The sequence below is a fragment of the Leptodactylus fuscus genome, chromosome 2 (genome assembly GCF_031893055.1).
Source record: "Leptodactylus fuscus isolate aLepFus1 chromosome 2, aLepFus1.hap2, whole genome shotgun sequence".
NCBI lineage: Eukaryota > Metazoa > Chordata > Amphibia > Anura > Leptodactylidae > Leptodactylus > Leptodactylus fuscus.
Window position 1 is genome coordinate 200,366,201 of NC_134266.1, and position 288,358 is coordinate 200,654,558.

The 288,358-nt window shown below is 41.2% G+C and overlaps 5 protein-coding genes and 1 non-coding gene across 7 annotated transcripts; 2 read left to right on the forward strand and 4 right to left on the reverse strand.

Moving 5' to 3' along the window:
* Positions 1–20,187: 20,187 nt before the first annotated feature.
* On the reverse strand, positions 20,188–135,456 carry PIBF1 (progesterone immunomodulatory binding factor 1). Of its 2 annotated transcripts, XM_075265419.1 has the most exons (15): positions 135,207–135,456; positions 126,715–126,834; positions 123,300–123,433; positions 122,912–123,020; positions 113,343–113,524; positions 112,181–112,306; positions 106,930–107,028; positions 86,414–86,579; positions 83,703–83,853; positions 81,900–81,990; positions 63,730–63,832; positions 58,439–58,569; positions 37,970–38,054; positions 22,203–22,382; positions 20,188–20,317 (listed from the first exon to the last, which is right to left on the reverse strand). In XM_075265419.1, exons 1-15 carry the CDS (start codon positions 135,387–135,389, stop codon positions 20,282–20,284), a joined length of 1,896 nt encoding a protein of 631 aa, XP_075121520.1. In that variant the 5' UTR covers positions 135,390–135,456; the 3' UTR covers positions 20,188–20,281. The 2 variants fall into 2 exon arrangements, with proteins under 2 accessions (XP_075121520.1, XP_075121521.1); XM_075265420.1 differs by lacking the exons at positions 20,188–20,317; positions 22,203–22,382; positions 37,970–38,054 and adding an exon at positions 54,552–54,595.
* On the reverse strand, positions 135,425–144,159 carry LOC142194110 (progesterone-induced-blocking factor 1-like). The gene is made up of 4 exons (XM_075263133.1): positions 144,091–144,159; positions 140,487–140,738; positions 138,819–138,919; positions 135,425–135,602 (listed from the first exon to the last, which is right to left on the reverse strand). Exons 2-4 carry the CDS (start codon positions 140,727–140,729, stop codon positions 135,425–135,427), a joined length of 522 nt encoding a protein of 173 aa, XP_075119234.1. The 5' UTR covers positions 140,730–140,738; positions 144,091–144,159.
* A 336-nt stretch (positions 144,160–144,495) lies between these two features.
* DIS3 (DIS3 exosome endoribonuclease and 3''-5'' exoribonuclease) lies at positions 144,496–166,440 on the forward strand. The gene is made up of 22 exons (XM_075265412.1): positions 144,496–144,565; positions 144,728–144,960; positions 147,208–147,365; positions 148,631–148,824; positions 148,987–149,060; positions 151,104–151,271; positions 152,599–152,760; positions 152,880–152,990; positions 153,074–153,211; positions 154,336–154,482; positions 154,613–154,729; positions 156,749–156,850; positions 158,265–158,329; positions 158,422–158,506; positions 158,955–159,082; positions 161,552–161,638; positions 161,754–161,910; positions 162,260–162,474; positions 164,408–164,576; positions 164,704–164,862; positions 164,978–165,100; positions 166,221–166,440. Exons 2-22 carry the CDS (start codon positions 144,742–144,744, stop codon positions 166,302–166,304), a joined length of 2,862 nt encoding a protein of 953 aa, XP_075121513.1. The 5' UTR covers positions 144,496–144,565; positions 144,728–144,741; the 3' UTR covers positions 166,305–166,440.
* Positions 166,441–176,425: 9,985 nt separating this feature from the next.
* BORA (BORA aurora kinase A activator) lies at positions 176,426–191,424 on the reverse strand. Its single transcript, XM_075262836.1, has 13 exons — positions 191,392–191,424; positions 190,865–191,052; positions 188,412–188,518; positions 187,854–187,899; positions 187,647–187,728; positions 185,457–185,516; positions 184,714–184,770; positions 183,308–183,537; positions 182,829–182,982; positions 180,309–180,883; positions 179,179–179,304; positions 176,815–176,974; positions 176,426–176,599 (listed from the first exon to the last, which is right to left on the reverse strand). The coding sequence occupies exons 2-13, from the start codon at positions 191,009–191,011 to the stop codon at positions 176,544–176,546; spliced, it is 1,800 nt and encodes a 599-aa protein (XP_075118937.1). The 5' UTR covers positions 191,012–191,052; positions 191,392–191,424; the 3' UTR covers positions 176,426–176,543.
* Positions 191,425–191,704: 280 nt separating this feature from the next.
* MZT1 (mitotic spindle organizing protein 1) lies at positions 191,705–200,861 on the forward strand. The gene is made up of 3 exons (XM_075265426.1): positions 191,705–191,880; positions 198,836–198,981; positions 200,433–200,861. The coding sequence occupies exons 1-3, from the start codon at positions 191,832–191,834 to the stop codon at positions 200,454–200,456; spliced, it is 219 nt and encodes a 72-aa protein (XP_075121527.1). The 5' UTR covers positions 191,705–191,831; the 3' UTR covers positions 200,457–200,861.
* Positions 200,862–251,070: 50,209 nt separating this feature from the next.
* Positions 251,071–251,179, reverse strand: LOC142196349 (U6 spliceosomal RNA). Its single transcript, XR_012715193.1, has one exon. It is a non-coding gene; the product is annotated as a U6 spliceosomal RNA (small nuclear RNA).
* Positions 251,180–288,358: the final 37,179 nt, after the last annotated feature.

Consider the following 288,358-nt stretch of genomic DNA (forward strand, 5'->3'; position numbering starts at 1 on the left):
AGTATAAGTGTTTTTTTGTGTTAAACATTGAGGTGGAACGTAATGAAGGGGGCCCATGAAACTGGGGGCAGATGAAGGGGGGGGAACGGCATGAAACTGTGGGTAGAGATGGGGGGACATGAAACTGTGGGCAGAGATGGGGGGACATGAAACTGTGGGCAAAGATGGGGGGACATGAAATTGGGGGCAGAGATAGAGGGACATGAAACTGGGGGCAGAGATGGAGGGGGGACATGAAACTGGCGGCAGATGGAAGGGTGACATGAAACTGGGGGCAGAGATGAGGCGACATGAAACTGGGGGAGAGATGGAGGGGGGACATATAATTTACAGATGACTGTAGAAGGATTATATTATTTTGGGGCACATGAAAAATGAATGAGAATGGGCAGAGTGAACATAAAAGTGGGAAGAGCTAAATTTGCCATGGCGCGATGTGCATGCCACACATTTTGTGCATCTTTCTGTTCTTCAAAAGTTGGGAGGTATGATATTAATATAGCACTCAATAGGACCAATTTCATAAGAAGACAGTTAACCTGGCTCTATGTTTGAGACACAAGTAAAACAGCTCCAATCCCTCCGGCCCCGCCATAATAAGTGAAAAACTTGTCAAAAGTCTATGATCAGTAGTGACTGATTGATAGTTTAATTGCCGCATACAATTATTAGCAGACATAATAGCAATAATTAAACAGCTATAAACCTGCACTCCTAACCCTGCTGTGCTCAGGCTAGGAACCAGCAGATTCTCACTTTCCATTAGACTCTAGTTATGTTGTATATGAGTAATGACTTAGTGATCGCAGTGTCAGGGATACAACATGGATAACAGTCATGGGAACCTGCAAGAGAGGAAGCAATTTTAGTAGATACTGTGACCTCGCTAAAGCCATTACAAGCCAATCTGTGACATTACAAGTAAGGGCTCGTTCACATCTGCGGCCCGGTCTCCGTACTTAGGTTTCCGTTTCCTGCCTAAAACACAGGCAGGATACGGAAACCTGCAGGAGACTTTCTCACCCATTTATTTGAATGGGTGAGAAAGCTGTCCGGCCGTGCGCGGCGGTGAGCGTTTTGCGCTCTCCGCCGCGAAACCGGGTTTTTATAATCCGGACACAGAGTCGGACATGCACTACTCTGTGTCCGGATAAAAAAATCCGGTTTCGCGGCGGAGAGCGCAAAACGCTCACCGCCGCACACGGCCGGACCCGGTCTATGGTTTCCGTCTTCTGGCATGCAGAAGATGGAAACCATAGAACGGAGACCCCAGACGCAGGTGTGAACCCAGCGTAAAAATGATTTCTAGTTTTATAATGTGATAAAAATTGTGTTAAGGGGGGTAGGGGGACTGCTTCACGTGTTCTCATTCCTATTAGGGACTTATGCACAGCTCTGTACAAACTCTGAACTGTACAAAGCACAGTAGTATTATGTCACCTTAATATAAATCTATGGGACCTTACTGAACCAATGTTGTTTAAGGAAGAATATGTGCAATGTTTCTTACAATGCTCTGCTGGAATTTTAGACCATTCTTCTTTGGCAAACTGCTCCAGGTCCCTGAGATGTGAAGGGTGCCTTCTCCAAACTGCCATTTTGAGATCTCTCCACAGGTGTTCTATGGGATTCAGGTCTGGACTCATTGCTGGCCACTTTAGAAGTCTCCAGTGCTTTCTCTCAAACCATTTTCTAGTGCTTTTTGAAGTGTGTTTTGGGTCATTGTCCTGCTGGAAGACCCATGACCTCTGAGGGAGACCCAGCTTTCTCACACTGGGCCCTACATTATGCTGCAAAATTTGTTGGTAGTCTTCAGACTTCATAATGCCATGCACACGGTCAAGCAGTCCAGTGCCAGAGGCAGCAAAGCAACCCCAAAACATCAGGGAACCTCCGCCATGTTTGACTGTAGGGACCGTGTTCTTTTCTTTGAAGGCCTCTTTTTCTTTCCTGTAAACTCTATGTTGATGCCTTTTCCCAAAAAGCTCTACTTTTGTCTCATCTGACCAGAGAACATTCTTCCAAAACGTTTTTGGCTTTCTCAGGTAAGTTTTGGCAAACTCCAGCCTGGATTTTTTATGTCTCTGGGTAAGAAGTGGGGTCTTCCTGGGTCTCCTACCATACAATCCCTTTTCATTCAGATGCCGATGGATAGTACAGGGTTGACACTGTTGTACCCTCGGACTGCAGGGCAGCTTGAACTTGTTTGGATGTTAGTCGAGGTTCTTTATCCACCATCCACACAATCTTGCGTTGAAATCTCTCGTCAATTTTTTTTTTCTGTCCACATCTAGGGAGGTTAGCCACAGTGCCATGGGCTTTAAACTTCTTGATGACACTGCGCACGGTAGACACAGGAACATTCAGGTCTTTGGAGATGGACTTGTAGTCTTGAGATTGCTCATGCTTCCTCACAATTTTGCTTCTCAAGTCCTCAGACAGTTCTTTGGTCTTCTTTCTTTTCTCCATGCTCAATGTGGTACACACAAAGACACAGGACAGAAGTTGAGTCAACTTTAATCCATTTCAACTGGCTGCAAGTGTGATTTAGTTATTGCCACCACCTGTTAGGCGCTTAAGGTAAGTAATAGGCACTGTTAATTACACAAATTAGAGAAGCATCACATGATTTTTCAAACAGTGCCAATACTTTTGTCCACTCCCTTTTTTATGTTTGCTGTGGAATGATATCCAATTTTATTTTTTGACAATTCTTTTTGTGGTTTTCCATTAAAGACAAATTAAATGAAGATCCAAAGAATTTGTGATTGCAATCATTTTCTGGAAGAAAATGAGTATTATCTGACAGAATTGCAGGGGTGCCAATACTTTTGGCCAACACTGTATACGTCTTTCTGACAATCCATTAGTAATTGTAGATCATGAAATAAATTAGTTTTATTTAATTATTTTTTATTTACTTAATTTTATTTAGACAAAGAACAAATTGATGCTTTCTGGATTTGTTTCATAGAGGGACAGGTCCTTCTTCTAGACCCTGACAAAAGTGAAGGCCATAAATCAAGCTTGTGCAATAGCTTCATCAGGCTGCCAGACTTGAAACTCAGGGTAATTCCTTGCTGGTGTATACTTACACATCAACATGTCATAAATTTTAGTCTTTAAAGGACTAGTTAAATATTAAAAGAAAATAGATACCTTGATCTGGAATGATGTAGCCTGTAATCATTGACTTAAGGAAAAATCTGAAGCTCCTGAGAATAAAAAAAAAGACTCATCTGTAAAGTATTATTCAATATCAATATAGTAAAGCTGTCCCAAATGAGTGTTAACCCTTCCTGTTTGCACAACAGCCTTGTTTGTGAACCCATTTCCTGTTTGGTGAGAGGATATACACAGGTATAATATACCTGTCCAGTGTATATTTTGTCCATGCAGCTCACAGTAGAAGCGGAGCATTCAGTGGGGCTAATCCATGTTTTTGCCACCTGCTGTTGTTTGAGTGACAGACACGATTAAGGGCGGGGTGCTTCTTTTATCAACACACTGAAAAGGAAGTCACTTACACCCATTGATATAATTGAGATACATATTTAAGGATTTTATCCATGTTGATTCTGACACGATTTCTGCATCAGAATGAAAAACTCAGTTTGAACATACCCAAAGCATGCAAGCAATTGTCTTATTTATCCTTAGGATGAAGTTAAATTCAACTAAAAAAAAAAAAAAAAAAAGGACTATTTACACCCTCTTAATTTAGGGTGACAACATGGTACATTGTATATGTTGAACTGTAATATTGGAGTATTGTATCACTAATTTCAATACTGTGGTAATGTACTATGCTTAAATAGCAATGTATAGCAATGTGCTCAAGTTTAGCAACCTCGGATTTAGCTTTTATTCCTTCATTTACTCATTGACTCAGGTCAACCCTAAAGGACCTACACACGTGGACAAAATTGTTGGTACCCCTTGTTTAGTGAAAGAAAAACCCACAATGGTCACAGAAATAACTAGAATCTGACCAAAGTAGTAATTAACCCTTTCCCGACATCCGCCGTACTAGTACGGCGCATGCCGGGTGTGTAACTATGGCGACCGCCCGGGAGCCGGGCGGCCGCCATAGCCGCTGGGTGTCTACTGCTTTATGCAGTAGACAACCGGAGCTAATGTCTCTTCCGGCACCTCGGTCAAAGCTGACCAAGCCGCCATTTTCCCGGTGGCGCGTGGGCGCCGCCATTTTCCTGGTGATCGTCCCCCCCTTTCCCTAGAACACATATAAAAGTAGTTAAATACTGTGAAACACAGGTATCCCTGTGTCCAAAATCGCCCGCTTTACAAATCTATAAAAAATATTTTTCCTGTACGGTAAATGCCGTAGCGGGAAAAATAGTCAAAAGTGGCAAACCGTGGTTTTTCTCACTGTTTTGATTCTGATAAAAATTTGAATAAAAAGTGATCAAAGCAATAGCATTTCCCGAAAATGGTAGAACTAAAAAGTACACCCAGCCCCGCAAAAAATGACGCCCTATGCATCCCCGTACACGGACATAGAAAAAAGTTACGGCTGTCAGAATATGGCGACTTTTAGAAAAAAAAATTTTTAACACAGTTTTGGATTTTTTTTAAGGGTTTAAATTTTAATAAAATCATATATATTTGGTATCCCCGGAATCATACCGAAACACAGAATACAGGGGACATGTCATTTTGGCTGCACAGTGAACGCCGTAAAACTGAAGCCCGTAAGAAAGTCCCAGAAATGCATTTTTTTTCTTCAAATCCACCCCATTCTGAATTTTTTCCAGCTTCCCAGTACATTATACAGAATAATTAATTGTGGCATCATGAAGAAAAATGTCTCATATGGCTCTGGGAGCAGAGAAATAAAAAAGTTATGGGGTTTAGAAGGAGGGGAGTTAAAAATGAAACTCAAACGAAAATCAAAAACTGCCATCGGTGGGAAAGGGTTAATAAAAATTCTATGAAAATGAACAAATGAAAGTCAGACATTGCTTTTCACTTCAACAGATTTTTATTTTTTTAATAAAACAGGCCTGGACAGAAATGATGGTTCCCTTAACTTATTATTTTGTTGCACAACCTTTTGAGGCAATCGCTGCAATCAAATGATTTCTGTAACTGTCAATGAGACTTCTGCACCTCTCAGCAGGTATTTTGGCCCACTCCTCATGAGCAAACTGGTCCAGTTGCCTCTGGTTTGAAGGGTGCCTTTTTTCATGTTTCAGCTCCTTCCAAAGATGCTCAATAGGATTTAGGTCAGGGCTCATAGAAGGTCACTTCAGAATAGTCCAATGTTTTCCTCTTAGCCATTCTTGGGTGTTTTTAGCAGTGTGTTTTGGGTCATTGTCCTGTTGCAAGACCCATGACCTGCGAGTGAGACTAAGCTCTATGACACTGGGCAGCACATTCCTCTCTAGAATCCCTTAATAGTCTTGAGATTTCATTGTACCCTGCACAGATTCAAGACACCCTGTGCCAGATGCAGCAAAGCAGCCCCAGAACATAACAGAGCCTCCTCCACGTTTCACAGTAGAGACAGTGTTTCTTTCAAAATATGCCTCATTTTTCCATCTGTGAACGAAGAGTTGATACGCCTTGCCAAAAAGTTTGATTTTTGTCTCATCTGTCCATAGGACATTCTCCCAGAAGCTTTGTGGCTTGTCAACTTGTACAGTAGTTTGGCAAATTCCAGTTTGTCAGATTCAAGTTATTTCTGTGACCATTGTCATTAAACAAGGGGTACCAACAAATTTGTCCACGTGTGTATACCCATTAGACGAACTGGCTGAAACTGGGTTATTTCAACCATGACAAAGAAAGAAGTCAGTTATATTGGAAATATTCTTACAATAGTCTTATAAAAGATCTTTCATTCCTACAAAATATCCTTCATCCATGAACAATGTTAGCTGAAGGAACCTTGCCACAACGATTGTTCTTCATTCCTTGATGTCATTGAAAATGCATGGTCAGTTTCTTGGATTGTAATAACAAATAAGTAAATGTGTACGACTACATCTGTGAAATGATGGCTCATCAGAGGATCATTTGTTCAATGACTTTTCAACCATCAACCTACAGTACTTCTATCTAATGTTTATGGCAACTTCTAAAAGGAACCCTATTAAAGCCCTCTTGACCTACCCTATGAAGCTATTTACAAAGACACAAGCTGCTTTCCTGTATTTTACTAGTGAAATAAATACCCCCAGCATATGTGCATTTTAACTAAGAAAAGTAGTATAACCCAAACGTTTTCCTCCTTGGTATTGCATTCTACTCATCTGGCCAGCATGTCAGCAGTAACACATGGATTACAATGGCACCATTGACAAGACAGCCGTAGACTCCTGCACTTTACAGTATACACAGATCGATCAATTTACTATTAAAATGGCAGTGTCTGCAGATACAAGAGGGGCCCCAATTTTAGTAATCCCTGCCAAATAAACCTACTGCAATGCTACAAGTACAGAGGCAAATTGATGTTAATAATGATATATTATGCGATATAAAGCTGTATAAATCATGCAATAAAAGTTGAGACAGCTTTGTAATAAAGTGTCTATTGACATTGTGCTTATTTTTTCAAAGTCAATGTTTTCATTCTGGTTGCCATGGCTATGCCTAAGGACATCTAGTATAAAACTGGAATATTATGCAAATTGTAAATGGCCCATACAAGGCTTTAGGTGCCACTTTACCGATCTGCCACAGAACACATGTGTATGAGGCCTTCGGCTGGTCATACGCTACAGATGACTCCCATACACGCATGTACTCTTGGTTCAATGAAGCATGTTCACTATAGAAAGAGGCCGCCATCTTACAGCCATAACAGGATCAATAGGATTAGGCATGTTGAAATACTAAAGCTTTTCCTTATCTCTCTCAACATCTGCTATTGAGGAAGAGTCAGGAAGCCCCTTATAGACATTTAGTAGTCAACTAGTCAGACCAAATTGATGGTTTCATCTGATATTAGTTGAATGTGTATGGCCATACTGATATACTGTAAATGAGGGTTGGAACAGGTAAAAGAGCTTCATTTCAGACATAAGAGTGGATAGATACTAGATAACAAATGCAAAGGAAAATGACTACATAAATTCTAAAAGACCCTGGAGAGGTTGAGTTACCTGAACAATGCATGGCTCAGATTATTAAATTAATACTTCTATCATTAATGATGATGATGAAAATCACTGAAGTCTTTGAAGTTAATCATTTGTGAAATCTGGAGCCAGAACAGAAAAGTGTGGCCCGGTGTTGGTAAGAATTCAGTCATTTAGCTTCTTCTTTTCCAGTTTTTAGTTATCTGAAGCCCTGGGGTTGTTGAGCAGTAAACGTGCACACTGGAGAATGACATCAATGTTGGCAATTTGTATTTGATAAATCTTGAGTTACAGTTTTGGCACGCTGTAGTATCTTTAGGGTGTTGGCATTCTGCAGTGTGGATTTGATTGCTAAATATCTTCTCTCTGTATTAGACTTGCTGAAACACGACTGTTAAAGAAATATGCTACTTAAGTTGTAAATCTCTCATTAAATAATAAAGGAGAAAACATTCAGGTTCCCAAACATTCATCCTGATATATGTAAAACATAGTCCTATAAAGTTTACTGGAATACACAACATATAATAAATGATACATAAATCAATAGAACACAATAACTTTATCAATATTCTTTGATTACACAATATCCACAGATTCCCATTGCTGGTGGCAGAGCCTTCATTATCCAGTTGTTATGCCATGGGAGTAGGTTTATGACCATCCATTATCAGTTATGAAGTGCTCTTCAGATGTTATGACAACATTGCTGCCATGACACCATACAGGGACCTGCTCAGTAGTTAAGGTCTAATCTTGTCGAGCATATGGTTTCCACTAATCACATAACTTTGCTTATCACCATCTCTGTGTCTACTGATTATTTGTATCAAGTCCTATTAACACCTGGTATATACGATTCTGCCCTCTCATTATCTGGCAAGACTTAACCATGTTATTATCAAAAACGCATAGTCTTCTATTATATGTGGCATCTACGTGCATCCACCACCTGCTGCTCCCTTTCCTAACTCTACATTCATATAGAATACTGGGCATCATTTCTGACCCACTAAATGGCTTTAGGTCCATTGTAAAACACAACTTCAGGGAAATAGATTTCCATGCATTCAGTAGCCAAGCTATACATGTTCATCCTATTTTCTGCTTAAATGGGCAGGTGTTAAAGGGGTTCTACCATTAGAATTTTCTTTTTTAACTAAGTACACGTTGGAATAACCTTAAGAAAATGCTATTCTTCTCTTACCTTTCTTTTTCTGATCCGCACCGCCGTTCCTGAGGATTTTTTTCTTTCTTCCATATGTAAATGAGTTTTCAGACAGCACTGGGGCAAAAACTCTCCAGCGACGCCTCTGTCTTCTTCTCAGGACCGCCTCTTCCTCGGGTCATCAGCCGCATCTTCAACCAAAAGAGCTGACTGCGTAAATTCGTCGGCCATTTTCCTGTGGCCTCTTACAAAAGCGCCCGTTCGGCTGACATGGACCGGCCGACGGACATGCGCAGTTGGCACTTTTGGATGAAGATGCGGCCGATGACCCAGGGAAGAGGCCGTCCGGAGAAGAAGACAGGCGTCGCTGGAGAGTTTTCGGACTGCACAGGGGAAGCTGAAAAGTAATTTACATATGGAAGAAAAAAGAAATTCCTCAGGAATGGCGGCGTGTATCAGAAAAAGAAAGGTAAGAGAAGAATAGCCTTTCTTAAGGCTATTCCGACGTGTACCTAGTTAAAAAAGGATTCTAATGATAGAATCCCTTTAAATGGTCACTATATTGTAAAAAACAAAAAAAACAAAAAAACTTTGCATAAATACAGGTGAATATAGGCAACTTTGTTGTCAAGTCTGTGGGGGAGGAGGAGTGAGAGGAGTAAATACACACACAGACTTGCTGCAGCATTTCAGACTTTAGTAAGTTCATATTTATATGTGTTATAAAGTGGATCTTCTACTGCTAAGCAAATCTCAAGAAAATGAGTCAGCACAGACAATTGGACTTAGATATATAAGGTAACAACATGGTATCCTCTACAGTGGTTAAGAGCAGTGTACATACAATACAAGTCAGTGTTATACTACCCTACAACTTCTCAGAGGCAGCTCAGTGGTCACGGCCCATGTGTTGTTTCACTAGGGTTGAACCTAAACTGTATCATATGGAATTTATATGCCCAAATTCTGAACTTGAATGATGAAACATGCAGATAATCCAAGCTCCTGCCACAGTCCAAAAAACTTATCCTTCATAGATAATGATCAATGGTGTATGTGCAGAATATATTGGTGCCTTGCAATAAAATTGTCTCTATCTGATCTTTTGCAATAAAGAAGAATCATTACATAACTTAGATCTAGTTTTAATGACAGACATTTCCTGATATCCAAATGAGTACAGTTTATGAGGTGTATGCAGCAGGGACAAGCTATAGATCCTATACACAATGTCATTGAACCTGCTTGATGAAAGCAAGATTATTTCTTATATCTCAGTTGCTTGCCATTTGGATGTTTTACTAGCCATTTCTATGTCTGTTCAGGCTAGGACTGGACTGATCCATAGGGGAGCAGCTCAATATCCTGGTGGGACTTAGGTCCATGGTGATCATGAGTGGTGCACAGTATAGTGCAGTCACTGTGTTACTTACATATAGGCACCATATAGGCCTATACATTCACATAATAAATTGTGTTGATTATTTAACAAACTACACAGTTTATTACTACATAGATTTGTTGGAGATGACATGTAGGCACAAGGGTATCCTACCTTCCTGGGCCCCACGTTCCTGACATCATTGTAGGGTCCATTACCAATATTGTAGCGTTATGTTTCTGCCTAAAGATTGCTGCAGTGGGAACATGTATCCCTGGGTCATAGAACTATGAGGGTCGTAATTCAAGACAAGAGCCAGTCACCATGCTACTCACAGGACCACCAGGACAGAAACTGTCAGAGGACTGGGTAGTAAGCTTATATTGGCAACAAAAAAATATGTGTGTGCACAGTGTTGTGAATCTGTGAACAGGTATCAGGCAATAGTTGCACTTAGTATTATAATGGCCCACAGGATGTATTCAGCCCTAGGCACACTAGTCTGACACTAGGACTGTTTTCCCTTTTAAAAATATGTATTTTAACAGGGTTAAAGGAGTTTCCCAGGCAAAAAAGAGATGCTAACCCATTGATAGCACTAAGTGCACTAAAATATTTTTCACAGTGTTTTGAGGCTTTCTCTGGTGTCCTCTGCATTTGTTTACATGAGTAGCTTCCTTATGTCTTAGCCTACAAGTACCATGATGCTTTGCAGTTCACTCAGATTCCCCCCACCCCGTTTCCCTAGCTAGCCCGCTGACTACAAGCCCTATCTACCTACCTAGCTAACTAACTCAGTCTCCCAACCCCCTCCCCACCCCATCATACTTATCTGTCTTGTCATCCTGGAGATGACTTTGGGGTGCCGCTGTCCCCTCTTCTGCACCTGGGATCCAGAACTGGTGCCTGCTCAATAGAACGCCAGCAGAAGCCAAGCCTGCGCAATAGAACGCTGATTCTTTTTGCTTCTGCAGGCGTTCTATTGCACAGGCGCTGGCTCACTAGCAAAGGAAGCGACGGCCAGGGAGGAAGTGAGTGGCGAGTGTTGATCAGTATGAAGGAGATGGGGGGAGAGAGAGGAGTACTGGTAGCCTCCCATCACTGGAAACAGGAAAACGGGACGTCATCAGAAAATGTGACCACCCCAGGCATATGGGTAAATATACATTTCTTATAGGCTGTAAATTAGAAGTTAGGTGGGAGAGGGGTTTAGCTTAGGGTAAAGTTTTAGTTAATCCCAGACAACCCTTTTAAATTATTCCATAAAACGGTGACATCCCCATATTCAACAGACTTCCCACCCTTACCCACATTTCAATATTCTGTGCTTGTTCTACCATATATTAAGTACACTGACCAGGTTCTTTAAGAAGACCACCTCCTCCAGAAGTCTACTTATTAATGTAATTTTGGGTGATTACCTCAAAGTGTATTCAGAATATGTGCAACTACTATGTCCTATGTTCTGATATAATCCTAGACTGCGAAGCCAAAATCTCAGTGGGAGGCATTGACTTCAACAATGTGTTCTGTTTAGTACAAAACAAAAGCAATTACTATAAATGCTTCTGGCAAAAGAACAGCACAAAGCTGAGCAGCCTGATCATTGCTGAGATAATCTGACCCTAAACTGTTTGATTGACTGAAAACTGTCGCGTCCTTAAACTTCTTTGAAGTCTTCCACATTAGATAACAGTCAATGAATTGTAATTTAGGTCCTAATAATAACGTGTATATGAAAACAAAATAGTAAAAAAGACAAGTAAAATATTATTTTAAACGTGCATATCCAACATATAACATATATTTTATTGTAATTTGTGCATTATACAGTATATACACATATTTACTAGCATGTATTTTATAGAACTATAAGCCCTCGCGGGCAGGGCCCTCTACCCCACTGTGCCAGTCTGTTATTGTTAGTATTACATCTAGCTGTATATTCTGTGTATTGTATTGTATATTCTGTGTATTGTATGTAACCCCCAAATGTAAAGCACCATGGAATTAATGGTGCTATATAAATAATAATAATAATAGCACTCATTACATTTACTGTGGTATATTCCTGAACTGATCCAATATAGTGTAACAGGTAAAGCCTATGGTCAATATGCAGACAGAATGTATGGTGCCAGGACTACTATTAACAAGAGTTGCTAGGCAATAAATTGATCAGGTAAGTGGTAAGAAACAGCAAGGAAAACAGTAGAAACAATTGTCTGCTAACATATATAGAAGGTCATTTCATTTACAAGGTAATGTGCAAATATACAATCTTTACCTGTAAAGAAGAAGCCGCTTACTTTCTCCAGATACATTACAGTAGCCAGAATTTCATTAAAAATAGATTTAATTTCATTTAAATACATGACTAATAACATTTACATAATATAGTTCAAAATATTAAGATAACACTTTTTTGCTTTATTTTTGTTTTCATTCGCAAGTCATATACAAAGAGGAGCAAAAAAGATATTTGTATTTCCCAATTCAACAGATAGACATAATTCCCTCCCCTCCGATCTCCTACGAGCCCCATTAAAAAAACACAGCGACAAAAACATAATTTATTCAAAATATAGAGGAAATTTCTTCAACTACATGTTCCAAATCTTGTTAAAGAGATCCCCACAGCATTACATGGCACTGTCGAATGTTAGCAGACAATTTTTACTGGTTACCTATATATTGTGAACTTATCAAAAATAGAATCTACTGAAAAAAAATTGTTCAATTACCTGAAAAGTGTAAAAAGAATTAATGTATTGTTATAGGTTTACTGAATATCTGCACACAATTCTAGTTGGTCATATGGCCAGTTTAGGGACTGGATGGATAATTTGTTGACCCTTGGTAACTAGGACATTGTAACTCCCATAGCAATAGCTGATAATGAGGTTTAGAGTATCCTATTGAAATGCAAAGTGAAGGCTAACTGTCCAGTGGAGTGTTTAGATAGGCCTGTGGAGAACAAGCTGCTGAACAAAGCCGTCCAAGACGTCTCCTGCTGCTTGTAAACATCATTCTTGTTTGTCTACTTTCCAACTAACTTCTTTGAGAGCATCTTGCGGAATAGATTACTACATTAGCGTTTAATCCTTATTACAGGTGGCATGAGTTGGATTACTACTCACAACTCACAAAAACACAACTAAGATCCTTTGTTCCTTTGTTATATCTTCTACCCTAAATGTATACACATTAAAAGGTTGCCTGTTCTGACTTCCCTATACTTATGGAGCTTGGAATAGCTGAGTATGTATATATTAAAATAAATTAAATACATTATATAATATTTTAATAGGGAAGTACGGGGAACGAATTATCTACCATGATCCTTTTTACCCTGATCTTTGTTGGAGAGCTGGATCTGTTGGGCTGACCCTTGTCACATCAGACTGTCAGCATAGTAGTATCTGGGGTGAGTATAAAGCTTTGGACTTGGTAGGTTGTTGCTATTATTATTATTATTATTATTATTATAAATTATTGTTATATTTTACTTTTTATTATAACACTACATCCAGGTATACTATGTGTGACCCCTCAGTAATGAGAAATATTCTGGAATTAATCAGGGTATTGCTTTTTTTCTTTATTAGTGACTGTTCTTGTGGCCCCAGAACTGAGCACAGTTATAACTAGATCCTGGCACATAGTGTGTCACTTCTGAGCCCTGGATCCTGAGGGGGCCCCAAAGGTCCCTCTGCTCTATAAAATATAACTTCTCTAAATGCATGTTGGTAGGGGTCCCATTACAGATGCCGAAAATTTTCTACAGGTGTCCTAAGGATGATGCTAGAAATCCATCGGTAATTCCAGCAGATCAGTGGACTAAGTTTTGTATCGAAGCGTAGTGTGGAACTGTTATTGTTATTTCTGATCTTACCATCATTGAAATATTTTCATTATTAGGGCCTTGGTGAGTAAAGGAATATATCTAAAATAATGCGAAGGATTTGCATCACGAAAACAAATTCCTCTATTGTTCTACTTCCCTAGGTAGCTGCAGTGCTTATTCCAATGGGAAAGGTCCAAAGGACTTAGTTCACACCATAGAATAATGCTAACTAGAGATGAGCGAGTACTGTTCGGATCAGCCGATCCGAACAGCACGCTTGCATAGAAATTAATGGACGTAGCCGGCACGCAGGGGGTTAAGCGGCCGGCTGCCGTCAAAGCGGAAGTACCAGGTGCATCCATTCATTTCTATGGAGCGTGCTGTTCAGATTGGCTGATCCGAACAGTACTCGCTCATCTCTAATGCTAACCCTAACAGACTGTTCCAGTAAAACAACAGTTAATCTTGGAGATGATCATTTCTAGCCATTTTGTTAATAATCATTGATACTTACATGGTACATTTAATAACAAGCCAGTCTGTTCTAGTTGCTAGACAAATCTAAGGTAATGAGGTCATATGAGCTGATAGGAGACTTGGACAATCACTGGAGGCTGTTACTCGGCCCCAGGCCCCATTTACTCTAGATAGATGCATGTTTAAGTATGCGCTGTTCAGTATGTGCTGATCACAGATAAAGGCTAGTCAACACTGTAAGAAAAAAAAAACTGTAAAATTAACTCTGTCTTGGAATCCCTATGACAAGTTGTACATATGAGGGATATATTTTACACGTAGCCTTTCTCTAGCTTCCAGTACGTGGATGGTCAGCTGCGTCTTGCCATTGTGGTTTTAGCTTCCACCTAGTGGATCATCATATAGCTTCCATATTAGCTTCCATCTAGTGGATCATCCTATATTTTACATGAAGCCTTTCTCTAGCTTGCAGTACGTGGATGGTTAGCTGCATCTTACCATTGTGGTTTTAGCTTCCACCCAGTGGATCATCTTAAGAGATGATGAAAATAGAAAGGTGGCCATCGGTTTGCATAGTTAATGCTATCCTATAATTTCTATCCTTTTTTGGTCAAACAAGTAATTTAAGCATTGCATACTATACATTTGTGTCCAACCAAAAAAAGAATGGATCTGGTCTATGCAAAGAGATGAGCTGACATCTATTTTTATCTGTGTATAGCATTTTTTTTTTTTTTGCACCCATTAAACTGATCTACTAAAGTGTGTTGTGAATGGCCCCTTAGTAGGTAAATGTGATATTCTGTTTTTTGTTTTTGTTTTTTTGCACTAGAGATGATGCATTTGACAGCACGCCATTATGTTAGATCTGTATTTCTGTAAGATGATTCCATGTCACCTATCAGAAGTCACAGTCCATATAAACCACAAACTCTGGGGTAGGATACACTTGAGCATCTCTTGGGAGGACAATTCCTTAAAAACTGGGTTTTAACAAATACAGTACAGAGACGTATATGTCCTTCGTCCCTGTCTAAGCCTTATGCATAACATGCATACATTACACTTTATTAATGTATACAGCCTGTCACTTAGGAATGCCATTGTTTCCTGGTTCATATGGTACATCTAGTAAACCAGTGGAGGAAATGTAGTACTGTGATTATTCACCATATGATGAAGGACATTGTCATAATCCAGTAATTCTTGTATAGTATCATCATTCCTTCTAGATAGTAAATTTAATAGACAGAATTGTGCACAAAGACTTTCCTATAAAAGACAACCAGAAAATTTCAATGCAATTTTTTCAGGCACTTGGAATTGGAAATTGTTCAGAAGAGTAATAAAAATAGCTTGGTAAGGTTGGATCTAAAGACCATGATAATAATGTACACTGTCTACCAATAAGTATTTGGACACCTGTGGTAGAATAGAAAAAAAACATTTATCCATATTCAATAGTTGGTAGACCCCAGCAGATGCTTCCTTATGGATGGTATTGATCGATACAATACTCCCGGATGCCTGTTGAATCTTCTGGTGTATGTGAGCCATTGGTTAGGTGCGGTTCTTCCGAATTTCATTGGTCAGCACCCTTCGGTCTCTATCAACCAGTTTCGGGGGGTCTGCCGACTCGGGGCACATTTCAACAATCACCGTTCACCTTCCACTTCATAATCACATAGTCCACTGTCGATTTTGGATAATTCAGTTCACTTGCTACCTGTATGTCCCTTAAGGATCAACCATTTCATTTCTGTGATACCCGACAATTACCCCTTTCTCAAAATCGGACAATTCTGCACTTCGTGGCATCTTGTATGCGACTAATGCTAATGCTGTTTCCTACACACTATTTAACCTAGGAAGGTGTGACACCACAGATATCTTCATTGGTATGGGTGTCCAAATACTTATGGGGAGACAGTGTATATAATGCAAATCACATTGCAGGTATTCTGGCCTGTTCTTTTATCCAAAAATGTTTATTGTGTGACATTTGTAATGCGTATTCTATTAATCTGTCTTTTATTCCTATCTTCTGGATAAGCAAGGACCTATGAGAAACACATTGATCGTTGATTGTTAGCATCGGCCTATACATAGAAAGCGAGGAACTCCATCTCCTTCTCCATTTGGCTGCATCTACTATCAACAACACAGCCTGCCAACTTTTGGGCATTTTATCTCAGTTTTCTTTAGAAAGCAGCAGCGATTAACTTTATTCCCTCCTTCTAACTGCCTGTTCAGTGATCTTTAGTTGCATGATGGAGTTCCTTAATGAGAAATTGTAGGCCATGCCCTCCCATTTGCAGATCAAAAAATCCGTTTATTTGGCTCTCACACAGTATAATACCCCCTTTATTGGCCGGCACTCCATACTGCCCTCTTTACGGACTCCCCACAATTGCATTGCTTGTTGTTAGGCTGATGCTTTACTCACCAATCCCCTATACTGTTTTATTTGGCCTCCGCTTCTACCATCAGGGCACAGACACTGAAGAACGCTACAGTGCCCTCTGGAGGAAGAATCAGAGGCCAGACCCAGGGAGAAGCGAGGAAAATATCAGCTGCTACCTGTTGAAATAAACAAAAAAAAAAACATGCAAACAAAAAACAAACTAGCAAACAAAAAAAAAAGTGGCTGCTCAGTTTATACCAGGAGGCACCGCCAGAGGCTGTCACCTCATAGCAGGGGCGGACCTGGCACAGGAAGAGGACGTTCAATATATGCTATACAGTGTTCCTCATCCTACCTGCCCAGCTATGACTGACTATAATGAAGAAAAGGTTGCTCATAGCTGTTGGTATTGGAAAACTTGCATGGAATAAGTCATCTATGAAGGCTACATTTATGTAAAAGGCTGGGCCCCAATAAAGTTAGATACACTGTATAGTATGCGGCATTCTGCTCCTGACACCATCCTGTGAAGTAGCCATGTGATGCTTTTAAAAGGAACGTGCCACCAATTATTTCATTATTTATTAAAACCTGATTATTTTTTTTTTGGTCTCAGATTGTAGATTTTGTTATTCTATTTTCTGTACATTATTATAAGGGTGGCCATCTTGCTTGAGCTTCTCCTTTGCACTGTTAACATTATGTAATATGCATTACAGCATAGTCACGGCCATAAGCAGCAATAGACTGGACCCAACTCACTGAGGTCTACGGGAAAGTTTTCTAGACGTGTTCAGTGCAGGGTGGGAGAACAGATTAGCTGTGACATCATATATTGTCAGTATGTAATGATGGATCGTTGGTGTTATCTATGGAGGCTTGATCTTTTAACGTAATCCTATCTTTCTTTTTTGTGATGTAAATGAGGTAACTGCTGAAATGAAAATCCCTAGAAAATCAGAAGTCTATTAATAGGCATAGTGGCCAATGGGAATACTACAGGACATAGTACTATAGACAGGGCAGAACATAGGGTACAGGCTCATGTAGTGGCAACTCCATGCAGCCACCAATAATTGCATGGTTATCCGGTTTTAGCCACCGCTGTGTGTCCATGCTCCGATTGACATCTACATTGTTAATGTGCAGCAAGCGACAACGACACAATTCACTTCCAGAAATAACCACACTGGGTATTTGGCATCGGCATTAGATTTGTGAATCACTGGCCTACATTTATTAGATTTGCCATCAGGCACTACTACACGCCGGATCCTCTTACAAATTCTGGTCTTGCTCCTGTTGAGGAATCCATTAAGAATGTGTAAGACTCATCTTAATACATTTCCCCAATGTATCTTGTCACAGAAACCCCAACTAGTATCAGCCCAACTATGTTGTAACTAGTCTGATAACATGATGGCTGCCATGCTGGGTTTACCCCATTATGTTTTTTAATGTTAATATTAAATTCCAGGATTATACTTTGACTATAAGCACTACCATTCATGTATAGTCTTGTTCCCCTACAGACTCAATGAAATGTAGAATAAATGTTCCTGAAAACTACTGGTTAGTCATAGCATTATCTCTGAGAACTTCACTTTCACCACAAATGGAAGGGGAAAGGAAGTGAAGATTTATAGAGGCTTTCCTGTCGAGCTTCCTCTTGTAGCCTACCACCTTTTACATAGGTTGGGGGAAACAATGACAAAACACAGTTCTAACCCTTATGATGGGTGAAATGGAAACAACACTAAATAACCAATATTAAAAGAAAATGTTACATGCTACCAGTGAAACTAATATCCTATGTGGAGTAGACCAGGTAAGAGGGAACTGGGTGTAGTGTATAGACTGTATATAGAATGTAATGAAAATGGTCGGTCTTATATGTACCATCAGAAAATAGCAGCTTTTTATGGTTTTTATTTCTATATATCCAAACTAATAATAATAACAATAATCACCATCATCTAGTTTTCACATTGGTCTATGGAGAACATGCAATAGGCTTGTTTTCTGCAGCTGACATGTCAGTTTTGCTGAGCTGGGCTAACAGAAGCCTGGAGATTAAATGATAGTTCTCATGAAGCCCTGAAGAAGGCAGGATAGTAACACTATACAAGTCTTTCAACTATACAATGTATTTATGTACACCCTGAGAAAAAGAATAAATCTACCTTTGTACCCTATTAGCCAGTAAATCTAAAAGATAAAAATTGAGAGTCTTCAGTAGTTGATCCTTTTTAATGGCTAAATGAAACATCACTTATCATATACCACAGTTTTACTACGTCTGTTGTGCATAAATATATGACTTCTCAGATACCGTATTGTACCATGGATGATAAAGTGCCCTCAGTAGTCTCGAAAACTTCCTATTTGTCACAATCTTTTCAGTTACCCATTAAAAGGCATAAATTACTGAAAACTCAATTTATATCCTGTACACCCTGATATATAAACTGAGAAGTGCTAACTGCTTCCGAACCACCCCTTGACACTTGTCACTACAGCCAGAATTCTTTGGGTCCATTCACGCAGAGTTTTTTGGCGCTGATTCAGCGCTGAAAAAAAAGCCTTCCATTGACTTCAATGGGTTCCTTTTTCTGCTAGAGTTCTATTGGGAGGCTTTTTTTGGAGGCTGATTTTGAGGCGGATTGAGCTTCAAAATCAGCGCCAAAAAACTCTGTGTGCACTGACCCTTATAGGGAAGGTTTATTACTGTCCCAGCCACCCCGATGTCTGTGTGTACAGTGCTCAATTTTGACATTTTCTCATATATTAGAAGAAAAAACATGGAAAAATAAAACATATAAATGAATTCCTATTTATTATGGATTAAAGACACACAAGTTATTTGAATAACCCAAAAGGGAAAAAAAAGTTGAAACCCTCAAAACTTTACTGTTTCTAAGTGTCACCAGTTAGCGGGGTGTCTCTACACAGTCTGACACTGTTTAATCAGTATTGGTAGTATTAGACCACTCTTATCTATTCCTTGTTTTTTTTTTTCTCAGATAGTAAAATTAAAAAAAAAAACATGGAAAACAAAAAATAAGCCCTATGTATCATCAAAAAAAAAAAAAGATGCAAAAATTAGTTGAAGGATCTAAAGGAGAAAACATTATAACCCTCAAAACTGCATGTATGAAAAAACCTGAACGCATGTTAGGTCCTGAATCAGGGTAAATAGCATAGTCCTAAAATGGTTAAGCATTGATTTGGATGATTAGGATGCATTCTGGGTACTTGTTGTATCTGACCCTTGGTTCACATCTGCATTTAGTAATCAGTTCTGGAGTCCACATGGGGACCCCCTGAACAGACTACCAAGCGCATCTTCAAGTGGTGTGCAGTGAAAGCACACGAATGCCATAGACTATAATGGGGTCTGTGTGCTTGCCGTGAGATCTCCGCACGGAACATGCAGACAGGAAAGTAGATTGTGAACTATTTTCTTGTCCGCATGTTCCCTGCGGATATCTCGCAGCAAGCAAACGGACCCCATTATAGTCTAAGGGGTCCGTGTGCTTTCACTGCACACCGCTTGCAAATGCGTTCGGAAGCCTGTTCGGAGGGGTCTCCATGCAGACTCCCCCGAACGGATTACCAACGCAGATGGTCAGCAGCATTGGAGCATTCTCAATAATTGACAGGACTTACAAGACTACCCTCACCCTTATGTCCTTTTCAGATAGATACATGAATAGAAAGTATACTTTCATGACAAGGTTGCTTAAAATCATCACAACACCCAAAAGTATGACAACACATATAATTGTATTTATTCCACATGTTTATAACAGTTTTAAATAGAAAACAGTAAAAAAAATATTATCCCATGATTAAATAAAATAAAAATAAGAGGCTTCAGTTCGGGGAATGGTCTTCTTCATCGCTTGTGCCATACTGGAGCTTCTTTTTTTGTCTGCAATTAAAAGAAATAATACATTGAATAAGGATTGACAATGTGTTGCTGCAGATTAATAGATTTCCATATATAATGTGTCTTTCTGTAAAACATATGCATCCTATCTGTGATACTCTAATCTTCTGAACGTACGTCATGTCTATCGGAAGCCTTCTCAATTTCCAGAGAACTAGTTTCATACACGAGGCTCTTTTGGAATCTGTAAACACTGGGCATTGCCCAATATTAGGTATAATATAAGAACTGAGTTTGAAGAGTCTGAAAGCCAGCTTGAATATTTAGTTTGGCTAGATGTGTCAGGAATAAAGTGTTAGTAAGTTACATAATATTGCTCTGCTCAAAACATTGGAAATTCTCTGCGCAGTGAACTCGCCAAGGCATTACTGGTAGAAAATGTAATGAAGATGCTTACCAGGCATTTACGTTCTTAACAATTCGATTATACATTTTGTTAAAACGCTGCATTGTGCCTTATTTTACATTATTTATTTATTAGTTAAATAATTTGGTAAAAAAACCCTCTCTGCATTGTGTCGTTCCTCTTTTACTATTTCGGACTGTCACCAGTTGGCAGGGCGTTCCAATACAGTCCGACACTGTCAAATCAATTTCAGTAGTATTAGACCACTTTTATCTATTCCATGGTTATTTACATCTCGCTTTGCCTGCTATTGCTGATGTTAACAGGCAGGGGAGATGTCAATGACCAAAGAACATGTGTGCTTACAGTGCTACACCGCACTGAACCCTGAAACCCTGTGATACCAACCTAATGACTCAAGATATGATATATTGGGAACAGTAGGGATTTTTCTGGCACAAAACAAGACACCTAAAGATTTTAACAAGGACATTGCCAGAATAGTGCATAAAAGACATAAAGCTCTATACCCCCAAAAAGGTTTGCTTTAAGTAAAGAAGCACAAGAATCGCACAGTTTAAATCAGATTGTTTGACTTTATGGATTCAATAATATCATTTGATTCTCCTTTCATGTACAATGACCTTGTAGATGTGAATGTAATGTCCATTGGTATAAAAATGTTCAGTCCAATAAAAACTGTGACTTAGGTTGGGCCTGCCTGAAATACTCCAGAACCTGCACATGTATTGCCTTTCCTCTTTTTGTACGCAGCACTATATTCAATGCTTTCGGTCACTGTTATAAAGCACTACAGCTTATGTGAGGATACTCTAGAACATATCTCCATCTATTTTGCTGTTGATGACCTTCAGAAATTAATGCTGGAGTAATAAGAGTACTCACAGACTGTCATAGCTCTATTCATGTTTCACCACGGGTTATATTTTTGGCCCATGTTACAAAGATCTCCTGCCATTGAGCTCAAACCTAAAAACGGGGCTTATTAACTAGAGTACTTTGGCCCCCATATGTCTCGAAGTCCTTTCACTTTCAGTGACTTAGTTCAAGCATGAGAGATCTTCTCAGTTACTGACATTTCAGCACGTGTCCATACACTCTGGTTGTTAAATGCAGTTTTTTGGCGACTCACATTTCCACCCCATAGATAACTAACCAAGTGATTACTATTAGTCCAGTAGTTTCACCTCCGGTATGTAGGGTCTAGCAGTTACTATCATCTCTTCAATATATAAGACCAATGTGTATAGAATACCAATCAGTACGTAACACCAATATCTATGTAAGATCAATAAGAGAATATGCACATCGACGTCAGAGCAAAGTAACTAAAGGGTCAGGAACAGTGGAAATTAAAACTTCAAATAAAGTCATAAAATATTGCAGATAAACAAAGAATTCTCAACCCACAACTTTATGGCCGCTATAAACTGTCACATGTAACAAATGGCGGTTTACGATTAACTACGACCAGCATTAATGCAGAGATGAGACACTTACAAACACAGTAGGTTGAGGCACAAATACATTCTCGTCTTGGCGAGACTGCAATGCTGGTTCTGGTGACGCAGGTTTTGCTTTAGCTGTGCGAATCTTCACGTGCTCTTTAGACCGAGGTAAAACTTCCACTGATCGCTTATTCTTAAGACTAAGTAAAACTTGCTTCATTTCGGCCAACTCCTGGAAAGAATAGGAAAAAAAATAGGATAAAATGGTATAGAGATATATATTAAAGAAAGTTCACCAGAATTCTGGCAAGATTTCCTCCAAAAAACTAGCACCACATTTATCAATCATTTTCTGACAAGTATCTTGGGGGTGTGCCCTAAGACGTGACATTATGTGCCAAGGAAGGTGGTGGTGTAGAAAATGCACCAGATTTATTATTCTACACTTCCGGAGTAGTCTATGGCGCCCTGCGGGTTTCCACAGTAATAGGAAATAAACCATATATGCGGGTCCTGTAGTCATTGTCCCTATACAAATTTGTAGGTTAGCAAAGCAGGTGACAGATAAAAGGGTAGCAGATTATTCTTAAACCCCTGACAGGAAAAGGGTTAATATGTTAAACATGGAGAATTTTAGGGTCAGTGTACATACAAACCATAACCTGATAAAGAGTTTGCCCCTAAATCCAGCCGTAACTTCCCTCAGTTTTGAAGAAAAATGACTTAAGAATATAAAAACAGGAAATTCTCTATTAAATAACACACGTGGACATGTAAAGGTTTTCACACCGAGAAAAACAGGATGTTTCTTATGCCAAACTGCAGTTCCCACATTGAGAAATAATTCTTTTAAGAAATATACTGACCCAAGTGCTCCTGGGGGTCCTGTGGCTACAGGTTGAATTGCTGCATAGCCTTGCGCATGACTGCCTCTCGCTGCCTCTTGGCCACTTACCTCACTCCTTAATCTCTCCTCCGACTCAAATTCAGTTCAGTTGCCTGAGACACAGAGAGGACTGTGCTGCACTTTACATGTAAGGTCCACAGTCAGAAGGTAGTGATAGCATGTGGCTGGAAGTGATATGGTTATGGTGAGCCAGTGCAATTTCAGCCACAGGACCGACCAGCGGGGCATTTGCAGGCTCATGAGCATATTTTTACAAATATGAGCATTTCAATGTGAAGCAGCCGTCTGACACACTGGTACCATATTGTTCAGGGAGACCATAGCAGTGTTCCGGGCTTACTGACTCCCTTTAAAGGGCATTTCTACCGCCTTAGGCCTAGTTCACACGGGGCAAGAGGGCGTATTTTGGTCCTGATTTTGTCACGGGAAGCCAGGTCAGAATAGGACTAAAATACGCCTGCTGCAACTTCCGTCAGTTACGGCTTCCCACTCCGGAGTAGGCCCAAATGAATAGGTCGAGTCCGGAGCGTGTTGCCGTGAAGCGGAATCCGCCTGAAGAAAGGGCAGCTCGTGGTCTACATAGACCGCTATTGTCAGGGGGCGGGTTATGACGTGGATTCAGCGTCAAAATCCGCCCTCTCTTGCCCAGTGTGAACGGGGCCTTACAGGGAGGAGGCCCCAAACTACCTTTGTGACTACCTATTGTATGTAAATAATAAAGTGAATCCATCATCTACAAATCCTGGATCCTAAGGATCATTTACATGGATCAATAATCCGGTGAATGAACGTTTGCTTCTGACATTGCCCCATCTGGCTGATCACAACTTTTATATATATATACACAACTGCTACAAAATGTCACAGTGTAGCCCAGGCCTAAAAATGACTGCATTTGTCAGCAACACATTCTGTTTACAGGGAAGATGTGCTGACAAAAAACAAATTAAATGGGAAAGTATGAGAATGAACAATGGTATTATTGACTGTATAACCCATATTCCTTATGACTGTTCCATTAAATGTACCAAATGAGCGCCGACTGACATTTAGTGATAAAAGATAGATGTGATCTTTTAGACACTAGTAAAAAGAAATGTTGTTTGACCAGTAATTGGATTTCCTTTAAATATGCCAAAAATATCAAAATGTAGAGCGCACTGAACTGTGCGAGAAATCAATTTTTAAGCCATTACACATAATTCTATTGATGGAAAAATAAAGTTTTGCGTATCAGAACATGAAATAAAGTACAGTAATTTTTCTAAAATGAGGTTTTCAATTTTAAAAAAGTTGCAAAACATAACATAAATATATAATAATAATAATAATAATAATAATTTATATAATATATAAATTTGATGATTTAAAATTGTACTGAATTAAAGAGGAACTTTCATGTCCTCTAACATAAGCCATTATGCATACTGCTGCAAAGCTGACAGTGTGGGGAATTCAGGTCACTGTCAGTTTTACAGATATGAGACCTGGTGCCAGAGATACTGGTGTTGTTAGGCCTGGTTCACATCTGCATTAGGGCCATTCCGTTCCCCTATCCATATGAAATATGCAGAGAGAAAAAGTCCTGCAAGCAACACTTTTCTCTCTGCATTTTTTGTGCGGAAAACACACGGACTCCATTATAGTCTATGGGTCCGCGGGTTTCCTTAGGTAACTGCTTTTTTATGCGGATTAGGTTTCCGTTCAGGGGTCCCCAAGCGGACTCCCCAAATGGAAACCTAAACGCAGATGTGAACAGGCGTTAGTTTATAAATATCACTGCTCGGTCGGAGGAGCCGGCCTCACGGCTCAGTGTCATTGCTGGGCGATGAGGAACACGGCCCATCACAGTACAAGTCTAGAGAAGAGTATTGTATGGGGGACCTTGCTCATCGCCCAGTGCAGTCTAGTTTCTCAATCCACTATATGGAACACTTAGGGCTAGTTCACACGTAAAAACCGCCTGGTTTATTTTGGTCCTGAAAAAAAACGCATCCTAATTAGGAAGCGTTTTTTTGACCTTGAGACGTTTTTTTGGAGCGTTTTCTGGAGCAGTTTTTGGTAAAGACTGCTTCAGAAAACGGCAGGCGGTTTTCCCCTCCCCTAAAGTGAATGGATTGTAAAAAAAACGCTAGGCATTTTTGATCTCGTTTTTTTTTTTGCAAAAATAGGCTAGGCGTTTTTCACCTCCCATTCAATTCTATTGCTTTTCTCAGGCGGAATCCACCTGAAGAAAGGCCATGTTGCTTCTTTTTCTGCTAGCAGAAAAAAAGCTAGCAGTCTCCATAGACCACCATTGTATGAAACGAGATTTTGAGGTGAAATCTGCTGTCAAAATCTGCCTCATTGCCCCCGTGTGAACTAGCCTTAAAGGCTGCCATTAAAAAGTACAACTCTTTCTTACAAAAAACAAACCCATAAACAGTTATGCTGATGTAAAAACTGTAAAGTCATGGCTCTTGGAGGGTGGGGAGAGAAAAAAACCTGGCAGCAAAACAGGTCTGTTTTCTAATCCCATACAAAGTTTACAAAGAACTTTCTAGATGAGAATCTGACTCAGAATCAATGACACAATCTTTACTGATGGTGTTAATCTTGTATTCCGTTTCTACTGATCATCAGAACATGAATGTCTATTCCTCATCCCAATGTGCTGATCAGATGAAGCGTCGGTGCCTAGTTATTTAACATGAACTATTTGCATAAGTAAGCCATGTGCAGTGGCATGTTAAAACATCTCAACTGCACAGCAGCTGTTTCAGAAGACTGCATAGCTGATGCCAACATGCTGCTTCGAGTTGTAAACTCTGCAGTCACGTTGCCAGGGGGATACATAGACTGAATTGCTTGATGAAAATAGCTCCGACAACTATATCGGTATCTGCATGCTCCATCATTACAGATAACATCAGGCTATGTTTTGACATTAACAAGTGGTCTGTGTACTCGTGTCACGGGATCTAGAAGAAGAAAACAACACCAATAATCAAGAGATTACTGTGAAATGTAGAGGCGCGCTGTCAGGCCTCTTCCAGGAGGATTTGTCGTAGTACATAAGTCGGATACCAGCTAATTGTAGTCATACAAAACTAACATAAGCTATTCCCATGTATGTTTCATATCAGTAACCTGGGTGAACTTCCTCCCTTTAAATGCAGGTTTCCCTTAAGGAATTCCAGAGTGATGATGAGTTGACGTGAAGTGATGAGATACGGACAATAACTTCAGTTTCTGTACATGGGAAACTATTTGCATTTCAATACGCATGTGATCATTACACACAACTCAACATGACACTATCGCATGAAAGCTGGGCAAGGACTGGTAGTCAGTGGGAAAGAACATCTTGGTTTCATTCATGCATATTTGTGTAAATGATAAATGCCTAAAAGACTCAGGATCAGGTACTCAAGACATTTACTGACAAGAGGAGCGAGATGTCTAATGCTGTAACAAACCGAATGCAAATTTACATAAAACTCTCTTCTGAGGTTTATTTCCTGGAGATTGGAGAAATTAACATAATGAGTTAAAAATGACATACCAGTAATAAAAAAGTTGAAAAGACAGTCAACCTGAAGACAAAGTCATACATAGGAAGACTGCTAATAAGCTAAATTATAGCATGTAATGTCCATCTATGTTGGAAGACATTATGGGACAAGAAGGTTTTTACCCACAATGACATGGCCTCTAGCAGTCAGTGATGGCTTAATTTTCCATACAAAAATTTTGTGACTTTTTTGTAGAGATCAGAAGGTTGTGGTTAAAGAAACATTTAAACAAGAAAGTTTTATTTATCCAAGCTAAAATTACTGATCACCCATCCTAAACATAGGTAATACCTGGAAGCAGAAGTTCTGTTCTCTGTGTAGTTTCTTAACTTAGTCACTGCAGCTTAGATCCTATTCAACTGTATGAGAGCTGCAGTAACCTAACGGAGCTGTCTGCTTCCTACTCCGTTAACTCCTGCTTTGACAAACGTGGTACACCCATTCATCAAATTCATTTGGATAGCTGGTGTGAAGGAGAAATGTGTGACTGGTTGAGGCTTCCCTTGGCAATAACTGCAGATCACCATGCTGGACAAGTGACAATCTGATCACGATACCTTATTCTACGTGAGATCCCTCTCTTGAGTAAAACAGATTGGACTTGTGCAACTTATCTTATCTTTTGAGTTTCCAAAGTCGTTCACAGCAGACATGAAAATCTCCAACTATATGTCTGGATAGAGGGTGATCAGATGTACTGTACATTTACACATGGCAATGGATTCTAAATGATTATTTTCTAGAATAGCAAACTCAATAGTAATTCAGTTATTTCACTTTCACTAAATAAAATGATTATTTATACATAATCTTAGATAAAAACATCTGAACTAGAACACATAGGGAGCTTCAGAAATGACTCAGATATTCTTTGGCAGAAAACCACCATTTGTTGTGCTTCAGCCTCAGAGGGCATTTCTTTAGAAATTCCTTTTAAGTGTTTTGGAAAAATACCTTTTTATGAAAATATGGAAATTTAGTAAATGAAGGGATGGAAATAGCAGTACTTGTATGTGCACAATGCTATCCCTATACATGAAGATTACTGCCATAGCAGTGTATGGTATGTAACGCAATGAAATGATATTATGCACCAAATACATATTGTAATATTCATTATTATGGGCCTACATGGGCATCTCATGAAGCAAAATTATGGTAATCGGAATAAGGCAACTTGGGTGCTGTTATTACAGAGGCCATGATGGATCCTACTGACTTATAATGGGTCTTCCAGATTTCCATTTTTTAACCAGATGAAACAGAATACCAAGCTGGTTGTCAAACAGGTGGAAACCCAACAGAAAAGTACTGATGGAAGTGCGAACACAACTTAACTAATCTTTCTTCTCTGATATTTCGCAATGCTGATTGTTTTCTGAACTTGACACAATCACAATGGATAAAATAGTACATATTAAACACCAGGTAAAGGTTCACAAGCTGAAAGACCAGACCGGAAAGTACAACATTGAGTAATGGAGAACCATTTCTAGCTGGTAGCCCCTTATCTTTACAATGTGTATGCACTGGACATGTTATCATAGTCCCACAAAGCACAATTCCCATACTGCCTTGGGCAATATAACATATACTTTAGACCTTTAAAACTGCTTAGGCATGTTAAACTGGAATGACAAATTTTAGCCTTATGATATGTTTGTATACACCTGCTTCCTGTTTATCGTGGTCAATCATTATTAATATACAAGATATCCTTCTTATTGATGGGTATTAGAACAATTAGTGTAGAAAGACATAACGTCTGTGTACAAAGACTGATGCACAGCAGGTTGTTCAGGTCTAGCGTGTATAGGTCTACCTATGACCATAGCACCAAGGAACCATTGTTGAGCTTTTTCCTGGGATTCTATAAAAGCAACGGATATGTAATTCTTCTGGTGTCTATTAAGTTATTTCATGTACGGAATTGGCAAACTGTTGGAGTCTCCTAAAATACAATATATGTATAATATATGTAATATATGTATAATATATGATCAAATGTCTAAAAGTGATGTGGTTTTGTATCTCACTAGAAAGAAGCAGAAGGTCAGAAGTAATGCCAGTCAAACAGAAAGGACTAAAAATTATGTCATCCATTATGTGGCATCATTTCTGCCCTTACTTGGCACTTCTGCACCCACGAAACAGCCCATAATTGATTTCCCTTGTATAACTTTATTAGGGCTCAATATCAATGTCCTCATGTAAAAAAGGTTCGTCATAGAGATGGGTTTTACTTTATATTGCAGAAATCATTAGTTACATTTCTCCCTCTATAAAAGAACCCCCATAAAAATGTTTATTCACTGTGCCGACAGAAAAGAACATGATATAAACTGAAGTGAACTTTTTTTTTTATATTTTTTTTTACCAGTGAATATATTTGAGTTACCTACTCTGTTCTGGTCCTCAGCTGTGTCATGTGACTCTCCAACTGACACTGTTATGTGTGGTCAATATGGTCATTTTCCAATTCACCCCTATTAGACTGATATTGAGGCTTTCACAGGAAACTGATTCCCTGTTCACGCAGCGGTTTAGGTGAACAGTCTGATTGTTCGTCACATGACACAGCTTGAGGACTAGAAGGGACTTGATAACTCATAAGAACAGCCATTGATAAGAAGATTATCTTCACTCCAATTTACATCATGGACCTTTTTCTTTTTTTTTTTACAGGCCACAGAAATGAGAAGTTTTGTAGAACTGCTTCTTTAAAGGGTTTGTCTCATGAAAATAACCACTGTCCAAATGGCCAAGAATGGGTTCCGGGCTTGAAACCTTCTCTGTGAGTCAAAAGGATGAAGAGTTTGTTCACACACAGGGTATTTTCGTGTCAATAAGTGGTATGGCGTGGAAATGATGATGGCTTACATAAGAATCCCAGATCAGCAGAAGAGTCATGGAGCTGGAACCGGCAGGCAATTCTTTTTTAGTTTACTCGTGTAGGAAATCTACACGAGTACTGTATCACAAGCCGAGGATTGTGGGTAAAACGTTTCAAGCCACTTTATGGCGTTCTCTATACAGTTACAGTGTTCCACATAAAGTTTGAGAAGTAGAGTTCAGACTTTAATAAGCTCACCAATAAAGGATTTACTACCTTATTTCCTACCCTCATGCTGTCTGTTTACTGACATTTCCTATGTAACTTGGATGTGTATCAGGAAGAGCCTGATTCGGCAGACCATGCCATTACAAGATTACCTTGCTAAGTTGGTTAACGTACTTAAAATGTTCTTTTATTCTGAAATAATAGCGTGGAGGATTCCCAAAGCTTTGTTAATACTTTATATCCTTATCAGTGTTTACATCAAGAAGCACTCCTGTGGAGAATGACTTCAGAGTTTACACAGCTGCAACTCTATAAAATTTCATTTAACTCCCTGATATACTGCCAGCCCGCCGCATATGACTTCATACATTGAGACCACCTATTGTGGGGGGTGGATAAAGCACCCACATACCACTTAAAGCCACTAATCGAAACAATTCATGGGTCTCAGAAACCTTTTTTTTTTTTAAACTGCAAAATATACTTTTTTTTTTTTAAATAGTTTTTACTAATATGTTATCTGTAATGGCCTTTCATAAATCATGTTCATTGCTATCACAAGACTATGCATTTAGAAGGAGGTAAATATTTCAGCAGGGAACTGCTCATGCCTCTAAATAATAAAAATCTTTATTTATATAGCAATAACATATTCCTTACCAGTTTATGTTTTACTCATTCACATAAATACTTCTATATTAACAACATTCCTATACCGATTTTCAAGGATATATACAAATTGGACGCAGTGCAGGTGGTGGGTGACAGAAGGTCACTGTCCGTGGTGAGCTCCATGCTGGAGAACAACTCCTATCCCATGTATGAGACCGTGACACCACTGGGCAGTACTGTCAGTGACCGACAGCTTCACCCCAAGTGTGAGAAGGAGCACTATCGGAGATCCTTCCTCCCCACTGGGGTTAGGCTATACAACCAACACTGAGCTAAGCGGAGATCACTCTATACAGAGAACTGAAAGATCCTTAAGCCGTGATATCCCTCCTCCTATATTTTTTTACCTTTATCTTTTTATCTGTACCTACTGTCACTTGTATTTTGTATTATTATTGTATTACCTATGCTGCTGTAACACATTGAATTTCTCTGTGGTGGTACTATTAAGGATTATTTATCTATAAACTGAACTCAGCATTCATCCCACAATATATTGATAAAATCTGTCTTGAGAGACAAGACATACTTTTGAATCGAGGAGGGATCAGGGTGCATGAATTTCATATAAGTCTATGGAGGTGTAAACGAGAGAAGCAGTGAATTGCAGAATGAGATAAAAGCGTAGGGGTACTCAAAAACGCTGATGAAGAGTCCTTTTTTTTTTTAATGTAAGCCCATGTCTGGGTTCACAGCTACACTGCTCAGTACTGCTGGACTATGACCTCCATGCTGCTACTTCTGGGGTGCGCTACAAGGCAGTAGTGGAGAAGGATCTCTTTTTCTATGCAGTGTTTGGGAGATAAAGGAGTTTTTCCCTCTAAAATGTACCCATGTGAGAAATTAAGGAAATAGTTCTGGACGAAATGAGAGAAATGTGTCAACTTTGCTGTTAAAGTCACCCATACACTTTAGACAGGTGATCTTGTTTAACTCCCCCATTCACATACATTCTGGTTTTAACTTTGTGGTGAAGGTTTATTGAGAGGGGAAAAGCCAGTAGTTGACATCTACCTGCCCATCCTTTTTCCTCCTTCGCCATGTGTTATTAGAAGAGAGTCGGCCGTACTTCATAGAAGTAAGGGGGTCATCCACAACCATCAAGATTGGCAAATTCAGCTGATACATGTCTACCGTGCATGTCCACAGCTTTAGTTTCTCATGAATGGACATGCATGGAAGTCTCTGTCAGACATTATTTGTTGTTCTCCCCTGAGGCAGTCGGAGTGAAGAAATGGTGCAGAGACAGAACACAATGTACATTAGTACTTTTTAATCTCTTTATCTTCTTTGGATTGCTGTCTACTAAGCTTTATTTACTAGATCCAGGAAAGCCTTGGGAGTAAATATACTGTACTTGTCTTATAAGATGTGGTCAGTGAGAGAAGATTTTGTGGATTTCTATTGTAGAGAGATGCTTTATGTATTAAATCAATTGAATGTTCTAACTATAGTGTATAGTAAGTTACATGCTGAACACAGTCAGTGTATTTAATACCAGATAGCTCGGGTGAGCTTATCATTTAATGCAATTTCCATATAACACACTGACATATATGAGTAGGGTGTAATAATTATGAATAGAGAACTAGAAAGCATTAGCAATTCTATTAAAACCTTTTTTTCTAGAATGAACACATTCTACATATAAAATATAACATAAGACAAAATACTAATACTTCATAAAAATGGCCTTCCCTAGTTGGATGAAACAGACATCTGTCTATTCAGACACAAACTTTCCATTCCACTTTTAGAACACTGCATCATACACATTGCACCATTTCGCCAAAGCCAAGTCTGTTCTGGACTCCCTTCCCTTGTGGCAGGAGCAATTTCCTTTTCCCCTACTCATACTGTCTGGACAAAGAGCACTTTCCAGAATGTGTAACACTGCAATGTAGTTTATCTTATTGTCGCCCACCAAAAACTAAAGACCTAATCTCCACAAATTATCACATTTGCACTGTCATATTCTCTATCTATACGTATGACAGAAAACTAATTATTTTGCTCGCTTTCCTCCAAATCCCTATTTGACCCCTTCAAGTATAGCTTTTGGCAACATTCTACAGACAGCCGTGCCTAATGAGTAATGACGTGCCGTCTAGCAAATCAAGTTGCACAAGCAGATTTTTTTTTTTACTTATTTTCGTAAAATCTGCCACTGTACAGATCCTAAATGTAATGTTCTGATAACCTGCCACATACAAGTACAATACTGTAGTTTCAAGATTACAGTGATTTTTTTTCGAAGACATTGTAAATGATAAAAAAAATTCTATGCAGTGAATGATGGCACGCTACGACCTGGCGTTTGCCTAATTTCTATAGTACTATTCTAACAGATATTCTCCTAAAAGGGTATTCCCATTTGGGACTTTTATGTCATAAATGTCCCATAGATGTGAGTCCCGCTTCTAGCAGCTCCTTCCAGGAGGTCCCTGACCCAATCTTGTGGCTGTAGTGATTTGCTCCCAGAGGAAATACCCAGAGGAAATGAATCCTTCATTTCAGTATTCAGAACTACGAACATACATTTACCTAATGGATACTTCTAAGCTCTTAAGCCAGCCATACACTTCAAATAGCTCTGGGCTAGTTGTATTGAAATTGGCAGGTTCAGCTGATATACATCAAGTGTGTATGGGCTACTATGGTTGATGTTAACCACTTTAACGCTGTTTTTCCAGAATGTCTTGTTTGGATATCAAGTTGCCTTCATGTTCATACCTCTATTCATTCAACTTGCTGGTTGTACTCTCTTCCTTTTAACTTTTTTTGGAATAGTTGCTTTTCCAGTGAATTTTGTCCAAAATAAAATATAATATCAGTCTGAGTATTTCTGCTTCAAGTTAAAATACATATTTGGGCCAGAACTAAAACCTTAGTTTTTCCTAGAGAGGGGCTAATGTTCGACCTTTTGCCAAATACACTAAGTTTTTCTAGAAATATTCTGTTTGTCCTTTACAGTTATCTCTTCAGTGTTACAGAATTTTAATGTTCTTCCGGCCCTGCTTGCTTACGCTAAGGCTTTACCAAAATAACAGGATCTAGGTAGTAAAAGGTATTGTTCAGTTTCTTTGTCCAAGACTGGTCAGGGGGCATTCACACGGAGGAAGTTGGCGCTAATTCTGGCGCGATAACTCGCGTCAGAATCTGCGCAGAAATAAAGCCTCCCATTGATTTCAAAGGGTTCTGTTTTACGCACGGAAACGATTGAAAGTCAATAGGGGGCTTTATTTCTACGCAGATTCTGACACGAGTTATCGCGCCAGAATTAGCGCCAACTTCCTCCGTGTGAATGTCCCCTCATTCTGAACTGTGACCAGCATACGTGCATGACTAGACATACAGTACAATGTGTGATTCAGGCAAGCAACAGAATTTCATAACCGTAATGTAAAGACGATGAAAAAAAACAAAGTAATAAAAAAATAACAGCTCTAAGGCTGAGACAAATAAAAGAAATGCCAATACAAAAGAACAGCTTTAGGGCTGACACCAATAAAATAGATGCCAAATATGTTCATAAAATATTTTCATTGGGCGGTGATCTGACAAATTTTAGTAGTGCTCCTTTGTATTTAAAAGAAAAAATGTTTGTAATTCGGTAACGCCATATTTCTTGAGGTCAGGGATAACAAAAGACTGAATTCTGATGCGTTACTTGCTATATTTTTCAAAGGGGGTTGCAGCCAACGAACAAGATTTTTGTGATGGCACTCCAGAGAATTATCTGCATAAAGTTTTATTGATAGTAGTCACATCAAAAAAGGAATATGCTATTCAATAGAATTATCCATAATTGCAATGTTTTGGGATCAAGTCCCTGCATCAGGCATAGGTGAAAGGCTGAAGGGTAAAACTATGTGGTGTCTCTGGAGGCAGGGGAATCGGCCCGTGGTTGGTGGTGAGCACGGACCGCACGGTTTCCTGAGATGTGACACCGTTATAACCTGCAGCCTTTGACCTATGCCTGATGAAAGGACTTCATCCCGATATGTTGCAATTATGGTTAACTGAATTCTACACCCTTTTCCTTATTTGATGTGACTAATGTCAATAATGCCATAGAGATAATGCTAAGGAATGCCATCACAAAAACATTTTTCAGAGTAAACATTTTTGGGAGTTTGGTCAGTTGCCTTGGTGAACGTGCACCCAACTTGAGCCAGTAAAGTGCCACCCTGTACCCCTCCTTGTTGTAGTCAATGAAAGTCTTGATTCTTATACTCAAAATAAGAAAGTCACTCAAGTTTGACAAAGTCATGGACCATAGATAATTAAAATGCATAATGTCTTCTATTTTCTGGAATTAAGATATTGATCACCTATCTTTAGGGTAGGTCATCATAGTCCACCGGGGGGGGGGGGCTGACTCAGGCACCCCAGCCAATCAACTGTGTCAAGAGACTGGCTTTCGCAAAACAACTGCAGCCTTTTCACCACGTGCCAATCACATTGTATACAAGCATAGCGGTATAGTTTAAGTCTACTAATTTAAAAGGGACTGAACTGCAATAATCTGTATGAGCCAGACAACACCGGGTATCTGTCAATGATACAAGTGAATGGAGTACAGGGTAGGTTTTGGATAGAGGGGCTGGGTCCTGAGGCATGAAGTAGAAAGGATAGTTGGTGAGAAACATTAGCTTAATGTGAGGAAATGTGTAATAACTCAGCCTAATAGATGTGTTTTAGGGCACTTTGATACTGTGAATGTTGGGTATTAATGTGATTGTTCAGGGTAGAGCATTCCAAAGAATGGGTGCAACTAGAGAAAAGTTTTGAAAACTGGATTAGGATGTATATACATTTTCTAACAACATTATGAAATGGATTAATTGTTTAATAATTATTATTGTTTATTTATATAGCACCATTGATTCCCTGGTGCTTTACATTTGAGGGTTTACATACAGTACACAAATGTACAAACAGACATGATACAAACAATGACCTACTGGCACAGTGGAGTAGAGGGCCCTGCCTGCAAGGGTTTACAATCTATGAGGGAAGAGGGTAGAGACAGAAGGTGAGGAGAGGGACTGTTCAGATGGCAGTGCGGGGATAGTAGTGTTATTGGAGGTTGTAGGCCTTCCTGAATAGGTGAGTCTTCAGGGCCTTCTTGAATCCTGTGATTGTAGGGGTCAGTCTTATGTGTCTTGGTAATGAGTTCCAGAGTATGGGGGATGCACGAGAGAAATCTTGGAGAAGGTTGTGTGAGGAACGGATAAGTGTAAAGTGGAGTAGGAGGTCTTTGGAGGATCTGATGTTACGTGTGGGCAGGTAGCGGTAGATTAGGTTGGAGATACATGGAGGGGACAGGATGTGGATGGCTTTGTATGTTAACATTAGTAGCTTTAATTCTATTTGTTGGGCAATAGGTATCCAGAGAAGAGATTGGCAGAGGGGAGCCGCCGATGGAGAGCAGGAGTGAGGTGAATTAAGCGAGAAACGCAGTTTAGGGTGGACTGGAGGGGGGCGAGCATGTTAGTTGGGAGTCCATGGAAAACAGTATTGCAGTAATCTAAGCGGGAGATTATGAGGGTATGGACGAGCGTTTTAGTAGTTTCAGGGGTGAGGAAGGAGCGTATTTGAGGGATGTTCTTGAATTGGAGGCGGCAGTTAGTGTTGAGGGTTTGAACGTGCGATTTGAAGGATAGGTCAGAGTCCAGGGTTTAATAAAGATGAATTTTGGATTATATATGATTTATTGGTTTCTGTTCAGATAATAAGTCTAAAGTCATTGACAGGACAGAGATGACAAGTAGGGTGGTAAACAGAGACAAGGGAGGAGATGTAAGGACATACAGCACTGTGAAGGGATGAACAGGTGAATATAAGAAGTTCATATTGTATTCTGTGATGGATGAACAGTCAGTGCAGTGACTGGCACAAAGTAGATGCATCTGTGTAGTACTTGGACAGAAAGATGGTTCTGGCTGCTGCTTTGAGGATGTATTGTAGAGGGAGAGCATAATAAGGGTTTTTGATGTTTCGAAAGATAAAAAGGGTGAAACATGACATGAGCATGGAAGTGATTGAATATGTGGGGTAAAAGAAATGTCTAAGTCAAATATAACCTCACGACAGCAAGTATACTGCCTAGGAGTTATGGTAAGATCGCAAACTGTGAAATAAATATTTTAGTTTAGACAGGTTAGTGGATGGTGGAAACACAAGTAGTTGAGTTTTTGGAAGATTGAATATCAGATAAAGAGAAAACATGATGTTAGCAACAGCAGACAGACCAGCGTCAATGTGGAGGGTATCATTAACATAAAGATGGTACTTCAAATCTGTCTGGTGGTTTGTCCAATAGGGGCAATGCAGAGGAAGAAGCGGAGGGGACCTAGGAATGGACACTAAGTAACGTCAACTTCAAGACAAGAAATAACACTAGCAAATGATATACTAAACGAAAAGCTAGGAAGGAAAATGAGGGAGCGGTGTCTTCAAGGCCAAGAAAGGGGAGCATACTGGGAAGGAGTTGTTGTTCTCTGGTGTCAAACGCTGCAGAAAGACTGAAGAGAATGAGTAGGGCCATACCCCTTACTATATAACAATATCATACAACGCCAGAAAAAATAAACGTTCAAAATGTTTTAGCACCTTGGTAAAACCTATCCAAAGTATAAAGCACACAAAGAGTTAAAAAATACATGCATATGTAGCTAGTCTTACCAGATTACTAGGAACAAAAAAAAACAAAAAACTAAAGGAAATATCTACCTACACATAAGCGCTTTATCTCATCTTTATCTTTAGATCAATGAACAGTGATGGGAAAATTTCGCAATGTAACCGAAAGCTCCTTCACTTACCTTTTAGTTTCACTTTATCGGTCATTCAAGACCACATAGGAGATCTACTAAATATATAACTAGAATACATCTACCCAATGGAGAATACTGCTAATAATAGTAATACACTTAGGGTCAGTTCACACGTGAAAACCGCCTAGCTTATTTGTGCGAGGTAAAAAACCTCGAGGAGTTTTTTTGACGCTGTTTTTTGCATTCCACGCGGTTTTTGACGAGGTTTTTGACGCGGTTTTCGCTAGCGGTTTTCGCTAGGGTTTTTTTTTCCTATATGTGCTATAGAAACTGCAGGCGAAAACCACGCGTTTTTTTGCAAAAAAACGCGCGGTTTTGTGTGTAAAAAAACGCGCGGTTTTTTACCGCGCGGTTTTCGCCTCCCATTCACTTCTATGCAATTCTTCAGGCGTTTTCCGCCTGAAGAAAGGTCATGTTGCTTCTTCAGGCGGAAAACGCTAGGAGGAAAAAAAAAGCTAGTGGTCTACATAGACCACCATGTTAAAGGAGAGGTTTTTGAAGCGAATTCCGCTGTCAAAAACCTCCCCTTTGCCCACGTGTGAACTAGCCCTTATACTGTCTGTGCCAGGAGTGGGCAGCCATAACTAATAAAATCACATATTTCCAGCTACAATATTACACAAGTGATAGATATCTGTATCTAAGGTGAAGTCATTACACGATTAATGTTACTTGTTGGACATTGTATTTGTGCTCCAGTTCCATTACATATGACATATACCAGAGTAAATATTATATAAACAATGATCCTGAGCAAAAAAGTGCCGAAAATGAGAACTGTACCTCTTGATGATTTAGAAGCTTTTCCAAATCTGCCGCCATTTGGTTTTTGATACGAAGCAGAGAAGACTTTTCTTTATTTAACTTACTGAAAAACATGAAGACATTTATGTAAAGTATACTTTGTAACTAGAAATTTTACAGAATAAAATGTCTTGATGAGTTGCCAATGGATACGACCATGAATGCAGGAACGTTTTAGGGTCTGGGGTTTACTAGAAACTCAATTATCGTGGCCAGATTATCATCTCCTATATGCAGAGTACCTGATAATCTGTCGGTAGTAAGGAAATGATGAGTGGATCTCTGACCACAGAAAGTTCCTGCAGTCATGGTCATACAGAAAAATGGACACAAGACTGATCGCTAACATGCTTAGAGAAATTCTGCTAAATTTGTAATGATTTAGATTTGTTTGTCTTGACGTCACTACCTCTGATGTCCCAGGGTTTCTTCCTGAGACTGCTGAAACCACTGAAGCCAATCAGCAGAAGGGATCCGAGACGTCAAAGCTGGCAAGCAGTTTTAGGGTCCATACACACGGAGTAAACGCGCGCTCATTTTGGCAAAATACTCATGTAAAGAATACATGTGTAACAATAAGACTTCCATTGACTTCAATTACATTTTACATGTGTATTTTGACGTGTTTTTTTTACACGTGTAAAAAATGTCATTGAAGTCAATGGGAGTCTTATTTTTACACATGTATTTTGCCAAAATGAGCGCACGTTTACTCCATGTGAATGGACCCTTACTTTGAGGAGACGCCAGATCAGGAGGATCTAACTGTGCTGGGAAGACACCAGAGTACTGGGGACTGGTGAGTATAATTTATTTTTTTTTAACTTTTTTCATGTAACCTGGTCTATTTTAAAAATAATTATTTTGCCCGAACAACCTCTTTAAATATAACAAACTGGTAGTCACCACACTCAAAGCCTCCGTATAGTTATGTTTGTCTGTATACTGGTGGCTGTTGCAACCAACCACACGCTGATCAACTCTTCAGAAACAGCATGTCACAAGCTATTTGTAAAGAGGTCACTACTGAGGAGTATGATTGGCTGCAGCGGCAGACAATTGTATAACGGTGAAAGGATCTGACACTGCTGGAAACTGTGGCCTAGGAAGAAGCGAGTTTTCAGTTTAAGGGTCCCAATCAGTATTAAATAATAAAATTATCAGTTGAGCAATTCCTTTAATTTGCAGAAGACTCACATTAAGGCTCTACAGTAATACAAAAACCATACTTCTTTATTAGTCCCGAATTTCCACATATCAACATCTGTATACTGCACACTATTAAAGACTATTCATGTAGGGAGGCTAAAGGTTAAGTTCAGAAGGCGTGACCTTAAACACGTAATTCTTCTTGCAAGAAACACATATTATACTTCTGTCTCAGTTTAACTATTGCAGATCCAAGATTTTCTGACAAGAAAGTTCAATAAGAGACATTTACCGCCTATCACAAAGTGTGGCCACAATGTGTCACTTTCTTTGCCCATGCAGCTCCGGTTTGGGGGAAGTGATATATACATACACAACAGAAATACCCGCATAGAAGCTAGTCTAAACAAAATCACTTTCATTTAGTCTTGAGAATGTGACTAAAGGCTTATGCTGTATGTACTGAATTCAGAATCTACATCATATAAATCCCAAACATGGTTGTTCTGCATTTTACTGACGGCATGCACATCTCAGACCATATTCTTCCATAGACGCATTGATGGAAATGCAAGTAAGGTAGTGCTTACTGGGAACAGTAATGTCAGTAACATGGTGCTCAATATGGTTCTATACGATATAGTACTGGCACTATGGGTTAATATAAAGCATGGATTTTCTACAACAGAGCCACTACATTTTCAGTCCACACAATCCAAAGCATAAATTGGACATAGTGTGGATTTCAAATCTGAAATTCCAGTCATTCCATGCAATATTTTTTTTTTCTGTAGAGTATAGACATGATTTTGCAGAATCTCATCTACTTTAATGCTATTATCAACAGTGCACCTCAATGCCATGGTGAAAAACCTTCCGATTATCCGTTTTGTGTGGACACACTCGACCAGAAAGGAAGATGATAGTATTACCAATGTTTTCGGTCTCTCAAAAATACTGAGATGAGATACATTTTATCACCCAATAGATATTTTTTTTTACCTATTGTGAGAAGGCGACAGACAAAGTGCTGGAGTCCAGCTATATTATCCCCAGATTTCTGACCTATGTGTGGTCCAGGGCAGATCTGGAGTAGGCTTCACCCCAGGTGTGGGTTGTAAGACTCATTAATAGCCCATAAAAGGCTGCAGAGCCTGCACTTCAGGGCAGATCCAGGGAGTGAGAAGAGGTGTCTGGGTCTGTACTATTACCCTGAGAGACTGTGTTGTGCATATTAGTTTCTTCATGTGGCTGTTAGTAAGCCACACGTATAGTTAGTTTATTGTTACTGTTTAGTTAGTTGCTCAGACGAGCAGGATTTTGTTTTGTTTTTGACTGAAGTTAAAGCTGTATTTTATTTTTGCTCATTTTGTGCCTGAAATCATGGTTTATTTATTTTCCTGTTTTTTTTCTTTCTAAATAAACCTGTTTCCTGCATATTTTTTTTTTTTTTTTTAATGTAGATTGTGAGCCCCATATAGAGCTCACAATGTACATTTTTCCCTATCAGTATGTCTTTGGAATATGGGATGGAAATCCATGCAAACACGGGGAGAACATACAAACTCCTTGCAGATGGTTTTATGCCTTTGGCGGGATTTGAACACCAGGACCCAGCGCTGCAAGGCTGCAGTGCTAACCACTGAGCCACCGTGTGGCCCTTGTTTCCTGCATATTTTGACAGGGTCTGCACCACTTCTTCTGCCGAGCTACATTCCCCACACTATGTATTCTTTTAAACATGCCAGTGCACCCCATTCACAGTACTTTTGACTAGTTCAAGCCAAGGAGAGGTAAGTGCTACAATAATGTCCGACAATAAGGCTAAGGGCTAGTTCACACGTGAACTGCCCGCGCGGGTTTTGACACAGAGAGAGACGCGGCGAGCCGCGTCTCTCTCTTGTCAAAACCCGCCCGCCGCGACCATCGCTGTCGCGGCTTAACCCTCTGCTGTCGGCTCAAATGAATGAGCCGACATAGGAGGGAGCTGCGGGGGGCGGAAGCCGCGCGACTGAGACAGCGCGGCTTCCGCCTGAAGAAAGGACATGTCCTTTCTTTTCTCCGCTAGCAGCAGCTCGCCGCTAGCGGAGAACAGAAGCCCGGCGGTCTCCATAGACCACCATTATAAGGGGAGGTTTTGGACGCGAAATCCGCTGTCAAAAACCTCCCCTTATACTCACGTGTGAACTAGCCCTAAGTGCAACGAAAGAAGTTTAAAATGGCTGTGAAACAAGTCCATTTTTCACAGGCAGCCTCGCACCAGAAATGTACTTGAGGAGGGATTTGTGAATACGGCCTAAAATAGGACCAGAGTTATATTTTAAACATAATAGTCATGTGAACAGCGCCATTCATGGACAGTGAAATTAATGCTGTTACGTGACGTCTATTAAAAAACGTATTTCACACAGCTGATTTGCACGGTCATGTGACTTTAGACTAACATTGGCAAATAAAACACAAATGAAAGAACACACAGTCCTTCTACAATGACTGCGATAATCAAATTGAGGTTTCTGTTTCTGGGAAAGCCGCTTTTTTACTGTGTCAGGTAAAAATAACACCTTCTGTTTAGGTGTCATGGTAACTGGAATTTGTTGTTTTACATATTTCCTCAGGTGCTCAGATTTCTGACGTGTTCTTCTCACTAAGACCTCATGTCACACAATAATCTGTACAGACAACTAGTAGCAGCTTCCTCCAGATCTGACTGAACCATAAAAGGTGCAAACCTAAAGAAGAAATATATATATGTAGACACAGACAACATACATGTACCGTAGTATTTGTTTCCATGACGTCATTACTGCAGTACAACACTAATATATATCTCACATATACCACCATTCTTTATTTAAAGGGATTGTCCAGGAATAGAAAATCATCATTCTTTTCAGCCCCAATAGCTTAAAGGTGCTAGAGAAAGTCTATGGAGAAGAGCAATGCCAGTTCTGTACAACCAAGTAAAATGGCAAGTAAAAAGTTAATTCATTATTTCTTCTGATTCATGGAAAACAACCTTTAATGCTCGATGTTCCCTCAGACATGACCAAAGAGCCACAGGCAATGGGGAGTAACATCTGGGCGCCATGTGACCCGAAAATAGTCCTTATAAAGATTATAATAATAATAATACAAGCAGCACACTCTGCCGGACTTTACAATTCAGTCATGGTCACTGCAGCATTACTGCCTTCAGGGTAGCTCAGCATGCACTACTCAAGTCAAAGGGGTTGTGTAAAATAAACTAAACAAGTGATATTCCCCGACCCTTGGCCCTCAGTTTGGGTGGCCCTTCTCAAGCCCTCTGCTGCACTAGACTACCTGGGCCAGAAGTCCAGAGGCTCAGGTGACTGCTGAAGAATATCACTGGCCTCAGAAGTCACATGCTGGGTACTGCTGATGTCATTACAGATACGTCACTAACACCCGACATGTCAGTGATTGGCTGCAGTGGTCACCCGAGCCAATGGACTTCTGGTCTGGGCAGTCTGTGCATGGCAGAGAAGGAAGGAGAGACCTGAGGCTCGAAACAAGGACCAGATTTAGGAAAGTACTATTTTTTTTTGTTTTACACCACCCTTGACACCAAATGAGTTTTGCGTCAGTCTTGGACAACCCTTTTAAGACTAAGGGAATTATAAAAGTTTTTTTCCAATTTTTTTCATTGAAGATAATGGTAAAGGGGTCACGGTTCAACAACATGAAAGATTATTTCTGCTAATTATCTAATTAGAGGGGGCCACATGGTGGCTCAGTGGTTAGCACCGCAGCCTTGCAGCGCTGGAGTCCTGGTGTTCAAATCCTGCCAAGGGCAAAAATACATCTGCAAGGAGTTTGTACAGTCCTATGAAAAAGTTTGGGCACCCCTATTAATCTTAATCATTTTTTGTTCTAAATATTTTGGTGTTTGCAACAGCCATTTCAGTTTGATATATCTAATAACTGATGGACACAGTAATATTTCAGGATTGAAATGAGGTTTTTTTGTACTAACAGAAAATGTGCAATATGCATTAAACCAAAATTTGACCGGTGCAAAAGTATGGGCACCCTTATCATTTTATTGATTTGAATTCCCCTAACTACTTTTTACTGACTTACTGAAGCACAAAATTGGTGTTGTAACCTCAGTGAGCTTTGAACTTCATAGCCAGATGTATCCAATCATAAGAAAAGGTATTTAAGGTGGCCAATTGCAAGTTGATCTCCTATTTGAATCTCCTCTGAAGAGTGGCATCATGGGCTACTCAAAACAACTCTCAAATGATCTGAAAACAAAGATTGTTCAACATAGTTGTTCAGGGGAAGGATACAAAAAGTTGTCTCAGAGATTTAACCTGTCAGTTTCCACTGTGAGGAACATAGTAAGGAAATGGAAGACCACAGGGACAGTTCTTGTTAAGCTCAGAAGTGGCAGGCCAAGAAAAATATCAGAAAGGCAGAGAAGAAGAATGGTGAGAACAGTCAAGGACAATCCACAGACCACCTCCAAAGAGCTGCAGCATCATCTTGCTGCAGATGGTGTCACTGTGCATCGGTCAACTATACAGCGCACTTTGCACAAATAGAAGCTGTATGGGAGAGTGATGAGAAAGAAGCCGTTTCTGCACGTACGCCACAAATAGAGTTGCCTGAGGTATGAAAAAGCACATTTGGACAAGGCAGCTTCATTTTGGAAACAAAAATTGAGTTGTTTGGTTATAAAAAAAAGGCGTTATGCATGGCGTCCAAAAAGAAACAGCATTCCAAGAAAAACACATGCTACCCACTGTAAAATTTGGTGGAGGTTCCATCATGCTTTGGGGCTGTGTGGCCAATGCCGGCATCGGGAATCTTGTTAAAGTTGAGGGTCGCATGGATTCCACTCAGTATCAGCAGATTCTTGAGAATAATGTTCAAGAATCAGTGACAAAGTTGAAGTTACGCCGGGGATGGATATTTCAGCAAGACAATGATCCAAAACACCGCTCCAAATCCTCAGGCATTCATGCAGAGGAACAATTACAATGTTCTGGAATGGCCATCCCAGTCCCCAGACCTGAATATCATTGAACATCTGTGGGATGATTTGAAGCGGGCTGTCCATGCTCGGCGACCATCTAACTTAACTGAACTTGAATTGTTTGTCCAAAATACCTTTATCCAGGATCCAGGAACTGATTAAAAGCTACAGGAAGCGACTAGAGGCTGTTATCTTTGCAAAAGGAGGATGTACTAAATATTAATGTCACTTTTCTGTTGAGGTGCCCATACTTTTGCACCGGTCAAATTTTGGTTTAATGCATATTGCGCATTTTCTGTTCGTACAATAAATCTCATTTCAATCCTGAAATATTACTGTGTCCATCAGTTATTAGATATATCAAACTGAAATGGCTGTTGCAAATACCAAAATATTTAGAACTAAAAATGATTAAGATTAATAGGGGTGCCCAAACTTTTTCATAGGACTGTATGTTCTCCCCGTGTTTGCATGGATTTCCATCCCATATCCCAAAAAGACATACTGATAGGGAAAAAATGTACATTGTGAGCTCTATGTGGGGCTCACAATCTACAAAAAAAAAAAATTTAATTAGAGATTTATTTTTGTCACAAGTTGCAAAAATGTATCAAATTAATAATTATGGGTTTTAGATATGTTTTGCAAGAAAATGGAAGGGGGGATATTAGCCAATTATAAACTTGTCCATCACTTTTAGCACAAAGTATTGGTAGATACATACATCGACCGTGAGGAAGGATAGGGATATGTGTTCAATGTATCTAGTGCATGACTCTCTTTATTTTGACCCACCCCTAAATGCACCATGTGATTGATTTCTTCCATGGTCTCTTATTTTCCAAAATTGTAATGAAACGTCTTTATTTGAGAAATCTATTACATTTGTGAAGTTGTTTGACAGACAGTCTAGTAACATCTCAGTGCTGTCAGGGTTGTAGGCAGTTATGATGCCATCATACTCGTTGTCAGCACTTTCTCTATATAATGGAAATGTTAAATAAACCTGCTACGTCTTTGTTCATGAACATTTTAAACAAAGGCTTCGAGTATGACTAAACTATGAACTTGGTTACATTTCTTAGTTGGCGTGAGCTGTGCTTCTGTAATCCCTATAAGAAAGCTGCAATCTTATTTGGCTCAGACAAAGGAAACGCCCTGACGTAGAGCAATCATGAAACCCAAAAAACAAGAAATACAGATTTTACACCAGATAAAATATATTTCTGATATAGTCAATTAGCCGCCTTATTCTATTTTTCTGATATATTCAATTCAAGGTGCCTTATTCTATACTGGCATATTGTAATGACACACTAGAATAAATCCTTCATGGATGTCCTGTGCTCTTCTAGAATGGCTGTCTAATGACCAGAATAACCTCTGATCTTGGCCCTTTAACCCTCTACATGACCATAGCAAGATCAAAGAAGGGTCCCCCCTTCAATCGTCACTGCATTTTCTGGTGACACCATTATGTAGCCAGCCCTAGGGACCTAGAACTGTCCTCGAGGCTGTTGCTTCGCTAAACCTACTATTACAGCACACTAACTGTTGTTTTATCAATAGTCTGTGTCATAATGATAGAGAATATAATATATTAGCATATAGGTTTATGCTAACACATTAAATGGGTTGCCCAGGATAATTGTTTGTTTTTTGTTTTTTTTAAATCTGCCTCAGCAGTCACGTGTGGCGGGGACTTCCTCCAAAACAACATAAATGAATAGCGCAGATGAATATATGAAACTTTGTAATATAGATTATTAAAAAAAAAATAGGTTTTCTTATCAAGGTACCATGCTGAGTTACTTATTACACAGAAGTCTATGGAGAAGGTAAGGGGCAGAGGACGCTGCAGGAAAAGACACACAAATTCTGCTGCTACACTGTGAGTAAAAGCACACTTTTGACATTGCTATATGTTCAAAAATAAGACTGCCACTGCACATAATGAGGCTATAAATCAATTAACTAAATGGCAGCAAGCTCCTCCTCCCTCTCCGTAGACTTCTGTGTATAAGGCAAGTACAGAGAACAGATTCAGATTAATATTTTGAGTGAAAAGAGAACATCAGCCTAATAAGTGGAGAAGGAAACCTATTTCTTTAATAAAATATATAGCACAGTAGTTTTTATTCACCTGTACTATTAATTTATGAAAAGTGGTTTTATAATCAGAGGTATGCTTTCAGGGATTAAAGTCTAACTGCAGAGTACTCAAGATTATGCTTAAAATTGTTCTCTTATTTACACAACTGAAAATTTCACTACATGCCATCTCACAGCTACAGCTTGTTTTAGTTACTGTAAAGTCTGTATATCTAACTGTAGGTAAGACTAGTGGTAGAGTCCTTTGATATGGCACAGCATGTTGTTCTTTATCCATGTGCAACCACAAACGTGGAGAGGAACTTATGTAACTGGTTCTTCGAAGTGTATTAAAAAACTATAATTATCATTAACTTATAAAGCAACAACACCTTAAGCAATCTTGGATATTATGCATGTAACAGGTAATTACTTCCAAGGTCATGTAACAAAAGGGAAAATTGACCCTGCCCAATATGTTTACAGTCTGTGCTATTTCCAAATCAAAGATGATACATAACTGTAAAGAGCGACTACTTGATTTTGTAGCAATCTTTACATAAATATGCATATAAAAAGAAATCTTTAAGCTAAAGATTTTACTACTTAAAACATAGATAAACAGTATTCTGTAGATATCTCATTGACTTCTACGGATGGGTGTTGTGGGCATTGTCTACCTGTGCAAGGGAAGGGAAGAGCCATGACCATCACCAACTGTAAATGGTGGATCTTGTGTTAATCTGGATATAAAAAGTATTAAATTCCACTCAATGTTCACATGACGACATATGGAGAGGAATTTTAGGAGATTTTGCGTAGTGTGTACCTAGCCTAAGCCAGGCTGTGATAATGAGTTGACTACTGAAAAGTGATCTCTACGGAATAGAAAATGTCCACCTATCATGAGGCACGGTGGACACGATGAAAAATGCACAATTTCAGGATTATAAAAAACAAAATACAACCATCAAAATATTTTTAACCAAAAAAATGTTGATTTAAACATTAGGTAATTTTCTGATCACACATTCCCTTTAAAGAAGACGACCTGTGGTGGGAAACATGGTGGCTCAGTGGTTAGCACTGCAGCCTTTCTGCGCTGGAGTCCTGGGTTCAAATCCTGCCAAGGACAACTTCTGCAAGGAGTTTGTATGTTCTCCCCATGTTTGTGTGGATTTCCTCTCATATTCTAAAGACATACTGATAGGAAAAAAATTTACATTATGAGCCCTATATATCTACATTTAAAAAGAAAAAAAGACAACCACCTGATCACCAAGAAACTGGCTCATGAAACCTGAATTGGATCTGGCTATACACTCTGGTTTTCTGTCATATAGAGTTCCCATTCAAATTACTGGGTGACCATTTAGGTTATGGGTAGACCAAGACTGTCACACTTTCTTCCTTAGCAGCTATCCACTCTGGATACCCTCCGGCAAGGGACGCCTCTCTATGATGCCCTAGCATACTATCTAGGTTAAGGTTGTCTTATGGAAAAATAAAAACCTTTTTAAGTGCACAAAAAAATGTAAAAAAAACACACATAAGTCAATTATGACACATCGGAACTAACCTTCACCTACACCTGTTGCCATGTCATCCTGACAAAATGAATCAGATAAAGAAAAGGTAAAAATTTTTTTAATAAAATTGATAAAATTCTGAACATTTTTAAATGATTTATGTGAGTGTATGGGGCGGGATCAGGTGTTCTTCAAACTGTATCGAGAAGTTAGATGACGTAGGAATAGCAATGCATAGCTTACTTCATTTGTCACCACTCTTTTGTTGTATGTGCATGTTACACACTATGGGAACTTACATCCCTTTGCCCTGTACTTGTAGAAACGCTTTACCTTTATGGTTTTATGCTATATTCAATAGATGGAAGAACTGACGAGTCATGACGCATTTCTGGTCCTTCCTGTATGTGTAGACAATTAGTCAATGAATTATACTTCTTTGAATACAAAACTTTCACAATAGCAGAAACCGTCTTCTCCTATTAAGTGTACTTGTGCATGATTCACTAAACAAGCAACCTGAAAGCTCCAGTAAAATCACGTGGGATCAGGTACAGCGTGTTAAGCTTACGGCTTTTGTGCTCTATGACACATCAGAAGGCACCATACTGATTTATTGTGTCAAAAGTTAGGAATTAACAAATTCAGGTGGGAAGAACAAAAAATGCTTAGTTCATGATGAGCCAAAAAGTGAATTGGTAGTTGTTCTACTTTCTTGAGGCTAAGTACACTCATTGACAAAAAAATAATGCATCAAAATGTTGTTTTTGGAATAAAAATTTCACGTATGAATATAATGGTGATATACGTGAGTGATTATAGTATTAGAGCCAAAAGACACGCTTACTGGGGAAAACTGTACAACTAAAAGAAGGTATTAGTACTCTATTGGGTCGCCTCTAGCCTAGATACAAAATAAGAGACAGCTGTGTATGGAGGCATACAGGTTCTGTATGGAATACTGTGGCACATTTGCACATAGATGTTGCAGCTGGGCCTGTTAAATCACGTCCCAGTTGATACAATAAATTCTCAATTGGCGAAAAAATTTGGCAACTGGGCAGGCCAAGGAAGTGTTGCTATCTGGTGGAGACATTCCTGGTGAACCCTTGCTGTGTATGGGTGAGCATTATCCTGCTGAAAAATGCCAGATGGAAGCCCTGCCATGAGAGAGAACACGTGAACACAAGATGTCCTGCACATATCTCTGAGCTGTTAGTGTCCCTGATTAGGTGTCTGACTGTCATATGTGGTGGCTGCCCGGATCACCACACCAGCAAATACAGCATTGAAGCACTCACCACAAGGTTTCCATTCTTAAACCAGATTATCATCAGATCCCAAATGGAATCTGGATTTTTCATCAACGACATTATGGTTCCAGTGTGCAGAAGTCCAAGTTTCTAGTTTGCAATACAATGCAAACAAAGGTGGCTGTCCTTTTGATAAGTGCCAGGAACAAGACCAGGCAGACCCGGATCATGTAATGTAGGTGCTACCTGTATCTGGATTGTGAATAAGGAAACTGTGGAAACTGCTTCTGCTTGTCAGTGGATCAAACAATCCTATATACTGGATATACTGGTGGTCAGTGTGGTTGTTTGAGCAGCCCAGAACCTGCTTACCATGTTTGTGTGCCCTTATGTGACTAATGCTCCTAACACTTTCTTACCAGCTAGGTTAGAACAGCCTAGATGGCAGGCAACTTGTGGAAATGACCATGCAGCTTCTCTCAGTTAAAGCCCCTCTCGATGTCCATCTTCGAGTGCTTAGTAGAGGTCTCTGAGAGTCTTTTTACAGGGCAGCGGGGGAAGCACTTTTGCCCCTTCATCTAGCAAAAATATTCAGACCACCCCTGTAATAATTTACATATCTACCTGAGACATAACTGCATGCCAAGTTTTGTGGCAATCCAATATTTCTATGTTATTTCTAAACGTATTAATAAACAATAGCTGTTTATGCATATGTGTAAACCTAAAGCCTGCATACGGATGGGCACAATGCATCCAACCAACCAAGGGCCTAGTTATCCAAACTAGCAGCATCATAGGGAGCTGTAAACTGAGATCATTCACCTCACAGTTGGGATGGAATCTGCAGCCATAATATGGACAGCATAATATATCTGCAATACAACAGTCTGAACAAAGCCTAAGAATATTACATTTTAGTTGCGCTAGCTTGAAAGACACTTCATTGGAATGAATGGGAACATGAAAAACTATCAAATTTGAGCACTTTCCACTTACAGTCATGATAGAAATGGAGTGTGAGAAATATCAGACAACTCTGTAGCTGGGAATAGAGACTTATGGATACCTGTTCATAGTAAGAGTCTACTTCATAAGGGAAGCTTTGCCCAAATGAATAGGGGTTTCAGGATTGGTTTTGATTGGGGTTGCATTCATATATATTAGATACACAATATATACATTCACACACACTTAAAGGGGCTCTATCATTGGGAAAAGTCATTTTTAGCTAAGCACATAGTTGCATAGCCTTTAGAAAGCCTTTTGTATGTAAATTACCTCAGTGGTTTTTGAATGAGACCATTTTTATCCATTTGCTAATTAGCCTCTTGCTGCACCCCAGAAGTCTCATCGTGCACCCTCTGCTATTCTTTCCTATGGGTGTGTACAGCACAGGCTGCTGCTGCTGATGACTCAGCTTCCTGTTTGCACACACACATAGGAGAAAATAGCAGAGAGCAGTGCTGCTGGGAACTTCCTGTGCTGGCTGAAAGCTAATTAGCATATGAATAAAAATGGACTTATTCAAAAACCACTGAGGCAATTTACATACTAAAGGTAGGTGTGAAATAGCATTTCTAAAGGCTATGCAAGGGTGTGATTAGTTAAAAATGACTTTTCCCCATGATAGAGCCCCTTTAAGATATACATGGTCTGTTATTCCAGCCCAAGGGTACAATTACAGTAACTGTACTAGCTATTCACAACTAAAAATAAGGGATAATATGTGGATCAAGAGGTTCTGACTGCTTAGACCCCCACCAATCACAAAAAGGTGGTTCCTTACCCCGTCTAAATGGAGTGACAGGCCGGGCACGCACATTACCACTAAATTCGCTGTCTATGGGACAGAAGAGCATAGTGCTCGAATCATAGAGAATGAATAGAATAGCAGTGTGGGAAACCCATGCTCGTAATCGGTGGGGATCCGCACGGAACAGCATGATATCCCCTATCATGTGATCCCTACAAACTCACCCTTTACTGAGATTCATTTACTTTATTATATGTGCAGCAGTTACCTTTTAAGTGTGGTTTAGTATTCAATATTTTATAGTCATCTGAGCCTTACATTTTCCTGGTGAGCATGTGCGACTTGTCTTATCAACAGCAGGCCATATAAAAAGGCAGTGCTGCAGTGGGAGGAAGAGAGAAGCAACCAGAACCAATGGCAAAACAGGAGGCGTGTCTCAGACTCCCTGTAGGTATTATAGCTAAACCATAGTCACAGTGCACAGCTCTGTCATAATGGAGCAGAGCTAAAAAGCAGCCAAGCAGCAAAATCTGCCAAAAATAAAAAAAACACTTAATCATCCTCTGTATATAATGACTAGACGGAAACTTTAAGAACAAGATGCCTTTAGAAGTGTATGTGTTAAGGTGTTTAAAATCACTACTGCATTTCTCAAAAAGGAAATGTGAATAGGTGTTAGGATTCTTATTAGATTAGAATGTGAAAACACATTACATTGAAAGGAAAATAACAATGCAGCTCTTTTATAGTTAGTGGACCCAGTGAAAATACAACAAGGCAAACATCCGTTAAAACTGTGTCAATGGTAAGACTAACGTCTTCATTGTATCGCCCAACAATGCAACTATATGTACACACAACTATTCATTGTCACATTAAAAAACCTGCAGAAAAAACAAAGGCCAGGGCTTATAAGGGTAAGAAACCCTGTTTTCTCAAGACTTCTATAGTTGTACCGTCATTTGTTATGCCAGCACTATGTGCAAGCATTTTATCTTTACAACTGTACGTGTTAGGGAAGCATGCCATTTATATTGTTTCTCTATTGGAGCTATGATAACATGTCACTGTAATCCTTAGCATACTGACAAAAGTGTTCTATTGAAGGGGAGTATTGTGCTTCTCATACCTCCAGAATAAAAATCAGAATAAAAAAATATTTTGAAAGAAAATAGCACGTCCATCACAAGTTATCTGTAACTAGGCATATATACAGTAAATAAATCATGTCTGCACAAAGTGTCCCGCAAGGAAGGTGATAAATATTTTCCTTTCTTTTCACAGAACAGATCCTGTGGAGAGATTGTCTACACAGCAATGAATAATCAATTTATCACACTGTACACAGGATTGTTAGAGTAAATGTATGTTAACATATTCTGCAGGATTAAACGTCCAGTCCAACTACAAATATGCCTCCTAAGATTTCAAAGTGCAGACATGCTACAGACAAATACAAGTTTATTTGGAGAGAAAAAAATTGAATGGTGCAATCTGGGCCTGTTATTGGCCAAGGCTCGCTGCTCTAGCAATAGACTGGAAAATATTCTCAAATCAGTTAGAATAGTTGAAAACTATATTGGAAGTAATTTTCTATATATTTTCTTTTACCAAGAAAATCTAAACGTAAAAATCAGCATTGTGAGTTATGGAGAGAAGTGTGTAAGGGGGGGGGGGGGGGGGGGGGGTTTCACACTTCTACTCGTCGTCCTGTTTGTGCAATCCAGCCGGTTTCCTTCTTCTGCCCCACGAAACTGGACAGGAGACGGAAACCCCGTGGTTGGTTTTCAAACCCATTCACTAAAACGGGTTTACAAAGGTGACCACCCATGTGTGTTTTCTGCCTGTCCGCGTTGAAACAGTTGTTTTTTTAGCTGGACACAAAGTCAGACCTGCCTCATCTTCGCAGGGCAGAAGACGGAAACCATCGGGATTGCACAAACTGGATGACAAGCGCAGGTGTGAACCCCTTCTTAATTTATACTAGACTGTTTTCAAATGCACCATATTAAAATGAAACTATTAGTCTAAGTCAAAGTCTACTTTGTGCCAGAAATTAGTCTCAGAATTCAGCTGTTGTTGGGTTGTTTGGGTTTATTTTTTTTTATGGTCCATCCATAGAGGCCTGACACATGGGCCCCAGAACAATCTTCTGTACAGAGCTGCTGTATAGCGGCTGGACACCTTCGCTGACTTCAAAGGGAGCTGAGCTGCAGTGAAGGTGCTCGGCACTGGACATTGGACACTTCTGGCCCCATATTGTGTACTGTACAGGCACCGGAAGCGGCTCTATACAGATGATTGGCCTGGAGACACAGTGTCGGCCTCCTGTTGATCATATACAGCTTTCTACAGATATTTTTTGATTTTTATTTTATAAAGATACTTAGAACAAAAATTTAAATCCAATCCCCCCTTCCCCACCAAAACATTGTCACTTATTGTCAAAAAAGTGACAAGTGCACTTAAAGTTCTATTAATCACCAACTTGGTTGCCACAGGACACTTTCAAAGAGAGATCTAACAATTTGGCTAAAATATATAACGAGAAGCTATAAAGAAATATGGGTGTCAGAATATGGCAACTCTAAAAAATGTTTTTGCAAAGTTTAGATTTTTTTAAGGGGTTAAAAACATGAATAAAACTATATAAAATATGGTGTCCCCAGAATCATACCAACCCATTGTATACAGGTGACATGGCATTGTGGCTGCACAGTGAATGCTGTAAAAAAATAAAGCAGTTTTTCTCAAATTCCACCCCATTGTAATTTTTTTTTCTGCTTCCCAGTATACTGCACAGAAGACTAAATGGATTGCACATGACGTACAATTTGTCTTGCAAATATAATGTTCTCATACAGCTCTGTGAATGGAAAAATAAAATGTTTGTGCATAGCTTACAAACAGACGTGGATACACCGCTGGGAAAGTCACTGGTAGAGAAGGACCTGGGTGTACTCAAAAGCACTTTTTCCAATGACAGATTCCCTTTACAGCTGTTCTGAAGGCCCGTAGGATATTGTCATGTATTAAAAGGGGTATGGACTCACAGGACAGGGATGTAATATTACCATTTTACAAAGCATTCGTGTGGCCTCACCTGGAATATGCAGTTCAGTTCTGGACACCAGTTCATAGAAAAATATTGGAAAGGGTACAACGGAGTGCCACAGAGTTCATAAGGGCATGGAAGGCCTCAGATATGAGAACAGGTTAAAGGAGTTACATTTGTTTAGTCTGGAGAACAGGTGTTTAAGGGGAGACATGATAAACCTGTATAAATATACAAAGAGCCCATACAAGAAATATGGGGTAAAGCTATTCATCCATAAATGAACTTGGCAGACGAGACTCCACTCTTTTAGCTTTATGCTAAATCATACTCTATGGCCCGTTGACATCTACAACAAGAACCGTCCCAGCCTATATAACTAAAACATCACAAATGTGATGTTAACCCAGCCTTAGATATGTACTTAAACAGTGTACATTGCTTAAGAGTAACATTTTATATGTATGCAGTTCAATACAGACTAAGAAAACACAGATACCTTCCAGATTTTTTCTAGATATCTTTTACTGTCTCGATTTAGTATTAGAATATGTAGGTATTTCTTGGCAGTATTATGTTTCTGGGAAATGCGCCAACATTTCAATGTTTGTTGTTAAGAATAATCTCTATCATAAATGTGAGGCTTACAATGTTTTACTAAGACAATTTTACCATATATTTGTGTATCTCCGTATACAAAAAGATAGACTTGGATGAAAGATAGTCCAGGTTGCAGGTCTCTACTGGTAGTCATTTATTCAGGCACTCTGGATGGAAAACAGAACTTTCCTTAAGTCTATAACAGCACGACTGGACATGGGTAAGCTATTATGTGCAAAGGAAAATCCAGGCAGAGCATATACGCTATTTTATACCTACTACAAACCTGAAGGGGCAGTGAATAGTGCAAGTAGTCAGAGAACACTGAAGAGAGACTTCAAATCATTGTGTCATACTCCACCCTCATTAGGTATACAATTTACCTAGAGTGCAATTGTTCTAACCAGTCCTCTTGGAGGACAGAATCCAATAGTGACAGACCTGCCGACTTTAGCTATGTGTTACATATGTGAAAACATGCTATATTATGGTTAAAGGGATCCTATCTTTTAAACACATTTTTTTTGTCCCTAACATGTCGAAATAGACTTAAGAAAGGCTATTCGTCTCCTACCTTTCCTTGTCTTCTCTGTGCAGCTGTTTGCTTGCAATCCCGGTTTTTCTCAGTATGTAAATGAGCTCTCTCGCAGCACTGGGGGTGTCCCCAATGCTGCCAGAAAACTCTCCAGCGCCGCTTCCATCTTCTTCTGCAACGAGGTCTTCACCGCGTCTTCTTCCGGTGGTATCTTCTAACTTCTAGGCCTCGGGCAAAGCTGACTGCGCATGCCCACGGCCATAAGAAAAATGGCCAGCGAGCATGCACAGTTGGATTTGCCCTAGGCCTAGAAGTTAGAAGACACAACCGGAAGAAGACGCAGTGAAGACCACGTTGCAGAAGAAGATGGAGGCGGCGCTGGAGAGTTCTCTGACAGCATTGGGGACTATCCCAGTGCTGTTTGAGCGCTGGGGCCCGCCCCCAGTGCTGCAAGAGAGCTCATTTACATACCGAGAAAAAACAGGATTGCAGGCGAACGGCGGTGTGCAGAAGACAAGGAAAGGTAGGAGACGAATAGCCTTTCCTAAGGCTATTCCGACATGTTAGGGAGAATAAATTGTGTTTAAAAGATAGGATCCCTTAAAACTTGCATGCAATTACTTGCAGCATTCTATGACTATGTGTACTTGGGAGTCCTTAGCATGTATGTGCTGCCAGCTCTATCCACCCACCAGTCACTGATTGACAGCATTCTCCCTATACAGTGGAATAGGGTAAAACCCCAAGAATACATTGACTGAGTTCATATAAGATATTACTTTTATTCTGAGTGACTTTATGCCTTTACTCGATCCTTGGCTGTGTTTTCTCGCAGTCAAGTAGCTTTTTTTTTTTTTTTTTTTTTTATCCGGACATATTGACTTTCAAATGGATAGTTGGGTCAGTGAAAATGGAGCTGTGCATCCAATCTGTCAAAAAGGAGCACATGCTCTTTTTTTCACAGATCATGGCCAGCACTCATCCGAGTACATCAGTAGTCAGAATAGAGCCTGTATTGTGAACATTTTTGTAATATACATAGCCTATCTTACATCCTTTTAATAGAAAATCCTATTAATATTATAAATGTGAAAGTTTGCGAGTTTGGATGTTTGTGGGTTTGTGTGTTTGGATGTTTGTTCCTCAATCACGCAAAACCCGCTCGACCGATTTGGCTGAAATTTTCCACAAACATAGTCACTACACTAAATTGCGCAATAGGCTACTTTTCGTCACAACAGCGCATATACGTTTGTGCCAGGACCCCCACAAAACCACTCACACCACCATCTCTGCAATCTCACACACTTTGGACCATAGCAAGCCACAAAATTCATATTGCCCTCTGCAGCCTCGCCCCTAACCCCACACAATCTCATATACATATACTTTACCACTTTGCCCCTCCCCTTAACGATACTCCAGGAGGCTCTCTTTAACGCTCAGGAGCAGCCATGTTTGCCGACCCCCACCGCTCTGACAATCCGCGACACCGCCCACCCATGTCAATACCTCTAGGAAGTCTAATAAATGCAAATAAAAAAAGTTTTAAAAAAAGTCAAAAAAAATATAAAAACAAATAAAAAGGATTAAAAATTCAAATCACCCCCCTTTCCCTAGAACACATATAAAAGTAGTTAAAAACTGTGAAACACATACATGTTAGGTATCCCTGCGTCCGAAATCGCCCACTCTACAAAGCTATACAAATATTTTTCCTGTTCGGTAAACGCCGTAGCGGGAAAAATGCTCAAAAGTGCCAAACCGCCGTTTTTTCACTCTTTTGATTCTGATAAAAATTTGAATAAAAAGTGATCAAAGCAATAACATTTCCCGAAAATGGTAGAACTAAAAAGTACACCTGACCCCGCAAAAAAAAAAACGCTCTAAACATCCCCGTACACGGACGTATAAAAAAGTTACGGCTGTCAGAATATAACGACTTTTCAAAAAAAAAAATGTTTTAACACAGTTTTGGATTTTTTTAAGGGGTCAAAATGTAAATAAAACCATATAAATTTGGTATCCCCAGCATCGTACCGAAACACAGAATACAGGGGACAGGTCATTTTGGTTGCACAGAGAACGCCGTAAAACCAAAGCCCCTAAGAAAGTCGCAGAAATGCATTTTTTTGTCAAATCCACCCCATTCAGAATTTTTTCCCTGCTTCCCAGTACATTATATAGAATAAATAATGGCGGCATCATGAAGAAAAATTTGTCCCAAGAAAAATTAAGACCTCATATGACTCTGGGAGCGGAGAAATAAAAAAGTTATGGGGTTTAGAAGGAGGGGAGTCAAAAATGAAAAAAACAAAATCAAAGAATGCCATCGACAGGAAAGGGTTAACTTCAAATACTTCTGTGCCAAAGTCACTATGTAACGTTTCTCACAACACCGTATAGCAGCTCAAATACAAATTAACTTCAACACAAAAGTCTCACGTATTCTCTGAATTACAGCAAAAACAAGATACAAAGTTACATTTCATATCCCATACCTTATACACAGTACGAAAACCTTACCCACGCCTGTATATACCCACTTCTACAATCACCGCAGACGAAGTCGCGGGTACCAGCTAGTAGCCTATAAAATTCTCCCTAGCAACCCTCTAACTGAGCTGTTACCAGGTAAAATCTGTACACCATTGTATTGCCTTGCCATTATGAAGATATTATTATTATTGTTTATTTATATAGCACCATTAATTCCATGGTGCTTTACATTTGGGGGTTTACATACAGTACACAGAATATACCGGTAGATGTAATACTAACAGTGACCGACTGGCACAGTGGGGTAGAGGGCCCTGCCCGCGAGGGCTTACAATCTATGAGGGAAGGGGGTAGAGACAGAAGGAGATGGGGAGACTGTTCAGATGGTGGTGCGGTGATGGTGTTATTGGAGGTTGTAGGCCTTCCTGAATAGGTGAGTCTTCGGGGCCTTCTTGAAGCCTGTGATTGTGGGGGTCAGTCTTATGTGTCGTGGTAAGGAGTTCCAGAGTATGGGGGATGCACAGGAGAAATCTCGGAGACGGTTGTGTGAGGAGCGGATTACAAATAAAAGCCGGGAATTTGAACTTCATATTTAGCATTTTATGCTCCATATAAAAATCACTTTCCCAACTGTATTTTTAGTACAATTTTGGCAGCCTGTGAAAACGGAGAACCATTTTTCTAGTTTGTATAAAACCAGACACACAGCCATTTTACTTGACCATGCGTACTTTGGCAAATATGCTACAGCTCTACATACTGCACCGAGTAAAGGTGCATGGAACAGACTCTGCCTGGCAATGCTTAGTTACATCATTACTAGTGGGAATGTTACAGCCTGTTTTCTATTAAAAGGAAGTTAGATAGGTTAATAACCTATACTACAAAAATGTTCACCAAACACAACAAAAAAATAAAAAGTTACTTATACTTTAAACAATGTAATAGCAAACATTAATGATATAAACCTGCTTACCTGACATCTTTTTCAAGCTTTGAAATCTGGTCCTTAAGAACGTCTATTTGAGTGTCTCTTTGACGCACAGATTCAATGAGGTATTGGTATGGCTGGTGAACTTGACTTAAAAGGGAGTTTGTTCTATCCAACTAGAAAATGTGTTTAAACAGAAAAAGGATAAATTATGTATTCATGAAGCTTTGTTAGTTTAGACAGACCAATGTTGGTAAATCTTCCATCTTTCTATACTCCCAATGATATCAGACACACCACAACTCACAGCTTATATTACTACTATTCCTATTTTAAAGAGAACTTGTCATCAAGTACCAAAATGCTAAATTATTTCATGCGATCATCAATCATTTGGCTGCCGCTGAGCCCAAGAATTCTTATTTTTATTATTATTTTTAAATCTGTTCAAAAAGATATGGCCCGGTAGGTTATACGTGAATTATCTATTGTTATTCACGTGGATGAGAAGCTTTTATATTCTCAAAGAAAATAAAAGATTACGATGAGAAAATAAAAGGCGACCTCCCACTTGGAGAACAAGAAATAATTCATGGATAACCTACAGGGGCCATATGTTTCATATGGGTGAATGGATTTTAAAGAAATTCTTCAGTATATATACGTTCTTGCAGTGTTAAGAGTGGACCGCCAAGACGTGTAAAGTCAATGGGCAGTCCAAAAGCAGTTAAAGGGGAATACAAATATACTTAAAATGGCTGGCTGGCTCAATGAGAAGTAATAAGCTAAGAACAGCCATTTGTGCATGCGTCCCACTTCCTTTTGGAGACGGTATTGTGGCTTGGCTTTATTCTCATATTATGGTATTAGGTTTTAGGAAAACCAGACATTAATCTATAGGAAACTAACTTCCAAAAGGTGGCACTAGAGCAAGTTCATCTTTTCCACCAAGGACTACTTATTTGCATATGCTTTTATGAAAAACATATCACAGTACATTTTCAAAAGCATTTTTTTCTGCAATGTGTGGATTAAATAAGTTAAAACTCATTCATGTTGCTAGGACTGTAAAATCCAGTGCCGTCCACACCTGTATTTCCTCAGCAGCCTAAGTCACAGTGTCTCTGCTATATGTGGCCTTAATCTCGAAGTTAGCAGGTTGGTAAATATAGTTTTTGCAGTTTTAGGCAGAGTACATTAGTTATAGAACATTCAACATTTGTACTGTAAAATAATGGTAGAAATACTGTATTATACCTATGTAGTACAACATAAGTTATTATATCACCTTATTGAAGAACTATGTTGGTCTAAACTTTACTTAATGAGTAAGTTAATGAGCTATACTGAGTCACTGCTATTATTGACCATTATTCATACATTCATGCTACTCTTTGTACTATATCAGGGTGAGACTCTTAAAGATACAGTGACAATTTACCATACATGACTATATTTATACTGCTTATAATTGGAATCATGTTGTTGTATAAATGAATTATTAAAGCCTTATTGGCACATTATTAGAGCCCATGCACATGGGCAATCTGGTCCGGAGAATTCAGTCTGTACAAAGGCTGTATTTCCCGGTCCAAATCCAGTCCAGAGTCCAGGACTGCTTGCATCATAGTGATATATGATGCTGGGAGTTCCAGTCTGCTCATAGCTTCCCTGTCCTGTACGTATATAAGGTAAGATAAGATAATCCTTTAATAGTGCCTTCATGGGGAAATTCAGTGTGTTACAGCAGCATAGATAATACAATATACAAATACAAAAGCTCCAATGTAGAGGCATTACAGTGACAGTAGGTACAGATAAAAAAAAGGTAAAGATAACAAAGGTAGTAGAAGAGATATCACAACTTAAAGATCTTTCAGTTCTCTATATAGTAAGGACAGAACAGCCATGATGAGACAGGGGCTTCAGCACCATAACCAAATATGATGTCAGAAGTCCTAGTTTCCTGGCTTGGATCAGCCTGGGAAATGTGGCCATCTATGAACCAGATTTTCCGACCCAGATTCTGCCACGTGCATGAGACCTTAGAGTAATAAAGCGCTCAATCACATCAGAAATAGTTTGACACTTAACCATTCCTCATATGATTATTCATTTTTCTCTTGAGTTTGGTTCAAACCCAGGTCATATGTATTTAAAGGACCCACTGAAAATATCCTAAAGAGGTCAGCCAAATGAAATATTCAACATTACTAAAGTGCTTTTGCCTTGTGAAGTGGATCAACAGATACTAGAAGAATTGCTGATAGATTTACTTAAGATTTCTAAACATCATTTTCCTTTATAGGACAAACTAACAGACATTAGCCCTTACACACATAAATGAATGTGAATTTTTGACACAGACCCACACAAACCATATACCAAGTGGAGTACAGTGCAAATAGACAGTGATTGCTCTCTATGTAAATATGCCATATAAAACAAAAAAAGAAGAACAAAAAGTGCACTAAAATTTAACTTTTATTAATGTTCATTAAAAGCTAGCTATCCATATGATAAAAATGGTAGAAAAAGGGCTAAACTGCGTGTGTGACAAACAGGCTGCTATACTAAATTAGTGGTTTAGGAAATATTCTTGGGTACTAGGTAACTTCCTATCACTTTGGTGAATGCATTGCCTGGATAATAGTTAGCATGATTCCCTAGAAGGAGATCCCCTTTCACCCATACAACTCCAATACAGCACACAAACTACTAGCACTGAGTCCAATACAGCAGACCCAGTGCTACACGCAGCCGTACTCAAGCCAGAGTATTGATTAGCTGACTAGAGCCACATTCGCACATGCAGGTGCTGACACAAAGGCCTAAACTACTCCGCCTAACGTGTTTCCCCGGCTACTCCGGTTCATCAGAGGCATTGGATGGTTAACTAAAATAGCGCATCTTTTTTGTTTTCTGGTGTTAACCCATGAATTGGGTATGCTGGGGGGCCCTTTAGTTAACAATCCAAGGCCTATGTGTCAGTACCTGCATGTGTGAATGTGGTTCTAGCCAGCTAATCAATACTCTGGCTTGAGTATGGCTGCGTGTAGCACTGGGTCTGCTGTATTGGACTCAGTGCTAGTAGTTTGGGTTACCTAGTACCCAAGATATTTCCTAAACCACTAGTTTAGTATATCAGCCTTTGTGTCACACGCAGTTTAGCCCTTTTTCTACAATTTTTATCATATGGATAGCTAACTTTTAATGAACATTAATAAAAGTTAAATTTGAGTGCACTTTTTTCTTTCTTTTTTTTGTTTTGAATACCCCAGCGTGCATTACTGATCTATTCAAATATGCCATATAATGATGAAGCAATGCAAAATTCAACAAAAGTTATGCTAAGTTCACACTTGTGTTCAGCTAGTCGTTAAAACGGAAAAGTGGACCACTAATTGTGGTTACATACAGAGACCAATGAACCCCATTGACTATAATGTGGTCTGTCAGGTTTCCGTAGTTTTAAAAATGAAACCAGCAGACGAAAATGTCATCTTGGGGGCAACACAGTGGTTCAGTGGTTAGCACTGCAGCCTTGCAGCACTGGAGTCCTGGGTTCGAATCCCACCAGGAACAACATCTGCAAGGAGTTTGTATGTTCTCCCGGTGTTTGCGTGGATTTCCTCACATTCTACAAAGACATACTGATAGGAAACAAAAAAAAAAAAAAAAAAAATCCCTATATGGGGCTCACAATCTACATAAAAAAAAAAGTAATCTGTGCAGGACTTTTTCCTCCAGCCATTTCAGGCGGACAGGAACAGGTCCCGCTGCAAGGAAAAAATCCTGATTATAAGTTTGACAGTTGATACTCAATTAAATGTTTCCAAGGTACTGTTACATAAAAGCAAACAAATATCAATGTTCTATGGGACAAAAGAGCTTGGGAACATTGACCAAGCAAACAAATACATGGCTATGTTTGCACCGTTCACTATTCATTGACACATTGTTATTTAAAGATCTTAAATGCTCAGGTGTTGTTCCATGAATTCAATATACAATACAAAAAAAAAACGTAAATGTGGCATTTACTTACAGTAAAATAACAGTGAAAAGAAAGTTAAAAAAAAATTTTTTTTTTACAGACATCACCACATGCACACATAAAAGACATACTGTATATATTACCCATTAACAGTTTTAGTTGCAAGTTAACTATCTTAGTATGACCTTAATTTGAATGCGGCTATTGTGAGAAAATTGGAGTCTAAACTCTACTGAGTCAGAGAGGAATGTGAATGGATGAAATGCATAAAGTGTAGCTAATAATAAACCATTTGGAGCAATTGCCAATAACCCTATCAATACTAAAAGCTTTGGGGCCAGCGGTGTTCTACAATAGTGTTCTTCAACTCTATTATTTAAAGAGACCCTATCACCAAAAAAGTTGCTATTTGATGAAAAAATAAAGGTTCATCGAATTTTAAAAGGTAAAGGAGAAGGGTGAAAACTTAAAATTATTTGTCTAAGACCTTAAAGGGACCCAATCATTGGAATCCCATTTTTTCTCCCTAACACATAGGAACAGCCTTAAGAAAGGCTATTCTTCTCCTAACCTCTCCTACTGTGTAAACGGCCACAAGAAAATGGCCGTGGACATGCGCAGTCGGCTCTGCCCGAGGGAAGAGATGACTAAGCATGCCTAGACATTTGAAACCTAGGATGGAAGAAGACGCAGAGAGAGAGGCGTTCCAGACGAAGATAGAGGAGTCATTGGAAATTTCTCTTGCAGCACTGGGGACACCCCCAGTTCTTTTTGAGCGCTGGGGCCCGCCTCCAGAGCTGCGAGAGAACTCATTTACATACAGAAGAAAACTGGGATATCTACCGAACAGCGGTGCAGAGAAGACATCTAAAGGTAGGAGAAGAATAGCCTTTCTTAAGGCTATTCCTAAGTGTTATGGAGAAAAAATGGGATTCCAAAGATCGGATCCCTTTAAGTGGTTAAATTTTGAATTGACTATATTGGCAATAAATTCGTACATTTGCCCTAAGAAATATATGTACACACATATTCTTATCCTTGCCAATTATCTGTTGAATGTCTTATGGTATGAAAGATACAATCCATAAATCAAAAATAATACATGACATCAGTAAGAGAGGCATGTGCACATTACATACTCCTCAATACATAACTGGTTAATCAAGAATGTCACAATTTACGCCTGAAAACTGAATATGAGTTACTTCTGGAGGGCAATTTTTCTTTTGATCTCAAATATATTTTCATGACAAACAGACAGCAAAAAATTTCTGACAGTCATCTTCAAAGCTGGGCATCCGGATTAATCCAGACGGTTAGTTAGGGTTGTTTTACTTACTTCCAGAGACACTTTTGTAGTTTGCTCCTTCTGACGATCTAAGTCTTTAACCAGTAAGGAGTTTTGTCTCTCGAGCTGCAGAAGTCGTCTTGCCAGGTGAACGCTAAAAAGAAAAAAAAAAGACATTACTAGGACATTTTGAGATTTCTGTTTACTAGAGACGAGCGAGTAGTATTCGATCGAATACCTCCCCTGCATAGGTATTGGTGTAAAAAAGGGGAATCGAACTTTTACTGCGTTTACCACGTGGAGTACACCAATAACTATGCAGGGGAGGTATTTGATCGAATACTACTCGCTTATCTCTACTGCTTACCATCCATAAGGTAGCCATATGCTATCAATAGCTGACAGCCAGAAGCTAAAGCTACTCTTTTTGACTGTCCCATATACATGCATGCTTGACTCAAGCGTGTGCATATTCTCAATGGGTTGAGGGGAGGCACATCTGGCAGTAGATTGGGCATGCTGAAATACAAAATGGCCGATACTACTTTTCCCCCTGACATCATCTGTTTTAAGAGAGTTGGCACTCCCCTATATACATAAAATGACAGGACTGCTGATTTTACGCCTCAGTCTTTGATGTCTAGACATAATTTATGGTCAAAACAGGATTCACAAAGGATCTGGATGCAGAACACCAAGCTAACATATGTTGAAATATGGAAGCACAAATAGATAAAACTAAGCTCTTAGATAGGAGATCCAGAGTCGAAGTAAACCAGTATCTGTTCCAATAATATAATTCTACATGTAAGGCCCAGTTCACATCAGTGTTTGGGTTTCCTTTTGGGGAGTTAGACCCACGAATGAAAACCTATATACATTAAAAGGCAGTTACCTAAGAAACCACATGGACCCCATAGACTATAATGAGGTCCGTGTAGCTTCTGCACGAAACATGCAGAGAGGAAAGTACTGCAAGCATGCAGGACTTGTGAAAACCAAGCGGAAACCACATGGACCTCATTATAGTCTATGGGGTCTGTGTGGTTTCTTCGGTAACTGCTTTTTAATGCGTACAGGTTTCTGTTCAGGGGCTCCCAAGCAGACCCCCCCCCCCCCCCCCAAATGCTGATGCAAACTGGGCCTAAAGGAATAGCCAAAAACACATAGCACAAATAAAGTTGTAAAAACAAACAGACAGGAAAGCAAAACATTTGTCAAGTTATTACAATTTTAGATTTTGAGTAGATCTGAACTTTAATATTTACATCTGACCAGCCTGTGAGTATACTAACAAACGCGGAGTGTGACTGAGCCTCCTCTCCCTCAATAAGTTTTAAGTTCCACCTAAGGCTAGTTTCACACCTTCACTCCGCCAGGGGATTCAATTTCTCATTCCGCAAGAAAAACGCGGAGAGAAAAGTGCTGCAAGATATGTGCATTGGAGTCTCCATGGACGGATAGAAAAGTCCTGCAAGGAGCCAAACAACGCAGACCTGAACATTACTCTGAGCCTAGTGCAATACTTTTATTATGCTATAACTAGGGCAGTTTGATATCCAGATGTAGCAGAGTAAACCAGAACGGCTGCAGTAAGATATCTCATGAAAGAAAACAAAAAAACTATGAGAAGTCATAGCAAATTGTTTTTGCAATTTTTTTGTTGTTGTCATTTTGTGCTACGTTATCACAATGCAGTATCATAACCAATTGCAGGAGCTTCGCTTATGTACTACTTATGGTGAGAGTTACATGTAAATGACCAGGTGTCTAGGGTTTTAAAAATAGTTTTTAATAGTTTCAAACAACCAAAGTTGTAAATGACTAAAATGAAAACATATGGAGTGTAATTTGTACAGCAACAAAGACTGAATTTCACATATTTGACATGCTTTACGGTAAGAATATAGCTTCCTGTATACCTGGGTTGTGCATGCTCTGGCAGTCAGTGTCACTTACTGTAACTAGTCCACTTTTCTAGTGTATTTCATATAAAGAACAAGGTTATAAAGAGTTTATAAATGACAAGAATGTAGAAAATGAATCAAGCTCTCATTACTGATGAATTGGCTACAGTGTAACTGCACTAAGTGGCACTAATAAGTCAAAATGCACATGACCTCGTTGTATGTGCCGGGTTTGATATACAGTCCTATGAAAAAGTTTGGGCACCCCTATTAATCTTAATCATTTTTTGTTCTAAATATTTTGGTGTTTGCAACAGCCATTTCAGTTTGATATATCTAATAACTGATGGACACAGTAATATTTCAGGATTGAAATGAGGTTTATTGTACTAACAGAAAATGTGCAATATGCATTAAACCAAAATTTGACCGGTGCAAAAGTATGGGCACCCTTATCATTTTATTGATTTGAATTCCCCTAACTACTTTTTACTGACTTACTGAAGCGCAAAATTGGTTTTGTAACCTCAGTGAGCTTTGAACTTCATAGCCAGATGTATCCAATCATAAGAAAAGGTATTTAAGGTGGCCAATTGCAAGTTGATCTCCTATTTGAATCTCCTCTGAAGAGTGGCATCATGGGCTACTCAAAACAACTCTCAAATGATCTGAAAACAAAGATTGTTCAACATAGTTGTTCAGGGGAAGGATACAAAAAGTTGTCTCAGAGATTTAACCTGTCAGTTTCCACTGTGAGGAACATAGTAAGGAAATGGAAGACCACAGGGACAGTTCTTGTTAAGCCCAGAAGTGGCAGGCCAAGAAAAATATCAGAAAGGCAGAGAAGAAGAATGGTGATAACAGTCAAGGACAATCCACAGACCACCTCCAAAGAGCTGCAGCATCATCTTGCTGCAGATGGTGTCACTGTGCATCGGTCAACTATACAGCGCACTTTGCACAAATAGAAGCTGTATGGGAGAGTGATGAGAAAGAAGCCGTTTCTGCACGTACGCCACAAATAGAGTTGCCTGAGGTATGAAAAAGCACATTTGGACAAGGCAGCTTCATTTTGGAAACAAAAATTGAGTTGTTTGGTTATAAAAAAAAGGCGTTATGCATGGCGTCCAAAAAGAAACAGCATTCCAAGAAAAACACATGCTACCCACTGTAAAATTTGGTGGAGGTTCCATCATGCTTTGGGGCTGTGTGGCCAATGCCGGCATCGGGAATCTTGTTAAAGTTGAGAGTCGCATGGATTCCACTCAGTATCAGCAGATTCTTGAGAATAATGTTCAAGAATCAGTGACGAAGTTGAAGTTACGCCGGGGATGGATATTTCAGCAAGACAATGATCCAAAACACCGCTCCAAATCCTCAGGCATTCATGCAGAGGAACAATTACAATGTTCTGGAATGGCCATCCCAGTCCCCAGACCTGAATATCATTGAACATCTGTGGGATTATTTGAAGCGGGCTGTCCATGCTCGGCGACCATCTAACTTAACTGAACTTGAATTGTTTGTCCAAAATACCTTTATCCAGGATCCAGGAACTGATTAAAAGCTACAGGAAGCGACTAGAGGCTGTTATCTTTGCAAAAGGAGGATCTACTAAATATTAATGTCACTTTTCTGTTGAGGTGCCCATACTTTTGCACCGGTCAAATTTTGGTTTAATGCATATTGCACATTTTCTGTTAGTACAATAAACCTCATTTCAATCCTGAAATATTACTGTGTCCATCAGTTATTAGATATATCAAACTGAAATGGCTGTTATAAACACCAAAATATTTAGAACTAAAAATGATTAAGATTAATAGGGGTGCCCAAACTTTTTCATAGGACTGTATGTATACCGCCTCCACAGACCCATTCACTTTCTTCAGTGAGCATGGGCTGTAAAACAAACAAGAACAGGACCTGTCCTGAATTTTACTCCCCATAGCCCCATGATAATACATGGACATGTGTATAGGGCCTTTTGAATATAATAGGTTAGTGTGCAAGCCCTGAAAAACAAGGCTGGGACACTGACAATGTACATGTTGTAGAGACATCGATATAGAGTTGGACCCCCTTTGCAACTTCAACTCTTCTGGGAAAACTTTCTATGTAATATGCCTGTGGGAATTTTTGTGACATCAGACACTGACACTGGACAAGAAGACCTGGCTCACAATCTCCTTTCTAGTTCATTTGTGTAGGATTAGGTAGAGGTTAGGGCCTTGTGCTGTTCAGTCAAATTCTTCCAGACCCAACCATGCCTTTATGGACCTTGCTTTGTGTATGTCGTGATGAAAGAGGCAAGGCCTTCCCCCGAATCTTCCCTCAAACCTGTCTAAAATGTCTTGCCATACTGAAGCATAAAAATTTCCTTTCATTGGAACTAAGGGGCCTAGGCCAACCCCTGAAAAAGATCCCCTCCACCACACTTTTCAGTTGGCACAATGCAAACCCAGACTTGTTCATCAGACTGAAGGGCGATTCATGCCTCACATAACCCGTTTCCGCTCTAGAGTCCAGTGGCAGCATACTATACACCACTCCATCTTCCCATTGGCATTGTGTATTATAGCTCTAGTTCGTAAGTTGGCAGAGCAGTGGTAAGTTTTATCCACTATGTGCCTTAGCACTCAGGAGCTGTGCTCTAACTTTACATGGTCTCCACAATTCAGTGAGATCTTTAGAAGGAACACATCTTTTACAAATGTTTGTAAAGGCAGACTTCATGGCTAGGTAGAACACTGAAACCACGATGAATTTGCAACACTCCGAAGTCTAAAAAATCTTCAATGCTTTATTTCATGTAATCTTCTTAAAAAAACAAACAGGCCATAGACCAGACAATCAGACAAAAAACACCGTGACAATAAAATCGCTTGGCTTACGCGTTTCGGGGGGCAGCCCCCCCTTAATCATAGCATGTCTACATTACAAATTCCTTACCCTTATATAGGATGCTAATCAAACTCTACACCTGGCTAGCATTTGGTGTCTAGAATGGATCTAAATAAAGTTTATACACGAAGAAAAAAAAAAAAAAAAAAAAGGGGAGAAAAAGCTGTTTCTATTATATCTCTAAATGAAACAACATATTCTATAGGACTAATTTCATGTTAGCAATAAGAACAATCAAATATGAATCATACCTTTTTCATATGACCCTACATTCAGGTTCCATCGGCTCACTATTCACCCGCTTACTGATACTTTTTCTTCCGGGTCAGATGTCACCATATACCATATGAGAATTTGCCTCGCCCATAGAATTCAATTCAAAATCATATCCCTGCAGATCTCAGCAGGTACCGACACCATCATGACTACACAGAGTAATTGTATCCATCCTAATGATGTAATATCTGCGGCCCATATTCCCCACATGCGTAATGTAATCTCTCACCAAACCATGTGATATTCCAAGCCAATCAGATATACCTCATTTCTTATGAATGAGTGTAGGGCATGCGTACTAAAACTTACTCTTGCACATATCCCTACAACCTTCTTCATGATAAATAGATGAAGGGCAATGCACATATATATGTATATCAGTACTGCAAAGGGTATATGAATATATAAATAGAAAACCATATGCATAAGCATATGGATTCACATCTGATTTTCACTATAATTACTAAAAGTGGAGAATAACCGATCATGTGTATTTCAACCGCGGACCATAAAAAACCAACAATTGAATAAAAGAATGTGGTGTACTGAAAAATGTGGTCCACTATACATATAGTCTATCGCATTAAAAACAGGAACTAACTCCTCCAAACCTGCGTGTATTCTACCCTATAGTTTTTATTCTATAGCTAATATCTATATGTAGATGTTTAAATTTAGGTAACTAGAGGTAAGCTGTAAATTCATTTAGCACATCGAAAAATTCCACATATCAATAAATATAGGATAAATCAGTTTTTACGTTCATGCCTTTAGGTGTGCGGCTATTGAATCTTAAAATGTGCCATGCCTCTCTTTTGAATTGAATTTCTACATAAAAATCCTTATGGGTTAAAATTCACCTATACTCATGATCAAGTACAAATAGATTTTTTGGATATTTCTCTTAGAGGAGTGGCCTCTAAGAATAAAGTAGCCACCTCTTTTTTTTAGAAAAAAAAACGCAGGAAATTCTATTCTCCTTGCGGACAGCTGCCATCCAAAACATACGATCGCTAGCATTCCATATGGTGAATTACTAAGGACTAAACGAGCATGCAGTGAGGAGGATAATTTTGTAAGTTTTGAAAAGAACACAGAGTTACGTCTAAAACAAAGAAATTATCCTAGTTGGATGATTAAAAGTGCTTCATCCAAAGTAAAAAGTAAGAATCGTAAGGATCTCTTGATAGGACAGAAAAAAGATAGATCTCAGGAAAGAAACTATAAAATGGTATTTTCTACCCGTTATAGTCCTCAGTTCAAGTCCATCAAACAAATCATACAGAAAAATTTATGTATTTTGGAAGCTGATCCCATCACCAGAAACATTTTGAGTGGGGGAATGTCCTTTGTATCAAAAAGAGCTAATACATTGGGGAACATTTTGTCACCCAGTTATTTACAACCAGTTCTGGGGAGCAAAGTGAACAAAAGGGGTAACTTTAAATGTGGTTTCCCTAAGTGCAAAACATGTAAATTTACTAATGAAAAAAGAGAGGTGATGGGATTTGCTACGGATTTTAAGTGGCTGATTCAGTCATACATCGATTGTAATAGCCAGAATGTTGTATACTGTATAAAATGTACAGAATGTAATTTAGATTACATAGGTTGTACCTCTAGGAATTTGAAGGTGTGAATCCTGGAACACCTAAGAGATTGTGAAAAAACAGCTACGGAGAGTATGTCGGGTATTTCCCGACATTTCTCCGAAGTACACAATGGTAATGTTCAGGGTCTTCAATTTTTCGGTCTGGAGAAAATTCAAAAATCGCCTAGAGGAGGAGACAGTAGAGCACTTCTTCTCAAAAGAGAGGCATGGCACATTTTAAGATTCAATAGCCACACACCTAAAGGCATGAACGTAAAAACTGATTTATCCTATATTTATTGATATGTGGAATTTTTCGATGTGCTAAATGAATTTACAGCTTACCTCTAGTTACCTAAATTTAAACATCTACATATAGATATTAGCTATAGAATAAAAACTATAGGGTAGAATACACGCAGGTTTGGAGGAGTTAGTTCCTGTTTTTAATGCGATAGACTATATGTATAGTGGACCACATTTTTCAGTACACCACATTCTTTTATTCAATTGTTGGTTTTTTATGGTCCGCGGTTGAAATACACATGATCGGTTATTCTCCACTTTTAGTAATTATAGTGAAAATCAGATGTGAATCCATATGCTTATGCATATGGTTTTCTATTTATATATTCATATACCCTTTGCAGTACTGATATACATATATATGTGCATTGCCCTTCATCTATTTATCATGAAGAAGGTTGTAGGGATATGTGCAAGAGTAAGTTTTAGTACGCATGCCCTACACTCATTCATAAGAAATGAGGTATATCTGATTGGCTTGGAATATCACATGGTTTGGTGAGAGATTACATTACGCATGTGGGGAATATGGGCTGCAGATATTACATCATTAGGATGGATACAATTACTCTGTGTAGTCATGATGGTGTCGGTACCTGCTGAGATCTGCAGGGATATGATTTTGAATTGAATTCTATGGGCGAGGCAAATTCTCATATGGTATATGGTGACATCTGACCCGGAAGAAAAAGTATCAGTAAGCGGGTGAATAGTGAGCCGATGGAACCTGAATGTAGGGTCATATGAAAAAGGTATGATTCATATTTGATTGTTCTTATTGCTAACATGAAATTAGTCCTATAGAATATGTTGTTTCATTTAGAGATATAATAGAAACAGCTTTTTCTCCCCTTTTTTTTTTTTTTCTTCGTGTATAAACTTTATTTAGATCCATTCTAGACACCAAATGCTAGCCAGGTGTAGAGTTTGATTAGCATCCTATATAAGGGTAAGGAATTTGTAATGTAGACATGCTATGATTAAGGGGGGGCTGCCCCCCGAAACGCGTAAGCCAAGCGATTTTATTGTCACGGTGTTTTTTGTCTGATTGTCTGGTCTATGGCCTGTTTGTTTTTTTAAGAAGATTACATGAAATAAAGCATTGAAGATTTTTTAGACTTCGGAGTGTTGCAAATTCATCGTGGTTTCAGTGTTCTATCTCTGTAAAGAAAGGTTCCCATGGTCCAGGAACAGAGTTTGACACCTCCTTGAAGTCAGCCACAAGTGGTAAGAGACGGCCATCCTATATATTTTTTCGCATCTATTCATGGCTAGGTGCCGGATCTTGTAGCCATTTGGCAATGTAATTGAATTCAAGCTGTATGAGATGTGTTCTAAACCACACACTGTTTCTTTCTAGTAATGAACGTTAATAGAGAACTATATTCACACCACATATGTTTGATCCACTTTGAATAAAATATACATAAATAGGAGATATTTTTCTTTGAGGGATGGATAATTGAATAGTGATATCACAACAGTTGCCAGCTTCATCAGCAATGTATCATCATCTACAGTATCTTAGATTGACTAGTCATCCAAAGAATGTGATGAAGTCATTGGTGGATTTATCATGGGAAAAAAAGCTTAATGGGGTATTCCCACCTCACATACTCACCAGTCTTTACTGCTGTAAAATCTTCTTTCTTCCTGGTTTCTTGCACCATTTGGTGGGCGGGGTTTCACAGGCAACCTGCCGTTTAGCTCCGCCCACCCATATTGGACTGTGAAGTACAGGCAGCAGCAACTCCATTCTGTGTTACAAACAGAGACTGCCTGTCTCTGCCATAATGAACACAACTGAATTAGCTAGCCTGATAACTGGGAGAACAGAAGAAATGAAAACAGCTACTCTCCTGTATCTGAGTGCAGGAAGCTAGGTCATGTGGTGTAGACACAGGCATAGCTAGAAACAAAGGCTCGCTCCCCTGCACTTAGCCCCTCCTCCCTCCCCCCTGAGAGCAGGCAGATAAATCACTTGACTTATGACCAGATAAGTCAAGGGATGTGTAAAAAAAAAAATGAATAAAGTAAGATAGTGGACAAACAAAGCAGTTTTGCTGAAGCAATGTATTTAGGAAAAATCTTACATCCACATTAACAAGCAGTATAGATAGGATCCTTGTGATGGGACAACCCCTTTAAATTTAAAAGTGGACCTCTCACCACATCCAGTTCTTTGCATCATTTAATAGGTGCTGCAGTTATACTGATTCAAGTGCAGTTGGAAGTTTTCTCTAGTCCCCACCATTCCGGAGCAAACAGTGCAGTTAGTTTTGATGCCTGCTAGGATAAATAAGACTACTGGGTAGTTTCAGGGCGGAGCTCAGAATCAAGTCCCCTTTCCTGCTTCTCCCTGAGACCACCCACTTGACAGTAAAAAACCTAACTATCAAATCAGGTACCAAAACTAAATGCACTTATTGCTTGAAAATGGTGGGGGCTAGTAAAATCTTAACTGTTCCTTATTCAGTGGAGCAGCACCTATCAAGGAATGCAAAGAACTGGACTTGGTGGAGGTTGTAGAAGGTCCTCTAAGTTTAATTATTATGAACTAAATAATTAATCTGCAGAACATTTTTAATAACCTATGATCTCCACAGGTCCAACAAACAGCTAAATTTGACATGGAAAGCCAATCTCAAACCAGATATTTTCCCTGAAGAACCTACTGTAGAGGAAATGTAGTATTACCCGGAAGGCTTGAGAGGCCCAGAGCAGAAAGAAGCTCTCCATTACAGAGCAGCTCTTTATTCTTTCTTTGACTCCTGGTTAACAGGGTATATGGATAGAATTTATCTTCATGAAAGGTGTCCAAAGATTTCCATCCATAAAATCACAAGTCTCAAGACTAACTTCAGCTTCTTTATGATAATTAACACATATATGAATATTAATTGTGTATTATATAATAATAATGAGATGTCTTTAGACACCTGTAAAGAGGTAGTTGTGGAAAGCGCGCCGAGTCTCCATGTGACCAGTTTCTTTGCAACTGAATCCACAAAACCTTTACAAAGCAAACACATTCACCACCATTATAAAGGTGTACAAAGCAAGCAAAGAAAAAAGGCTTAAATCTAAACCATTATGTCAAGAATTGAGCACTAAGCACAATATGTATCTTCACTTCATTTGCTTTGAAAAGCTTAATAATGAATGCTAATGACAGGAGGTGAAATGTCAGGACAAGAAATGTACAACCAGAAAATCTTGTTTTGTTCTTTCAAGATGAGCCTTGAGTGAAATAAAAACATTACGCTGATACTTTTCATGTTTCATCAAGTTTCTGTAATGTTTAAATTAAAGTTATTAAATCCAACCTGTCTTCAATTTCCTGTAAAGAATTGTACGAAACAAAGAAATCTACATTAGCCACGGAAAGTTATAAAATAAAGCTCCTCTAATAAAATGCCATTGAAATAAAAGCGTAATAGAGAAATGATTTTCTCTAAGGACATTCTGGCTTTATGAGGTTTGTAAATGTCTTACCAAAGATATCGCCACGAAAACTGCTGAACCTAAATAAAAGTTGTCATTTATAAGTGGAAAATGCAGTCTAATTTCTGACCACTATGGACAAAGCTAGATAATCCAATACACATAGTGTAATGGGTACAAGACACTGTGAAATCTATTTCATTTACAGGGAACAATTGTAGCAAACCACCGATAAGTAAGATATGTGACATTTACTCAATGGGCCACAGTCACAGTGGCTCAGTAGTTACCATAGTCCCGGGCTCAAATCTGACCATGTAACATTTGCTTACAGTATGTCCTCTCTGTGTGTTACATGAATTTCCTCCAGTTTCCTCTGACTATCAGAGAGGACTCTGACTGTTGGCACAGGTTAAGTGTTAGGGTGGGGGGCATAGAACTTAGGTGATGAAATGCTGGAAAAAGTCTTGACCTTTTTCAATGTGTAAAAATGCTTTTACATGTGTGTACAGGCATTACTGAGACCTATAGGTGGCAGTCACATTTTGCTGCATGAGGTGTGGTGAGAAGGGAGCTAACCTGCAAATGCTAATAATAGTGGGTACCACTAAATTATCTCTCAAACGGGGAGCACTTATACTTATGCTCAAACATATATTGCCATTTGGGGTAAGAGGGATGCATTTTTGAAGCATTGTGTTTAATACAGATTTTTTTTTTTTAGAGGTGTCTTTATTGACAAATGCCATAATGTCACAAGAGCCAACTCCAATTGTCCTCTTTAAGCCCTTTCTCATAATATCTAGGTGCAGTGCCCCCATAATAGCTAGGCACAGTCCCTCCCTAATAATAGCTAGACACATTCCCGTCCCCCATAATAGCTAGCACAGCCCCCTCATAATGGCTAGGCCGTCTTCTCCTTATCGTAGCCAGCACAGGCCTACCGAGCAGCCACAGCTTCTTACATATATAGCTTACACTGCAATAAACAGTTCTGTATTCCCAATGCTGTGACACACAGAACTGTGAATAGTAGTGCGAGATGTGTCAGACAGTGACAGGCTCCTCTTACTTTGCACAGGCAGTATAGGAGATGCATGTTTAATACTCACTCCTGTATTAGAGAACAGTTGGTTGCTGTCTCTAGAAATGAATACACAGAACCAGTGGCGTAACTAGGAATGGCGGGGCCCCGTGACGAACTTTTGACATCCCCCCCCCCGAAGACCTCGACCGACCCCCTCATACGCATTTCTGCGCGTTATATTATGCCCCATAGTGGCCCTTTAACACAGTATTATCCCCCATAGTGGCCCCTGCACACAGTATTATGTCCCTTAGTGGCCCCTGCACACAGTATTATCCCCCATAGTGGCCCCTGCACACAGTATTATGTCCCTTAGTGGCCCCTGCAAACAGTATTATGTCCCTTAGTGGCCCCTGCAAACAGTATTATCCCCCATAGTGGCCCCTGCAAACAGTATTATCCCCCATAGTGGCCCCTGCAAACAGTATTATCCCCCATAGTGGCTCCTGCACACAGTATTATCCCCCATAGTGGCCCCTGCACACAGTATTATGTCCCATAGTGGCCCCTGCACACAGTATTATGTCCCACTGTGGACACCCATAAACAATTATTATACTCTGGGGTCTTTTCAGACCCCAAAGTATAATAATCGGAGACCCGGGGGAATAAAAACATAAAAAACTACTGTTACTTACCTGTCCTCTGGCTCCTACGCGGTCTTCTCCGCTGCTGTCCATGTTCAATGACGTCGGACGTCACATGACCCGGGACGCAGGCCGGGTTCATGTGACGTCAGAGATGTCAGGAAGGAGGCCTGGCAGGATCGTAGAGAGGTAAGTAACAGAGTTTTTTATGTTTCTTACCTCTCCCGGTCCGACAATCATTATACTCGGGGGTCCGAAAAGACCCCCGAGTATAATGATAGCAGCTGTAACGGCTGTCACCGGGCCCCTAATGTCCCGGGCCCTGTGGCAGCTGCCTCCGCTGCTATGGCGGTAGTTACGCCACTGCACAGAACCTACTTGTATGAATACCTAAAAAACATAAGTAAAAGAAAATATAGCTTTATAAATACTTTCATCTTGTAGAACAACCACAGTGACACATTCCCTTTAAACTAGCGCTTCCCTTCTGATCCTATGTAAACTAATAACGAGATTGACCTCTGAATGGATTTCGCGATCCTACTATTGTTGCTGTTTCGCACGATGTTCACACATGTACTTTTTGTTACAAATTAACAAAGAAAATATAGAATTATTTTTTTTAATGGTTTGTTAGGGGGTTGTCTTCTCTTTAAGATGGCTAGTAGGGATAAACCGGATGAGACTGAAAATCTGTCTTAGAAATCTGGTTTAGACAAAGGAGAGATCATCTCAAACAGGTGGTTTTCTGAAGAGGTTTCGATGTACAAAGATTTCACACAAGACAAAACAAAGGTCTTTAATTCGCGCATTTTATAGAAAAAAATTCTGACAATTTATCATATTTTTGGCTTTAGGGAATGCCCGGTCATACAAGTACACCTGTATCCTAGATATGCACAATCTGTACTAAATAAGCATTGTGAAATATTTCTCACATTGACAACTTCTAAAACACAATTAGATTTTGTAATAAATCATAGGGTACTAGCCATATGTTATACAAAAACATTCAAGAAATTGGTTAACAGGTAGTTATTGAAATGTCCATATTAATGGCAAACACCAGAGTATATCATGTACATTACTCAGGTATCCATCATGTGACCATAAGCTACATGGAAGGGTATATACACTTAAATGCCATGAACATATTTGTCTCATGTGTCCGAAATGCCAGGACACCCACACATTACAGTGCTCTAAACCTCATCCTGTGTTCTAATTTTGGTAGTAATTTGCACTTTTTGTTCATGCCTTACATGCATTGTATTGTGTATTCTTGGTGTTGAGTGCAGGTGGAATGACAGGTACCCTTTGTCATGGAAGAATGTGCGGTTTAATAAATACAACTTTTGCAAATGTCTGACAGAACACTGTGGCTTAGCGCTGAACTTGACAAATCTAGTCAGATTCAGTGGCTTTCGTGCTTCCTGGGCATAAGCTAACACCATTGCCAGATGCTGACTCATGGCACTGATACAAGCCAAAGCTTTTCCTGCAGCAACAAGACAGGACAGAAAGGAAACCACGTTTTCTACAGCTGATAAATGAGTAAAGGGACATGTTATGATACATGAAAATACATAAGAAGAATCTGTAAAAATACACTTGATACAACTTATCAAATAGGGCATGTTAAAGGGGATTTCCGGGCAAATGTTTTTTTTTTTCCCCAAAAAAAGTCTATTAGTGCTATTTATAGGTTAATAAGTGCCCCCAATACCTTTAGCAGTGTTTTGAGTGATTTATGGGTTTCTTTGGGAGCTCCTGGTATCTTCTGCATTTGATTACATGGTGTAGCTTCCATTCTGTTTTCCTACAACTTCTATGATGCTTCGCGCTTGACTATGAGCTGACTCACACCTCCTCCCTCTCTCACACCTCCTCCCCGTTTTCCTAGCTAGCCTACTAGCCTATCCTAACTCAGCTACTACCCCCCCCCCCCCCCACCAGCATACACGGTAGCCCAGACCAAGTGACGTCCCGCGCTCAGAAGATCTGGACAAGAAGACAGGTAAGTATGATGGCGTGGGCAGTTAGTAATAGGGGTTTGGAATGTCACTGGCAAATCAGAAAATGTACCTAGGTAAATATAGAGTATTGGTAACCTAAGTAATGTAAAAGGTAGGAGGGGGAAGGGCTTAGATTAGAAAGATCAGTTTATCCAAGACAACCCCTTTAATATATACATATATGGTAATGTACACATTCTGTAGGGAATGCTGACTACACTTGGACCAAACACGTGAGTGCACCACAACCATCAGCATGCTCACCGCGGTCCATTATCTATAATCACTGGAGACTACTAAGAATGTCCAAAATTCAATTTGCTTTCTAAGAAAGTTGGCCATGTATACTGACATTCTGTGCAACTATTGAGTCTACTATTGCAGAAATAAATGGGTATCCCAGTCCACAAACCTGTTCCTTTCCTACCATCTTCATAATACTATACCCAAATACATAACAAGCTCTACTTCCCAGTAACCAATCTGTAAGATACACCTGTATTTTGAAGAGGACATGGAGGTCAGAGAAGACGTGCTTTTATGGGGAATGTTATGTGGCAGCACACATTAGTAACTTCTATACTAGCTGAATACTAGGCGTTGATGGACATACAGAGAAGATGAGAGGCCACCAGACCAAAGAGTACTTGTAAAAACAGTAAAGCCAGTATGGCTGCAACAGAGCAAACAGGTAAAGAAAGTTATGAGGCTCAGATTGACAAGGCCATTAACAGCATGAATGATGAAATGTAGCTACACAATAAGCAAAGGGAACATTTTGTGAGCCAGCGCACCAATGTTTTTTCTTCCATTTGTTCAGTTTGATCCGGAAGAGGTGATCGATTGTAATGATGATAATGTATCCTCCTTCACAAGTCACCATTGTTTCACACTATTTATTTATGATACAAATTATTGATATCTCAAACTTTACTTTCTTATTATGTTTTGCATTTGCTTGTGTCAAATTTTCATCACTCATACATTTCTACTGCATACCACACTATATCAACAAGTGCTATTCTGAACATAAATATATTACAACAGCTTACACATTTCTTTTAGATCTCTTGCAATCTACAAGAAATATAAAAAAAAATAAAATAAAATCTTCAAACCTAAAAATATACAAAAATTATTTTCTTTATTGGACTGCTGAAAATTTTTGAAATGCATACAGAGGAAAAAAGGAGGAATAGGTTAAACTATTATATGCTAAGCATGTTACAGCATGAAATAGAGGTTAGATCACCTATTGTCATGTGGATAACGCGTATGATTACTCTATGTACTCTACTCATGGTAATACAGTATACTACTAATACACAGTTTAAATTAAACCTAGCACCAAGTATAAATAGCTAAATTACTTGCCTCATTTGATGGTCACCATGCCTGACCCTAGTAATAAATTTGGCATTTTTTAAAAAAAAAACTATTTACCTATTCAAAAGACACGATCCCTGTTACCCCTAGAGACACTGGAGGGGTGCACTTTAAATAGTTATTTAGTCAAGCATTAAAAAACCTGTAACAGCACATACATCATCTCCGAAAATACAGGTTTTAGTGGTATACGGTGGCATAACTAGTCTTGTGGGCCCGGGTGAAATCTTTTGTCCGGGGGCCCCGTACCTCATCCCTATAGTGAATTCTTGATAGTGATGGTTACAGGGGCTAAGGAGTTTAATCAACCTTAGTGTGGTTAGGGTAATCTGTGGGTCTCCTTGGCTTATGGGCCAGGTGGAAGCTGCAATCTCAATACTGATGACCGTGCTTATGGGCCCCCTAAGGCTCCTGGGGCTGATATGACTGCACCCTCTGCACCCCTTCAAGTTACGCCCCTGTTGATATATGAAAGGTGAAGATGTCATTTTTAATATGACACCAAAATCACTATTCTAGGTTTAATAATGCCAGAGATATAACAATTTAAAGTGACCTCCATATATATTCAGCTTCTTTGTAGGAGCCTATCCACCCTTACTAAAATGAGAAACAGTGAGAATATTTCTCTTCATGATTGAGAAATAGGGAAGAAAATATAGAAAGTGGATTTTAGTTCAAAATTTTACATCCACAGTAGTGCTAAATATGCACCGCTCCCTTGTGCAGCCTTTGCTTGGTTTTATTTTACTTGCTGCTCCTTGTATCACTGTTATTTACATGCAGTGAATCTGTAGACAAACTACATTTCCCATGATTCATGTGCCTGTTCTCACTCTCTGTGTACCCCTCATTTCTTGACCCTCCCCTGCAATGATATCAGAGGTAATAAATCACTTCCATATCTGAGGTTACATGGTGTTGTGATGTTTCATTTGCAAGCTCACTAACCCCCACCCCCTTAAGCAGCAAATACAGAGAGTGAAGGAAGGCAGATGAATCATGAGAAATGTAGTTTGTTTAAATTCACTTACTATAAATTTCCCAACTACATCTGTTGGATGTTTGTTCCAAGCCTCAACTACTTTTTCATTGTAGTAATACTTCCTGGCATTGCTTCTCATCTTTCTTTCAAATAAGATCAGATTCTGCCCCTTTATCTTCATGTTTTAGTTTTTTATTAAAAAAAAGAAAACAAAAAACCTCTTGAACCTTATTTATACCTAAAATACACGGGGCCCCTAACAAAAGTTAGGTTTTATGTTAGACTGGGTAACTGACATGGGGACCACCATGTTCCTACAACGATGGTGCGACCGCTGCACTATGCTCAGTAAGGGCAGCTACCAAGTAACCTTTATGGAATCCACATTGAAAATCCTTCATAAGGCATATCTTATTCCAACTAAACTACATCATATGTATCCCAGTCTCTTCTATTTGTTACATAGGATTTCAGTTGGAAGGCACTACACCTCACATATGCTGGACATGTCCAGCAATTAAATGTTTTTCAGCATCCTTACAATGTATATTGAAACTGCTATTGAATTGACCTGTTCCAATGTCAGTGTCGATGTTCATCCTACCCCTTACAAGCTGCTACAATTTGTATTTATGGCTGTGTGGATACATGTAAGTACTAGAACTCAAAATCCTGCTCTTTGCTATTATAAATCTCAACGCTATTATAAATTACATGAAACTGCAGTTTGATGAAGTGTGGTCCCCTTAGGTGGACAATCCAGAGCCCCTCACCTGGCATATTGTTTACAGCTATGACAATAGGGATCAAACGAACTTTTGTCTTTCCCATTATTAAGTGACTTTACTTCTACTAACCTGGAAGACAGTGTACACTCCTAAACCCTCTAATATGTCTACCTCATTTTCTTTCCCTGTTTTTGTTTTGTTTGTTTTTTTTACTTTGTCTTAAGAAATTTGACCCATTTTTGTTCTGATATTTTTTGTATGTTCATTCAACAAATACCCTTTGAAATTAAAAATATTATAAAGAATAGCATACCAGTAACAACAATACTCTAAAATCTGATGATCAACCAACTGTGAATCCACTGAAATATCCAGGGATTAGTCTTCAATCATTTAGCTATCCGGGGGCCCCTAATCTGTCACCAGCCCCAATTTCTCATGCTCTGGTTCTAAAGTTGCCCATGCTCTTGATATTTGCCTTGCTATGCCTGCACAGGCAGGAGGGGCTGAGAGGGCAACTCCAAGCATTTACTGTGTGTCAGACATAAGGAAGTGGAGAGCAGCAGTGTGAGCAGTGTTGGAACTGGTACAGCAGAGGATTTTTAAGAGAAGAGTACAATTTTTTTTGTTAGATTTTTTTATGTTTGCATTTACCATGAAATCTTCATTGAAAATAGTAGGAGAGAAGTTGTCTCAAATATGGTGGTAAGAAACAAGGTGGTTAATTCAATACATACGGGTAAAATTCCAACAATATGGCTTTAAATTTGCATTAGTAAAAAGATTTTGAAGTAACTGTAAAGTATTGTATTGTGAAGTAATCTGAAGCGATGACTTTTGCTGCTTTCTACAGAAAGTCAAGTTAAATACTGCTACTATATATCTCTTACATTGTTACAGCTACAAGATACTGTACATTTGCCTTCATTCAAGTGGTTGTATAAAAACAGATCATAAAACTGCAGGATACAAAGAATTATTTTTATTATATTTTTACTACTTTACCTTTGCTGTAGCCTCCGCTTAGCTGTAGTAGGGACATTGGCTCCATATCCATATGAAAACAAAACTCTTTCAGCTTCAACTTCATCTTCCACTATGCAAATAGGAAAAGAAGAATATTAACTATGTGGTCATAAGCCAATAAAGAGGACCAGTCATCTCTCGTCATGTCTGTTCTACTAACTAACCGAATCGCTTATGATATAGGAAGTCAGGAGCATCTTTTCACAGAACTCTACATTGTGCTTTCCTTTATTACTATTCTTAGAGGAATGGTAATTGTCAACTTTTATAGAATTCTTTTTTGGTGGAATAAAAGATGAATGGAACACCTAAGAGTTGTAAGAGACAATATTCCAAACATGTTGTGTTTTCATTAATACACTTATTAAAGTGGTTGTCTAGGATTTAAAAAACAAATTAGTGAGGAGTTGAGCAGCTATATAGAGCCTCTTCCACCACCCATCCTATACACAGTACAGGGCCGGAAGCAGAAAGCACCCTCCCCTGTATAATAGCCAGAAGCCATCACTACCAGACGCTATAAAGGGGACAAAGCGTCAAACCCAGTATTGTGTATATGACAGCGTTGCAAGTGGCTCTGTAAAGTGGGTCTGGGGGGTTTAGCTTACGTGAAAAAAATTCCACACAGACTACTACATGAATGAGATACAATCATGAAAACCTATACCAGCATCATATCCATGTAGATCTCAATTTAGACATGAACATGTAAGTGCACACTTCCCTCTGCCACCTTCCAATTCGCCCCTAAACTATTTCAGACAAGATATTGCAACACAGAGTATATTTGATAGCTAAGGAAAGCTTAGTTTTTTTTTTGTCATTTCAGCATCATTTGCAAAAAAGTTCAAGAATATGAGAGGATTAAAGAGGTCCTTTCATCAGTTGGGGCACATGTGGTTTTATACACCGCTAGAAAGCCGACAGTGCGCTGAATTCAGCGTATTGTCAGCTTTCCCGTTCTGTGCCCCCAGTGAAGAGCTATCAGTGCCGGTACCGTAGCTCTTCACCATCAGAAGGGTGTTCCTGACAGTTAGTCAGGAACGCCCTTCTTCACAGCAGTGCCTATAGCGCTGTACAGTGAGAGCGGTGAGGAACGCCCCCTCCCCTCCTGATAATACTCGTCTATGGACAAGTACTGTGAGCAGAGGCGTTCCTCACCCCCTCTCACAGTACAGCACTATAGGCTGACTGACTGTCAGGAACGCCCTTCTGACGGTGAAGAGCTACGGTATCAGCACTGATAGCTCTCCACTGGGGCACAGATCTAGCGGTGTGTATATATATATATATATATATATCCGCATGTGCCCCAATTGATGAAAAGTCCTGTTTAAGAAAGTAAAACTTAACCCAGATATCCAGATATTAGGTAGCTGTAAGGCAAAGAACGCATAGAAAAATATAGGCATTGCCAATCCCATCTAACACCACTTGTATTGGAAGGAAACTGTAGGATCAAAAGGAAGAAATTCTGGTTTCCTCACAAAGCCAGACATAGGGAAACTGACTGGCAGCCCTACAGAAATGAGGTTGTCAAAGAGATTTGCAGATAGGAATCCAATATCTACAGCAAGCTTTAGACTCTTCACATTATAGCCATCCATTAGGATTTCTGTCATCTTTCCTGCATGTTCACAGAATAAATGACGCCATATGGATCAGTTACATCATAAGTCATCCAGCTACATCATTTTTTGACAGCTTTTAATGATACAATCAGATAACATAACCCTATTATGTATAGGAATGAATGGGTGAAAGAAAATAAAAAAAACTTGCTTTGTGCAGACTGAATTATGACATCATCCAATTCCTGCTCCAGCTTTTCATAGGTCTCCAGTCTTGCTCGGAGTTCAGAATTCTGAGCCTGTAGCTCCGTAACTCGCTTCTCTGTGGAGGCCTGAAGAGCGTAAAATTCCTTTGTTAAAACCTGAAAAAAAGAAGAAGTGTTGGGTTTTAGAAATAGGTTCACATGTTATTAACATCAAGAAATGTAGCTTGTCAGTAATGTCAACAGGCTCATCTTCCAGGAAACACACATATATATATAAGTTACACACATGTTCTATTCCAAGTATAGCGCTGGCGATTATTCATATACAGAATAAAAATTGTATAGATAGAAACAAAATCCCATTGTTTTTATTAGGTTGTTTAGCTGCACATGAACCCAAACGCATATTTTCACCTGAAAGACATGTGATGTATGGATGGGTACAACATGGGATGTCACGTTATAAAATTACAAATTTATATTCTCAGAATTATCACTACGTTTGTACATACACTCATTGACAAAATAAAATAAAAAACAGCCAGATAGAAATGTCAGACTGCTGTAAAACTCAGCATGCAGTTATGTCTAAGGCCCCGGTCACACGGGGCAAGAGGGGGCGGATTTTGGTGCAGAATCCACGTCATAATCCGCCCCCTCATTTGGGCCTAATCCGAAGCGGAAAGCCGCGACGGGGTGCCGTGCACTGCACTGGCATCCCCTCGCGGCAGCCGCGACGGAATATGCACACGCGGATTTGCGTGTGAACTAAACCTTAGGCAGATATGTAAAGGATTACAGTTGTGTCTGATTAGACACAGCCTTTCCACAAGAGGGCGTTAAAGTGCTTTCTCCACTCCCCTATATAAAGGCTCTCAGAGGCTACTTTTGGGTACTGTACCTCTAAGTGAGAGACTGTTGATTACCTTTGCGGCACACTTAAACATTTTGGGCTGAAGTGTAAGGTGTGGATGTGCAGATACTGCAAATCACAGTGCAATTTCAAGAATACTGGGCCAAGTACTCGCATTTTTGCCTGGCCCAGTCATTTTCACATGAGCAGCAGCCAGGTAGCCAATTGAAAAGCAAGGGACTGGAGGGCCGGAGGCTGCTCACTTGCATGATCACTTTTATAAACCTATCTTTACAACTGAGGACCCATTACAATTTATGGGGTCTGTGTGGTTTCTTTGCTAACCGCTTTTTAATGTGTTCGGTATTCTGTTCGAGGGGTCCCCAATCGGACTCCCTGTAAGGAATACCGAACGCAGATGTGAACCAGGCCTAAACCAAAATAACTTAGGCTGGTCTTACACGGCCGTAATGTAAGTTCGCAAATGGTCCGCAATTGAGGGTTTTCAATTGCGGACCATTTGCGGACACATTATATTCAATGTGGCCTCTTACACCACCGGATATTTTGTCTGTGGTGTGGCTGGGCCGCAACCGTGGTCCGCAATTTATAGGACATGTCCATAATGGCCGTGAATTGCGGCACTGCACAGACTCGCCCATAGAGCTCTATGGGCGAGTGCAGCAGGACACGGACATCTGCGGAGCCTATGTTACCAATCAGCAACTAGTGTTACTGATCAGCAACTTGCGGACCGTACATTCAATACGGTCGTGTAAGACCAGCCTTACATGAGCAAGATCATGTTTTCTAGTAGGGCTGGATTTGGCTATTTCTCGATTAATTGTCTTTGTTGTATCATACTGATATAAGCCTAAATAAGATAAGGCAGCGACACTATACACACAGATAAGACTGTATACGTGCCATGTGTACTCAATCACTTTTTGGAAACTGTACTTGTTTTACAGATGAATGATTATTCATTGTAGCTGCCAGAAAGCACGAACAGCCTGCTGAACGGTCTATACATACAATACGTCCAATATGACCACCCCAGGAAGGTTTTGGAAACAGTAGAAATGTGTAAATTACATTAAAGTACAATGGGGATGTATAAGAACCTCCAAAAGCAATGTATACAGGTTTAAAATATACAGTCTCTGGTGCACCTCACTGCACTTTAGCTTCATTTGCATGGTTCTATGAATGAATTGACATCTATTGGACTATTTCAAGGTATAATGGTGCTCGGCATAATGTCCTCCACAATGCACTGTAGAAAGTTTTGATATCAAGTTTTCAGGTGACAGACAGCCTTTACTCTTTTATAAGTTACTAAAATGAATTGATATATTCTATTCAGTGATACTTTCTCAAACTCAGCCACAGACTGGTGCAAAGATCAACATTGTAAGAAACACCAATAAAACGAGTTCAAATAACTACGATAAGATAGGAAATGATGTCTATATAGTACAGTGGGAGGGAAAATGAAGGATATAAAGTATAGTACCATAGAGAATAGATGCTGGAAATGACAGGGTTAACCTACATGTTTCGACATACATTGACTTGCTTTGAATATATGCTGTGAATTTTTGTGATATGTCAGCAGATTTGATAAGAAATACAAATGAATACTCCAAATCAACAAAGACAGGATGCATTCTGGTTATAAGCATAGGGGTGAAGCAAGGACAGACAGCAAATCACAATATACGGAGATGACAGAGCACAGAGATACGCTGATAGGTATAGGAACATAAGTCTTATCAGGTCACCATCATCATAATGATGGGCGAAGAACAATGGGAAGTATGTATCCAACTGAGATTTACAGACAACAACTGTAAAGCGTACCTCTAGTTTTTTCTGATATTTCTCACACTCTAGTTGGCACTTGTGCAGGTTGTCCGTGGTCTCCTCCAACACCAGGTGGGCACGTTCAGCCTCAAAAGTTTTAATCTTCGCCTGATGGAGAAGCTCAGACATTTTGCCTTCTGTACCCAGCTGCAACTGTCTATACCTGAAAAAGACGCAGTATAAAGAAGTTGCAATTAGCATATATATTAGTGAAAATAACAATAAAAATAACCAATATTCATGGGAAATCTAATGTAGAAAAAGACATAAGACAACGGGCAAAAAAACTGATAAATCATCCTATCATAAATCCCAATTGTTAATGATAATTGTGGTAACTATAATGGAAAAAGGATCAATCCTGACCACAGTCATATATTCACTTGGACAGTTCATAATCCATTTTGGTTATCTCACCTGCCCAAGTTAGGCGGCTTTTTTGTACTTGAGTTCACATACGCAGTTTTGCTCCCAAACCAGTAGTGGATACAAAAGTACGGAAACTTATAAAGGAAAGATTTCATATCTCCTCTCTATCAAAATTAGGCTGAACTTTAGAGAGGAAACATGGCAAACTCTATAAAAAATACAGTATGAATTCATATGTGAACCCAGTTGGGTCGCTCTAAGGGGGTGGACACGGAATCTGCGCGGAAAAAAAAGCCTCCCATTGACTTAAATGGGTTCCATTTTCCACATTTCTTCCCATGGATTTAAATGGGTTCCGCGTGGAAAATGGAATCCATTGAAGTCAACAGGAGGATTTATTTCCATGTGGAGGCTAAATTCTACGTTAGAATCAGCGCACGGAAACTCCGTGTGAATGCTCCCTAATAGGGAAGAAACTGAAAAAGATGTCATGCTAAGAAAGTGCTATTGCGTAATGTTGGTTAAGGCTGCGTTCACACTACTGCTGCTGTCTGCCCCGGGGTTTACGACGGAAACCCCGGGGAAACTGGACAGGGAACGACTTGCCCTCGGTTAGCTTTAAAATCCATTCCTTTAAATGGGCTTTTAAAGGTGATTGCCAGTGTCTGCATGCGGCCTCTCCGCCTGGAAACTGTTTTTTTGCATGGACACAAAGTCGTACATGCAGGATTTTGTGTCCATGCAAAAAAAAAAAAAAAAAAAACAACCAAACAAAACAAAAAACAAAAAAAAAACGGTTTCCAGGCAGAGAGGCTGGATACAGATACTGGTGGTCACCTTTAAAAACCCTTTCAAATGAATGGGTTTTAAAGCTGACCGCCGGCAAGCCGTTCCCTGTCCAGTTTTCCAAGGGTTTATGACGAAAACCCCGGGGTGGACAGCGGTGGCAGTGTGAGCCCAGCCTAACTTTTTCTGTAGTATTACTTTATATTTATTATTATTAATAATAATTAAAAAAAATGTCAAACATATTGTCCTTAAAATGTGCATGCTATAGAGGTACATTTGTCTTATCACCAAATCACACCAAAACCACAACAGTTCAGCCATGGCTGCTGTGTTACTGCTTTTATTGTCACATTTCTGCAATTTCCTATCAGTTGTAAAAAAAAAAAAAAAAAAAAAAAAAAAAAGAGGCTTAATATAGCTGAGAAATAACCCTCTTATGCCTGGCCTTGTTATATGTTATGGATACAATTGGTGCAGTGTGAACATAGCCCAGTACTACAGAATGCCCTCTAGAGCAGTCCCATGGATAGACATATTAGGCAATATGGAACATGGCATTGGGAACTTTGTAGAAAGAATTCATCTTGGCTTCACATGTAACATCTCAAGTCTCAACAGATATTTCTCAAACATTGTTCTACAAGGAAGTACCAAATAGAAACAAAGTAGAACAAAAAGTCCTGTAATATATTTCCCGAGATGACAAAACATCTCCGAGATATGATGAAATGTTTTTTTTAGAGGTATATAAAGTTTATAGATATTGTTCTTCCAGTAATGGCTACGTGTGTATTGAGATGCTGAGTAATGCAAAGAAGTAAACAATTAATAAAAAGCGAATAGCCTGCCATGATTTAGAACTTTTTTTTATTGCTATTTACGTTTTACAATTTTTGTCTCACATTATTATCTGCCTATCCATAATGTAAACTTTTTTTTTTTTTAATATTTCAGCTTCACAATGGAGTAAATACAATAGGCCAAAGTTCTTGCCTTCTACAGCTCTCATGTCAAATGTGCAGTATAGAATGGGCCAGGGTCAGATGGTAAGGGTTAGTTCACATTAGCGCTTGAAAGCAGAACTTTTCTCTACGCATTTTTTGGGAAACCATGCAGGAACCCGCCGGAACCCAATATAGTCCTAAAGAACGGAAACCCAAGCACATAATGCTAGTCTACACTGAAGGCCATGATTAGCCAGACAACAACACAATGGGGCAGATACACTAAAACTATCTGTCTAACTTCACAGTGCAATGTTAGAGAAGACATTCTTAACCTGCACAAGATTTTCCAAAAAGTCTGTTGCCATCTGAAAATCTTGTGCACTTTAGTGAGAAATCACATTGAGAAGATTTTCGTAACTGAAAATACAGCTACAGGAATTTTTCCTAGCTGAAAAATTCAGCTTCAGTTATTTGAAGCTGAATTTTCTGCTTGTCCAAATGACGCATCAAAATCTGCTCCTGCCAGGCGGCATTTTCAGCTTCCTATTCACTTCAATGGGAGTTATCAAGCAGAATCTGCCTGAAGCTTGAGCATGATGCTTATTTTTCCGCTACCTGAAAAAATTTGCTGGAGAAAAAAAACAACAGCACCCGACTCCCAATGAAATGAATGGTGGCTAGTTTCAGGTGGAATATGGAGCTGATGTGAACATACCCTTAGACGGTCTAATCTAACTTAATATTTTAACACTCCATTGGGTTATTTTTGTTATGCAAAAATCTGATGCAGTTGCTGAAATTTTGGCACAATAGCTGGGCCACGGTATAAGATATTAAACCACGAACTGAGAAAGCGGACAACTCCTTTAACTTCCATTTATTGCTACCTCACATGCCATACTTACAGGCATTACTGAGCAGTGACATTTTTTTTTTTTTTTTTTAAATGTAGATTGTGAGCCCCACATAGAGCTCACAATGTACATTTTTTCCCTATTAGTATGTCTTTTTTTGGACTATGGGATGGAAATCCATGCAAACACGGGGAAAACATACAAACTCCTTGCAGATGGTTTTTTGCCCTTGGCAGGATTTGTACCCTAGGACTCCAGCGCTGCAAGGCTGCAGTGCTAACCACTGAGCCACCGTGTGGCCCCTCTGAGCAGTGACAACATGTAATAGTTGAGGCCATCCAATAGGTCATTTTTTTTTTTTTATAACATTTGCACCTCTTTTGCTTGTTTTTTTTTGTGCTATGGCTGAAAAAAACTACAAATTGACAAAAGTCAATTGACAGTTTAGAAAGATGTATTAATAAATTGTTGGCTTCTTGTCACTACTAGAAGAGTGGTAAAACAATCAGGTTAGAAAATGTCAGGGTAGAACATGTAATGGCTTTGAACTCAATGACCTGTTTACGCTTGTACATAGATATTGCTTCACAGGTTATTCATGATGAACCCCCACAGGCATAAATTGATTAGGAAAAAGCTCACGTGTTCTTTACTCACTGAATACCAATATAGAAGCCACTTATATGTCATCTGAAGAACATATGGCCAAGCACATTTTTTCTGACTCAAGCAACGATCACATTGACAAGCTGAAGCTGCTGTTCAGAGACTGATATAGTGTATTAGGGAACTAGATCTTTCTAAGGCTGGGTTCACAGGGAGTTTTTTGGTCAGGAAACTGACTCAAATTCCTTCTCCAAAAAGCACCTCACTAGAGATGAGCGAGTACTATTTGAAATGGACGTTTCGAATAGGAATGAGTGGACGTAGCCGGCACGCAGAGGGTTAAGCGGCCCGCCTCCAGCAAAGTCTGCGTGCCGGCCGCTTCCATTCATTACTATGGGTGCGTGCTATTCGAAACGTCCATTTTGAATAGTACGCGCTCATCTCTACACCTCACCATACAGTCCTATTGTGAGGCGTTTTTAGGAGGAATTTGAGTCAGTTTCCTGACCCAAAAAACTCAGAACGCAGCCTTATACTTAAAGGGAGTCTGTTAGCATTAGATTCAGCTTTGGAGCGCCATTTTCATACAACTTCCTAAGGGTGCATTCACACTGAGTAAACGCTAGCTTATTTTGTAGAGTAAAATTACACTTGTAAATTTTGCTATCCCATTGACTTCAATGATATTTTTTTACAAGTGTAAAAATACGCCAGTAAAAAATACGCCTGTAAAAATACGCCTGTAAAATATCATTGAAGTCAATGGGATAGCAAAATTTACAAGTGTAATTTTACTCTACAAAATAAGCTAGCGTTTACTCAGTGTGAATGCACCCTTATTCAGTAATATGCAAATGAGTGGAAAAGTGCCTTAGGGGCGTGCCTTAGCTAACCTGGGCTTTGATTTCTGCACTAGATTCCCGTGCAAAGCACTTTCCCCTCATTTGCATATAAATAAGCAACTATTTGCACAAAAATTCCAAAAATGAATAAAAGAGATATATTTGGAAACTATAAAATCACCTCTGCAGGGTACTGGGATTAGGTTTATGAATGCATTTACTGTTGACAGACTCCCTTTAAGAACTTTTTGGAAAAGTTGGCAGCTAAGAAACAAAGTAATGTTTTGGGCAAGTACGATGCCCTTTTTCAGGCTGAAGTGTATGGTCCAGTCTGTAGATGTGCTTGCAAGCCAGAAGAGAAGCCAGCTAATAAAAGCTGTAGGGCTTGGGCCAGACAACCTGAGGAACAATTCCTGCATATCAAATACACAGGATAAACTATATTCAGAGACTGTATGGAGCACAGTGTTCCCTGGGCTTCAGCAGTATTGGTCATTCAGACTTAGCGGTAAAACAGAATCTCATCATTTCATTCAAAAAATGAAAACAGAATAGTATGCGTCCATTTGAAGATGGTCCTGGGTGCCATTATGGGTGCCCTTTTTGGAACATGGTCATCAGTATCAGATCAGTCTAGGTCCAACAACCTGCACCAATCAGCGGAAGACGTATATAAAGCATATGACAGGAAGGAGCTCTGTTCCAATTCAAGTAAATGGGAGAGGGGCTGCAGTTCCAGGTGCCACCACTATACGGTACAGACCGGAAGCTGTCAAGCAGAGTAGAAGGGAGTGGAGTGGATAATGGTAGTCTTCAGGGACAGCTAGCCAGGGGGTATGACTAGTTTTAGCTCCAGCATGTATTATATATTAGAGAACTAGCAAAACAGCTTCGGACTGCAATAGAGGCTGTAACACATGCAAGGCGTTCATAAAGTTCCACAACCTACCAAGTTATGTATATTTAACAAAACAATGGTGTTGAAGGTCAATATACCATTACAATAATAACCATTTTTCTAAATTTCTCTATTAATCTACCAATTAATCTACTAATTAATCACATTAATCTAATGTGTAATAATACAACAACAAAGTGACAGCATGAAACAGAATGCAAAGGATCAGTCATCTCATGCTCAGCCCAATGGATTTGCCTTGCCAGATATGGGCATTTGGTACACTAAGAAGGTTTCTATAAGAAAGGGGATATGTAGCGTGTATACATTATTGATAGGTTAGGATAGGTTACAAATAACAGATTACTGGGGGTCTAACTATGGACATCCCCATGGATCTGCTCTTTGCAGCCGACTGCATTGTATTGGTAACTAGCACAGCTCAATACATTGTAATGGTAGGGGAAGTGAATGGCACAGAGCTAGTGGTACCTGAATGAGTCACTACACTGTGTATAGAGGTTGTATTTGTTCTGGTACACTGTGGCTACTGTAAACAGCTGATCGATGGAAGTGCCAGAAGCTGGATTCTGCTACTGGAGATCTATACTAGGAATAGGTCATCAATAGTACACTCCCTTCAATGATGTTATAAGATCTGTCATTTGTATCTGTGAAATAGAAGATTAGGGAGGTTTCTTAAAAAGAAAAAAAAAAAAAAAAAAAAAAGAAAAAAAACAGAGGACATTCGTTTCAATAAAAAAAAAAAAAAAATCACACTTGAAATAAAAGTGAACAAACACCATTACACTAAAAATAAAGGGACACATGGGAAAACCCAAGTGCAAACTAGATCAAGGGAGAAAACCAGTTTCATACCACAATGCTGCAGATGGTCATATTTTAGAGTTTGGCATCCATGTAATGTTGTCAGACACATGAACATATTGATCTATAAAACTATGCAATAATATAAGTAATGAGTCACCCCGACCAAGGAAATACAAGATCTCCAAAGCATTCATGTAGAACTGGAACATATTTCAGAAATGACAAGGACTATTCCGGTTCAATGAGATCAATAAGGACATTTCAGTTTGTTTCATTAGCTGATATAACAACTTGTTAGACGAAACCTTTGTTTCAGTTTATCTTGTTTTAGGTTACATTATGTACAGGAAGAAATATTAGATAGCATGTATGTATGAACCATATACCGTATATGTTGCTCTTTTATGGATATATATGTACAGAAAATTCAGAGGTTTCCAACCATCTAGAAGGAAGGTATCATTGTTCAATTTGAGTTATGTCAGGCTTCATGCAAACTACCGGATTTTGTAAGAGAGGTGTCTCCTGCTTTTCACCTTTCCATTGATTTCAATGGAGGTCTTGGATCCATGAAGACGATCTGATCAGGACATGCTATGTAATAATCAGAATGGACACATATAATACAAGACACTTGGATAGTGAAATCGGTTGTTATCCACGCTGCCTTGGGTTTGTGAGTTTATTGTACCTAATTATGGTAGAGAAGACAACTTGCCACACAGAAAAATACAGTTTATGGATTAAATTGCTAAAATGAATTATAAGGCACCACAGTGGCCATAGCCATATAATAGCTGTTAGACAAATTCTTGTTTGTCCCATAGCTATTACTTCCAACCTCTTCATATATATTCATATAAAGCAATTGTGACAATTTTAGACACAACTGGCATCTTAAACGGCAACTTTAAGCAAGTGATATTAATAAATCTCTCCCAATAAGCAAGCATCTTGCAGAGTGAAATTGTATTTCTGTCTTCAAGCAACAATGGGGAAACCAGAAGCTCAAGAACACTCTGCAAGCAATATATAAATCGATCTAGATTTTTTTATTATTATTTCTATGACATAATATCTTTGCAAGTGCCATATAGGAGTTAAAGCTCTGCGAATCAAACCAGCTTTAGAACATGGTGAGAACCGTGCAGCAACCAAACACAAGTCCCAGATACTGCACAGTGGCAGAGTGTAGGCAGCAGAATTTGGATCTCCAGTGCCGGATTACCTTCCCTGCTATTATGGGTGATCTAGCATCCCTCGCACTAATACACAAGTGACTTGGCTGACAGATGAGCAAGCTCTTTTACTTTATTGAATCTCCCATATATTCTTCCTAAGTGGGACTTCTTTAATTAGCACAAGCGAAATTGAATTTAGCACATTTCTGCAACATGATAACATTCTTTCCTGTATTTCTATTGATACTACATACCAGCCCAATATATCTAATACACTTGTAAAGAAAACATGGGAATAATTTGTCATGTGTGACATATTCTATATATAAATGTGGAATTTCAAGCCTTTTGCTGCTTACAGCCTGTTCCTACAGTCTCTGTGAACCATCCTTATTTTATGCATGGCTATCACTTACAAGATGCGTGGGCTAAAGAACTGTAACCACCACATTTTTTTTCTTGGCGATATAAGTATCAATATGAAATAAAATGTAGCCATTGCTTGTGTAAATTCACACATCTAATTTTTTGGAAAGTAACATTGATATATGAACCATCTTTACTGCCAGACACATGTAAAAGATGTAAATAAGTCTATTGTATTGCCCTTAGGAACTGCTGTGTGAGTGACTGTATGCAGTCCCCGATTTCAGCTGTAATATAGCATCTGTCGTTCTTGGCTTAGTGCAGCACACTTGAATGAATGTGAGCAATCTTCCTTTGCTTGGCTGAAATACGCCGGGCATGTCCAACAACTGTAGTAAGGATCTACAGGCATTCAAAACATGTCTTTAGTATGACACAGGACATCTTTAACATAGTATGATCAAATATGGCATATGAATAAAATAACGGACAATATTCTGCATCACTGATCATTGGTTCAATGTTTTATATGATAAACCATGAAAGTGATGAAAAGTAAAAGATTGTGTAACAGCAACTGCCAAAGAAAAGGCATAAAAGTGCAAAAATGACAAAATAATAATAATAATAATAATAATAATAATAATAATACTAAGTTAGCAGGAGATACAAACAAAATAACACATTAACAAAATCTAAATAAATAATATTCAGAATTCCGATTAAAAAAAGCATTTGAAAAAAGTTGGTTTTAAAATTTTTCCTCAGGAATTCCAACTTTGCGATTTAAGATTTTTCTTTTATTAAAAAGAAAATTTAGGAAAAGCCCTTCTCGGGGCAGTTCCCCTCAAAATGGTTGGGTTTCAGCTCTTTGATGTTGGCAAGCCTACATTTCTTTTGAAACAAGGTATTATTTATCCATTTATAAAGTGAGTGACCACGCTAATGAAAAGTTGTCCAGACCAACTAAACAATGAGCTGGTCACAGGGATCCCACAGCCAAGATGCCCCATGAAACAGGCTATCATTACCAGGTAAGCAGTCCTTTAGTATTTATTATAATAAATGATACATGCTCATTTACATATTAGGATGTTGTGCATTAATATGCAACAATATCTTCACTAAAGCCACATATTTCCCAGCTTCAAGTGCTTAGTAATTCACTAGAACCAGTTATATATATAACGTAACTGAGTAAAATGGCGTTTTCATTCCACAAACACCATTCCAGTGTGTAACTCGCACATCTATAACAAAACAAGTTAACTCCTCACACGTTTATGGCATAAATGATCTGATGTGACACATTGTATAAGCATGTGCTTTATCTTAATAGTTACATCAGCCTGGAGATTGGGAAACTGCGGTATCTTAAATGTCATTTGGATTTGTTACGATCACCACAAAGCCACATGTTAAATGTTGAAACACAGGTAGGTTATAAACAGGTTGTATGAATAGTGTTCATTATAAAAAAGCAAAAAAAAAAAAAAAAAAAAACACTCAAAAAGCAGCAAAATTTTGTAAATAATTTTCCAAACAACTGTTCTGGGCTGCCTCTGACTTTAGAACTTAAAGGGATTCTATCATTAAAAAACTTTTTTCTGTGGCTAACATGTCGGAATAGCCTTTAGAAAGGCTATTCGTCTCCTACCTTTAGATGGGATCTCCGCCGCGCCGTTCCTTAGTAATACCGTTTTTTACCGGTATGTAAATTAGTTCTCTGGCAGCAATGGGGGCGGGCCCCAGCGCTGAAAATGGAGGCCGCAATTGTGAGCATGCACAGTTGGCTCTACTAGTGTAAAAGCCAACAGAGGAACGCTGCTGAAGAAAGAAGGGGAGGATCCAGCAGAAGATGGAGGCGGCGCAGGATCCTGTTCTCGGGCAGCGGTGGGGACGCCCTCATCGCATTTTCAGCGCTGGGGCCCGCCCCCATCGCTGCCAGAGAGCTAATTTACATACCGGTAAAAACCAGTATTACTAAGGAACGGCGCGGTGGAGATCCCATCTAAAGGTAGGAGACGAATAGCCTTTCTAAAGGCTATTCCGACGTGTAAGGGGGCGTTCACACTACCGTCGGTGTCCGACATGTAGTGTCCGCTCCTAGTGTCCGCTCAAAATCTGTCACGGACACTAGGAGCGGACACTAGCTGTGTCCGTGACACCTGTCATTCACTTGAATGGGCATCGGGTGCGTTCTTTTGCACTCCGTGCCCGTCCTTTCCTGTCCGCAAGTGAAGATGTCCGACTTCTCAAGCGGACAGAAAAACCCTGCATGCAAGGTTCCTCTCTCCGCTTGTGAAGTCGGACATCTTCACTTGCGGACAGGAAAGGACGGGCACGGAGTGCAAAAGAACGCACCCGATGCCCATTCAAGTGAATGACAGGTGTCACGGACACAGCTAGTGTCCGCTCCTAGTGTCCGTGACAGATTTTGAGCGGACACTAGGAGTGGACACTACCTGTCGGACACCGACGGTAGTGTGAACGCTCCCTTAGCCACAGAAAAAAGTTTTTTAATGGTAGAATCCCTTTAAGAAGTGGATGGAGCTGGAAATAGATGGCTCCGACCACTGTATAGAGACTGTAATGGAGTACTGCAGCGCTGCAACCCAAGTGAACTGCAGTACAGAGTTACTACCAAGACGAGGCCCACTATACGCTGGACAGAGCCTTTTGCTTCCTGCTCCACTCAACTTATAGGTTTTCATGCCATTGGCAGCCTAGAGCCGCTGATCAGTGCAGGGTCCAGGTTTCGGATCTCCACCAATCTGATACTGATAAGTTATCCCAAATATAGAACATCAGAAAACTGCTCTTAACAGCAATGTTTCTATGGCAAACAATAGGAATAAAACAAAGGATAAAAAAAAAATTACATGAGGGGCTGATTAGAGGAAAATGCCACAAATGTAAGCAAGCAGTGGTCCAGCCTGTCAATAACACTTGGTTCATTCCACTTTTTTTGGGGATGACGTTGAATTGGCAAATGTGGCTGACTACAATTAAAAACAAAACATATGTCTGTTGAATATAAGAGTACGCATAAATATACACAAGTGGACAAAATTGTTGGTACCCCTCGTTTAATGAAAGAAAAACCCACAATGGTCACAGAAATAACTTGAATCTGACAAAATGAATAATAACCAAACTACAAGTTGAGAAGCCACAAAGCTTCTGGGAGAAAGTCCTATGGACAGAGGAGACAAAAATCAAACTTTTTTGGCAAGGCACATCAGCTCTATGTTCACAAATGCAAAAATTAAGCTTATCTTGAAAAGAACACTGTCCATACTGTGAAACATGGAGGAGGCTCTGTTATGTTCTGGGGCTGCTTTGCTGCATTTGGCACAGGGTGTCTTGAATCTGTGCAGGGTACAATGAAATCTCAAGACTATCAAGGGATTCTAGAGAGGAATGTGCTGCCCAGTGTCAGAAAGCGTGGTCTCAGTCGCAGGTCATGGGAATTTCAACAGGATAATTAACCAAAACACACAGCTAAAAACACCCAAGAATAGCTAACAGGAAGACATTGGACTATTCTGATGTGGCTTTCTATGAGCCCTGACCTAAATCCTATTGAGGATCTTTGGAAGGAACTGAAACACGACGTCTGGAAAAGGCACCCTTCAAACCCAAGACAACTGGAGCAGTTTGCTCATGAGGAGGGGGCCAAAATACCTGCTGAGAGGTGCAGAAATCTCATTGACAGTTACAGGAATTGTTTGATAGCAGTGATTGCCTCAAAAGGTTGTGCAACAAAATATTAAGTTATGGGAACCATCATTTCTGGCCAGACCTGTTTCATGAGTTTTATTTTTTTAAATTCTGTTGAAGCATGGGTGAAAAGCAATGTCTGACTTTCATTTGTTCATTTTCATAGAATTTCTATCTATTACTACTTTTGTCAGATTCAAGTTATTTCTGTGACCATTGTGGGTTTTTCTTTCATTAAACGAGGTGTACCAACAATTTTGTCCATGTGTATAAATATACTGTATGTATATATATATATATATATATATATATATATATATATATATATATATATATATATATATATATATATTAGACATGGTGTTAACAGAGGTGAAGTTGTATTAGTCCATTAGATCGTTGGGTTGACGTCCTGCTTTAATTTATTAATGAACTATCTGCATCCTTTACTCTTCAGCCCCTGGCTGGCAGTCACGTGATATGAAGGGGTCTACCCTATTGATGAAATACTTTGTAAGTTTGGCAAGGATACATTTCTACTAAAACTCAGTTTGAGTATCATCTTCTAGTGATCAGGGTATATATAGAATACTACTTTATCAACCTACCGTATATACTCGAGTATAAGCTGAATTTTTCAGCAGTTTTTGTGCTGAAAAAGCTCCCCCTTGGCTTATATTCAAGTCAAGCAAATAAATTTTTTTTATATATATTATTATTATTATTATTATTATTATTTTTTTTTGGGGGGGGGTGGGGATGGGGGTCTATGACCAGCCGCAATAGTAATGTATAGAATCTCCCATAAAATAGTGAAAAAACAAAAGCTTTAAAAAAAATATAATAAAAAAATTAAGTAAAAGTTCTAAATCCCTCCTTTCCCTAGAATACATATAACAGAAGAAAATGACTGTGAAACACATAAACATCAGGTATCCATGTGTCTGAAAGTGCCTTGTCTACTGAATATAGGGGATCTGCAGTGCTCCTGTTCCGTCGGGAAGGGGTTAATAGGAGCACTGCAGATACCCTGTATTCATCCAGGCTGAATTCCAACTGGGGGAAAAAATCCCAGGCCTATGCTCAGGGAAGGGGCAGTCAGACAACCAAAACACCCCCTCCCCTTCCCCAGCACCTACTGCACCCAAAAACTCTGACCATTTTAATATTTGAAATTTTCCAGTAGCTGCTGCATTTCCCCCCTAGGCTTATACTCGAGTCAATAAGTTTTCCCATTTTTTTGTGGTAAAATTAGGGGCCTTGGCTTATATTTGGGTCAGCTTATATACTCAAGTATATACGGTACCTTTTTCTTTATAACTCATGGTACATGTAAAACCAGTGCTCTGGAGCCACATCTAACTCTTCGGACCCCCTCCATGTCCATCTGGTGGCAATACTAATGGGCATCACAAAGACAAGGGAGGTCATAGCATAACAACTTGGTACCAGGGTCAAAAACATATCAGTGGCATATAAAAGTAGGAGAGGATAAAAACCGTATCATTTGGTTACACCTTTCCCTTTATGAATGCAGTATGGTTAAACACCCCCTTCAACATTTGAAATTGTCTTGAGACCTAGAGAAGACTTTGGACCTCTGACTGCTAAAAAACATTAGCTCTTGAAAACAGGGATTCCTCCTCTATTGTGTCTTAGCATCTGATAATGCTTCACAGTCTGAGTGCCATGGAGCTGACCCCATCAGCTTTTCCTGTTGTTATGTATCTCGGGCTAATTATGGATTAATTACTAAAAGCCATTTCAATGAAAGCTTTGCAAAAGGGAAGGTAAAAACACTGTAGCAAAAAGACTGATAATAGCCAGACTAAATCACGCTTCCAATAAAATCACTGGAGTGCCATCATTATCCAGGTAGTAGCTTACAGTTTTACTGTTTACCAGCAAATGCAATTAAACTAATTAAATATCCTCAGAAAATCTTCAAAAGACATTTTTATGTGCGGAATTCTCAGCCTAACATTTATACTGGAAACAAAAGCTATTTCCAGCTAGTGAAAAATTCTGATCATTTACACGATGACTTATAATACTTCTATTAAATTGTTTTTATGCTGGATACAATGACTATACAGATCGCTCACAATGTCATACTTACCAGCATGTGATTGGCTACATTGACTGAATAGTCAATGTGGAGTAAAGATTGTCAAGATGGGAGTACCTGTTCTATTTTCAGGCTTTTTTACCCCCTACATAAAACAATGTCATCTAAATGAGAGGACTACTGTGAAAGGATTCCAAAAAGAACATTAGCGGCACACAAGATGGAAACAAATATGATTAAGGTAGAAACAAAATCTGAAGCCAAAGAAAGGGAGTGCTAGAATCCACCACTGCCCACTAAACCAATGGGTTTACAGCGGGATGGCAGAAGCAGAAGGAGCATTGGAGGTCAGAATCTTACAGACTCAACATTTATATACAGTGGGGCAAAAAAGTATTTAGTCAGTCACCAATAGTGCAAGTTCCACCACTTAAAAAGATGAGAGGCGACTGTAATTTACATCATAGGTAGACCTCAACTATGAGAGACAAAATGAGAAAACAAATCCAGAAAATCACATTGTCTGATTTTGTAAGAATTTATTTGCAAATTATGGTGGAAAATAAGTATTTGGTCAGTAACAAAATTTCATCTCAATACTTTGTTATATATCCTTTGTTGGCAATGACAGAGGTCAAACATTTTCTGTAAGTCTTCACAAGGTTGGCACACACTGTTGTTGGTATGTTGGCCCATTCCTCCATGCAGATCTCCTCTAGAGCAGTGATGTTTTGGGGCTGTCGCTTGGCAATATGGACTTTCAACTCCCTCCAAAGGTTTTCTATAGGGTTGAGATCTGGAGACTGGCTAGGCCACTCCAGGACCTTGAAATGCTTCTTACAAAGCCACTCCTTCGTTGCCCTGGCAGTGTGCTTTGGATCATTGTCATGTTGAAAGACCCAGCCACGTTTCATCATCAATGCCCTTGCTGATGAAAGGAGGTTTGCACTCAAAATCACACAATACATGGCCCCATTCATTCTTTCATGTACCCAGATCAGTCGTCCTGGCCCCTTTTCAGAGAAACAGCCCCAAAGCATGATGTTTCCACCCCCATGCTTTACAGTAGGTATGGTGTTTGATGGATGCAACTCAGTATTCTTTTTCCTCCAAACACGAAAAGTTGTGTTTCTACCAAACAGTTCCAGTTTGGTTTCATCAGACCATAGGACATTCTCCCAATACTCTTCTGGATCATCCAAATGCTCTCTAGCAAACTTCAGACGGGCCCGGACATGTACTGGCTTAAGCAGTGGGACACGTCTGGCACTGCAGGATCTGAGTCCCTGGCGGCGTAGTGTGTTACTGATGGTAGGCTTTGTAACATTGGTCCCAGCTCTCTGCAGTTCATTCACTAGGTCCCCCCACGTGGTTCTGGGATTTTTGATCACCGTTCTTGTGATCATTTTGACCCCACGGGGTGAGATTTTGCGTGGAGCCCCAGATCGAGGGAGATTATCAATGGTCTTGTATGTCTTCCATTTTCTAATTATTGCTCCCACAGTTAATTTCTTCAATCCAAGCTGGTTGCCTATTGCAGATTCAGTCTTCCCAGCCTGGTGCAGGGCTACAATTTTGTTTCTGGTGTCCTTTGACAGCTCTTTGGTCTTCACCATAGTGGAGTTTGGAGTCTGACTGTTTGAGGGTGTGCACAGGTGTCTTTTTATACTGATAACAAGTTTAAACAGGTGCCATTACTACAGGTAATGAGTGGAGGAAAGAGGAGACTCTTAAAGAAGAAGTTACAGGTCTGTGAGAGCCAGAAATCTTGATTGTTTGTAGGTGACCAAATACTTATTTTCCACCATAATTTGCAAATAAATTCTTACAAAATCAGACAATGTGATTTTCTGGATTTGTTTTCTCATTTTGTCTCTCATAGTTGAGGTCTACCTATGATGTAAATTACAGACGCCTCTCCTCTTTTTAAGTGGTGGAACTTGCACTATTGGTGACTGACTAAATACTTTTTTGCCCCACTGTATCTAATTGAGATGCCACCAATACATGAAGTGGGGAAACCCTATAAGGACTGCAAGCGCTAGAATAACGGCACAGACCATTCAGCAACAATGAAGCTTAAACTAAGGGCACAAGGTATCTAATGCTGTAGAGAAAGGGAAACTATGGAGTTCATTACAATAAGTACAGGGTTAGGCAGGGAGGTATGGATGATTTGAACGGGGCGCCACGCAAGGTGGGGGATAACCTTGGTGGATAAAGAGTGGGAGTATCTGCTCGTCAGAAGCTACCTTGTGTGGCGCCCCGTTCAAAGCATCCATACCTCCCTGCCTAACCCTGTAGAAAGAAACACAACAAGCACTTTCACCATTAACTTCCTGAAAGAATGAACTAAAATATAAAGTGCACACTTGCATGCAGACATGAGAGGTTAACAAATTTGTCCTGTTCACCCTTTTTTCCTGTAGTAGGGATTTAAATAGAGGACGGCTTAATATCTCTTAAAAATAAGTTGCCAATTATCCTCATTTTAGGTGAAAAAAACCCTTCCTGACTTCAATCATTGTAATCTGAATAAATCCCAGGTTTAGGTAATCTTAGAAATCTAATGCAGATAACCTGTGGCATTATCTCTTGTCAGACATTCAGGTCCCTTTAATGAATTCTCCATTACAACATCCTGCAGCAGTATTTATCAAGGTCTCACTGCTCTTACAGTAGAGAACCCCTTCTAAATGAAAGTAGAAACCATATTTATTCTATAAATAAATCCTCTAAAAAAGGTATCCCCCTTGTCACAGTTATAGGTTTAGATATATGAGCACAAAATAATGATAGGCTATAGCGACTGAAAGAAAGGTCAGATAGGTTTAGTCCAGTGAAACTGCCCCTGTCTTTAATGAGTCCTAAAATATTTGTATTAGAGATCGGTCTACAACAGTACACAGGGGTTTTTCCCCTAGTCACATGGTTGATGGGGGGTTCAACTGCTGGGAATCCCAAAATCAGGAGAATGGGAAGAATGCCCGAGTGCCACATAAGGGTGGTGTGGTTATGGGAAGTGTGAGATTGCAGTCCCAGAAGTCTTACAGAAGACTTACGCAGGGTCACCAGTAGTTGGTACCCAGTAATGAGACCTAAGAGTCAATAGTGAGAAAAGCCCTTTAATTCATGTATCCTATAGACTTCATAAAGGGAACCTCCTGGTCATATGCCGTTATTACCATGGGAGAAGACATGGCCACACATATCCCAAAGGTGTTGTCTTCAAGAGTTAAACCCCTTTAAATGGGTCATAGTCAATAATGAACACACATTGGAAAGTGGCTATATATTTTCTTATCCTGTGACCAGTACAGGTGTTTCTTTATTTTGCTGCTAACAATCCTCACATCCAGATTTTTATACAAGGAGATATTATATACAGGGCGGACATGCTGGGGTGGTATCTTATTTTTCATCATATATAAAATAAACAGACGATCCAACTAGTCAGCAAAGAGGAGTCTTAAAAAATCTGAATGCACAGGTTATTCTTCATAACTTTAATGTCACCTAGAGTGAATACAGAAATAAAAAAGCTATGGCATGTTGTTCATCCAGACTACGTGAAGAAAAACCCTGTGGCAAAGCCTTGATAAATGCCTTTATTTCATCAGACTCATATATAAGCATTTCATCTACAATGTTACTGAGTCTACTATTCCAAAAATTTGTCACATGCAGCACTAAGTGTACCAAATGTACCTGGGGGCAGCCCTGACTGTCCTCAGTAGGTTGTAAGAAAATACACCAATGATATATAGTACTGTATGATCATTTTACATCCTAAGGTGTATTGGTTTCTATATCCATGGCTTGCCCTTGATGCACTTTGTATACACAACATCCCATTGGCATCATCACATAGCGTTGTTATGAGTACTTACATAGGCTCACCTTCACATGTAACACTTGAATGTGTTGTGCAAGTGGAATATCGTACTGAGAAAAATGTTCACTGAAGGAGTAAATAACTAATAAAACAATATCCATAAGCAGTGTCGCGCTAGTTTTGTACTCCGATCTCTGGCTACTGTCCGGCCATGGCTTCTAATGCTATTCTCATCAATAGCCTTGCTGCTAGTTGACTTACAACTTTGATAGGTTGGCTTCAGCTCTATATGGCAGGACTTTGGAGTTGGAAGACCGTGCCGACCCTGACTCTTACTTTTCTACAGCCTGACTCCTTCATAAATGCTTGAATTCCTAAGAAAGTAAATATGCAAAAAACTATAATCGTCAAGTGCCAGAAATTTTTTTTTTTTGGCTCTGGATCCCTGTATAGGAGTATTTATTGGGAGTAATAATAGTGACTAGCAGCACAATAGGAGCATTACTACTGACTGGGAAACAAAGGGGGAATCAGTACTGAGTGCAGATATAAATGTTGGCAATGGAAGGGGCATATAAAGATAACACTGAGAGGGGTCACTAAGGGCTCGTTCACATCTGCGCCCGACACTCCGTTCTGCAGGTTTCCGTTTCCTGCAAAAAAAAGGGCAGGAGACGGAAACTTGCCGGCAGCTTTTCAAAACCATTCATTTGAATGGGTTTGAAAAGTGTCCGGCCGTGAGCGCCGGTGAGCGTTTTATGCTCTCCGCAGCGAAACCGTTTTTTTAAAACCGGACACAGAGTCGGACATGCAGGACTCTATCCGGTTTAAAAAAAAACGGTTTTGCCGCGGAGAGCATAAAACGCTGACCGGCGCTCACGGCCGGACTCGGCATGACAGGTTTCAGTCTTCTGTATGCAGAAGACGGAAACCTGAGAACAGAGTGCCGAACGCTGGTGTGAACCCAGCGTAAGAGGAGAACAATTACTCCTATAAGGCCACCAAATAAGGAAAAGCTCACACAGAGTTTTTTCAAGGTATTCACCTTGAAAATAAAAAAAAAAAATAACGCCTTCTATCTCTCCAATTCATTTTAATGGGCGCCAGGAACAAGTATTTTCTTGTTGCGGATTTTTCTGCTAGAGAAAAGAAGCTTCATGACACTTTATTTTTCCTCTAGCTGAAAAAAACAGGTAGAAGAAAAAAATCTGCTCCTGAATGGGAGAGTTGGGAGACTGTTTTTGAGGCAGATTTTGAGGTGGATTCTGCCTGCAAAAAAAGAATGAAGTTACTCTAAGGGTATATTCACACGGCGCAAACCTTTTCCGCAATGTAATTTCTCCATGTGGCTAGCCACAACGGGATGCCAATATCGAATGAATAGGCCTAATCGGAGGGAGTCTCGAGCCGCCGCGGCTGACTCAGCCATGGAATACACGGCTTTGTCCTGCTAGCTGAAAAAAAAGCGAGAGACTCCCATTGAAATGAATGGGAAACATTATTGCAGGTGGATTTTGAGACAGATTCCACATCAAAATCTGCCTGCAAAAAACTCTGTGTGAACAACACTGTAGGGATTGTAGGGTTATAGGTTGGACTTGATGGACTAATGTCTTTATCCAACCTCATCAACTATGTAACTATATATGTAACATACCCTAAGGAAGACAATATGGGGGCAGTGAAAACTGCCACTTATTATGCAGGATTTTTAGGGGGCACTAAATATGGGGTACTACTAGAGATGCAGACTTCCTCTGTCAAATTCCTCTTCCATTTCCAGCCCTCTGGCTTCATGTGATGGAAGGACACAGCAGAGATTCAGCTCTTGGCTGAGGCTTCCACTCGCAGATTATGCTGAAATGAATAGGCTTTTTCAGCAAAGTGGCTTGGGCTGTGGACACTGCAGAGGAATCAGTCACAGAATCCACTGCAAGATTGGGCAAGAGATTTAATTCAGTGTCCTGCTTTTATTTCTGCCTCCCATTGTAAACATTGGGAGGCAAACTGAGGGAAAGTGAGGTGGAATTTGTCCCAAAATCAGCACTGTTTACGCATACCCTTATTGTGTGGGGCTTAAAGAGCACCTTGCCAAGTTCAGTCTTTGCATCATTTAATAGGCCCTGCTCCACTGATTCCAGCACAGTTGGAATTTTTTCACTAGCCCCACCATTCCTGAGCATTAAAGGGATCTTATCATTTAAACTGAATTTTTTTCTGCTTATGACGTAAGAATAGCCTTAAGAAAGGCTATTCGTCTCCTACCTTTAGATGTCTTCTCCAGGCTGCCGTTCCGTAGAAATCCCGGTTTTTGCCGGTATGCAAATGAGTTCTCTTGCAGCACTGGGGGCGTTCCAAAAGCTGCGAGAGAACTCTTCAGCGCTGCCTCCATCTTCTTCAGGAACGGGTCTTCTTCCAGGGTTTGGCTTCAAACTTCTAAACCTCGGGCAAAGCCGACTGCGCATGCTCACCGGCCACAGGAAAATGGCCACTTACACAGCAGCCATCTTCTTGTGGCTGGCAGGCATGCGCAGTCGACTCTGGAGACCGCACCCAGTGCTGCCAGAGAGATCATTTGCATACCGAGAAAAAACGGGATTGCAGGCGAACGGCGGCACAGAGAAGAAAAGGAAAGGTAGGAGACGAATAGCCTTTCTTAAGGCTACTCCCACATGTTAGGAAGAAAAAATTGTGTTTAAAAGATAGGATCCCTTTAAGTTTACTGTAGTTCAGTGTGTTAAAGACTCAACTAAAACATCTGATGGAAACAGGAGCACTATTCTTTATATAAGTGAATTCTTTAAACATTGCTGTTATTTAGTTCCTACAGCAAAAAAAACCACAACAAAATAAAAAATCTGATATCTGAGTTGAAGTACTGGTATAACTGGAAGCTGTATAGGAGTAACTGTAATTTATGGACATACACAGTAGCCTACAAATGTATACAAGAGACAGAAAGAATCCATCTCACTGACTAACATTATATTCAGCTTTTCTTACCTGGGTACACTGCTTTCATATACTGTAAATTAACTGAATGTTTAGCCAACATTTCCCGTAACAATAGTATATCAGGGGTGATTGTTTACTGTGCCAGCATGTGTATAGTAAACCGATATAACAATACTACACTAATTTGTCATTAACTATATACCACAATACACACAACAATTAAAGGGGAGCTCATAGTCCAGCACTTACTGTTCTAATATCTGGTCATATTTAGCCAGCGCCTCTCTTTCGGCTGCCACTGCTCGCTCTTTCTCAGAAACAGCATTGTCCTTTGTCTCCCTTAAATTCCTAGAAAAAAGCAAAAAAATTTTTTTAAAGCAATCAAGAGAACTATTTAATAATTATCACAATTACACAGTCATAGGAAATGAAGTATTATTAATATACCTAGTAATCTACCTATGTAGTAACTCAGTCTGTTTTAGCAATGACTCACTATTTACAAATATATAGTATATTAATCTTACAAATACTACAATCTTGAAAAGTCACTAGGATATGCCATCACCTTATGACTGGTGGGTGATCTTATTTCCATGGCTTTGTGCATTTGTGAAGAGTTTACATACATAATACAAACATACAATACACAGTAAGCTGGTGTAAGCAGCCATTTTCTTTTGGTCGCTTACACAGTAAGCTGGTGTAAGCGGCCATTTTCTTGTGGCCCGGGCATGCGCAGTCGGCTCGAGGCCTAGAAGATTGAAACTCAGGACGGAAGAAGACACAGGGAGAGGGCGTTCCAGAAGAAGATAGATGTGTCGCTGGAGATTTCTCTCGCAGCATTGAGGACGCCCCCAGTACTGTTTGAGCGCTGGGGACCGCCCCAAGTGCTGCGAGAGAGCGGATTTGCATACTGATGAAAACCGGCATTTCTACCGAACGGCGGTGCGGAGAAGACATCTAAAGGTAGGAGAAGAATAGCCTTTCTTAAGGCTATTCCTACGTGTTAGTCAGAAAAAAGGGTGTCCAATGATAGGATCCCTTTAATCATAGGTTTAGTCTTGATGAGATTTCTTCTAGTTTCTTTTCATTATCTTTTATTTGGAATTTATTGCAATGTCAATTGACAAATAATAGCCCATTACCAATAGGAAGGAGAGGATAACCATGTGGCAGATCTCAGAACCTTTACACATTGACTACATGCTTGCCCTAGTCCAGGTGTTCACTGCTTTATACTTGTTTTCTTCTTAGTTGCTTCCTAGATGACTAACTACCATTTCCCTTCCACTTGTACTAATCTAAGCAGGCATAGAAAGCACAAGGATCACATTTATACTTGTGCACAAATTCAGTGCCTTGTTGACCCAAGACAAAACCTGTATACTTTACCTGTGTACTTCAAAATGGCTGTCAGCGGATGCACATTCATGTTAGGAGCTATAAACCAGTGTATATCCCCATTTACCACTGTAAAACTTCGTGAACAGAAGCAAAATATTATTCAGCATAATAACCATTTCTTTACATTGCATATAGTTAGCGTTTGTGATATCCTCTTATTCATGCAAGTTATATAGTAGGAGCTGTCCTCCACTGTAAGAAAATAAGCTTGAAAGGCAGATAGAAACTGAAGAGTTTCTATCTCCTGCTTATTATGAGATTATTAACTGGATAGACTGTTAGCTGTGAATAGAAAGAATTACCTAAAGCCTGTAATTAAGAGCAGTCGTCTACTTCCCCGACATGTCGTGCGCTGCTCAGTCCTGTACCACCTATTGTCAAGTGCAGCTCATTGTTAATTCTATTAAAATGGAGGTTGCGCTGATGTAATTCCGTATTCGGACACATTCTTAAAAAGACACAGTGCAAATGTCAAAACTTCTCCCAACAAGTTAAAGTGATGACCTCAGTGGGACACACCCTGAGTGGATTCACAAGTGGTTTAAGCCTCAAAACTATAAGAATGAAGCAAAATTTGGTGAGTTTTTAAAGGGCATCTCCAAAACTAGCAGATTTATCTTACTTGTATAGTGCCAACATATTCCGCCAAGTCTTATAGACATTGTCAGTTACTGTCCCATGTAGGGCTCACAATCTAAATTCCCTATTAGTATGTCTCTGGAGTGTGGGATTAAACTGGAATACTCGGAGGAAACCCACACAAACATCAGGAAGACATACAAACTCCTTGCAGATATTGTCCTTGGCCAGTTTAAAACTTAGGACTCCAATGCTACACAAAACACCAACATAACAAGAAAAGACCAGAAAGAAATCTGACATGCACATAATATAGCAAATGCAAAATCAATTAGAAAGCACATTTTAAGCTTTAGCTGAATATCCCGAGTAAACCAGTTATGTCATTTCCACCATTTTTATTAGTAGGCCATGCTAGTTATATATAGTTCTAAGTGTCAAGCCAATGACACAATTATGCCCACCGCTCCTAACTTTTATACATGGTAACCCTTGCACTTAACTCTTTACTACTAGAGATGAGCGAACAGTGTTCTATCGAACACATGTTCGATCGGATATCAGGGTGTTCGCCATGTTCGAATCGAATCGAACACCGCGTGGTAAAGTGCGCCAAAATTCGATTCCCCTCCCACCTTCCCTGGCGCCTTTTTTGCACCAATAACAGCGCAGGGGAGGTGGGACAGGAACTACGACACTGGGGGCATTGAAAAAAATTGGAAAAAGTCATTGGCTGCCGAAATCAGGTGACCTCCATTTTAGACGAATAGTGGATTTCAAATCCGGGTCATATGAGAATGTGAACTTTGTGACTATGAGACAGGGATAGCTGTACAGGCAGGGATAGCTAGGGATAACCTTTATTTAGGGGGGAATGTTATTAAAAATAACTTTTTGGGGCTCTATCGGGTGTGTAATTGTGATTTTTGTGAGATAAACTTTTTCCCATAGGGATGCATTGGCCAGCGCTGATTGGCCGAATTCCGTACTCTGGCCAATCAGTGCTGGCCAATGCATTCTATTAGCTTGATGAAGCAGAGTGTGCACAAGGGTTCAAGCGCACCCTCGGCTCTGATGTAGCAGAGCTGAGGCTGCACAAGGGTTCAAGCGCACCCTCGGCTCTGATGTAGGAGAGCCGAGGGTGCACTTGAACCCTTGTGCACCCTCGGCTCTGCTACATCAGAGCCGAGGGTGCGCTTGAACCCTTGTGCACACTCTGCTTCATCAAGCTAATAGAATGCATTGGCCAGCGCTGATTGGCCAATGCATTCTATTAGCCCGATGAAGTAGAGCTGAATGTGTGTGCTTAGCACACACATTCAGCTCTACTTCATCGGGCTAATAGAATGCATTGGCCAGCGCTGATTGGCCAGAGTACGGAATTCGGCCAATCAGCGCTGGCTCTGCTGGAGGAGGCGGAGTCTAAGATCGCTCCACACCAGTCTCCATTCAGGTCCGACCTTAGACTCCACCTCCTCCAGCAGAGCCAGCGCTGATTGGCCGAATTCCGTACTCTGGCCAATCAGCACTGGCTAATGCATTGTATTGGCTTGATGAAGCAGTGCTGAATGTGTGTGCTTAACACACACATTCAGCTCTACTTCATCGGGCTAATAGAATGCATTGGCCAATCAGCGCTGGCCAATGCATTCTATTAGCGTGAACTGAGTTTGCACAGGGGTTCTAGTGCACCCTCGGCTCTGCTACATCAGATTGCTACATCTGATGTAGCAGTGCCGAGTGTGCATCAGATGTGTAGTTGAGCAAAACTGACTCAGCACTGCTAAGTCTCTGCATTCGCATAGGAATGCATTGGCCAGCCTTCGGCCAATCAGCGCTGGCTCTGCCGGAGGAGGCGGAGTCTAAGGTCGGACCTGAATGGAGACTGGTGTGGAGCGATCTTAGACTCCGCCTCCTCCAGCAGAGCCAGCGCTGATTGGTCGAGTTCCGTACTCTGGCCAATCAGCACTGGCCAATGCATTTCTATGGGGAAAAGTTAGCTTGCGAAAATCGCAAACTGACAGGGATTTCCATGAAATAAAGTGACTTTTATGCCCCCAGACATGCTTCCCCTGCTGTCCCAGTGTCATTCCAGGGTGTTGGTATCATTTCCTGGGGTGTCATAGTGGACTTGGTGACCCTCCAGACACGAATTTGGGTTTCCCCCTTAACGAGTTTATGTTCCCCATAGACTATAATGGGGTTCGAAACCCATTCGAACACTCGAACAGTGAGCGGCTGTTCGAATCGAATTTCGAACCTCGAACATTTTAGTGTTCGCTCATCTCTATTTACTACCCATCTATGAATACCCTTTCATGCCCCTCAATCATTCATGTTGCATCAGATATTACAATGCAGCACAATGTCTGTTATAGTTCCTGCAGGTCCATCTTCTTCCTTTGTATTAAAGGGAGATCACACAGGCAGTCTGTGAATGAAGACACCCCTGTTTATATTACACTGCAGCTAGTACAGGGTTCTCCAGAGTTAAAATCAGTCAGACATGCAAACTGCATGTGAGGACCATTCATTCAAACGACAAATAAAGATTATTTTCTTTATTATTATCTTTATTTTATACCATTGCCTATACTCAGCCAATGTTCTTGAAAACCGAGGAAATTCCTTTAACTAGCAGTAAGATATCCACTGCAGGGAGTTAGATGCATAATGGAGGGATATACCTTCTATCAATACCAGTATAAAGTTTATTAAAAATATGATCACTAAACATCCCCCTACACAACATTAAAAAAATGGCACTTGCATTTTAATTTCTTTCAATGGGTGCAAACAGTGAGATCCAGTTTGGATCTCAGACTTCCAAACTGGACAAACCCTTTAAAGCATACCTCCAGTTCTAAACCAATTGTACAGATCCACCTGCATGTCCATCACATGACCATGGACTGAAAGAGGCCAACTCCTTTAAAGAAATCATTGCTGGGTTTCTGACACGTGCCACACCACAGAAAGTTCCTGCATTTGTTTGTTTCCAATGGCAACAGATCATGAAAAAAAGACTCATCACTAAGATGGTTAGAGAATATCTTTAAGACTCTGAAAAATGTTAATTACTTATATTTAAATAACTGTTTAACGTTTAATTGTCTACTGATATAAAGATGGTTATGTTATGGAACGGGCAGCACAGTAGCTCAGTGGTTAGCACTGCAGCTTTGCAGCACTTGAGTCCTAGGTTCAAATCCTGCCAAGGGCAATATCTGCAAGGAGTTTGTATGTTCTCCCCATGTTTGCTTGGGTTTCCTCCGGGTACTCCGCTTTCCTCCCACACATCAAAGACATACTGATAGGGAATGTAGATTGTGAGCCCTATATGGGACAGTGACTGACAATATCTGTAAAGCGCTGCGGAATATGATGGCGCTATATAAGAAAGCATAATAAATAAATAAATAAATAAATGGAAAAACCTTTTAAATCGGCCTTTGCAATTAATTAAAACTAGTTTCCCACTACTTTCTCTTGGTTATGGTTTATAAACCGTTACCTGTTTTCTCGCTCATACATCTCCTTTGATGCGCCGCGTAGATGTTCAATTTCCTGATTTGTCTTCAGTCTAATTTGTTCCAATTCGTCGCGCAGTTTGTTTTCATATTCTGTTTTATAATGGTCTCTGTAAATAAAAAAAATGGAGATATATAAGGATTGATATATATATATATATATACACACACATACAATCTTAGCATTAACTTGGAGATGCAAACACACTTTAACTTACTCTTTAAAAATGTGATTTAAAAAATAAATAAATAAATTATATATTACTCACTAGTAAAATTCACTGGCACTTCACTGTTATCCCTTTTGTGGTCCCTGCTGTTCTTTGTCTATTTTGCTCACAAGCCATACATACACATAACTACTGCAGCCAATCATTGGCCTCAATGGTCACACCGAAAGAAGACGCAAACAGAGGCCGATCCAGACGAAGATGGAGGTGGCGCTGGAGATTTCTCTCGCAGCACTGGGGGTGAACTCATTTGCATACCAACGAAAAAAGGGATTTCTACCGAACCGTGGCCCGGAGAAGACATTTAAAGGTAGGAGAAGAATAGCCTTTCTTAAGGCTATTCCGAAGTGGTAGGCAGAAAAAATACAATTTTAATGATGGACTCCCTTTAAGTCATAACATTTAGTATCACGACTGAGGTAAGAGATTGGCTGCAGTAGTTGTGTAGATGCAGGAGACTCAATACTGCACAAATGTAAATAAAAACCAATAAAGACCATCAAAGCGGCTGAGGAAAGTCATTCTTGTTTTATTGTACTCTCTGCTTTAATACAATAGTTTTATAATCTGATACCCCATTGACAATGCTTTATCCTGTGGGTGTGGTTTCACACACAGTAACAAAAGCACAGTAAGGCCTGATTCACATCTGCATTCAGGTTTCCGTTCAGGAAGTTCGCTTGGGGACCCCCGAATGGAAACCTATCTGCATAAGAAAAAAATCGGTTACCTACGGAAACCTGCAGACCCCATTCACTATAATGGGGTCAGTGTGGTTTCTGCTCAAAAAATGCGGAGAAAAAAGGTGCTGCTTGCAGGACTTTTCTCTCCGTATATTTCAGGTGGATAGGGGAACAGAATGGCCCAAACGTGGATGTGAACCGAGCCTAAAGGTCTGAAATTCTAAAGTACTAACCTAGAAGCCACATATTTTTCATATAGTTCTTCTCTTGCTTTTTTGGCATCTTCCAGTTGACTTTGAAGCCTCCCCAATCGCTCCTCTTCATGGGCACAGCGAACATTCAGTTCCATGTTCTGTCGGTTTAGAAATTCCTTATCTTTTTGCAGCAAGGAAGCGGACTGTCGTAAAGTGCTGACCTGTATAATGGACAGAAATGCATTACAATAAAATAAAAAACCAAAAGTAACAAGTAAGGTACATCTCATTTGCCTAGGAACCTGGATATTTGCTATTGTTATGGTAGGCACAAGAATTTAAAAAAATAAATAAATAAAAATTGTACATGTGGTTGTGACTGGTATTGCAGCTTGGCTCGATTGAAGTGAATGGAACTGAACCGCAATACTGGATTCTGAGCGGCCATGTATATGGGGAGTACAGAACCATGAGTAAGGTGCTTAACCCCATTGTGACAAGGCCTTAAGGATGAAAACATTTTTTTGCATTCTTCAGTCATCACATACCAAGAGCTACAACTTTTCACCAATGTAACTGTATGAGAGCTTGTTTTTAAACTAAACCAGTTGTAGTGTTTAATGGCATTATCTTGGGATAGATATATCTCTGTGAGTAAATGAAAAGTTATATGATTTTCCAATATACTTTCTGTATTATTTCCTCGTGGTTTTCTAGATCTTTGCTTGCTGTCATTCATTATTTACCTCTTGTGGGTAAAAATCAGTCCATGGTCATGTGATGGACACAAAGGTAAGACTGTGCTCTGAATACTGTGCTGTGGCGAGTCATTCACCTGTGTATCCATCACATGACCATGGACTGTATATCATATGACTTATGGGATGATTTTTAGCCTACCAGATATTGCAAGTGGTAAACAAAAAAAAAAGTGTCAGTGGCAAGTCCGTGCATCAGGGTAAAACAGGGTAGTGTTTTTTGTGGGTTTGGAGCAATGGGGTCATTATTAATATTATGGGGCAATAACAATATAAAGGGGTATTACAAATATAAGGGGGAATTAGAAGGCACTATTTATCTCGAGAGGTATTAAATTCTGAGGTACTGGACTGTACTCATTTAAGGTGGGCCTACTGGAGTAATATTGAATAGAGGGGACAAATATCAGCTTTAATTCCAAAGAAAGGCAATGATCTGTTTACTGGTCCAACCACTGGGTACCACAAGATGAAGGAGCCAAGGCCTATTTTATGGCATCAAGATCATTTATAAGGCACATGCATTAATTTATTTCAAGGATTCATTTGGCGTATTAAAAAGAGACATTCATTTCAATAGTAAGCATTCATTTCAATGTGTCCTTCTATGCCAAATATCAGTGGTTGACATTATAAGGCTTAGGACAGCCATATACAGTAGACAACTGACAAACAACTCTCTCCCAACACCTCCACACTGGCAGATGTCAAGGAACCATGCGTATTATGTGGTTGGCCATTGTCACCGAAAATTAGAGGGTTCAGCCAAAATTAATTTAACATGTATGGCCAGTTTTATGTGACTGTTTCCTTGAAGGGAATCTATCACTGGCATTCAGCTCGTCTCCCTGGGCACGGTCAGTTGATCCCTACAGAAATCAAGGGGATGAGCTGAATGCAGGACAGGCATGTTTTGTGATGCTTCAGCAGTGCTAGTAATAGAACAAAATGCCCACAGTGCTTCATGATCCTCATTTTAATAAGGAATTACTTTTTCTCTCCATCCCTGGGGCTCTGAAGCATAAGAAAGGTATTGTTTTTATTCTAAAGAGGAAAAGCTTGGGCAAGATGGCACCCCCCCCCATAATTATGGACAGAAAGTAGAAAAAAATCTACAATGAGAAAATAAAAACATTAGAAAAAAAGTGATATTTCTCTATCTAGAATTAAAAAAATGTCCATACATATTCCATTTTAAAGGGGTATTTCCATAACTCTTGTTCTGCAGCTTGCAGGCTCTGTGTTCTCTTCACTTCCTGGATTTCTCGGCACATTGGTGGGCGGGTTTCACTTGCTCTGCTATCTGCTATGTTTGATGTCAGTAATGAGGGATTGGTTGTAAATGCATTACCACAGTATGACACTGATGTGTTAACTGATGTAACAGAGCTGGATTTGAGTCAGCTTGCATTACATACAGAGGTAACAGACTCCTTATCTCAGCCCTTATCAGCCAAATTCAATTAAACCGGCTGATAAGTGGAAAAGCTGAAGATAGACAGCACAGTAATCTCGGAGCTCTCACCTCCCCCCTCCCCTATCTGAGGAGCTCAGTTTCTTGTCAGCCCCTCCCCCCCCCCATGAGAGCAGGCAGCTACCTCACTTGGGAAATGAGCAGATAAGCCCAGTGGCCATAGAAACGCAGTGTCAACAATGAAGTGAATAAATTAAGATAGCGGCCAAACAAAGCAGTTTTGATAAAGCAATATATTTAGGAAAAGTCTTAAATCCACATAAACTAGCAATATAGATAGGATGCTTTTCATGGGACAACCCCTTTAAGACCAGGGACACATTTATCAAGCATTGTTGATAATGCTTGATAAAATAGAAGTTCCTTCTACCAACATTATGATGAATGAAGGTTTCCCAAATCAACAAAAAAATTGTCTGTTTTTGGAAGCTTTCGACATGTTGGATGTTCATAACCATGTTGACAGTTTACTGGTTGCAATAGTAGGAACAGCCAATGCAAATATACAGTAATAGAACTGTGCCTGATTTAAAACAAAAACAAAAAAAAACAACAAAACTGTGGAATAACACTACGTTTTACAGTCTCAATTATTCTCATCCTCACATTGCAGAAGAAAAGCTGCTAAAAGGAAAAAAAAATAGCAATGTTAGTTTTACCTGTGAAAATGCTGCAATTTCCACACAGACTTATATGGTGGAGGCAAAAAATGCAAAACGAGGCAGAGAAACAGTGGGGACCACCAGTATTTTTGGGGCTGCATTTTCCACAGCAGTGTAATCCCCGCTTGTGTGGTCAGGGCTAGTAGGGAAATTTGTTCTATGTCAGAAGACAAATATTATGAATATATTTGGCATTATTATAATTAAAGAGGGCTAAAATCAGAAAGTGTTTTTCTATTTTCTATTTTTTTTTGCTAATAACAAGAAACAAAAAAGCCATAAAAAGACAAGTTATGTTTCACAAAAAACAAAGACAGCAGCAAAATGTAGAAATCATTATTCCAAAACACAGCAATTCCACTTGGCCGTGAAAGGGTTAAGCAAGAAGATTAATTCTGAGTTGTATTACTTATTTATTTCAAGAGGAGATCCTGTAACAAAGACACGATTATAGCCTTATTAAACAGAGAGCAAACAGACCAGCCAAGAGCACAAATGGAAGTGCAGAAATTTTACTGTGCACACGTATTTACACAAGAAAAACGGAAAAGAGTATAATTAATTAAAAAAGGTTCATGGTGCCTCAGAGTACTTTACTAGGTCACCAGATCGACTTGCTTTCTGGCACAGTGATAGTAAATTGACAGTGCATACCTCTTATTTCACTCATAGAGGTTACGTGTGTGTATGATACACACATATATATATATATATATATATATATATATATATATATATATATATATACACTCACCGGCCACTTTATTAGGTACACCTGTCCAACTGCTCGTTAACACTTAATTTCTAATCAGCCAATCACATGGCGGCAACTCAGTGCATTTAGGCATGTAGACATGGTCAAGACAATCTCCTGCAGTTCAAACCGAGCATCAGTATGGGGAAGAAAGGTGATTTGAGTGCCGTTGAACGTGGCATGGTTGTTAGTGCCAGAAGGGCTGGTCTGAGTATTTCAGAAACTGCTGATCTACTGGGATTTTCACGCACAACCATCTCTAGGGTTTACAGAGAATGGTCCGAAAAAGAAAAAACATCCAGTGAGCGGCAGTTCTGTGGGCGGAAATGCGTTGTTGATGCCAGAGGTCAGAGGAGAATGGCCAGACTGGTTTGAGCTGATAGAAAGGCAACAGTGACTCAAATAGCCACCCGTTACAACCAAGGTAGCCAGAAGAGCATCTCTGAACGCACAGTACGTCGAACTTTGAGGCAGATGGGCTACAGCAGCAGAAGACCACACCGGGTGCCACTCCTTTCAGCTAAGAACAGGAAACTGAGGCTACAATTTGCACAAGCTCATCGAAATTGGACAATTGAAGATTGGAAAAACGTTGCCTGGTCTGATGAGTCTCGATTTCTGCTGCGATATTCGGATGGTAGGGTCAGAATTTGGCATCAACAACATGAAAGCATGGATCCATCCTGCCTTGTATCAACGGTTCAGGCTGGTGGTGGTGGTGTCATGGTGTGGGGAATATTTTCTTGGCACTCTTTGGGCCCCTTGGTACCAATTGAGCATCGTTGCAACGCCAAAGCCTACCTGAGTATTGTTGCTGACCATGTCCATCCCTTTATGACCACAATGTACCCAACATCTGATGGCTACTTTCAGCAGGATAATGCGCCATGTCATAAAGCTGGAATCATCTCAGACTGGTTTCTTGAACATGACAATGAGTTCACTGTACTCCAATGGCCTCCACAGTCACCAGATCTCAATCCAATAGAGCATCTTTGGGATGTGGTGGAACGGGAGATTCGCATCATGGATGTGCAGCCGACAAATCTGCGGCAACTGTGTGATGCCATCATGTCAATATGGACCAAAATCTCTGAGGAATGCTTCCAGCACCTTGTTGAATCTATGCCACGAAGAATTGAGGCAGTTCTGAAGGCAAAAGGGGGTCCAACCCGTTACTAGCATGGTGTACCTAATAAAGTGGCCGGTGAGTGTATATATAAATATATATATATAGTGTACTTTTAAATCAGATTTTTGCACATGATGTTGAGTGTTCCTTTTACCTCACTTATGGTTTTTTTGTGTGTTTTCATCTTTAGAAGTAATGGTAGATGTATTTTCATAGGGGTCAACCCATATTTGATGGGGGATTTTCCACTTGGTTCAATTTGAAGTCTTTTTCATTATTTCCCCCAGATTGTGCTATGTTCTTGTTGTTATTAAAAATCAAAGCATAAGAAATATAAAGGAGAGGACCCTTTTTGTAAACCAGGGTGTAATGTGGTATTATTTTGTTAATTTTCCATCTGCATGTGCACATAGCACCGTCATATAGATAACCTGGCCCACGACCCAATCAGTTCAATGTCAATAAAATCGGTAAGTTCTGCCTGTAAGTGGTTGCCATGTAATCCTGTGGCACGAGTGATGACATCACTGGATTCTTTGTGGCACAGGACGTGCTGATAAAACACAATCTATGTCTTCTCGACATGAACCTTCTGTACATCACAGTAACAGTGGTCTAATAGACAGTTCTCACTATATTACTCTTTTCCATTATCAGTCTACCCCTGACATTTAAGGAACATGTAGGTCTTGTTTTTATTCTCCTTAGCCTGTGATTGTGCAAAGTGACCACTGCAGCCAGAAAGGGGACATGTATATAGATAAATGGACCTGGCGGTGCTGGAAACGGAGGCCTGGAGAGAGGGAGTAACCAATTTATTATGGTTAAGGGCCGCTCAGCAGCACTACTAAAAAACAGAATTCTAAGTTGGAACACCCATTTAAGCCACTCTATTTTTAGAAAAGGGCTTTCTCCAGAAAACCATCCAAACAAGCCATACCTGTGCAGTCTCTCATTGTACTGTCATGACCTTGTAAATATAACAGACTAACTGAGACCTGTAGCGTCTTAGACGTCGCTCTTGGGATTTTTGCAATTTCTCTAAGCACTGCATGTGAAGCCATAGAATTTGAAAGGAGGCGTACTTTGTTTCTTTCATGACTTTATAATAGAAATTTGCAGTACTTGCCAGTATACAGTGCTTCGTTATTGACATAAGACTGGACGCACCTTTAAAGCTAACTTCAGGATTTCTAAGCTGAAAATAGTAAGACTAATGGAAAACATTTTTAACCATTTAAATTAATATACATTGGCAAAAAAAAAAAAAGGACGGAATCAATAACTGGAAAGTACAGACTTTAGGACGTGGCTTTTTCTGTGCTGTATGAGTGATCTGCTAGATATTTACTGCTTAATACCTTATACATACATTTTTATTAGTCACACCGCATTGAGTTTATCTGGGAGTGTGGCCTGCCTTTAAAGCAGCACTAACCACACACAAGGAAGTATTTCTTTCTTATTGTTGGCATCTCATTTAGTTCCAAAATATTTTCTCAACCGAGGCATTCCCAGTGGTAAGACAACCAATGTATCCTAGAATCATGTCATGCAATACGGCATGGCAACAAAAGTAGAAAGAGAGTGACCAGACTATGCAGGCAGATGTCCATAAAAATATGTTTATATGCCATACAATGAATTGCCAGACTTAGTCCACCTACTGAAGATGCCCACTATGCTGGGGAACAGATAATGGTTGGGGTTATTCTGACTACAATACCAAATAGCGGAAACAGAACCCCTTTGCATCTAATGGTAACTAATGGTAACCTAAACGTGACATTGAGGCCAGTTGCACACGAGTGTGCGCGCCGCTGGTCACGATTAAACAGCACAGCCAGAACATGGCCGTGCTTCCACGGCCCCAGTAATTCAAATGAATAGGAGCCATAGAAGCACCGCCGCAAAACCAGATAGGAATAGGACCTGTCCTATGTTTTGCAGCCTGGACTGTCGGCTCGCGTAATACATGTGTGTAGGCCGACAGAAATGAATGGGTCAGTGTGCTATCCAGGAAAAACTCAGACAGTCGTGAGCAATGGGCCTTAACCTTAAATGATACTCCTTCACCCCTCAGAGAGAACACTATTAGTGTATAGGAACTCTAAGAGAAGTAACACATGTCAATCTCTTAAACCACATCCCATGATTTATGAGAGACAACCTTGAGACCTACCGAGATCACCTCTCAGACAGACGGACTTGACAGTCTGACTTTGAGTATAATCCAATCCAAAGTAAATCTGTAAGGTTCCAGACAAGGCTTATGATCTCCTGTGGCATGGTTACTGCTGTTTTGGCAATAACATATATTACATAGTAAAGGCGTTTTCCAGCTCCAATTGATTTTCCATACTGATGACCTATCCATAGGATAGCTCATCACTAAGTCTTTTGCAGTGCAATGCCCAGAGCCCACAAATTGCTAATGAATAAGGGGTGTCTGCAGCAGCGCTACTATTCAAGGAATACGAGCGGCATAGCTGCCCCATTCACTGAATGGACAGGTCATCAGTATGAAAAATCCCTTTATTTTGTTCATGGATGTAAATGAGTTTGAGAGATAACTTAAGGTTGCCCAAATTCAGTAACTGTGATAAAATCAGAAAAGCTATATTAACACATTTAGCCCTCCCTGCTAGACTCTATTTACTTCAGGGGTCAGCAACCTTTTTAATCAAAAATGAAGTAGTCAATGTGTCATGTATTAATTGTAAGGATGTAGACCCCTACTTGAGTCACATAAGGCAAACTATAACCACAAAGGATTAGTTACTTAGGGCTCGTTCACATCTGCGCCTGGTCTCCATTCATACAGGTTTCCGTTTCCTGCACAAAACAGGGGCAGGAGATGGAAAGCTGCAGGACTCTTTCAAACCCATTCATTTGAATGGGTTTGAAAGATGTCCGGCCGTGAGCGCCGGTGAGTGTTTTATGCTCTCCGCCGTGAAACCGTTTTTTTTAAATTGGACACAGAGTCGGACATGCAATACTCTGTGTCCGATTTTAAAAAAACGAGAGCAGAAAACGCTCACCGGCGCTCACGGCCGGACCCGGTCTGACAGCTTTCCGTCTTCTGCATGAAATGTAATGGACGGTCGTTCATTATACTGTTAATCATGTCTGTCCGTTTTTTTCAGTGCATGCTAAGAAAGCAGAACGAAAAAAAGAAAAAAAATACAGATGGTATAATAACGGACATTAATAGAGACAAACTAATTTTAATTTGCAAACCACAACATAGTGTGTGAGGTTTGAGTGCTGAAACTCCTGACACTGGACAACATCAAGATGTTGCATTTGCAGCCTCACACAATGTTCTCGGCATCTTGTGTGCCGGGTTTGGTGACCCTGGCTCCATTGAGACCACGAGTTCTGTAATAGCTGCTATGGCTATAACAGCTGTAGTTGCACCACTGCTAGGAATAGCAGAGATGGTTTTGTGAAATCAGGCTTCTTGTGCGGATTCCATTAACCAATTTGGTTACAAATTGTAGGAAGACATGAAATGTAATCTTAACATCTGCCTAACTTTAGGGCATTGCTACCAAAGACAATTGAGAGCGAGCTTGTTACAACCAGCCTAGGCACAGCCAGAATGATTTTGTACTACTTATATATCTTGAACTAATGTGATGAGTATGCTTATTGTGCATAGCCTAATCTGGATGATTGTATAACACTACAGTTTGGCTGAAATCCTGTGAGACATGTTGGTTTGGTTTCTCCAGATAAAAAAAAAAAAAAAATCAAAGAACACTGGGAAATAAAATATAGAGTGGTTTGAACTGGTGAACTTGCCATATCACTTAGCACTAAGCTCTGCCTATGACGTACTTTACTGAGCAGACATAGTTGATAAATTATACTATATCGATGACCTATTGTTAAGATAATTTATCCATGTCAGATTGGCAGGGGGAAAACACTCAGAACTTCCACTGATAAACTGTTCTCAGCAGCTGTCATATGAAGTACAATCTAGGTAGCGGGCAGGCTGTACTCTCATAACCAAAACTGTTAGGTGCGCAATTCCAAAGAAGACTGGACGGACTACTCAAAAACCGACTTGTGATACAGAAGAAGGGTGGACAGCACTCCAAAATGACTTTCAAGAGCTTGCTTATTTTATTATAATTGTGATATTATCAGAATCCATGTAACGCATAAAGCCGCATAATAAGCATTATATAATCATAGGCCTTGATTTTGGGCTGTGGAAGCCCTTTATAAGGCTAGTTTGTAGTATCAAGTAAAGTATGGATGCAACGATGAGGAAAGCACAGGGTCCCAAAAAAGAGCCCTGGTGAAGTGCTATTATGGCTGAAGGGGCAGCTGTGATGCTATATGGAGAACAAAGACAGATGTAAGTAACTCTGTTCTCTCTGTAGTGGCTCTGTTGAGTTATTGTGACTCATCTATCTTTTACTTGTATAGGAGCCAGGGAAGTAGCCATAGAGGGTGAAGCGGTAGCAGTTGCTACTGGGCACTGGACCCTGAAAGGACCCCAAAGGTCTATTTGCCAGATAAAGTATACCAATACTGTTTGTTCAGAAAGCCATATTAAATATATCTAGGACTATGCAACAGAGGCTGTAGCTTACGCCTACATCTATGGGTAGAATTGTCCAAATCTATAGCACCAGCTGGCTAGGTTAGGTGCATGGCCAAGCCCAGCATGTATGTGTATGGGAGTTGGACAGCAGCAAAGGACAGAGTGTGGTCAGCTATAAGAATAATTCTTCAGATTATTTAGTGGTCAGCTGCACAATCCTGCTGTTATTCTGGTCTATATACTCATGTATACATGTTTTGTACTTACCTCCTGAGCCAAATCATTTCTTTCCTTTGACTGAGTCTTATATGTGGCATCCAGTATGTCAAAATTTCTCCTGAGTTCTAATAATTCCCGTTCAATAGAATCTCGTTCACTGTTGTGAGATAAAGATGATGAGACATTGGAGGATCACGGCTGTATCTAATACAATTTTACTGATATCTTATGTCAGAGTAAAGCAGAGGCACACTAACCAGGTACATACAGCTCTCAGTCACACTCTGCTCTTACTAAGGTCAATGGGAACCATAGGAAGCTGACAACTGGCAACAACTAGGACTATGTATATAGGTAAAACTCAAGGTGTTTGATGCTTAGGAAATCTGCAGAGGAAAGCACATCATAACAATGATGATAAGATAATAATTGATACCTTTTGACTTTGTCATAATTCTCTATCCTAAAGTCCCCTTGGTGGATGAGCTGTTTAGTGTCCGCCAGTTGCAGGGTTAACCTCTGACATCTTGTATCCAGCTCAGAGCGACATCTCCTCTCCTCTTCATAACTCTGCCACAAAAGAAAACCTCTTTTGAACTTAATACATGTGAACAGAAGTTCTAGACATCAGTATCACTGAAACTGTATTACAAGAACTGCAATAGAAAATATTAAACCTAAAAATATATCCCTCAAAATCCACAAAAAATAAACATAAAATAATCCATGAAAAAAATACATAATACCCAACCAGTAACTTTTATTATAATATTGACTCTATATTATGTATTTTAGGGGTATATTGATTTCATTGTTGCTTTGGACAATTTCATTTACTTATACATATACTTCATTTCTATTTATTTTTATTTTATTATTATTATACATTTATTTTTTGTGGGTTTTGAGGGATATATTTGTAGATTTAGTGTTATTTTTTCTATAGATCCTTGTATATAAGGGGTTACTGAGAACACATAATAGTAAATAATCTAATGTGTATTAAAGCCTTAAGGCCTAAGTCCATCAAGCAGCGGTCAAACTGTGAAATGGTGGCCATTACTATTACCGACCCGAATATAAGCCGAGGCCCCTGATTTTACCACAAAAAACTGGGAAAACGTATTGACTCGATTATTAGCCGGTGGGGGGGAAATGCAGCAGCTACTGGAAAATTTCAAAAATTCAAATTGCCAGAGTTTTTGGGTGCAGTAGACGCTGGGTGCTGGGGAAGGGGAGGGGGTGTTTTGGTTGTCTTTCTGCCCCTTCCTTGAGCTTGAGGACTGAGTTTTTTTTCCCCCCACTTGGAACTCAGCCTGGCTGAATATAGGGTATCTGCAGTGCTCCTATTAACCCCTTCCCAATGGAACAGGAGCTACAGATCCCCTATATTCAGTAGACCGGGCACCTTCAGACACAGGGATACCTAATGTGTATGTGTTTCACAGTAATTTTCTACTTTTATATGTATTCTAAGGAAAGGAGTGATTTAGAACTTTTATTAATTTAATTTTTTTTATTATATTTTTTTTAACCACTTCAGTACCGGGTCAATTTGTGGTCCAGGACCAGACACATTTTCGGTTTTTTTTGTATGTGCGGTTTTGAGGGCTGTAACATTTTTCTCGGGGGCACATAGGGCTTTTTTTTTATGTTGTTTTTATTTTCAAATGTGTTTTAATTTTTTTTTTACATCTGAGAAAATATAAACATAATAGGAGGGAAATTGTGTCTGGTTTTCACTTTATTATTTTTTATTTAATAACACAAAGTGCTACTGAAAAACTTTATAATATAGTTTTTCCTCTCCGTTACGGTAATTTTATTTTTTGTATGGTGTCGTCGGGGGTGGGGCTATAACCTTTAATAACGGTGTTTTATTAGCATATTATTTTATTTATTTAAATTATTGTATTTACATTTTTTTAAAAACTTTTTATTATATTTTATTTTTAGGTTTTTTTTCAGATTGTTTCCCCATAAGGTCATAAGAGACCTTTGGGGACATCTGATCACTTTTTTTTTTTTTTTGTTAGGGAGGCTGATTTTCCCTATAACTGAAGCTGCTACATTTAGCCTCAGTTGCAGGAGGAATCCAGCCTCTTGCACACTGTTCTTTACACATACAGAGCTGTTTTGGGCCTTGTAGGACCCAGCAGCTCTTGTAAGACACTGAGCCCGGCGGATCACGTGACTGCCGGGTCAGAAGGTGGCCGCATCATGGCAGCGCCCATAGCCGTGTATACAGCGCACATTGAGCGCTGTATACACAGAGATCGAGAAGGCAGGGATGGGAATAAACCTTCCCTGCCATCTCTCTGGGGGCTCCGGCTGAAGTTACAGCCGGCTCCCAGCTTCAGCAGCTGTACGATCTCTGTGCAACTGCTGTGTTCTGATTGGACGTACCGGTACTTCCTGGCAGAACTAGGCAACCACTTCCTGGACTTTTATAGTCTATGGGCGGTCCGGAAGTGGTTAAAGCTTTTTTTTTTCACTATTTTATGGGAGATTCTATTCTATACATTACTATTGCGGCTGGTCATAGACTCCCCCCTCCCACCACCAATTTTTTTTTTGTTTGACTGGAGTATAAGCCGAGGGGGGCTTTTTCAGCAAAAAATTTTTCTGAAAAACTTGGCTTATACTCGTGTATATACGGTAGTTTAGGAAATGCGCTGAATCTCCCTTGATGGCAGAAGTCTGAGGAAATAAGGACTGGGTAGTTGGATTTCAATATGATAAGCTGTCGTCATATTATAAATTTTTGGTGAGTTTTTAAAATCCATGCCACTAAGCCAAATAATATGTGGACACTTCATGTTTTCTGTAATTTTTTGGTTTATCTTTTCTTATCAGCATGATGATCACAGCCATTGTGTATATGTAGATAAGATACAGAATCCACCAGTTACAACTCTCCTCTCTCTGCAGAGTATGCCTGGAAAACGCTTCAATAAAAGTCAATAGGGTGTGTTGTGTCTACAGTCCAACTCCAGGAAAAAGGACGTGACAGATTATTTTAAACTTAGTGGCCAGAGTTAAAATTGCATGAGTTTTACGATGAAAAAAAAAAAAAAAAAAGTTAAAATGGAAAATGAAAAACAACATCCCTAAAAAAATCCTTAAAAGTATGTTTAACATAAAAACCTTATTTAAACAAATGGTCATTTTTCACGACACATTACCTTTAAGACTTACGGAAGGTTGAAAATAAGAACTAAATATACTCAAATGAAAAGTCCATCCAACCAAATACTGCGGCTAATACTGGTATGTGAAAAGTCATGTTGAAATGTTGATGATGCCGATGTGCAAACATTTGAGGTTTTCCTACATCTTGATACGCATACCAATATCTAAACACCCATAGATACACGCAGGTTTGTTGTTGTACAATAGAGGTGTAGGAGAATACAACTCACATACCTGCAACATGTGACCTTTTCAATTAAAAGAAAGCTAAATATACCAAACACACGCGCAGGACAAAACATCTGGAAGGAGTTGAAAAACATGCTTAGCTAGATTTATCTTCTGCTGTTTCCATGTTCATAAGGCAAATATTGACCAAGTCATAGGTCAGCATTACCCACCAAGAGAAATAAATCTGAGGATGTACTAAAACAGAAGCAGGCTAATAACATCTACTCTGAATTGCTAAAATCCTGCAAAGCAAGATAAAATGCAGAATCAAAGCGAAGAACTGGCACAATGCGAGAAGCATGTGTGAAATGAGGACGGCCACCATGGTTAGCATTTTCATTCCAGTTTACAATATAGACAACAACGTTTCGTTTGTCTTGGACTAGTCAGTAAACCTATATATAACATGCAACAAACCAAAGACGAACCTCTATCAAACCTTTAAGCTGCTGTTTGTATCCATTCATCTCTTCAGACTGTTTGTCATTCTTCATTTGGAGGTCACTTATTTTATTTCTCAGTGGTTGGACCACTTCATAGAAACGAATCTAAAACAGAAAGAATTGTATATTGGAATCATTACATATTAACATTACACATATATCATCACATTGAGAAGCATTATTCTAAATTATTTGGAAAACTTGTAGTGGAGAAGAAAAAGTGACGTGTTCCAAAATGACGTTACATGTATTCTATGGGTCGGTACAATTACAGCGATACCAAATTTATATAGAATATAGAATTTGTTATAAGATAATCTTTTAATAGCCCCACCATTGAAAAATTCAGTGTGTTACAGCAGCATGGATAATCCAATAATACAAAATGTGAGTACATAAAGCTCCACGGTATAGAGGCATTACAGTGATGGTAGTCTTTGAGACCTCTATATCTACAACTTATTCTATAGTAGTCCAATATGTCTGAGCTAGGCAATACATAGCCTATGACAATTTTGTGACAATAAGAGAGTTTTTGAAATCCAATTGGTTGAATGGTCATGGGCACTGAGATTGTACATACATGTTTAATAGCTGTATGTATCTGTTGTGTAATAAATCCCTCCAGGTACAGATTGCTGTCATTCCAGGTCGTCATTACTATCCCAACCACCTAATGCTGAACAGGGAGGACATCTCTGCATAGAGGAATTATCTGCCAGAGTGATAAGCCAAGGTGTCTCAGTTCAGGGATCCTGTCCCTCTCAGTTTGTGACAAGTGGCGATAACTTGCATATCAATGGTAAACAGGAGACATCACAGTCATTTCACATTTCCATGTGCCTAAAATTCAATCTGGCTTTTATGCCCCTCCCACATGCCACATATTGGAGCTAGGTGCTAGACAATGTCACCATCTGCAAATCTTGGTGACACCTGCCAGTTTCTCTATTTCCATAACCTTATGGTCTGTCCTTCTTGATCCTGCAATTTCAATGTTGAGAAATATACAATACCAATGGTTAGGGCTTGGCGACTAATTGAACATTTTAGCTGGATTATGATTAATAAACAATTATTGAGGACACAGTTTGTTTGTTTTTTTAATATATCAGCGATCCTGATTGGATGGAGTACAGTTAGGGACATATCCTTTACACTGTGGCAGTGTCAGACAGGATGGAATGAGTGCAAAATAACTGAAATAATCAATCTCAGCGTAATTCATTAATTTTACTGTATTTCAACTTTGATTATTTTGCAAATAATCACCCAGTCCTAGCAATAATGTATAAGATAATTAATAATCATCTCATTTGAAGTCAATGTTGTAACTTTTTTTGATCTCACCTAGAAAGGGCCGGACTTCCTATTCCACAGCCTTGGAGATTATATATATATATATATATATGTATATATATATATATGCTGTATACAATACTTTATACACATATCCTTCTGCATGTCTAGGTGTTAATAAGCATGCAGTATACAGAGCAGCACTTATAGTATAGGCAGATCACACGTACAAGACTGCGTATAATAACTGATGGTATGACGAAGGTCGTCTTGACCGAAAATGTTAACCTATACAGATTATCCTATGCTATAAATAAAAGATCACTTCATTGCATACGTTAGTGCTAAGTTTTCTTTTAAGTTCTAAAATCAAAGCCAGCATTATTGCTTTTAAACAGAATAAAACATACTTCTCACAGGAAACATTTGCATTGTATATTACATCTAGTTATAGCCTGCATAAATACGTGAATTCAGAGAAGCGATAAGAATTTTTTTTTTTTTTTTACATTACTGTAACATGAGCTCCACCATGTGGCTGCAACAAGAATTACAAAAGCGAGTGTGACTGGACAGAAAAAGAAAGTTCACAATATAATTGTTCAGAGGAAAAACACTGTTTGTGTCACAAAAAAAAGAATTTAAAAAAAAAAAAAAGTAATTTTTTTCATTTGAGGCAAACTGGAATACTCAGGGGGCCAGGATAAAAAAAAAAAAAACAAAATCAAAAAACCTCATTCTACCCCAGGCAGTGGCTTAGGTGACAGCTGTAGCAAACTACTTGTCTCAGTGGTCACATGATCGGTATCTGGTGACATCACTTGCTCTCAGCTAGTGACCACTGAGGACAGTGACTGTCTGCAACAGTCACCAGAGCCAACCCACTTCTGGCAAGTGCCTGCATTGAATGGCACAAGGGCCCAGCACAAGAAAGGAGGATTAGAATTTTTTGGCAGTTTTTATTTTTTCACAATTCTGAGAATATTAAAAAGAATTCTTTAAGGTCTCGTTTACATGGGGCAAGTGGGGGCACATTTTGACGCGGAATCCGCCTCAAAATCTGCCCCCTCACAATAGAGGTCTATGAAGACTGCTAACGTTTTTTTTTCCGCTAGCGTTTTTTTTCCCTAGTGGAAAAAAGAAGTGACATGACCTTTCTTCAGGCAGATGTCGCCTCAGGAAATCAATACAATTCAATGGGAGGCAGAAAAACCACAATTTTTTTTTTTTTTGCCAAAAACCACTAGCGTTTTTTGGGGCGTTTTTCTGGCAAAAACCACCTCAAAAAAACGCCAGGCGTTTTTTCAAGGTCCATTCAGGGTTAGTTCACACGTAAATAACATGTGACTTATTTTGGCACCAGAAAAAAAAGCTTTCTAATTAGGAAAATTTTTTTGGTAAAAACAGCTTAAAAAAAGCCAGGCTGTTTTCCCCTCCTGTAAAGTGAATGGGCTGAAAAAACCACGTCGCAGTTTTTTCCGCACGTTTTTTTGCAAAAAAAGCGTCGCTTGTGCAAAAAAACGCGCGGAAAAAAAACGCGTGGTTTTCACATCCCATTCACTTCTATTGCTTTCTTCAGGTGGAAAACGCCTGATGAAAGGTCATGTCGCTTCTTTTTTTCTGCTAGCAGAAAAATCTGCTAGCAGAAAAAATAAAGCTAGCAGTCTACATAGACTAACATTGTATGGAAGAGGATTATGACGTGGATTCCGCTGTCAAAATCCTTCTCCATGTCCCTGTGTGAACTAGCTCTTAATGTGCTAGAGGAAAAAACCTGAAACAAATTCCACCTCAAAAAACCGCCTATCAATAAAACGCTCAAAAAAACGTTTCCTAATTCCTGAAGCAAATTTTTTCCTGACCAAATTCCTCGACCACCCTAACACGTGTGAACTAGCCCTAAATTTCCCACGGTTGACCACTAGAGGAAGCATCATCTGTGTACAGCACATAGGATCAACTCGCTAACTCTCCTAAGTTCCTAGACACTGCTGCTGATGCCATCACAGGACCTTAGGCCGCAGCGCTGACACATGTACTGCTCAGATCTGCTATAATGAAGCTTCTGAAATGATGTGTAATAATATGTACTGTTCAGATAGCTGTGGCAACCAGATTGGCAGTCTTTTTAACTGTTTATGAGTTTCACGTGATGCAGCGGAGACCTGTATTATATGTGTCACCATAATTACTTAAAACAGCGGTGACATCAATAAGCTGCTCGGAGTGGCTGATGCACAGAGAATGAAGCGGACAGCTTTGTTCTATGCACAGTAGTCACATCAGGTTACTGTAGATCAACTTCTATTTATGTGAATGGGAACTAAGCTACAGTAACCTGGTGTGGCCAAGAACGCTGCTACCTGCTCCATTCTCTGTGTATCAGCTGGCGACAACAGCTATTTGGTGCCTGTTGCCAGATCCTTACTAGTCTAATATTGCTGAATTCTAAGAACTTTTGTTGAGATTACTAAATGCCTATTAGAAGCTAGAAATCATCTGCATACTGTGTGTAGGTGGTGCTCCCTCTAGTGGCCAATAGGGGAAGATATAAAAAAACATTTTTACATTTTCAATATTTCCTTTTAAAAAAACTATAAAAATGCCAATAATCTGAAAAAAAAATTAATAAACAGTAATTTTTCCTGATAATGTGGGTGAGGAATTCCTTGTAAGATGCATAGTTTTCTGTGTTTTCTGTAAAAATATTGAAAAAGATAGAAGTAAAACAAAAATGCTAGTGTGAACAAAGCTTAATGTCAACATTTGTGCTTAGAATAAATGTAATGTTATAGTAATATATACACATGGTTTCTGGCTGTTTTTTTTAGCATAGATAATGGAATCTATATATATAAAACTCAAAATCTGTAGTAGTCTGCTCTATACAAATCCACAGTTCTCGCCCGATTTGGATGAAATTTGGCACGCCCCCTCTCGACCCACAGGAGCAGAATACTGCGCACGTTACATCTCGCTAGCGTCCCCCCGTCATGAGATTGGGGCCCCTAAATTTAGGCCCTATACATATAATGGGGAATGTGGAAGTGCTGAGAGGAAAACAACAGTTGTGACTGACAGGGATGGATTATAGCGACGGCGCCAAAAAGTCGCTGCTAAAGGGGCCGCAACACCACATACAACACACAAACATTTCACAAACACCATATCAACATCACACAGACAGCACACATACACCAACCCACAGGCACAACACCACACAAATGCCACAATACACCACACAAACACCAGAGCACTCTAAACACACATACCACAACGCCACCTTATTAATACCACACGCACGCAAAGACACTCAGATGGATGCACACTACACACACGGATGAACAGAGCACATGCGTACTCACACACAACAGCCGCACGCATGGACACTTGCTCTGTGCATGCAGAAACACATGGATCACAGGCGCACATACATATACACAGACCACACACGTGCATGCACATTTGCATACATACACATGGATCACACGTGTGCACACACACACACATAGTGCGTGCACGAACACACATATACACGGACCACACACGTGCATGCACACATGCATACATACACATGGATCACACATGTGCACACACAAATACACATACACGCATACATATACACGGACCACACATGTGCATGCACAAACACACATACACGTGGATCACACGCATGCATACACACGGACCACACACGTGCATGCACACGTGCAAACATACACATGGATCACACACATGTACATGCACGCATGTACTGACAAAACATGTCTGGTATCCTTGAACTCGTTCACACGGGGGCGGTGGGGGCGGATTTTGACACAGAGTGGCGCCTGCCACAACCATAGCAGTCGCGGCATTCCCCTCCGTAGCCAGTTCAAATGAATGAGCCGACATTGGAGGGTGCTGCCGCTAGCGCGTCACCGCTTTTGCCTGAAGAAAGGGCAGCTCTTTTTTTTTTTTCGCCTAGCGTTAAAATACGCTAGCGAAAAATAAAGAGCTAGCCCTCTACATAGACTAGCATTATATGGAGGCGGATTATGACGTGGATTCCACTGTCAAAATCCGCCTCCATGTCCCCGTGTGAACTAGTCCTTAGTGGCTGCTTGCACACTGCAGCATTCTTCACGGGCCTCAAGGCCATGGATTTGGCAGTTCCATAGACTTCTTTGTGCACAAAGCTATGAATTTTGCAGGCTCCATAGAAGTCTATGGAGATGTAGAATCCATGGCCCGGAGACTGTAGTGTTACTGTAGTGTGCAAGCAGCCTTACTGAGCAGCAATATTGGTCACGCGAAAACTGCATGATAGTAAGATATTGTCATTACTACTATACAGGGAGCTTTCATCACTGAAGCACTACAATAGATAGTTGTGTAACTGGAAACCAATTTTACTCTTTTGTCCATGAGCTACTTATAAATTACACTGGAGGGAGGGGGGAAGAGTTGCACTATGTTGTTACCGTATTTTTCGGACTATAAGACGCACCGGACCATAAGACGCACTAAGGTTTTAGAGGAGGAAAATAGGGAAAAAAAAATTTTAAGGAAAAAAAATTGGTGAAATATTTAATAACCTAATAATATAATATTTCACCAATGTAAATAGAACCGGGTGTATGTGTTTCACAGTAATGTTTTTGTTTTATATGTATTGTAGGGCTATGGGGGTGATTTGAACATATCTATCTATCTAATCTATCCTATCTATCTAATCTATCCTATCTATCTATCTATCTATCTATCTATCTGTCTGTCTGTCTGTCTGTCTGTCTGTCTGTCTGTCTGTCTATCTATCTATTCTATCTAATCTCATCCATGGATGGAAAGAGACACCCTGCAGTGAAGCTATGTAAGAAGAGAAAAAGGGGCGGGCCAGACGGGTGAAGGAGGTGTGGTTTTCTAAGCAAACTTGAAAACACACCTCTTTCACCTGTCTGGCTCGTCCCTCCTTCACTGCCTCTCAGATGTCGCTTCTGCAATGATGCCACACAGGCAGGGAAATAGGGGCGGGCCAGACGGGTGAAGGAGGCGTGGTTTCAAGCTTGCCGAGAAAACCACGCCTCCTCCTCCCGTTTGGCCCGCCCCTCCTTCCCTGTCTGTGTGGTTTCATTGCCGGAGCCAGATCTGAGAGGCAGTGAAGGAGGGACGAGCCAGACGGGTGAAAGAGGCGTGGTTTTCTCGGCAAGCTTGAAACCACGCTTCCTTCACCTGTCTGGCCCGCCCCTACTTCCCTGCCTCTCAGATCTCGCTCCTGCAAACACGCGACACAGACAGGGAAGGAGGGGCAGAGCAGGCAGGCACCGTGCTGCTCTTCTTTTCATTCGGACAGACGGGACACAGACGCTGCACACGCTGCATTCGGACTATAAGACGCACACACATTTTCCTCCCATATTGGGAGGAAAAAAAGTGCGTCTTATAGTCCGAAAAATACGGTAATTGGATGTCAATAAGTGGCATAACTAGGAATGATGGGGCCCTGTAGCGAACTTTTGACATGCCCCCCTCCCGACGCTGAAGACCCTGACCAACCACCCAGCCCGCATTCCTGCACACACTATTATACCCCATAGTGGCCCCTGCACACAGTATTATACCCCATAATGGCCCTGTACAAAGTATTATACCCCATAGTGGCCCCTGCACACAGTATTATGCCCTATAGTGGTCCCTGCACACAGCACTATACCTCATAGTGGCCCCTTCATCCGGCATTATGCCCTTCTGTGGACACCCATGAACAATTATTATACTATGGGGGCTTTTCAGAACCCACAGCATAATAATTGGAGACCCAGGAGGGATACAAACATAAAAAAACACTGTTACTTACCTATCCCTGGCTTCGCTGCACTTCCCGCTGATGGCGGCCATCTTCAATGATGTCCGGGATGTCACGTGACCCAGGTGGCCTGCGTTGCAATGCAAAAGACGCAGGCCCTGGTCATGTGAAGTCAGGGACGTCACACAAGTAGGCCCGAAGCCTGTCCGGAGAGCTAAGTAACACAGTTTTTTATGTTCCCTTACTTCTCCTGGGCCTCCGGTCATTATACACGGGGGGCCCGCGGTGTCACTTACCGATCCCGACTGCTGCCAGGATCGGTAAGTAAATAGGGCCTGTTACCATCTGGAGTAACTCCAGCCAGTAAGGGCCTATTTATTAAAAAAACAAAACAAAAAAAAACAAAAAACAAAACAGCGGTAGTGGCTGTCACCGGGCCCCTAATGTCCCGGGACCTGTGGCAGCTGCTACCCCAGTAGTTACACCCTTGGTGTAAATGTTTTATGTTTGTGTAAGGTGCATAAATTTTAATTTTTGATAAACATAGTTCAAAAAATAGTTGTAATAGTTTATACTGCATAATATGTATTGAATATATAAAATCAATAAATATGTTGAAATGAAAAAAAAGTTTTTCACATCAATGTTACGATAAATTAGTAAAATGCCAAAATAATAAAAATTTAAAGTGGAAAAAACGATTTACTGTAGCGCGCTGAAAATGTCAATTTCAGTATGACACTAAAAATGTTACTTTAGCTAGCACAACCAATAACTTAACATATTTTCCGCGAGCGAAGCCGCGGGTATTCTACTAGTAATAATATAAAACACAAAACACAAGCGGAGCTTTTTGTACTTGCATTTTTGTATCCTCTATGCTGCTGTAACACACAGTTTCCCCATGGTGGGAATATTAAAGGATTATCTTATCTTTAAATTAACCCAAAATAGACTGAGAATGAAATTTTTAGATACCCTTAAAGTTGCATCCCCATTAAGGACATTTACTGCATAGCCACAGACTATGTCCTAAATGTCAGACAGATGCAGTTCCCATCTCTGCAAACTGCACCTTTGTCGAGAACGATTGTCAACCAACCCTTCTATGCTCAGACGTCCCAGGCCAATGAATGGAAAGAGCCATACATGCCTCTCACTTCTTCATGAGATGGGGATCTGGTGACCTTTTGTTATAGAAATAGGTGCAAGTCCTAGAGGTGGGACCTCCATTTATCAGACAAATATAGCATACTCTGTGATGTTACAAATGTCTCAGATAAATAAACCCCTTCAAGCAGCTAACAATAAAAAGTGTAACTGCATAAGTTCCTTTTCCAAGGCTCCAAGGAGAAGTACAGATCATCCATCTTACTACATAATAAATACTCACAGATACATAGTCAGGAATAGAGAGCTGCTCTTCGGGAAGGCTGCTCAGATTCTCATATGTTTCCTTCGTTAACTCCAGGTCACGTAAGCTACGACGTATACTCCCCGCACGTTCCCTCAGCTGCCGGTTTGTTTCTTCGGATTGTTTGAGTCGTGACAATATTGTTTCCATTTCTTTTTTCATTTGTTCTTGATATTTCCTAAATACAATGGGAAATGTTACACTCTAGGTTGACACATGCATGAAGCCACAGCTGTTTCCTTCGTTAACTCCAGGTCACGTAAGCTACGACGTATACTCCCCGCATGTTCCCTCAGCTGCCGGTTTGTTTCTTCGGATTGTTTGAGTCGTGACAATATTGTTTCCATTTCTTTTTTCATTTGTTCTTGATATTTCCTAAATACAATGGGAAATGTTACACTCTAGGTTGACACATGCATGAAGCCACAGCTGGGTGTCTGGCAGAAAAACAACATATCCTTTTAGTAGGAAAGGTGAATTCCAGCTAGTTTGTCTCTTCACTTTTGCTTCTTTAGTTCTGCTCCGTTACGCAGGGCTATGAAGAGAAAATGCAGCACAGGCAAAAGTACATTTTGCTCGCAGAATGATGACTAGCAAGCATAGTGGGAAAAAATAATGTTCTGGAGACACCAATTATCAGGTCGAAAGTGGCACTTTTTTTTGGCACATGGCTGTTCACACCATAAAATGTGCCACTTTGTCCTTTTTTAGCCATAATAAGGTCTTAATAAATTACTCCCAGTATTATCAATGATCTAGGCAGTCAGTGAAAACTAAAAATAACACATGACTTTTATATAGGACAGGGTGAGTCAAGGTCCAGGGGTTCTTCAGGAAGCATTGGAACACTTACTTCCACTGCAGTTCTATTTGGGATGAACCAATGGCTTCTAGACTCATTCTGACCATGGGTCACAGGAAACGTTTCATGTCTTATATACAAGAAAACTTTCAAAAACCTTTCACTGCCTCCACCAACTCCAGCTCTTTGCATTATTCAATAAGCATTACTGATTCTGAGACAGTAGCCTACTCCATTCCTGAGTAACCGCTGCAGTTAGTTTTGTTACCTTATATACCAGGAGTTCCACAGATTATCTGTTTGCAGGTGCAGCAGTGCTTGAGTGAGCTCTACTACCATTTCACAGACTGTGTGATAGCAAATTTATTCTTTTGGTATCTTCTTTGCAGGTCAGTCCAATTAAAGTGAATGTTGCTGATCTGCAATACATGTACAGCCCATACACAATGTATGCCCCTGTGTTTATAATCCAGTGAAGAGGTCACTGTGCTGCCTCCTCAAACAGCTGAAAGCAGGGGGTTCCAGGTGTAGGACCCATGTCCTATTTTCTGTAGATTTCTTTGCAGTAGTCACTTCACTTATCAGCATACTAATGATCCCAGATATCATGTATATGTAGATAACACGCAGGATCCATCAGCGCCATTAAATCAAGGTATTTCACAGCCTATCTACTCCTCACTGTACTCGTACAATGACCTCTGCACAGATTACAATGCATACCTAGCAAAGTGTCCCATAGAAAACAATAGGTGGGCTCCGGCATGACTCCCTGCTGTCTTCGGTGCTTCTGACATCAGGGACTACTGAGGCCCAATCATGTGACGTTACATAGATGCAAGCGTCACAACGCTACATGACCCCCGAGGTCTAATCACAGGCCTCAGCAGTCCCTGATGACAGGCAGAAGACAGCAGAAGTCATGCCAGAGCCCAGGAGAGATGAGTAACACTGTTTTTTTCAGTTTTTTTTTAAATGTTGGCTCACCTCCCATGGGCCTCCAACCATTATATTCTGGGATCTGAAGAGACCCCAGAGTATAATAATAACAGAGGTCACATGTGTACTGCCTCTTTATTTACAGGGGTTTCCGTATTGATTATCTATCCTAAAGACAGATCATCAATATTAGATTATTGGGGTCTGACATCCGAAACTCCCAGCTATCAGCTTTTTACAGCAGCTAATACACAAAGAATGGAGCAGGAAGCAGGCAGCTCTGTTCTGTGTGTAGTGGTCAGAACAGAGTATTGCAGATAAGTTCCCATTCGTTCTGAATGGCAGATAAGCTGCAGTGACTCAGTTCTACCATTACATAGAAAACTACTTCCTGCTCCATTCTCTGTGTATTAGCTTCTAAGACAGTCGATCATGATGGGGTAAGGTGTTGGGTCCCCACCAATCTTATATTGATGATCTTTCCTTAGGATAGGTGATCAATATTTTTAGCACTGAAAACCATCATACTGATGGAGATTAGCAGAGAGCTGTTCTTGGTTAATCCCTCAGTTCTGTAGAAATTGAAGGAAGCAACAGTGCACATGAACTATTGCCATGTACATAGGTGATAAATGTGAGAAAACTTTTTAATAAATCTAAGGCTGGATTGGCACAGTAACATGTTTGACCCTGCCTCTTCACATTGTTTAGCATTAAATATAATGGCACTTATACAAAAAGTCTATACAATTGTTTTTGTTAATCGTGTAACGTTAATCAAAGATCATCTGAGCCACAAAAAATAGGTGTGTTGCAATAAAAAATTAGTATCTCTAGCTCTTCCAATTTAAGTTTGGATACACCATCTGAAATAATAAATCTCATGTAGTTATTCAACAAGGGATTTCCTAATCTGAAAATAATAGCAATGAACCAGCAGAAGGATATAAAGTTACAGTTTAGGACAAATGTTGTTAATTATTCTACATTAAAAAGCAATACACAATCAAAGAAAAGAAACTGGACAGAACATAAGAAGGATGATAAAGATAATCTATCCTATAAACCACCCAATGATGTTTATCCTGCAAATTACTGAAAACCTTGTCATGGGAAGTGTCACACCTAATGTCTTCAAGAAGACCTAAGACTAATATGATACACACATGGGACTGTCCAACAGTTCGTGATGTTGTATTTGCTAGATAGGACAGGCTCTCTTCTGGCACTATGTTCTCATGATTAAATTGACCATTAAAAAGAAAACATCTTTGAATAATAATGTTAGAAGATGATCTATGCATATCCATTATCCTACATTATCATGCATATCTAGGGCAGGGCAAATTCTTGGTCAGTTTACAGCCTGAACATTTTAGGGGAAGTTGTTAATAACATCAATCAGGTTGCAGTTTTAATTCTGCAAAGTATATAAAAAAAAATAAATAAAAGAAGCAATCTGATTGTTTATTATGGACAAGAGATGTGTAGCAGTAGGTTTTGGGGGATAGAATTTAGCGTCTTCTAGGGGCAACACGGTGGCTCAGTGGTTAGCACTGCAGCCTTGCAGTGCTGAAGTCCTGGGTTCGAATCCCACCAGGAACAACATCTGCAAGGAGTTTGTATGTTCTCCCTGTGTTTGCGTGGATTTCCTCCCATTCTACAAATACATACTGATAGGAAAAAAATGTACATTGTGATCCTTATATGAAGCTCACAATATACATAAAAAAAAAATAAAAAAGAATTTAGTGTCTTCTCTGGGACACTATGTAAAATTTTGTTTAACAGATCCATTAATTGATACCCTAAAAATGGACTATACAGATATAACTTGAGCATAACCTTACCTGGCATCTTCTTGCTGGATTTTGGTTTGTGTCTCAAGTCTTAAAGTCAGTAACTGTTTCTGATGAACTGTGTCATTCAGTTTCTCTTCAAGCTCTTCAATCTATGAAACATATAAACAGGTAAAACTAAAGTGAATTGCATGATACACATTTTTCTACGTGCCTGTGTATGGTATAGCAAAGTCTGCAGCCCTATTCCATATAGCAGAAAAAAAATCCATGGCATACATCAACCCAAGAGCAATGAAAAGGACACTCTTTGGGCTTCCACCGCATAAGTTAGATCAATCCAAACCTTTACATTGGTGAAAAAAAAATAAATAACAATAAGGTCTTAACGTTTACAAATTCAGAAAATGCCACGTAAGAATAACAAGTAGGAAGAGAGATTGCAAGTGTATCATAAAATAAAGTAGGGGACGGAGAAGACAGAAACATAGAAGACTGGTGACAGAAAGACCATATGATCCAACTAGTCTGCCCCTCTGATATTTCCATGTTATCCACGCGTTTCTCCTAGGACATGTTTACATTCCCTTACTAGAGATTTCCCAATTGTATCTGCTGAACTTTTTTTCTCCAAGCCTCAACTATTCTTTCTGCAGAAATATATTAACCTGACATTATGTGTGATTCCCCCTCCCCCAACTAATTTCAGTTTTATTTTATTTTTTTTAAATTAAAGAGGAACTTTCATGTCCTCTAACACCAGTCATATTATATACCACTGGAAAGCTATCAGTTTCACCAGTATCTGCAACGGCTGCAGAGATATTGGTGCTGTTAGGATCGGGACAGATATCGCTGCACTGTTAGAAAGGCTTGCCTCGTAGCTCAGTGTCATCACTGAACAGTGAGGAATGTCCCCCTGACAATACAAGTCTATAGAAGGGCTTCTCTCAATGCCCAGCAATAACACTGAACTGTAAAGCAAGCCCCTCTGACAGTGCAAGGATATCAGTAGACAAAACTAATAGCACCAATATCGCTGAAATCTGAGCAGATACTGGCAAAACTTACTGTGTGATGAATGCAGTGCAGAGTCAGTTGTCTAGCGGTATATAACATGGCCTGTATTAGAGGACATTAAATCCTCTAACAAAAAAAAAGGAACAAGGCAGCACAATCTGAAATTAGCTGGCTTGGGGAAGACATGAGGTGTAATGTCAGGTTAAGATTTTGCTTAAAGAGTAGTTTAGGCTTGGAAAGAACTTCCAGCACATACAATTGGGCAATCTACAGTAAGGAAATTTAAAGAGGACCTTTCATGTCTTCGACCACGTGGTTTTATATACTGCTAGAAAGCCGACACTGCACTAAATCCTGACAGTCAGGAGGGGCGTTCTCAGCTAGTCTGTCAGGAACGCCCTTCTGACAGTGAAGAGCTATTGGTAATTGCACCGATATCTCTTCCCCTGGGGCATATAATGGAAAAACCAACAGAGAGTTGAAAGCCGCATGTGCCCGAGGACATGAAAGGTCCTCTTTAAGCATGCCTTGGATAAACACATATAAGATGGAAATAACATACTGTAAGGGCAAACTAGATAGACCATATGGTCTTTGCCATCAATCTTCTACATTTCTAAGTTGGTTGCTTCGTCCTATAATTTATTTTATGACACGCTCGCAGTGCATCGGTCAGCATCTGATACATAAATCACATACTTTGGTCAAGTATTCTCCTTTCAAGTTGTCAATCATCAGGTTCTTTTGGGACAGCTCTATCTTCAGAAGCTGAAGATTGTGAAGAAGCTCTTTCCTCTCTATCAGTTGTCTAGTGATTTTAGGAGAACCATTGCGCTCCTCAGATGACGAAATGTCATCTGTGGGCACTGTAGTTTCCAGGCTGATGTCCTCCGATTCCAGAGAGCTTGAGATGTTGATTTTCCGGCTCATTTTCCGAGACATATTTAGAATCTAAGTAACAGAAAAGATTTCTTGTTAGAAAGATACACAATAGCCAGGAATTGACCACACATTATTCCACACAAACAGAACTGTTTTCATTTTGATGAAACTTGGACATACACTATAGATTATGGACATCCAACAAGGTTGATTTAGGCCATTTTTTGCTGACCACTGGCTGCCTTTTACAATGCAAGCAAGTGTTCCTGGATTTAACAGGAGACAGTGTGGCTCGTCTGTGTCGACCAATACAGCAATCTTAAAGAGGACCTTTCACCACCTCCACCATTTCAAGTTCTTAGCATCTGTTAACAGGTCCTGCGCCACCAATTCCAGCACAGATGGAATTTTCTCTCTAGCTCTCACCATTCCCGAGCAACAAGTGCAGTTAAAGGGGTATTCCCACGTCGCATACTCACCAGTCTTCGTTGCTGTAAATCTTTTGTCTTCCGGCTTTGTTACATCATTGGAGGGTGGGGTTACATATGCAAAGCCAAGCGGCGAGATGCCACTGGCCCTGCGTGCATGCTCATAGACCAGTCTAGCCTTCACAATGCGAATAGAGACCTGGCATCCGCCTCTCTCTATTACAGCGGATGCCGGGTCTGTCTGTATTCGCATTGTGAAGGCTAGACTGGTGTCACCATCTATGACCATGCACGCAGGGCCAGCGGCATCTCGTCGCTGGCTTTGCATATGTGAATACAGACCCAGCATCCGCTGTAATAGAGAGGCGGATGCCGGGGACGGCTAGATGCCGGCACAGATGCCTGCAACATCGCTATGCTCCTGCCCTGCATGAAGCCAGCAGCCGCAGGGGCGATGCTGTTATTCCCCCCCCCCCCCCCATCTGTGCCGGCGTCTAACCGTCCCTGGCATCCGCCTCTCTATTACAGTGGATGCCGGGTCTGTATTGGTGGCCCCTTCCCCCCAAAGGGTAAACTACCCCCCCCCCCTTCCAGGCTCGCTCACGTGCACTTAGCCCCTCCTCCCTCTCCCCTCAGTGCAGCAGATACATCACTTGACTTATGACCAGATAAGTCAAGGGATGTGTCAAAAAAAATGAATAAAGTAAGATAGTGGACAAACAAAGCAGTTTTGCTGAAGCAGTGTATTTAGGAAAAGTCTTACATCCACATTAACAAGCAGTATAGATAGGATCCTTGTGATGGGACAACCCCTTTAAGTTTGGACAGCACTTTTTGGAGTTGGAGAAAGGCCCCCCTTTAACAAACAGGTCACAAATGACCAGTCATTCAGAAAAAAACTGTTTGAAATCCCTACTGTATGGCCAGTTTAACACACGAAACACAGATATAAAACATTTATTGTTAGAAAGATACAAAATAATCAGGAATTGACCGCACAATTTTCCACACAAACAGAACTGTTTTCACTTTGACGACAGATGGCAAATCATACAGAAAAGAAAGAGTTTGAAATCCCTACTGTATGGCCAGTTTAAAGTTGTTTTCCAGATTAAAGATATTTCCCCCACAACGGTATCAATAGTAGGATTTTCACACCCCTAGGAACAGGAAACAACTGGGAGTCTTTAAGGCTAAGGCCCCATGGACCAGAAACGCTGCGCTAAAGCGTTGCGGGAACAACCGAGGCGTGAATGCATCACAGTTCTTCCGGCAGCGCTTTGAACAGAAAGTTTGCTGAGTTTTTCTCTACTACATCTACTGGAAAGCAGTCAGTATTTCCATAGATATAATTGACATGCTGCGATTTCCAAAACCACACGCCGGTTTTGGAAATCGCAGCGTGTCCGGGCTGCAATTTTTTCCACAAAGTGGGCATGGGATTCACATGAATCCCATCCACTTTGCAAGTACTGTAAAACGCCGTGGCGTTTCCGACCCGTGGATCCCTGGCATAAAAGTTCCCTTCTCCATGACCTCTCCAGTTGTTTCCTGTCCCTAAGAAATGGAAGTAGTCCGGCCGATTCAATTCCAAAGGCTATGTTGTTTGCCTCAATCATATGATAGACTCCCTTTAACCATATGATCAGCGTGACTTTCCGTGGAAAATGGGAAGGGGTTAAAACCACTTTTGAAAAAAAATTTGCATCACAAAAATCGCCTCTGCTCCTATGCAGGTTGTCCTACAGTTAGAAATAATACAAATACGTTTCTCAGTGTTTTCAGTGATTTCTGGGTTTCTCAGAGCTCCTGGTATCCCCTCCATTTGTTTACATAGGTAGATATCTACTTTCTTAACCTACAACTACCATGATGCATTGCTCTTCACTCAGATTTCCCTCTCACTCCCACACACCCTCCCTGTTTCCCTAGCTAGCCCACAGATTACTAGCTCTACCTAAGTAACTCAGTCCACCTCATCATAACTGTTTTCTGTGCCGCTGGCTTCTTCTTCTCTTGACTACTGTCGGCACCTGTGCGATTGAGTCGGAGTACCAGCATTCTGGCTCTATTTTGTAGGCGCCAGCGGAAGTGGCGTTTTCTGCCCAGAAGATCAGTATATGAAGACAGGTAAGTATGATTGGGGCGGGGGAAGTATTGGGGACAATACGTTTCAGAAAGGGACCATCACCAAATTATCAGAAAGTGTGTCTCGGGTCACATGATCGCCCCATATGGAGGTTTAGGTTAATTTTTATTTCATCCCAGACAACCCCTTAAACATAAAACTACAGAGAAGGTGAAATCTCTTTTTTTTTTCCATCTTATGACTGTCTTCCTGCAGCTGTGATCGGGGGATCTAAAATGGACTGTTTATTACTAATACCCTCAGCGTCCTGATCTGCCCAATCCTTGGTATCAATTCAGACTTGTGGCAGGGAAATCAGGATGGCGCTCTTCTCGGTGAGAGAAAATCAGTCCCATACATCTGATCCTAGATTTCTGGAAACCTAATTCTGGTAAATGAACAGCAGCAGAAATATCTACAAAAGAAATACTGCCATGTGTGAACATAGCCTTATTATTGTCTGGGGAATCTGTGCGCAGGGCGATGCAAAGTCATGTATATAATCATTTCCATGATGGGATATCCTTGTTTACTGCTTGACATGAAATGCATTCTGGGCGCAGATTTACTCATCACCTTATTTTCAGATTCCCAAGGTATAATACCACATTCATTGGCACATTTCAGGCGCTGGGAGCACTACAAGGCCCAGGATGCCCAGGCAGTATACAACATTAAACATAGAAGGAATCTGGAAGGCCATGCTGGGACTTGTAGTTCTGCAGAGCTGGCATGCCACTGGTTACAGTAATCTACTATATGAAGAGTAAGAATACTGACCTAGTATAGGCAGCCTGCACACGTACACAACACAGAGACAAGTGTATAGCTGTATCACTATATGTAATATCACCGCACTACATACCCGGCTCTCCCTGAGCTATCTGGCGCCGCTACAACCGCCTCACCTGAACACAACACAACAGTAGCGGCCTGCACTGCGCCTGCGCTTGGTAACTCCGCCCACCTCTAGCCTTGTCACATTACTTTCACTTTACACTTGCACATTACATGTATCACATGGCGAAAAATCTAACAGGTGAACTCGAGTCCACATTCTAAATATTTTATAATAACTATAGCCACGCATTTATGTAATAACCTAAATAAATTGTTATCGATAACTGGCTGGTCCACCACATGCGTCTAGCAATTCGCCAGTTACTTCCGGGTTTGCGGGTCACGTCTCGTTTTCAGCGGCGGTGTACTTGATTGGTTGCTATGTGATCGCTTCCTGTGGCTCCACGTGAATATTGAGCATGCGCAGTGTTGGCGCAAGTGCAGGAAGAAACGTGGGTGCTGAGGACAGATGTGAAAACCTTTTATAACTTCAAGTAAAGGTGAAGAGGTTGTAGCCGGGTATAAGCATGGCAGGGGCTGTGTGAGGGGAGGCTAGTGCTGTCTGAGGGGAGGCTACTGCTGTCTGAATGTAGATTTATTAGCTGAAAGGACAGGCTGCTACCACTGCCAGCTACTGTTTGATTGACTCTTTATGTTTTTAGAACCAGCAAAGAAAATGTTAAAATCAAAGACCTTTATGAAGAAGACTCGCTCTGGCAGCATCCTGAAAATAGTCCGAGAACATTACTTGAGGGACGACATCACCTGCGGGTGCCATGGCTGTGAAGAGTGCCAACAGGAGAGGCCGATCCTGCAGATGGAGCCCGTGCTGCAGAGTTCTCTCTGTGAATCGCCCCATTACATATTACCTGACACTAACGTGTTACTGCACCAGGTAAGAATCATGATGGCGGCATCCAGACATCTTACACTTTCCATAGGTTGGGTTTACTTAGATATTAGTCAATATGGGGCAGTATGTTATTCATCCCCCTTACTGCCAGTCTCCCACAAATTAACAGGCAATTGGCATGGTCGCCATTCCAAAGGCTGTTAGTTTATGTGCAGACTTTAAAGGCATTGCACGCTGCTTGCAGTAAGAACCATTTGCAGGAAATGACACTGACGGCCTGATCCAGTACTATGACGGAAACTCAAATGGGTAATTAGACAGATAAACTAAAACTAGAATTCTTTAGTTGTGCAAAAAAAAAAATTAACCTTTATTATGGAAATATGCAATCCAATAAAATGGGGTAAAACGTGTTTCGGTCTATATTGGACCTTCATCAGACCCGAATAATAATAATAAAAAAAAAATTATTTATATAGCGCCAACATATTCCGCAACACTGTACAAATTGTAGGGCTCAAATACAGACAGAAAGATACATTACAAAGAAAGTCATTTCACACAATGGGACTGAGGGCCCTGCTCGCAAGAGCTTACAATCTGTGAGGTAGAGGGGGTCACACAAGAGGTAGCAGGGGCGGCATTGCTTATACAGAGGTCAGACCCTTTTGTAATAGAGGTGACTGTCATTGCATAAACATAAGACTTTATGAGTCGTCAACAGTCGTGTCCTTTAACATGTGGATGGAGCTTGGACCTATAAAGTTATCCTGAGATGACATCATATCATGTGGGGAAATGTGGGAGCGGGGACAGAGGAGGGTTAAGGGTTTACGTTAGAAATTGTGATAGGCTTGTCTGAAAATATGCGTCTTTATTTTGCGTTTGAAACTGTAGAAATTGGGAGTTAATCTGATTGTCCAGGGTAGAGCATTCCAGAGAAGTGGTGCAGCTCGGGAGAAGTCTTGTATACGAGCGTGGGAGGTTCTGATAATAGAGGATGTAAGTGTTAGGTCATTGAGTGAACGGAGAACACGGGTTGGGCGATAGAGATGAGGGAGGAAATGTAGGGAGGTGCGACATTATGGAGAGCCTTGTGGATGAGGGTGATAACTTTATATTTTATTCTATAGTGAATAGGCAGCCAATGTAACGACTGGCACAGACCAGAGGCATCGCTGTAGCGTCTAGCCTGATAGATGAGCCTGGCCGCTGCATTCAGAATAGATTGTAGAGGGGAGAGTTTAGTGAGGGGAAGACCGATTAGTAAGGAGTTACAGTAGTCAAGGCGAGAATGAATCAGAAAGACAATAAGTGTCTTTAGTGTATCTCTGGTAAGGAAAGGACGTATTCTAGAGATGTTTTTGAGGTGGAGGTGACATGAACGTGCGAGTGATTCAACATGAGGGGTGAAGGAAAGGTCTGCGTCAAACATGACCCCGAGGCAGCGGGCATGCTGCCTAGGAGTTATAGTAAGGCCTGAGACTGCAATGGATATATCAGGGACAGATCTATTAGATGGTGGAAACAGTAGTAGTTCAGTCTTAGAGAGATTTAGTTTCAGATAGAGTGAGGACATGATATTAGAGACAGCAGAAAGACAGTCACTGGTGTTCTGTATTAGTGCAGGGGTGATGTCCCGGGAAGATGTGTATAATTGGGTGTCATCAGCATAAAGATGGTACCTGAAGCCAAATCTGGCAATGGTTTGTCCAATGGGGGCTGTGTAGAGCGAAAAGAGCAGGGGGTCTAGGACCGAGCCCTGAGGAACCCCAACAGCAAGGGAAAGAGGGGACGAATTGTCATGCAAGAGCCAAAGGAGAAAAGAAAGCGTCAGTGTAGCGGTAGTTTAGGAGAATAGTCTCCAAATGAGTCTGCAGAGGTACATCAGAGAAGCTGCTAGCTGTCCCATTTGTTGAACAAGACACAGTTCATTAGTTTATCTGCTCCATTGTGTTTTCTGCTAACCTATACCCCTATAGTGTTTAAAAAAAAAAAAAAAAAAAAAAAAAGTTAAATGTTAGAAATGAGATTTTAAAAATTGACACCTTGTGTGACTTGAAAGTGTCTTGAATAGGTATTAGGTGCTCAGACAATAAGGGTTACTATTCTTTAACTAACATAGAAATATTATGTCAAATGCACTGTACTTTAAAGAGGCTTTCACATCTTGATACATTATCCCCATCCATAGAATGAAATGGAAATACCATTTTTTAATTTTAATCTCAACAATTTCTGTAAACATTTTTTAATAAATCATATATTCATATGTCTCTTTGTGTTTAGATTGATATCCTCGAGGACCCGGTCATCCAGAATGTGATATTATTGCAGACTGTTCTCCAAGAAGTGAGGAGCCGCAGTGCACCAGTATACAAGAGGATAAGAGATATGACTACTAATCCTGAGAAGTATTTCTACACATTCACTAATGAACACCATCGGTAATTCTATAGAACTGAGCCACTGCTGGTTTATTACATCTATTTGTCTTTGGTGGGATAAAGGATGGAACTACTTTTCCATCGATGAATTGCATATCTCAATTTCCTAACGTTTTCCATTGTTGTAATGAAGGAATTATGATAATAAAGAAGAGCAATGTTGGAACATGACCTTCCCTTTGCTCCCTTTCCATTGGCACAATACAGTCCACGGGTTGTGCCAATTTGTATTCTGTTTGTGGAACAGCAAATACAGGTTGTAAAACAAAATTCTTGTAAAGGGAGAAATTACATTAAACTCCTCTGGTTCCTTAAATGTGAATCTACCAATTAAGAAATGGTGTAATCTGATTTTTGGCTGTACATCAGTCTAAAGTATGATTTATGTTATCTCGATGGATTAAAGGAGCTGTCCAATGTTTGGACGAATTCCTCTATAGCATCTGTAATGAATATGAATATCTTAGAGGGGTTATTCTAGGTATAGGGCAATCTAAGGAGCGGACAAAATTAAAAAAAATAAAAGACTCAAATTAAAAAAAAAAAAAAGTCAGTGGAGTCCCTTGTGCTCTGTTCATGTATGTCTTTTCACCTATCTATTTTCCCGTTCTTCTGGCCATCTGACAGACCCAGATAACAGAAAAGAAACCAAAATACAGGCAAACAGAAACTTTTTTTTTTTTTTTTTTCCTGGATAATTCCTAAAAATTAACAAACGTTTGCATAATTTTTTTAACACTTTCTTTACTAAACTCAGCAGCCCTATATCTCTTCTTCAATCTTGGGACTTTTTTACAAACTGCTGCCAGTTGGGAATATATTTATATTTCTGACAACCCTTTTAAGCTAGGATTACATGGCGACTTGTGACCACAAGATATTCAGATTGTAAGTGTTGCAACAAATGATGATGAATGTGGGCACATAGAAATCTGCAGCTTTGGATTTCTTTTGACTGTTAAATCATGGAATTGGCATCCAGGGTTGTGACATGGCTACGGTCACTATTATTGGTTCTGCTTATGTCATGTGACTACAAGTTGCTGTGTAGCTCTAGCCTGATTGCTGTGCACACTTTTGTGACCAATTTCTATTACTGGTGTATTATTTGCTGCAGGATAGATAAAATAAAGATGAAGCAGCTTGTGATCTCTGAGCAGATGTTAGTGCTGGTCCATGTTATGTCTGAGACATGAAAATTCTTACTACTTTGGTGTTTGATATTTGAGGAGTGAAAACTAATGTTGTATTTTTGTACTTCACAGAGAAACTTACATAGAGCAAGAACAGGGGGAAACTGCTAATGATCGAAACGACAGAGCAATTCGGACTGCGGCAAAATGGTATAATAAGCATCTAAAGAAATCTGCAAATCTCAAAAACTTGCAGGTGCTACTAATAACAAATGACCGTGGTAACAAAGAGAAAGCAGTAGAAGAAGGAATTGTAGCATATACATGTAAGTTGGGGTTTACTTCTCAATTTTTATTTTCATGGATGTCTGAGTAGCAGATTCCATTCTAAATTAAGGCATTTGTTAGACGTATATATAGTGTAAATGCACCCTGAAATGTTTTAAATTAATTATTTTTTTCTTGGTCTGTATATTTTTATGTTATAGGTGAAGAATACATTAAAAGTCTGATTGCTAATCCTGAACTTGTTGATCGCCTTGCTTGCGTGTCTGATGAGAAGGTAAACGTCAGGCCATCAATAATTCTGCTAGTGCATGAATATATGCTACTTCTAGTAAAACCCACTGATTTTCTAGCAGCCATGTCTTCCTTCTCCGTCAGAAAATTTCTGCTTTCATTGCTCAATGTATTATTTTACTTACTTATATAGTGCTGTTATATTCTGAAGCGATTTACAGAGCTATTGTCAACACAGTCCCAAGTAGGGCTCACAATCTAATTTCCCTATCTGAATGTCTTTGGAGTGTAGGAGGAAACTCGCACAAATATCGGAAGAACATACAAACTCTTTGTAGATGTTGTGTGTCCTTGCAACCGTGCTGTATATGGATTTAACCCTTTTTAGGAAATTAGAATGTAGGCAGTAGTATGTACATGGTTTGTTGCTTTGCTAATGCTTAAGAAAAATATTAATATGAAAATAGAAGTCAAGTAGCCTATTCTTGCCAGTTTACTTTAATCACTTGCTAAATATACAGTTTGGCTAAAGGGGTATTCCCACATCTGGGATCATGTGTAAACTTGTAGCTTAAAGGGAACCTGGTCCCAGCATGTGACACATCAAGTAATAAACTTTCCTATGGTTTCTGTCACTAAGCTTTCTGTTGTCGAAAAGTCAAGTTAAGAACTTTTAAAACATTAGATTGACACCTACAGATCTACCTTACTTAGTCAAGGGGGCGGTTTCATCTAGTCATTGTGCTAAACTGTGCAGCGTGACTGACAAGTCCTTCTTTGTCAAACGTCAGCCTGATACTCCACTTAAGGCCGGGTTCACACGGAGTTACGTGCCGCGAGATTTGGCACGTAGACGCCGCGTGACCCTTTGCGTGCCGTACACGCTCCCATTCATTTCAATGGGAGCGGGGAGCGTATGCGCCGCGCTAGTTTGCGGCCGTGCATTTATTCATTGAAATGAATGGGAGCGTGTACGGCATGCAAAGGGTCACGCGGCGTCTACGTGCCAAATCTCGCGGCACGTAACTCCGTGTGAACCCGGCCTAACAGGCAGCCTTACAGAGCCTGGTGAATGCTCGACTAGATGAAGCTGCTCCCCCTCCTGTCATTCGTTAAGGGAAATTTGCATATGTTAAATAGGGAAGTTCATTATTTCATGCTGTGCACACAGGGACTTTGCTTTGAAGCTAACAGGAGGATTTGAGAAACCCTGAGATGTGAAAACCCTTTAAGAATGAAATGGGATAGTTTTACTCAGATTTGTTTGTGTGTGCCCTTATTTCTAAGGGCAGGTTCACACCAGCCGCTTTGTAGGTTTCTGTCTTCTGCCCAAGAAACTGGACAGGAGACGGAAAACCGGCAGTCAGTTTTCAAACCTATTCATTTGAATGGGTTTGCCAAGTGTTCGCCCATGAGAGTCTTCTGCCTCTACGCTGCAAAACCATTTTTTTTTTTTTTTAACTGGACAAAGTCCTGCATGTCTGACTTTGTGTCTGGTTAAAAACACGATTTCGCTGCGGAGAGGCACAAGACTCTCACGGGCGGCCACTTTGCAAACCCATTCAAGTGAATGGGTCTGAAAACTGACTGCCGGGTTTCCTTCTCCTGTCCGGTTTCTCAGGCAGAAGACTGAAACCTACAAAGCGGAGACCGGGCGTTGGTGTGAACCCGCCCTTATGGTGCGTTCACACGATGTAGCATGATCTGGCACGTATGTGGCGTGTCAGAGTTTGAGTGCTCAAAAAGATCCCATTGATTTCAATGGGAGTTAGGAGCGTATACGCAGCGTTATTTTGCGCCCGCAAAATCACGGGCGCAAAATAATGCGGCGTATACGTTCCTAACTCCCATTGAAATGAATGGGAGCATTTTGAGTGCGTAATCTGCCGACACGTGTATACGTCCCAGATCACGCTCCACGTTACATCGTGTGAACGCACCCTTAAAATGTATTTGCCTGTTTCCCATCCCCCCCATTCTCTCTCTAACAACCATAGTTTGACCTTACTTGGTTCACTAACTGGAAGGTTGCAGCTGGCATCTTTCAACGACCAGATTCACTGATGTGTTGACTTACTTTCTGCAGAATGATATAGAAAGTGGAAGAATAATTTTTTCAGAACACCTTCCTCTGTCAAAGTTACAACAAGGTATAAAATCTGGAATTTATGTGCAAGGAACTTTCAGGGCAAGCAGAGATAACTTTCTGGAGGCCACAGTTTGGGTTCATGGAGATTCTGGGGAGAACAAAGAGGTAAGTGTATATGTTCACATCACTACAAACATAATTAGGACTGGGCAGTTAATTGAATTAATTTCAAAGAAGAAGAATTGTAGTTTCTTCCACAAGCTATGATCAACAGTATCTGCACTGTAGTTAGGTGGAAGCTTGAGTAAGCCTGCAACACATATATCTGATGACTCCTCATTGTTTTAGATTAAGTAAAACAAGAAAATCAAGATTAAAATTGAGAGTTTATAAATAAAATAAAATTGAATACTTATTATTAGACAAAATCAGCTATCCTTAATGTATGGTTAATGCACACAATGTTTTCTTTTGGTGCTCTTACATAAGGATTCTTCAACCCATTGTAGTATTCACAGAAAATCCATTGCAAGTGCCATTCTTCCCAAACACATCTGAATAAATTGTGTAAAAAGATTGCATTGTATTTAAAGGGCACCTGAGTTTTCATCAAAAATTATCTGCAGGGTTTTGCTTGGGCAAGGTGTCCCCTCTTTGTATAAGCCTTCATATGTGGTGTCCTATCAGTTTTTCTGCTGCTAACAGTCATATTATGGCTGTAGCAAATTTTTCACACTTCCCTCTGAGGGGAGGAGGAGGGGTGTACAATACTCCCCCATCCATTATTACTACTACTGATTTCTTTCCATGTAATTGTCAGAAGCAGTTGTAAAATAACAAACAAATCGTTGACAAAAAGCCTAAGTGGCCATCATATTGGAGATCATCCGGGTGCAGCTACAAATTGTAGCTACAAATTATCTCTGACAAAGAAAGAGCTCTCAGCACAATAAAGAAAACTATAGTTTTCTATAACTAACATTCAATCAGCAATAACACAAGCATCTAGTCAGAAGTAAAGTAAGTCTGTACGCTTGTTGCAAGCTGTGAGAAGCTACAAAAACCTCATTGCAGTGTACAGGTTGGGATAAGCAGAGGCTGTGAAGAAAGACCTGTACGTCCCCCACCCCTTCCACTCAGTGAGTTTCTGTCTTGAGCTGACTGGTTTCTAAAGATGGAACTTCCCTAGTAACAGCAAGTGAACAACAAATTAGCGAGAAGGGAGACAGGAGTAAAATGGCATTTTTTTTTTTTTGTTCTGAAAAGACTCCATCCCCTGTATAGCAGCCTGTCCTGGAGTATGTGATAAATGTTTCTTCATGGGCCAGCCCCTTTAAGGTTTTGCCCAAACTAGTTAAAACAATGTCTTCTATCTATGAGACGGAAGCTGTCTTGACTTTCAATCTGAACTCTGTGTTAAAATGTAAAATAAATGGTAGTGGTAAAACATGTCTACTGTGCGGCCTTGATGAACAACTAATGTCTTTCCCAGATACTCCTGCAAGGACTTCGGAACATCAACAGAGCAATGCATGAAGATATTGTCGCTGTACAGCTACTGGAAAAAGAGAATTGGGTGGCTCCATCATCAGTGGTCTTAGAGGATGAAGGGGAAAGCGATGAAATTGATGTTATAGAGGAAAAAGAAAAGATGGTATAAAATTGATTTTAGACTTTTGTACTACATACGTTTTTTTTTTTTTTTTTCTCTTTAATAAAAAGTCTATGGAAAGCGTTGAGTAAAGATGTCCTCACTACCTGCTTCTATTACAGCTACAAACTACTGAAAAGAAATCTACAAAACCTTCAGGAAAAGTAGTGGGAATCATAAAGAGAAACTGGAGACCGTACTGCGGCATGTTGGCCAAGTCACAGATTAAGGAGGTGGGTTTCTGATATCAGACTGAAATGTCTCATTCTTTTCATTCTTCAAGTTTCTCAGCTTCATCATCTGTTAACTCTTTCAGTCTACTCGCCATTTGTTCACACCAGCTGACCGGCGCATTCCTCGCATACGCATAGAGACAAGACAGGCATCTACCTTGGAAGGGCAGAGAATCATTGTTGCAATTGATGGTTGGCCAAAAAATTCCAGATATCCTAATGTAAGTGAAGTACACTGTTCCATCATGAAGCTATTGTACTGTAGAATGAACATGTACATTTCTGTGTGATTTATATTGGACTAGCAGAAGGACCTGGCTTCACACAGGTATATTATGTTTTTTGTTTGTGTAGTGGCCCCATAAGAATAGGTTGATTGCTATGGAAACTTTGTGTAAACTGTGTATATGTGAAAACTGAAGAATCTGTGCATTTCCATTGGTCCATAAGCGTGGTCACGTATATCTCAGCTTAGATATCAATGAAAAAAACTGTGTGTATATTACCTTGTGTAACAGTGTCATCTACAGCACCCTGCCCCTTTAAGGGTATGTTCACATGAGTGTATGGGCCTGATCAGGGAGTTTCGAGCCGTGGACTGCGCAGCTGAATTAACCGTGGAATCCGCGGTAAGATCGAGCAGGATGCTTCTTTTGTCCGCATCCTGCTACGATTTCTCTGCCTCCCATTTAAAACAATGGGAGGTGGATTCGGGAAAGAATCTGCTCTGGATTTGGGGAGAAAATCCTCCCCCAAATCTGTGGCAAATTCCTCCATGTAAACACAGCCTAAAGCTGATCTACAGCAGTAAAGAAAAATGGCTGGGTTGTTTTGGAAATCTGTAGTAAAACTGTGTGTATGTGACTTTGTATAACAGTGTCATCCACAGCATCCTGCCCCTTTAAAGCTGACCTACAGCAGTGAAGATAAATTGTTTGGTTGTTATGGAAGCCTGGAGTATAGCTCTGTGCATGTGGGAAGCGCGCGCGAGCTTCTAGTGGCTGATAAGGGATATGTGACCATGTGTAGCAGTTGGAATATGAGTTAAAGACTTGCAGGCTTGTATTGGTTAATAAAGGCCATTTTTTTTGGGAATACTATATCTCAGGAACGTTATGCTCTAGAGATCTGAGTCTTGGTTTAAAACCTTCCCAGACACCTGGCGTACCTGTGTACCAAATTGTATCAGTCCAGTCGTTTGGTTGCGCATAAAGAACAGAAGGACGGCTGGACAGACAGAAACTCATTTTTTTATATATAAGAGAAGAGATCTATCTAAGACACCTCTGCGTGGAATGTCGAAATACTGATATTTACTAGTAGAATTTAATTTTTGTTACCTTAGGGTCACTTTGTGAAGAACCTGGGTACAGCTGGTGATAAGGAAACTGAAACAGAAGTCTTACTTTTAGAGCACGATGTTCCACATCAGCCATTCTCCCAAGCTGTTCTCAGCTTCCTTCCTCAGATGCCATGGTCCATAACGCCAGAGGTGAGAAACTCTAAATTGCTCTATTCTAGTAAATAAAATGGTTTTGTGATATTCTTTGCACTTTCATTTCCAGTGGTCATTGTTACCATTTATTAGACTTCGCAGAGGTTGATGTATTTTACACTTTCAGGACATGAGGAACAGGATAGATCTGAGGCATCTGTACGTGTGTAGTGTGGATCCTCCTGGTTGTACTGACATTGATGATGCATTACACTGTCGAGAACTTGAAAATGGCAACCTTGAGGTGGGTATCTTTTTACTATGTGAAATTCTCTATTAGCAGATCTCTGCGTTCCCTTTAAAGAGGACGTAATGGCTTGCAGTTTTTCAGTACTAAAACATTGTGTTTGGTTTCCTTCTTCACACTGTGTAACTCTAGGTTTACATCCTAGTTTCAGTTTCTGTTCCAGGAAGTGGAAACCTAGTCTGCTTAAAAAACACTTGCCCCCCCGGAAACCCATGGACCCCATAGACTATAATGGAGTCCGTCAGGTTTCCACCCGAAAAATGCAGAGAGAAAAGAAGGATTTTTCTCTCCTGCAATTTTAAAGGGATTCTACCATTAAACTACCTTTTCTTTTTTTTTTCTAATTACCACGTCGGAATAGCCTTAAGAAAGGCTATTTGTCTCCTACCTTTAGACGTGGTCTCCGCCGCGCCGTTCCGTAGTAATACTGGTTTTAACCGGTATGCAAATGAGCTCTCCGCAGCAATGAGGGCGGGCCCCAGCGCTGAAAGGCCGATGAACGCGTCCCCATTGCTGCCCAGAGCTCTTTCCTGCGCCGCCTCCTTCTTCTGCAGCAACTCCACCTCTTCTGGCTTCTCTTGCTCTTGTAGTTCTATACAGGAGCATAGAGAGGCCACCCCAAAATGGCCGCCGGCTCCTGTATTGAACTGCAAGAGCGGCTACCCAAAAATGGCCGCTCTTGCAGTTCAATACAGGAGCCGGCTGGCGGCCATTTTGGGGTAGCCGCTCTTGCAGTTCAATACAGGAGCTAGCCGGAGGCCATTTTGGGGTGGCCTCTCTATGTTCCTGTATAGAACTGCAAGAGAAGCCAGAAGAGGTAGAGTTGCTGCAGAAGAAGGAGGCGGCGCAGGAAAGAGCTCTGGGCAGCAATGGGGTCGCGCTCATCGGTGTTTCAGCGCTGGGGCCCGCTCTCATTGCTGCGGAGAGCTCATTTGCATACCGGTTAAAACCAGTATTTCTACGAAACGGCACGGCGGAGACCACATCTAAAGGTAGGAGACGAATAGCCTTTCTTAAGGCTATTCCAACGTGTTCATTAGAAAAAAAAGGTAGTTTAATGGTAGAATCCCTTTAAAGCAAAATGGGGACTGGAATACCCGAGCACAGATATGAACCTTCCCTTAGATATAAAGAAAATAAACAGGAAAAAGTAAATAAATCTACCTAAAACTGTTTTTCTTATGAAAAATTGCAGGCCACTAAGTCTCTCCCTTCCCTTTAAAGAGGACCTTTACCAGGTCTGAGAAGTCTGTATATGCTGTAACTGTGGGTTGCGACCTATGGGGTAGGGGGGGGGGGGGTTGGGGGGGGTGGGAGTCGGAAGCCATCTGTGATAAATAGGCTGTGCAGTGCTGTGCTACATTGTAACCATATCAGTAGCAAAATACTGCGCAATCTACAGCGGTGGGCCCAAGGTGGGTGAGTAAGAATATCACCTATACTCTCCTGCGAATCCAGCAATGTTCCAAAATCCTTTTCAGGTCTCTTTTGACCTCTCATGACCTCACGCACCCAGGAGTCATCACAGAGGCCCATTCACATGGGGTGCATTGATTTAATAACGCTTGGTCAGCGCGTCTAGGCATCAACATGCCCCAAGTGACCGCTGAGAACTATGGGGCATGTGATGTCACAAGTGGCCTGAAGAGTACATTTATACACCCCATAATACAATAATACACTGAAATAAACCCATAATGGGGAGGGGGGTGAACCTAATGAGCCCGAGGTTCACACTAGCCAAATAAGATTGGCACATGTCCTATCATGTATAGCTGCGGTTAGTCAGACTATTATAGCTAGCAGTGAAAGTGGGAAGGCAAGTGCAAATATTATAGGCAATAATGTACTTCCCACCATGCATTGGCTAATTGGAAGCAAAAACTAAAATTGAGAATCCTCCATAGGTTTGCTGGAAAAATCACTATTTTGTTTTTCTGAATAAGTTAATAAAAAACAATTTAATTGTTCTATTATTATTAATTATTATTATTAATTATTATTATTTTATTATAGGTTGGAGTTCATATTGCAGATGTAAGCCATTTTATAAGGCCTGGAAATGCGCTGGATCAGGAAGCTGCAAACCGAGGCACTACTGTGTACCTTTGTGAGAAGGTAACGATCAGTTGGCTATTAAATGTGTTTCTAGTCATCAAGTAATGTAATCTTAAATTTCTGCTTTTGGTTTACTTTACAAATTACAAAGAAAACTATAGACTGTTTACAGAAATATGTTTGGTGGCCGTATAGATTACAACACTACAAACTGTGCAAGTCTATCTGATGACCCAAATTACTAAATCTTACTCTGCCAGGTTTCATTCCACTGTCAAGCCTAGAAAGATTCTAATGGGGGCTAGTCAGGCTAAAGTGAAAAAAGTCCAAAAAGTCCTCAGTTGTCCTATCTGAATACATATGAATGTTCCCACATATAACATGATCTCAAATTTTCAAATCTAAGTGTTTTTGTAGAATGTCTCATACTCTGATCCTCATGGTGTATAAAACTGATTCACTTTATATTACTATGTGGCACCCAATAAACTTTAGAATCAAGTTGATTATCTGTTGCAGTCTTTCTTATGGAAACAGAAATACATAAAATTGCTTCACATTACCCAACACTGGAATTGTAGGTGCAAGAGAAATTAGATTACACTACAAGATACTATAAAATCTGTAGATTAGGTCATTGACATATAAAAGTCCAAGACACTCTCTACTGCTACCTAAGTTTCTCACTTCTGGCTCGGTCAGCGGTACCACATGGGCCCGGCAGTCATGTATTCAGTATCAGTAACGTCACTACTGACATGTCACTACTTGAAGAGATGAGCGAGTACTATTCTAAGTGGCAGTTTCGAATAGCACTTTCCCATAGGAATGAATGGACACAGCCGGCACGCAGGGGGTTAAGCGGCAGGACACCGGCCCCAGATGCGTGCTGGCTGCGTCCATTCATTCCTATGGAAGCGTGCTATTCGAAACTGCCGTTTCAAATAGTACTCGCTCATCTCCAGTCACTAGTATCACACTTGTGAACTTTGAAACCACAGATCATGTAAACCTCAGCAGTGACTGGAGGTGAACCCCTTGAACAAAGAACCAGGGTTAGATGAGTACCCCCACCCCAAACATATCCACAGCTTCTAGGTACATTTTATATGGATTTGGACTCCCCTTTAACTCATTTGATCAACCATATGGGCAACAAAACTGTCAACAATTACAAAGTGTGTGTATCGACAAGCCAATAAATACTGCTCCACATGGTTAAAAAGTCATTACAATGTAGCAATAAAACATGTCAGTTTCCTATATATTGTTAAATACTAGGAAGTAAAGCTCAGTTTGTGGCTACAAAACAATCATAACATGCTCAATAATAAGGGTGTAGGAAATGCTTTATTATCAAAGATTGTGCTTGTAAATTTACTTTGGTTACTATTGATCACTGTATTGCATTAGCTCACATTATCTTGTATGGGTTTTTTTTTTTTTTACATTTTATTTATTTATTTATTTTCAGAGGATTGACATGGTCCCAGAACTTCTCAGTTCAAACCTCTGTTCTTTAAGGTCTGAGGTAGACAGGTATGTACATAAACTCCACACAGTGCGCATATATTCCTCATGAGTGATCCAACATTTGAGTTTCATGTTCCGTCCTATGTCTTTTATTGCAGGCTGGCGTTTTCCTGCATTTGGGAGCTAAACCATAATGCTGAGATCATAAAAACACAATTTACTAAAAGTGTTATCAATTCCAAGGTGAGTTCTATGTTTGTCTTTTAAATTTTGATTTCTATTATTGTTCTTTTTCCTTTTTAGATAGACCTTGAGTATTAGATCAGGTTGGGTCCAAATTTCAGCTGTCTCGCAGAGAGGCCGTATCATTCATGCAAGGATAGGTCATCAATTATGGCTGGAACCCCCACCTTTAACTTATTTTATTGGAAGGTGGCATCTAGCAGCAATTTTTAATTCAAGCATATAAGATTACAAAAAATATATATTGCCAATATGTTCACAATTTAATGTTTTTATTGCATCGATCATGAAGCAGATACAGTGTAAACGGGTCATTTATAGGCCCTTAGAAAGAATTTTTAATGTAATTTTCTCTCTAATTGTTCAGCAATGATTTTGACTTTTATTAAACTGAATTGAAAGTATTCTGCTCATGGACTAGCATGTTGTTAACTTTTCTCTCTCGCAGGCTTCCCTTACCTATGCAGAAGCACAGATGAGAATTGATTCTCCCAACATGAATGATGAGATTACCAAAAGTCTCCGTCTGCTGAATAAATTAGCAAAGATTTTGAAGAAGCGGAGAATAGATAATGGGTAAATTATTGAATATCTTTTTGTTTCTGACCTTTTACCATAAACCTCTGTAATCTATCATTGACACTGAAATGATTTGTTTGTTAAAGGGACATAATAGCAGAAGATAAATTATTCTAAGGCAATACATGTTTCTCTAAGATGGTGAGGGGAAAAAAAAAAAAAAAAACCAGTACCCTCAGTGTGCTTTGGCTGGGACAATTTAGTACAACATTTGCTTTTATAATATGTGTATATGTCTCTACTAAAGGAGGTTTTCCAAGAGCATAACTATATGTAAATTTGTAGATAATTCGTTACCTTAATCTTCAGACTAAAAGACACAATCCCCCCCCCCCCCCCTCCCCAAAATTTGGGAAGAAAATGAAAGTGCGTCTTATAGTCCGAATGTGGGTGTTCGGCGGATGGGGGGAGCAGAGTTGCAACATTACTCCGCTCCTGCCGCCACCTTCTTCCTGCATCGGGGCTTCCTGCAGCGGCAGTAGTGCAATGATGTGCGGATCTTGAGCTTGGTGGAGGGGGTGTTCCAGTGAGCCCATCATGCTGGATCTGTAAAGATGATGCTGTAGAGCAGTTGCTATAGATACCAGGTCCCCCACTGCAATGTACAGTGGAGACCCGGAGCTAATGCCTGTGATCAGAGTCCTCTCTGATCGCGGACATTACTACATCAATGCCCTTTCAAAATAGAAAATTACTGTGAAACACATACATCTTAAGTATCCCACTGTCCGAAAATGTCCGGTCTGCAAACTTATAAAAATATTTTTCCCGTACATTGAATATCGTAGCGGGGAAAAAATTCTAAAGTGCCAAACTGCTGGTTTTTCTTTTTGCTATTTTGCCTTTGGATAAAAAGTGATTTAAAGGGGTTGGCCACTTTCAGACCAATGTTGACAAACAAATGTACAATAAAAAGATATACAATTTTCCAATATACTTTCTGTATCAATTCCTCACGGTTTTCTAGATTTCGGCTTGTTGTCATTCATTCTGTTCCTTCTAGAGGATAAAACTCTGACCATGGTCATGTGATTAGCGGTCCATGGTCATGTGATTTACGGTCCGTGGTCATGTGATGAGTACACAGGTGCACAGCTGATTACCAGGCAGATGTCTAATTACTGTGCTGAGACTGTAACGAGTGGCACCTGTGTGCTCATCACATGACCATGGACCATAAATCACATGACCATGGTCAGAGTTTTATCCTCTAGAAGGAACAGAATGAATGACAGCAAGCAGAGATCTAGAAAACCGTGAGGAATTGATAAAGTATATTGAAAAATTGTTTATCTTTTTATTGTACATTTGTTTGTCAATATTGGTCTGAAAGTGGCCCGACCCCTTTAAGCAATAGATGTTCCCCAAAATTGTATAACTAAAAAGTGCATCTGTCCCCGCAAAAAAAATGCCTTATGCATCCCCATACTGATGCAGGGACATCTGTCAATGTGGGTTTGCAGCTGTTGCAAAACTACAACTCACATATATTTAATATTTTACCATATTTTGCTTCAAAACTTTTTTTCCTATTTTTCTTGACTAAAATCTAAGTGCGTCTTATTGTCCGGCGTGTCTTTTAGTCCAAAAAAAAAAAATACAGTAACTATTTTGTAAGGTTTGAGATTGTCTTTTGTTTTGATTGGTTGCCAAAGGATATAACCATTTCAGGAACTTTCTATGGTAGGTGACTTCCTCAAACAAAGAGATAAAGATAACCGGGCCACAGTATGAACATCATGGCTGGTATTTTGTTATTCATGGTCGTATCCATTAGCAACTGATCAAGAAAACTTCAACCCCTAAGATGGTTAAAAAAAATTAAAGCCAGAACATTTTGAATGATTTATAGTTTCATAAATGTTTTTAATTCTGAATTGTCTACACCAGGGGTCCTCAAACTGCGGCCCGAGGGCCACATGCGGCCCGCAAAGCACTTCTGTCTGGCCCCGCTAACAACGCTGGCAGGCGTGCATTTATAATGAAGCTCCTGGGAAGCTCGGGCCAGGCCATGGAGCGCACTTCACTTTACCTATTGGAGGGCACCGCTCCTGATGTCTGTGCGACCTGCTCTGCCTCCGGCCCACTGTTTAAAAAGTTTGAGGACCCCTGGTCTACACAATATTCAGAAAATAGGAAATGAAATCTATTTTGTTCTAAACATAGCACATCAATGGTCCATGAGTTGTGTGCGCATGTGTGTGTGGTATTGCTGCTCAATTGGGTTTCAATGGAACTGAGCTGCTATACAAGACGCAACCCATGAAGCAATGTGGTGTTGTTTCTGAAACCTTTATCTAATCCTGGACAACCCCTTTAAGCTATTGTTGTCCTGCTCCAGTGCAGAGTTTCTGCCCAGTTCTGAGGATCTTACCCATTTGTTTTATTTCCATATTTTGTGAAACAATATTGTATAAGTTGTCTTTCACGGTAACTGAAGCCGTTATGTTTGTGAATTTATTACAGAGCTTTAACACTTTCTTCACCTGAGGTTCGATTTCATATGGACAGTGAAACCCATGACCCCATAGACCTTCAGACCAAGGAACTAAAGTATGTTATGAGATTGGTTTTCCTTAGCTTGTGCTGTCTTTTGTGTACTTTTTGATAGATCAGAGTCTATGACCAGTTTGCATTAACTTTATTATATTTTCACAATTTTTTTTAGGGAAACCAACTCAATGGTGGAAGAGTTCATGTTGCTTGCAAATATTTCAGTGGCACAGAAGATTTATGATGAATTTCAAGAGTATGCTTTACTACGTAAGCATCCAGCACCCCCACCAGGAAATTATGACATCCTTGTAAAAGCTGCACGCTCCAAGGTGAAGTCATATATTGCTGATTTTGTACTGTTTTCCACATTGATAGTAAAAAATACCAAGTGTAAAAGTGAGTGTGTGTAATATATATAATGTAGATGGATACATTTGTACGTTAAGCCTATCAGCTTGATTACTACGTTTCTTTTTAGTATTTTGTTTTGATAAAATTCACACAATTGATTAATTGTTGTCTAATGATCAATTCCTAACATACTAATCTAGGGTTGCACTCTAAATTTTTCTTATATTTTTTAGCTGTGTGTTAAAAAAAAAAAAAATCTGGATTTAGTATATGACCTAAAGCAACTCATTATATTTTTGTTGTTTTCTTGTGCTTGTCTCCCACCAGAATTTAGAGATTAAGACAGACTGTGCGAAGGCTCTTGCGGACTCTTTAGATAAAGCAGAATGTGCCGAATTTCCCTATTTGAACACATTACTGAGAATCCTGGCAACTCGCTGCATGATGCAGGCAGTATACTTCTGCTCTGGAATGGACAGCGACTTCCATCATTATGGTCTAGCTTCTCCTATTTATACACATTTCACTTCACCAATCAGAAGGTTTGTAACCATGATGAATGCTACTTGTATATGGGTATAGATCACACCAAAAATGCTATGGACACAAGGGAAATGTGTACGATCAGGCTAGTGTGCATCAGTGTAATAGGGTTCCAAAGTGGATTGAAATGATTGTGGTAGATTATGAAAGGTCAGATTGGTATTAGGGGTGGCAATTGAACAAGACCCTCTGGCCTACCATTGTGCTGGTAAACTGGGAACACTCCTATCTATATCATGTATTATCAGGTATTAGTAAATAGGCTTATCCAGTGCATTGAATGCTTACTAAAAAATACATTTTTCAGGGTTATACTGCAAAGTTGACGTCAAATTGGCTTTTGTGGGTTGTAGGCCATGTCATTACTGCATGTGGTATCAGTTGTAAGTCCTAATTGTATAAAACGTTTCTACGTCTGTTCCGTTAACTAAATCGGTTTCCCTGAATTCTTGGGATCTTGAATCCTACTATTATAAATGTGAAAGTTTGTGTGTTTGGTTGTTTGTTCCCCAATCACGCTAAAAGGGCTGGACGGATTTCCCTCAAATTTTCCACAAACATAGTTTTTCCTTGGGATTGAAACCTACGCTACTTTTCGTGCCGCTAAACAACATGGCTGCTTAGCAGGATAGTCCCAAAAGTAGGACTCCTAGCCCCAGCTGTACAATCACACACACTTGCTTGCATTTCCAGCCCCAAACTACCTGCACACTCCATATTGTCGCCTCTACGGTAGCCCTAACCCCACTCCGTCACATTTACATGTATTTCCTGACCTTACACAGTCACGTTAAGCAGAGTAAGAAAGGTGACGTTCTGGCACCGCCATCTTTTCTCAACAGCCGCGCGCCACCGCTTGGCCACTCACACTAACTGCACTTCACTGATGACGCCACACACACAGTTCCCGCGTACACGTCAGACCGCACAGCGCACACACAGACTGGCCCGCACTGCCACAACTCGGCGCCACAATTCCACAGTCATCCCCGACCCTGCAACTTACCTTCACTGCCTTCACACTCAGCGGTAAGTTCGCAGCACACACATAAGCTGCCCTGCTCTTTCTCCTCTGTCTTCCGCCCCAGCCTTTCAACACAGCTGCCCGGCCAGCCGACACATGACATTACCTCCGGCCTATAACACCACTTCCCCCCTAAAAAATAAAAAAAAAAATCGGCAAAACCTCTTCTACGTCGGGTAGACGGTGGCCCAAGGCGTACAGGACCACCATCGCAACCTTCTTGCGGTGGCACGGTCCTCTGCCACATCCACCGCCACTCTCAAACTCACGGCGGCCACTTTCCTGCCGTCTGGTCACCATAGCAACCGGGTCTCCACACGTGGTTGATTTCCCCCCCCCCTAATACCAATTATACCAACTAATTTGCCATTTCAATTTTAAAAACTCCAATTTCCACTCAAGTTGGCATTTACAATGACTATTAATAAGTCCCAAGGACAAAGACTAAAAGTGGTAGGAATACATTTAGCCACACCGTGCTTCTCTCATGGTCAGCTTTATGTCGCTTGCTCCCGAGTATCCAGCCCTGAAAACTTACATGTCTTGGCAGAAAATAATACAGTATGTACATTTCAACTTTACCATATACCACCTGACCTAAAAAAAAACAAAAAAACTTGATCCAAAAATAAAAACAAATTGTGTATATCACTACATATGCAATATAAAATACCACATTTGCTAGCACACCAAGATTTCTCAAATAATCTCAGTTTCACACGTCTGTCTCCACCCAATTCTCCAAACACCGCAGACGAAGTCGCGGGTAAAAGCTAGTAAGTACATAAAGTTGATTGGCAACTGCATACTTACAGCGATGATCCTGGGGCATATTTCACCATTGATATCCTTTGTGTGTTTGGTGATAAGTATTGTTTTGTTTTTATTATTATTAATATTCTTCCTAGGTATGCTGATGTCATAGTACACAGACTACTCGCTGTAGCTGTGGGGGCAGACTGCACTTATCCAGATCTTACAGATAAACATAAACAAGCGGAAATCTGTAAAAATATCAACTACAGACACAAAATGGCGCAGTATTCACAAAGGGCGTCTGTAGCCTTCCACACTCAGGTATGTATTTAAGTAATAAATTATTCTACATCTTATCGTAAGAAATATGTGTTTCAAGGTCATAGATATCTATAAAAGATACGGCTAATTGACCAGCATTCATGATCTTGTATTATGTCTTTCACAGCTCTTCTTTAAAACAAAAGGAATTGTGAATGAAGAAGGATACATCTTATTTGTTAGGAAAAATGCAATAGTGGTTTTGATCCCAAAGTTTGGCTTAGAAGGGACAGTGTTTTTCGAGGGAAGGAACAGAGTAAAAGCTCGGCTGATTTTCAATGATGAGGTAATGAAAAAGCAAACATAATAAATATATATATATATATATATATATATATATATATATATATATATATATACAAACATTTGGTTGTATTTTTCAACATTATCCTCATTTGCAGATCCCTTCACTAACTGTGGAAAATACAACTTTCTATATGTTTGACAAAGTAAAAGTTAGAATTACTCTAGATGCATCTAACATCCAGCACCAGAAAATCTGCATGGATCTTGTAGAGCCTAAGGTTAGTACTTCTATCTCTACGTGTCTCTTTCTATCTATCTATCTGGAAAATTTATTTTTATTTTTTTTAACATTCTATTACTCAGTATATACTTATGAATAAATTGGCAGCTGGGTTTTGCCAGTTGGTAGTGGCATAATAAGTGTCTTGTGGGCCTGGGTGCAAACTTTTGTCCGGGACCCGTACCCCCTTCCCCACAGTATTATATTATGTGCTCCCAACAGCCCCCCTCCGCTCTGGAGCTATTATTATACTCTTGGGTCTCCTCAGACCCCAGAGAATAATAATTGGATGCACAGGGAAGGTTTCTGGGCATGCTGGCTCCGGCTGTCTTCAGCATGATTGGCCATCTTCCCAGCATCCCTGCTGAGGCCTGCTGGTCCTCAGCGGTCAGGTGGGAGCGCAATGATGTTATTACACCGCTTCACCCCATGTGACTACTGGGGCTTAATAACAGGCCTCATTCACATGACGGAAGATCGCCGCAAAGAAGATGCTGAGCCCAAGAGAGGGGAGTATATGTGTTTATTATTCTCAATCACCTCCCCTGGGCTAGTATCAAATGAAAAGGGGCCTCTTTTCAATAACAAAATATATATATTATATATATAGCAGTCGGGGAACCTAGGCTTTCCCCAACCGCTGTCATAGTGGGGCCGGGCCCCGGTCATCTCCAGCTAGCCGCAGACCCTGTACCTTACCAGGACTTACTTACTCCCTGCGACCTCGATACTTATGCCCCTGCCAGTTGGGTTATGTATCTATGCAGTCTGACACTATTCAGTCAGTCCTGGCAGTGCTACATTGTATAGGGACACTCCTGATAACACCCAGTTGTTCAAGAAGGAATGGCACCCTGCAAAGTCATATGAAATGATCCGGAATGGTTATTTTATGGCTATGCTATTACTTACTGACATATTGGGAGAGTTGGCATATCCTCTGTGTCTTATGGCACTTTGAGAAGTAATTTAATGATAGGTGTGATCTTTAGTACCTACACATAACATATTACAGTTCAGCCCTACTATGTTTCCAGGATGTATCTTCCATTTGTAAAGGCACAGCCAGTCTTAAACAAAGAGGCAAATCTAATAATCTTATTTGCTTTACTGGTTAGATCCCAGGCATTACATCAACTGAGGATGACGAAAAGCTAAGAAATGGCGAACCACTATCCAAGAAGAGCAAGCTTGGAAAATAGGAGAACTTCAGAAGAAGCACAGGATTTTACACAAAGACATTTTAAGTTGTTTTATTCCTATTTTTAGCAATCCAAGCAGATCATTGGTCTCTGTAATTTTCTTTGAAATGTGCTAAATTAATGTGAGGTTTGTATTTTTCACCCAAAAAGTACAATTGTAAATGCAGCTCTAAACTTCACATCTATGTTTTTTGTAACTCATTAAGGGTACAATTTTATAAAACAAACTTCCACTTTTTCTATTGACTAAGTTTTTTTTTTTTTTGTTTTTTTTTTATATCAATCAGTCCTCCTACTGTTTAGATAAAGAATTGTGGAGTCTTTGTGTTATACCAGGTAGGGCTTATTACGAATAGATTCTTTGATTCAAAGGATGGAAGGTCCTGTTTGATCTTAAAGGGTTATTCCAGTAGTTGTGTGGTCCAGCTGCTGGGATCCTGGGTGCTACATGTGAATGGAGCAGCAGGTCTCACATGCACTTCTATATTTATATTCATCTGCTCTTCCATGGTACTATATATACTATTGAGCTGTTTATCAGTTAATGGCGGGTTCACATGTGCGCCCGGTTTTCGCCTTCTGCCCGAGAAACCCTGACGGAAACCCGGCAGTCAGTGTCCACCTGTGAGCGTCTTCTGGTCTCTGCGGTGAAAGTTTTTTGTTTTTTTTATTTATTTTTAACCAAAGTCCTGCATGTAGGACTTTGTGTCCAGTTAAAAAAAACAAAAAACTGTTTTGCCGCAGAGACCAGAAGACGCTCACGGGCGGACACTTGTAAACCCATCCAAGTGAAAGGGTTTGAAAACTTACTGCAGGTTTCCGTCTCCTGTCCAGTTTCTCTGGCAGAAGAGGGAAACCTGCAAAACGGAGATCGGGTGAACCCGCCCTAGGTTGTCATAATGAACGTTTCATGTTCATGAAGCTCACTGTGTTCCCATGGACTGAAAAGTTTACATTACAAAAGGTTTCTGTGCTGTGACAACCCAATACCTTAGTCATGTGGAGAGCCTTATGCTGACTCTTTACATACTTTATACTTTACAAAGTCACACTTTATTGGTTAATTAAAAACTTTCCTTCTTGGAAAGGCTCTGGTATTTTTGGCTTGGCAATGGTCTTGTGTTTTCAAGGGTTTTTCTTCAAGACCTGAAGAAAAGACCACAGCAAATGTTAAAATTTGCCTTAGTTAAAACAGCATTTTTGCCACTTAACCAATCACAGGAAGGAAGAAAAATATATATGGCATATACAAGTGTGCAACAAGTCTAAGGCATGAATCTCCAGCACAGATTTACAAATTGAAAACCTTTTGCCTGCAGGACATCAGAATGAAAGCCTAGTGAACCCATTTATAGTCCATGGGATATTATAGGCTCTGTTGGTGTGTCACAGCCAGCAATGTGTTGTTTGCCTGTCCTTCTTTGAACCTCTTTCCATAGGTATTATCCACAGTGTATAAGGGACTCTCCACAAAACCTACCAAACTGGAGATATTGTAACTGTTATTCAGCCATCAGAATTTTTCCTGCTTCAAGAACTGTTAACTTGTTGGCTAATAGGATACAACACAGGTGTGAGATTAGCAATGTTAGTCACTGCATTGGTAATGGTTTAATTGATGGAGCCTTATTGGAGAGGGCCAGGTAAAAAGAAAATTTTAATCTCCATTCACTTACAGTGGGGCAAAAAAGTATTTAGTCACCAATAGTGCAAGTTCCACCACTTAAAAAGATGAAAGGCGTCTGTAATTTACATCATAGGTAGACCTCAACTATGAGAGACAAAATGAGAAAACAAATCCAGAAAATCACATTGTCTGATTTTGTAAGAATTTATTTTCAAATTATGGTGGAAAATAAGTATTTGGTCACCTACAAACAATCAAGATTTCTGGCTCTCACAGACCTGTAACTTCTTCTTTAAGAGTCTCCTCTTTCCTCCACTCATTACCTGTAGTAATGGCACCTGTTTAAACTTATCAGTATAAAAAGACACCTGTGCACACCCTCAAACAGTCAGACTCCAAACTCCGCTATGGTGAAGACCAAAGAGCTGTCAAAGGACACCAGAAACAAAATTGTAGCCCTGCACCAGGCTGGAAAGACTGAATCTGCAATAGGCAACCAGCTTGGATTGAAGAAATCAACTGTGGGAGCAATAATTAGAAAATGGAAGACATACAAGACCACTGATAATCTCCCTCGATCTGGGGCTCCACGCAAAATCTCACCCCATGGGGTCAAAATGATCACAAGAACGGTGAGCAAAAATCTCAGAACCACACGGGGGGACCTAGTGAATGAACTGCAGAGAGCTGGGACCAATGTAACAAAGCCTACCATCAGTAACACACTACGCCGCCAGGGACTCAGATCCTGCAGTGCCAGACGTGTCCCACTGCTTAAGCCAGTACATGTCTGGGCCCGTCTGAAGTTTGCTAGAGAGCATTTGGATGATCCAGAAGAGTATTGGGAGAATGTCCTATGGTCTGATGAAACCAAAATGGAACTGTTTGGTAGAAACACAACTTTTCGTGTTTGGAGGAAAAAGAATACTGAGTTGCATCCATCAAACACCATACCTACTGTAAAGCATGGGGGTGGAAACATCATGCTTTGGGGCTGTTTCACTGCAAAGGGGCCAGGACGACTGATCCGGGCACATGAAAGAATGAATGGGGCCATGTATCGTGAGATTTTGAGTGCAAACCTCCTTCCATCAGCAAGGGCATTGAAGATGAAACGTGGCTGGGTCTTTCAACATGACAATGATCCAAAGCACACCGACAGGGCAATGAAGAAGTGGCTTTGTAAGAAGCATTTCAAGGTCCTGGAGTGGCCTAGCCAGTCTCCACATCTCAACCCTATAGAAAACCTTTGGAGGGAGTTGAAAGTCCGTGTTGCCAAGCGACAGCCCCAAAACATCACTGCTCTAGAGGAGATCTGCATGGAGGAATGGGCCAACATACCAACAACAGTGTGTGCCAACCTTGTGAAGACTTACAGAAAACGTTTCACCTCTGTCATTGCCAACAAAGGATATATAACAAAGTATTGAGATGAAATTTTGTTACTGACCAAATACTTATTTTCCACCATAATTTGAAAATAAATTCTTACAAAATCAGACAATGTGATTTTCTGAATTTGTTTTCTCATTTTGTCTCTCATAGTTGAGGTCTACCTATGATGTAAATTACAGACGCCTTATCTTTTTAAGTGGTGGAACTTGCACTATTGGTGACTGACTAAATACTTTTTTGACCCACTGTACATTGCTTGGATTTACTATGTGTTGTGGTGTCAGTGAGGGATTTTTCCCTTCTGAACATGTTATCCTATGGCGAGGGGGTAATTTGCAGTCCAGTGGAAGTCTGACTGTATAGACCCCCATTCATCAGAACTGGGTATGTTGTCTCCAGAGTGTGCGGTATTTTGGCATTCCCACTGGATGAATGAATGGATCATTGCAACACTGCTGATCAGTGGGTGTAAAGCAATCAGACCACTCACGGATCTGTACAATACCCCCCCAATGGATAGGATAGTGTAGTTCCATGAAGACATCCGACCATTGCATTGTCATGTACATATGACATGGCCATAAACACAACTATGACTCATTTGTAGTGTTGCCCAATACCAGTGCTTATTCAGTATTACTGGAACATCTGAAAGCTACAGAATAAATATATGTCCAAATTACAGGAGACATCAGTGATCTATACAGGAAGGATCTGCATCTACATACAGATGCATAAGAAGCCTATTGTGTTTGCATACTAAGATGGTTCTGCCAATGTTGATGGGCGTTATAACCAGGATATTTCCCAACCGTTATAAACTAGATAAGCCTATTATTCAGATCCTTCCTGTCTCATTTTCAGGAAGGAGAACAGCCCCTCCCATCTGTGGAAAGACCTACATGATAACTTATAGTAAACTAGCAGGCATGTTTGGCCTTGAAGGAGAGCTGCCCAGAGAAGAAGTCTCGAGAAGGTAGTCCTCCAGAGCAGGAAGTGGAGACACAAAATGATTGAAAAAGATTGGCCAAAGGAGGATGGAGTGCTAGGGGAGGAGAAACTCCTCTGGTAGCAACTGAGAAGGGTTTTTTTTTTTTTTTTTTTTTTTAATTTGCCCTGTAGGGAAGAGTGATGACCAGCTTTTTAGAGGCAAATTCCATGACCATATCCAAATGGTGCGCAGATAGCTAGGAGGCTGTAAGGCAATGCCAAAGAGCGGAACCACCTTCTTGTCCAAAGCGACTCAGGAAGGTGGAGTCCACCAACAGACAGCATAGCCACCTCAGAGTGCTAAGCCATGGAGCATTTTATAGTAGGCCTTTAGGCCCACCTGGAGACACACTGGTCTGGGAACAGGACATCCAAATTCTTTGTGCAAGACAAGTGATCTGGATGGAGCCATTACTTCAACATCTGTTCAAAGGCCCTGTGGTTGTGCTGGAAAGACATCCTCCTGGGCTGCAGTCAGGCCGTTCATTTGGGAGATAGGGATTCCCTTCACGTATCTGAAGTCCTGCTCATAAGGATGTTCCTTGCGGAGACTCAGAGTTGGGAACAAACTTCCCCAGGGAAACTATAGAGAAGGAGATTTACCGTATATACTCAAGTATAAACCGAATTTTTCAGCGCAGTTTTTGTGCTGAAAAAGCCCCCCTCGGCTTATACTCGAGTCAAGCAAAAAAATAAATAAATTTGGGGGGGGGGGGAGGGGTCTATGACCAGCCACATAAGTAACGTATAGAATCTCCCATAAAATAGTGAGAAAAAAAATAAATAAAAGTAAATAAAAGTTCTAAATACCTCCTTTCCCTAGAATACATATAAAAGTAGAAAATTACTGTGAAACACAAACACATTAGGTATCGCTGTGTCTGACAGTGCCCGGTCTACTGAATATAGGGTATCTGCAGTGCTCCTGTTCCATCGGGAAGGGGTTAATAGTTGCACTGCAGATACCCTATATTCAACCAGGCTGAATTCCAAGTGGGGGGGGGGGGATTTGGGGAGAAACTCAGTCCTCAAGCTCAGGGAAGGGGCAGAAAGACAACCAAAACACTCCCTCCTCTCCACTTCCCCAGCAACCACTGCACCCAAAAACTCCAACCATTTTAATTTTTGAAATTTTCCAGTAGCTGCTGCATTTCCCCCCTAGGTTTATACTCGAGTCCCAGTTTTTTGTGGTAAAATTAGGGGCCTCTGCTTATATTCGGGTCGGCTTATACTCAAGTATATACGGTAGTTCAGCATGGAGCTGTGGACTACAAGGTTATCTGTGACACAGAGGAAGGGGGGAGGGGCAGGATCTAGACCTATTGCAGGATCACCTGGTTTGTTTACAGGGGCGACTCCTAAAGCTGAAACAAGAGCAGAGCCCATAATTGACAGGGGGCCTGATTGATCATCTGGAATGGCACTGCTAGGCTGGCAGTATGACAGTATTCTATTACAGCGGTATACAAAAAAAAAAAAGGCAGCACTGGATCAGAGAGCAGTGGGATTCTTAGGGTATGTTCACGGAGTATTTTGCAGGCTGATTTTGACAACGTCCAACTGCAAAAATGCCTCCCATTAACTTCAATGGGAGCCGCTTGCTTTATTTTATTCTTTCCTTTTTTTACATTATCTAGTAGCAGAAAAAAGTGAGATGCCCGATCTTGCTGCGGGTTCCATTCATTCGGGCCTAATCAGGAGTGGGATGCCACAACGGAATACCAATGCTGCATCAGCATCCTGTCGCAGCAAGCCGTGTGGAATGTTCACAAGGCGGAAAACGTTTCCACGACCTTTTCCTCCTTGTGAACATACCCTTAGCAGATGAAAACAGGCCTCAGGAAGGAAAGGAAATAGCTTAAGGGTCTACCAGCCAGAGAGCAATTATCTGCTACAGTGGGAAAAAGCTGCACAAAGAGATTCTGCAGGAGCCGTGTCCTACAAGGCAGGCAAAGGTGCTGCTGCTGGCCTGCCAGTGCAGGAGCATTGGGAGCAGGAAAAAAGTGCTTCATGAGGGAGAACTGGTGGAGAGCTCCCACAAAAGAGTTCCAGCATCGAAATTTCCAGACCAAAGGAGGACAATGAGTTCCAGGAGAAAAAAAACTAAACAAAAACCTTTGGCCTACTCCATCCAGAGCTGGAGACTGAGTTAGGAGGCCGCAGCCGTGGCTTGCACACTTCAGTGGCCATGAAGGTAGGCAGGGACACCAGGGTGGCACTAATAAGGATCCATCCACTAAAAGAAGACATGTATCCAGCCCGGCTGACTCCGCTAAACCTGCACTTGAGAAAGGACCCAGGGTGGTCCGAAACGCGTCGTGCTTTTTATCTTCAATAAATCTACTATTTATCAATTCATCCATTTCTTTGGCCGTTATTCAAGATCTACCAGTGAGCGCAGACCCCTGCTTTTTAATATCTCAATTTCTCTCTCCGGTGTCTCTGTTGGTTCTGCTGCCACTCTCACCTGGATTCTCACTCCATATGTGATAACAAAGACACATATCCTTCAGGTGAGGGGCCTACTGGTAATTATTATTTCAATTTGTAATTTCCAATAATACTACACTTAGAGCGCTCAGTGTCTCTCCTTTTTTGTTTTCTACTAAAAGAAGACAGAGGGGAAGGGACGGGGTGCAGATCTACTCACCTGAAGGCTTCAGACACATGCAGTCTCTGCCTTTGGTGACCTCACACATGGAAATGGGGTCAGCGGCACTCTGGTCACAGATACGGCAGTGGGGACTGGGTAATAAGAAGAGAGGTATGACTATGGGCAGCATGGTGGCTCAGTGGTTAGCACTGCAGCCTTGCAGCGCTGGAGTCCTAGGTTCAAATCCTGCTAAGGGCAACATCTGCAAGGAGTTTGTATGTTCTCCCCGTGTTTGCGTGGGTTTCCTCCGGGTACTCCGGTTTCCTCCCACACACCAAAGACATACTGATAGGGAATGTAGATTGTGAGCCCTATATGGGACAGTGACTGACAAGATCTATAAAGCGCTGCGGAATATGATGGCGCTATATAAGTAAGCATAATAAATAAAAGTGTGGCGGACATGCTAATAACCACAGTATAAAAAGCAGAATACCTGCGTGCAGGTCTTGTCTGCCCCCTACAAACACTAGGCTAAAACTGGCTAGCATGTCTGAGGAAAGGCTTTATAGCTCACGCACTTTTTTGATATTCCTAGTGTCAGCCTCCTAGTGGTTGGGCCAATGCCCATGGTGTTGTGTCCCTCATTATATAAACGAGAAATTCTCTTTACCTATTAATTTCTACATTTAGTTTTCCATTAACAAGAACATGTACCGCTGAATCAGATTAAAACTATAAAGTGCTTAGGAAAGCTGCTTGCTTCAGCATGGCCATAACAGCACAAAACCATAAAATGGAACATGCAATAGGGCATAAAACCACAATAAAGAGAAGTTGCGTTTCCACATAAAAATAACATTTATTATTGATAATATGACAGTTTACAAAAAGGCTAAAACAAATATGTACAAGCCCCCTTCACTTGAAATGAGCAGCAAAGTAAACTTAATCCTAAAAATTGTACAATGGCTTCTGTAGCATCTGGAAGTTGTAAATTAGTTTTCTGGGACTAAATTAAAAAAAAAAAACAAAAAACAAACCACCAAGTTGTAATATACCTACTGTTCTCACTTCCCCCTCCATCCAGTATCCCATGGTCTTGTGCCATGACTATGTCACAGTGACAGATCACTAAAGAACAGAAAATCACTGACTATAATAGTCAATCCAAGATCTGTCACATTGACCTAACACTGGATTGTGGAATTGGAGATGGGGTGGAGAGAAAAAAAAAATATATATATATATATATATATATATATATATATATATATATATATATATATATATATAAAATTACAATTTTAGATTCCTACTCACTGTTTTGGCAAAGTTCTCAGAGCAGGATTAAAAAAAAAAAAAAAAAAAAAAAAAAAAAAAAAAAAAAAAGATATATTATAAATCTATCTATTACAATAACTGAACCCCCACTGGTCTCTACTTCCTAGTCCCATCTAGGCATACAGGCAATGCTCAGAAAGCCAACTAGGCACAGCAGTGATTTCTCCCCACACAAAGGCCCAGAAGACCCTTTGACGTGTATGACAATGATCACGGATAACACTTAAACATACCAGTCCAGCAGCATTTAACCCCACCTTACTTCCACATTTTTGGCAGTATTACAATTCAAGTATCTTTATTAGTCAGAGTTGGTACCAGCACTCAGCCTGTAGACATACCAGACAAAACATTAATATCCATATGAAGTGTGAAGACGGTTGTAGTAATAGTACGTGTCATGAAGAATCCTGAATGAAGACATATTGCACATTCCACCATGACACAGATGTGGTGGACCCCTAGATACACAGTTAATACCCAGCAAGTGGCGGATCTTCAGACATGATACATTCAACCTTTTTAACACCAAATAACCTGAGGAACCAGAAGCCCTCCAGTTCATAACTGGTTATGTGTTTAACACTAAAAGGGCTCCCCAAGGGGTTTTCTTGTTTTGTTTTTTAAATGAATCCGTCATCTTCAGCATAAAAATAGTTTACAAAAAAAAAAAAAAGTCAGTGGGTTTCACAGTAAGACCCCATGCAAATAAATTGAAAAACAAAACAACCACATGTAACGATCAAATTTTTTTTAACGTCTTTTCAGAACAATGGGAGTCAATGGGTATATACAAGTCGGTCAATTAAAAAATAGGACATTATTGTGCGTTTTTCTGGCCTGATATACCCAATACAAGTCTATGGGGTTTTTAACATCCATTTTTTGGCTGAGACATCATTTAAAAATGAATGAGTGGGTTGGGTGGAAAAAGACCAACCAAGTCCATATTTTTTCACTAAAAGTTAAAAACATTGATGCAAAATGAACGCTAAAACCCGACAAAGTTTCATCCATTTTTAACGTCTTTTTTTTTTTCTACCGTCACGTGCATGTAGCCTAACACACCATAGTTTATTGCTATTGTCTGTTACCAGAATAGACTGTAAAGGATGTACAACTTTTTATGATCAGCCAAGGCCCTACAGAAATAAGCATCACGGCGCAATAAGAACAAATGATACTTGGTGCTAGCACTAACATGGAAAAGGACGCCACCCTAACCTGTCAGGTTTTACCCTATAAAGTCTTCCATGCTATATGTGTTAGCCCTGAAGCATCTTCCGTGAGGCTCTGAAGTATTTCGCTGAATCAGCGCTAACCCACCCAGCCCAATGTTGCTCGCTCTCCAAAATGAAACCTTTGCCTATAGAAAGAACTTCTTGCCAAATGGACACTTCAGAGCTCAGGATCTTCCCACAAGACACTTCAGGTCTAGTTATTGCATAGCCATAAAGTTGGAAAGGTGTTCATATGTGCTATAGAGTGGGGCAACAGTTTATTAACCGGTTCCTACACTATAAAGGGATTTGTATGGCCGATTTACACGGATACATAAATCAGAGAATGCTATTTTTGGTAGATATAATTAGCAACAATGAATATATTATACACATCAAGAGTCAACTTGGAAAAAATTATTCATTATGTATTATAAATGTCATTTTGTGGCGGTCACTGTATTTCTATGCTATGGCTTTTTAATCTAGACAAGGCTGTCAGTATACATAGAAAGAGTTGAGTAAGGGCTAATTTCTACAGAAGCTGGACATCGGTATCCAATAACATTCCCCAGTATGTGTTACCCTCGTGGATGCTTCTAATGAATTTTAATGAACTGCACAGTTAACTACATGAAATAATAATGGGCATCCATTGTATACAGGCGGGTAGACATCAATCATTCTGAAATGTGCCGACTTAACAATTCTTGACCATCTATTGCCTCCTATAGAGAAGTGCAGGATAAAGTAGTGTCTAGTGGTTTATAGAAAAAAAATATATATAATGTAAATGCTAGCACTAGAGCGAAGCAAGTATAAAAAAAAAAAAAAAAAAAAAAAAAAAAAAAAATGACTGTACACATAGCAGCTGGGTGTGCATACAAGACTTTCAGGAATAAAACAGTAACCTCTACCCAATCATTGTGGTATTAAAATAAACAGAGGCATTGTTTTAATAAATAAGGCTTAAAGTTAGTGGTCGTAAACCACCTATTCACATTTGGAGGCTCAGTATTCACAGAATCCAGGAGCGGTAACCATTTCTCTAGTCAGAACCACAAGTATTGCTAATAATGCGAGACAGGTTTTCCGTCCATGCTCTGCTGTGGACTCTGTAGACGCACTGAAAGCGAAGAAAAAAAGTAATAAAAAAAGAGTAAGCTTACACAATATTTTTTATATTATCTATCTATTGCCATGAATGGGCCCTTGTAAAGAAACCCTTTGAGAAAAGTAGAATTGCTAAATAAAAGAAGAGAGGAACTCTCTATAGATGTAATGAATCTAAGATTGCCCCATAGGTGGCACCTCCAGTGTGTCTTAGTAGTATAGACGTACCATTCTTACTAGATCTGTTATATAGTCTGTCGGTGCTTAGTTTCCAAGTTCCAGAGTGAAGCGCAGGATGAGTTCTGTGTATTTTATGAAGAGGGCGGTCAGATTCTGGTGACTCTGGTTCTAGCAGCCTGTGTCCTTTCACATCCAATGTCAAAAACTTCTAGAAATGGGGAAAACAGAAAAGGCACAATAAACTTAGATTAGTAGTAGTAGAGCATTAGATAGAAGTAGTTAGATATTTAGAAACTCCTTCAATGTATAGTCTGGTAAAAGGTCTCTGCCAAAAATACACATTTTACTGCATGTTGTCAGATAGTTATTCAGACTATGCAGTTATGCTCAATGACACCAATTGTGGGAGGAGACAACTTTCCAAGAATGTATACTATATACATAAGCTGAAATACAAAAACTCTGCACTAAATATATATATATATATATATATATATATATATATATATATATATATATATATATATACAGTCCTATGAAAAAGTTTGGGCACCCCTATTAATCTTAATCATTTTTAGTTCTAAATATTTTGGTATTTGCAACAGCCATTTCAGTTTGATATATCTAATAACTGATGGACACAGTAATATTTCAGGATTGAAATGAGGTTTATTGTACTAACAGAAAATGTGCAATATGCAATAAACCAAAATTTGACCGGTGCAAAAGTATGGGCACCTCAACAGAAAAGTGACATTAATATTTAGTAGATCCTCCTTTTGCAAAGATAACAGCCTCTAGTCGCTTCCTGTAGCTTTTAATCAGTTCCTGGATCCTGGATAAAGGTATTTTGGACAAACAAGTCAAGTTCAGTTAAGTTAGATGGTCGCCGAGCATGGACAGCCCGCTTCAAATCATCCCACAGATGTTCAATGATATTCAGGTCTGGGGACTGGGATGGCCATTCCAGAACATTGTAATTGTTCCTCTGCATGAATGCCTGAGTTGATTTGGAGCAGTGTTTTGGATCATTGTCTTGCTGAAATATCCATCCGCGGCGTAACTTCAACTTCGTCACTGATTCTTGAACATTATTCTCAAGAATCTGCTGATACTGAGTGGAATCCATGCGACCCTCAACTTTAACAAGATTCCCGGTACCGGCATTGGCCACAGAGACCCAAAGCATGATGGAACCTCCACCAAATTCTACAGTGGGTAGCAAGTGTTTTACTTGGAATTCTGTTTCTTTTTGGACGCCATGCATAACGCCTTTTTTTTTTATAACCAAACAACTCAATCTTTGTTTCCAAAATGAAGTTGGCTTCTCCAAATGTGCTTTTGCATACCTCAGGCAACTCTATTTGTGGCGTACGTGCAGAAACGGCTTCTTTCTCATCACTCTCCCGTACAGTTTCTCCTTGTGCAAAGTGCGCTGTATTGCTGACTGATGCACAGTGACACCATCTGCAGCAAGATGATGCTGCAGCTCTTTGGAGGTGGTCTGTGGATTGTCCTTGACTGTTCTCACCATTCTTCTTCTCTGCCTTTCTGATATTTTTCTTGGCCTGCCACTTCTGGGCTTAACAAGAACTGTCCCTGTGGTCTTCCATCTCCTTACTATGTTCCTCACAGTGGAAACTGACAGGTTAAATCTCTGAGACAACCTTTTGTATCCTTCCCCTGAACAACTATGTGGAACAATCTTTGTTTTCAGATCATTTGAGAGTGGGCTGTCCATGTTCGGCGACCATCAAACTTAACTGAACTTGAATTGTTTTGTAGAAAGAAATGGTCCAAAATACCTTCATCCAGGATCCAGGAACTGATTAAAAGCTACAGGAAGCGACTAGAGGCTGTTATCTTTGCAAAAGGAGGATGTACTAAATATTAATGTCACTTTTCTGTTGAGGTGCCCATATTTTTGCACCGGTCAAATTTTGGTTTAATGCATATTGCGCATTTTCTGTTAGTACAACAAACCTCATTTCAATCCTGAAATATTACTGTGTCCATCAGTTATTAGATATATCAAACTGAAATGGCTGTTGCAAACACCAAAATATTTAGAACTAAAAATGATTAAGATTAATAGGGGTGCCCAAACTTTTTCATAGGAATATATATATATATATATATATATATATATATATATATATATATATATATATACACACACACACACACACACATTTTTAGTATTAAATGTGCCAGTATACAAAAGTTTATAACTCACCTAATAAGTTATCTAACAGTTTATGTTTTAACTACAGGAAAAAAAAAAAAAAAAAGTATACAAGATGGCCTCGCTCATCTATTAGCATATTATAGGAGCAACGGTAATGGAAAAAATGGGTGATGTCGGGGAGAAGAAGAAAAAAAAAATTATAATATATATATTATAGAATATACCTTTGCTTTCATATTCATATTTTGATTTTCACAAATGGGAGTATCATTTTCCTTGTAAACTCCATCTGTGCCAGTTCCCTCCATTAAGCTTGATCCACAGTTTTGTGTTGTATAGCCACTGTCCACCTGTACATTGATAAATATAGTGATAAGAAAAATACATAAATGACCCTGCTGATGAAAAGTTCTCCTACTCATCACTGACATCCTGCCACTCCCATTACAACACTGCCCTGGTTCACACATCAGTATGCCATCCGTCCGTTTGAATTCAGTTTGAGACTAAAAACGGACTGATGCACATACTGATCGTATACTGACACCTATTTATGCTGATAGCAAAGGCTGTGCTATTACAGCCCATTCACTTTATAAGAAGGGAAAACAGCCTGGCGCTTTTTGAAGAGGTTTTTACAAAAAAAACACTCAAAAAAAAAAAAACTCCAAAAAGCACAGCAAGGTCCAAAAAACGCTTAATTAGGAAGCGGTTTTTTTCAGGACCAAAATAAGCCACACGTAATTTACGTGTGAACTAGCCTTTAAAGGGGCTTTCCAATAAACATAACCATTTAAAAGTTTAAAACTCAGCAAAAAAGGTTTCATATTTTCTCTAACTATCTTAGTGGTGATAGTCTGTTGTTCTGATCAATTGCCAATGGATACGACCATGAATGCAGGAACTTGCTATGGGCTGGAACTTGTCAGAAACCTGGTCAAGATTTCCTTATTGTGGACAGATTATCAGGGAGCAACAACACATGCATATAATAGAAATGATTTTAATGGTTTTCTTGACATGGGAGATACATTCTGCCTCTGTTTCTTTAGTACAAAGTAACATTTCTAAATGGTCTATATATGCAGCTCCCTTTTGGGGATTAAGGTGCAGATAGGGCCTCCCATAGTGTTAGCAATGAATCACTCTAATTTTAAATGTATGAAGAGGAATAGGGTTTTGGGGTTTTTTTACTACACAAAAGGAGACACTGGCTCACTGACTTCTCATGTCCATTAGAAAAATACCATGTTGGATCAGATGCTCAGTACTGAATGTGAATGTAACATGAAGCATAATGTAGACTACCAGGTACTGTCATTAAACTTACTTCCAAGCACACTGAGATTATTACCTGGATGCTGCTGTTGTCACAAGGAATCACACTACTTTCCGCTAAAGGAGACATACACATGTGAGACGTCTCAACGCTAAAGATATTACCAGTCATGAAACTGGTCATGGGAGTGTTGTCAATTCCAACTGCATCCTTAACCCAAATCTGATCATCTTCACTCTCCACTGGGTCTACCATTTCCACAGTTTCATTGTCTCCGAGTCCATCTGTAGCTTGTACAGTCTGCTGCTGTGTGCACTGCTTAGGTGATATACTATCCACAGAGTCCATTGTGTGAGCATCAGGGGAAAAGGTATCCATGTTATGTAGCTGTAACACAATACTGCCTTCAGGTAAGGACTGGTGTACGGGTGGTGAGTTTTCCTTCTCCTCCTCCAAACGTTCAATTTTAAAGGGGACCTGAAAGAGGGAAGTCCGATACTGTGTGCTCTCTCTGCAGGATTTCCCATTAATCAGAAACACACTTTTGATGGGAGAGCAGCCTTCAATCAAAGGACTAGCACTACAAGAGTTAACCATGGACTTGGAAGCAGAAAGAGTCTCTGGAGAAGGGAAAGACAGCTTCTTCTGTTCTGCAAATACAGATGGCACATGACATTAATGGAAAGAATGGCATACACAAACAAAGTTTAAATGGCAGGTGAACTTGATACAATTTTCTGGAAGTTTTAAAGGGGGTGTCCTATCTCAAGGACCCCATTTATACTGGTAGCTTATGTAAATTGAAGACTTTTCCTAAATATATTGCTTTAGAAACTCTGTTTTGTTTGCTACGTGAATTTATTCCTCCCATTGTTTACACTGCATTGCTATAACCACGAACCTCTAGGACAAGCAAGGACAATCCGTTCAGCTAATTGCAGTTTGCTGATAAAGCCTGGTCTGTTATCTCTATGTAAATACACGTTTTGTTTTTTTTTAGCCGGACACAAAGTCCTGTATGTCTGACTTTGAGTCCAGCTAAAAAAAACGGTTTCCCCGCGGACAGGCCACAGGCGGACACTGGTGGTCACCTTTACAAACCCATTCAATTGAATGGGTTATAGAGGTGACAGCCGGGTTTCCGTCCTCTGTCTAGTTTCGCTGGGACTGAAGATGGAAACCCGACGGAATGCATACACCAGACACCGAGCACAAGTGTGAACGCCCCCTGAGATAGAAAATTGAGTGTCCCCCTCCACCCCACGGTTGCATTCATCTCCGTTTTTTCTCAATAGCACATAGGAATAGTCTTAAGAAAAACATCTAAAGGTAGGAAAAGAATAGCCTATCTTAAGGCTATTCCTACATCTTATCGAGAAAAAAAAAAATGTGATTTTAAATGGTAGAATCCCTTTAAACTATATTTCGGTCCTCCAATAGTCCGAGGGACAGTGAACTGGCCCACTGTTTAAAAAGTTTGAGGACCCCTGCTCTAGAGGATAAAACTCTGACCATGGTCATGTGATTTATGGTCCATGGTCATGTGATGAGCACACAGGTACACAGCTGATTACCAAACAGATGTCTGATTACTGTGCTGTGACTATAACGAGCAGCAACTGTGTGTCATCACATGACCATGGACCGTAAATCACATGACCATGGTCAGAGTTTTATCCACTAGAAGTAACAGAATAAACGACAACAAGCCGAAATCTAGAAAACTGTGAGGAACTGATACAGAAATTATATTGGAAAATTGTACAACTTTTTATTATACAAAGCATAACATTTGTCTCTCAATATTGGTCTGAAAGTGGACAACCCCTTTAAAGAGGACCTTTCATCAGATCGGGCACATGCAGTTCTATATACTGCTGGAAAGCTGACAGTGCGCTGAATTCAGCACACTGTCGGCTTTCCCGATCTGTGCCCGGTGTAAAGCGCTATCGGTCCCGGTACTGTAGCACTTTATAGTCAGAAGGGCGTTTCTGAAACTTAGCCAGGGATGCCCTTCTGCCCAGCAGCGCCTATTGCGCTGAGCTCTAAGACTGGGGAGGAACACCCTCTCCCCTCCTGATAACACTCGTCTATGGACGAGCTGTGTGATCAGAGGGAGGGGGCGTTCCTCCCCGCTCCACAGTACAGCGCGATAGGCGCTGCTGGGCAGAAGGGCGTCCCTGGCTAAGTGTCAGAAACGCCCTTCTGACTATAAAGCGCTATGGTCCCGGGACCGATAGCGCTTTACACCGAGCACAGATTGGGAAAGCAGACAGTGCGCTGAATTCAGCGCACTGTCAGCTTTCCAGCAGTATATAAAACTGCCTGTGCCCAATCTGATGAAAGGTCCTCTTTAAGTTCAAATTTTGGGCTATGAAATGTCAGCGATTATGGTCAGGGATAGACGTGAGGGGGTAAAATGGAAGCCATGTTAGGGTTTAGAAATGAGCCGGGGGTTTTTTTTGCCTAAAATGTACCAAATTTTTCAAAGTGGTTCATGAGCAATTTAGCAGATCTTTAGCATTCCTATCCTTAACTTACACGGTCTACATATTACAAAGAATTAGTAAATCTTAAAATAAGCTAATACCTTACCTGCCATTGGAGTTTTTCCTAGTGCAGAAGATATTGGGGAGAATGCTGGTGACATCTCTCTCATAGGAGATTTCTCAAAGAATGTAGGACTTGCTATACTCCCTAGGCTATATGCTCTCAGTCCACCCTGGATTGGACTTGAAGAAAACTGACCCTTAATAAGAAGACAAAAAGCAGAGAAGGGCTGAATATCGTGGACAATGTTTACAACATAAAAAAAAAAAAATAATAATAATTATATATATATATATATATATATATATATATATATATATATATATATATATATATATATATATATATATACAAAATGATAATTCCAACGGGATGAGAATATGAGAGTCTAAGTAGGAATATAACTGAACAAAGCCTACTACTATACCACACAGATTGGATAGATTTAGTATCATGATGTATACTGCAAATTTTAGAATAGTGTATTGAATTTTGAGGTACTAAATATCAGAACAGATCATTACCGAACTAGGGGTCTGCATAGGACTTCTACAACGAACAGGAGAAAGATCAATCGAACAAAGAACACCCAGCGAGGCTGGTGGGGCGTCATAGGACCCTGGTGGAGGAGAGCTTGGTGATGAACACTCTGATCCAGTGTACTGGCCATCCAAGAATAACTTTCTTCGGAGAGATGAGGAGCTCAGGTTTTCCTGGGATTGATCTGCATTTTCCTCTGACCGAAAATATTCGCCTTAAAAGTAAAAGCAGTTTATCCAGGGGTGAACACTGAAATCAAGAGCCCCTGTGCAAAATTTATACATCCAAAACACAGGGTTGTGAGAAATACAATGTATAGGAGGACTATACATTGTATTACTGGTACTACTACTGGTGGTAGCCGAATATTTCTGGGAAAAGTGGTAGACTCCCCTTAAAAATACAGAAAAGCATCTAAAGTGTTGGTGGCATCTCCTATTGAACAGTCCAGTAGTTATTTTCCATTTTCATTATTCCAGCTCTGTATAGCATCTTTATTTGATGCTACCAGGACTTACCTTTGGCGGTATTACCAACGTGAAGGGCATTCCCTCCATGTTCAGCTGCCTTTACGCATCTCTATTATAAGGTATAATGTAGAGCTGCATATACTCAGTCTTTACATACAGTAGAGGTCACACTTTGCTCTGCTGTTCATCTTAGGCTTTGTTCACAATTCTGTCAAAGGCTGTGCTAGAAGTTGTCATATTTAACAGGGAAAATAGAAAAGCATGATATACTATTTCTCATAGCCACTACACTGGAAATGTGATGCACCCATTAGGAGTCAATGGGGCTATATGATGGATGACAGTAGAAAATGGACAAACAACCACAAGTGTGAACAGATACATCAGTGAGTACTATATTGTCAAAGGGGGGCATCCCTTACAGCCCAGCCATGACGCTAAGCTGTGAGGAACGCAAAAGACCCCCCCCCCCCCAACTGTACTCGTACATAGACTAGTACTGGGGGGCGTTATTCACAGCTCAACGTCATGGCTGGGTGATAAGCAATGCCCCATCTGACAGTAAAGAGCTACGGACAGTACTGTTAGAAGAGGCGTACCTCATAGCCTATCTAGACTGTCAGGAACGCCCTTCTAGACAGTGATGAGATATCAGTAGTGGCACCGATATCTCCAGCCCTGGGGCACATAACGGGAAAGCCGACAGTGTGCTGAATCCAGTGCACTGTCGGCTTTCTAGTCTAGTGGTATATAAAACCACGTGTCCAAGGACATAAAAGGTCCTTTTTAATGGATCGAGCCATCTTTTTTCCATGGACCCATTCACCTCAATGGCATACTCTATTTTATCCCGTCATGAATAGCACATGACCATGCGAGTCTTGTTACATACACTACAGTCATACTTTGTAAAGACTTACCAAGAATTTTTTCAATATTGAAGTCAACTGGTAATGATAACTGTGTCTGACATGCAACTGCATTTATGGGAAAAAAAAAAAAAAAACAGAGATAAGATAGAGAATATATTTAATATAAATATATACATAAAATTTTAAATTTGGCTTTTAGATTACATTAAAATATTCAGTATTGTGGTGATTAAGGCCAGGGCTACACTGCACCTTTTCATTACACTACTAATTGAAGTTAGCAAGGGGTTGTATGCTAGGCTGGAGCTGACAGTAAAATCAAACATGCTTTTTAGGCTCCTACAGATCTGAGGAATCTAGTCTGATAGTGGTGGCAACTGCAAGCAGCAGAAATGTTTCCAAATGTTTGTAATATACGAAGGACATTCTGACGCATATTTGTTAACTGTTGTAAGACTGGGGAATAATATACCTGGACAATATATATATATATATATATATATATATATATATATATATTGCATGATTTGTGTAGTAAAGTACCGACTTCTTCTAGCCTGGAAAGGAGCTTCAGTACTATCAGAGCTTACTACTATAGTTATCAGAACACAGATTTCTTTAGGTCTAGATTATTTATTTTACTAGCTAACCAATGGGTAAAAGTGTAAATTGGGAAGAGTTGGTCATACTGACCAAGGGTTAACACACAGTAAAAGAAAAGACAAATATATAATGCATATTTGTAGAGGAAAGGCTCAGATATAAATCTACTTAGATACACATGCTATTACCTGTGCTTTTTCCAGGGATTACAGCTTGCTCTCTAGCTAGAGGTGATTCATTATCAACACCTACAAAATATAGCAGATATGATTAATAGTCAATAAAGAAAACAAGTTATATAACTATAAGCATAGTACCAATCAGCTGTCCAACATTGGTGGGGGGAATCAAATCTGTAAGAACAGGAAACCTGCCTGTACCCTACTTGTTTAATTTCTATTGTGACTGCTATATGACTATGAAAAAGGGGGATGTACAGGAAAATGCGGAAGAAAAAAAACAAAAAAACAACTGGTTTCTTTTCCTGCTATGGTGAACTTGTGTTATATGCAGGCATCACTACTAGAATCGTGGACCACAGCAGAAGAATCTGGTCTTGGTGCGTATAGTCTCATGCCCAGGCATTCCATACTCTGAGAAGTCTCAAGACAAGACTATTCCTTGATGAGCCAGACAAACTGGTGAAAAATGTCCTAGGTGAACTGTAAGATGGTCAGATTGTCTATATTGGAAGGGGCTTTCACCAGGACGTTGTCCAAGTATGGAATCTTGGCACCTCCTCTGGAGTAGCTGATAGCCATGAGGGATGTCGTCACCTTGGTAATACCCAGGAGGCAGAGTCCAGGCCTAAGGGGAGCGCAACAAACTGAATGACATGAACCGACTGTGAAATGAAGAAAGAGCTGATAGCACAGCACGATGGGAATGTGGAGAAGGGCATTGCAAATGTCGATTGGTGAAAGGAATTCACTGGTTTCCATGGAGGCCACCGTCTGAAGAGACTCCATGCAGAACCTGCAGACAGCGAAATCGGTTGAGCCGCTTCAGGTATGGGATAGGGCAAAAAGAGCGGTCCCTCTTGGCGGGTGGTGAACAGGTTGGAAAAAAAAAAAAAAAAAGCCCTGGAAAAGCTGTGAAGAGGGGAGGGATATAATTACACCCTGACATTGTAGAGTGGAGATGGCCTGTATAAATGAGACTACTTTAGGGGGTAAAGAAAGGCACCACCTCTCTGTCCCAGGAGAGCATCAGTCCCCCCCACTCGATGAGCCCCAAGTGTGTGGGGGTGGGACATTATGCAGAGGAGGACTTGGAAGAGGAAGACGCCCTGGCTAGGTGAGATCTGGTCTTGAAGGAGGGCCCTCTTGGATTGGGAGCCCCAGGAAGACTGTCCCCTGAAGCAATAACAGCTAGAGCAGGATGACTGGCACTTAGACCACCTCTGAGGGAGTAGAGAGCTTTATCCCCCCCTCCCCATACCCTGTGGCTTCAGAGATGAGCCTCTCTAGGCGTTTGCCAAAAAGCCAGTCCTGTTCATCCCAGAAAAAAAAATTAAGAGCCACAACGAGAGAAATAGGGCACTCAGAGAGGGGATTAGAAAACGCTGACTGATCAGCAATCTGAAAAGGCCGCCGTTCCAGAGAGTTTCAACAGACTGTTTTTTTGTTTTTTTTTTAAGGGGCTCTATCATTGGGAAAAGTCATTTTTAACTAATCACATCCTTGCATAGGCTTTAGAAATGCTATTCCACACCAACCTTTAGTATGTAAATTGCCTCAGTGGTTTTTGAATGAGCCCATTTTTATTCATATGCTAATTAGCTTCCAGCCAGCACAGGAAGTTCCCAGCAGCACTCCTCTCTGCTATTCTCTCCTATCTGTGTGTGCAAACAGGAAGCAGGAAGTAGTCATCAACAGCCGGTGCTGTATACACCCATAGGAAACAATAGCAAAGAGGGTGCAAAGAGGCTAATTAGCATATGAGTAAAAACGGACTTATTCAAAAACCATTGAGGCAATCTATATACTAAAGCTAGGTGTGGAATAGCCTTTCTAAAGGCTATGCAATCATCTGATTAGTTAAAAAAAAAGGATTTTTACCAAAGATAGAGCCCCTTTAAGACTTGAGTTGGTGGTGAAAGGTCCTCTATAAATTTGCTACCCAATATCTAACACTTATCGCCTGGTCACAGTTGGGACCCCCACAATCATTAGGAGAGAGGTCTGAATCCCCTATTTGAACAGAGCAGCAGTCACCCACACATGGTACTGCTACATTCAAACTATGAGGAATACACTTTGCCAGTCACATGTTAGGCAACTCCAGTTTTTGCCACTCATAGCTTTACTTTAGCAGTATATTGGGTGCTGCATATAACAAAGATTATATCCTTGAAAACAAGTACAAACATCACTTACATTTTGTTGAGTGAAACTGAGCAGCTTGCTTCGCTTCATGTTGTGTCCACGGTGACGGAACAATTGTCCTCTTCGTGAAAAACTAAATTCACAGAAGAATGGATTACTAAAAGCAATTAAAGCCGCGTAACAGACAATATCCAAGTCAGAATATATCTATCTGGATAAGTGAACGTTGTTCCATCTATGTACAATATAATTAATTACCTCTTCTATCGCCTTTTGCCTTCTCTCTTCTATTTCTTTATCTAATCTAAATGAGTAAAAATAAACAAATTAAAATAAAGAAATAAGTGACAAAGCCAGAATGGTACATCCCTACTGAATGTTTTACTGGATGTCAAGTTCTACAAGTACAAGTAAAAGCAGCACAGTTTTTTTTTGTTTTTTTTTAGCAGCTTGGTATGAAGCGATTTTAATATGAAGAAAATGACACTTGTTTCTTTAGACACTTTTTGAGGCAAGCAGGAATGGGTTTCAAAACTGACTGCCAAGAAGCCATCCCCTGTCCAATTTCTCTGGGGCTTAGGATGGAAACCCGGCGCAATGACACAGGGCACACGTGTGAACGCCCCCTTAGAAGTGATGTCACCAGTGCCCAACGTGTTCCTTCTCAGGCCCAGTGATTGGCCACAGTTGTCACCTTAGCCGTTTCACTTCTAGCCAGTCACTATGACTGGGATATAACACCTCCCTAGGTTTTCCAGCTTACCTGGCTAGGCCAAAATACTAAAACACTTTCAAAAGAGGTATAATAGAACTTACTTGGCATGGCTTAAATACAAAGCTTGACGATGAATGTCTTCAGGGTCAATATCAACAGGATTTATTGCAGCCAACTGATCAATTGACCATCTAAACTGTCGTGGAGTCTACAAGAGAAACACAGCTATAAATAAAACAGAAGTGACTTGAGGAGAAGAACTGGAACGCATCGGGTGGAAGTTGGAGCATCGGGGACAGGTGCGCATGCATGCCATCTAAAGCCAGAATAAGCCATCAGCAGAAAAGGCAGTCGCTGGAGAGTTTTCTCGCAGCACAAGGGACGCCCCAGTGCTGCGAGAAAACGCATTTGCATACCGATGGAAACCGGGATATCTACAGAAAGGCGGCGCAGAGAAGACATCTAAAGGTAGGAGAGGAATAGCCTATGTGTTAGGGAGAAAAAAAAATTCAGTTTTAATGATTGAATCCCTTTAAAGAGGACCTTTCACCACTTTTGGGCACAGGCAGTGTTATATACTGCCAGAAAGCTGACAGTGCGCTGAATTCAGCGCACTGTCGGCTTTCCCGATCTGTGCCCGGTGTGAAGAGCTTACGGCCCGGTACCGTAGCTCTTCTATGGTCAGAAGGGCGTTTCTGACCATTAGCCAGGAACGTCCTTCTGCCTCGCGGCGCCAATCGCGCTGTGCTGTGGAGCGGGGAGGAACGCCCCCTCCCTCTGCTCACACAGCTTGTCCGTAGACGAGCATTATCAGGAGAGGGAGGGGGCGTTCCTCCCGGCTCCACAGCACAGCGCGATAGGTGCCGCGAGGCAGAAGGACGTTCCTGGCTAATGGTCAGAAACGCCCTTCTGACTGTAAAGCGCTACGGTACCGGGACCGATAGCGCTTTACACCGGGCACGGATCGGGAAAGCCGACAGTGCGCTGAATTCAGCGCACTGTCAGCTTTCTGGCAGTATATAACACTGCCTGTGCCCAGATATGGTGAAAGGTCCTCTTTAACTGATCCATAAAATAGATCAGTTTTTGGTTGTTTTTTTTACGGACACTATCATAACGGATATCCAACGGTAGTGTAAACTGAGCATTAGCCTAAACGGGTTTTCCAAGGGATCTAAACATATTTAAATTTGCAAACAAACCTAAAGATTTTTTACAAATCAAAGTAATTAAAGATTTTGCAGAGTTTTAGAGATTTTAGTGGTTGAATGAGAAGGAGGTTGTTGTGGAAGCTACACCATGTAAACAAAATGTAATCAAAAGCAGAGGATGCCAGGAGCTGTAGGAGAATCCCAGAAATCACTGCTAACTAACAGACCTTTTTTAAAAAAGATTTTTTTGTCCAGACTGGAAAACCCCTTTAGGATCACCTATCAATATTGCAAACTCAGAAAATGTCTTCTTGCTGAGGTAAACTAACACAAAGGTGCCTACATGCCCTTTTTATTGGGTGAATGTATTCTAAATGGTGTTCTTTTGTCATATGGAGAAATTTTGAGCCCCTACATTTAAAAGGGCTCTATCATTTGAATAACACGTTTTTTGATATTCATATGCATGAATAGCCTTTAAAAAGGCTATTCAGGTGCTGCTACTCTTTTTTTTTTTTTTTTTTAAATCCCCACCCTATGTTTATTACATACCAGTATTTATTAAGCTTACTTATAGAGCGCCATCATATTCCGCAGCAATTTACAGAATTTGTCAGTCACTGTCCCATATAGGGCTCACAATCTACATTCCCTATCAGTATGTCTTTGGTGTGTGGGAGGAAACCCACGCAAACACGGGGAGAACATACAAACTCCTTGCAGACATTGCCCTTGGCAGGATTTGAACCTAGGACTCCAGCGCTGCAAGGCTGCAGTGCTAACCACTTGTAAAACCGATATGTAAATTAGCCTATCTGTGCACCCTGGGCGTTCCTCAAAGCCTGTGCACCCCCCTGCATCATACCTTCAAAACGCCCCCTTTGCTTGTGCTCCGAAAAGTCCTCCTCCTCTCTCCTTGTAACCGCCTTCATCGTCTCTTATCTCACTCCTGTACATTGAAATCTTGGGCAGGCGCAGTAATACCCTTCTGAGCGCTATGCCAGAGCACCATTTTCGTGTGGACAGTGGAAGAAAGCACACAAGAAAGTGGCGCTCGGGCATGTGGGCTCAGAAGGGAGCATTACTGCGCAGAGGAGGAGGAATTTTCGGAGCGCAAGCAAAGAAGTGAGCGGTTTGAAGGTATGACACAGGGAGGGGGAAGGAGGCTTGGAGGAATGCCAAGGGTGCACGTACAGGTTCAATAACATATCGGTTTTACCGGTATGGAATAAAAACAAGTGGGGGCTCTTTAAAAAATAAATAGTAGCAGCACCTGAATGGCCATGTTATTCGAATGATAGAGCCCCTTTACACGCAGCTGTAAAACAACATAAATATTCATCCTACGCCTTCCATCACTTCTGGCTAGACCTGCATGCCATGTATATCTATAGATCACTTACTGCAGAAGACTTGCTTGGCTTGAATACTGTTGGGCTGGATACGAAAGGCTCATGTAAGCTGCTATAATCGTTTGGACTCTCAAAAGGATTCAGGATCTCCACACGGCCTGGCGTCTCTGGGGTTAACTGAGCACAAACATCACCCATTTCACTGGACAGGCAGCAGTATAATGAGAACTAATGGAAACCTAGAAAAACAAAGTGCAGACATAGTAAAAGGTGAAACGGGTTTTTGTTTTGGTTACATTTTCAGACAATACCCCTAGGTGACCCCATCCAAGCACATGTTATTATAGGAGCCATGGTCAGGTAACCCCCTCAGGGAGAGCAGCTCCAATAATATTGCGGACACGTGAGTCCTCTCATTCACTTTACTGCATGCAATATATACCATTACTTTTATTCTATAGGAATAGCAGATACAGCACATGCTCCAAGTACTGGAGGACTACAGGGCTCAGCACACTGCTGCTATGTAGTATAAGAAGAGAGTCCGCAGCCATTACCCTGTAGTCCCTATAACACACGGTCCAGAACGAGCCCTCCAACGCCGTTTCCTCGTTCCTCCCGCTCCTAACCCCGCCACTGCTCCCCTCAGCTCCGGCTTACACTCTACCCTTCAGTTCCTTCCTTACAGCCAATCACAATCACGAATTTTCAGTATCGTCCAATCACAGATCACGGAAGAGGCGGAGTCTTCAAACAAACTGTGTAGACCAGTGAGCTGAGTTCCGCCGAACAAATTCGAATGTAACCCCGCCCCCTGTCGCCATGGAAACAATATAGCTCCGCTCTGTTCTTCCTTCCGAGGTAGTTCTCCGAGAGAACGTCTGAGTTTGCGCTTAGCTCCGCCCCTGTGGGCGGTTCTTGAGCCGAGGGAAGGTCACATTCTACATGTAGACCCCAACGTCTGGACGTGTCGTCACGGCAGTGACTGTACATCCGGCTACTAGGCGGGCGGTGAAAGATGGCGAGCGCGCCTGTCAGTGTCAGCGCTATGAGGGAGACCATGGATGGTGAGTGGGCGCTGATATAACTGCACCTATAGCAGCACATTGCTGGATATACTGGTCCGTCAGATGGCGTCTTAGTGCCGGCTGCTGGTATGTGGGCTGATCTGCTGGCGCCCCCTGTCTTAGTGTTGTGGTAACGTGTGCTGTAATAACAGGTACCAAACCCATAGCTTGAAGTTGGTGTTCCCCAATGTCAGTTGTGTAGTGGGGACTCTACCTGCTTTGCGCCATTTACAGAGGACCTTGCACCGCCTCCGCCATGTCCAGTTCTTTATGTCAATTATTAGCTGCGGCTTCACCGATTCCTGCTAAGGCTGGGTTCACACTTGCGCTGTGTGACTAGTTGTGGATTCCTTCTCCCATTCCATAATCAGCAGGACTTTTCGCTCCACATTAAATGGGTGGAAAATCCCATTATAGTCCATGGGGTCCACGGGTAACTGCTTTTTAAGTGGATTGGGTTTAGTTTTTTTGGGTTCCCAAGTGGACCCTGAACAACAGAAACCCGAGCACTAATGTGAACCTAGAGATAGTTGGAGTTTTTTCTCTAACCCTCGCCATTTCCAAGCAATTAATGCTGTTATATTTGGTGTCTGGTATGTTATTTAGGTTTGATTCTGAGCTCGGAGGCCTGGTTCGTATCTGTGTTCAGTAATCTGTTCGGGGAGTCTGTATGGGAACCCCCTAAACGGACTACCAAATGCTTTGGGAAGCGGTGAGCAGTAAAAGCACACAGACCCCATAGACTATAATGGGGTCCGTGTGCTTTCTGCGCGGTCTCCGCACAAGTCATGCGGACAGGAAAGTAGATTGTGAGGTACTTTTCTGTCCGCACGTAACATGCAAACAGAAAAGTAGTTCATGATCTAATTTCCTGTCCACATGACTTGTGCGGAGATCGCATGGAAAGCACCTGGACCCCATTATAGTCTATGGGGTCTGTGTGCTTTCATTGCACACCACTTGCCAAGACGTTCGATAGTCCGTTCGGGGGGATTCCCATGCGGACTTTCCTGAACATATTACCGACGCAGATGTGAACTAGGCCTGACACTGGCTAGAACATAAATGAAAGGGAAGTCCAAGATCAGATATTGATGGCCTGTCCTTAATACAAATCATCAATATTAGATTGCTGAGGGTTTGACGTCCGCTACTGCCACCGATAACCACATAATCTATGTAGCTGATTTATTCGCCCTTAAAGAGGACCTTTCATATTTTGGGGCACAGGCAGTTCTATATACTGCTGGAAAGCTTTCGGTCCCGGTACCATAGCTCTTTACAGTCAGAAGGGTGTTCCTGACAGTGTCAAGAACGTCCTTCTCCACAGCAGCTACTATCGCGCTGTTCAGTGTGAGCAGGGAGGAACCCCCCCTCCCCTACTGAATACTTGTCTATGGACGAGCACTGTGAGCAGATCGAGGGGGCGTTCCTCTCCGCTCACACTGTACAGCGCGATAGGCTCTGCTGTGGAGAAGGACGTTCTTGACAGACTGGAGCGGGGTCACACTCCGTTCTTGCACGCATGCACAGTACGCTCCTGTAGTTCTCCATACTGCTTACTGAGCGGAGTGTGACCCCAGCCGGGAGAAGACGCGGTTGCTGTTGAAGATGGAGGCGTCGCTGGAGAGAGGCCTCTGGCAGCAGTGGGGATGCCTCCATTGCCGTATGCACGCTGGGGCCCGTCCCCATTTCTGCGAGAGAACTCTTTTGCACACCGGCTAAAACCGGTATTTCAAAGGAATGGGGCCGCGCAGACCACGTCTAAAGGTAACTGACGAATAGCCTTTCTAAAGGCTATTCCGATGTCTAACACACAAAAAGGAACGCTTTAGTGGTAGAATCCCTTTAAGGAATCTGTCAATTCTGTTTCTCAATTATATTATGGGGGGGGGGGGGGGGACAGCAGGCTCTCTTCTTTGACCTCCGGGAGGCTTTTCAGAGCCCCGGCTGACTTCTGTGCCGGAGATGCATCAACAACAGCCGCAGTTAGTTACTTTAGTCTCTCCTCCTTCCCAAGCTTCCTGGTTCTCCTATTGCCCTGCGGGTTAGTTCTCTTTCCACCTACGAGGCCCTGCATGCATGAACTTCTGGTGGGAGTAAAAAAAAAAATTTTCTTTGTTTCTTTTTTTTTTTTTTTTAATGTTTAGTGATGGCGATTCAAAGGAGCCATCATGATGCCACACTTCTACGCTCTTCTCGTCAAGGCCACCTCCAAGATAGACAATCTGACCAGCTTATGGGTCTCCTTGGATCTCTTTAACCATTTTGGTTGTCTCTCCGAGTACAAGTCCTCTCTTGTACCTTCCCAGCAATTAGACTTCCTAAACATGATGCATCGTTATCACCAAAGCAAGTTTTTACTCCTGGTGTCCAAGATCTATGCTGTCCAGTGTGTGTCTTCTTAGGAGGAATTCTATGCTCTTCGTCTCTGCTTGTGGGTCCTGGGTACTATTGGGTTGCCCTTCTAGGTCATCCCTTATACCCAACTCCACTCACATTCTCGTCTATTGTGATTCTGGCACGCTGGGGAAAGTCTCCGGTCAGAATTGTCCACCTGGTACTTTCCATCCGTTGGCAGGTTATCTCCACCGATTTCATTCTTTCCAGTTGGGAGCGGTCTTTGGTGCTTGACTATTCAGGGCCCTTGGTCCAAATCAGAAGTCTCTCTCCAGATCAACTTGCTAGAGCTGAGGGCCACTTTTCTTTGCCCTGTGGGGCTGGATGGACGTCTACCTATTTATCTCCTGCTTGAGCCACAAGCTCCCTCACTACATAGCCAGGTCCCTGGACCCTCTGCCACCGCTGCCCTCCTTATTCCCTGGTTGGACTTCTGCCTTCTTTATCTTCTTCCCTGGGTTTTATAGTGACTGGAGACTGAGGAGGTTCCATCTATCCTGGTGGCTGCTAGGCCTGTTAAGCAGATCTCTGGTTCCTGCTGACAAATGCTCCATGGACTTTTCCTGTGCATGATAATCTCCTTATCTCTTCTGCATTTAGCAGTGTGGCTGTTGGAGCTGAGGTCCTGAGGCTTCGTGGTTTTTCATTTTCTCTTATTGAATTCAGGATCAAGGCCCAAAAATCGCAGTCTGCAAGATCTGTCATCGCATGTCGAAGCCCTATGTGCGGTGGTGAAAAGTAATATCTATCTTCTCCCATCTTTTTCTTTTCCCACGATTTTTGATTTCCTCTAATCTGGTGTAGACCAGAGACTCTGTCTTCTTTCTCTTCAAGGGCAGGTGTCTGCCCTTTCCATCTTTTTTCTGTATATCCAGGTTTTCCATTTTTTAGGTAAAGACTTTCCTTCAGGAAGTGGCACACTGTGTTCCATGCTACCATCCTCAGGTTTCCCTAGGAACTCAATCTCGTCCGCGAGGCACCTCAGGCTCACCCCTTTGAGTCTTTGCTTGAGATCTCTCTTTGCTTTCAGTGGTGGAAGGTGGCCTTCACTTCCATCCACAGGATCTCCAGTCTGGCTGCCCTGTCTAGAAACCTCCCTTTTGTGTTTTTCCTCAAGGACAAGGTTGCCCTCCATCCGCCACAATGTTTTCTACTCAAGATGGTTTCTGGGGAAGGAAAAACAAGCCATACGGACCTGTTCCCGGTGCTTCGGTGTTCCCTAACACGGTGCGGTCTGGTCCACAAGTGATGTATGCAAGTGATGTCTTGGTTCCTTTTCTGATTGGCCTCAGGGGTCACGTGCAACAGTTACTTCCAGCAAAACAAGACTGTGGAGCAGCAGAATTGGACTGTGGTGGGAGAGTGAGTAGGGAAACTATTATCCTGAACAGCACCTTTTAAGCTCTGGAATGTCAGATGGCCAGTGTCGGTTAGGGGGGTTTGATTCAGAGGTGTATACAGAGGCAGCCAGTGTCAGGGCTCAGAAATACATCCCTTACTGACCCCCACCTGATATGACGCTCCTGACAACACAAGAGTGTTATATTTATTTATTTTAAACTATATATATATGACCTATCCACCGGATGGGTCCTCAGTATCAAATTGGTTCAGGGTTTGGGTGTCGGACCCCAACCAGTCACTTGATGCTGAGCCAGATGCTGGAAGCCATGAACAAAAGTATACAGCTGGAAGCATGCCTGCTCCTTTCCAAGTGAAAGGGAGTGGGGCTGCATTTCCAGGCACCATCGCCACAGTGTAGTGGTTGCCTGGGACTGCAGCCCTGCTCCCATTCATTTGAGAAGGAGCAGGGTTGATTCTGGCGGCCTCATCAGCTTATTGGTTGGGGTCTGACTCCCAAACCAATCTCATACTGGTTTCCTATCCTATGGATAGGTCATCTGTATCAAAAATGTTCAGATCCTGGAAACCCCTTTAAATTATCTGTTAATCTCAATACAGTGCTTCATTCAACTTGCTCCATTCGTCAGATATAGCTGATTTATATCTCCTTATAGTTTACAGCTTGTTGCCTGCATTACTTCCAGACGACCTCTGATATCTAGCTGCATGGCCAGTCTGATACATCCACTTCAATTTCTTTTCTATTTATTTATTTATTTATTTTATGTAGATTCTGAGCCCCATATAGGGATCACAATGTACATTTTTTTTTGCCTATCAGTATGTCATTTCTGAACTCGTCTTCTGTTCTCCCAGTTATCAGGCTAGCTAATTCAATTGTGTTCATTCATGGCAGAGACAGGCAGTCTCTGTATGTAACACAGAATGGAGTTGCTCCTGCCTGTACTTCATAGTCCAATATTGTGATTATGGTGTTTAAGAACCTTTGATGACATCACAGGCCCTTCAGCCACCCCATAGGATCACGCTATGCGGTGGGCGGAGCTACACGCTAATTGGGGGCAGAGCTAAACAGTAGGTTGCATGTGAAACCCTGCCCACCAAATAATGCAATAAACCAGGAAAAAAGATTTTACAGCAGTGAAGACTGGTGAGTATGCGACATGGGAATACCCCTCTAATGGCTTAGCCTAGGATAGGCCATCAATTTTAGAACTGCATGAGTCCATCACACATGATGTGATGGACCCATGCAAGTGTAGGTGCTGCAGCTCTGTCCTGTTGAAACCCCCAGTACGTGGCTTTAGTTTTGTTATGTATCTCCGCTAGATACATTCAGTGTTTACAACTCATTACATTTCAGACAGTTCTTTATTATTTAGCAGCAGTGGTCAGCTTTCAGCCTCAATCCCTGGGTTGTCTGGCCCAGTTTGTAACCTATATGTTAGGTTATCACTCAGTAGTACTTGATATGCAGTGTGTGGATGGGATTGTTGGAATACTGCTGCTGTACATTGCAGTAGTTAACCTGCTGAGAGTATGTCATGTGTCTCTTACCTGAAAGCGTTTTTCCAGGGGTTAAAGAGAACTTGTCACCTCTTCTAAAGCCCAATGTTATACGTCATCTGATAAGGGTTGTCAAGCTGCTGTCAGTTCTTCCAAAGATATGAACCCTGTTGGGCTCTATTTACATGAATAACCTCAACTGCTGTCACACGGCTGCATTAAGTTCAATTCATTTCAGTTGGACTGTTTACATGACCGTTGCCTGATGATGGTCTAAAAAAATCTCATTCACTTTGCTGAGACTGTAAAAATGCAGTTGTTTTTTGTTTGTTTTTTGTCCATTGCTGTGTTTTCGTAAAGCTATTGGTAAAGTATCCTTAGGACCCTTATTGAGCTGGTCACAGCTGGCATGGGAACTAACACAGAGAATAGGCGCTTCAAAAACTAAGCTTGGATGCTACGCAGAAAGTAAAGCTCTACTTCTGACTGTTCCTGTGTTGCAGTTATGGCTGCTATGGACAGATGACTGGTGGGGGTGCCCGGTGTCAACCCCCTCCCCACAGGCTGAAAACCTATTTAAGGCTAAGGCTCCACGGGCCGGAAACGTTGTGCTAAAGCACAGCGCTTTGAACAGAAAGTTCACTGAGTTTTCCTCTGGACTTTCTGTTACAATTATATTTACAGGGAAGCCAATGGCGTTTCCGTAGATATAATTGATATGCTGAAATTTTCAAAACTGCGACTGTTTTGGAAATCGCAGTGTGTCCGCGCTACGATTTTTTTTTTTTATTATTCTTTATCTTCCCGCAAAGTGGGCATGGGATTCACATGAATCCCATCCACTTTGCAAGTACTGTAAAACGCCACAATTTTTACTGCAGTGTTTCCGGCCGATGGTGCCCTGGCCTACTGTAAATCCCTGTACTACTGTTACTACTACACTTCTGTGCCTGTGTAAATAATGAAAAGAATGCCGCTCTCTCTGGAGAACTGTGGCCCCTTATTCTGCTTATCAGTGGGGGTCCTGGAAGAGACCCCACTGACTGTGTGTTTATGACCAAGAGTCCAACCATTATTGTTTAATATAAGGTATCTGGTGATAGACGTGGCACTTTACAACTGAATTGCCATCTCTCTGCTGTATTCAACTGGACGGCTCACTATTCTGGCTCATAGAGGGAGTCCCGAGCGGAAAACTGTCAGCAGTGGTTGGGTAAACATGGTTTAGTCGCTCAGGAAAAGTTCTGATGTTATTTAGGCTCCATTCTCACGGAGTAACGCGCCACTCATTTAGATACGTAAACAGGTGTCAGAGCGCGGCGCTTCAAAACAGATCCCATTGACTTCAATGGGTGCTGGCTTACGCACACTACACATTGAAATCAATGGGAGGCTTTGTAACCCATTGTTTTCAATGTGTAGCACGCGTAAGCCGGCATCCATTGAAGTCAATGGGATCTGCTTTGAAGTGCCGCGCTCTGACACGATTACGTGTCTAAATGAGCAACGCGTTACTCCGTGAGAACAGCCTTACAGCTGAATTCATCAGAGAAGGTAGAAATGTTTTCCCTGCAAAATGTAAATCTGTAAACTCCCTCATTTATTTCCACTGTATGTATAATGAGAAAACCTGAATCTTTCCATACCATTTCAATAATGTGATCTTATACGGGTTTTCTGACAGTGCTGCTTGAAATTTCACGATTGCTGAATACCGGTTTGGATATGGAGACTTTGTCGATTTGTGTAAGACTGTGTGAGCAAGGAATCAATCCCGAGGCTTTGTCATCTGTTATCAAAGAGCTGCGCAGAGCAGCTGAAGGGTTAAAGGCAAGTAACTTATTATAGAAGACAGACTTGTAAAAATTTAAACTATAAATAGCACCTCATTGCATCCATTACTGAGAAGCATATCACAAAATACTGTTAACAGTAGAGGAAAAGCTCAGGTAAGATGGCAATCCCCATAAACATGTACAGAAAATAGAATAAATATATACTAGCAGGAGGACCCAGCTTCGCATGGGTATATTTTAATTTTTTGTTTGTGTAGTGGCCCCATAAGAATTGTCCAATTTTGCACTGGTGTATTTTGTATATCGCTTGTGTGTGTCCATAAGCGTCATGTGTATCTCATTTTGAATATCAGTGAAAAAGCAGTGATCAGTTGTTATGGAGACCTGGAGTAAAGCTGTGTGTATGTGACCTTGTGTAAGGGTGCATTCACACTGAGTAAACGCTAGCTTATTCTGAACGTAAAACACGTTCAGAATAAGCGGCGTCTAAAGCAGCTCCATTCATTTCTATGGGAGCGGGGATACAAGCGCTCCCCATAGAAATGAATGGGCTGCTTCTTTCACTCCGTGCAGTCCCATTGAAGTGAATGGGGAGTGCCGGCGTGTACGCTCCGGCATGAGCAGAGCTTGCCGTATACGTCGGCACTCCCCATTCACTTCAATGGGACTGCACGGAGTGAAAGAAGCAGCCCATTCATTTCTATGGGGAGCGCTCGTATCCCCGCTCCCATAGAAATGAATGGAGCTGCTTTAGACGCCGCTTATTCTGAACGTGTTTTACGTTCAGAATGAGCTAGCGTTTACTCAGTGTGAATTCACCCTTACAGTGTCATTCACAACACCCTGCCCCTTTAAGGCTGACATAAAATAGTGAAGAAAAATGGCTGGGTTGCTATGGAAACCTGGAGTAAAACTCTAATATGTGGTACTCTGTTAAGAGCCATGTATCTAATCCTCCAGCGTATGGTACTGTGTGTAGACGCGTGTATCTAATCCTCTGCCATGTGGAACTGTGTGCTGACCTGTGTATCTAATCCTCTGATGCGTGTATTTCAGCTTGGTTATCAGTGTTGGATTGTACATGTGCAGTGACTGTGTGTATTGCAGTTGGAATATGAGTGAAAGACTTGCAGGTTTGTTTTGGCTAATGGGAGTGTCAGGGTCTTGGGAGAGCTGTATCTGCAGAACGGTACGTCCGAGTGAGTTGGCTTCTCGTCTTAAACCTTCCCGGACACCTGAAGTATCTGTGTGCCAAATTTGGTGAAGATCGGTCCAGTCGTTTGGTTACGCATAAATAACCGAAAGACAGACAGAAATGCATTTTTATAAGATGCAGTCAGAAAATGGATTTTAAAAAAATTTCACTGCGGTTTTAATGTAAAAAATGGCATTCATTCCTTATATATAAAATTTAATTGTGTATAGCATATTTTCAATTTTTTTTTTTTTTTTTAATTTATTAATTTTTGTGTATCCTACATCTAGGCATCAGAAAACGCACCAAGTTGATCATGCGGGGTGGATGACACTATAAAAGAAGAATATTCTCTACATCCTCCTATTTATGTGTAACTTTGCTCAGTCTCTTTAATTTATTGTCCCTCTGCCTTTTTTTCCTATGACTCATTTTTATGTTATTTTAAATAGGAGAAGAAACTTTTATTTAAGAATTTTGTTGGCAGACCTCAAGGATAAAGGCTCCAACTTTTTTTTTTTTTTGCTTTGGTTTTTTTTTTTTTCTCACTTACAGTAAAAGAAATGCATATAAATGATACAATTCATTGCAACTATCTGTGCAAACCTACACTGTGTGCCATAGTTGATTTACATTGTAGTTTTAACTCATTGTTTCAAAACAACCTGCCATACGTGCCTGGCTGTACAATGCTTTGTGTAATAAATGTGTTTTTGATACTTTGGTGTCCTCTTATAATCTTTTCTGTTTTTTGGATCTTTTATACTGTTTTTGTTTTTAATTTAAATATCTCCCATTATATTACTAGAGTATAAAATGACGTGGTTTTTTTTTTTATTATTATTATTGTTTATTTATATAGCACCATTAATTCCATGGTGCTTTACATTTGAGGGTTACATACAATACACAAAATATACAGACAGATATAAAACAGTGACTGACTGGCACAGTGGGGTAGAGGGCCCTGCCCGCGAGGGCTTACAATCTATGAGGGAAGGGGGTAGAGACAGAAGGAGAGGGGGAGACTGTACAGATGGGGGTGCGGTGATAGTGTTATTGGAGGCTGTAGGCCTTCCTGAATAGATGAGTCTTCAGCGCCTTCTTGAAGCCTGTGATTGTGGGGGTCAGTCTTATGTGTCTTGGTAAGGAGTTCTAGAGTATGGGGGATGCACGGGAGAAGTCTTGGAGACGGTTGTGTGAGGATGAGAGTAGAGCGGAGTAGGAGGTCTTTGCAGGATCTGAGGTTACGTGTGGGCAGGTAACGAGATATTAGGTTGGAGATATATGGAGGGGACAGGTTGTGGATGACTTTGAATGTTAATGTTAGTAGCTTGAACTCAATTCGCTGGGCTATGGGTAGCCAGTGGAGGGACTATTTTTCAGATTATAAGATGGTTCAAGATCCCTCGGTGGTTATAAAATAAAAAGGAAAAAAAGGTTTTTGAAAATAGAAAAAAAACCACAACAAATTCAAATCACTCCTCTTTCCTTACATCACATATAAAAAAAAATAAAAAAAATCAATAAACAATAATAAACCGTTTAGGTATCCCTGTGCCTGAACCATTAAAATGTAAAAATATTTATCACATGTGGTGAATGTCTTGGCAGAGGAAAAAAAATCAAAATGGCATTTTTTTTTATTTTTTTTTTATTCAACTCTTTGTCTCTGTTTAATAAAAAGTGATTAGAAAAAAAGCAGCACTACCGAACACACAAAGTTCTTTTTTCCTGAGAAAACAGATGCAATGAGGTGGAGCACAAAATACGGGTAACCATATTGTCAAATATAAAAGCTAACAAGCTTGCCAAATGTGCTCTCTGCATAAGAAGTCCATACAAAAAGTAGCAAAAAATAGAAAAAAAGCGCAGGGCACTCCCCAAACAATGGGTTCTTTAAAAGCAGAAGGCTTTATTTCATCTTTTTAAAAACATCCAGTGCATAGGGATAGAGTAGATGGTATAACAAACAGATCAAGCGACGATCGTTTCATGCAGTAAGCATTTCATCAGGCTTGCTATCACATTGCCTCTGTACCTCTGATATATACAGGTGTACTGACCACCTTACCTTCAGGTGATCTGTTCAAACAAAGTACTCTTTATTAACAAAACAACTGTTCATTTAAAAAAAAAGGTTAAAACAATGAATTAGTTACAAAAAAAACATGAAAAAGAAAGACACAAGCTTGAGAATCTCAATCCTTCAATAGTATATATGCATTATGAGCATTTTTAATTCCAAAACCCCGCTAGAGTACACCTATATTCTAATAGGACCCAGTTGAGTTAGTCCCGCCCTTTATTTTACAGACCTAAAAAAAAACTGTACATTATATCTCCTAACCAATCATAGCACAGGCTGTTTAGATTCTTTACGGGGGAATATAGAACCTTCTACAGGGACATTGGACTACATATACAACATACTTAGTTTTACAGGTAATAAACTGTTTAACACTATATTTTTTGCTACTTTTAATAAAAAGTGATCAAACCATTAGGCCTTCCCCAAAATGGTATCAATAAAAGCGACAATGTCCCACATAAAAAGCTGCCGTACCTAGCTTCAGACATGTAAATGTTTTTAAAAGGTATCAAAAATTACACGTATTAAACAAAATTTGATACTTCTGCGATCGTGCTGACCCACAGAATACAGGTAATATGTCATTTCTAACACATAGTGAATGGTTTCAAAAGTAAATCCATAAGAAATTGGTGCAAATGCTTTTTTTTTTTCCAATTTCTCCTCCATTCTGATTTTTTTTCCCAGTTTCCCAGTACATTGCTTAGGATATTGAATTGGTGCCATTACAAAGTACAATTTATTCCACAAACAGTAAGCCATCATGTGACACTCTGGACTGAAAATTGAAAAAGTTGGCTACAATGAAGAAATGGATGATCATACACTAGTAGGTGCCAGGAGTTCAAACTAATGTACATATTATGGGGATAAATCAGTATATATTAATTCAACACATAATAATAATACGCATAGTTTACACGTCCATATTTATTTCAATGTGACATCAATGAGTTTGGATGAAGACACAGGTCCATCAAGTCCAATCTATAACCCTACAGTTTTGATTCAGAAGAAGGCAAGAAAAAAAAAAACCCTTATGAGGCTGATGCCAGTTGCCCCGTGTCGGGGGGAAAAAATTTCCTTCCCAACTCCAAACCCTGGATCAACTTATAGTATTTGGAGTATCTGAGCTTACAGCTCATATGTGGCTATGCATGTGTGAGACTTCACAGACCAGATGACGATGTTGCAGCAGCGGTACTATCGTTTCCCACTGGCCAGGGATTTGTTTTCAAGAGAGAAAGCTGGTCTCGGGGATCTCTGTGGATGCCCGCTGTGCTCCCAGTACCTAATTTGCATAGTGAAGAAAATGTTTATTTTTTTTGGCATCCATGGGACTATGAAACATAATAAAGGTATGATATGTAGGAACCTACATATCATACAGCACTATGGTGGCAGCTTGAAAGGGGTTGAGGAAGATGAGTCTCCCTTTAAACTTAAAGGGGTTGGTCACTTTATAACTAATAGTCTGCAATGTGTAGCCCAAAGATAAATAATAAACTTTCTCATAGACATTCATTTTCAATTCTACACCTGTCTCTTTATTTTTGAAGCCACGCCCCCCACTTACCTGGTTCTGCCGGCTCTCTGACACTCTTCCTCTGACCACTGAGCTCGTGACATGGAGGGGCATGTGACCCAGCTTGACCATGTCACGTGTCTGTGCCTGCTCTGCTCTTCTGCCTGGTCTTTCACTACTCAGCAAGGACCTTATGATGTCACAGTCACATGACTCTCTAGTCTTGTTACTGGGTAGGCGTGTCTGTGATTGCAAGAAGGTCCTTGAACATGTACTGTATAAAAGTTGTATCCCATTGCAGTGGAGGAACACGCAGAGGTGTGAGGTGCCTGGTGTACTGATGTGAAAGATGTGGGGTTTATTGTGTAGTGTGGGTGAGATGTAGGGTGCATGGTGTGGAGGGGAGGACAAATCTGGGGGAGAGATCTGGGCTGCATTGTGTAGTGGGGCTGAGAGATGTAGATGCATGGTGTACTGTGCAGGGAGGGGGGGCAGATCTCAGGTGCATGGTGTACTATGGGGTGAGATTTGTAGGGTGCATGTTGTAGTGTGGAGGTGGAGAGATGTGGGGTGCATTGTATAAAGTGGTGGAGATGTGGGGTGCATTGTCTAATGGGGAGAGATATGGGGTGCACAGTTTACTGTGGGGGGCAGATTTGGGGTGCATTGTGTAGTGGGGGTAAGAGATGTAGGGTGGATAGAGTACTGTGGGGGGGAAAGATCTTGGGTGCATGGTGTACTATGGGGTAAGAGTCATTGGGTGCGTGTTGTAGTGTGGAGGTGGAGAGATGTGGGTGCATTGTATAATGTGGGGTGTAGTGTGTACTGTGGGGGGAGAGATGTGGGATGCATTGTGTACTATGGAGGAGAGGTGTGGGCTGCATAGTAGAGAGGCACGTGGAGAGCTGGGGGGTGGTTGTGTGTGCTCCTTTCACTGAAGGTACATTCAGGAAGGGGGGGCTTGGCGATGCACAAGAGGCTCATGAAGAATGGAGGAATCTTTCATATCTGTGTTAGGGCTAGTTCACACGGGGACATGGAGGCGGATTTTGACAGCGGAATCCACGTCATAATCCGCCTCCATACGATGATAGTCTATGTAGAGGGCGTTTTCCGCCTGAAGAAAGCAATAGAAGTGAATGGGAAGCACATTTTTTACCGTGCATTTTTTTGCATAAAAATGCGTCACATTTTTTTTTTTTACAAAAAACGCACGGTAAAAACGTGACGCGTTTTTTGCGGCCCGTTCTCTTTTAAGGGATGGGAAAACCGCCTGACCTTGTTGGAAGCGGTTTTTTACAAAAAATGCTATACAAAAAGAAGGCCAAGGTCCAAAAAAACCCTTCCTAATTAGGAAGCATTTTTTTCCGGTGCCAAAATAAATCGCACGTAATTTACGTGTGAACTAAGCCTTAGGTTTGCATGAGAGGCACAAAGAAACTCTGGAATACGCTGCAGTTTTTGCCGTGCTGTTACCACGTTGGGCTTCGGCCATAAAAGACACATGGGGAGCTGTGTGAAACTTGTTTGGAGTGTTCTGAGCTGTGTATTAACACTGGAGGTGCACTAGAAAGATATAGAATGCTTGTCTGGGGGGTGCACAGGAAATATATGGCTATTGGTGAAATAACTGCCCTGTGGGTATCTTGCAAGGGGGGTCATAAGAATTTGAACTTTACTCTGGAATTTGGACTGGTGATATATATATGTCACTGGTGAGGACCTGGTCCTTCTGGAGTAGGGGATTTAGCCATTTTACTGTGAGTTTGCTAAATACTACTTCAGTTCAGATCCTGACCACTAGGGGGGAAAAAGGTCCTGACTAGAGATGCGCGAACACTGTTCGGATCAGCCGATCCGAACAGAACGCTCCCATAGAAATGAATGGAAGCACGCCGGCCGCCGGCAAAGTGAGCGTCACAGGTGCTTCCATTCATTTCTATGGGAGCGTGCCGTTCGGATCGGCTGATCCGAACAGTGTTCGCTCATCTCTAGTCCTGACCAGTAATGGGAAATAGATCACAATGAGGCGGCTAATACTATAAGTGATAAGGACCAGGTCCTTACTGAGTATAGTATTTAGTCACAACCCTATTGTAATCGATGGTGTCCGGTGGTGTCCATTTGAATTTAGCGCTACAGAAGGTGTTTTGGGGCTCCATTCAAATTGGATGAATCATAGTGGCCCTCAGCGGCTATTAGTTGTGCAGGACCCCTAGGATTCAGCCCAGTGTTGTGACAGTGACAGCCATTGTGAGCGCATTCTGCTAGCTGGAGGTGCTGAGGTGAATGAAGCTGTGTGATCACATCCTATGTGTCGGCAGCGCTGTGATGCGCCTCAGCCTGGAATGTAGGCCGGGAGTTTTACTTTCAGTTTCTTGATGTCCCGCCCACACAGGCCGGCTGAGCTCACACTGCAATATCTCATTTTAATGGGGAACAGGTAAGATAAATTTCATTTTTACAGCACATTTGTCCTATAACCATCTTTCTGAGTTGCCTGGGGCACTGTAGTTTTTTCAGCTTAAGGGTGGCCAACCCCTTTAACTTTCCAAGTTCTGCCCATGCTTCCAGATCACCCTGTAATATTCTACTATCCGCCTGATTATTAATTACCTTACAGAGTTTAGTATCATCTGCACATATGGACACTTGCTTTGTAAACCCTCTACCAGGTTATTAAACATACTAAAATATGTTCCTGTTAATGGAGATGGAAAGTCTTTGGTTTCTATCCATCACTGTCAGTTTAAAATCTGTTGCTCTGGTCCAATAATAATAAAAAAAAGTTTCTCAGTGCATGTACTACACTAGATAAGCGTAGTTGCTAACACACATATGCTGCTCCCCTCACCACCATTGTTAGGTTTGCTGAGTGCAGAAGTCTTGTATTTCTGCCTCCCCTGCTGCTGATCAACTTTTGCTCATGAGACTGACCCTATTCTACACTACGGACAAGCAGCAGTAGAGCGGAGTCTGTGTAGCTAAGAGTTGGAGTGGCAGCATTGGAAAGAAAGTTTAGGCTCTCCATTCCAACCATTGCCCCTTCTTTTCTTTCCTACTGACTTCCTTACCAAACCTCTCACACCATTCTTCCAGTCCCACTGTTTTCTCTGTTCCGGGAGGAAAAAAAGCTCCCGTTTGTCAGGTCCTTTCTCCTCTGCCGACAAGGGGATGAGGCCAACTACAGCCACTCACTAGCTGCTCACCAGATGCCTACAATGCTTGGGCCACTGTTGAGTTCCATTTCACAGAAAACATAAATTGAAAATTACTGAAACAACAACTGCTCCTTGAACCCCACATCCATCATCGGCGCAGCTCTGTTGCATGTTGAGAGTGGGGTTTATGCAAATTAAATTGACTCCCTGATGGCAAATTAATTGGATTAATAAGCAAGCCCTACTTTATGCTCCAGATTTTAAGTCAAGCAATATCTTAACCCTCTGTCGTTATCCACCATAATAGTATGGCAGATATTGGCACTTCAAATATGGTGCCACAAAGGAGCTTTACACAGCAGAGACCCCACAGCAATGTCCGCTATCAGTCTCCTCTCTGATTACGGGTATTTACCCTTCAGATGGATCAGTGAAATGTGGCTGAGGCATCTTATTACTAGCAGCGTATAGGAGCGGCCATGTTGAGGACAAAAACTGTACCCCAGAACGAGATCTGTCTCTGAGATATATCTACAGGGTGTCCCAAAAAATGTATACACATTTTAGCAGCTGATAACTCAATTATTTATTCTTTCTTTACAGACTGAACCCATTAACCCATTTTAGAATAAATTTCCTTTCTTCAAAGTCAAGTCTGTATGCCATCACTCGGTTTAATGGGTTCAGTCTGTAAAGAAAGAAAAAATAATTGAGTTATCAGCTGCTAAAATGTGTATACATTTTTTTGGGACACCCTGTATATGACAAAACAAGACAAAAAATATTTTTTCTCCTTTGAAAACATGAAATTTAGGATATTTAAGCTGCTCACACAGCACAAAATAAAATGTTTGGGTATATAATAGGCAGCGGATTGTTGATCTAAGTGCTTAGCAATGCAGTTTGACTTTGGCAAAAAGGATGTTGGGGAACTGCACCTCATCATGAAATAGGAGTTCCCTGTGCAGTGTTGGATTCAAGGGCTTAGGGCCCATGAGTGGAACTTGTTCTAGAGCCCACCCAACAGCTTCCAGATAAGAGCCTACATCATGGTTCCTTCACTGAAATCTTATCCAGCGTTACTGAGTATGATCCCAGTCTAGTCACCTCCTATAGTACTGTTCATGCCCCAATTCATGCACAGTACTATATGGGGAATAACATGGCTATGGAACACTACATGTATGTGCAAGATTATAGTGAGGGAACTGTGATGCAGGCATAGCACAGCAAAATTTTGAGTCCACAGTATATAATGCTCCTTGAGCCTGCCCCCAGTGGCCCGACATGGTATATACTGTAATACTTCACATAGTATAAAATGGTCCCCTGAGCCCTTCATAGTGGCCACACATAGTATAATATATTCCCCAGAGCCCTAACACAGTATAATGGTGGTTTATGTAGATAAACTGTTTTCCTTTAGTCATAACAGCAGCACAATGTGGGGTATTTCTGCCCCTGCATGCTGGTAGGACAGATGGAATATTTTAATTAGAAATTAATTTAAATATGTATGACTAGGCCCTATAAGAGGGCACAGAGACCTCCCCCCACGTGTTAAAACAAGAGTATAAGATGAATAATAGGGAGGGAAGCCTTGTGCTGCTGTTATGACTAAGGGAAAACAGTTTATCTACATAAACCACCATTCCCTGGCGTCATACAGCAGCACAATGTGGGGAGATGTCAAGTAATCCCCTTAGGGAGAGTTTCCTCAACTTAACTTACAGAGCTCAAGACAGAACGCCCAAAGGCCGTCGCGTCTGAAGCATGTGAGCTCAGCCTATAGTGCTTCACAAAGGTGTTATGAGGTGACCAAGAAGCTGCCTTCTTCTCTGCCCATGTAGTTGCGACAGCCCTCGTGGAGTGAGCTCTTAGACAACCTTGAGGAGAAAGCCAACCTTATGGCCTTTCTGACCCATCGCAAAATCGAAGATTTAGAAGCCTTCAGGCCCTCGATTTCCCTGCTAAATTAATCAGGAGATTTTCAGACCTCCTGAATGCTTCTGTACATACTAGGTAGATGTGCAAGCACCTACCCAAATCAAGTGAATGAAGCCTTACCTCCTCAGGCAAGGAGGGAGCAGGAAAAAAGACTGGCAAAGATATAAGCTGATTTAGATTTGCCAGTGAAGGGACTTTGGGTCTGAATTCCGGCAAAAACGTAATTGTACCCTGTCCTCAAAGAAAGAGTTATAGGGTTCCTCGGAAGAGAGCGCCTGAAGCTCTCCCACTCTCTTGGCTGAAGTAATTGCAAGCAAGAAGGTCGTCTTGTAGGCTAGGAATTTCAGATCTACCTGATCTAGTGGCTCAAATGGGGAGTTGCAAAGACCCGAAAGGACCGTCCCCAGGTGCCACTGCTGAACCGGAGCTGAGACAGCAGGTCTGATCCTCGTTGCGCCCTTTAGAAAATTACCAACTAAAGGGTGTTGAGTTAAACGCCTCCCCAGATAGGCGGACAGGGCTGCCACGTGTACCTTTAAGGTAGAGGGGGCTAGTCCTCTGTCTAGGCCGTCCTGTAGAAAGTCCAAAACCGACCCCACCGAGGGGTTAGTAGAAACAATCCTGCGTTCAGAGCACCAAGCTTCGAAGATCCTCCAGATCCTGTGATAATTCTTGTTGGTGGAATCTGCTCTTGCATGGGCAAGCATTCTCAGGACGGCCTCTGATAGTCCACTATTCAGTAATAGGGACTGGTCAACCTCCAGGCTGTCAGGTTGAATCTCACCAGATCCTGGCATCTCTGTCCACCTTGAGTGACCAGGTCTGGGAGAGGGGGAAGGCTCCAGTAAATGCCTTGACTCATCTTTATGAGCTGGGCAAACCAAGTCCTTTTTGGCCAGAACGGAATGATGGCAATCACCTGGACTTGGTCCTGTTTTATTTTCATCAATACCCAGGGTATGATGGGAATTGGAGGGAATATGTAGACCAGCCTGAACCTCCATGGGATGGACAGGGCATCCACTGCCAAGGGATCGTCCTCCTGATACAGAGAGCAGAACTTCTCTACCTTGGCGTTGAGTCAGGTTGCCATGAGGTCGATTTCTGGAAGCCCCCACATCTGGACAATACGTTGGAACACCTCTGGACTGAGGGACCATTCTCCTGATACGGTAATACCTCGACTCAACTGATCCACTACTATGTTCAGAGAGCCCTTCATGTGAACAGCGGTCAACTGGGTCAGGTTCATCTCGGCCCAGGCAAATATCAGATTCGGCACTTTCAGGAGAAGTCTGGACCTGGCACCTCCCTGTTTGTTTAGGTACAACACTGACATCATGTTGTCTGTTCGCACTTTGACCGCCTTCCCCTTGAGGTATAGGGCGAAGTGCACAAGTGCCAGGTATATCGCCTTGAATTCCCTCTGATTGGAGGATCCCTCTTTCGGGCTGCTCCAATACCCTTGAACAGTCATCTCGTCCAGATGGGCTCCCCATCCTGTCTGGAATGCATCCGTTGTCAACAGAGTCCAAACTGGTTGGACTAAGGACCTTTCGTCTTTCAGGTGTATTCACCATCTGAGGGAAAGACGGGTACCGGGAGAAAGGCAGATCTCTTGTGCAACCCCTGTGGAGACCCGTTTCAGGCGCTCAACACTTCCGTCTGGAGGGGATGCAAATGCCATAAAGCCCAAGGGACTGCTCTGGTCGAGGATGACATTAGGCCGAGGCCTCTCCTGGCGGTTCTGACAGATACCCGCCTTGTTTTGTAGAGAAAATGGGCAGCAGCCTGAATTCTCAATCTCTTTGGCATGGAAAGTGAGATCTGCAGATTCTCTGAGTCCAGAAGGAAGCCTAGAAACTTCCTCCGGGTGGATGGTGTCACCTCTGATTTCTCTCAATTGATTAGCCACTGTAACCTCTGCAGGAAGGAGGTGGCTAACAGAAGATGACGGAGGACTGGGAGTGACCAAGCTTTTATAAGCCAGTCATCCAGATAGGGAACTATGAACAGGCCCTGAAGCCTGAGAGCAGCGGTGACTGGAGTCCCCACCTTGGTGAAGGTGTGAGGAGCGGATGAAATGCCAAAGGGTAGAGCGGCAAACCAGTAATGCTCTCTGTGACCGGGGATCTGGATGGCTATCCTGAGGAACCTCCTGTGTGGTTGAACAATGGGTACATGCAAGTAGAGATCCTTTGGTCTAGTGTGACCCTCACCTCTCCTTGCCCAAAGGAGGGACCTTTTCCAAGGCGCCCTTCTGAATATACTCCTATTGGAGTTCTCCAAGATGGACTGTCGAGCAACAGGGAGAGGGCGAGTTGACACGAAGCGGTCTAGAAGTGGTAGAGATAATTTGATGGTGTAACCTCTCTCGATGACTTGAAGTACCCAGGGGTCCTGAATGGAAGTTTGCCACGCAAGAAGAAAGTGGGAGAGTCGGCCACCCACAGGGATGTCGGCCACAGGGAGCGAGCACCCGTCAAAAGTTAGGCTTCTTCCTGGGGTCGTCTCTACCACGACCATGTCCAGAGTCTCTTGGCGGAATCTTGAGCGCCTACCTGGCTGTGGTCTGGAACGGGAAGAGCCACGACCTCTACCAGAGGGCTCTCGTTCTCCTCTTGCAGCTTGGGGTAACGATTTGCCTTTGGTGTCCGTCAAACCTTCCATCAAATCGTCCAGGGCGTGCCCAAAGCCTGCAGGCTCGTATGGAAGGGTACACAAGGCAAACTTCGAGGCTGTGTCCACCCTCCAGAGCCTAAGCCAGAGGGGTCTCCGGGCGGCAGTGGATAGTGCCATGCCTTTAAAAGCTACCTTTAACTGTTGACGGGGGGCCACGCCCAGATAATCGTCAGTAGTGAACAGGGAAGACATTGATGAGAGAGAATGTCATCCCTAGGGACCCCAGAATCGATATCTCGTTCCAGTTGTTGAAGTCGGGAACGAAGACGGTCAGCCACAATGGTGGAGGATATGGCCACCGAAGTTTGCGCAGAGCAGGCCGAATAACATTTCCTGAGGGTTCCGTCCACATGTCGGTCCAGCAGGTCTTGCAAATTAGAGTCATCCTCCAGAGGTACCACTGTACAGCGGAAGAACTTCGCCATGGCCATATCCACCTTGCGTGGAGGGCCCCATTGATCCAGCTGGGATGAGGAGATCGGATACAGGGTTCTAAATACTCTGGAGGCTAGATGAGCTCTTTCCGGATGTTTCTATTCCATTACCATCAACCTGGCTGGAGCTGTATCCACATGGAAGGCCCACAGTCCCCCAGAGGTGGATGACCCAAGGCCCACCCCTCACAAGACAGACAGCCTAGCAGTAGGCTGGAAGTGGAGCAAGCGACTGGAGGTAGGTCGCAAGATCCTGCCACTATGGTAAGCGGCAAGTAAGCCAGACTAGGCTGAAAGCGCGGCCGGAACTAGGCCTCAAGTGCGGCCGGAACAAGCCACAGCACGGCCAGACCACGAGCACGGCTAAACCAGGCCGCAAGCGCAGCCCAACCCAGGCTGACAAATGCGGTCTAACCGCAAGCGGGCAGAGCCTAACCAGACCAGGCCACACTGCGGCCAACTGACCAGATAGGCAGCCCGCAAACTGAACTTTCTTCTCTCATTTCTGCCTTAGGCAGAAAAACAAAGAAGATGAACAAAAGAAAAAGGACTGGGACCTCATACACAGGTCGAGGAGAGGTAACAAAACCCCGGTCAAGGAGGACACAAAGTCCTCCCCACCTGTCCTACCGTCCAAAGGACAGAAAAAAAACATGTGGGGGGGGGGGGGGGAGGTCTCCGTGCCCTCTTATTGAGCCTAGTCATGCATATTTAAATTAATTTCTGATTAAAATATTCCATCTGTCCTACCAGCACGGCACGGCAGAAATACCCCACATTGTGCTGCTGTATGATGATAGGGAATGCACCTTAGTGGCCACACACAGTATAAAAGGCTCCCCACAGCAGGCCCACACTGTATAATATGTTCCCCAGAGCCCACCCCACCAAACAACTTGCTACCCAGATTTCCCCTCCAGTATAATATACTCCCCACAGTGGCCCCACATAATATACTATGCTCCCCAGAACCCCTCAAGTGTAATGCTCCACAGTAACCCCACACAATATAATATGCTACCCACCAGCCCTCTAGTATAATACTAGTGCATCTCAATAAATTAGGGGGCGTTCACACTACCATTGGTGTCCGATTGCAGTGTCTGTAGCTACTGTCCGTTCAAGATTTTAGCAACGGACACTAGCTGTGTCCGTTACAGTTTCCATTCATTTCAATGGGATTTCATCTGTTGTCTGTTTGTGTCCGTTTGTGTCCTTAATAGAGATGAGCGAACAGTGTTCTATCGAACACATGTTCGATCGGATATCAGGGTGTTCGCCATGTTCGAATCGAATCGAACACCACGTGGTAAAGTGCGCCAAAATTCGATTCCCCTCCCACCTTCCCTGGCGCCTTTTTTGCACCAATAACAGCGCAGGGGAGGTGGGACAGGAACTACGACACTGGGGGCATTGAAAAAAATTGGAAAAAGTCATTGGCTGCCGAAATCAGGTGACCTCCATTTTAGACGAATAGTGGATTTCAAATCCGGGTCATATGAGAATGTGAACTTTGTGACTATGAGACAGGGATAGCTGTACAGGCAGGGATAGCTAGGGATAACCTTTATTTAGGGGGGAATGTTATTAAAAATAACTTTTTGGGGCTCTATCGGGTGTGTAATTGTGATTTTTGTGAGATAAACTTTTTCCCATAGGGATGCATTGGCCAGCGCTGATTGGCCGAATTCCGTACTCTGGCCAATCAGTGCTGGCCAATGCATTCTATTAGCTTGATGAAGCAGAGTGTGCACAAGGGTTCAAGCGCACCCTCGGCTCTGATGTAGCAGAGCCGAGGCTGCACAAGGGTTCAAGCGCACCCTCGGCTCTGATGTAGGAGAGCCGAGGGTGCACTTGAACCCTTGTGCACCCTCAGCTCTGCTACATCAGAGCCGAGGGTGCGCTTGAACCCTTGTGCACACTCTGCTTCATCAAGCTAATAGAATGCATTGGCCAGCGCTGATTGGCCAATGTATTCTATTAGCCTGATGAAGTAGAGCTGAATGTGTGTGCTAAGCACACACATTCAGCTCTACTTCATCGGGCTAATAGAATGCATTGGCCAGCGCTGATTGGCCAGAGTACGGAACTCGACCAATCAGCGCTGGCTCTGCTGGAGGAGGCGGAGTCTAAGATCGCTCCACACCAGTCTCCATTCAGGTCCGACCTTAGACTCCGCCTCCTCCGGCAGAGCCAGCGCTGATTGGCCGAAGGCTGGCCAATGCATTCCTATGCGAATGCAGAGACTTAGCAGTGCTGAGTCAGTTTTGCTCAACTACACATCTGATGCACACTCGGCACTGCTACATCAGATGTAGCAATCTGATGTAGCAGAGCCGAGGGTGCACTAGAACCCCTGTGCAAACTCAGTTCACGCTAATAGAATGCATTGGCCAGCGCTGATTGGCCAATGCATTCTATTAGCCCGATGAAGTAGAGCTGAATGTGTGTGCTAAGCACACACATTCAGCACTGCTTCATCACGCCAATACAATGCATTAGCCAGTGCTGATTGGCCAGAGTACGGAATTCGGCCAATCAGCGCTGGCTCTGCTGGAGGAGGCGGAGTCTAAGGTCGGACCTGAATGGAGACTGGTGTGGAGCGATCTTAGACTCCGCCTCCTCCAGCAGAGCCAGCGCTGATTGGTCGAGTTCCGTACTCTGGCCAATCAGCGCTGGCCAATGCATTCTATTAGCCCGATGAAGTAGAGCTGAATGTGTGTGCTTAGCACACACATTCAGCTCTACTTCATCAGGCTAATAGAATACATTGGCCAATCAGCGCTGGCCAATGCATTCTATTAGCTTGATGAAGCAGAGTGTGCACAAGGGTTCAAGCGCACCCTCGGCTCTGATGTAGCAGAGCTGAGGGTGCACAAGGGTTCAAGTGCACCCTCGGCTCTCCTACATCAGAGCCGAGGGTGCGCTTGAACCCTTGTGCAGCCTCGGCTCTGCTACATCAGAGCCGAGGGTGTGCTTGAACCCTTGTGCACACTCTGCTTCATCAAGCTAATAGAATGCATTGGCCAGCACTGATTGGCCAGAGTACGGAATTCGGCCAATCAGCGCTGGCCAATGCATTCTATTAGCCCGATGAAGTAGAGCTGAATGTGTGTGCTAAGCACACACATTCAGCACTGCTTCATCACGCCAATACAATGCATTAGCCAGTGCTGATTGGCCAGAGTACGGAATTCGGCCAATCAGCGCTGGCTCTGCTGGAGGAGGCGGAGTCTAAGATCGCTCCACACCAGTCTCCATTCAGGTCCGACCTTAGACTCCGCCTCCTCCAGCAGAGCCAGCGCTGATTGGCCGAATTCCGTACTCTGGCCAATCAGCACTGGCTAATGCATTGTATTGGCGTGATGAAGCAGTGCTGAATGAGTGTGCTTAGCACACACATTCAGCTCTACTTCATCGGGCTAATAGAATGCATTGGCCAATCAGCGCTGGCCAATGCATTCTATTAGCGTGAACTGAGTTTGCACAGGGGTTCTAGTGCACCCTCGGCTCTGCTACATCAGATTGCTACATCTGATGTAGCAGTGCCGAGTGTGCATCAGATGTGTAGTTGAGCAAAACTGACTCAGCACTGCTAAGTCTGCATTCGCATAGGAATGCATTGGCCAGCCTTCGGCCAATCAGCGCTGGCTCTGCCGGAGGAGGCGGAGTCTAAGGTCGGACCTGAATGGAGACTGGTGTGGAGCGATCTTAGACTCCGCCTCCTCCAGCAGAGCCAGCGCTGATTGGCCGAATTCCGTACTCTGGCCAATCAGCACTGGCTAATGCATTGTATTGGCGTGATGAAGCAGTGCTGAATGTGTGTGCTTAGCACACACATTCAGCTCTACTTCATCGGGCTAATAGAATGCATTGGCCAGCGCTGATTGGCCGAATTCCGTACTCTGGCCAATCAGCACTGGCTAATGCATTGTATTGGCGTGATGAAGCAGTGCTGAATGTGTGTGCTTAGCACACACATTCAGCTCTACTTCATCGGGCTAATAGAATGCATTGGCCAATCAGCGCTGGCCAATGCATTCTATTAGCGTGAACTGAGTTTGCACAGGGGTTCTAGTGCACCCTCGGCTCTGCTACATCAGATTGCTACATCTGATGTAGCAGTGCCGAGTGTGCATCAGATGTGTAGTTGAGCAAAACTGACTCAGCACTGCTAAGTCTGCATTCGCATAGGAATGCATTGGCCAGCCTTCGGCCAATCAGCGCTGGCTCTGCCGGAGGAGGCGGAGTCTAAGGTCGGACCTGAATGGAGACTGGTGTGGAGCGATCTTAGACTCCGCCTCCTCCAGCAGAGCCAGCGCTGATTGGCCGAATTCCGTACTCTGGCCAATCAGCACTGGCTAATGCATTGTATTGGCGTGATGAAGCAGTGCTGAATGTGTGTGCTTAGCACACACATTCAGCTCTACTTCATCGGGCTAATAGAATGCATTGGCCAGCGCTGATTGGCCGAATTCCGTACTCTGGCCAATCAGCACTGGCTAATGCATTGTATTGGCGTGATGAAGCAGTGCTGAATGTGTGTGCTTAGCACACACATTCAGCTCTACTTCATCGGGCTAATAGAATGCATTGGCCAATCAGCGCTGGCCAATGCATTCTATTAGCGTGAACTGAGTTTGCACAGGGGTTCTAGTGCACCCTCGGCTCTGCTACATCAGATTGCTACATCTGATGTAGCAGTGCCGAGTGTGCATCAGATGTGTAGTTGAGCAAAACTGACTCAGCACTGCTAAGTCTGCATTCGCATAGGAATGCATTGGCCAGCCTTCGGCCAATCAGCGCTGGCTCTGCCGGAGGAGGCGGAGTCTAAGGTGGGACCTGAATGGAGACTGGTGTGGAGCGATCTTAGACTCCGCCTCCTCCAGCAGAGCCAGCGCTGATTGGCCGAATTCCGTACTCTGGCCAATCAGCACTGGCTAATGCATTGTATTGGCGTGATGAAGCAGTGCTGAATGTGTGTGCTTAGCACACACATTCAGCTCTACTTCATCGGGCTAATAGAATGCATTGGCCAGCGCTGATTGGCCGAATTCCGTACTCTGGCCAATCAGCACTGGCTAATGCATTGTATTGGCGTGATGAAGCAGTGCTGAATGTGTGTGCTTAGCACACACATTCAGCTCTACTTCATCGGGCTAATAGAATGCATTGGCCAATCAGCGCTGGCCAATGCATTCTATTAGCGTGAACTGAGTTTGCACAGGGGTTCTAGTGCACCCTCGGCTCTGCTACATCAGATTGCTACATCTGATGTAGCAGTGCCGAGTGTGCATCAGATGTGTAGTTGAGCAAAACTGACTCAGCACTGCTAAGTCTGCATTCGCATAGGAATGCATTGGCCAGCCTTCGGCCAATCAGCGCTGGCTCTGCCGGAGGAGGCGGAGTCTAAGGTCGGACTTGAATGGAGACTGGTGTGGAGCGATCTTAGACTCCGCCTCCTCCAGCAGAGCCAGCGCTGATTGGCCGAATTCCGTACTCTGGCCAATCAGCACTGGCTAATGCATTGTATTGGCGTGATGAAGCAGTGCTGAATGTGTGTGCTTAGCACACACATTCAGCTCTACTTCATCGGGCTAATAGAGTGCATTGGCCAGCGCTGATTGGCCGAATTCCGTACTCTGGCCAATCAGCACTGGCTAATGCATTGTATTGGCGTGATGAAGCAGTGCTGAATGTGTGTGCTTAGCACACACATTCAGCTCTACTTCATCGGGCTAATAGAATGCATTGGCCAATCAGCGCTGGCCAATGCATTCTATTAGCGTGAACTGAGTTTGCACAGGGGTTCTAGTGCACCCTCAGCTCTGCTACATCAGATTGCTACATCTGATGTAGCAGTGCCGAGTGTGCATCAGATGTGTAGTTGAGCAAAACTGACTCAGCACTGCTAAGTCTCTGCATTCGCATAGGAATACATTGGCCAGCCTTCGGCCAATCAGCGCTGGCTCTGCCGGAGGAGGCGGAGTCTAAGGTCGGACCTGAATGGAGACTGGTGTGGAGCGATCTTAGACTCCGCCTCCTCCAGCAGAGCCAGCGCTGATTGGTCGAGTTCCGTACTCTGGCCAATCAGCACTGGCCAATGCATTTCTATGGGGAAAAGTTAGCTTGCGAAAATCGCAAACTGACAGGGATTTCCATGAAATAAAGTGACTTTTATGCCCCCAGACATGCTTCCCCTGCTGTCCCAGTGTCATTCCAGGGTGTTGGTATCATTTCCTGGGGTGTCATAGTGGACTTGGTGACCCTCCAGACACGAATTTGGGTTTCCCCCTTAACGAGTTTATGTTCCCCATAGACTATAATGGGGTTCGAAACCCATTCGAACACTCGAACAGTGAGCGGCTGTTCGAATCGAATTTCGAACCTCGAACATTTTAGTGTTCGCTCATCTCTAGTCCTTAAGGGTCCGTTAACAACCATGTCCATTTTTTCAAGCGGACAGAGAAATCACACATGCAGGATTTTTTATGGGCAACGGACATATAACGGACAGTAACTGATGGCCATCAGTTACAGTCCGTTATTTTCTGCACATGCTCAGAAAGCATAAACAGTAAAAAAGAAAAAACGGACAGTATAAAAAACGGACACTAACTGATGCTAATGTGTCCGTTTTTTTTAACTGATCCATTAAATGGATCAGTTAAAAAGACGGACACATTAGCATCAGTTAGTGTCCGTTATGATAGGTGTCCGTTTTTTTTCTTTTAAACGGACACCTTCATAACGGACACTAACGGTAGTGTGAACGCCCCCTAAGAATATCAACAAAAAGTTATTTTTTTAGTATTTCAATTGAAAAAAAGAAACCCATATATTATAGTGAGTCATTACAAACAGAGAGAACTTTTTCAAGTGTTTATTTTTGTTAATGTTGAATTATGACTTACAGCCAAGAAAAACCCAAAAGTCATTATCTCAGAAAATTAGAATATTATAAGACCAATTGTAAAAAAATATTTATTATTATTATTTAATTATCTATTTGTTGGCCTAATGAAAAGTCTGTCCAGTAACTGCCCTCAATACTTGGTCGGGGCTCCTTTTGCATGAATGACGACATCAATGCGGCAATGTGGCATGGAGGGATCAGCCTGTGGCACTGCAGAGGTGTCATGGAAGCCCAGGTTGTATGATAGTAGCCTTCAGCTCGTCTGCATTGTTGGATCTTGTGTCTCTCATTTTCCTCTTGACAATACCCCATACCACAATATTCTGACACCCATAACTTTTTTATTTTTCCGTGCACGGGGATGCATAAGGCATCTTTTTTTGCAGGACCAGGTATAATTTTCAGGTATACCTTTTTGGGCAAGGTCTATTGCTTTGATCACTTTTTTTTTCAAATTTTTATAAAAAGCAAAACATTAAAATAAAATCGGTTGTTTGGCACTTTAGATCCCCCCCCCCCCCACCACTATTGCATTTACTGTGTGGTAAAAAGATTTCTTTATATTTGTAGACTAGGCATTTTCGGACACAGGGATACTGAATGTGTGTACGTTTCACAGTATTGAACTAATTGTATATGTGTGCTAGGGAAAGGGGGGTGAACTCTGTGTGAACTAACCCTTACAGTATACTTCTACCTTCTGCTCAATCCACTCCTGGATCTGCTTTACTGCCTTATCCTTAAGGAAGTAAAATGTATGTGTTGTCAGCATGTGATCTGAATGAAGACTAGATGGGCCTGGCTACCTTACATTATGCCACCCTACACCATAATCCTGGGAGTGGGACTAGAGTGACATTCCTTTGCGAATGTCTCTTCATTGCTTGGTCTTCAAAATAATTTCCGGCTATTATTGAGTCAAAACGTCTTGAAGAGGATAGACCTCCCTTCCAGCCGCCATTGCCATCTTGCTCTGCACCAAGATAGCCTTTGAGATAGTTGGCATTCGGTGAAAGAATGATATGCAGCTGGACGCTTGTTTGGTAACCCTGTTTCGTGCAAATGCCTTTTACGGCCGTAGGCTTTGGATTTGACATAAAATCTAACTTGCAATACAGACTGGATCACTATATGTCGTTCTTCTAGTTATATAATCCATCAAAGCAGAGGTTCACCTCCATGTTCCTCTTGCTGTCATTCCTGTCAGAGGTGTAACGTGAAGCTCTAAGGCCCCAATGCAAAATCTGTAATATGTTATGGGGCAGTGGCAGGGTTGGCTCCAGGTTTTTATGGGCCCTTGGGCGACAGAGCCTCAGTAGGCCCCCTTGTAAAGGAGGCAGGGGAGTCGAGACACTGTGCATTGCAGATGAAGCTAGTGACGTCACGCAGGAGTGTGGCGTCACCAACGCCATACCTCCCAACTTTTGAAGAGTAGAAAGAGGGGCAAAATGTGCGGCACACATCTCAGTTTCTTGTTCCCCCCTCCATCTCTGTCCCCAGTTTCATGCCGTTCTCCCCCTTCATCTGCCCACAGTTTCATGTCCCCCGTCTCTGCCCCAGTGTCATGCTGTTCCACCCCCCATCTGCCCCAGTGTCATGCCATTCTCCCCCCCTTCATCTGCCCCAGTGTCATGCCATCCGTCCCCCCCTTCATCTTCCCCAGTGTCATGCCGTTCCCCCCCCCCTCCCCTTCATTTGCCCCTAGTTTCTTTGGGCCCCCTCCATCTCTGTCCCCAGTGTCATGCCGTTCTCCTCTTTCATCTGCCCACATTTTCATGTCCCCCCCATCTCTGCCCCAGTGTCATGCCGCTCCCCCCCCCCATCTGCCCCGGTGTCATGCCGCCGCCTCCCCCCCTCATGTTCCCCAGTGTCATGCCGTTCCCCCCCTCCCCTTCATTTGCCCCCCAGTTTCATGGGCCCCCTTCATTATGTTCCACCTTAATGTTTGATACAAAACTAACACTTACACTCACCTTCCATCGCTTCACCGCCGCTCCTCTCTCCGCTCTCTCACTCCATTCACATAGTTGTAGGTGCGATGTGACGTCATCACATCGCGCCTACACACGCCGAAATCGGGCCGCGGCGTTAAAGCAGGAGCTGAGCTCACAGCTCCTGCTTTAATTGCCCATGTATTGCCTATGTATCATCGGACGCCGATGAGCTGAAATCGGGACAGGCAAGTGCTGCGGCGGGCAAGTGTCGGGGGGCCCCCAGAGGCTCTGGGGGCCCTGGCACTTGCCCAACTATGCCGTGCGCGACGCCGGCCCTGGGCAGTGGGACCCCTCAGGTTCCAGGGCCTGGAAGTGACTGCTACCTCTGCACCCGCTATAGCTATGCCCCTGATTTTAGTTCATTGTTGTTCTCCAAACCATCGAGAAACGCAAGCTTAAAGAGGACCTTTTACCATATCTGGGCACAGGCAGTGTTATATACTGCCAGAAAGCTGACAGTGCGCTGAATTCAGCGCACTGTCGGCTTTCCCGATCCGTGCCCGGTGTAAAGCGCTATCGGTCCCGGTACCGTAGCGCTTTACAGTCAGAAGGGCGTTTCTGACCATTAGCCAGGAACGTCCTTCTGCCTCGCGGCGCCTATCGCGCTGTGCTGTGGAGCCGGGAGGAACGCCCCCTCCCTCTCCTGATAATGCTAGTCTACGGACAAGCTGTGCGAGCAGAGGGAGGGGGCGTTCCTCCCGGCTCCACAGCACAGCGCAATTGGTGCCGTGAGGCAGAAGGACGTCTCTGGCTAACAGTCAGAAACGCCCTTCTGACCATAGAAGAGCTACGGTACCGGGCCGTAAGCTCTTCACACCGGGCACAGATCGGGAAAGCCGACAGTGCGCTGAATTCAGCGCACTGTCAGCTTTCTGGCAGTATATAGAACTGCCTGTGCCCGGATATGGTGAAAGGTCCTCTTTAAACAGTGCTGACATTTCGGCTTAGCAGAGTTATCTGCCAGTGTGATAAACCAAGGTCTCTTAGTTCAAGGATTTTATCCATATCAATGGAGATAACTGGCATATTGATCAACAGGAGGCATCGCAGATCCTCTCACATCACTTGATCTGAGTTTTAAGGTTTCATGTAGCTAAAAACTGTTTTCAGTCCAGCTTTGATTCCCTGCTACACACTATAGATTTGGAGCTAGGTGCTTAAACGTTTGGTCATTTGCAGATCTCCGAAATACCTTAGACTTCCTTTATATCCTTAATGTCGCGGATTCAGTTTGAGGGGTGTAGATCCGACGATATACAACGTATAACTAATCTAAAGAACAGTATGAACTCAATACCTGACCTTCATTGCTGCAATAATAGCATACTCCACTAGGTGGCAGACAAATACTGAAGATACTATTATAATATTCTGTCCCTTTTATGAAGTAAATTGTGATATATATGTATGTAAATATAGACTGTAAATTTAATTAAGCCTCACTGACCCTTTGCAGAATTATTTAGAGAAGAAACAACAACTGATTATTGGAGTTAAAAGGCAATAAAAGTTCTGCACTATGGTCAATATTTGTCATGATTAAATTGTCTTTATCTATCTTCCCTTTATATTCCAGGACCCATTCACATATAAGTGCAAGTAAAGATGCAAAAACTACAAAGTCAGCAAAGTCCTATTAAATAGCCATTCAGGGTCACATACCTGTTTAATGTGCTTATTTAAGGTAGCAAGGGATTTTTCACAATTTATTCCTATTACTCTGGTGAAAAAGGACAAATTATAGGACAAACTTTAGAGAATCATCCACTATGGCCATAACATCCTGTGACTGGTCAATCCATTTATGCGGCCTGTTGATCCTAGGAGCAACCCATCGCCAAGCAGAAATGTAAACTATAATATATTGGCAGCAGCAACAAGGGAATTGTAAAGTTAAGTATATTGAGAAGTTATATTGTATTGGGAAGAGTGGAAATAATGCCTGGAAACCCCATTAAATAATAATGGTTTATGATATATTGATAGATCAAGTCATAAAACACTGACAATGGGATGTGGGTGCATTCATGGCACCTGAAATCTGGCTGCTTTTATCCCTAGGCTCTGACTGGTCATGGCTGCAGTATACAAATCCCACTTATGAATGTTTTTATGATTTGTCCTGTAGCACATTGTAGGAATATTAAAATTGTCGAATTTTCTAAACTCGTTAAGAAAAAGCAAACCAACATCTTTGTCTTTTTACCAGCAGTGCAGCAGCAAACTCACATTAGTAGGAATATGTAATCAGAAAATGAACTTTAAAACGTTATAGACTTTTTGTCATTTTTGGAGATAATTTTTTGCAAATTTTCCATATCATTATCTATATATTCATTAGAAATTAAAAGACTTCAGTTTGAGGTAGGATTTCTCAACTTATGTCACTGTATGGGCTTCCATGTAAGAAAAAATGTATAGTATATGATGGGCTGACACCTCCTTCTCTATAGAGATCACTCCATAGTAGTCATCTTAATATAATCAATGAAAGGGAACATTTTATAGATAGATAGATAGATAGATAGATAGATAGATAGATAGATAGATAGATAGATAGATAGATAACAGACAATCCACTAATATCATTAGATGAAAGTCAAAACTCATCTCCTCTCCATTCCTTTACAATGATCTCTGAACGTGCCTATAGCAATCTACCATACCATAAACCTGTGGAAAATAGAATTAAAATAACTGACAATCAGAAAGTAAAACAAATTGTTTTATTGTTTTTCTTCTACATATTCTAATAGCTATAATGTAAAATTGACAAAATCCCATCCACTTTGCAGGTAATGTAAAACATTGCAATTTTTGCCGTGGCATTTAGGATATGTGGGTCGCCAGCCTACAGGCTCAGTGTGACAGATTTACATTTCTCTTATATGCATTCATTTAATTTTATTAATTGCCAAAAATTAACTATTCATAGTTCTATTTTTGAAAGCATTTTTATTTTGCATCATTTTAGACTAGGGGTCCTCAAACTTTTTAAACGGGGGGTCCATTTCACTGTTCCTGAGACCATTGGAGGGCCGAAATATAGTTTAAAAAAAATTTAATATTATACGCTCCACAGTAGCTGCCCCTATAGTGTTATACGTACCTCAGAAGCCCCCCCCCCCACAGTATTATATGCTCCACAGTATGCCCCCCCAAACACAGTATTATATGCTCCTCAGTACACTCCTCCACTGACACACAGTATTATATACTCCTCAGTACACACCTCCCCCTCACACACAGTATTATATGCTCCTCTGTACACTCCCCACACTGTATGATATACTCCCCAATATGCCCCCCCACACACAGTATTATATGCTCTTCAGTACACACCTCCCTCCCACACAAACAGTATTATACTTACCCATGAAGAGCCGCCAGACATCGTCCTTCTACTGACTGCAGGAGCTGATGACTTACATTATCGTGCCTATGTCGGGGTAGAGGTCATATTCTGCTGTCAGTGTAGGCTGCAGTTGCGCGGACCGTGACCAACACTGATAGCTTTTAGTTGTATGTGCATTTCCACATACAATTGAAAGCAGCAATCGCTCACTAACGGGGAGTCATGTACCAGATTCCCCATTTGTGAGCAATCCGGGCTACGGCGCGCCCCTGCTGGTGGTCCAGAAAAATGTCCTTGGCGGGCCGCGTTTGAGGATCCCTGTTTTAGACAGTGCATAGCTGGGAAGAGATTAAAGGGATTTTTCCACAAACATAATTGCATTTAAATTTGTAGACAAAAAGTTAAACATTTTTGCAAATATGAGTAATTAAAATTTTTAGAGTTTTAAAGATTTTCTCTAACAATCTTAGTGGTGAAAGTCTGTGGTCTTGATCAGCTGTGTATACAACCATGAGCACAGGAACTTTCTATGGTCTGGTACTTGTCAGAAACTCAGCTGTGGTTTCTTTATTGTGGCCGGGTATCTTCTCAAGCATGTAGTATCTCTATCTGATTATTTGGTCAGGTAGCATTCAGGGTCACATCTGTTAGCAACTCATGAAGACAAAATACTGTCACTACTAGCAATATTAGAGAAAATCTTTAAAACATTGCAAAACTTAAATTATTTATATTTGCAAAAATATTTAAAGGGATCCTTTCTTTCAAACACATTTTTTTTCTAACACCTCGGTATAGCCTTAAGAAAGGCTATCCTTCTCCTAGCTTTCGTTGTCTTCTCCGCACCACCATTCGCTTGAAATTCCGTTTTTTTGTTGGTATGTAAATAAGTTCTTTCGCAGCACTGGGGGCGTCCCCAATGCTGCGAGAGAACTCTCCAGCACCGCCTTTATCTTCTTCTTGAACAAGGTCTTCACGGCGTCTTCTTGCAGCGGTGGCTTCTAACTTCTATGCCTTGAGCCTAGGGCAAAACCAACAGGGCATGCTGGCGGCCACAAGAGAAATGGCCACTTACACAGTATTGTTTGAGCACTGGAACCCGCCCCCAGTGCTGTAAAAGAACTCATTTACATACCGACAAAACACAGAATTTCAAGCGAACAGTGGCGCGGAGAAGACAACGAAAGGTAGGAGAAGAATAGCCTTTGTTAAGGCTATTCCAACGTGTTAGAAAAAAAATTGTTTGAAAGATAGGATCCCATTAACTTTTAATTGTCTGCAAAACTAAAGATGGTTATGTTTGTGGTAAAAACCCTTTAGGTTGGGGTCCCCTGGGAATGGGAATGCCCCACAACTTGCCCGCGGTGGAAACGCAGAGAGGAAAATTGCGGCGTTTTACAGCAATGGCAAAGTGGATGGGATTCTAGTGAATGCCATGCCCTTTTTGTGGTAAAAACTGTGTTGCTGGCACGCCACAATTTCCAAAACCAGCGTGATTTTGGAAATCACAGCATGTCAATTATACCTACTGAAATGCCGTCAGTTTCCCCATAGGTATAATTGTAACAGAAAGTGTGCAAAGCGAACTTTCTGTCTAAAGTGCTGCGGGAGGAACCGCAATGCATGGTTTTTCTGGCAGTGCTTTTTTTGCTGCGGAACGTCCTGTGGAGCCCCACGTTGTGGAAACGCAGCTTTTTTTTGTTGCAGATCTTATTGCGTTTTTTAAGCCAAAGCCAAAGGTGGATTGAGCAGAAGGTAGAAGTATAAGCGCTTCCTATATATTTCACATTTCTTTTGTAGACATTATTGGCTTTGGCTCAAAAAAACGCAACAAAATTTGCAACAAAAAAGCTGTTTCCGCAACATGGGGCTTTAGCCTTAGGATAAGGCCTTTGATTAGGGTGCACCCATAAGGTTCATATTATTTGTTGATAGAGCTGTGCGAGGAGTCTTTTTTTTCTAGTTGTAGTTTTTGTCGGTACAGTTTTCTGGTACATTTGAATATTTGATCACTTGTTATTTATTTTGGGGGGGAGGGGGGAGAGGCAAGGAGACCAAAAGAACAATAATTCACATATTCAGAGGTGCAGCCTGAAGCTCTTCGGCGGCTATGCAAAATTTGCAGTTGGGTTCCTCTTACTGTTTCTTCTCTATAATACTGGTGTTTTCATATGTTATAGAGAGGCCTTTGGGTCCCCTGGGGCTCCAGGTCTTGGTATTGATTGCTACCTCTGAACCTCCTATAGCTATATTCCTGTATACATTGCAGTCACCTTTCAGGATATACTGAACCCTTTAAGGACATGCAGCAGTTTCTACATTGTCCTCGACTTTTTTTTTTATATTTTCTTTCCCCGCCTTCCAAAATTGCAAACTTACTTGTTTTGTCGATCTAGTTAAGTGAGGGCTTATTCTTTGCAGGATGTGATGTACTTTCATTTGGCACTATTTCGGGGTTCATATAATATTTTAATCAACTTCTATTGACATACTTTGAAGGTCCATGTTAAAAAAAACCATAATTCTATCATTATCTTTTACTTTTTGTTTTTATAACATTCACTCTACATTAAAAATGACATGGCACTTTTGTCTGGTGGGTCATTATGATTATAGCAATGGCATATTTATATTGGTTATATTATCTTTTACCGCTTTTACAAATAAAATGACACTTTACGAAAATGAACAACTTTCGTGGGGTCACCATATTTTTATGCCATATTTTTATTTTTTTACAGTTTCGTTGACAAAGATATGTCAGGGCTCGTTATTTGTGGGACAAGTACTTTTTATTGGTACCAATGTTTGGTATGTGTGACTTTTTATCACTTTCTATTGATATTTTTTAGGTGAAAGTGAAATGACCAAAATATGTCATTTTGCGCATTACTGGATATTTTTTTTTTTTTGCGACGTTCACCGTATGGGATAAATAATTCTATTTTTTGGATTGTGGGGGCCTATTTGGTCATGGGCCTAACATGTTTGTTTATTCTTTTGTTTATTTTTTTTAATTTAAAGGTGGGTATTTTGAAATTTTTATTATTTGTTTATTTTTTATTCTTTATTTTAAACTTTTTTTTAATTACTTTTTACGTGTCCCAAAGGGGTACTTGAACATGGTATTGCAGTACATTGCATGTAAATTCCCTATGGGTACTGTGCATTGGCAGTCAGGCTCCCTACTTCCATGGCAACCTCTGCGAACTCGCAATCTTATCATAGGGAATCCGAGGGGTGGTGGGGGTTTTGGCGATCTTGCCCCTAGACACCCTTGATGCCATGATTACTATTGATCACAGCATCCAGGGGGTTAATCCACTGGATTCAGAGTATCTTCCAAGTGGTCCCAGTCCTTGGCTGTGCTGGAAGTAATATTGCAGGCACAGCTCCTTTGCCCATGGAATTACAGCACCATACTATTACGTGCAGAGTGGGATGAATTAACAGTTAAAGTTATTATTAAAATTATTTTTTAGAGTCCCAAAAGAGGATTGTGTGATTTTCTATTGCAATACGTTATACAGGTTAGTAAATGCCTTTTAGGTCCTGTTCTGTCCTTAGTACATTGCAACCTGGAGGTCTGAACCTGGCACTTCTGTGTCTGCTACATCACAGCACCTACTGTTATGGTACTGAGATTTAATTATATGGTCACAAGATGTACTAGGTTGGCACCAATCAACAAGAGGTTAAATAATATGCCTGCTTTGGGCTAAATTTCCACAGTTCAAATATATTTTAGCTATACAGGCAACTGAATTGTTTTGCAGATACTTTGCATTGCTTATCTTGTGCATATCCAGAGTTTCATATTGTATTACGCTAAGGCCCCACGGTATGATACGCAGCGCTAAAGCATTGCGGTTCTTCCTGCAGCGCTTTGCACACAAAGTTCATGGAGTTTTCCTCGGCTGATTTTCTGTTACCATTATATCTATGGGAAAGCCGCCGGTGTTTCTGTAGATATAATTGACATGCTGCAATTTCCAAAACCGTGCCGGTTTTGGAAACCGCAGCATGTTCGCGCTGCGGTTTGAAACGCAAAGTGGGCATGGCATTCGCATGAATCCAATCCACTTTGCAGATACTGTAAAACACCACGATTTTCCCGCAAATCACGGCGTCTCCGGCCCACGGGGCCCCAGCCTTATAGCTCTGCGCTACGTTTACTATTCTGTAGGCTTCACAAATGAATGACTGAATGAGACTGAGTTGCAGCATGGTGACCAACGGATGTGATGTCACTTCCTGTGAGGAGGAAGTAAAGCTCTTCCTGAAATAAAGTAGTCATGTTTTTTGATCCTGGATAATCCCTTTAAAACCACAACTGTAATATTCTTCCAGCTCTAGTTTAAATGAGTTTGGGGCTTCTATTTGTTTTTAGGGGTGTGTGTCCAGTCCCATTTATCATAATTTAAGCCGGTACAAAACTCAGAAGGGTGTGACTTTGAGAGTAACACTCACAATGCATATAGAAAAGGTAAAAGAAATAAAAGTGTCTGAGAAGCGTCTGTTGAATTGGAGCTGCCATGGACATTTATGAGCACATGTACGTTTTATTATTTCCCTTTTATTTATTTAAGTATAGCCTCAATTATATTAGCCAATTAATCTTTGCTGGCTGTAAAAATGATTAATGTTACAAATGATTTAATTTTGGTAGTTGAAGCAATGCTCTTCAGGTCTGTGTACTGGGTCATACCTCAACGCTTATCAAAAACGGTGTGTTTTCCACTAAGGACATTAAGAATGTTTCAAATATTGCAATACAACCAAAAGAAAATTAATTAGCTAATTAAAAAGCGATATGCACGAGCAAAGCACTTTTACTTTTTGAAGAGCTTTTAAAACTTGTGGTTAATCAGATTGCGGTCATTTTTAATCATCAGAAGATTTGATTTTTACTGTTAATAAAAGAAAATTAGAACTCAAGCCAATATTTCAGGCCAGCTTTGGATGAGATATTTGGTACATTGAAGATTATACTGATATTTAACTAACAAATTTGATTAGGGTTAAAGGGGAAATCACATTATCAGAGGAAAAGAACATTCCGCTGGTTGACATATTGTCTGAAAAAAAAAAGAACACTCATTGTTTATAGGACTTGCCAAGTTACCAATAACTGAGAGGGAAAAGAAACATCTGTGACCGGCCCGAGAGATAGATATTGTATAGTGAAGTGCCATGTATACAGAAGCTGGAGAGAGGAGTTTATACAGATATGTTGTGTTTATCAATATGTAGTAATTGTGATTTAAGATTGTAAAATTTTCTTAGGCAGTTGTCTATAGATAGACTTTGCTTTTAGAGATATATTTGGAGACACAGAGGTTCTTAGATGGTAGGATTTGCACAATGCAGCATAAAATAATTCTATTTTATGTAATGGCGGTGCAGATTACTTCATTTTTTCCAAACATACTTGTTGCAATCCTAGATTTTGTGAATGGCAACCAGAAACACAAGTGATAGTTTAATATACACTAGTCTGTTGATTCTTTCCTACAGGCACATCACCAGCCAAAAAGTGGATGAAATATAGCAATATGATGGAAATTTCATTTGTGCCTCTTTGTGGAGGCTAAGAGTTGCAAAACTTTGGTGCATGCCTGTTGTGTATGCAAGCTTGTATCTTTATTCCAATGTTATACTGCTCTCAGCTCTTTACACAAAAGTGGTGGGGCCTTGTGGGAGGATGGGAGACCACTGGTGACATGGCAGATTTACCATAATGTATGACAGTAAATATACACTGGAGAACAAGACAATAGACGGCGCTCTCAGGTCAAACAAGAAAACTTTATTCGGGAAAAGATGCACAACACAACCTTAAATACAACAGCGTTTCGGGCTCCAACGCCCTTTTTCAAGTGCAAGAACTTTCCTGTGCTCCTTCCCAGTATCCTCTGGTATTCCAGAGTATGGAATACCAGAATGATATTCTAATTCATTTAGTTTAATACCAAGGTTCTTTATTCCACTGTATTTTATGGGGCTGGGCCCAGATGTTTTGGTGACTGCTAATCTATGTAATATGGTTGACATATGAAAACCTTTTTAATAATGCACTCGACAACCAAGTATATATTTTCCTAATAATTTTAATGATACAATGAACTTTTGAAACATACAAACACGCTCACCTGCAATCTTCTGTATTTACTTCTTTCGAGCCATGGTTTTCTTAGGAACTATTCCCCAGCACTTTGATATCCCCATTTGCTTTTAGAGCCAGTTATGCATTGCAATGCAATATGTTACCAGTCCCACCAGTGTGAAAATGTTTAATTATGTATTCCTTCAAACACTTTCATATGTTAAGAGACCGCCTTAAAAATATTCATGAAAATGGAATTAATTCAGAACATTTGGCTAAACTAACTCTTGCCATAGGTAAATTGGATTACACATAAATCATACATTTATAAATATGTAGGAAAAGTATATGTTGTTGCCAAGACAAACTTTATGAGGCAATACAAAATGGACTATTTGTTATTAGTACATATGATATATATTTATTTACTGACGTAATAGTAGAGAAAAAAATTTATGCAAATTCTGCAAATTTTGAATTGATGGCAGATCAAGTTTTATAGCGAGCTGATCTGAAATTTCTACTATGAGACATAGAAACTAGCATCGCTGAAAATGCTGGGCAGACATGATCTGTGTCTTCTCTGCGTTGTCCTACACAAAGGTCACTGGTTTTAGTGATATAATACAGAATTATCTACCCATTGCCTGTCATCTACACATGAGACAAAACATATTGATTAATAATTAAAAATGATAACATAAAATATGTTGACTGGGTATCAGACTTGGAGCCGTCTCCTGCTTTTCTACTTGGAAACATCAGGCTGTAGTATGTGAAAATACTATAGCAAACGTTTATAGATTAATAAATGCTTATAGTATAGTATTATTGGTATTACAACAACTAGGGAGCACAGAGTATGGGCAGTCGGGTCAGCTGGGATCTCTTCTGCTGGTCTAGTGACCTCTGCATAGGAATGATTGGTAACCAATAGAGATGAACGAGAAGTACTTGATTGAGTAGGTATTCGATTAAATACTACGGTATTCAAAATACTCATACTCGATCGAGTACCACTTGCTGTTCGAATGTAAAAGTTTGATGCAGAACCAGCATTGATTGGCCGAATGCTATACAGTTGGCCAATCAACGCTGGTTCTTCTCCTACCTTTAGAAGTCTTCTCCGTGCAGCTTCCCCGCGGCGTCTTCCGGCTCTGAATTCACTCTGCCAGGCATCGGGCCTGACGAAAGCCGACTGCGCATGTCCGCTTGTAGTGCAGGCATGCGCAGTCGTCTCTGCCCAGGCCTGATGCCTGGCAGAGTGAATTCAGAGCTGGAAGATGCCGCGGGGACGCTACAAGGAGAAGACTGCTCGGAGGATCCAGCCCGACCCTCACTCGTGGACTTGGTAAGTATAATTTGATCGAACGTTGCCTACTCCTGAAACGAGCATTTTTCCCCCATAGACTATAATAGGGTTCGATATTCGATTCGAGTAGTCGAATATCGAGGGGCTACTCGAAACGAATATCGAACCTCGAACATTTTACTGTTCGCTCATCACTAGTAACCAACCACTGTATACATCATGCTTCATGAACATGGGGTTATTGGTTCTTATACACTAAGTAACATGGGCACTTAAATAAGTAAATGTGGTGAAAAAACATGTCAAATATGACATTAACATTAGAAAATGGAGTTTGATTAATTTTATGTATATCTTCGATTAGTCCCAGGTTACTTATCATGATGAAGATTTACTATTCTTCTTTCTATATAGTAGATTTAATCTGGCATAGGATTCATTCAGCTGTTATCCATCTGGGTTTCTCTACCAAAATGTATATTGATATAGTTGTGGATATGAACACCTACCAGAAACCTCTCTTACTACCTAACTTTGTATGACACTACCTGATCAGAAATTTTCTCTTAAGTCCTTGTTTTTCCTACCAATAGGCCTCCATGGTGGATCTGCATGGGCTTCCAGTCATTAGATCATTACAAATGTCAGAATCCGTTCCTGTCTATGATTGACTTAAATGTGCTTTTCCAAGATGAAAGGCTCAGAGCCTAGGGAACATAATGATATAATCATGCAGGTCTGTAAATGAGAAAGGAGACCGGGAGACCAAGATGAAGTTTCCTTACACATTATTCACTTCCATGATCAGATGTAGACATGTATAGAGAAAACAGCACCTGTGCAATTTTTCCTATTTGGCTGTAATCATTCCTATATGGACAGATTATGTATATAAATACAATTTCCTGTGTTCATCGTATACTATGAACTCCTTTATTTGCCATAACATGTACATCTGGGGAACCGCAAACTCTTTCTTTCTGCTCTTCAGTTATGACAAACAACTATGGGATTTGATAAATATTGGTTGCAATGAATGTAGAACATACAATCTACATAAGCAATACATGGAGGTCTCCCAGGTTCTAAAACATTTCTCTGATCTTTGAAGTGTGTCACTCTTTCATTTCATCGTCCAACAGGCTGACATGCAAAAGCTTTGTTCCGACAGTTCAATTTAATCACTGCCATTGGTTCAACAACAAGATAAAATCCCTTGTCCAACATCCAGCTGTTATCTGATACTGTTTGAAGCAACTCTCATGAATGCACGCTGATATCTCAAGAACTCCAAACATGTCATAAACAATATATTAAAACCCAAGTATGAATTCCATTAGTGCAAGAAATGAACAGGCTTAGCCTATCTGCACAGGCCAATGTAATAAAATATAATTTGGACTAATCTGTTCAAAGAATTTGTTCTTTTGAAGATGACAGTCTCCTGTCACGGGGAGATGTAATTGCTGGTTGGCTACACTAAGGACCCTGTTGAAACTCGGTCTCTGCCCTGGGTGCACTTTGCAGGTGTCTCTTAGCCGCACAATTAAGGCTTTTGTTTAAACACAGAAATGTCCGAAAAAAGAAATATTAAAACAGAAAGTGAGTATTTTAATGAACATGTCTGATCCTAAGTGGAATTTAAAGAAACTTAATACATCTGAAATGCTGAAGACCTGATACAGTGGTAGCAACAGTGCAATTCATTAGCTTAAAGTCTTAGTCTAGTGATCGGATTTCCTATTCCATATAACTCAAGAAGAGATGAAGAAGATGATATTTATACACAGAAATTCTGATCATTCTTCAAGTGGCATCTTGACGTATTTTAGCTAAACATTGTAATCTACTAGATTTAGACTTAAGAGGTTTATGCTATTTTTTTTTCTCCAAAATAAATTATATTGTATTCATGCTTTTAATCTCTAGTTGTTACAGAACTACTGACCCCAGCATGCACTATTAGACTGATTCATGATAAGAAAGATATAATGTATGTATGACTCTTTGTTTTCTGCGGTGACTGAAGCCAGATCAAAGGATTGAAGGGGGTGGGCACTTGTGCAGTCAGCCCTGTGGGCTTTGAAAGGATACCGGGCCATTTGTTACCTTACCCTCTTTTTTGGGGCACCCAGGAGTATTCTTATAAATTATTAATTTAATATAAATATGTTAAGGGGAATCTGTAGGTATCCAAACCAGCAACATGTCCTTAAAATGCGGGAGTTTAGGGCCCCAAACCTTGTAATCTGGTTTACATTAACAAGCTTTAATGTACCATGACCTAAGGACTCATCTCTGACAGCAACTGGCACAAGCAAACTGCAGTGTTGAAGCCAAAAATGTAATGCACAGTGAAGTGATGTATCATATTTTCGGCTGTAGTGTTGCAGTGCACCAGTGTCGGGAATGGCCAAAGATGAGTCCTTTATCTTCAGCACGTTAAAACTTGTTAAACTCTTAAAGGGATTCTACCATTAAAAACCTTTTTTTTTCTCCCTAACATGTTGGAATACCCTTAAGAAAGGCTATACAACTCCTACCTTTAGATGTAGAGATGAGCGAACACTAAAATGTTCGAGGTTCGAAATTCGATTCGAACAGCCGCTCAATGTTCGTGTGTTCGAACGGGTTTCGAACCCCATTATAGTCTATGGGGAACAGATACTCGTTAAGGGGGAAACCCAAATCCGTGTCTGGAGGGTCACCAAGTCCACTATGACACCCCAGGAAATGATGCCAACACCTCTGGAATGACACTGGGACAGCAGGGGAAGCATGTCTGGGGGCATCTAACACACCAAAGACCCTCTATTACCCCAACATCACAGCCTAACAACTACACACTTTACACACTCAATACCACCTCTCTGACAGTAGGAAAACACCTTGAAACATGTGTATTTGGCACTTGCAGTGAGGAGAGCTTGTCAGCAGCAGTGAATTTGGCCCTTGTAGTAAGTTGAGGTTGGCACCAACATTTGTTTTGAAAATCAGGGTGGATTGAGCCTCTAACCAGCAGAGTTTGGGCAAATTCATGGTGGAGGGAGCCTCTAAAAACCCCAGTTTGGACCAATTCATGGTGGAGGGAGCCTCTAAAAACCCCAGTTTGGACCAATTCATGGTGGAGGGAGCCTCTAAAAAGCCCAGTTTGGACCAATTCATGATGGAGGGAGCCTCTAAACAGCCCAGTTTGGGCAAATTCATGGTGGAGGGAGCCTCTAAAAACCCCCAGTTTGGACCAATTCATGGTGGAGGGAGCCTCTAAAAACCCCAGTTTGGACCAATTCATGGTGGAGGGAGCCTCTAAACAGCCCAGTTTGGGCAAATTCATGGTGGAGGGAGCCTCTAAACAGCCCAGTTTGGGCAAATTCATGGTGGAGGGAGCCTCTAAAAACCCCAGTTTGGACCAATTCATGGTGGAGGGAGCCTCTAAAAACCCCAGTTTGGACCAATTCATGGTGGAGGGAGCCTCTAAAAAGCCCAGTTTGGACCAATTCATGATGGAGGGAGCCTCTAAACAGCCCAGTTTGGGCAAATTCATGGTGGAGGGAGCCTCTAAAAACCCCCAGTTTGGACCAATTCATGGTGGAGGGAGCCTCTAAAAACCCCAGTTTGGACCAATTCATGGTGGAGGGAGCCTCTAAACAGCTCAGTTTGGGCAAATTCATGGTGGAGGGAGCCTCTAAACAGCCCAGTTTGGGCAAATTCATGGTGGAGGGAGCCTCTAAAAACCCCAGTTTGGACCAATTCATGGTGGAGGGAGCCTCTAAAAACCCCAGTTTGGACCAATTCATGGTGGAGGGAGCCTCTAAACAGCCCAGTTTGGACCAATTCATGGTGGAGGGAGCCTCTAAAAACCCCAGTTTGGACCAATTCATGGTGGAGGGAGCCTCTAAACAGCCCAGTTTGGGCAAATTCATGGTGGAGGGAGCCTCTAAACAGCCCAGTTTGGGCAAATTCATGGTGGAGGGAGCCTCTAAAAAGCCCAGTTTGGACCAATTCATGATGGAGGGAGCCTCTAAAAACCCCAGTTTGGACCAATTCATGGTGGAGGGAGCCTATAAACAGCCCAGTTTGGACCAATTCATGGTGGAGGGAGCCTCTAAAAACCCCCAGTTTGGACCAATTCATGGTGGAGGGAGCCTCTAAACAGCCCAGTTTGGGCAAATTCATGGTGGAGGGAGCCTCTAAACAGCCCAGTTTGGGCAAATTCATGGTGGAGGGAGCCTCTAACCAGCCTAGTTTGGACCAATTCATGGTGGAGGGAGCCTCTAAACAGCCCAGTTTGGACCAATTCATGGTGGAGGGAGCCTCTAAAAACCCCAGTTTGGACCAATTCATGGTGGAGGGAGCCTCTAAACAGCCCAGTTTGGACCAATTCATGGTGGAGGGAGCCTCTAAAAACCCCAGTTTGGACCAATTCATGGTGGAGGGAGCCTCTAAACAGCCCAGTTTGGACCAATTCATGGTGGAGGGAGCCTCTAACCAGCAGAGTTGGTGGAAATCAGGGTGGAGGGAGCCTCTAACCAGCAGAGTTGGGGGAAATCAGGGTGGAGGGAGCCTAGTATTAGCAGAATTGTGCAACGCTTATGGTGGATGAGTATGAGGATGCGGAGGAATTGGAGAGGTTGAGTACAGACATGGAGTTTCATGTTGGGGTGCTTTACACAGGTGGGCACAAAAATAAAGGCTCTATCCAGTGGTGGTTCATTTTTATCAAAGTGAGCCGGTCGGCACTCTCAGCTGACAGACGGGTGCGCTTGTCAGTGATGATGCCACCGGCTGCACTGAACACCTTCTCAGATAGGACGCTGGCGGCAGGACAGGACAGCACCTCCAAGGCATATAGGGCAAGTTCAAGCCACAGGTCCAACTTCGACACCCAATACGTGTAGGGCGCAGAGGGGTCGGAGAGGACAGGGCTGTGGTCGGAAAGGTATTCCCGCAACATGCGCCTATACTTCTCACGCCTGGTGACACTAGGACCCTCCGTGGCGGCACTTTGGCGAGGGGGTGCCATCAAGGTGTCCCAGACCTTAGACAGTGTGCCCCTCGTTTGTGTGGACCGGTGAGAACTTGGTTGCCTACTGGAGGAACTGCCCTCCCTGCCGCCAACGTCACATGCTGGAAACATCTCCATCATATTCTGCACCAATTGCCTGTGGCAAGCATTGATGCGATTGGCCCTCCCCTCTACCGGAATAAAAGACGAGATGTTGTTTTTATACCGGGGGTCAAGGATAGCAAAGATCCAGTACTGGTTGTCCTCCATGATTTTGACAATACGCTTGTCGGTTGTAAAGCACCCCAACATGAACTCAGCCATGTCTGCCACAGTGTTAGTTGGCATGACTCCTCTGGCCCCACCGGAAAGTTCAATCTCCATTTCCTCCTCATCCTCCATGTCTACCCATCCGCGCTGCAACAATGGGACGATTCGAAGTTGCCCGGAAGCCTCCTGTATCACCATCACATCATCGGACAACTCTTCTTCCTCCTCCTCCTCCTCCTCCTCCTCCATTAAACGCAGTGAAGCGGACAGATGTGTGGACCTACTCTCCAGCTGTGACGGATCGGATGCTATCCCTAACTCCTCTGTGTGATCTGAGTTATCCCTGATGTCAATCAGGGATTCTCTCAGAACACACAAGAGCGGGATTGTAAGGCTCACCATCGCATCCTCAGAGCTCACCCTCCTTGTGGACTCCTCAAAGACCCGTAGGATGTCACAAAGGTCTCTCATCCATGGCCACTCATGGATGTGAAACTGAGGCAGCTGACTTTGTGGCACCCTAGGGTTTTGTAGCTGGTATTCCATCAAAGGTCTCTGCTGCTCAACCACTCTGAGTTCCAGCGTGTGGGGACGTCGCACAAAAGCCGGTGTTGTGGCACATGCAGGCGTTGCTGGAGAGATTTTAAGCTAGCAGCGGCTACTGTCGACTTGCCAAAGTGGGCGCACATGCGCCGCACTTTCACCAGTAGCTCTGGAACATTGATGTAGCTCTTTAGGAAACGTTGCACCACTAGGTTGAAGACGTGGGCCAGGCATGGAACATGTTGGAGTCCGGCAAGCTCCAGAGCTGCTACCAGGTTCCGGCCGTTATCACAAACGACCATGCCTGGGCCCAGGTGCAGCGGCTCAAACCATATTGCCGTCTCATCGAGGAGGGCATCCCTCACCTCGGAGGCAGTGTGCTGTCTGTCCCCCAAGCTGATCAGCTTCAGCACAGCCTGCTGACGTCTACCAATGCCAGTGCTGCAACGTTTCCAACTCGTAGCTGGGGTCAATCTAACAGCGGAGGAGGAGGCGGTGGCGGAGGAGGAGGCGGTGGCGGAGGAGGAGGCGGTAGAGGAGGAGGAGGAGGGGGGTGTTCTTCTCGTGTCCCTGCCAGGAATGTTAGGCGGGGAGACGAGGTACACCGGGCCAGTTTGGGAAGCAGTCCCAGCCTCAACTACATTCACCCAGTGTGCCGTCAGTGAAATGTAGCGTCCCTGTCCGCATGCACTTGTCCACGCGTCGGTGGTCAAGTGGACCTTTGTGCAAAGCGCGGAACTAAGGGCCCGCCTGATGTTGAGTGACACGTGCTGGTACAAGGCGGGGACGGCACACCGGGAGAAGTAGTGACGGCTAGAGACGGCATAGCGAGGTGCCGCAGTTGCCATCAGGTCCAGGAAGGCGGGAGTTTCAACAAGCCGGAACGCCAACATGTCCTGGGCCAGCAGTTTAGCGATGTTGGCGTTCAAGGCTTGCGCGTGTGGGTGGTTAGCAGTGTATTTCTGCCGCCGCTCCAATGTCTGAGAGATGGTGGGTTGTTGTAAAGAAGCGCCTGATGCCTTTGATGGTGCAGGAGAAGGAGATAAGACAGGAACAGGGGAGGATGAGGGAGAAGTCAACAAAGTGGCGGAGGCAGATGAAGTGGTGTCCTGGCTCGTCCTCTGGAGTGCATCGCCAGCACAGTCAGCAGTGGCAGTGGCAGAGGCAGTGGCAGTGGCGTGAACAGCAGGCGGCCTTTGTCCTGCCGTTGCTGCCTGCCACTGATTCCAGTGCTTGGATTCCAAATGACGGCGCATTGAAGTGGTGGACAGGTTGCTCTTCTCAGAGCCCCTAATCAATTTCGAGAGGCAAATTGTGCAGACAACACTATATCTGTCCTCGGCGCATTCCTTGAAAAAACTCCACACCTTCGAGAAACGTGCCCTCGAGGTGGGAGTTTTTCGGGGCTGGGTACGAACTGGAAGATCTTGGGAGATTCCGGGTGTGGCCTGGCTTCGCCTAAGCTGCTGACCTCTGCCTCTGCCTCTAGCTACCCTTTTTGGTGCTGCACCTGCCTCAACATCCACACTACTTTCCCCGCTTGACATCCCCCCTGTCCAGATCGGGTCAGTGTCCTCATCATCCACCACTTCCTCTTCCAACTCCTGTCTCATCTCCTCCTCCCGCACAATGCGCCGGTCAACTGGATGCCCTGACGGCAACTGCATCACATCATCGTCGATGAGGGTGGGTTGCTGGTCATCCACCACCAAATCGAACGGAGATGGAGGAGACTCTAGTGTTTGAGCATCTGGACACAGATGCTCCTCTGTTAGGTTCGTGGAATCGTGACATGGAGAGGCAGGTTGAGGGACAATGAAAGGAGCGGAGAACAGCTCTGGGGAGCAGGGACAGTTGGGGTTATTGTTCTGTGAAGCTTGGGAATTTTGGGAGGAAGGAGGACAAGACTGTTGGGTAATAGGAGGAGAGGAGGCAGAGTCTGACTGGCTGCTGGACAATGTGCTGTAAGCGTTCTCTGACAGCCATTGCAAGACCTGTTCCTGGTTCTCGGGCCTACTAAGGTTTGTACCCTGCAGTTTAGTTAATGTGGCAAGCAACCCTGGCACTGTGGAGTGGCGCAATGCTTGCTGCCCCACAGGAGTAGGCACAGGACGCCCTGTGGCTTCACTGCTACCTTGCTCCCCAGAACCATTCCCCCGACCTCGCCCACGGCCTCGTCCACGTCCCTTTCCGGGAGCCTTGCGCATTTTGAATTCCCAGTTAGAAATTGGCACTATATACCAGTAGCAAAAATTATGGGTGCACGTAACCCCAATATATTCTTTGAATTCCCAGTCAGACAATGGCACTATATACCAGTAGCAAGAAATGAGGGTATTTGTAACCCCAATATATTCTTTGAATTCCCAGTCAGACAATGGCACTATATCGCAGTAGCAAGAAATGAGGGTATTTGTAACCCCAATATATTCTTTGAATTACCAGTCAGAAACTGGCACTATATGGCAGTAGCAAGAAATGAGGGTATTTGTAACCCCAATATATTCTTTGAATTCCCAGTCAGACAATGGCACTATATACCAGTAGCAAAAATTGTGGGTGCACGTAACCCCAATATATTCTTTGAATTACCAGTCAGAAACTGGCACTATATGGCAGTAGCAAGAAATGAGGGTATTTGTAACCCCAATATATTCTTTGAATTCCCAGTCAGACAATGGCACTATATACCAGTAGCAAGAAATGAGGGTATTTTTAACCCCAATATATTCTTTGAATTCCCAGTCAGACAATGGCACTATATACCAGTAGCAAAAATTGTGGGTGCACGTAACCCCAATATATTCTTTGAATTACCAGTCAGAAACTGGCACTATATGGCAGTAGCAAGAAATGAGGGTATTTGTAACCCCAATATATTCTTTGAATTCCCAGTCAGACAATGGCACTATATACCAGTAGCAAGAAATGAGGGTATTTTTAACCCCAATATATTCTTTGAATTCCCAGTCAGACAATGGCACTATATACCAGTAGCAAAAATTGTGGGTGCACGTAACCCCAATATATTCTTTGAATTACCAGTCAGAAACTGGCACTATATGGCAGTAGCAAGAAATGAGGGTATTTGTAACCCCAATATATTCTTTGAATTCCCAGTCAGACAATGGCACTATATACCAGTAGCAAAAATTGTGGTTGCACGTAACCCCAATATATTCTTTGAATTCCCAGTCAGACAATGGCACTATATACCAGTAGCAAGAAATGAGGGTATTTGTAACCCCAATATATTCTTTGAATTCCCAGTCAGACAATGGCACTATATACCAGTAGCAAGAAATGAGGGTATTTGTAACCCCAATATATTCTTTGAATTCCCAGTCAGACAATGGCACTATATACCAGTAGCAAAAATTGTGGGTGCACGTAACCCCAATATATTCTTTGAATTACCAGTCAGAAACTGGCACTATATGGCAGTAGCAAGAAATGAGGGTATTTGTAACCCCAATATATTCTTTGAATTCCCAGTCAGACAATGGCACTATATACCAGTAGCAAGAAATGAGGGTATTTTTAACCCCAATATATTCTTTGAATTCCCAGTCAGACAATGGCACTATATACCAGTAGCAAAAATTGTGGGTGCACGTAACCCCAATATATTCTTTGAATTACCAGTCAGAAACTGGCACTATATGGCAGTAGCAAGAAATGAGGGTATTTGTAACCCCAATATATTCTTTGAATTCCCAGTCAGACAATGGCACTATATACCAGTAGCAAAAATTGTGGTTGCACGTAACCCCAATATATTCTTTGAATTCCCAGTCAGACAATGGCACTATATACCAGTAGCAAGAAATGAGGGTATTTGTAACCCCAATATATTCTTTGAATTCCCAGTCAGACAATGGCACTATATACCAGTAGCAAGAAATGAGGGTATTTGTAACCCCAATATATTCTTTGAATTCCCAGTCAGACAATGGCACTATATACCAGTAGCAAAAATTGTGGGTGCACGTAACCCCAATATATTCTTTGAATTACCAGTCAGAAACTGGCACTATATGGCAGTAGCAAGAAATGAGGGTATTTGTAACCCCAATATATTCTTTGAATTCCCAGTCAGACAATGGCACTATATACCAGTAGCAAAAATTGTGGTTGCACGTAACCCCAATATATTCTTTGAATTCCCAGTCAGACAATGGCACTATATACCAGTAGCAAGAAATGAGGGTATTTGTAACCCCAATATATTCTTTGAATTCCCAGTCAGACAATGGCACTATATACCAGTAGCAAGAAATGAGGGTATTTGTAACCCCAATATATTCTTTGAATTCCCAGTCAGACAATGGCACTATATACCAGTAGCAAAAATTGTGGGTGCACGTAACCCCAATATATTCTTTGAATTACCAGTCAGAAACTGGCACTATATGGCAGTAGCAAGAAATGAGGGTATTTGTAATCCCAATATATTCTTTGAATTCCCAGTCAGACAATGGCACTATATACCAGTAGTAAGAAATGAGGGTATTTATAACCCCAATATATTCTTTGAATTCCCAGTCAGACAATGGCACTATATACCAGTAGCAAGAAATGAGGGTATTTGTAACCCCAATATATTCTTTGAATTACCAGTCAGAAACTGGCACTATATGGCAGTAGCAAGAAATGAGGGTATTTGTAACCCCAATATATTCTTTGAATTCCCAGTCAGACAATGGCACTATATACCAGTAGCAAAAATTGTGGGTGCACGTAACCCCAATATATTCTTTGAATTACCAGTCAGAAACTGGCACTATATGGCAGTAGCAAGAAATGAGGGTATTTGTAACCCCAATATATTCTTTGAATTCCCAGTCAGACAATGGCACTATATACCAGTAGCAAGAAATGAGGGTATTTATAACCCCAATATATTCTTTGAATTCCCAGTCAGACAATGGCACTATATACCAGTAGCAAGAAATGAGGGTATTTATAACCCCAATATATTCTTTGAATTACCAGTCAGAAACTGGCACTATATCGCAGTAGCAAGAAATGAGGGTATTTGTAACCCCAATATATTCTTTGAATTCCCAGTCAGACAATGGCACTATATACCAGTAGCAAGAAATGAGGGTATTTATAACCCCAATATATTCTTTGAATTCCCAGTCAGACAATGGCACTATATACCAGTAGCAAGAGATGAGGGTATTTATAACCCCAATATATTCTTTGAATTACCAGTCAGAAACTGGCACTATATGGCAGTAGCAAGAAATGAGGGTATTTGTAACCCCAATATATTCTTTGAATTCCCAGTCAGACAATGGCACTATATACCAGTAGCAAAAATTGTGGGTGCACGTAACCCCAATATATTCTTTGAATTCCCAGTGAGACAATGGCACTATATACCAGTAGCAAAAATTGTGGGTGCACGTAACCCCAATATATTCTTTGAATTCCCAGTCAGACAATGGCACTATATACCAGTAGCAAGAAATGAGGGTATTTGTAACCACAATATATTCTTTGAATTCCCAGTCAGACAATGGCACTATATACCAGTAGCAAGAAATGAGGGTATTTGTAACCCCAATATATTCTTTGAATTCCCAGTCAGACAATGGCACTATATACCAGTAGCAAAAATTGTGGGTGCACGTAACCCCAATATATTCTTTGAATTACCAGTCAGAAACTGGCACTATATGGCAGTAGCAAGAAATGAGGGTATTTGTAACCCCAATATATTCTTTGAATTCCCAGTCAGACAATGGCACTATATACCAGTAGCAAGAAATGAGGGTATTTATAACCCCAATATATTCTTTGAATTCCCAGTCAGACAATGGCACTATATACCAGTAGCAAGAAATGAGGGTATTTGTAACCCCAATATATTCTTTGAATTACCAGTCAGAAACTGGCACTATATGGCAGTAGCAAGAAATGAGGGTATTTGTAACCCCAATATATTCTTTGAATTCCCAGTCAGACAATGGCACTAGATACCAGTAGCAAAAATTGTGGGTGCACGTAACCCCAATATATTCTTTGAATTACCAGTCAGAAACTGGCACTATATGGCAGTAGCAAGAAATGAGGGTATTTGTAACCCCAATATATTCTTTGAATTCCCAGTCAGACAATGGCACTATATACCAGTAGCAAGAAATGAGGGTATTTATAACCCCAATATATTCTTTGAATTCCCAGTCAGACAATGGCACTATATACCAGTAGCAAGAAATGAGGGTATTTATAACCCCAATATATTCTTTGAATTACCAGTCAGAAACTGGCACTATATGGCAGTAGCAAGAAATGAGGGTATTTGTAACCCCAATATATTCTTTGAATTCCCAGTCAGACAATGGCACTATATACCAGTAGCAAGAAATGAGGGTATTTATAACCCCAATATATTCTTTGAATTCCCAGTCAGACAATGGCACTATATACCAGTAGCAAGAGATGAGGGTATTTATAACCCCAATATATTCTTTGAATTACCAGTCAGAAACTGGCACTATATGGCAGTAGCAAGAAATGAGGGTATTTGTAACCCCAATATATTCTTTGAATTCCCAGTCAGACAATGGCACTATATACCAGTAGCAAAAATTGTGGGTGCACGTAACCCCAATATATTCTTTGAATTCCCAGTGAGACAATGGCACTATATACCAGTAGCAAAAATTGTGGGTGCACGTAACCCCCATATATTCTTTGAATTCCCAGTCAGACAATGGCACTATATACCAGTAGCAAAAATAGTGGGTGTATATAGCCCCAATTCTATTGCTAGGGGACTTGCAGGGTATTTCTGAGGTGAAGGTGGGGGGGCACACCGTTGGAACGGGGATTTGGGGTGTATATATGGGGTATACGGGAATACACTGTCAGTGTGTTCCATTCAGGATCCTGGGAAAGCTGGTTTGCGGCGATTGAGCCCGTCAGTGCCACGTTACACTGACAAGCTTCTCCCTGGAATTGAAGTTATATGTAAGCCCAATATATTCTTTGAATTCCCAGTGAGACAATGGCACTATATGGCAGTAGCAAAAATAGTGGGTGTATATAGCCCCAATTCTATTGCTAGGGGACTTGCAGGGTATTTCTGGGGTGAAGGTGGGGGGGGGCACACCATTGGAACGGGTATCGGGGGTATATATCGGGTATACGGGAATACACTGTCAGTGTATTCCATTCAGGATCCGCGGAAAGCTGGGTTGCGGCAATTGAGCCCGTCAGTGCCACGTTACACTGACAAGCTTCTCCCTGGAGTTTAGCTCTTATAAGAGCTGTTGGTTGTCTTCTCCTTCCTATCCTAGCCTGTCCCTGCCTACCCAGAATCTAAGCCCTAGCTAACTGGACGGAAACCTCCGTCCCCGGTGAATTGCAAGCTCAGAATGACGCGAAGCTGGGCGTCGCTGTTCTTTTAAATTAGAGGTCACATGTTTTCGGCAGCCAATGGGTTTTGCCTACTTTTCTCAACGTCACCGGTGTCGTAGTTCCTGTCCCACCTACCCTGCGCTGTTATTGGAGCAAAAAAGGCGCCAGGGAAGGTGGGAGGGGAATCGAGTAATGGCGCACTTTACCACGCGGTGTTCGATTCGATTCGAACATGCTGAACAGCCTAATATCCGATCGAACATGAGTTCGATAGAACACTGTTCGCTCATCTCTATTTAGATGTCTTCTCCACCCTGCCGTTCGGTTAAAATCCCATTTTCGGCCGGTGTCCTCAATACTCTGAGAGCGCCGCCTCAATCTTCTTCAGGAATGGGGTCTTCACCGTGTCTTCTTCTGGGGGTTGGCTTCAAACTTCTAGGCCTGGGGCAAAGCCGACTTCAAAAGCCCGCCGGCCACAAGAAAATGGCTGTTTATAATACTGTGTAAGCGGCCATTTTCTTGTGGCCGACGGGCATGCACAGTCAGCTTTGCCCCAGGCTCAAGGCCTAGAAGTTTGTATTGCTTTGTGTTATAACATATCTCTGGAAAAATATTTTAATGGTTTAGAGGACCTTTCACCACCTTCACCAGCTCTTTATTCTTTGCTCCTTCAATAGGTCCATCTCCACTATTTTTGACACACTTGGAATTCTTTTATCCCCCACCATTCCTGAGAGATCATTGCCGTTAGTTTTAGTACAACTATGTTCTTTTACCGTCAGGTGGGTTGTCCTTGTCTTTCTGCTCCCAGTCTAGAACCACCTAACTACCTATAGTGAATATAATTGTACTGAAACTAACATAAACTACTGCTCAGGGACAGTGGGGGCTAAAGAACAAATCCAACTGTGCTGGAATCAGTGGAGCTGTGCCTATTGAAGTATACAATGTATTGAAGTTGGTGAAAGTGGAGAAAGTTCCTCTTTCAATGTGGATTACTATTTCAAGTTTCTAGCTCATTGCAGTAATATTACGAAGGTTTACTGTCAACAAGGTGGAGCCTTTTAGTGTCCTTGTTATGGGCACTATGTATTTTAATGACTGCCCTGTCTGTATCATGCCTGGTTTATCACATGTTTAAAGAGATATATTGTAACTTTAGGATCTGTCAGCTCTTAATAGATAAGTGAGTGTTCAACCTCTGGGACCAGAGCACTGATCCAAGTCAAAGTATGTGCGTGATACTATTGACTGAGGAATAGTAACAGTTACTGTAGATGTCAATTTTCGTATACTATACATTTCCAGGAGCATTAACAAATGATTGAAGCAGAACTCTACTGATGCTTCAAATTTCTAGTTTATAGAGAATATAAGTATTTACTAAAACAGACATGTCATGAGAGGTGACAAATCCTCTATTCTGATTGCTGATATACAGAGAACGCATGACCTCATGATCTGTATTCCAGCTTCAATTAGCCTTATTTGTCCTAGAATTATATAATGGATGGTATTTGTTCAACTCCTGTCAATACAAAATATAAAAACTTGTTGTGATATCAGTATTTGCTCCAAATCCCTTCTGATACCTGAGACATCCCTGATAAATGATGTTCCTCTAATAAAAAAGAAAACACAGTGTCATGTTTTATAAAAATATATGGCGTTGTCATAGACAGAGCACAATGCATATTTCACTACAGTTTTGATACAGTAACATGATAGTGTAAATTTACTTTTACATTTATCAGATTAAATACACCTTCCGAGCTTGTACCGAGGAAAAGTGGAATAATTGAGTGTCAAGTCGTTTGCTGTCGTTATATGTGGCAAAGCATTGCCTTACTGATAGTTATTGTTTCCACTAATTACAACATCTTAGGATTTGCTAATGGATATGGAAATTCCCCACAGCTCCCTTTCTTTATCTGACAAGAGAATCTCACTTGAAATTGATTAAAAAGTTTATGTAAGACAGATTGGAACCAATACGAATAGTACAGTCCCAAGTGGGAAGTAAACTGCCACTTTGCCTGGCGCAAAATAATTAAAACTGAGAAAAAACACGGCAACAACAGCTGGAGTGCTCAATGGCAAAAATATAACTTACACTGTCAATCACATATTTGTTTTATGCTAAAAAAATAAAACACCTGTACAGATGTCGGCAGCTAATATACATGGTATTGGAGCGCTCACTAAAATACAGGGCTGGTTTCTACATACAAAATATGGTCTTTGTTACACTGACCACATTAATATTTAAAATATGCAAACCCCCTCCCCACCATATCTCACTGTTTTATAAGGCCCTATATATAATTGTTTGAAATGACCCCGCCAGCTTCAGTTTCCCTGCATTGTACAACAGCCCATACACCTAGTGAAAGCAGACAATAGATTTCAGCTTCCAATAAATAAACAAGGGAAATAAGAAAGAAGTATAGAGTATCACAGAAAGAAGTTAAAGGGGTAGTCCCATCTCAAGGTTCCTATCAGTACTGGTAGCTTATGTAAATTGAAGACTTTTTCTAAATATATTGCTGTAGAAATGTTGCTTTGTTGCCTGCTAGGTGAAATTATTCATCCCATTGTTTACACAGCGTTACCATAACCATAGACCTGTAGGAGAAGTGATGTCACTGACTGTTCTCAGTGTTATCTACAGCTCTGCTGGCAGGACAATTCGCTCAGCTAATTGCAGTTTGCTGATAAAGCAGAGTCTGTAATCTCTCTATGTAAACAGACAGATAACACAGAGTCCATTATGTACAAGCATTTGCATATTATCTGATCTGTGTAAGTATTGTGATACCACAGTGTGGGAAGTGGAGGGGATACAGGAAGTGAGAAGAGACAATAGACAAACTGCTGAAATAGTGAGATGGAAAACCTCCTTTAAAATCCATTAGTAAACTCAGGGCCGGCGTCAGCACATGGCATAGTCGGGCAAGTGCCGAGGCCCACAGAGCCTCTGGGGGCCCCCCGGCACTTGCCCACCCCAGCACTTGCCTGTCCCGATTTCAGCTCATCGGACGCCGATGAGCTGAATACATAGGCGATTAAAGCAGGAGCTGTCACAGCTCAGCTCCTGCTTTAACGCAGCGGTCCAGCTTCTGCATTTGTAGGCACGATGTGATGACGTCACGTTGGCCCTACAACTATGTGAGTGGAGTGAGAGTGGAGAGAGTGGCGGGGGAGCGTTGAAAGGTGAGTGTAAGTGTTTGTTTTGTGTTAAACATTAAGGTGGAACATAATGAAGGGGGCCCATGAAACTGAGGGCAAATGAAGGGGGGGGGGGATTGCATGACAGTGGGGAAGATGAAGGGGAGGAATGTCATAACACTGGGGCAGTTGAAGGAGGGAGAATGGCATGACACTGGGGCAGATGAAGGGGGGAGAGCAGCATGACACTGGGGCAGTTGAAGGGGGGGAGAACGACATGACACTGGGGCAGATGAAGAAGGGGAGAAGAGCACGACACTGGGACAGATGAAGGGGGGGAGAACGGCATGACACTGGGGCAGATGAAGGGGGAGAACGGCATGAAACTGGGGACAGAGATGGAGGGGGGGACATGAAACTGGGGGCAGAGGAAGGGTGTATATGAAACTGGGGGAGAGATGGAGGGGGGCATATAATTTATGGGTGACTGTAGGAGGATTATACTGTGTGGGAGCACATGAAAAATGAATGAGAATGGGTGGAGTCAACATAAAAGTGGGTAGAGCTAAATTTACCTCTTTCTGCTCTTCAAAAGTTGGGAGGTATGGCGTAGGTGACGCCGCGCTCCTGCATGACGTCACTCGCTTCGTCCGCCCGCAACGGCGCGCAGTCCCGACTCCCGCTTCCTCCACAAGGGGGCCCACTGAGTCTCTGTCGCCCAAGGGCCAATAAAAACCTGGAGCCGGCCCTGAGTAAACTCTACTACAATTTATTTTTTAATAATACAAATGGTACAGGAAAATCCAAAGTTTTTTGAAAGGTTAGTTATGCTTTAAATTAATTTTGCTGCAATATTTCAGACTGAGATTAGAGGCTGAGCATGGATTGATCTCCTTACTGACTCTTCATACAGTGTGCAGTACATGGCTAAAGGACAACATCTGCTGTGACAATGTTTTCCAGGCCCTCTGTTTATGATATAAAGGAATGCTACATTATAAAACTTCTGTAGTCTGTAGATCCTGAAGCTTTTTAATGTCACAGTTCATTTGCCAAACCATAACTGGAATCAGGAATTAAAAACCCTTCTATAAAAGCAAGGTAACATTAAACCTTTAGGACTCATGTTTCTTGTCATAAAAATGATATGAAAGGATTTTATACTCTGCAGGTTGGTTTAGCACTTTCGATCTTTTTTCCCCCAACATAACTTTAGTGAACAGTTTTATGGCCTCTAAATGAAAATCTAAACTATATCACATTCTAAAACATAGTTTACGGTTCACAGGCAATAATGTGGCTTTCATACTGTAATGAGCAAATGACAGAAGTTTAATTGATACCAATATGGATGGATGACCACTGTATTTTTAAAACCTACAGAAATACTTATTTTATGATAAGATCATAAATCTAGCAGGGAAATAAAATACACAATCATTTGCCATTTTTAAATATATGATCTCCATAAACTCTGTTGTTATTTCTGTCAAAATATCATGGACTAACAGTGTAGTAATAATCCCCCTGGCAAGACATTTTTACAGGATGCCAAAAAGACTGTGATGTAGAAGCAGAATGGTACAATCAGGTTCATGTACATTGGATTTTCAGTAACTGCCACTAGGAAGCTTCTTTATAATATGGAAATCTAATACTTCTATTCTCTCTTAATCTATCTATCTATCTATCTATCTATCTATCTATCTATCTATCTATCTCCTATCTATCTATCTATCTATCTATCTATCTATCTATCTATCCAGGGCCGGCGTCAGCGCACGGCATAGTCGGGCAAGTGCCGGGGCCCACAGAGCCTCTGGGGGCCCCCCGGCACTTGCCGCCCCAGCACTTGCCTGTCCCGATTTCAGCTCATCGGCGTCAGGCGGACGCCGATGAGCTGAGTACATAGGCGATTAAAGCAGGAGCTGTGAGCTCAGCTCCTGCTTTAAAGCTGCGGCCTGGCTTGCGTGTATAAGCGCGATGACGTCATCACATCGCGCCTACACACGCAAGCCGGGCTGCAGCTTTAAAGCAGGAGCTGAGCTCATAGCTCCTGCTTTAATCACCCATGTGAATGGAGTGAGAGAGCGGAGAGAGGATTGTCGGGGGAGCGATGGAAGGTGAGTGTAAGTGTTTGTTTTGTATTAAATTTTAAGGTGGAACATAATGAAGGGGGCCCATGAAACTGGGGGGCAAATGAAGGGGGCCCATGAAACTGGGGGGCAAATGAAGGGGAGGGGGGGAACGGCATGACACTGGGGAAGATGAAGGGCGTGGGGAGAGAACGGCATGAAACTTGGGACAGAGATGGAGGGGGCCCAATGAAACTGGCGGGCAAATGAAGGGGAGGGGGGAACAGCGTGACACTGGGGCAGATGGGGGGTGGAACAGCATGACATTGGGGCAGAGACAGGGGACATGAAACTGTGGGCAGATGAAGGGGGAGAACGTGATGAAACGGGACAGAGATGGAGGGGGGGACATTAAACTGGGAGCAGAGGAAGGGTGTATATGAAACTGGGGGAGAGATGGAGGGGGGGCATATAATTTACGGGTGACTGTAGGAGGATTATACTGTGTAGGAGCACATGATAAATGAATGAGACTGGGCGGAGTCAACATAAAAGTGGCTGGAGCCAAATTTACTACAGCGCGCAGAGCGCGCTGCACATTTTCCCCCTCTTTCTACTCTTTAAAAATTGTAAGGTATGGCGTTGTTGACGCCACACTCCTGCGTGATGTCACTCGCTTCATCTGTGACACACAGTGTCTCAACTCCCCCTTTACAAGGGGGCCCACTGAGGCTCTGTCGCCCAAGGGCCCATAAAAACCTGGAGCCGGCCCTCTATCTATCTATCTATCTATCTATCTATCTATCTATCTATCTACTACACTTCTATATTATTATGTATTATCTATCTATTTATTTGTCTTTCTGTCATAGTTATCAATTTATTATGTCTTTATTTTGTTTCTTCTTTGCATATCTAGGAGGTTATTACAGTAGTAAATGTCCATATTTGTTTCCCTTTTTTTTTTTTTCTTATATGGAATGCTTCACGAATTTGCGTGTCGTCCTTGCGCAGGGGCCATGCTAATCTTCTCTGTATCGTTCCAATTTTTTAGCATACATGCTGCTGAAGCGAGCACTTTCCCTATTTATTTTCTGTCTATTTATCTATCTACAAATGTAGCAAAGTTTGACATGATTTCTAAGGCCTGGTTCACATCTGCGTTCGGTATTCTGTTCGGGGAGTCCGCTTGCAGACCCCCCAAATGGAATAACGAACACATTGACAAACGGTGAACTTATGAAAGCACATGGACCCCATAGACTATTATGGGGTCCGTGTGTTTTCCACGCGGTGTCCGCACAGAACATGCAGAGACAAAATACTTCATGAACCACTTTCCTCTCCACATGACTCGTACGGACAATGCGTGGAATACATATGGACCCCATAGTCCGTGGGTTAATAGATTTGGCTTAATGGACTTGATGTACAGTAATGCACGGTACCAAGCAAATGTCTTGTTATCCGCTCAGAAGGTCTTCCAGAGCACTGGATAACTTGAGTAGTGGTAGAATGGAGAGGAGAGGCTAGAGCCCTCTACACCCGTGAGGAATGTGACAGAAGAACGACCAGAATGAAAGGCACCGAGCTAACTCCAAATTGATTAGAAAATCACACATAGCTTTATTTCCACCAACACACGATGCTTACACGGCGTTTTGGAGTACTCCCATTTTTCAAGTGGGATAAAATCTCACAAAAGTTTCCTCTCAGGTGGTTTCCCTGACCTCTGGAAGGAGATCCTCTGTGGATAGCTGTGAGTGCAGTGGAAATAAAGCTATGTGTGATTTTCTAATCAATTTGGAGTAAGCACCGTGCCTTTCATTCTGGTCATTCTTCTGGCTTAATGGACATGTCACTTTATCCATGGTTATCTACTATATTACTTTCTAATGTTAGTTGTGAGATGGACTGATTTTACTAGTGCGTTACACACAGGGGTGAACCTGGGCTTTCTGCCGCTTGAAGCGGGGTCAGAAAGCCGCCCCCCCCCCCGGAGGAGGGGTGGAGCTGAGGGGCGGGGTCGCAAGAAAGGGGTGGGGCTGAGTGGAAGGGGGGGGGTCAAGCGGAAAGGGGGTGTGGTCAAGCGGAGCGAGCGGCGTTTGCAGGCAGAGAGCAGGCAGGGAGAGGACCTGCTCTCTGCCTGAGTGTGAGGGGCGGCCGCTGGAGCAGCACTACGTCCAGCAGGGCCGCCCCAATACACCGCTCGCTTCCCGTGTCGAGCTGCAGACACGGTGACGCTAAGCCAGTCCAGGACAGCTTGTCCTGGACTGGCTTAGGTCAGCAAAAATGCCGCCCTCCCGAGGCCCTGGCATAGCGCCACATGAAGTGGTCGCTTCAGGTCACCTCATGGAAGGTGCGGCGCTGGTTACACACATAGTATAGAGGTGTTGGGAACCTAAAAGCCTGATCTAAAAGTATTAGTGTTATTAATAGTCTCTAAGTCAGAATTAGTGTATCTGGCATCTTATATAAGACTTATAATTGTGTATTTGGAATACTAAGCATTTAGCCCCTCATGTATTGTTTGTGTGTTAGCAATTGCTTTATCAGTATTATGCATCCGATGCAGTCTCTCCCGTATACTATTTGGGCTTGTCTAACAATGGGCCCCAGCTATGGTTAAAAGGAACTTCAACTTTAAAAATTTTTTCATGAAATCCAGATAAGACATGGCACCAGCAGGACTTTCTTCCATGTTTCAGGTTTACAACAAACCCTTAACCATAGCAATTTGAGCTTGTCTGCATCCTACTGTCAACCATTGCTTCACCTGACTTCAGAAAAATATGGCATCCATTTCAGTGATATGATGTATGCAGACCCTGGCATAGAAAAAGTTTCAATAGCCAGTGTGAAAGCTGAAGGCAATGATGTGTGTTATGGCTAATTGGGGTCCAAGACATTTATCAGTAACGTGTTCTTCAAACAATGCATAGTGCTGGGATCTGGTTACTCTATGAATTATTTGCTTGTTACTTAGTGGGGGAAATGAAAAATAATTTCTGCAAAACGTACCATAGAATGTAAGGCTGGACCTGTATTTGTATATGTTTTTTTTTTAAATAATAAAGACATTATATATATATATATTAAAGACTATTTGCAGTCACTTTCATTTTTCATTACAATTGCATACTGGCTATTGAGTTGTATATACTTTGTATAAAAGCAACATTTTATTAAGAAATATAAAAGACTAAATATACTTCCTTGCACCATTCTTACAAATGTAAAATCATTGGTGAAAATAAAGTCTCCTTTCTCCCCGCACATTTTCATTTATTAATCAATTTAGAGACTTGTAGCAATGTCACACAGGACCGTGTAATAAAACATCATCTAAACATTCACAGCATGTATTTACAATTTGACGTACATGCCAATAAAATTTTTCCAAGTCGCAAAATAGGAGCAAGATGTCCCCTTTTGTTAATCAATCTTCTAAGAATGAAATACATTGTACAATGAAATATTAATTAATGAATTAATGAACTATAAAGTGCAAACGTCTTGCTAATTAGATTCCAGCACTCCAACTTGTGTCAAAGGAATAATAAATATGAAAGCAAACTTTTGAATGTCAAAAAGCTTTGATAAACTCCATAAACTTCCTTTAGAAAAGGTGATCCCAGGCTCACAATTCTGTGTGAATAATCTAATATGTAATGCTCTCTGCAGAAGGTATTATGAGCTCCACTCAGGTTTCTCTCCATATCAATTAGTATTTAGTCATATACATGAATGAATAATTATATACAATTAATCTCACATTTTTTTGTCACGTAACCAAATTGTTTATTATTATTGGGCTATTTTACCAACTTACAATATGTTGTCATAGATTTATTACAACATTCGCCTCCCTTGACAAATCGGAATATTTCCTTAATAACAATGTCTTACTATACCCAAAAATTATACTATATAATACCTATATACTCGAGTATAAGCCAAATTTTTCAGCACAGTTTTTGTGCTGAAAAAGCCCCCCTCAGCTTATACTCGAGTCAGCAAAAGAAAAAAAGAATATATTATTTTTTTCGGTGTGTGTGTGTGTGTGTGTGTCTGGGTTGGTCTATGACCAGTCGCAGTATCAATGTATAGAATCTCCCATAAAATAGTGGAAAAAAAGAAGCTGTAGAAAAAATAAAAAAAATTAAAATTTCTAAACCCCTCCTTTCCCTAGAATAGATACAAAAGTAGAAAATGACTGTGAAACACAAACACATTAGGTATCCTTGTGTCTGAAAGTGCCCGGTGTACTGAATATAGGGGATCTGTAGTGCTCCTGTTCCGTCGGGAAGGGGTTAATAGGAGCACTGCAGATACCCTATATTCAGCCAGACTGAATTCCAAGTGGGGGAAAAGGGACCACTCCTCAAGCTCAGGGAAGGGGCAAACAGACAACCAAAACACCCTCTCACCTTCCCCAGCACCTACTGCACCCAAAAACTCTGACCATTTTAATTTTTGAAATTTTCCAGTAGCTGCTGCATTTCCCCCCTCGGCTTATACTTGAGTCAATAAGTTTTCCCAGTTTTTTGTGGTAAAACTAGGGGCTCGGCTTATATTCGGGTCGGCTTATACTCGAGTATATACGGTAATGCAACATCTTTATCTTGTGCCTAGAAGTATTACCACATATCCATAATGTTATGCAGTTGCCATAGAATGCCCCCAAAAAGCTGTGAAAGGTCGAGGCCCCATGGGACCGAAACCCGTGGTAGAAACGCCGCAGGAAAAATTGCAGCATTTTACAGTTCAGGCAAAGTGGATGGGATTCTAGTAAATCCCATGTCCACTTTGCGGCAAAAAACGCTCTGTGGCCACGTCACAAATTCCAAAACCGGCGCAGTTTTGGAAATCACAGCATGTCGATTATACCTATGAAACGCTGGTCGTTCCCCATGGGTATAATTGTAGCAGTGAGTCTGCGGAGGAAAACTCTGCAAACTTTCTGTTTAAAGCACTGCGGGAAGAACTGGAATGCATTCCCACTGTGGTTTATCCTGCAGCACTTTATTGCGGTGGGACGTCCCGTGGGGCCTTAGCCAAAATGTGCGTTCTCTGCATATCAGCAATTTTATCATTACAGAGCTGTATTTCCTCAGATAAAAACAATTAAAGGTAAAATGAGTCTGTATTTAGTCTCCATTATTTGTGGTGGTGCTGGGGAAGAAATGGATCTCAAAGTAACTAAATCTCTCTGGTCAGAGAACTGGTAAATTTTACAGCCCCTGCATTGCAGAAAGATACACACAGCGGAAATGCTACAATTTGGAAACACATTGTGGTTTTGGAAATTGCAGCATGTCAATCATATCTATGGAAACACTGGTGGTTTCCCTATAAGTACATACTGAAATTTCCCCACTGTGGGACTATTAAAGGATTATCTTATCTTATCTTATCTTATAATTGAAGCAGAAAGTCCACAGAGGAAACCACTGCGGACTTTCTGTGAAAAGATGTGATACATTGCCGCTACATGGGGCCTTGGCCTAAAGTAGGGAAATAATAGAATGCCCACACAAGCCATGAAGGGCCCACGTGATACCATCAACTACACAACAAAACACTGAGTACATACACTGCATAACGCTTTCTCCATATACATTTATCAAACAGCAATACAGACATACAGTACAAGCAAAGCACAAGCACACACACTCGTACTGTACTGTGCAACCATTTTAAGCAGGTTTGGAAGGCTTTCAAGAATCCAAGTGTTAATAGTTTGTTTTAGCAATTACCAAAATTGAGCAAGTGAGCAAAAAAGAAATCTACCGTATAAGACGCACTGGACTATAAGACGCACCTAGGTTTTAGAGGAGGAAAATAGGGGAAAAAAATTTTGAAGCAAAAAATGGTAAAATATTTAATATATGGGAGTTGTAGTTTTGCAACAGCTGCAAGGCCACATTGACAGGTGACCCTGCAGCTGTACGGGGATGCATAGAGTGTTTTTTTTTTTGTGGGGCCAGCTGTACTTTTTAGTTATACCATTTTGGGGAATATCTATTGCTTAGATCACCTTGTATTGAAAAAAAACCCGGTGGTTTATGATATATATATATATATATATATATATATATATATATATATATAATTTATTTTTTTTCTAGGGACAGGAGGTGATTTAGAACTTTTATTTATATTTTTAAAGCTTTTTTTTTTTTACTATTTTATTCCCCCCCGGGGGCTTGAACCTGCGGTCACTTGATTGCAAGTCCCATAGACGGCAATACAACTGTATTGCCGTCTATGGGACATTCCGTCTATTAGTATTACGGCTGGTCATAGACCCAGCCGCAATACTAATACAGCAGTGACAGGCCTGGGAGCCTCATTAGGCTCCCGGCTCTCACCCGAACAGGTCGGCTCCTGCGATATCGCCGCACAGGAGCCGGCCTGCAACTCTACAGGTACGGGGCCGATGTGGACCGGCCCCGGGGGAGAAGGGGCCGCCAATACTGACCCGGCATCCGCTGTACTAGAGAGGCGGATGCCGGGGAGGGATAGACGCTGGCACAGGTGCCGGGCCTGAGACATCGCTGTGCTCCACTGTCCTGCCTGAAGCCAGCGGCGGGGGGACGGAGGAGCGGAATAGCATCACTCCTCCTGCTGCTGGCTTCATGCAGGGCAGAGGAGCACAGCGATGTCTCAGGCCCCGGCGTCTATCCCTTTCCGGCTTCCGCCTTTCTATTACAGCGGGTGCCAGGCGCCACATTCGGACTATAAGACGCACCCTTCTTTTCCCCCAAAATTTTTTGGGAAAAAAGTGCGTCTTATAGTCCGAAAAATACGGTAAGTCAAATGAATATTTAGTGTGACCACACTTCAAAACAGCATCAATTCTTCTAGCTACACTTTCTAGCTCACAGTGTTTGAAGGAAGTCGACAAGGAGGTTGTTCAAAACATCTTGTAGAACTAACCACAGATCTTGTGTGGATGTTGGCTTGTTCAACTCCTTCTGTCACTTTGTGTAGTCTCAGGCAGTGGGATTGACTCTTCCTAAATATTATTAACAATATTTATTTATTTATTCCTAAATATTATTAACACTTCTATTTTTGAAAGCATTCTTTCTGTACTGCTCTTTTTCACTTTTGCCTAAGACCTTTGCACTGTTCTGTATACCTTATATAGATGTATAGAAGTATATATACATACACACACAAAGACACACATTACAAACATTCATTTATAGGTATTTACATATACATACATTATATATATATATATATATATATATATATATATATATATATATATATACTAGCTGGTACCCGCGACTTCTGCGGTGATTGTAGAAGTGTGTAAATACAGGCGCGGGTAAGGTTTTAGTAGTGTGTATAAGGTATGGGATATAAAATGTAGCTTTGTATCTTGTTTTTGCTGTAATTCTGAGAATACGTGAGACTTTTGTGTTGAACGTAATTAGTATTTCAGCTGCTATACGGTGTTCTGAGAAACTGTACGTAGTGTCTTTGAGACAGAGGTATTTCAGGTTAATATACTTCGATATACAACATTGTATGATTTGTTATTTTCCGCCAGTACATGTAAGTTTTGGGCACCGGATACTCTTGAGCAAGCAACATAAAGTCTGGCCCTGTGCATGACAGTTTAGTAACTCCATGCGCCTCTTATTAATAGCAATTAACCCCATCATGTCCCTCACATTAACCCCTGTGTAAGAGTTACTGATAGAGATGAGCGAGTACTGTTCAGATCAGCCGATCCGAACAGCACGCTCGCATAGAAATGAATGGACGTAGCCAGCACGTGGGGGGGTTAAGCACACCGGCTACATCCAAGCGGAAATACCAGGTGCATCCATTCATTTCTATGGAGCGTGCTGTTCGGATCGGCTGATCCGAACAGTACTTGCTCAACTCTAGTTACTGATATGTGAGAGACTTGGAGGTAATAATTAAGTATCTTCATTATTGAGGTCTTTTATTAGTACCCCCATATGTCTCACATATTAGTAACCTTTATATGAGGCACACAGGGGTTAATATGAAGGACATGATGGGGTTTATTCCTATTAATGTGAGGCACACAGGGGTTAATATGAGGGACATGATGGCGTTTATTCCTATTAATGTGAGGCTCATGCATGGAGTTACTAACACTAAACTAATAACTCCAAATGCCTGACATTAATGAGAATAGGAACTAAAGGAAGGGAGCTGTGTGTTTCTTACTTTCAGTTTGCTAGCAGCTTCCTGTCCTCCTCCTCCTCGGGGAATGTTAGCAGGGTGCAGATGGCAGGAGCTATCACTATAGCAGGCAGGCAGAGACTTGAGCGACTAAGCTCCATCCCCTGGGTTTCCTGCACCCCTCTCAAAGGGGAGTGTCCTTATGCCTCAGCTCTAGCAGAGCACTGAAGAGATGGACTTCATTTAACTCTTGCAGGTCCTGTGCTGCTGGCATGCCAGTGAAATATGGCAGGAGTGCCACTCTTGGCACGTGTGCCAGGGGTTGCTGATCTCTGCTGTAGAGGGTAATATGAATTTTGTGGCTTGCTATGGTCCAAAGTGTGTGAGATTGCAGAAATAGTGATGTGAGTTTGGGTTTTGTGGGGGTCCTGGGAAAAACGTATGTGCACTATTGTGACGAAAAGTAGCCTATTGCACAATCGAGTGTAGTGACTATGTTTGTGAAAAATTTCAGCCAAATCGGTGGAGCGGTTTTTGCGTGATTGACCGCCAAACATCCGAACATCCAAAGTCACAAACCCACAAACTCACAAACATTTCACATTTATAATATTAATAGGATATATACAGTATATATATATATTATATACAGTATGTATACTGTATATAAACACCATTCACATGATATCTTACCATATGATTACAGTTAACATGATAATATTTCCTGTATTTGAATCCAATCCAATAGCTTTTTGCCTGTAGACGGACTATCTCTTTATAGGTCCTAAAAGCTATGTGTATGAAAAGTCCTAGACTGAAACCTTGTCCACACCAGCATGGAGCAGTGCAGCATCACTTCTCCTTAATAGTGTGGAGAACGAAATGTCCTAAGCCCTGCATTATCAGTGTGCTGGAGAGAGGATCCGAGTCATGTGCAATACATGCTGATCCACCTATTATAGGCAAAACATGCAAAATACAATGCAAAATATGCAATGGAATTAATGGTGCTATATAAATGAACAATAATAATAATAATAATAATAATAATAATAATAATAATAATAATAATAATACAGTCTCCACTTACCATATGCCATTTATAATACTGGTGTCTCCTTATGTTGTAGAGTAGCCTTTGGGCCCATAAGACTACAGTGACCAGTAGTAATTTCTACCCCATATAGCTATGCCCAGGATCAGACTACAGAGTTTATCTATAGTCTGTTATTCTGGAGTAAAATGGATTTACAAAAGAGTTGGAGACATAAAACAGGATATTTGAATGACTCTTCATCTTAGATGCCTTAGCACAATAAAAATGAATGTGAAAGTGGATCTTTCCTTTAAGTTTTGTGAGATGTCCATAAAAATGTAGTATTACGATAAACATTTTGTTTCAGCTCAAGTAAAGATCATAACAGAAGAAGAAACATACTTTAGTTTTTATATCAATGTTCGCAGTGTATTTTATTTGCTAATCCTTTTCTAGTCTGCCATGAGCAGAGACTGTACTGTATCCAAAGGTTTGTTCCTTCTTACTGTATCATTATGAAAGAACTGACATGACAGAAGTAAAATGCCAGAATCATTTCCTTTTTTCTTCTAATGCTTTATTAAATCATTCTAAAGGAAACATAAAACACTTTCAAATGAACAAATGTCTCCATCCCTATATCCCAGACGTACCAGAACTGGCAGTGCAAAATAGGATTCAAAAATGGCTGTGATATTTCTGTAATAAAATAAGGACCCTCTTATCTCAGGTCTATTAGTTATCAGGAACAAACATACATTTCAGACTTTACTGTGGGGCATAGGCATTCTAGTTATGGTCTAGGGTCATAAGGGTCAGATTTCAGTGCAGAAAAGTGGCATAAGGTAATCCACAAACATGCAAGCTGTCCAATACTTGTAGTCTTACCATATTAGATGCAGATTATGAAATATATCATGACTATTCATTTTATCCAGCCATCAATTATATTTACCAACATTCTGCAAAAAAATATGTCAACTAAATTTATTTTCAGAGCAGCCTGAGATGGATGACAGCCGCCAATGCAGTGCCAATCCAGATTCACTTGAACAATTATTTGGTTAATTTTTGCGCAAAAAAAATGAGTTTAAATTTTTGTCTTTACAAGGTCTTTTACACCGGAAAATTATTGTAGAATGTGTAATAAATCTCGTACTCAGTCTTTGTAAATAAGTTAACAGGAGGGGCAACACAGCGGCTTAGTGGTTAGCACTGCAGCCTTGCAGCGCTGGAGTCCTGGGTTCGAATCCTGCAAAAAACAACATCTGCAAGGAGTTTGCATGTTCTCCCCGTGTTTGTGTGGATTCCCATTCTACAAACACATACTGATAGGAGAAAAAAAATGTACATTGTGATCCCTATATGGGGCTCACAATCTACATAAAAGAAAAAAAAAAAAAGGTTGACGGGCAACTCCATTCAGTCTCACCGTACTCAGACAAAATTCCCACTGAGGACATGCACTCAAGAGAACAGCAATGTAAAACCTCTTTGAATTTATATTAATAGAATATTTGGTTCTTAGAAGGCCTAAAATTAGGCAAGTACAAGATAAGTAACAGCTCAGAACAGACTTCACTGTTTCATTATTTATTAAACAAAATGGAAAAAGCCAAGTGTGATGAGCTAAGTACACCCCAACAATAACTTGTAGAATTGTATCACCGCATTTCAATTGCTTTGAGGTTTGAACTTGGACTGGGCCATTACAAAACCTTGATTCTTTTTTCAGCCATTCTGTTGTAGGTTTGCTGGTGTGCTTGGGATTATTGTTTTGTTGCATTGGTCAAGATATAGTTATTGAATAAATAACTTCATATTTGACTCTTGAATACTTTGGCATACCAAGGAGTTCATGGTCAACTCAATAACTGTGAGGTGCTTAGGACCTATGACTGCAAAACAAGCCCAAATTTCACCTCACCACCATCATGCTTGACAGTATGAGGTGTTTGTGCTGATATGATAGGTTTGGTCACCAAATGCAGTACATTGCATTTTGACCAAACATCTCCAGTTTATCCTCGCCTTGAGGTTTGTTCAGTTGCAACTTTGCAGACTCAGGGAGCCTTCACATGGAGTATATGCTCCACTCATTCTGAACGTAAAACTCATTCAGAATGAGCACGTAAAAACCAGATCCCATTGATTTCTATGGGTGCCGGCATATGCGCGCTCCCCATTGAAATCAATGGAAGGCTTTTTTAACCTATTGCTTTTAATGTGATACGCACGTATTACATTGAAAGCAATAGGGGAAAAAAGCCTTCCATTGATTTTAATGGGGAGCGCACATATGCCGGCACCCATAGAAATCAATGGGATCTGGTTTTTACGTGCTCATTCTGAACGAATTTTACGTTCAGAATGAGCGGAGCGTATACTCCGTGTGAAGGCTCCCTTAAGCTGTGCTACCATGTTATTGTTTAGGAAGAAGAGGTTTTCTTCTGGCAACTGTTCAAAACAAGAAATACTTATTCAATCTTTTTATAAGATGTATTTTTATCTCTTGCTTATGCATTTTGACCTAGTTTTTGTTAAATTGTTTAATTTGTTAATAATTTGTTAATATTGACATTATGTATTTCGTCACATAATGTTTTTCTTTCGAAGCTGTATTTTCCTAACAAATTCTCATGCTGCATAAACATTACTTTGTAAAAAGTGCAGCAAGCACTATAATGTACTTTATGTGTGTCGGGGATACTTTTCTTAGAAACATTGAGATTCAGTGTATTCAGCAGTTTAAAGGAATTTTTGGAGTGCTCATGTGATTAAAAAAAGAAAAAAGAATATAGCCCTGGGCCTTGTGTTTTTTTACTAATCAAATGTATATGCTCAATTCTATATTTTCTCATTAAAGATTTAGGGTAAGTTTACTCTTTTTGGAGCTGATTTTGCGGCTGGGACCCCGCGTAGCGTAAATGCAGTGTAAAAGCTGCAGTATTGTGGGATGGATGGGGTTCTGTAATGTGGGGCCTAAGCCTTTAAGATAATTTTGATGAGGTTTTTTGCAAATAGCACTTCACAAAATATTTGTGGTTTTAGGAACATAACCCTATGGGCTAGGCAAAAAAAAAATAGCTAACAAACCTCATCCAAAGATATTCAGAAAGATTTTGTCTGATTTTCCTGCAATGTCACATATGAAATTAAAGGGGTTGGCCACTTTCAGACCAATATTGACAAACAAATGTACAATAAAAAGATATACAATTTTGCAATATACTTTCTGTATCAATTCCTCACGGTTTTCTAGATCTCTGCTTGCTGTCATTCATTCTGTTACTTCTAGAGGATAAAACTCTGAACAAAAACCTGAACAAAAAACAAAAGTTGTAGTGCTCAAATCCGCATGAACCAAAAATCCCAAAAGTTTTGCTGGTAAAGGCAAATGACGCTAAAATAATCTGATCTGCCAGTGTTCTGCTGATAACTATCTCATGTGCCAACTTTAGGCATGTAGAGATCTGACGTGTCCTCCACAACAACAGATACTCTTTGCAACCGCTCTTGACTCTAGTTAATAAAGTAAGAGAATGTAAAACCCTGTCTGTAAACTCTGACTTCGCTAATAAAATATAAGGAGATGGGTTACATAAATCACACAACATTTTAAAGGGATTTCTATCTCTACAACTTATTCCCTATCCTCATGGTCTGCATTTCTGCCATCTCAGACAATTGCATTGAAACAGGGGGGCAGTGGCGTAACTACCGGGGTAGCAGGGGTAGTGGTGCCACAGGGCCCGGGACATTAGTGGCCCGGTGACAGCCGCTAACCCTGCGTTTTTTTTCTTTTCTTAATAGGCCGTTACCGGCTGGAGATAAGTCGGAGATAAGTAACAATGTTTTTTATGTTTGTATCCCCCCCTGGGTCTCCGATTATTATACTCTTGGGTCTGAAAAGACCCCAGAGTATAATAATTGTACATGGGTGTCCACAGTGGGCATAATACTGTGTGCAGGGGCCACTATGGGTTATAATACTGTGTGCAGGGGCCACTAAGGGACATAATACTGCGTGCAGGGGCCATTATGGATTATAATACTGTGTGCAGGGGCGACTATGAGGCATAATAGAGAGCGCAGGAATGTGGTGGTGGGGGGTGTTCGGGGTCTTTGGCGGGCGTCGGTCGGGGGGGCCCCATGTCAACAGTTCACCACGGGGCCCTGCCGTTCCTAGTTACACCACTGCAGGGGGGTTATGTGATCCATTCACAGTGGGGTGAATAACATAGGCGTTCTTGTGATTGGAAGGGATCCCATTGATCAGACCCTGACAAATCTGCAACATATCCTCTATATTTTTGTTGGAAAGTTGCTAAGGTGGGAGAATTTCTTTAAGATCTACTTTGGTAAAATAAATGATATCCTTGACATAATATGGAAAAGGGGGATAACAAATGGTTTTGTTGTTTTGTGCTACATACATAGCACAATTTCAGGTAAGCCTGTGTATTGGACAGATCTGCAAGTCCTTATAATCTAGTAGTGATCTTAAGAAGGAGAACTAGTTTATTGCTGGGGCAAAGGTACAAGAACTAGAGATGAGCGAACACTAAAATGTTCGAGGTTCGAAATTCGATTCGAACAGCCGCTCACTGTTCGAGTGTTCGAATGGGTTTCGAACCCCATTATAGTCTATGGGGAACATAAACTCGTTAAGGGGGAAACCCAAATTCGTGTCTGGAGGGTCACCAAGTCCACTATGACACCCCAGGAAATGATACCAACACCCTGGAATGACACTGGGACAGCAGGGGAAGCATGTCTGGGGGCATAAAAGTCACTTTATTTCATGGAAATCCCTGTCAGTTTGCGATTTTCGCAAGCTAACTTTTCCCCATAGAAATGCATTGGCCAGTGCTGATTGGCCAGAGTACGGAACTCGACCAATCAGCGCTGGCTCTGCTGGAGGAGGCGGAGTCTAAGATAGCTCCACACCAGTCTCCATTCAGGTCCGACCTTAGACTCCGCCTCCTCCGGCAGAGCCAGCGCTGATTGGCCGAAGGCTGGCCAATGCATTCCTATGCGAATGCAGACTTAGCAGTGCTGAGTCAGTTTTGCTCAACTACACATCTGATGCACACTCGGCACTGCTACATCAGATGTAGCAATCTGATGTAGCAGAGCCGAGGGTGCACTAGAACCCCTGTGCAAACTCAGTTCACGCTAATAGAATGCATTGGCCAGCGCTGATTGGCCAATGCATTCTATTAGCCCGATGAAGTAGAGCTGAATGTGTGTGCTAAGCACACACATTCAGCACTGCTTCATCAAGCCAATACAATGCATTAGCCAGTGCTGATTGGCCAGAGTACGGAATTCGGCCAATCAGCGCTGGCCAATGCATTCTATTAGCCCGATGAAGTAGAGCTGAATGTGTGTGCTAAGCACACACATTCAGCACTGCTTCATCAAGCCAATACAATGCATTAGCCAGTGCTGATTGGCCAGAGTACGGAATTCGGCCAATCAGCGCTGGCTCTGCTGGAGGAGGCGGAGTCTAAGGTCGGACCTGAATGGAGACTGGTGTGGAGCGATCTTAGACTCCGCCTCCTCCAGCAGAGCCAGCGCTGATTGGCCGAATTCCGTACTCTGGCCAATCAGCACTGGCTAATGCATTGTATTGGCGTGATGAAGCAGTGCTGAATGTGTGTGCTTAGCACACACATTCAGCTCTACTTCATCGGGCTAATAGAATGCATTGGCCAGCGCTGATTGGCCGAATTCCGTACTCTGGCCAATCAGTGCTGGCCAATGCATTCTATTAGCTTGATGAAGCAGAGTGTGCACAAGGGTTCAAGCGCACCCTCGGCTCTGATGTAGCAGAGCCGAGGCTGCACAAGGGTTCAAGCGCACCCTCGGCTCTGATGTAGGAGAGCCGAGGGTGCACTTGAACCCTTGTGCAGCCTCGGCTCTGCTACATCAAAGCCGAGGGTGCGCTTGAACCCTTGTGCACACTCTGCTTCATCAAGCTAATAGAATGCATTGGCCAGCGCTGATTGGCCAATGTATTCTATTAGCCTGATGAAGTAGAGCTGAATGTGTGTGCTAAGCACACACATTCAGCTCTACTTCATCGGGCTAATAGAATGCATTGGCCAGCGCTGATTGGCCAGAGTACGGAACTCGACCAATCAGCGCTGGCTCTGCTGGAGGAGGCGGAGTCTAAGATCGCTCCACACCAGTCTCCATTCAGGTCCGACCTTAGACTCCGCCTCCTCCAGCAGAGCCAGCGCTGATTGGCCGAATTCCGTACTCTGGCCAATCAGCACTGGCTAATGCATTGTATTGGCGTGATGAAGCAGTGCTGAATGTGTGTGCTTAGCACACACATTCAGCTCTACTTCATCGGGCTAATAGAATGCATTGGCCAATCAGCGCTGGCCAATGCATTCTATTAGCGTGAACTGAGTTTGCACAGGGGTTCTAGTGCACCCTCGGCTCTGCTACATCAGATTGCTACATCTGATGTAGCAGTGCCGAGTGTGCATCAGATGTGTAGTTGAGCAAAACTGACTCAGCACTGCTAAGTCTCTGCATTCGCATAGGAATGCATTGGCCAGCCTTCGGCCAATCAGCGCTGGCTCTGCCGGAGGAGGCGGAGTCTAAGGTCGGACCTGAATGGAGACTGGTGTGGAGCGATCTTAGACTCCGCCTCCTCCAGCAGAGCCAGCGCTGATTGGTCGAGTTCCGTACTCTGGCCAATCAGCGCTGGCCAATGCATTCTATTAGCCCGATGAAGTAGAGCTGAATGTGTGTGCTTAGCACACACATTCAGCTCTACTTCATCAGGCTAATAGAATACATTGGCCAATCAGCGCTGGCCAATGCATTCTATTAGCTTGATGAAGCAGAGTGTGCACAAGGGTTCAAGCGCACCCTCGGCTCTGATGTAGCAGAGCTGAGGGTGCACAAGGGTTCAAGTGCACCCTCGGCTCTCCTACATCAGAGCCGAGGGTGCGCTTGAACCCTTGTGCAGCCTCGGCTCTGCTACATCAGAGCCGAGGGTGCGCTTGAACCCTTGTGCACACTCTGCTTCATCAAGCTAATAGAATGCATTGGCCAGCACTGATTGGCCAGAGTACGGAATTCGGCCAATCAGCGCTGGCCAATGCATCCCTATGGGAAAAAGTTTATCTCACAAAAATCACAATTACACACCCAATAGAGCACCAAAAAGTTATTTTTAATAACATTCCCCCCTAAATAAAGGTTATCCCTAGCTATCCCTGCCTGTACAGCTATCCGTGTCTCATAGTCACAAAGTTCACATTCTCATATGACCCGGATTTGAAATCCACTATTCGTCTAAAATGGAGGTCACCTGATTTCGGCAGCCAATGACTTTTTCCAATTTTTTTCAATGCCCCCAGTGTCGTAGTTCCTGTCCCACCTCCCCTGCGCTGTTATTGGTGCAAAAAAGGCGCCAGGGAAGGTGGGAGGGGAATCGAATTTTGGCGCACTTTACCACGTGGTGTTCGATTCGATTCGAACATGGCGAACACCCTGATATCCGATCGAACATGTGTTCGATAGAACACTGTTCGCTCATCTCTAACAAGAACCTTCATATAGTAAGTGCAGTCTGCCATCTGTAATGGCGTGCCAGTATCCTCAGACCACACTTATAAAACTTTCCCACGTATTCTGAAGATGTTCCTATAATTTCCTGTAAACTTGTCTTTCTTTTAAAAACCATTTAACATTCCCCTGAATTCATTTCATGAGCAATATAAGAGTTTCAGAAACGACTGATGCATAAACAAACAAGAGCTCATATTATTAATAGACAAGTGTAAAATGCAGAATGATGACAGGATAACATTATCAGTAATCTTTATATCAAAAATCTGCCAGGCTGTAGTGGATCATTCAGCAGATGTTCCCTAAGTGAAATTACTTTATCAAACAGCTTCCAAAGTGGGGAGCAGGCAAGTGAAAGTTTATACATGTCAGGCTGCAGCCTCTTGAGAACGCTGCCGTTCATAGCTCTTCAGTGCCATTCACACGTCTAGATTATCCTTCTAGATTGTGCCAAAGACCCACTAAGAGATTGCATTCCAGGAATACAAATGTTTCATGTAGAAACTGCTTTATTAGGTATAGTAACAGGCTTTAAGGGGCTCACATTCTATATTTTATTATCGTTATCTAGATCATGTACTACCCGTAATGTACTATAAGTAAGTATGTAAGTGGTATTATAAGGAAACCAGGGAAACAGGCAATAGCCAATGGGCCAGTAGAAGACTTATTTAATATTGCGTTACAGATTGAGTTTAGAATGGACAAAGTTGGGCAGATAGTTATCTTTTTTTTTTTTTTTCTTTTTTGAAAATCCCCTATTGTACTAGGACTAACTATAGCTCATGTAAATGTCCATATATTACAGAATCATGTTTGACAGAACAGTAAGGTAACGTCTCTGCCTGTTCAGGTCTCTGCACCACCCTCCACTTGCACACTGGTGTGTTCAGTTGTTATTCCTTGCATTTAGTTCTAATTGTTATGTATGAACAATGCCCTATTCATCATCTCTTTAATTGATTTTTCCATCATACGCATCACTTTCACTCTGGTTTCCCTCTGTTCCTCTAATAGTTAATCTTAGCCATCTTAGCCTATGTGATTGACCTGTGTGATTGACAGCCAACCTGTCAATCAAGTCTGGGGCAGGTTCTGGATTTTCTATATAAAGGTCATCAGCCCACACAGGTTGGCTGGCTATTGAAACTCTGTCCTTGCTGACGCTAGGTTCACACTAGCGTTCGGCAGTCCGTTCTGTGGTTTCTGTCTTCTGCATGCAGAAGACGGAAACTTGTCAGATCGGGTCCGGCAGTGAGCGTTTTATGCTCTCTGCCACAAAACCATTTTTTTTAAATTCGGACACAGAGTACTGCATGTCTGTGTCCAGTTTTAAAAAAAAAATGTTTTTGCGGCGGAGAGCATAAAACGCTCACCAGCGCACACGGCCGGACATCTTTCAAACCCATTCAAATGAATGGGTATGAAAGAGTCCTACAGGTTTCCATCTCCTGCCTCTGTTTTGTGCAGGAAACGGAAACCTGCAGAACGGAGACCGGGCGCAGATGTGAACGAGCCCTTAGCAGTTCTCTTGCTATTGTTGTATTGTACTTACTGATTTCTCACCTTTGGCTTGTCTTGTTACTACTCTTTTGGATTTCCTATTTGGTATGACCTCTTTGGTATGACCTCGGCTTGCTGACTCTGCTTCTGTGCTATTTGTCTTGTCCTGTTCTGTGTTTCACTTAGTCAGAGACTGTTGCACGGTTGCCCTGCTACTGCTTAGGATAGCTGAGGCAAGTAGGTAGGGACAGAGTCATCCCTGGTTTCAGCAGCAGCACTAGGGATTTGCACAACTTGCAATTCCCTTACAAGTAATACAGCACCCATATACTACTATAGGTCTATACTATTAGGACTTGGTACCGGTAATTTTAAATATTGTGTGCTCCAATTACTACCATATTATAGATGTAAGGATTGGAGTCAGGGTCAGGCAGTGCAAAGTGACACAGCTGGGAAAGCAACACTGTGCAACTAATGACAAAAGGGGTCGCAGGCCCTGCAGCTATAACTATGCTGTAATATCTGAGATGAGGCAGACCAATGCACTTCCTAATTGAAGTGCGCCTACCACGGCTCCTAACCTTCTATCCGGATGGGGTTTAAATAGGAGCAGAGAAACACACCTGATGGCTAACGGCATGGAGACTGAAGGCAAGGAAAAGATTAACCCTTAATGACCTAAGCACACCCAATAGAACTCCTAACACGTCTCCCAGGGAGACGCCGCGCAGCAAGGAGACCGCGGCGACTCCGTATCCTGACAATAGAAGCATTCTCCCCTATATGAGTTGGTCTGTTCCTTTTTAGACTTTGATTCTGTGGAAACAAGATATAGAGTTGCGAGTGGATATTTATGAAGATGGGTGTACTGATAACCAAAGTTCGTGTCACCTGGGCCGGTGAATGAGCCATCTCATTTATGCAAATAAAGGAAAAATGATTTTGTCAGGATACGGAGTCGCCGCGGTCTCCTTGCTGCGCGGCGTCTCCCTGGGAGACGTGTTAGGAGTTCTATTGGGTGTGCTTAGGTCATTAAGGGTTAATCTTTTCCTTGCTTTCAGTCTCCATGCCGTTAGCCATCAGGTGTGTTCTCTGCTGCTATTTAAACCCCACCCAGGCATGGATCCTTGCCAGCCATTCACTTTGGGTTTCCTGGTCCCCCTGCTCAGTCTGTTTCCCTGTCTGTTTGTATTCGGTCTGTTCCTTGGTTATATACCCGGCTTGTATTTTTGACTATCCCTTGTCTTTTGATTCGGTACCTTTATTATATCTCCTGGCTTGACCTCTTGCTCGTCTGACCTCGCCTTCTCTTCTGTGTCTTGCTGGGACTTGTGTTCCTCCCTGGTTCCATGCTGTTTAGTCTTTTGTTTTGCATTGCATTTACACTGTGCTTTCTGTTTAGGTGTGACCCCGTGACTCCAGTCCCTGGGACTTTCAGGGCCTCCTCTCCCCTTATCCTAGCCGCCGGGATAGAAGCGTAAGGAGTCGTGGTAGGCGCACTTCAATTAGGAAGTGCATTGGTCTGCCTCATCTCAGATATTACAGCATAGTTATAGCTGCAGGGCCTACGACCCCTTTTGTCATTAGTTGCACAGTGTTTCTTTCCCAGCTGTGTCACTTTGCACTGTCTGACCCTGACTCAAATCCTTACAGATTTATTTGATGAAGATATTATTTATTTGATTCAGGCAATGCATTTCAATGCCAGACTGGTGTCTTCATCAGCCCAACTGAAACATTGCAGCAATCTTAAAAATATAAGCACAAGAAAAAAAAATTCCAGTTGCATACTTGTGATGAAACATCTCAACGGTAGCTATAAATATTAATCACATCTTCAAATGCAAGTATTCTTGTACAGTATAGAGTTCCAGACTTAACCCCTCTGAAAAATCCAGCCAGGCTCAGTGTTGGCTGATGTAGAATCTGATGTAGAATCTTTGTACTCAAATATCCCTCACAAGGATAGCATTGTCATATGTCAATACTTCCTTCAGAAAAACAACAAAAAATTCACAGACCCAGTCCTATGATCAGCGTCACCCGTAACTCCTTCCAATCTGAAAGTTCTCAATAACAGAGAACAAGCTACCTTAACCGTACAGGCCAGCTAGCAAAGATGGAACAGCCTTCATACAAAATACATCAAGAAATCCATCATCTACAGCCAAACTCTCTGATACATTCTGATAGAAAACAACATCTGATATCTCAGGGAATACATTTCCACAAGAGGAGTACTGCTGGTATCACAGGATGTATCATCTAAGTATCCACAGAGCCACAAGGATTCCAAGAAGCAGTCTTCTGGATAAGAAACATAGGAAGAGCAATAGGAGGAAACGTCTCGAAGAAAATTGCTGCTTTTTTCTAAACTATATTTCATGAAGACAATAGACTGAGGGAAGTTGTATCTGGCAAAGATAGATAAGCAATGTGTTGGGTAAAACAATGAAGTTAGCTTCAGATGCAAGTCTGAATATGGTCCTTGAGAGGAGAATACTCCTTTAAGTAATATGTATGACATCGACGGGAACTTTTACTTGCAGCAACAGGCTGGAGCCAAAGAAAAGTCTGCCCTGGGCAGGAGATGAGGATGTGTAAGCCTAATGTTACTTTGTGGGAACTAGTAAAGGGGGTGTGTACTGTATATAGGACAATAAAGTGGGAACTTACTGTACGGAGGCCAATAAATGGGCAATTATGAGGGCAAATGTAGGGGGCACTTATTGTATTGGGGCCAATAAAAAGGCCAGCATACGGTATGGGGCCAGGAAAGGAGCCAATATACTGTATGTGGGCCAGTAAATGGGGCAGTATACTATGTGGTGGCCAGTAAAAGGGATATTATTCTTTGTGGGGGCCAGTAAATGGCATGCTGTATTGTATGGCTGCCAGTTAAATGCAGTTAAAAATTTGCTAAGGGGTCTAGTCTATCCTAGTTATGTACATGCTTTCATGGATGAGATGACATGAATATTTAAATTTCTTCTATATTATTATGTACATTATGATTATTATGTATGAATTCCATTGCCCGATCTTATGTGAAATAAATATCTTAAGATAAGTGGAACATGAGGAGTAGATATAGTATATCACTATACAACTAGGCAAATTAACAGATTATTCAGGAGTTTTTAGCACAAATGGGGAGGGGGGTCCCACGCTTTCTGAATGGTACCACTTGGTGACCTCTATCAATCCCTGGGTGTCTGACCCCCTCAGTCATCTACTATTGATGACCTATTCTAAGTATTTTCATTTTTTACTCCCCACGTTCCAAAAACCATTAGAATTTTTCCATTCACACAGCAGTATTAGGCCTTGTGTTTTGTGAAGCAAATAATAATTCTTAATGGAAATTCATTTATTTTCTGAACGATGCACTGAAAATCTTATGGCTTATATTTTTAGAGCATTCACTGTATGGTAAAAGCTACTGTGGGTCAGTATGAGCACTGTGATATCATGTTTATATACTTTTTGTTATGTATTACTATATTTAGGAATTTTCTTTTTAATGTAGATTATAGGAATCCCAATGTACATTTTTTCCCCTATCAGTATGTCTCTGGAGTATGGGAGGAAATCCATGTAAACATGGGGAGAACATACAAACTCCTTGCAGGTGTTTTGTCCTTGGCAGGATTCGAACCTAAGACGTCAGTGCTGCAATGTAGCAGTGCTAACCACTGAGTCACCGTGTTGCCACCTATAGGAAATTTAAAACTTTGAAAAAATGACTATATATATATATATGTAAATATATAATTTTTTATTTATTTATTGTGTTTAAAAAAAATTCAAAACGGTTTTTTACCCTTCTATTTATGGAGTTTGAGCATGAAGCAACCATCATATGACATTATATTGCAGTCTACGGAAAATTCACAAGGTTTGAATTATTCTGGTAACTCCAGAATAAGAATCTTCACCAGTGTCGCAGACCATGTAAGCAGAATACAGGGGATTTTTACAGCACACAATGTGACTGCTAAGAAGTTATGATTAGATGCCACTGACTGCTTTTTTTGTGTGTCTGCTAATCTATGATCAATAATCACCTTCTATTAGATGTCAATGGAATTTTTATCTCTTGAGTGACAGCAGCACATATTTCTATTGATTGCTTTGAAAAGGACAGTTGGTGCTGTCAAATAGTAAAAATATAATTGGATGGAAATCATAGAATCTCTTGTGTCATTTTCAACAGAAATAGTATAGGAAGGGTATAAGTTATCTGGCTGACTGTGTAGTAAAAAATGAAATTCTTCATACAATGGACAGACATCAAACACCTACAAAATCTAAGGGTCCATTCACACGGAGTAACGTGCCACGTGATGTGGCACGTATACGGCGTGTGAGACTTTGCGCGCCGTAAAATCTCCCATTGATTTCAATGGGAGCCTGGATCGTATACGCCGCGTTATTTTGCGGCCGCAAAATCACGGCCACAAAATAACGCGGCGTATATGATCCAGGCTCCCATTGAAATCAATGGGAGCTTTTACGGCGCGCAAAGTCTCACACGCCGTATATGTGCCACATCACGCGGCACGTTACTCTGTGTGAATGGGCCCTAACTGGAATACACATCTTTGGCCACGTGTATGTACCCTAGAAATCTCTACACTCCCTTAGATACAATGTAGCACATTTGACATACTAGTTCATACACACATCAGTATATTCTCTCTTTCCACATATAGGGTCCATTCACACAGAGGAAAATGGTGCTTGATTTGGCGCTGAATTTTCCACACTGAAAAAAAAGCTTCCAATTGATTTCAATGGGTTCCGCTAGCTTTTTTTCCCACTAGCAAAATCAATGGGAGGCTTTTTTCAGCGCTGAAATTCCACACCAAATTCCTCACCATTTTCCTCCATGTGAATGGACCCATAATAATTTTATATACAAATACTGGATTCCTTTCCTAATTTCTTTACTTTTCACCTGTTTCAAAACGCAGCCTGGAATCTCATGGCCCAAAATTATCATAGAGGACAAATAATAAAATATTAAAAATGAGAAATAAGCAGATTGTCCTATCTTTTGTATGTTCTGAAATCAGATCAGTGGAGTCTGACACCTGGGGACCTTCTATGTCAACTGTCGCTATACCAGTCGTTGAATGGAGAACAGAGCCAGAAGCCGGTAGATCTTGTTATTTGTCATGTAGTGACTGTGCTAAGTCACTACTAGAGATGAGCGAACAGTAAAATGTTCTAGGTTCGATATTTGTTTCGAGTAGCCCCTCAATATTCGAATATCAAATCGAATATCGAATCCTATTATACTCTATGAGGGGAAAATGCTCGTTTCAGGAGTAGGCATACTTACCAAGTCCACGAGTGAGGGTCGGGCTGGATCCTCCGAGAAGTCTTCTCCGTGCAGTGTCCCGGCTCTTCATTCACTCTGCCAGGCATCGGGCCTGGGCAGAGCCGACTGCGCATGCCCGCACTACACTACTGATGACCCCTTTAAAGTCAGTATGGGATGGGAAATCTTTTTTGATAACTTATGCCAAATTTGTCATCTTTGTGAATAATCCTTTGAAGTGCTAAGGTCAGCATGATGTAAAGCTGTAGTATGAACCAATTTTATTGCAGTGTCATTGGTATTGGATATCAGATGAGCCGTGAAAACATCGTTTATGGCCGTTTAACCCCCATTAACCCCACTAAGCGGTCTCTGTGTTTTTCTCCCTACTGGCACCCCCACGATGTGATCACAGGGCGCTGATGTCTTGCCATGATGTACTGTATATCTCTATCTACAAGCCTTCACCTGATCCAAAGTCTTGTAGTTATAGTGTGACTATTCATTGTGCAATGATATGCAGACGCATATCAATGTACTAAAGAAGCAATTGTGCCACCTAGTGTTCAAGTCCAAGTATGGGACAAAGTGTAAAGGCAAAAAAAAAAAAAAAAAAAAAAAAGTTCTAAAGTATGAAATAGGAAAATAAAACAAATACATTTACGCCATAAAAAAAAAATCCCAATATAATTGTTGTTTTTTTGTCACATTCCAAAAAAAGTTTAAAAAATATAAAATGGTACCAATAGAAATGAAAGACATTCCCAGAAGAAACAAGCCCTGACACAACGTCGATGATGGAATAATAAAAAAGTTATGGCTTTCAGAACATGGTGCCGCTAAAACAACTTAATTTTGAAATTAACTGAAATTAACTGAATTTATTGTGCAAAAGTAGTACAAAATAAAATAAACTTGGTATCACCATAATCGTACAGACTGGGGGAATAAGGGTACCACGTAATTTATGATGCGCAATACCATGCAAAATTTAGAACATAAAAACAGGTTGGAAAAAGTGACTTCTTTTTTGCTATCTCGCTAAGAAAGGGTTAATAAAATATGATCAATCAGCTAAATGTTTTCCAAAATAGTGTAATAGAAAAGTACAACATGTTGCACAAAAAACAAGCCCTCATATGTATAAGGCCTGGTTCACATCTGCGTTCGGTATTCCGTTCTGGAAGTCCACATGAGGACCCCCCTCAATGGAAAACCGAACGCATTGACAAGCAGTGAGCAATGAAAGCACATGGACCCCATAGACTGTAATGGGGTCTGTGTGTTGAATCGCAATCAGGCCCCCCAGTGGTCAGACACTTATCTTCTGTCCTTTGGATAGGGGATAAGTGTCCATAACGGGACAACCCCTTTAAATATCAAACTATGCCATGTCTTTAATTAGTAATGTAAAAAATGCATTAAAAATTGCTATTAATTGTTAAAAGTGAAAACCAAGCAGAAAGTTATATGCACCCAACCTCCAACATGAACATATCTTCATAAAAATTACTAGAACTGGAAAGTCCCAAAATCTTCTTTTAGCTGAAAATTTTAAAAAATGTATCAATCTATAAAATATAGGGATTAAGCGCATCTCTGTACCCTATGTATTTCTTCAACATGATCTAGATAGGCTTTTGTCAGCCATGTCCACCTTCATCTGACTTTTTCAAGTGTGGCTTCTTGTGCATCCACAAGATGGATCAGGCGTTGAATCCATAAGGGTATGTTCACACAGAGTTATTTGCAAGCTGAAAAATCTAGGAAATTAAGAAACGTTTTTTGTCACCTTTTTTGGTGTGTTTTTTCATTGCGTTTTTTGATGCGTTTTTTTTTTTTTTTTTTGCTCCAGCACACTGTATGGACCTGAAAACTATTTGCAAAAATGCATCAAAAACCGTGACAAGAAACGTGCCGCGTTTTTTCCACCTCCCATTGATTATAATGGGTTTTTCAAGGCGGAATCCGCCTGAAGATAGGTCATGTTGCTTTTTTGCTCCTCTGGCTGAAAAAATCAGCTAGAAGAAAAAAACTGTTACTAACTCTCATTGAAATGAATGGGAGTTTTTTTTTTTTAGACGGATTTTGATGTAGGTACCGCCTCAAAATCAGCCTGCAAAAATTTCTTTGTGGATATACCCTTATAGGGGTGCAAAAAAACCCAAAACACATGTATAATTATTTCTTTATTAATTTTGCTTACTTATATAGCGCCATCATATTCCGCAGCGCTTTACAAATATTGTCAACACTGTCTTATATAGAGCTCACAATCTAAATTCCCCATCACTATGCCATTACGATTCTGAATACTGACAAACCCTTTTTTTTCTATAGAGAATGGGCACAATGTATTTTCTGACTTACAAAACTGTTTCCATCCGTCGGAAATCATTAGATATTTTTATCGTATCTAGTGATAATCATTATTGCTATTACTGTAGCTTGTAATAGGTGCAAATAGATGGAAAAACAGTCAATTAATTTTATTCTAAAGATCAGATCGGGACTGGAGAGGGACAGTGTAAAATGTACACTTTATTGATGTTTGTGTGTGTTTGTGGTATACGTGCACAGAACTCCATGGAGAGGAAGATCTATTCTTTTCCTTCTCTCCATGCAGGCTGTCAGCACATGAACCTCTGGTTCCCTCTTTCTTTTTAACCCTGTCTGAGGTGAGAGATGAGGCTGAAACTTGGTGGGACACTTACTGCCAATATATTTTGACTGTATGGCAGAAATATGAGCTAGGACTTATTTCTAACACACTGCCACAATCACGGAAGGATAAATCTGTAGGTATATGCATCTCTCATGCCAACTGGATATATCTCTGGATGTATATCAGCTATATTTGCAATCTTAGCAACATCTTTAAGTTGCAGTTCATATTTCTGGCTGCTATATAGCCTGAGATATTGCCATTAGTAGTTAGGATATATCTCATACATACTTGACTACTGAATTGCCTCCCTGTCAGGACATATATGATACATCCTTACTAGCAAAATGGTTAATGTTGGGCAGGCAAGTTGGGACCAGCTGTCCATTTAATTTGTATAGGTGTGTGCCCACATTACTTTGATGGTCATATTACTTTGATCTCACATTTTGATATTCAAACTTCATCCTTTGTATGGCCAAGCTATCTAAGGCCTCGTTCACATCTGCCTTGGTAATCCGTTCGGGGAAGTCCGCATGGGGATCCCCCGAATGGACTACTAAATGTATTTGCAAGCAGTGTGCAGTGAAAGCACACGGATCCCCATAGACTATAATGGGGTCTGTGTGCTTGCCGCAAGATCTCTGCAGGGAACATGTGGACAGGAAAGTACTTCACAATCTACTTTTCTATCCACATGTTCCGTGGGGGCAGCGCGCAGAGAGCACACGGACCCCATTATAGTCTATGGGGATCCATGTGCTTTCACTACACACTGCTTGCAAATGCCTTTGGTAGTCTGTTAAGGGAATCCCCATGTGGACTCTGCAAACGGAGATGCGAACCAAGGGTAAAGTATATTGCCAGACTTGGGCATCAGTGGTTTAGTATTTTCAAAGATTTAACAGTAGATTTTCTTCTTCTGGATACCTGCTTAGGTATAAGGATATTTCTGAAATTTCCCCATGGTGGGACTATTAAAGGAATGTCTTATCTATCTATCTTATATAATTTAACAGCATAGTTGAATAGTCGCATAGTCGACCTTTAAATAATATAAAAAAGCTATGCCAATGTGTAGCACCTTCACATCTACAAACAGACACTTTAGATATTTGTTGGGCTTATATGAACAAGTTTTACACTTTAGCATTCTAATAGAAGTCTATCTAAAATCCTTGTACATATCCCTTCATTCTTTTTAAACAATTTTCTATTTTTGTTACATTGATATCATATAAATGAATCGGACGCCTGTCTATATTCTAATAGTCTAGTGCAGGATACTACTAGTATTTTCTATTCTGTAAATGTTTTACTGATCTGTCTGCTTTAACATATCTCTACAAGACGTACAAAATGTTTTTGATTCTCAAGGATTAGAACAGAAAGATAGTCATGATATTTCATGTGTAACTGTTCACGGCTTTAATGTCAAGTCTTATCTCCCAGATAGAGAACAGGTCCAGAAAATATTAAAGGTTTTATTTTTGTGTCAGCAGGAGATTAATGCCCACCTCTAAGCACCTGCTGCTCATTGCAAAGCAGCATATTTAATGTTAATACACTGTATGGAATAGTAATTAGCTTCAAGCATGCATTAGGCCACCGCACTCCCACACAAGACAAATGGCATTAGAAGTCGCCCGGCAAGCCTACTCTGTTTCACTAGCCTGTCCTTCCTGGTGAAGCAAACAAATAAGGCTATTTGTGAAATGACTGGGATATTGAGTGTATAAATGTGCAGGAAGCACACCATGTATTTCGGCAGAGGGTGCTGTCCTCTAGTTGAAGCACACGTTAGATTACAAGGTCATGCTGCCTATTGATAAATCACACTGCCGTGATTCCTAACTGACAGCTCAAACTAACATCAAGCTGGATGAGAGAGAACAAAAGGCCATCAAGCAGCCATTTTCTTGACACTTTTATTCAATCACCAGCAGATTGCTTACGACAGCAATAGCAGCTGTTTTGTCTTCATCTTTCCACATTTGATAAAAGGTGTCAACTCAAATTTTTGTAAATAATTCACTTACCCCTACTGCAAACTCCAGCTCCGCTCAACATATGTATTCCTTTTGAGCAGATCACTCAGGCAGGTCAGGGCTCACTGATATCAAATGAAGGTCATCTCTGATCTCAAAGGAAACACTGATAAAGCATCAATGCTTGAAGGTCAAAGATAAGAAATACACAGGAATATTTCAAATGTGGCCGAAAAGCTAAACAATAAAATGTAAAATCAAAAGCCTTGTGGATGTTACCAAGCAGATCATTTTTCCATTGCTCTCAAGAGGAAAGTTCTGCCCATTTGCCAGCTGCTTAACCCATTGTACCTCACTTATATAATGTGCTTGAACTATAAGGCACAGAGAGAATGTGATGAGATATCTGTATGTCGGACACAGAATATCATAAAACATCTAACTAGTGGAAAAATATTACAATACAGTTTTTAAAATCTGAAAATGTAATAGCATATATACAACATACATTCTGAATACAATACAGGCTAATCTGTGATTGCTTGTTACACATTTATTGTATACGGCAATAACAACATAGACTGCAGTGTTGTACAGAGATTGTCGCCATTGACATCAATTACTAGGGCTCACAAGCTGATATACACACTACAAACAGTATGATAAAAAGTCAGTTAACCCTTCGGTATGTTTTTACAGTTTAGGAAGAAACTGCAGCATTCACCGGTGTACGTAAGTGAATGCTGCTAAATACATAGACTATATAAATAATAAGTTGCAATTTGTAGTTAAAATATAGACTGTCGGGGCACTTTAAAGCCCATTTTATGAGTTTTTTATGAGTAATCAAATTTATAAATTCTATAATTTACCAGAAAAAAATGTAAAAAAAATATTTGAAACGTAAAAATTAAAGGTTATCAGGAAAACATTACTATATATATATATATATATATATATATATATATATATATATATATTTAATTACGTTGTATCTAGATGTTACTGTAATATATGGTATGTTATGGTACCCCTGGTGTTTTTTCGATTCCCTCCTCAAAAATTACACCTCAGTGCCAGTTGTAGTAATTACCCTAATGATAGCTAAGTCAGACTAACTGAACCTTCTTGTACATGACTGGAGGAATTTCTGCCATTAGATATGCCAGCCATTATGATTTTTTGCACTAGAAGCTTCTACACACACACACACACACACACACACACACACACACACACACACACACACACACACTAGATATATTAGATGAATGTTTTGAGATATTCCAACTGTATTCTATCTATCTATCTATCTATCTATCTCACTATCTATCTCCTATCTATCTATCTATCTATCTATCTACAAATTACAAAAAAAACACAGCACTCCGATATTTAGGAAAAAGTGCTAATAACTGTGGATTTATTCCATATGCAACGTCTGCAGCCTATCACTATATGCAGTGATTATGCACATATACATATACATGTAAACCAATGTTTTTGAAACTGAAAAACTCCTTAAGGCTACCGTAAGGCCCCACATTGCTGGAGATTTTGCTGTGTTTTTTGAGTTAAACTCAGATATAACTACAAAAGGAATGGAAAATCTAGAAGCACTTAGACTTCTGTGTCTTTTCTCCTAAAGCTCTTTTTATTCCTTCTAGGCTCCTATCTCATGTATGGTTGCTAGTACTGTAGAATCGTATAGTGCTGGCTTTGATACTAAGAACAGGAGCCTATAAGCAGCCACTTCATACACTGTGACTAGTCTGTGCTACTGTTTGGCATAAAACACCAACAATTGTTATAAAAGATATATTACTCTTACAATCTCATGTGCTGTTTTTATTTTTGTTTAAAAAATCAAATAAAATTGGAGATCAAAATCGAATAGAAACACACTGGAACACAGAACGATAACACTATGTTCTAAGAAATGGTCATCAAAAACGTATTCTGTATCCCGCAGCAGCAACCTAAATCACATCTATAGCATATACACTGGCAACGCTTGAAAGAATGCTTTTCCCAAAAGGTGAAAGAACTCTGATGTGCAAAATTAGATTTGGCTTTTGGCCATATGAATATGACTTAACTATGGAACACACTGTGAATTCCCTGGACAGTCCTTGTTGTAAGATACAATACATGACACATGCTGGAGAAAGCATGCTGTAGAAAGGATATAAAGAGAAGAATATGAAGATTTCACTTGTAATAGCTTATTATAATGCAAAATTCTCTGGAGAGGTGTGAGGGGCGATTGGAAACAGTTAAAGCAATAAATATGTATCTACATTGTAAGTATAGAAGGTACGGTTTCTTCATGTATAGAGAGCCTTATAGGCCAGAAACTGCTCCTTGGAAGAAAAAAAAAACGGTATGAAAATTATCACTCAACCAAGAGACTCTAGCGGACAGCTCGATTTTCAACTTTAAAATGTCTGCTAACATAATTATAACACAAACCAGTCTTGTCTATGAAGAAAGACCATTTGTAGACAGATGTTTCATGGTTTTTGCCTTTCATTGGTGTGAAGCAGATGACTGGTTGACTAGGTGAGAGGGCTTTGACTTTAGTCCAGGAGACACTGTTTCTTCTTGTGGAGACCATCAAGTTGGTGTATGAACACTTATATGGCAATGCTTCCTGTTAAAAGGACATTAGCTCTCATCCAAGAGGACAAATACTATTGGGCAGCTACCCAAGTCAATGTTTAACAGGCTTTGAAAAATGGATTAGGATGTAAGCCAAACCAGAAGAAAATACCATTTGCAGACAGCTGTGTTAAGGCTCATGCTCCTTATCAGTATATAGAAAATGTGTCTATTTATATTATGTATATATTTAGAGCATGTGTATGTACATCACTTGTATGAACTGGATATGTTTATATAAATTTCATTGTGAAGTTGGGTTATAAAAGAAACTAGGACACCACATAAACTTTCCATTGCCGGATTTATCATGATGAACCATTCAGAGTAAAATTGAAAATGGTGAGGTTGAACCAGTTTTTTTTTTTTTTTTAACCCCTTAAGGACCAGGCCATTTTTTGGTTTCGCATTTTCGTTTTTCCCTCCTCACATTTCAAGAGCCATAACTTTTTCATTTTTCAGTTCACAGAGTCACATGATAGCTTATTGTTTGCGGGACAAATTGTACTTTGTAATGGCACCATTCAATATGCTGTGCAATGTACTGGGAAGCTGGAAAAAAATTCAGAATGAGGCACAATTGGAGAAAAAATGCATTTGCGCCATTTTCTTATGGGTTTAATTTTTACAGCATTCACTGTTTGGTACAAAGGACATGTTACCTGTGTTCTACGTGTCAGTACAAACGCGGTGATACCAAATTTATATAGTATTTGAAATGTTTTGATACTTTTAAAAAAATGATAAACTTTGCAAAATAGAAAAAAAAATTTGTGTCATCATGTTCTAACACCTGTAACTTTTTCATATTTCCATGTATGTAGCTGGTTGTGGTGTCTTTTTATGCGGGACAAGATGACGTTTCTATTGATACCATTTGGGGAAAGATCTGATGGTTTGATCACTTTTTATTCAATTTTTTATAGGAGGCAAAGTGTTGAAAAAAACGCTTTTTGGCTGTTTTTATTTTTTTTTGCCGCTACGCCGTTCGCAGTACGGGATAAATGTTTTAATATTCTAATAGTTCAGGCATTTTGGAGCGCAGGGATACCTAATATGTTTATGTTTAATGTTCTTTAATTACTTTTATAGCTGATCTAGGGAAAGGGGGGTGATTTGAACTTTTATATTTTTTTTATTTTTTTAATACTTTTAAAAACTTTTTTTTTTTTCTTCTGTTACATTTATGATCAGACCCCTTAGGTACCTTGAAACCTAGGGAGTCTGATCGCTCATACTATTCACTGCAATACTACAGTATTGCAGTGAATAGGAAAATCCCAGCACTTCTAATAGACGATGCCTCTGGCCTCTGGCATCGTCTAATAGATCTAGTGCAGAGACAAGCCTGGAAGCCTTCAATAGGCTTCCGGCTGTCATAGCAACCGATCACCGCCCTCATGTGACGTTCAGGAGGGCGGCGATCGGCGAAACATGGCGGCGCCCATGCCGCCTGCGCTGTTTACACACTGCGGTCATGTTTGACCGCAGTGTGTAAAGGGTTAACAGCAGCGATCGGCTCGGACACCGACCGCTGCTGTTAGTGGCAGGTCCTGGCTGTATTATACAGCCGGCATCTGCCGTGTATGGAGCGAGCTCAGCGTGTGAGCTCGCTCCATACATCCCCATGCGACCCATGATGTACAGTTACGTCAAGGGTCGCTAAGGGGTTAAAAGTAAATAATGGGTAAAAAGTGCATGTCACAAATGTAGAATGGTACTCTCCAAACCCATTTGCAATATTAATATTAATTGTATTTTATTTTTTTAATGTTAAATGGACTCCTCTGATCTTAGAAATGTTAAAGGGGTTGTCTACTTTCAGACCAATATTGAGAGACAAATGTTATGGTTTGTACAATAAAAAGTTGTACAATTTTCCAATATACTTTCTGTATCAATTCCTCATGGTTTTCTAGATCTCTGCGCGCTGTCATTCATTCTGTTACTTCTAGGAGATAAAACTCTGACCATGGTCATGTGATTTACGGTCCATGGTCATGTGATGAGCACACAGGTGCCACTCGTTATAGTCACAGCCCAGTAATCAGACATCTGCCTGGTAATCCGCTGTGCACCTGTGTGCTCATCACATGACCACAGACCGTAAATCACATGACCATGGACCGTAAATCACATGACCATGGTCAGACTTTTATCCTCTAGAAGTAACAGAATGAATGACAGCAAGCAGAGATCTAGAAAACCGTGAGGAATTGATACAGAAAGTATATTGGAAAATTGTATATCTTTTTATTGTACAAACATTAACATTTGTTTCTCAATATTGGTCTGAAGTGGCCAACCCCTTTAAGGATAAGAACAGATAGAGCAGAAGTCACATATCGCTTAAATAGTACCAACATGCAGTGGGTCATTTTGTGGGCAAAACTATGTACACTATGTCATGTGTAGCCATTGGCCAAATTTCGACCGTGTGCAGCAGTTGGTTGATATGTTCTTACCCCTGTAATGTGCAAAATATTGCTTAGAAAAATTAGTTGTGTAAGCACCATATCCCTGTTATGTTTGATTGTACTGCTAAGAGGATCATGGTCTCCATGGTTTGTGGTTAAGCAATAAGATTTAGTAATTTTTGGAAGCATTTGCAATTTTTGAAGAATATCAGCAGGTTATTTTAATATTAGGGAAGCTTTTACCAGGTGGTTTAGACACCCAATCCTGTGTCCACATGACCTTTGGTACTGTTAGTATTAGGCACAGCCCATCTGTCCACATCAAAGCTGGTAGGTTTTGGTTAGGGTTGCATGGAGGAGAGGTATATCTACTGACTGTTTCTTGGACCATGCTGCAGAAACAAATGCCCGAAGCTTAGCGTGTGTTAGCTATGACAGGCACAGCCCATTAGATTGCACAACTAACATGCTTGGAGCTGAGGCAGTGACATCTACTGAAGCCACTGAAGGTCCTAGTAACCCATGCACTCTAGGCCTTACCATTTATCTATACATAGGTCATCTTCCACTTCTTCCATGAACTGTCCCTTAATCATGCAGTGATAAATGCCCAAATAATTGCTTGCACGTTCACTGTCAATTATTGCCTTGTGTAAACATGTCAATGATCAGACAAATGAGCAAACAGGAGCAAGCATTCATCTTATGTTGACAGCATGCTCCTTCATGTAATCTGGGAATATGCTGCCAACTAAATGCAAAATGTATGGAGACGAACAATCATACAGGAAATCATTTGACCTCATACAGCCATGATGATTTCTGTTCCGATATGTAATGAAACAATCACCGATTATCTCCCCATATTGTCAATCACTGTTTGTTACCGGCAGCTCATCTGCCATGTAACAGGGTGCTATCTGATACTGTTATGATTAATAGTGGATAAAACCATACTAGCATTCTTATTAATCAGATGCTGAAGTTATAGTCTGTTACCCTGTTCCTACCAATACAAGGTGGGATTGTCTTAAAACTGAAAATTGCTGATTACCTTGCTAGAAATGATCTAAGATGAAGTGACCCATTGGGGGTGCACCAGCTTTAGTGGTGCAGGTTCTTTTCTAGTCAGCAATAGTTTGGGAATATTCATAACTACCATAGAAATGGATGGCAGAGCCACCAAAGGTTAGTAATCCTACCAGAAATTCTGGAGACTATTTTGCATATTGATAGACATTTGAGTTCTTGTATCATTTAGTACTCTGGATCTATTCTGTATTATATTGGTGTCGCCTGGCACTTGTATTTGTACATTCAATGTTCTTCTATTAGTAGCCAGGAGGACTGAGGACTATATGCCAGAAAATATGTTTAATTGACAAGCAATGAACTCTAACAAATAATGTTGATTAAGCCAAAATGGCACATAAATGGCAATTAAATGATCAGAACAGATGTCAACCACTGTGCGCACCAATAATGTTGGCTGCACATAGACTAGTTCTGTTATTTTACACAAGCTTCAGGAAAGAGCACTGCCTTTCAATTTTACAGCCTACAAATTGCTGCCAAAACACAAATGGGTACCGAGTACAGAACACACAGAGTATTAGTAATCTGGAATTACTTAAGTAAAAGCAGAACTGGCAAATATTTGTAATCTCGCGTAACCCATTACTATACATATAAACATAAAAGAGTTGCCTAGCAAGTACTACTGGGGATAGTAAATGTGCAAAATTTTGGGTTTTAACTAGAGATGAGCGAACAGTGTTCTATCGAACACATGTTCGATCGGATATCAGGGTGTTCGCCATGTTCGAATCGAATCGAACACCACGTGGTAAAGTGCGCCAAAATTTGATTCCCCTCCCACCTTCCCTGGCGCCTTTTTTGCACCAATAACAGCGCAGGGGAGGTGGGACAGGAACTACGACACTGGGGGCATTGAAAAAAATTGGAAAAAGTCATTGGCTGCCGAAATCAGGTGACCTCCATTTTAGACGAATAGTGGATTTCAAATCCGGGTCATATGAGAATGTGAACTTTGTGACTATGAGACAGGGATAGCTGTACAGGCAGGGATAGCTAGGGATAACCTTTATTTAGGGGGGAATGTTATTAAAAATAACTTTTTGGGGCTCTATCGGGTGTGTAATTGTGATTTTTGTGAGATAAACTTTTTCCCATAGGGATGCATTGGCCAGCGCTGATTGGCCGAATTCCGTACTCTGGCCAATCAGTGCTGGCCAATGCATTCTATTAGCTTGATGAAGCAGAGTGTGCACAAGGGTTCAAGCGCACCCTCGGCTCTGATGTAGCAGAGCCGAGGCTGCACAAGGGTTCAAGCGCACCCTCGGCTCTGATGTAGGAGAGCCGAGGGTGCACTTGAACCCTTGTGCACCCTCAGCTCTGCTACATCAGAGCCGAGGGTGCGCTTGAACCCTTGTGCACACTCTGCTTCATCAAGCTAATAGAATGCATTGGCCAGCGCTGATTGGCCAATGTATTCTATTAGCCTGATGAAGTAGAGCTGAATGTGTGTGCTAAGCACACACATTCAGCTCTACTTCATCGGGCTAATAGAATGCATTGGCCAGCGCTGTTTGGCCAGAGTACGGAACTCGACCAATCAGCGCTGGCTCTGCTGGAGGAGGCGGAGTCTAAGATCGCTCCACACCAGTCTCCATTCAGGTCCGACCTTAGACTCCGCCTCCTCCGGCAGAGCCAGCGCTGATTGGCCGAAGGCTGGCCAATGCATTCCTATGCGAATGCAGAGACTTAGCAGTGCTGAGTCAGTTTTGCTCAACTACACATCTGATGCACACTCGGCACTGCTACATCAGATGTAGCAATCTGATGTAGCAGAGCCGAGGGTGCACTAGAACCCCTGTGCAAACTCAGTTCACGCTAATAGAATGCATTGGCCAGCGCTGATTGGCCAATGCATTCTATTAGCCCGATGAAGTAGAGCTGAATGTGTGTGCTAAGCACACACATTCAGCACTGCTTCATCAAGCCAATACAATGCATTAGCCAGTGCTGATTGGCCAGAGTACGGAATTCGGCCAATCAGCGCTGGCTCTGCTGGAGGAGGCGGAGTCTAAGGTCGCTCCACACCAGTCTCCATTCAGGTCCGACCTTAGACTCCGCCTCCTCCGGCAGAGCCAGCGCTGATTGGCCGAAGGCTGGCCAATGCATTCCTATGCGAATGCATACTTAGCAGTGCTGAGTCAGTTTTGCTCAACTACACATCTGATGCACACTCGGCACTGCTACATCAGATGTAGCAATCTGATGTAGCAGAGCCGAGGGTGCACTAGAACCCCTGTGCAAACTCAGTTCACGCTAATAGAATGCATTGGCCAGCGCTGATTGGCCAATGCATTCTATTAGCCCGATGAAGTAGAGCTGAATGTGTGTGCTAAGCACACACATTCAGCACTGCTTCATCAAGCCAATACAATGCATTAGCCAGTGCTGATTGGCCAGAGTACGGAATTCGGCCAATCAGCGCTGGCTCTGCTGGAGGAGGCGGAGTCTAAGGTCGGACCTGAATGGAGACTGGTGTGGAGCGATCTTAGACTCCGCCTCCTCCAGCAGAGCCAGCGCTGATTGGTCGAGTTCCGTACTCTGGCCAATCAGCGCTGGCCAATGCATTCTATTAGCCCGATGAAGTAGAGCTGAATGTGTGTGCTTAGCACACACATTCAGCTCTACTTCATCAGGCTAATAGAATACATTGGCCAATCAGCGCTGGCCAATGCATTCTATTAGCTTGATGAAGCAGAGTGTGCACAAGGGTTCAAGCGCACCCTCGGCTCTGATGTAGCAGAGCTGAGGGTGCACAAGGGTTCAAGTGCACCCTCGGCTCTCCTACATCAGAGCCGAGGGTGCGCTTGAACCCTTGTGCACACTCTGCTTCATCAAGCTAATAGAATGCATTGGCCAGCACTGATTGGCCAGAGTACGGAATTCGGCCAATCAGCGCTGGCCAATGCATTCTATTAGCCCGATGAAGTAGAGCTGAATGTGTGTGCTAAGCACACACATTCAGCACTGCTTCATCACGCCAATACAATGCATTAGCCAGTGCTGATTGGCCAGAGTACGGAATTCGGCCAATCAGCGCTGGCTCTGCTGGAGGAGGCGGAGTCTAAGATCGCTCCACACCAGTCTCCATTCAGGTCCGACCTTAGACTCCGCCTCCTCCAGCAGAGCCAGCGCTGATTGGTCGAGTTCCGTACTCTGGCCAATCAGCGCTGGCCAATGCATTCTATTAGCCCGATGAAGTAGAGCTGAATGTGTGTGCTTAGCACACACATTCAGCTCTACTTCATCGGGCTAATAGAATGCATTGGCCAGCGCTGATTGGCCGAATTCCGTACTCTGGCCAATCAGCACTGGCTAATGCATTGTATTGGCTTGATGAAGCAGTGCTGAATGTGTGTGCTTAGCACACACATTCAGCTCTACTTCATCGGGCTAATAGAATGCATTGGCCAATCAGCGCTGGCCAATGCATTCTATTAGCGTGAACTGAGTTTGCACAGGGGTTCTAGTGCACCCTCGGCTCTGCTACATCAGATTGCTACATCTGATGTAGCAGTGCCGAGTGTGCATCAGATGTGTAGTTGAGCAAAACTGACTCAGCACTGCTAAGTCTGCATTCGCATAGGAATGCATTGGCCAGCCTTCGGCCAATCAGCGCTGGCTCTGCCGGAGGAGGCGGAGTCTAAGGTCGGACCTGAATGGAGACTGGTGTGGAGCGACCTTAGACTCCGCCTCCTCCAGCAGAGCCAGCGCTGATTGGCCGAATTCCGTACTCTGGCCAATCAGCACTGGCTAATGCATTGTATTGGCTTGATGAAGCAGTGCTGAATG

Excerpts from the sequence above, each read along its gene's own strand:
- LOC142194110 (XM_075263133.1), bottom strand. The coding sequence starts at position 140,729 with ATGTCTCGGAAAATGAGCCGGAAAATCAACATCTCAAGCTCTCTGGAA. Across the intron at positions 138,920-140,486 it reads AAGGAGAATACTTGACCAAA|ATTGAAGAGCTTGAAGAGAA; the intron begins GTATGTGATTTA and ends TATGTTTCATAG. Across the intron at positions 135,603-138,818 it reads ATCCAGCAAGAAGATGCCAG|GAAATATCAAGAACAAATGA; the intron begins GTAAGGTTATGC and ends CATTGTATTTAG.
- MZT1 (XM_075265426.1), top strand. The coding sequence starts at position 191,832 with ATGGCGAGCGCGCCTGTCAGTGTCAGCGCTATGAGGGAGACCATGGAT. Across the intron at positions 191,881-198,835 it reads TATGAGGGAGACCATGGATG|TGCTGCTTGAAATTTCACGA; the intron begins GTGAGTGGGCGC and ends GTTTTCTGACAG. Across the intron at positions 198,982-200,432 it reads GAGCAGCTGAAGGGTTAAAG|GCATCAGAAAACGCACCAAG; the intron begins GCAAGTAACTTA and ends TCCTACATCTAG.
- PIBF1 (XM_075265419.1), bottom strand. The coding sequence starts at position 135,389 with ATGAAAAAAGAAATGGAAACAATATTGTCACGACTCAAACAATCCGAA. Across the intron at positions 63,833-81,899 it reads AAGCGGAGGCTACAGCAAAG|CGTTCACCTGGCAAGACGAC; the intron begins GTAAAGTAGTAA and ends TTTTCTTTTTAG. Across the intron at positions 20,318-22,202 it reads TGCCTCAACCTACTGTGTTT|ACAAAAAAAGAAGCTCCAGT; the intron begins GTAAGTGTCTCA and ends TTTTAATTGCAG.
- BORA (XM_075262836.1), bottom strand. The coding sequence starts at position 191,011 with ATGGGTGATGTTTGTGCTCAGTTAACCCCAGAGACGCCAGGCCGTGTG. Across the intron at positions 187,900-188,411 it reads TTGTATTTAAGCCATGCCAA|ATTAGATAAAGAAATAGAAG; the intron begins GTAAGTTCTATT and ends TTACTCATTTAG. Across the intron at positions 176,975-179,178 it reads ATATGAATATGAAAGCAAAG|AAGTTTTTGACATTGGATGT; the intron begins GTATATTCTATA and ends CCCCATTTCTAG.
- DIS3 (XM_075265412.1), top strand. The coding sequence starts at position 144,742 with ATGTTAAAATCAAAGACCTTTATGAAGAAGACTCGCTCTGGCAGCATC. Across the intron at positions 154,730-156,748 it reads TTGAAAATGGCAACCTTGAG|GTTGGAGTTCATATTGCAGA; the intron begins GTGGGTATCTTT and ends ATTTTATTATAG. Across the intron at positions 161,911-162,259 it reads TAAAAGCTGCACGCTCCAAG|AATTTAGAGATTAAGACAGA; the intron begins GTGAAGTCATAT and ends GTCTCCCACCAG.